The sequence below is a fragment of the Pipistrellus kuhlii genome, unplaced genomic scaffold (genome assembly GCF_014108245.1).
Source record: "Pipistrellus kuhlii isolate mPipKuh1 unplaced genomic scaffold, mPipKuh1.p scaffold_m20_p_4, whole genome shotgun sequence".
NCBI lineage: Eukaryota > Metazoa > Chordata > Mammalia > Chiroptera > Vespertilionidae > Pipistrellus > Pipistrellus kuhlii.
This window is the reverse complement of record NW_023425540.1, coordinates 85372946-85658279: the sequence shown is the minus strand read 5'-3', so window position 1 is coordinate 85658279 and position 285334 is coordinate 85372946. Positions and strand designations below refer to the sequence as shown.

At 48.8% G+C, this 285334-nt stretch overlaps 6 protein-coding genes across 16 annotated transcripts; 3 read left to right on the top strand and 3 right to left on the bottom strand.

Moving 5' to 3' along the window:
- Nucleotides 1-67530: 67530 nt before the first annotated feature.
- On the bottom strand, nt 67531-81017 carry TMEM114 (transmembrane protein 114). The gene is made up of 4 exons (XM_036410889.2): nt 80627-81017; nt 80276-80356; nt 70172-70309; nt 67531-68451 (listed from the first exon to the last, which is right to left on the bottom strand). Exons 1-4 carry the CDS (start codon nt 80844-80846, stop codon nt 68219-68221), a joined length of 672 nt encoding a protein of 223 aa, XP_036266782.1. The 5' UTR covers nt 80847-81017; the 3' UTR covers nt 67531-68218.
- A 26209-nt stretch (nt 81018-107226) lies between these two features.
- METTL22 (methyltransferase 22, Kin17 lysine) lies at nt 107227-119940 on the top strand. Of its 5 annotated transcripts, none has more exons than XM_036410518.2 (11): nt 107227-107329; nt 108134-108300; nt 109705-110085; nt 111370-111410; nt 111499-111643; nt 113821-113892; nt 115429-115482; nt 116404-116484; nt 116725-116827; nt 117601-117769; nt 119291-119940. In XM_036410518.2, exons 2-11 carry the CDS (start codon nt 108195-108197, stop codon nt 119324-119326), a joined length of 1188 nt encoding a protein of 395 aa, XP_036266411.1. In that variant the 5' UTR covers nt 107227-107329; nt 108134-108194; the 3' UTR covers nt 119327-119940. The 5 variants fall into 5 exon arrangements, with proteins under 5 accessions (XP_036266411.1, XP_036266412.1, XP_045427259.1 ...); XM_036410519.2 differs by having other exon boundaries at nt 113821-113895; nt 115432-115482; XM_045571302.1 differs by lacking the exon at nt 107227-107329 and adding an exon at nt 107361-107498.
- A 17109-nt stretch (nt 119941-137049) lies between these two features.
- On the top strand, nt 137050-218165 carry ABAT (4-aminobutyrate aminotransferase). Its single transcript, XM_036409752.2, has 16 exons — nt 137050-137193; nt 179863-179975; nt 185070-185167; nt 186978-187007; nt 189171-189288; nt 192699-192748; nt 201147-201227; nt 201816-201908; nt 202798-202860; nt 205781-205844; nt 206364-206512; nt 209039-209176; nt 209977-210144; nt 212020-212166; nt 213797-213908; nt 215091-218165. Exons 2-16 carry the CDS (start codon nt 179906-179908, stop codon nt 215210-215212), a joined length of 1503 nt encoding a protein of 500 aa, XP_036265645.1. The 5' UTR covers nt 137050-137193; nt 179863-179905; the 3' UTR covers nt 215213-218165.
- A 4573-nt stretch (nt 218166-222738) lies between these two features.
- On the bottom strand, nt 222739-225673 carry TMEM186 (transmembrane protein 186). The gene is made up of 4 exons (XM_036410789.1): nt 225486-225673; nt 225410-225438; nt 225022-225254; nt 222739-224456 (listed from the first exon to the last, which is right to left on the bottom strand). Exons 1-4 carry the CDS (start codon nt 225671-225673, stop codon nt 223821-223823), a joined length of 1086 nt encoding a protein of 361 aa, XP_036266682.1. The 3' UTR covers nt 222739-223820.
- Nucleotides 225562-258732, top strand: PMM2 (phosphomannomutase 2). Of its 3 annotated transcripts, XM_036409228.2 has the most exons (9): nt 225599-225737; nt 228831-228899; nt 237358-237469; nt 240164-240240; nt 240911-241002; nt 248921-249020; nt 249131-249206; nt 250330-250445; nt 257493-258732. In XM_036409228.2, exons 3-9 carry the CDS (start codon nt 237373-237375, stop codon nt 257592-257594), a joined length of 660 nt encoding a protein of 219 aa, XP_036265121.1. In that variant the 5' UTR covers nt 225599-225737; nt 228831-228899; nt 237358-237372; the 3' UTR covers nt 257595-258732. The 3 variants fall into 3 exon arrangements, with proteins under 3 accessions (XP_045427256.1, XP_036265120.1, XP_036265121.1); XM_045571300.1 differs by lacking the exon at nt 228831-228899 and having other exon boundaries at nt 225562-225737; nt 248921-249024; XM_036409227.2 differs by lacking the exon at nt 228831-228899 and having other exon boundaries at nt 225571-225737.
- CARHSP1 (calcium regulated heat stable protein 1) lies at nt 238512-273053 on the bottom strand. 5 transcript variants are annotated; one of them, XM_036409230.2, is made up of 5 exons: nt 272903-273053; nt 265217-265381; nt 264873-264971; nt 264465-264587; nt 262043-262448 (listed from the first exon to the last, which is right to left on the bottom strand). In XM_036409230.2, the coding sequence occupies exons 2-5, from the start codon at nt 265372-265374 to the stop codon at nt 262286-262288; spliced, it is 543 nt and encodes a 180-aa protein (XP_036265123.1). In that variant the 5' UTR covers nt 265375-265381; nt 272903-273053; the 3' UTR covers nt 262043-262285. The 5 variants fall into 5 exon arrangements, with proteins under 5 accessions (XP_036265126.1, XP_036265123.1, XP_045427255.1 ...); XM_045571299.1 differs by lacking the exon at nt 272903-273053 and adding an exon at nt 272523-272546; XM_036409233.2 differs by lacking the exons at nt 262043-262448; nt 272903-273053 and adding an exon at nt 238512-238638.
- Nucleotides 273054-285334: the final 12281 nt, after the last annotated feature.

Genomic DNA, 285334 nt, shown 5'->3' with positions numbered 1-285334 from the left:
TATGCAAACATTTCACACTGTGGAAGGGACTTCAACTCTCCCAATTCAGTCTCTGGATTGTTTTACCCAAATGCTCATTGGATTGCCTCATTGGCTTATTTCTGAGTCTACCCACACTCTTCCTTAGCTTCCTGCTTTCCCCTCATGTCTCTCCACCACTCCTGAAATATTTGAACCCGAAACACATCACATACTGTAATTGTCTGGGAGCAACTAATCCAATCCCCTTGCTTTGCAAATAAGAGTGTGGAGGTACAGGGAAGGGAAGGGGCCTTCCTTAGATCCCCCAGGGAGACAGAGGTGAGGCGGAGACTCTGAGACTCTGAGGCACAACCCAACACCCTAGCATCCATTTTGTCTGGGAAATCAAAACCAGGCACTTGATCTTTGGGGAGACTGTCCACATTTCATCAACATACAAATGAGGGAAACATTGAGGCTGCTCCTCTTCCTCCTCCCCATCCTTTCTTCACAGGGGGGCTGCCTTCATCCCCTCCTGGGAGCAAGGAAGGACTTACTTGTTAAGGAGCGGTGAATAAGCCTCTTTGCATGAAAATCTAAGGAGCTTTCACACTGTTTTGATGTGGTTTCTGGGTAGACAATGCCCTCTAGTCCTGAGTCAGGGTAGTTCCAAGACGAAAGATTTTGAAAACAATGGAGAATCATAAAATATACAAAATTCAGTACCAATAATTATTCACAGCAAAGCCGCAAAACTTGAGACTCTTAGGGGTTCAGAAGCTCCCAAAATTTCAGGTAAATTATTGTATAATGTAAAATTTTCTTTTAAAGAAAACCAGTCTGTAGCTTTCATTGAATTTTTAAAAAGTAGCTATGCCCTGGCTGGCTATCTCAGTTGGTTGGAGCATCATCCCATTCACCAAAAAGGTTGCAAGTTCCATTCCCAGTAAGGCCACATCCTTTTGTTTGAGGTTCAATCCCCATTCAGGGCACGTACAGGTAGCAACAAATCAATGTTTCTCTCTCACATTGATGTTTCTCTCTCTCTCTTCCTCTCTCTAAACATATCCTCAGATGAGTATTAAAAATATTAACAATAAATACAAATAAATAAATGAAAGAGTAGCTACGTTACAAAATGAAAAGATTGGTGCCACTGATTTGAACTTCATAGAATCTGAAACTTAACTGGTTTAGAAGAAATATCAAAAGTAACTATCAGAACATGGGCTTTTTAAAATATAAATCTCTAATACTCTGAGGGTTTAATATCTTATGTCTTCCCCATTCATCCCAACTTGCAAAGCATTTCATTCTTTCCTACAAACTGTGATTTAGAAGCTGGTATTCTAAGGGTTCAATTTAATTCAGTAGATGTACACCTAACTCCCATCAGGTTCTAAGTATTGGGTATACCTAAATGAACCACAGTGGGCACTTGTTCATTTTTATCATTCAATTATCCATCTCCATTCCTTTGGCAAGACCACCCCAATTTCCTTTTGAAAATCATCCCCTTTTCTATTTCTAAGCTATATCCTCTGAATTCTCTCAGCACCAGGGATGGGTGAGCGATGTAACTTAGCTATTCGACACATCCCAAACTCCCATCCACAAAGATGGTTTCAGGGAATAGCCATTCTGAGCTAACCTTGGAGCTGAGCCAGACCTATATGGAGAGAGGACCAGACTTGCACTGATTACTGAAGTTGAATCTGATGATAAATCTACAGCAAAGACTGAGAAAGTCTTCCCTTCTTCCAACCTTTGGTAATCACTAATATGCTTTATATTTCTATAGACTTGACTACTATACATGGAATCATAAAACATGTGGCCTTTTGTGTCTGGCTTCTTTCACTTAGTATAACGTATTCAAGCTTCCCCTATGTTGTGGCATGTGGACTTCATTCCTTTTTCATGGCTTAATACTATCCCATTATATGTACAGACTACATTTTGTTTATCCATTCATTACTGAATGGACATTTGGATTGTTTCTACCTTCTGGCTATTATAAATAAGACTGTTCTGAATATTTGTGTACAAGTTTTTATCTGAATATATATTTCTAATTCTCTTAACTATATATAGGGTGTTCCAAGAAAAATGTATACACACACTTTGAATAATTATTAAGGCAGCATTTATTAAAATACAAGTGCACTTCATTTTCAAAATTAAGCTATCAGCTGTTAAAGTGTGTATACATTCGGGGACCACCCTGTGCATAGCGGTCAAGTTGTTGGGGTACGTGGGAGCTCTGTGTTTAACCTCTTGAAGAACTGCCAGACAGTTTTCCAAAGCAGCTGCACCACTTCACATTCCCACCAGCAACGTATGAGCATTCCAATTTTTCGACATCTTGTAAGCACTTGTTATTGTCTGTCTTTTTTTTTTATTATTATAGTTATCCTGGTGTTTGTGAAGTGGTATTTCATTGTGGTTTTGATTTGCAGCCCCCTAAAGACTAACACATTTCCTTTAAATAACCAAATTATAGTACCTGTGGCCCCTGCCTGTTGGAAACTAACCCCACTTTAAGTGATCTCCAGTTACGGGTTTCTTGTAATGCCACCTAAATCCACAATCAAACCTATCAGCTGCAGTGACCAAACCAAACATGCCCAGTCCTTTCCCCTCTCCTTCCACAGACCATACTGGTCCACAACTACACTACCCAAAGTCCACACCAAGAATCCCTCTCCAGCAGACCCCACAGCTTACTATCATGCTGTGTTCAGGGGAGAAGGCAGAGTGCAGTTCCATTTCATTAAAAGGCAGAGAATCCCATTTCTCCAATTCTAGGGCCAAACCCAAACCCAGCTCTGCACAGAATCTGAAAATACTCTAAAGAAATGTTCCCTAAGCTTCTGATCAGTTTCTGCCATTAGTGAAAAGTAATTTATGGAGCCAGGTAAGAAATGGAATGCACACAGCTCACCATCCTCCAATTCTGAGCCCTCCTCACAACATTTCTCCTCCTTCTAGTTCGATGTTTCTCAGCAATATTGACAACTGGAGCCTGATGGCTCTTTGTCTTGGGGAGATACCCTGTGCATTGTGAGATGTTCAGCAGTGTCCCTGGTCTCTACCCACTAGATGCCAGTAGCACCGCCCCCTCCCCACCCGCTCACCCCCATTTGTGACAACCATTGTCAAAAGTCCCCTGGAAGAAAAATCGCCCATAGTGAAGAACCACTGTACTAATTTATCTAATTTGTAGTAAGCATAAGTCTAAGATAGCCCCAAGATTCCAGCCCTCTAATGTAGACCCTCATTTAATCTCCTCATCTTTTTTTTTAAATATATATTTTATTGATTTTTTACAGAGAGGAAGAGAGATAGGGAGTCAGAAACATCAATGAGAGAGGAACATCGATCAGCCGCCTCCTGCACCCTCCCCCACTGGGGATGTGCCCGCAACCAAAGTACATGCCTTGACTGGAATCAAACCCAGGACCCTTCAGTCTGCAGGCCAACACTCCATTCAAGCCTCGGCTAATCCCCTCATCTTAAATGTAAGTGGTGCCTATAAATATGATAGAGTGTTATGTTAGTTCAAGCTGTTATAACAAATGACCATAGACAGTGTGGCTGAAACAACAAACATTTATTCTAGAGGCTGGGAAGTCCAGGTTCAAGGTACTGGCAGGTCTTGTGTCTGGTGAGTGCCCATTTCCTGGTTTGCAGGCAGCTGACCTCTCCTTGTGTCCCCTCATGACAAGGAGTCAGCCAGCTAGCTCTCAGGCCCTTTCTCATGAAAACATTAATCCCAGTCATCAGGGCTCCACTCTCCAACCTAATTACTTCCCAAAGGTTCCACCTCCACATGCCGTCACATTGAGATTAGGGCTTCTACATATGAATTGGGAGCCAGGGACACAAACATTCAGTCCATTGCAAATGTCATTCCCATGAATTAGGTTACATTCTATAGCAAAGGAGCAGGAATTTTGCAAATATAATTAAGGTCCCTAATCAGTAACTTGGAGTTAATAAAAAGACAGATGATCCTCAGTAGGGTTGGCCCAATCCTTTAAAAGATGTTTTAGCCCTGGGCTGTTGGCTCAGTTGGTTGAAGTGGCATACCATAAACCAAAAGTTTGCAGGTTTGATTCCAGTTCAGGGCACATACCTAGGTTGTGGGTTTGATCCCTGGTAGAGAGCATACAGGAGGCAAACAATGGATTTTCTTTCTCACATAAATATTTCTCTCTCTCCCTTTGTCTCTCTCTAAAATGAATAAAAACACATCTTCAAGTGAGGATTAAAAAAATAATAATCATAGCCTGGCCGGCATGGCTCAGTGACTGAGTGTTGGCCTATGAACCAGGAGATCACTGTTTGATTCTCGGTCAGGACATATGCCTGGGCTTTGGGCTCAATCCCCAGTGAGCCAGGAGGAAGACAATAATTTTCTCTCATCATTGATGTCTCAATGTCTCTCTCTCCCCTTCCTCTCTGAAATCAATAAAAAATATATTTTAAAAATAATAAATAAACAAGCAAACAAATAAATAAATGACAGTTTAGAGTAGAAGACAAGAAACAGTGGCAGACACTCTCCTGTGGGCCTCAAAGAAGTAAACAACCACATTGGAAGCTGCCTACAGGGTGGGACAGCCCCTAGGAGCTGAAGGCCTCAGTCCAACAGCCAAAAGGAACTGAGTTCTGTCAAGAAACCTGAATGAGCTCAGAAAGAGGAATCCAAGATTCAGAAAGAAACACAGCTCAGCAGACACCTTTTGAGACTTTGAAAAGAAAATCCAGCTCAGCCATGCCTGGACTTCTGACCTACAGAAAGTATGAGATAATACATGAATGTTAACTTTGTGGTCACTTGTTACACAGCAAAAAAAAAAACAAAAAAAACAAAAAACATAATACATATTTCCAAAATAAATATCACTGTCAGTGCTCTATGACCAGAAAGTCTGACTCAATTAGAAGGGGAATGGGGCCCTGGCTTTGATACTTTCTTAGAGATCCTCCAGTAAGTTACATGAGTAGTTAGAGTTGAAAAGCACTGATTTTTATAAAAGAGACAAGATTTAGAGTGTCTGTGACTAGTGGAGATGTTTTTATTCATCGGGCCCTCTTAAAACTAATCATTCTAAGAGGGAAAACACCATTATGCAAGCCTTGAATAGTTCAAAACATCTATAATAAAAAGGAAAAGTCTATTAGGTAATTTGGACCTTTTCTCAGTTTATACAGGAGGAGAAATAAGCCCAGTCTGAGGTGATCATGGATCTGATTGCCAGAGATGATGAACACTTCTAGTATTTGACCCCATGTGGCCTTTTATAATATCAATCACTTCCTTCTCCATAACACTCTCTCCTCTAATTTCCATGACCCTGCATTTTTTTTACCTCCCAATGTCTCCAGTGATCCCTTTTTTACTCTCTCCTTTCTCAAAAGGCTTCTTTTCCTTTTCTACAAAGCTCCATCCTTGATTTTCTCCTGAGGTCTCCATTGGCCAAGAGCACATAGAATTGAGATTTTGAGGGAAGTTTTCCTTGGTACTTCTCTCTCTTCCCTTGCTACCACCAACCCCCAAATCCAATTCATCATGGATTCTTTACAACTTTAGCTCTTAAAATGTTCAAAATCCACACACTATTCTTCACCTCTGCACCATCACGTCTCCACCACCTCTCACCTGGGTAATTGTATCAATCTCCTCACTGGTCACCCAGTTTGCACTTCTGTTCTCTCTCCAATCCTTTCTTCAGCAGCCAGAATAATTTTTCCAAAACACATTGTTTTTTCATGTTAACACTTCACTATGTCCCAATACTCTTAGAATAATGACCAAAATCTTATCATGGCTTAGGAAGATTTCCAAAATCTGATGTTTCCTGCTACCATCCCCTGCCTCCAAGCAAAGTTGTAATGGAGGGATTGGAGAGGAGCTAGACTTCAAGGGCAGCCCAGAAAGTATATCTGTGTTGTGTCACCATGAGGGAGGCTGGCTAACAGCACCAGCCACCAGTTCTATGAATTTGCAGCATTGTCCCATGACTGGGCCCATCCTTTAAGGGATAGATTTGGGAGCTTTGGGCTCTGCTTGGAATAACCAATGAGACAGCTTTCTTCCCCACACTCAAGCTTTAGGCCATGATATTTTTGCTTAGAGAACATTTTTTTAAATATATTTTATTGATTTTTTACAGAGAGGAAGGGAGAGGGATAGAGAGTTAGAAACATCGATGAGAGAGAAACATCTATCAGCTGCCTCCTGCACCCTCCCCCACTGGGGATGTGCCTGAAACCAAGGTACATGCCCTTAACTGGAATCAAACCTGGGACCCTTGAGTCCGCAGGCCAGTGCTCTATCCACTGAGCCAAACCAGTTTTGGCCTAGAGAACATTTTTACATTGTCAAGTTGACTGGAACAAGGACCTACAAGGCTTTGCATGGCTTGAGCCCTACAAAGATACAAATATCTTTGATGTTACCTCTATGTAGGCCCCTCCTCACTCACCATTCCTTAGCTGATTGGCATCCCTTAAGTTCTTTTGGGTGTTTCTTTACCTACCAAGTTTTCTCCTGCCATAGGACCTACAGAATCCCCCGTCACTGTCAAGTTCCTCACCTGCCTGTCTCTGCTTAACTCCTATCTGACCCAGACATAGAATTTCCAAGTTCCTCAGACATGACAGATTTCCCTTCCCGTGGCCAGTGTGTCCTTTCCTTGTGGGGCTCCTCACAGCTGCCATTTTACATGCATCCATGTGATTATTTCATTAATATCTTTCCCACCACTGGATTGTGACATCAAGCCACACAAAGTGTCTTTTTCTGTTCCCAGCGACCAGCATGGAGACAGTTCATTGTTCTGTTCCTAGCGACCAGCATGGAGACTAGGTCCCTAGCAACACTCAAACAATACTTTTTTGAAGAAGTGAAAACAGAGAACAAGGAATGAAATCCCCTGATCCCCAATTTCCTCAACTATTCAATATAAAGATAAAATAGAGATAGTAACTGATGTCAAGGGAAAATGGTTAGAGGGGGTAAATGAATTAGTGAAGTGAGGTATGTACAGGCTTCAAATAATATAATCACTGTTTAACAAACATCATTAGTTCTCTTCTTGCTTGTCAGCTAGACCTGCTGGCCAGTTGTGAGAAAAGACAAACTGAGCAATGGGAGGGAAATTCATTTTCCCCTTCTTTTCTTGAATCACTCATGCCACTGCCTACCTAAGACTCTTACCCACCCATCATTCATTCTCAACCTTTTCCCAAATCCCATCTGGAATACCCTTACCATCTCCTGCTCAGGATAATTGGACAAAGATCATTAGAGGCTGGGATGAGAGTGGAAGGAGAAGCAGAGGGAGGGTAGGAACCAAGGCTATTGTGTGCCTGGGATGGGTGAGGAGAGGACACGTCCGGTGGAGGAATTGGGGACTAAGGTTCTGACTCTGTACAAAGCAGCCCAGACTACACTGAAGGAAAAAGGGGGAAGTGGGTGGAATTCTTTATGCATTTACCCTTTTAGGGAAGCAGCTTCCAACTTTGCAAACAGGTATATATTCACCACAGAATTTCTTCTGTTTGGCTGCCATCCAAAGCCAACTCTTCTCTTGGCTCAGTTATAATAAACATCCTCGGTGACTATGGGTAAACAAAGAGGGAAGTGAGAAACTCTGAGACTCTAAATTGTCACTGTAGAAAGATTGCTGCAATTTGATATGACTAAAAATAAAGAGGGAGGAATGAAGGAATTCTCAGAACAGTTTTTGGGGTGTGAGATCAGTTAAAGTCAGCAGTCTGCAGTATTACCTGCCAGGCACAGGAATCAGGAGGAAAAGGGATGCTGCCTGAGCCATCCTTTTCTTTCTCCCTTTTTTGTAACATTTTTCAAAGGAGTGCCTGAAACACTGAATTATGCAGCTTTACTTCATTTAAGTAACTCAAGGTCATGACACTGTCTCAGTATTTAGCATGCCCCCAAATCAACTTCACCTCTTCTTTTCAAAAACAGGTCGTTGGGCACCATTTTCAGATTCTAGTCCCTAATGCAAGTGGTCTGAAGAACAGTCTTTCAGAAACACTAATTAGAAAGATTCTCTTATTCAGGCATGGCCAGTAAGTTTCCATTCACATTTTGGTTAGCTGTAATTGATTGAGAGTGTCTGCTAGAGCCCTAGATTGAGACAATCCTAAACCAGAGACTCTTGATTAGTGATGTCTGTCATGAGCAGGGACTGAAGAGTTATGTGTTTCCCATGCATACTCAAAACATTCATTGAGCAGACATGTACCAAATACTGAGACAACAGAAAGATTAGAACATACCCAGCTCATGCTGTGGTAAAATCTGTAAGGATACCTATGATAAATCTAAATTATAATTTATCACAGAGATATGGACACAGTGCTGTGACAGAACAGACAGAGCAGGGAGCAGGGAACTACGTCTGGGCAACCAGAGAAGATTTTGTAGAACAAATGACATTTGAGCCTGATCTTAGCAAATGAATAGGAACTTCACAGATGAAAGGGGGGCAAAATACATCTAGGCTAGAAAGGATAACATACATAAAAGAGAAAAATATTTTCTGAATTTTGGTTAAAAATAAAAAGTTAATTGACTAAAACAGAATAATCTAGTCAAGTAGAAGGAGGCAAAACTACAAAGGTTATCTGGGTGCTAAGACCAATCCTCAAATGTTTTATGGCTTTATGAATACTTAGATTCCCATAATAATGCTAGCCACAGAATAAGTATTCAATTCAAGGAATGTGGCAAATGAGTAAATGTGGTTTTCTATTTGTTTGTGTTTCTCTCTCTCTCTCTCTCTCTCTCTCTCTCTCTCTCTCTCTCTCTCTCTCTCTCTCTGTGTGTGTGTGTGTGTGTGTGTGTGTACCTGTCTGTCTCATTGGCCAAGTACTTTACTATCTTATTTAGTTCTCACAACAGCCTTTTCAACAACTACTTTTTAAATATTTTACTTAGGGCCTTTTCAATAACTATTCTGCATGTAAAACTCAAGGATAGAACTCTTACCCTGGAAATCCCAGTTGTAAGGGAAACATGTGAATAGATTGGAAATACATACATTTTGGGGATATCTCAGGGTTACACAAATGATCTTAATGACTGTGTCCTTAGAGTTCTGCTGAAGTCAAAGGTGATATAGTTTCTTTAAAAATTAAATTAAAATAAATAAAGAAGAACAATCATTTGACCATCTGCTGGATCTGTGTTGGCCTGTGTGGAATGTCAGCACAGGGATGGGTTTTGATGTGGGGAAGAGTTAAGCCTTGAGTTATTATCAGAATTAGGGGGCTTTATTGGTTCACATTGTCCAATCTTCCCCAGCCATTATGGTTTAGCCGAAACATTAAACTACTTTAAACTTTCATTTTCCTCTTAAAACTAAATTAGTTCGGAGGAAATTGTATTTTCCCAGCTCTAGCATCAGCCTCAGGCAGAGGGAGTTACAGTACAGCGCACAGATAAACAACAATCAGGGCCTAATTACTAAGTGGTAAGAGCTGTGTTTCTCCAGTTACATTTGCTTTAGAGTTCCCGGGGTCTTGGAGCAGCAGGTCTCCAGTAGGTTTGCTCAGGAATTTTCCTATTACTTACTTGTGTGGCAGCCTCCCTGCATCTCTGGCTATGGAAAGGGGAAGGTCAATGGAAGTCATAAAGCACCTACTATGCACTTGCACTGTTAGGTTCTAATATGTGTTACTCTATCCTTACTGTTAACATTATGAGATCCATCTTATAGCTAAGTATACTTGAGGTGAGGGTTAGTGAATGGAGGATGATTCCCTGAGCACCTATTTCTGGGCCTGGAAATCAATCTCTCTCTCTCTCTCTCAAAATCTCTCTCTCTCTCTCTCTCTCTCTCTCTCTCTCTCTCTCTCTCTCTCTCACTCTCTCTCTAAATCTCTCTCTCTCAAAAATCTGCTCCTGTTTGCAAAGCACCTCCCTTCTTTGGGAAAATAGTACTCCTTTTATTCCAACCACACATACAAGTCACCAGAACAGTCATCTGAGTCAAGATGAGTCAATTACAGGATGTCAAATAGTCATGTGATTAAACCTGAGTCAATCACAGGACCTTAATACCTTGGTGACAGTGATTGATCTAAGAGGTTGGGAACATGATGAAGGCCAAACTAATCATATTTTTTTTTCTTTTATCTTCTTTTTCTTAATAAATCTTTATTGTTCAGATTACTACAATTGTTCCTCTCCCCCCACCATAGCTCCCCTCCACTCAGTTCCCACCCCACCCTCTGCTTATCACTCCCCACTGTCCTCATCCATAGGTGTACAATTTTTGTCCAGTCTCTTCCCACACTCCCCACACCCCTTTTCCCCCAAGAATTGTCAGTCCACTCCCTTTCTATGCTCCTGATTCTATTATATTCACCAGTTTATTCTGATCCTCAGATTTTTTTATTCACTTGATTTTTAGATTCATTTGTTAATAGATATGTATTTGTTGTTCATAATTTTTATCTTTACCTTTTTCTTCTTCTTCCACTTCTTAGAGAATACCTTTCAGCATTTCATATAATACTGGTTTGGCGATGATGAACTCTTTTAGCTTCTTCTTATCTGTCAAGCTCTTTATCTTCCCTTCAATTCTGAATGATATCTATGCTGGGTAGAGTAATCTTGGTTGTAGGTTCTTGCTATTCATCACTTTGAATATTTCTTGCCACTCCCATCTGGCCTGCATAGTTTCTGTTGAGAAATCAGTTGACAGTCATATGGGTACTCCCTTGTTTTTTCTCTTGTTGCTTTTAATATTCTCTCTTTGTCTTTTGCTCTTGGCATTTTAATTATGATGTGTCTTGGTGTGGTCCTCTTTGGATTCCTTTTGTTTGGGGTTCTCTGCACTTCTTGAACTTGTAAGTCTATTTCTTTCACCAGGTGGGAGAAGTTTTCAGTCATTATTTCTTCTAATAGGTTTTCAGTATCTTGCTCTCTCTCTTCTTCTGGCACCTCCATAATTCTGATATTGGTACACTTGAAGTTGTCCCAGAGGCTCCTTACACTATCCTCATATTTTTGGATTCTTTTTTCCTTTTGCATTTCCAGTTGGGTGTTTTTTGCTGCTTTGTATTTCAAATCTTTGACTTGATTCTTGAGATCCTCTACTCTGCTGCTGGATCTCTGAATATTGTTTTTTATTTCAGTCAGTGGTATGCTTAATTTCTAGTTGGTCCTTTTTCAAATCCTCGAGGGTCTTGCTAAATTTATTAGCCTTTTCTAGAAAATTCTTGAAAAACATTATAACCGTGGTTTTGAACTCTATATCTAGTAGTTTGCTTTCCTCCATTTCTTTCATTTGTGACCTGTTTCATTGTCTCTGCATTTTGGCTGCTTTCCTGAGTTGATAGAGTGGCTTTGTGTGCTAGGTGTCCTATAGGGCCAGTGGCTCAGCCTCCCTAGTTACCTGAGGTAGACACTCTTGGTGCACTCCTTTGTGGGCTGTGTGCACAGTCTTGTAGTAGTGAAGCCTTGACTGTTGTTGGTATCACTCGGTGGAATTGACCTCCAGGCCAATTGGCTGTGAGGATCAGCTGTGTCTATGATGGGAGAACTTATTTGCTGGAGACACCCTTATGTCTTGCTTAAGGGGAAGACTTGCTTCAGTGGGGCTTTGGTGCTCACTGAGTCTGCCCCTAAGTGTGTCCCTTATGGCTGAGGAGTTGTAATCTGGATGGTCCCACTCTGGCCCCTGAGTATACTGGCTCTTGGATATCCAAGGAGATGCTAATTTAGCCTCTGCCTGACGCCACCCAGCAGAAGCTACAGAAAGATCTGCAGATTCCTCTTTTTTGTTTGGGTTTTGGAGGTGTCCAGATGTGGTCCAGCTGTGAAACAATGCAAGCTGCTGTAGGACCTTGGGCCTTCTTTTGAATGTTCTGGGTCTCACTGACTCAGCTTCAGTTTGTTAAGTAAGTTTAGTTTTCAAAGGACCAGGCCATTCTTATGAAAAAGCCTCTGCACACAGCTGGGGTGGGGCGGAGTCTCAGGGCAGAGCAGGCAGCAATGGCTTCCTGTTAGCCCTGCCCTAAAAGCCCATTGGGTCTCAGTGTCCCATGGTAATTGCTGCAAGCACCTCTGAGAGAAAGCTGCCTTCCAGTTTTGACCACTGCCAGACAGTTTGGTTTCTCCCCATATGATTCTGGGTCCCCAGAGTCTCTCCAGGAACTAGAGTTCAGAGCAGTCAGGAGCTTTTACCTTCCTCTGGCTTGAGAAAGCCAGCTGTGTACTCAGTTGCTAGCTTTTTCTGCCCACATGCCTCTGTACCTCTGCCTTCCACAGCTCCTGTGAGTCTCAGTGTGCTTTTCTATTTCCTTCTAGTTGTAGAATTTCCACTCAGCCAGCCTTCCTGTGGTTCTAGATGATGTCCATTTTGTCTTTTAGTTATACTTTTGAAATTGTTGTGCAAGGCAGCAGCTTAGGTGTTTACCTATGCTGCCATCTTGGTTTCCTCCCCAATCACATTTCTTCCCCAGAATATTTCTAACTGGAGTTGGAGCTATACTTCTAGCTTTTCTGGTAGAGAGCCAGAAAAATATAACTCTTACTTACTGGTGGCCATGAAGGCAAGTGAAAGCCATCCACAGAAATACGACAAAAATAATAATAATAATAATAATAATAATAATAATAATAATAATAATAAACCTTGGCAGGCATAAAGAAGAAACCTGAGATCTGGAGAGAGAAAGAGATCCTCTCACTCTGGCTGTATTCTAATCTTGCCCATAATTTGATTACTCAGGCCCATAACCCACCACCACCTGTTGCCCAAGAAGAATTCAATCAAGATGGTTCTCTGTCATTCACAAACAAGAAATATGACAACAATCTCATTTGCCATATCTAGCAAATATTGGATACATACTCTATGCTCGGCACTAATCTCAGTGCTCCATTTGTGTTAAATCCACACAATTTTTTGAGTAGGTATCAATGGTACTCCCATTTTGCATTTAAGGAAACTGAGGCACAGAGATAATAAAGTGACTCAACCAAGATCACAAACCTAGAGTTTCAAAAATGAAATTTTTGGAACATGTATGGTTCCCTTTTATCAATTCTTAGCTACAAACAATGGGGTAGGGACTAATTATTAAATTTCACAGATGGGGCAAGCAAATCTTACAGTTTAAGAGTTTTGCCGTGGTGGAGCTAGGATTCAAAACTACTCTGAAACTAACACTCTTACCTCAAGATAGAATCTTCCTGTTGGATCTGCTCAGATGCTTCATCAGTTCATGTCCCTTCACTGATCTCTTTTTATTTCTACAAATGGAAATATCTTTGTGTTTTCTTTTTCTACTGAATCCAAAGATGATACAGGCTGCCTGTTGCTAGTCTCAACGGTGGCAGCCAGCCCACAGACAGTGAGAACCAAAACTGCCTGTTATACAATCGTTCCAAACTTGCGGGCTAATCTCCCCTGTCAGAAGCAGCCCAGACCGACCGGAGTGTTTGATGCTGCCAGAGTGTTTCAGGGCTGCCCAGGCATCAGCTAGTCTTTTTTAATTCTGAGAGTGAGAGAGAGAGTCTGGATGTGTGGAACAGAGGGGAAGGCAGAAAGACGGGAGAGAGAAGGGCAAGATGAGATACTATAGTACTTCTGTAAAACAAACAAACAAACAAACAAACAAACAAAAACAAATACCATAATTGCTCATTCCCCCACTGAGGGCCTGATCTGACATTTCAGGATTTTTCTTGAAAATGAGGATTTGATCAAGGTGACCTTGTACGAAGGATATTACCTTCACTGAGCAGCCCGAGACTCCCTGGTCCACAGAGCAATGGGCTTGGTCTGAGGGGAACTCCTCTCCTCATCAAACCTTGTCTCCCAATCAGGCTGTGAAAACATCTGCCTATCGTGTGTGTCTGCAAGTAGCATCACTGGGGTGGGAGGAAGTGGCTTTCATAGTAATTACCATGAGAGCCTAGCATGACTGCAGGCTGGTGTCAAAATGGTAATCTCTGGGCAGCAAATATCCTCATGGTCTCTACCTCCCCTAAACCTCACCCTCCTACAGCCTCCCACCCAACAGTTGCATAAATCTCATCCCAAAGGTAGACTTTTCTTTGCTCTGGGCTGTGAGAGAGGTGTTTGGGATATGGTTGTATTCATTTCCTGTTGCTACTGTTCCACATTACCACCAAGTTAGAGGCTTAAGGCAACACAGATTTATTATTTTACATCTCTGGAGTCTAAAATTGGCCTCACTGGGTTAACATCTGGATGTCCTTTCTGGCGGCCCTAGGGAAGGAAGGATCCCTTTCTTTGGCTTTTCTGGCTTCTAGAAGTCACCAGCATTCCTTGGCTTGTTGCCCCTTCCTCTATCTTCAAAGTTGGCAATATTGAGACAAGTTTTTCTCATACCATTATCTCTCTGACTCTGTCTTCTGTCTTCCTGTTCCACTTAAAATGGCCCCTGTGATCACAGTAGACACACCTGAAAAATCCAAGATGATTTCCCCACCTCAAGGTCAGAGAATTAGAAACCTTAATTCCTCTTTGCCGTATAATCTAACTACAGGCCCAGTGCATGAAATTCATGCATTGGGAGAGGAGGTTGTCCCCCCTCATCCTGGCCTGCGCCCTCTTATAGTCCAGGACACCCTCAGGGGGTGTCTGACTGCCATGGAGGCAGTAGAGGCTCCCACCACCATCCACCATTGCTGCACTCACCAGCCATGAGCAGGGCATCTGGCTGAGCAACGCTCCCCCTGTGGGAGTGCACTGACCACCAGGGGGCAGCTCCTACATTAAGTGCCTGCCCCCTGGTGGTCAGTGCACATCATAGCAATCTGTCATTACACCATTTGGTCAATTTGCATATTAGCCTTTGCATATTATATAGGATATGTTCACAGCTTCCAGGGACTAGGCCATGAAATTCTGTGGCAGATGCCTGCTCCCCATTTTAGCAAAATCTTTAATACATTTAATGTCCTTGCCCTGCTGCTTCCAGACACGGAAAGAAGACCCGAGCAAAAGACTCAGAAATTCACATGGCAGTGTTTTCCTTGCCCTTGAGCACATTAAGTTTACTTGCCACGATGTGGAAAAATTCTCACATCTGGACACAGATGCAGGTATGTGGACATTTGCTGTAGGGCTGTTACATTAGCCAATGGAAATGGGAAAGCTACATATTTGTTCATCCTCAGGATCCTGTCTAACGCAAGGCTAGGGCAACAGTGGTGCCCAACACTTCACAGCAATGATGTCCATTTCAATGAACAAATATGAAAGAGCTCCCAAGACGTTATGCCCTTAGCAGGAAAAGAACACACAGACTTTTTGTGCCCCTACAAACACCTTACCATCTCCTGCCAAAGTAACGATATACACTCACATTATCGGTGAACTCTCAGGCCCCCATATGGTCACGGTGTTCACACAGGCCAAGGTTTGTCCACCAGGATTTTGGTTCAAAGGAACATGAGGGTCACATCAGGGGCCGCCACCATGAGGTGCTGTCATGCCAGGGTGTGACTGCTGGGTATCGATGGGTCCCTGACTAGCAGGTGCTGCTGGACAACCCAGACTGCCAGAGGGTGGTGAGTGGGTTGTGCAGACTCATGTTATGTCACAGAGTATCTGCCTTTCAGGGCATTTGGGGCTCCAGGGCCATGGTTAAGAAGCATCAGCTGACCAGGACAATGGGCTCACGCTTTTGGAACGTGGGCAGGATGCCAGGGCCGATGTCATCTCACTTGGAAGAGCATCTTCAGCTGTGGGCCAGCCCTCAGTGAGTGCTCCAATGTCCTCTCATTCAGCTCAAGTTCTGGGCCCTCAGTACGTTTTAAGAGACTCAAAAATGGAGTTCCATTTTCTTTGTTTCTCAGGTTAAATGTCAGAATTAAAGTTTCCAAGAAAGGCTTCTCCTCTCTGTTCTTTCTATTAATATATCATACATTGCTCTTTGCATTCATATCTCTCTCTCTCTCTTTCTCTCTCTCTCAAGTGTATGTGGGCATACATGCCACACACATTTCTCCCTGTACATCTGTGTGTACATCTGTGTGTGTAGCTGCACCTGTGTATGCAAGTGTGTGGTTCCCTCTTTTGGTACCTCTGTGCCTCTTCGACTTGTCTTGGGGCTCTGATCGGGCTCTTTTTCGCCTTTCCCTTTTTGTGATTCCTCCCTTCAATTCTCTCTAACTCTGTCAGTCTCCCTCCATCTTTGACCCTCCTCTCATTTTTCCATAATATGCTGAGGAGAGCAAGAGGAAAAGAGAGTGACTTTTCTCCCTTCCTTTTCTTCTCTCCCCTCCCATCCAGGCCCTGAGCTCACGTCTGTCCTTGGCTCTGCCCACACAATGCCCCATAGCCCAGTCAGCTCCAGACACAAGGGAAGCAGAGCCTGCCCTTCCACACCCCAAATCCTGGGGCCTTCGCTAGGACGCCTCTAATTTTAACCAGGCTGCAGCTTTCTCACGGACAGCCTTTGATTCTTCAGGAAAGCAGAGACCACCAGCTTCCCAATGCCCCATGAGTGCCACTCACAGCCTGCAGTCAGCAGTTTTGTTAACTTTCTCCTTGAGGACACTCCTCCACTCTTGGGAGAGAGGCTGGAAGAAAAGGGAAAATAATAACTGTGCACCTCAGTCTTGTCAGCTACAGGTATTTTTTCTCCCGTTTTATGTATCTAGTCATAACCTTGCACCGGTAAAATGTAAGCGCTGCCGCATTGTTAGCATTTTGCAGAGAGAAGGTTTCTAACGCAACACCACCAATTTCCTTGAGAGAGGAGCCGGAGTCTGTATTTACAGCTAGCAGGCCGGATGGCTTCTAACACTCCTGGCGCACAGATGACAGGTGCCACCGGCTGCTCTTGGTTCCATCCCTCCTCCGGGTAGCATGCAGCTTATTCCAAACATGCTGCCTCAATAACGGGGGTCAGGGCCCCCACTCTTGGTCTCTTGTCAGAAGAGACGGCAATGGTTTGGGGGAGAAAAATTGGATTTGGGGCCTCCCAGGGCCGGGGTTACATCTTTTTTCACTTACTGTCTTGGTTATTTTGGGCAAATCACTTAGCCCATCTGGGTTTTGCTGCTGATTCCTTACGTGCAAAATAGGGATGACAATCCTATTTCCAAGATGGCATAAAATGTTGTATGTGCATAGCACAGACACGTATATTACATAATGGGGGGGGGGGGGGAAAGAGTTGCTCAATAGATGGTTGAAAGACTGTAGGAAAGAGCTGGAGAAGCTGGCTCTTGACCCAGCAGGGCTGTGAAGACAGCCAAACAAGCTTGCCAAGCAGGTTAGGCCAGGAATGTAAACAAGTGGCACTCCTACACGGCCCCCCCCCCTCCTTGAGCAGGGAAGACACAGCTAATCCATCACAGAGTTTGTCCCCTCTGTGCCACACAGCAATCATGCACTCACCACCATTAAATCTATTGATCCTTCCTAGTTAGCCAGAACCAGACTCCTCACCTGGCTACAAAGAGAATACGCCTCCCCATTCTAAACTCCTGTCCTTACCCATCCACCCACCCTCCTATCCCCATATGGACTTCCTCTGGCATTGATCAGACATAACAATCTCTTGTTCAAACCATTAAATGGCCAACCAAACATCCATCGATGAATGAAAGTGTGGTATATGCATTCAATGGAATATTATTCAGCCTGAAAAGGGAAGGAAGTTCTGACAGATGCTGTGACCTTGGGGAACCTTGAACATTGCTTGGGAAGTGAGATAAGCCAGCCACAGAAGGGCAAATAGTGCATGATTCCACTTATACGGGGCATCTAGAGCTTAACAGGCACAGAAAGTAGAATGGTGGATACCAGGGCCTGGGGGGAGAAGGAGAGGGGAAGTGATGCTTAATGGAAACAGAGCCTCAGTGTTAGAAGAAGAAAGAGTCTGCAGATGGATGGTGGTGATGGTTGCACAATAACGTGAATGTACTGAAGTGCCACTGAACTGTATACTTTGAAATAACTTAGGAAGTAAATTTTATGTTCTGTATTAAAAAAGTAAATGGCTTTGCATTGCCAGCATAATGTTTAGTCTCTCCACTGTTCCCATCCATAATTTCACTTTTATTTCCCCCAATTCTTCATATTTTTAATGCTGCTACCACAGGTTCCTTTCCCAAGATGCACACTGTGTTCATTTTTATCACCATCCCCACTCAGGCTATCTCCCTGGTCTGCGGAGTGGACAGTGGGTGCTATATTTCTCTTACCCAGCACATACCATGTTTCATTCCTTGGGGACTTCTCTTTCCCTCCATGTGACCTCAATTCTGCACATTTCTCTCTAAACCCACACTTCTTGTTTTTTAAAATATGCTTTTTATTGATTTTTAAAGAAAGAGGAAGGGAGAGGGATAAAAAGATAGAAACATTGATGAGAGAGGAAATTGATTGGCCACCTCCTGCACAGCCCCCTACTAGGAATTGAGCCAGCAACCCAGGCATGTGCCCCGACCAGGAATCAAACCTGTGACTTCTTGTTTCATGGGTCAGTGCTCAACCACTGGACCACATGCTGGGCCCACCCTTCTTTAATACTCACGTGATTCCTTTGAGGCAAATTTTGTCTCACCTTAGATGCCTTCCCACAGAACCTTCCTTTATGAGTTCTCTGCTTCCCTTATTCTAATGTTCATTGGGCCTCAGTCTTTGTCCTCTATCTTTTTGGCTTGATAATGCAGAGTCACACTGAGTTCAGATGTGCACGATCTATAAAAAACACATCCCCAAAACGTCCTCAAATCTGGGACATGTGTTCTCAAACACTTTGGTGAGTAAGCTCACCTAGAAGTTTGTTTTAAATGCACATTCTGGCCCCGCCTTATAGAGCCTGGTTCAGTTTGTCCCATGCAGAGGGCCCATAGACCACACTTTTGAGAAACACCAGTCCAGAACCTAGGTTAAGGTCAATTTGAAACTTCAGTCTGTGATCATCTCAGCCTCAGGTTGGGGTACTCAGTAGTTGGTGTTAAGAAGAAAGCCATGTATATTAGCATAACCAATGGACACAGACACTGGGGCAGTGGGGGCTTGCCCGGGGTGGGAATGGTTGGTTGGGGGTGGAGTAGTGGGTCAATTGGAGAAAAAGGCGACATATGTAAAACTTTAGACAATAAAAAAAGAAGAAGAAAGCTTTGTACCTAGGTGTAATATTTCTTGACATTTCAAACCATTTTTTCTTTTATGTCCAATCTACTTCTTACTGTTTTTTGTGCAATTACTATTAAATGGTGTCATTTTGGTAGCTTACTTTTCAATAACTAGTATAATTTAAAAACTTTCCCAGGTGTTAACTCCTTCCACCCAGTTAGCCATACCTGAACTATTTTACCCACTAAAGCGACAGATATAAGTACCACCATCCCTATGATCAGACCTACCTGCTTTTTAGGGGGCAACGCCCAGCTTCTATTCACTCATCCAACTAATATCTAGTGAGCTTTAGCCATTCTAGCACTACGCCATACACATGTACCCTGGGAATGCAGACAAAAAGAAGATCAAATAAGTTGTCAGTTCAATAGTTTAGCTGGTAATCTGGGAGGCTGACTGACAGCAGTTGATAAAGCAACTCTCCCATGAGACTAAAGAGGAAGAATGCCTCTAATTCACTAGCTAACCATGGTCTTCCTTATTTCTCACATCTGCCTCCCCAGAACCCTTAATTCAACAACCTAAAACTCTCTTCTTTCAACCACTCATGGCAAGCAGGGGAATGAAATATGCCCGAGCTGAGTTATGTTTTGTTTTGTTGTCTTTAATTTCAAGTATGTAATGCACCATTATTAACCATAATCGCAGTGTTGTACAGTAGTCTCCAGAATTTATTCATCTTATAACAGAGAGTTTGTACCCTTTGATCACTATCTCCCCAATTCCTCCATTCCCCAGCCTCTAGTAACCACCGTTCTAGTCTCTGTTTCTATGAGTGTGACTTTTTTAGATTCCATACGGAAGTGGAATCATGCAATGTTTGTCATTTTGTGTCTGGCTTATTTCATTTAGCATAGTGTCCTCCAGATTCATCCATGTCATTGCAAATGACAAGACTCTTTATTAAGGTTGAAAAATATTCCATTGTGTATGTATATAATATACCACTTTTTAAAAAATTAATTCATCTGTTGAGGGACATTTAGATTGTTTGCGTATCTTAGCTATTGTGAATTTGGCTATTGTGAATGATGCTGCAATGAACATGGAGTGCAGATAGCTCTTTGAGATACTAATTTTATTTTCTTGGGATATGTACCCACAAATGGGATTGCTGGATCACTCGATACTTCTATTATTAAATTTTTTTAGGACCCTCCTTAGTGTCTGTGCCAATTTACATTCCCATCAACAGTGCACGAGGGTTCCCATTTCTCCACATCCTTACCAGCAGTTGTCAATCTTAATAATTACTGTATAATAATCTTGATAATAGCCATCCTAACAGCATAGGAGAAAATATTTGCAAACTATATATATATATATATGATAGGGGTTAATATCTAAAATACATAAGGAATCCATACAACTCAATAGCAAAGAACAGACTGATTTTAAAATGGCAAAGGATTTGCAACAATATGGATGGATCTTGAGAGTGAAATGTCAGACATAAAAGGACAAAAACCATATGATTTCACTCATGTGTGGGATATAAAACTAACCAAAAAAATGAACAATCAAAACAAGGAAGTTCACAGACACAGAAAGAGAATGCTGGTTGCCAAAGGAGTAGGGGGATGGGGCAAACAGAGGATAAAGAGGGGAAGGGAGGAGTCACAAATATGGTGACAGAAGGAGATTAGACTTGGGGTAGTGAGCACTTGGTGTAATATATAGGTTGTATATTATAGAACTGTACACCTTAAACCTATATAATTCTATTAACCAATATCACCCCCACTAAATTTAATTTTTAAAAATGGAAAAGGGCTGAAACTGGTTTGGCTCAGTGGTAGAGCATCAGTCTGTGGACTGAAAGGTCCCGGATTCGATTCCGGTCAAGGGCATGCACGTTGGCTGCGGGCACATCCCCAGTGGGGGATGTGCAGGAGGCGGTTGGTCGATGTTTCTCTCTCATCAATGTTTCTGGCTCTCTATCTCTTTCCCTTCCTAAATAAATAAAATATTAAAAAAAATAAAAATAAAAATGAAAAAGCGCCTGAATAGATATTTTTCCAAAGAATACATATAAATTGCAATATGCATATAAAAAGAGGTTCAATATCACTAATTATTGGGGATAAATGCAAATAAAAAGTATAATGAGATATCATCTCACACGTGCCTGCATCATGTTTCACCTGTGGGGCTGAGAAGGGGAGAATGGGCCAGTTCTAACCCAAACAGAGAGACTAGGGCAGCTCCCCAAAGGAGAGCTGCTATGATCAGAGGGTAAAGTTCAACACTAACCCTACCAGGTGCTCTTGCCAGAGGCCTCCCTCTATCCCTAAATCCAGTTGGGTAACCCCATTGCTTCTCTGGGTCATAGCTTCATCTGGGACACCTATCCCTTCCACAGTCTTTGTCCTCCAGCCTCCAGGAGCTCCACATCCTACCCCTGAAATGTGCCCACAGCTGGTTAACAGGATGAAGATGAGCTATGGGACACCGGTTACTGGTGATAGGAGAGGTGCAGTCCCTGCTTGTTCCCATAACAAATGCGCACCTGTCAGAGAGGCACTTAGGAAAGACATGGCGCCCGAAGAGCTCTCACTTGTAGACTTTCAGCGCTGCTGCTGCACCCTGGTTTGGCTATCAATGAATGTTATTATTATCTTTCATTGAGATAGCTGGGAATACTAAATGCTCCTTTCCTACTAATCTCTCCCTAGTCCTACTTATCTTTAAACAAATAACAACCTAAGGACAAGTGATTGACTCTCAACATTTAACAGTCATTTTGGTAAGTGCATAAGGAAGAAGGCAGCAAAGTTGAAATTCTGTGATTGAGCTGCCTGTCCATCAGCCCGCCACAGTCCTGAGACCCTCTGCTCCACCATCCTCTCACCTTGGTGACCACACCATTTGTTCCTTAGTTTGGGACAGACAAAAGGAGGATCTCTTTGAAATAAAGTGCTATGTTGTGGGAGAAAAAGGGTTGTGGAGCCAAATGCAGGAGACTCAGATTCTACTCCAATTGCTCCTTAGATGTGTGACCTTGAGAAGTCCCCAGTCCCTCAAAGCAGCTTCAGTTTCCTGGAAATAACAAAGACCACCAGAATACAAACAAGCAAAGGCTATGTATTCTGAGATGGCCATCGCAAGGGAATCAGACACAATCACTTGTGTTTAGAGACCTGGAGGTGGGCAGAAGAGTGGGCCAACTTCAGTGTGGAAAGAGGAGCCTTGGTTATGCCTGATTGAAGGCTGCTCTCCTGACAAAGCTGGAGGTAGGCTCCTAGAAGTGGAAGGCCCTATGTGATTGGGTAGGGAAGTATATTTGGCTCTCTCTGATTGGTTATAAGTTGGAAGCAGGAAGGAAAACTAGGGAAGTGGGCAGTTATTGGCTATGTCCTGACTGTTTGGAGTTAATCACTGCAGAAGCCATGGTTTGGAATCCCAGGCTGGAAGCTCCAAAGGTTGTGGGTCAGAGTTCTTTTGCCACATATGAACTGGCTACTAGCCATTTGTATAGCCAATCTCTCAGTTTCCTCGCTGGTAAATGGGGATAAAAATAGTCCCTAACTCATACAATTGCAGGGAGAATTATAAGATACTAGAGGCCCAGTACATAAAATTTGTGCACTCTAGGAGGGTCCCTCAGCCATGGGGAGCAGGCCTAAGCTGTCAGTCAGACATCTCCAGTGCTGCCACGGAGGCAGGAGAGGCTCCTGTCATTGTTGCTGCGCTCACTAGCCATGAGCCTGGCTTCTGGCTGAGTAGCATTTCTCTATGGGTGCGCACTGACCACCAGGGGGCAGCTCCTGCATTCAGTGTCTGCTTCTGGTGGTCAGTGTGCATCATAGAGACCGCTCATTCTGCTGTTCAGTTGATTTGCATATTAGCCTTTTATTGCATAGGACTAGAGGCCCAGTGCATGAAATTCGTGCATGGGTAGGGTCCCTAGGCCTGGCTGGCAATCAGGGCCAATTGGGGTCTTCCAGCTGCTGTCCAGGGCCTTCCTTCATTTTGCACCGCCTCCTGGTGGTCAGCGCACATCATAGCGAGTGATCAGTCTCCAGGTCAAACTCCTGTGGGGACAATTTGCATATTAGGCTTTTAAATAGAGAAATTATATAAAAATCACTTGGCATCACACCTGACATTCATGCATTCATTCCACAAATGTTTTTTAAGCACCTTCTCTTGTGGATACTGTGATGAGCAAACAGAAAAGGTTTCTATGCCCACAGAACAGACATTCTGGTGAAACTTACATTCACAGCCATAAAGCAACAAACAATAAAAAAAATATTCTCAGACTGATAAATGCTGTGAAGAAAATCAAAGTGGGCACGGGAGCACAGTTCATTGGGGAGTGGGAAAGCTGGTACTTTAGGAAAGTTCACAAAGGCCTCTTAATAACAATGACATTCAGACCTAAGAAGCCAGCCATGTTGGGGAGAGGCATCCAGACAGTGGAACTGAGAGCACATGGGCTCAACATGGGGCATTTTCCAGGCACACAATGAAGCCCAGGTATGGAATAGAGTGAGCACTGGGGGGAGATGAAGCAGGCAGAGTCAGCTCACATGTCGGATCTTGGCTTTTATTTGAAAAGCAAAGGAAAGTCCTAGCTGATAGAGTGTTGGCCCTCAGACTGAAGGGCACATACCTCAGTTTCAGGCTGGACTCCTGGCCCTGGGGGGATTGGGAGTAGGGGAGAATGAGGAGAGATGACACGGAGGTGTGCGAAAAGCAACCAATCCATGTGTCTCTCTCACACTGATGTTTCACTCTCTCCTCCTCCCTTCCACTCTCTCTAAAAATCAATGGGAAATATCCTTGGATGAGAGTTAACAAAAAATAAATAAATAAAAGCAAAGGGAAGTCATTGACGGTTTGAATCAGAGCAGTGACAAGTAACCTGATTTGCATTTCTGATGGACCATCCAGAATTTAGAAAGTGCCAGTGTGATATAGGCACGAGGTGGGATGACTTGGACTAAGACAGCAGCAGAGATGAATGGAAATTACCCCATCCAGTGTGTGCGTTGGAGGCAAGCCAACAGAACTTGCTGATGGGTGGGACCTGGGGAAAAGGAAAGCAAAGAGAGGAAGCAGAGATGGCTCCTAGTGTGTCGAATAGAGAAGGAGCCATAATTAGTGACTTAATTACTATTGATCACCAACTGTTGGCAAGGGCTAGAAGTGAAGGAGGAAGGAAGAGGAAAGTGTGGCTGGAGGAGGAAGAGGAAGACCTGTCTCAAACTTGTTTTGAAGGTGCATGAAACATAACTCTGTGGTCTGGAGTTCTACACAGACTCCAAGTTTTCTGTCCCCTCTCTTCTGATCCCAATGCTTTGATTTGACTCCCAGCTGCTTGGAACAGACAGCTGTGTAGAAAAACCATCCCCCACGGCTCTCACAGCCCCTCCCTTCTTTTCCTTGGGAGGAGGAGGGGGGATGGGTTTCCATGGCCAAACTTTCCTAATTACCTTCACAGCGCCCTCGGGTCTCTGGCTGACTCTCCTGAAAAAGAGAAATCACCTCTAGATGTGGGCCCCAAGCAGGGAGTAGGCCTGTGATTGGCCCGAGATAATTGGGCTTTTGTCTGGGTCTGTGGGAATGTCTGTTCAGGAACATTAACTGAGGCCGCTGGCGTCGTGCTGGGCTGGGGCATGCAGAGAGACAGAATGAACTGAGCAGGGGGTATTGTGGTCATCAGAAACTCCGCTGGGGTCTTAGGCTGCCTCAGGTCCCCTGGGGATGGAGTGGGGGTGGGGAGAACCAAGCTATGCATCCTCTCTGGTTCCTTCTCCCAAGAGCCCTCTTCCTCCAACCCATTGGCCCTAATGGGTTGGGGTGGATGGAAGCTCCAAAAGTCCAGGGATCATCTCTGCACTCTGCAGCTCGATCCAATTCACTTTCATGACCTTCCATTTTCTCACCTGTAAAATGGAGGTCATGATGCCACCTTGCCCCTTTTGTTCAAGGATGGAGGGATTTCATGTGTGGGGACATGTCCAGAAGAGTCCCTGGAATGTCCATTACGTATTATTCCTTCCAGCCTCTGCTTTGGATGAAGCCATACTGAAATGCCTTCTTCACTCTGGCACCCAGTGGAAACCCTATGAACCCCCAGACTCTCCTGGATCCTCCAGTGAGGTCATCCTTCTCCATGTGCCACCACCAGTCCTCATCTCCACCTTACGCGCCTCCTGGCTGTCGCTGCGGCCACTGTGGATGACAAACAGGGTCCTATTAGAACAACGGCTAACGTTTAAGTGGTTCCAGTGCATCAGGCACTGTGCTGCGCATTCTCCCATGTTATCCTCATACCTACCCCATGAGACAAGAGCTGTTACTATCCCCACTTTAGGAATAAGGAAACAGATGTGCAGAAAAGCTAAAACACTTCCCCTAAGTTGCCCAGTTAGTAAATGGCACAGCTGGGTTTCTAACCCCTGGCCAGGCTGGCACCAGCACCCACATCAGGACCACCACGCTGCACGTGGATGACAATACCCACCTGCCACACATTGAGCTTGCTCACATCTTACTTTCTCATTCACGGTTCCTAATAACACAGTTGGGCAAACTCATTAGTCAACAGAGCCAAATATCAACAGTACAACGATTGAAATTTCTTTTGAGAGCTAAATTTTTTAAACTTCTCCTAACGCCACTTCTTCAAAATAGACTCACCCAGGCCGTGGTATTTTGTGGAAGAGCCATACTCAAGGGGTCAAAGAGCCTCATGTGGCTCACAAGCCGCAGTTTGCGGACCATGGACCTAAGTAAAGAGGAATGAGCCTCTCTTCTCTCTGTCAGACCCATTTCACAGATGAAAAAAATCAAGTCAAGCAAGATAAGGTAACCGACTCAATTGCAAGAGCTACTAACTGGTAGGTAAAATATAACCTGACCTCAATTGATAGATTTTAACCTAAGGGGCATGGAGATGAGGGATAAGGGTACAGCATTGCAATACAGGTTTTTCCCACATACACACCCTCTCCCTTAGGAAACAAAAATCCAGTTATCCTGAAACCTCATTGCTGGATGTAACCTTGGTTGAAGCCTCATTTCTCACTCTGACATTGAAGCATTCACCGTTGGGTTTGGGATGCAAGAATTAACAAGAGTCAGTTATTTTCCTGGTACTTGTCACATTTTCACTAAGGGCCAAAGCACTGAGATGGCAAGTGAAGGTGATGCAGGATCGTAAGGAGCTAGGGAAAGGCCTTGACAAGTGGAATACAAGAAACTGAGACAAAATAATTAGACAAGGCCAAACAATTTGAGAAATTTACAGCCAGATCATAAATCACAAGGTTTTATCTTCCCAAACCGAGGGCATGGGAGCAAATGGTTTACACATTCAAGACCCATGCTGGGGCAGACCGATCTCATTCCCAGCCCCTTTTCAATAACATTCTTTAAAAATAAAACTAACCAGAAAACAACCCTGGCCCCTTTGTATACACATTTTAATGAGTCAACACGTTGAAGGACACATCTGAAAAGCTAATGAATATTCTGCTGAGAGCCTCCCCTGACACCTTCCCTAGGATTCCAGCAGCCAAAGAAAGATAAAAGATTTAAGACAAAGGACACAGGGTTGGCTCTTGATGGAGGCCTCCCCCCACCTTGTATCTTTGCTGTTTTTCTCCCAAGTTTTAAGGGTCACTGCGAGACTTACAACCAGGGGAAGAGTGGGCAGCAGCAGCTCATCCCAGGCTAACCCCTGGAACCTGTCTCCAAGACCCCACTTTCTCTAACTTTCCCTCTTCTGTGGCTTCTCCTACCTTAAGGCTTCCTTTGTTTCATGGTTCCCAGCTTCAATACACAGACTCTCAAAATCACCTGGCCCTGTGCTATGAAACCTTTCCTGCAGGAAGTCAAGAACCCACACACAATAGGTGGCCTTAGGCAGACCCTTCCTGGTCCCAGACCTTGTCCCAGTACCAAAGGCACGTTGTTTGGGGTTGGCAGTAAAAAAAACCCTAGGGGTAAAAGGAGAACTTTCTAGGCTGCCAGTCCAAGCACCATTCTGTTCTTGTGCATGAATACTGTTGTCTTACCCAAGGTCTTGAGACGTGTTGGTTCCAAATGGATCAGAGGGCAGGAAGCAAGACGTCATGGTTGTCAGTCAGGGCTGAACTAGAGCCCAGCTCTGCCATGTACAGTGCCACCTTGAGCAGGTGTCTTTATCTCCCAAGGATGGGCATTCTCATTGGGAAAAGGGTGGTAGGGTGACGCTAATGTCACTGGTGAGTATTTACCAAGCCAGTGCATGTAAAGCCTTTAGCCAGTGCTACAGCTTAGTAAGAGCTCAAGAAATAGCTTCAAAGGCCAAGAGCTCCAGCACAGAGGGCGTGCCCAGCAGTGAACCAGTGGGAGGGCTTGGGAGAACGTGCTATCTTCTTCCCATCACGTTGGCAGCTTGAACTTAGCCATGATAGGAGCATTTACACCACAGCAGTGAGAGGGCAAAGAGGGCTGGGCTGGATGCCTGACCACACCAGCTCTAAGACGAGAGCTCAAGAACGCCTGCTCTCAGCCTCACTGTCTTTAAGGATCTTTATGAGGATAAAATAAAGAACCACCTGTCAGATTTCCCTCCCAGTGCAGGATGCTCAATAAACCTGGGGCATCATTCTCTCCAGCCGGCTGCAAATTGCCTCGTGTTCAGCAGTGGGTATAGATTCGCTGTCACCCTCCAGGAGGCTGGAGCTGTTTCCTCCTGGATGCCCTCTGGCCTCTCAGCAGCCTCCCTGTCCCCTGCTAACATCCCAGGATGCCACCCACACCCCAGTCCTGGCTGCCATCCCTATCCCTCCAAGCTCACGAGGGTCCCTTGAGATCCGGCCTTCGCTCTCTCTCCCATTGGCTTGCTTGCTCTGCCACCTCTCCAGAGAGCAGTCCCAGAAGCCCCTGCAAGACACAGATTAGCATGTTTTCAATCTGGCCTAATTGCACTCTGGGGAGCCTTGCCCGGAGTCTCAGCACTACTGGCTTCTGCCTGGTGAATATGAGCCCTAAGTTTCTCCAGAGCCCCCACTCCTGTTGGAGCTGAAGAGAGGCGCCCTCTCCACTGGAAGTTGGGCAGCTCCTCCAAATTACATCTGTAAGAGCCCCTCGTGCTTTCTCAACCTATTCCTGTTGCTTCCTACGTGGGCATGTTTGAATGAGTTTGCAACTCACCTCTCAACTAACTAGAATACCCACTTATTTCCAATGTCCCCACACACGCTCATGAGGGACACCTCCCTCTTCCACCACTGCAGCTGGCAGAGGCGTTAGTGTGTTTCAGTGCAGGCCCAGTATTGGCCCAGCAGGGATGCCAGACAAGAGGGGAGCAAGGTGTGTCCCTGGCCATGAACATGAGTCGTGGTGAACATCAGAAGATGGAACTTAGGTGATAGTTTCCAACAGTTAGTCTGGGAGCAAAATGAGGCTACACACAAATGGTCTGAGCTAGACTGGTGGGAGCACGGAGTACCAGGTGGTGGGGTGAATGGTGGGTGGAGCAGTGTAGGTGGGTGGTGTCCCACTGGCATGAGAGCCAGCCATGCACATCTCTTCCTTAGGCCATGATATCAACGTTGGCAGCTTGAGCTCAGCCATGGTGAGAGCACTTACACCATGGTAACTGGCAAACTCCCCAATCAGAGTTTTGTTTAGTTTTTCATTTCTTGTGTTTGCATCAAGCTGGTGGTTAAACATTGACCAGCTAGCAGTTGTCACATAGCAGAGCAGGGGAGAAGTTCAAAGCATGCAATTTGTAACCAAACTGGGACACCTGGACTAACCTTGCTGAGCCTTGAGGGTGTCTTCTATAAAAGGGATGAGTCACCTTAAAGGGGTTCGTTCTGATTAAATGCTCTCTGTGGACAAGCACTCAGCACACTATCAGAAAACTCTCTCTAGTAATTATATGCCAAGAGACAAGCTCCAGGTGCCACCGTAAGAAGGCTAAAGGTTGCTTTTCCTGTGGTCTCCTTCACAGTCCTGCCTGACCTACATGAAAGAGAGATTCAAGACAGGACATGTAACTCAAGAGCAAAATTACACTGGTGTATATATACATTCTGTTTTAGAAGTGCCAACATCAAGAAGAAAACTTTGCAACTTCTGATCTCTGCCAACTTACTTTTTGAGTGTTTATTAAAGAAATGGAATTCAGAAAATCAAGTCACTCTAGGAGGGTTTTTCAATAATAGCCTTTTTCTCCTTCAGATGTTCAGAGATGATTTCCGCTGCCTTTGAGACACAGATAGAAAGGAAGTGGAGTGTCTCGGTAGTGAGCCCAGCCGCTGGCGAGCAGGGAGGTTATAAGAGAGGAGAGCTGTCTCAGGGAAACGCTCGTCTGTCGTTTTCATGCCCAAATCGTGCCCAGGTGGCAGCGTTTGACTCACTCTAACTGCCTCCAAAAACAAATGCAAAATCTTTCAAGTTCACTCAAAGTCATTACAACACTTTCCAGAATGGAATCAATTACTGTAACCTCTGTGGGTGTGTAAAGTATGAAATTACGAGCACCCTCGCAGAGCCACGGAATGGGTAAATTAGCAGAAATTGATTATGGGAGCTCAGGGAGCAGCCCCTGGTGTATTAAGTGTCTTGATGACAAACAGCAGTATATTCTTTGTCAGATTTTGTCTGAGAAATTGTCTTGCCCACTAATGGTGCTTTGCCTTGGTGATCACGAATTTTGCCATCTACCAAATTGACATGGGGGTTGAACTCACCATGTCACTGATGCTGACAAAAAAACAAGACAATCCATGTTGTGTCGCAGTCCAGATGAGGGTATGGTCATTCCAAGTGATCTCACCAGGGTTTCTCCTTCCCAGACACTGCGGGTCATGCTTTCAGAGCAGACTATTAACTAGACTCTTCAGGCGTGAGGAGAGTTCTCTGTCCTTTGCATCACTCCTTTCTCAGGCCCTATTCCTTGCTTTTCTTCCTCCTCGTTGTCTCGTGGATTCACTTTCTGAACCAAGTTTTTTAGGGGGAAGCATCACTGTACCCTAAAAGGTACATGATCCCAAAGTAACCTTTTCTTGGAGCTCCTGCTTTGTTGGTTTATGTTTTGATGTGTCTCAAAGCCAGAGGATGTGTCAAGTGGTCCTCACCGGGAATGAAGATGGGAAGACAACAGTGGAGACAAAACCCCCAACATTAGCATAGTGAGATCTCTTGGGATGTCTGGCTGGCTCACAGTAATGAAACCTCTAGAAAGGGGTGCTGCTATATGAGCCCCCTGCCAACCCAACCATAGCTGACTGATCGCAAGCATGAGCACCAGACCGAAGCTGGGCAAATTGCATTCCCCACTGGGAATTTGACATTTGGAAGATTGAGAGGCTATATGTCACTGAAGCTGAGTCCAGTCACTCTAAAGAGAGGAGAAGCAGCCTGGATTCTTGAATGTATTCCCTAAAGCAGACCTTGCTCCTGCCTTTATTGATTCTTGGTTACCCACTACTTCTGGGGGCTCCTTACACTACCCAGTTCCTTCCCAATAAAGCCCCACTTTTTAAAAATATACATATTTGTATTCATTTCAGAGAGAAAGAAAAAGGGGGAGAGATAGAAACATCAATGATGACAGAGAATCATTGATCAGCTGCCTCCTGCATGTCCCACATTGGGGATCGAGCTTACAACCCGGGTATGTGCCCTGACCAGAAATAGAGCCGTGACCACCTGGTCCATAGGTCGATGCTCAACCACTGAGCCACCACAGATGGGCAAAGCCCCACTTTTTAAGCTAACTTTACCACTGTCCATTTCTATTGCTTGCAAACTAGGTAACTATAATTAGCGTGTTTCCCCGAAAATAAGACATCCTCCGAAAATAAGACCTAGCACAACTTTGGGAGAAAAAATTAATATAAGACACTGTCTTATTTTCGGGGAAACAGGGTAAATGATATCATTCAGAGAGGGTAAAAACACTCCAGCTAGACTGAGTACGGTAATATGACCATGGAGTTCCACGCTGGTTCGATGGTGAGTGGCAAAAGTCTGCACTTCGGAGACATGATGAGTAAAGCACAGCAATCACTCTCCAAATGGGAAGCCTGAGACACAGCGGGGATTGTCTGCTCAGGTCACACTGGAGCCAGGCAAGGTCACCATGGCTGTGGGAGGAAGCTGGCGCAGCCTCCACCTACTGACCTTATTGTAACCTACTTTCAAATGCCTAACAGAGTCTCCTCTTGGAAAGGCAAGACATCGGGAAAATGGCATGACCGACATTGAGAAAGGAGGTATGTTAATCCCAACCATCCAGGGGTCCCTTGGAGGAGGAAATCTGAGCACCTCAGAGCCAGGACCAAAAGCAGAAGGATGAACTGGGCCGAGACCGGTTTGGCTCTATTGATAGAGCGTCGGCTTGGGGACTGAAGGGTCCCGGGTTCAATTCCGGTCAAGGGCATGTACCTTGGTTGCGAGCATATCCCCAGTAGGGGGTGTGCAAGAGGCAGCTGATCGATGACTCTCTCTCATCGACGTTTCTAACTCTCTATCTCTCTCCCTTCCTCTCTGTACAAAATCAATAAAATATGTTTAAAAAAAAAAAAAGAAGAAGAAGAAGAATGAACTGGGATGATAGGTCCCATTTTCATATACTCAAAGCCTCTGTACTATGGCTGAAACCTACGCTCTGTCTACCCATCACTTCAAGCTCCACTATATCCTCAAACCAGCCACACCAAAGCCATACTCACTCCCGGTGTACAAGCGAAGCTCCTGGGCATGAGCTGAGTTAGGTTCCCTCCAACCCATGAACCTTCTCCTATCAACACTTTAAACTTGGGATGTGAAGGCTTGGGAAAGAAGACAGACACAAGAGGACAAATATTGTGTAAGACTACATGTACGAAATATCCAGAATGCGCGCAACTTTAGGCACAGAAAGGAGATTAGTGATTGCCAGGGCTGGAGGGAGGAGAGGATGGGAGTGGCTGCCAATGGGCACTGGCTTGCTTTCTGGGCTGATGGAAATGTTCTGGAATTAGATAGTGATGGTGGTTGTACAACTTTGTGAACACACTAACCACCAATGAATTGTACACTTTAGAGGGGCGAATTGTTATGATACACCTTACTCAAAAAATGAAAGGAAAATAGTGGGAAATAGAAAATAAGAGGAAAGAAATGTTTGCTAGGCTCTTAAGAGCTGGAATGACTTCTCAGGAGAGTCAGAGGTGGTGAGGGTGGTGGCTAAGAGTGTACATTCTGAACAAGCCTGGTTCCATCTCAGCTCTTCTGATGACCAGTCTCACTGCCCCTGAGGGAAGGTACCAATTTGGGGATTATTTTGAGGATTAAACTGGATAATCCATGTGAAGTGCTTAGTGAGGTACTTGGCATATACTTGGGACTCAATAAGTATTCACCAGTGTCATTAAGAAGGGAGGGAAACATGGAGTTAAAGGGAGAGGGAGATTGGGGTAGAGAAAAAGAAAAGGCAGGTTGAAGAGGTGGGTATATGACAGGAGGAGGCCTGACAGCCCTGTGAGAGGCTGCGGCTTTTGGGACAGGATGGTCAGGGAGGGGGCCTGCTCAGGGTGAGGAAACAGGCCATGCACCCAGCAGCCATCTGCTCCCAGCCCAGACTCTGCAACCAGAGTCTTCCTCCTGCCCTGCTTGCATGCAGTTCTCAGAGTTCACCAGCAACAGGGACCACAGTCCTCCCATGTCAGTTTGTGTTTCCCAGGCTTCCAGCTGCCTGGGTGAGACAGGAACACAGGAAGTCTGTCCTCCCTCTTTCCTAAGGCAAAGCCAGGCCCAAGGTGGGAAGAGGAGAGTGTAGTGCTGCTTACTGAGCTCTCACCATTTGGGGTGCCTCACTGTGGGGTGCAGCTAAGCAAGATCGAACCTATGATGCAGATACAGCCACCCCTTTGGTGTGGAGGAGGAAACCGGGGCTCAGGAAGAATGAAGAGCTAATGGGTCCCTTCATTTATCTATTCAACAATATCAATTAAGCCAGATGACAATTCTAGGACAAGACAGAGTTGTTTACATTCGCCTGGAGGAAGAGAGACAGACAGGAGACAAATCCAAAACACGATGAATATATACTGTGCCAACTGCAGCAGCGGAAGAGGGTGGCACAGCAGAGTGGCAAGGCAGGAGCACTGCTTGCGCATTGTAGGGTGGCCTCTCTGAGGAGGTGACTCTAGGGAGTGATTTCTGAAAGATGAAAAAGAGCACAGGTGCCTAGATGGTGGGAAAGAGCATTCCTGCAAGTGCAAAGGTCCTGGAGCAGGTCTAGCTCACCTTGCGGCGCTACACAAAAAAGAAGACTGAAGAATGACCTACCCTTGTGGCCAACTGTGTTTAAGTCATGCAGGTGCACAAATGGTGCTTAATAAATGTTCATTGCTCACTGCTTACCTCATAGGCCCCCGCAGCTTCCAAACCCACAAAACCAGGAAGTCCTCCAGGGCAGCAAACCTCTTCTCTTAGTCTGTGTCCCCAGAGCCACTCATGGAGTCAAAGCCACCTGCCAAATGAGTCAGTGAGGAGACAGTAGCTATTCGGTGCTTGCTAAATGAGGTGGCGTGCAAAAGCAGAAACATCCCAGCTTTGGTGTCAGGGAGCCCCAAATTCAATCCCAAATCTGCCCGTAAATGCCTGTGTAATTTAGGGCACAGAATTTATCAGAGCTTCAATTCCCTCGTCTGTGAAACAGGCATGAAATGGACACTTGCACATGGGTTTGTGCACAGAATGAGGTAACACAGGTAAAGCCCAAACAACATACCTGGTCGGTGGTAATATTTTTTTTTAATCATTGAATTTTGTATGTTTTTAGCCAATCAGCATTGAGCTTTTTAACTCAGCCCCTCTCTTATGCTGTGTCTCTTGATCTTCACTGGAGACCATTAAGGGAGGTGTCGTTGTTTTGGCCCTACACCCAGGGAGGATAAGTAACTTGCCTAAAGTCACACAGCTGTAAACAGCAAACAAGTAGCATCTGACTAAATGCACCACATTACCCTGTCTCTTCCCAATAAAGGGTGGTAGCAGGTGCAGGGGTGGGGAGGGGGGGATGCTGAGAGCTCATTTTAACAAGTCATTATTTCCCCTCCTCATTACCTGGATGCTCGCTCTCAAGCCAAGTCTCTTCCCTGACAGCTTCCGATAGGAATTTGTTTACCCGAAATGTGTGTGCACTCACACACACACACACACACACACACACACACTTTCTCCTTTGAAGGAATCCATAAATTTTTATTTTAACAAAGGGAAAAATGCATCTCGCTTCCATCGCCTGTGTCCCCTCCTGCAGATGCCCCCATGCTGTTCTAGTTAATAAGCATCAACACCCTGCCACCCTCCTGACCTGCCCCCCTAAACACAGCCAGTTCTCTCAATGCATCCAACCTCCCTCTCTCAGCCTCTCACACTGTGGGGGAGGCCCCGCAGCAGCCGGGGGGGGGGGGGGGTTGTTTCCTTAAGGGGAGCACCGCAGGCTTTGGCAGCTCCCAGGGACTGACTCTGCCACTCTTCCCTCTGTTAACATAATGAGGGGATAACCTGGTATTTAAACCGCAGCCAAAGTGGTAAATCTGCATTGTCAGCCTTCAATGTGATTTACAAAATAACTTAAAAATGCATGAACCTTCTTTATAAAGCATGGGGGGTGCTAAGTTAACTTCTAAATATTTTATCGCCCAAGGTGAGCTGTTTGCCTGTGGCCATCACTCATGGAGCCAGAGAGTTGGGCAGCTTCTAAGACTCTCTGTTCTCGGGACTGCGGGGACTGGGGGGCGGGTGGGGGGGGAGGGGAGGGTGAAGGAAGAAGGCTTCATGATTTATTTTGCTTCTATTCATTTGAATAGTGCTTTTGTTCACCATCTTCTGGAACATGTCTGCGGCAGCTATTCCTGGCCGACCCTAGATGCCCTGTATTCATTAGACCTGAGCAAGACACTGTGGACATTGAGGGTCTCCTCAGCCAGGGTTTCTGGAAAGGGAACCTGTAAGGGGGTGGGGGGACTCTCAGATCAGCACTTTTGAGAACACCTGGGGAAATAGCAGCACTCCCAGGCACTCTGACACCTGGAGGAGACTGCAGCTGGCCCAAATGACAGCAAAGACAGCCAAAGACTCCATGGACCTGGGAAGAGAAGAAATGCTACACTCAGATGGAAGCTGCTTTTCTTCCAGGTTCCTGATTTCCTGTTCAAGTGTTGTGCCCAAGTGTCATAAACCCCAAAGACTACCAGGGAGCCAAATCCGATGCAAATGCAGAAAGCCTGTATTTATTTCGGACTAGTCCAAGCTCAGTCCCACTTACACCGGACGGCATGACAGGAGAGAGAAAGAATTTAACATATCAATGGGTTTTATAGGGGTGGGGGGAGAGTGCCACTACCTTGGCTGACCTGATTGGTTGGTTTAAGGCTAGGGTCCAGTTACTGGGAGCTGGCCCCGCCCCGCCCTGCCCTCTCACCCCGCCCTGCCCTCTCACAAGGCGAGTTTGTGTACACACCCTTGGAGTATGGTTGTCCCAAACCCATTCTGGTCAGGACTCCCCAGGCCATCTGGATGGCAGGCCCAGAACATGGAAGTTCACTCCTCCTGTAGCCGGCTGCTCCCTGTCGCTGGGAGAAGTAGGGTGGCTGCAAGACAACAGCCAGGGGTATTTGTGGAAGAGCGAGGAAGATCACATGGAGAGGTAGCCAGGTTTCCCTCCAGATGACCTGAATCAGGATGTCTGGGAAGAGGACCCAGACCCAGGCCTGGAGTCAAGGCCGCTTGCCAAATGAGTCAGTGAGCAGACCATGGCTGTTCTGTGCTTCCTAAGGGAAGTGGTGCGGGAAAGCAGAGGCCCAGGAGCCTGCATTGATCATTGACTAACGTGGTGGTTCTCATGCACACTGACGTTGTAGACCATCTGGGCTGTTCTAGAGGTCCTGGACTCTGACTGAACATTGGGCTTTGTAAAGGGGAGCTCTCAAAGTGCTGGTGCCCCAGAACCCACCCGCAGCAACCCCGATCTCATCCTTGGGCATGGAGAGCTGCTAAAGTGCAGGCTGGATTAGTCCCGGTATAAATTAGTCCTTCGGACTCGTCCAGCTCCTGCAGTCTAACCTGGGAAAGGGTTGGGAAGGGTCAGAAGAGTGGCTACCGTAGTCAGCCAATGGATGGAGAATGCGAGAGAGGGATAGAGAAGCAAGGAGATAGAGAGGGAGGGAGGGAGAGAAGGGGGGCGGGAGAGAAGGAAAGAAACAAGAATGGGCCCCTGGAACCTTTTTAGAACTTTCTAATGCATCTAGGAAAATATTTTGAAAATTTAGACAACACTGCTCTTTGTACGGTTACTTATTGCACGGGGCTGGTGTGCTGTTTGAATCACAAATTGCATGCTAATGGCCTAATTCATAAACCCATTGACATTCTTTATGAGTCCTTAGTATTCAGAAATGAAGAATTTGTGTTCAAAATATAATTTGCATTGCAAAATTCAATAATTTAGTTTCTCATATTCGTTAATGCCTAAAACCACAACACATAACTTATCCCATTCTGACTCCCTCCTTAGGACACTGGGAAAGAAGGGTTGCAGCCAGGAAATAAAGTCCTGCTCCTCATGGCCCAGTTCGGAGCTGCTCTGAGAGTCGTCACGAGGGTAAGGCAGGCTGTTTTCCATCAGGAGCCAGCGCTAAACGACTCTGCCTCTGTAAGATAAGAGCGTAAAAGGGCCTCTCCAGCGCATTTCCAGCGAAATAGAGGAAAATGCAGTGAAGTGATCTATGTAACATTCAACTGAATAGCGGGACACTCAGAAATATTGTCAATCAGATATTTACTAGTAATGGAAAGGGCTGCAGAATATTCTGTGTGCACTGGAAATGGAGACTATTTTCTTGGCGAATATATCTCCTATGAGAGGGAATTTGCTTCATCTATATGAGGGGCCAAGCTGGGTGCATAGCTTGCCTCGCTATATTTGTTTCCTGGTACACAGTAGGCAGTGAAAATTGTTGAAAGAGAAAAAGGAAGGTGCTGGGAACCAATTCCAGCATGTAATAATTACAAGAGTTTCATCAACAGGTTGGTGAAGCTTGGGCGCCTCAACAAGGGTTGAGCCACATGTGTAATTTACCTGTTGGAATGGCTAAATGGCACTTCCCCCAAACCTGAATAGGATTTTCTGCTGCCAGACAGCTCAGGGCATTTTATTACCTCCTGTTGGCCAAACACCTGAACAGCTATAGGCTATTCCCCAAACTGACAATGCTTCTGTAACCTTACCCTTTGAAGTGTTCATCTCCACCTTGCCTTAGGACAAATTGTATTAATAAAAGCAGGGTCCTGAGACAAGGAGGGAGTTTTCAGTTCCTTTAGCTGAAGATCCTCTGACCCCCAATGCCTTTCAAAATTATCTTTCATCTTTGGACTCCTTCTTGAATCTACCCATCAGCCCCTTTCTCTATTGTAGAATGCTGGGAAAAGAACCCTGGCAGGAAGGATAGACTGTGGAAGTATCGATACTAACAGGAACACTTGCCTGTCTCAGGTGCCCTTAAGAACAGGTCTTTTAAGATTCTAGGGTTCAGTTTCAACATACCCATCTTGGTTTGATAGGCTTGCTCAGAAAGTGCTAGTGTAAATTTTTTTTTCTTTTGAACCAATATGTAAGCTACTGGGTCAAAGTAGAACCTTTCAAGAATCCAGACCTGAGTGTCAAGACAATGAAATTAAACCACCTCGATTCCTGGAGTCAGAAGGCCTGCATTTTTATTCTCATTCTGCCTCCTACCTGTTGTTTTAACTTGGCCAAATCATGCCTGCTGAATAGGGGGGTTTGGATGTCATGATCCTGTTTCCACACTGAAATCTCCAGGACTTTAGGATATGACCCTCTTATTATGACCAGATTTGGACACTGGCCATTCCTACTTGGGTGTGTCTGCCTGAGAGCTGGTTTTTTGAGTCCCTAGAATGCAAAGTCCATTTAGCATCTCAATTAGTGCTGCTTTCTCAGCACCCAGCACAGAGACTGCACATGACCAGTGCTTGAGAAATAATCACTGGTTCATTCAACAGATGTGTCTGAGCATTGACAATGTGATGAGCTACATTCTAGGAAGGAAGGATCCAGTGATGGGCAAGATAAAGTCACCACCTTTATGGGAATTATTGGAAGAGACTGATGACAAGCAAGTAAAAGAACCATAAATCAACAACACAAGTTCAAATAGTGATTAGAATAGGTATTCCAAAAATCCTAGTTTACATTTGAAGGAGCATTTGAGTTGAGATCTAGATGACCAAAAGAAGCCAGCTATTGGAAAACGTGGAGGCAGATCATTCTGAGAAGAGGAGGCAGCAAGTGCAAAGGTCCTGTGGCAAGAACATGCTTTATGTTTCCCTAGAAGATGAGCAAAGGCCCACGTGAATGAAATACGATGAGCAAGAGATGCTGAGCAGGGGAGGTGGTCAGAGGAGTAATGCAAGTGGATCATGTAGGGCCTTACAGGCTCATAGTCAGGAGTTAGCATTTTATTCTGACTGTGATAAGAAATTCTAGAATGTGTTAAGCAGGTGAGTGGCATGATCTGGTCCATATCCCTAGGTGCTTCATAGAAAACTGAATTGTTGGATAAATGGAGTGCAAAGTACCTACTCTATGCACCTTGGAAGAGAGTCTGCCCAGGCGGGGGACACCCATCCAGGGCGAGAATGAAGACAGGCATTTCTGGAAGTCCACGTGACCCCTGCCACAGTGGCGTGTGACCGGGAAAGCCACTGCACCCGCCTGGCACCGGGCACCCCTTTGTGAAGCCTAAAGCCTCTGTCACTTTGAGATTTGCTCAACTTCCTCCTTCCGCCTTTGCAAGCTCGGCAGCCTTGTAGTGAGAGCAAGTCATTCGTCAGCAAATCTAAAATATTTATTGTGCATATTTTAAAGGCCAAAGTGCTACATCATCGAACTCTGCCCGGATGGGGACAAGGCGTCGCAGTTCGATAACTGGGACGAGGACGTGCCAGACGAGATTGCAGACGATTAATCTGTGCAAATGGAACTCTTCAAAGGGGACTGAAGGACTCGCTTAAGCGCCAGAGACAAACCAGCCCATAATGACCGCCATTAAAATTTCATACAATTTGCTTATTTTTTTTAAATGGAATCCCTCATGTCCTTTGTAGCTATTACTTATCCTACAGGGAAAATGTGAGAGATGGTGAGGGGGAGAGGGGAAGGACTGCTTTGAGGGTGATCTTGAGCTAAATTCCCAATAAAACGTATCTCTAAGGCATTTGCATTGTGGAAGGACTTTGGAAGGGATGGGGTAATACGCTGAAGTATTCGGTGGGGGTGTTCGAGGTAGAGGCGTTGGTGGGCGAGGTGTGTGAGGTGAGCAAGCTAGTAGTTGACCTTCAGCATGCCCTTTAGTCTCCTGTAAGTCCCAGGACCCTGGTTTAAAAATGGGTTGAGAGGAAAATCTATCCTTTGGAGTGGGGGGAGGACTCAACAGATGGTGCATGCAGTGTGCTGAGCACTGAGCTTGGCACGTGGTCAGCATTGGAATCACAAAGCCATGGCCATCGCCACTGTTGTTGCTGTTGTTATGGCTGTACGACTAGACACTGGGTGTGGGACTTTGGGTGAATCTCTAACACCCCCTAAAATAGAGTGATGATGCTCTCTTCCCCGTGGGGCTCTTGGGAAAATTCAACAAGGTAACATGAGCCCAGCCTTTAGTAGTGTGCAAGTCCAGTGAATGGTGGTTCCCATCGTCATCACATTTTCATCATCTTCAATGATTGACATGATCCTCAGGTCAGGATTTGTCTTACTACTGGGGGTGGTGCTAAGAAGTTGAGGGGAGGGAGGTGCCGTTGGAGGAAGAGTAGGAGTCTCCCCTGCCTGATCCCTGAGCTTCCAGTTCCTCAGTTTGCCCAATCAGTAAATATGGGTCACATTGAACCCGCCCTCAACAGCATTGTTTTTAAATAAAATGCATTAATACAGACCAAGGCACTAAGAAGGGTTAAAAAGCTATCTGTACACACAAGCTGTTGCTGTTATTGTTTGTTAAGGAGAGAGGAAGATTGTTGCTGTTATTTTGATTCCTCCAGCCCTGAGATAGCAAATAAATCAGAGAAATGTCGAGTCAGAGTGAAACATGGGTTTCCAGGACCCTGAGTGCAGAGCTTCATTGGGATTTTTTTTTTTTTTTTTTTTTTTTTTGCAATCTTTGCTGAAAGACATTTGAAGTGAAATTAATAATTGAAATGTAATGAATAATTGCAGTTTGGGGTCCATAGCACAATCATAATTGCCAGTTTATTACTTTTTTAATATATTTGCCGAGTATTAATAATATTGAAATAATGCGAGAAGATCATGGGAAATAAATGAAATACATCATTTGTCAAGGAAAAAGGATTTCCAAACTGTAGGCACTGCTCTTATGAGTTCTGTGATGAATGTGGCATTACGCTGAATCCTTCATCATGGGGGCATCACCTGCAAAGTTGGGGTCCTGCAGAATTCTCAGCCAGGCAAATAAAGGTAAAGGCAAAGAAAGAAGCCTACCATCTTCTGTGAGCTTCTTTTTTTTTTTTTTTTTTTTTTTTAGGAGCGTGGGGGCGCCAGGCAAAGTCCCAGAGCTAGCAATAAGAATACCCAGGTTTTGTCCTTGCTCATTGGTTTGTCCTTGAATAAGTGCCTTCCTCTCTCAAAATGAAAGGCGAAAACATGAAAATAGGATGATGAGGTTGGAATAGATTCCGAATCCCAACTCTTTCATCTCTAAGAAACCGATTTGTTATTTCTCTCCCCCAGAGATTGCATGTTTGAAAAGCGCTTCGTATAATAATTTGTAAATAACTAAATTCCCCACACCTGTGCTCTTCTCCAGGAAGAACGCGGGGACCACCCATCACCATCTGTAAACTGAGCAGGTTGGTTTGGGCAGAGGCTTTTAGCCCCGGCATCTCCAATCCAGCAATGGAGAGAGTCACACCTCATTTATTGCTGAAATCAGCTAAAGTAATGAAGTCTGCAAATGAGTCTCTAAAACAGAGGGATTCGGAGGCCTGTCTGACAAAGCCAGCCTTGCTTCTTAATGTCCTGAACAGACACATTTCCTTTAACATGCCGCCGCATCTAAGGCCCTTGGACATCAGCCAAGGACATGAGCAGCAGGAAAGAGGTGGGTGCATAGATGAGGTTCTGGGTGTTGCCACCATTCATGTCTATGTCACCCATCCTCAGCCTGGAGTCAAAGAGGGTGGGACCGCAGCCCAGGTGGGTCTGGAGAGCAAAGCATTTAGCCAAAGAGGGTTAGTCTCAAACCTCAGACCTCACAGAGCTTGCCTTGGAGTTTGGACTCTCTGGCACCCATTACCCATCCTTCTTTCCAGAATCTCCCTTTTGGAATGAACACATCTATGGTGTGCCTGTCCCACCATTGTATTTGGGAGGGTGTGGCTTGTGTGGTTTCACAGTTCACCGATGAAGGACAATTTGCCTCGGGATGAATCTCACCTCAAGTCTCACCCATTTCTGATGTGGATGAGACTGTGGACCTTAGGCTTTAGACTTGATGATGGAATGAGTTAAGATTTGGGGCCGTTGGGCTGTGCTGAATGCATTTTCATGTGAGAAGGACTTAAATTTGGGGAGGCCAAGGGCAGAATGCTATGTTTATGTCCCCAAAAAACTGATGTGCTGAAGTCCTAACCCCAATGGGATGGTATTGGAGGTAAGGTCTTTGGGGTGATTAGGTCATGAGGGTGGAGCCCTCACAAATGGGATTGGCATCCTTATGTAAGAGATCCCAGAGAGATCTCTTCCCCTTCTGCCAGGTGAGGACACAGCAAGCAGACAGCTGTCTACGAACCAGGAAGCAGCCCTCCTCAGACTCTGTGTTTGCTGGTACCTTGATTTGGATTTCCAGCCTCAGAACTGTGAGAACCATATGTCTGTTGTTCATAAGCCACTCAGTCAATGGTGTCTTTGTTAAGGCAACCAAAATGGGCTGATGGATGCTAACGTGGTATTTTTTGGCTTGTTTTTAATCCTCACTCGAGGATATGTTTTTATAGATTTTTAGAGAGAGAAACATCAATCGATTGCCTCTCATATGCGCCCCAGTGGAGATTGAACCCAAAACCTAGGTATGTGTCCTGACCAGGAATCGAACCCACAAAGATTTGGTGTACCAGACGATGCTCCAACCACCAAGTGAGTGCTGGATGCTCACTTTTTAATGAACATTCTTCTCCATGCACATGGATATTCCTTCTCTACATGCAGATCCAACTTGACATAAACATGATAATAGATGTGCTAAACTAGAATGTTTTGTTCCCACTTGATTCCATGCCAGGAACTTCCATTCCAGCAAAACCTTTCAGAAGTTTTTCATGGTATTAATTTACCGGTAATAATTTGCCATTGACATTCATACCACTATCAAAAGCAACTGTGGAAAGAACTAGAAATCTTTTTGTGTACTGATATGGAACTATCTCCAAGATAGGCTAAGTGTAAAATGCAAGGTTATAACCCTATTTACTTTGCTCCCATTTGTTTAAAAACAACAACAGGAAATAAAAGGTAGACAGAAAAGAATATATAGACATACTAGAAGCCTAGTGCATGCAATTTGTGCACTGGTGGGGGGCATGGCCTGCAGGGATTGACCCGCTGTGGGAGAGTTGCTCATCCTGGTCAGTGGCGCTCCTACTTTGGGAGAACACTGGCCACCAGGGGGCAGCTCCTGCATTGAGTGTCTGTCCCATGGTGGTCAGTGAGCGTCATATCGACTGGTCAACCAGTCATTCCACAAATACCACATTGCCATTTGGTCACTGGGCTTTTATTATATAGGAGGAGAAGCCAAAGACCTGGGGACACTAGTTGTTTCTGAGAAAAGACTTGGGTGAGACCTAACACAGGAGACACATTTCATTGCACGTTCTACTGTATCTGTGGAATACAGGACTGCATACCATTGTATAAACCTAGACAAAACATGTGTGTTCTCTTTTTATGTTCTTTATACATTACTCTGTGTGTCTATAATTTTAATACAATAGATAGATTTGTGTCATGTTTAAATCACATAATTTATAATGTATGTATTTGTAACTTTGAAAAATACTTTGTCATTGTATCCTCAGCCCTCAAGTGTATAGAATATAAGAAATATAAGGAAGATCAATAAATCTTTATCAAATGAATAAATCAATAAACTGATTATCAAAATATATTTGTGAGCTGTGTTGTGGGTTTGTTTGTCTTTTTGTTTGTTTGTTTTCATAGATACTACATTTGGTGGGCTTTGTCACAATCTAGTATTGCCATGACAGAAGGGGATCAGGGATTAGGTAGGTGGAGGAAGCATGCCCGGTACTGAAGCCTTCCTGTAGGAGGCAGAGGCTGAGAGAGAAGGAGCCTGATGCCAAGGAAGCAGCCACAGGGGCAAAGGGCAGACGCTCTGTGTGGCGAGGCCTCTGCTTCCAGGTTTTCCACCTCTGTGGAGTAGAACGCACGCTCAGTGAGGAGCAGGAGCTCTGAGGCCACTCACCTCAGAGGAAATCCCGGCTTCCCCATTCTCCCACTGGTTTTTGTCACCTTAACCTTCATTTTCCCATCTGTAACATGGAGGCGATCATGAGTGCATCAAACTCGTTGGATTGTTTTAAATCTTGAAGGAGACAACACACATAAAATGCCTGGCATATAGTTGCCACTCAAAACAACCTCAGCTATTATTCCTAGCATTCATTTTATCCAAGACTGGGGGGGTGGGGGGGGGTTATGAAAGACTCAGAAAATGGCTAAAGAGACTTGGAAATTAACAGGGACAGAGGTGGCAGAACTGAAAGAGTTGAGAAGCAGTGATATTGAATTCACTCACCCAACCAGTTCTCACTGACTTCTCACTTCACCTTAGCATAGAACCAAGTATTGGAACTATGGACAAGCCCAAGTGCACACAGTTTCTGCCCCTTGGAGCTTCCAGTCTGATGAGAGACATGGTCGTGAACCAAAGGATTAACCTAAGATTGCTCCTGTGACAAGTGCTACAGGAGAGAGGTGGAAGATATCCCGAGAGCTGATAACGGGAGATTTGATCTCAGGAAAGGAGTCAGGGCAGGCTTCCTTGGGAGTGACATTTGAGCCAAGATCTGAAGGGTGCCTAAGGATTATTTAGGTGGAAAGGAAAACAGCACGTGGAAGGTCCCTGTGACCAGAGGCAACTACCTGCACAAAGAACTGAAGAAACCCAAATAGTTGGAGAGAAGCTACAAAGGGTAGTGTGAGGTGAAATGAGGCCAGGAGCTAAGTATAGATTAGCCCCTTGCAGGGTCTAATGATAACAATAACCACAATTAATCACCTGCTGTATGCCGGGCACAGTGCTGGGCACATTATATTACCTCATCTGAACTCCTAACAGTATCATGAAGTTGGAGCTACTACATCCCCACTTTGTAAAGGTGATTGAGTTACCAAGAACTTGAACCAGTTAAGCCTGGCTCATAAACGCTCACAGTCGTGGACTCGGAATACCATGCAATTTGACATGCAAAGAGGAACATTGAAAAGGGGCCATTACTAATAATGCCAGGGCCATAGACATGAGCCAGGACCATCCCAGCCCATCCCGGATGGCATCCCAGGATAAAGAGCATGAAGGTTCTTTGTAAACAATGGCATCTATTAAGACACCAGAGACAATCAAGCTGACCATGAGATCCAGGAAGAGACAACATCTCAATGTCAACAGAAGACCGCTTTCCTAAGCTACGTCCTCCCTCTGCTACATAGGAAGCCTGCTTCCACCAGTCCCACACCTCAAATATATTTGACATTTCAAAAAAATAATTGTCAGTGTTATTAATGTTTTAAAATGTAGATTAAAAATGTGACAAATGAGTGAGAAACAGCAGTCTGTTTTAATGAAAATTTCATATTCCCCATCAATAAATCAGAGACCAAAGAGAACACGGGCCACAATACTTCTTGCTTGTCAGCGCAGGGGTGACAGGAGTTGGCCAAAGTTAACTTGGGAGCTGGGAAGATTCTGGAATACTGCTGGGCACAGGAGGCTGAACTTTGTGGTGAGAGGAGCTGGCTGCAAGGGAGATGACTTGGGGAGATGGACATAGTGGCCTGGCATGAACTTTGCCACTCTGGGCAGCTTTCACCAGGGCACGTAGTGGTGAGAAAAAATTCCCTGGTATTCGGTTGAAACACAGCAGGACCGTAGCACTGCCAGGCGGGGAAGTCCTCCACACTCAACCTTCCTGGTGCAGTGCTGGGACTGTCCAGGTCAGGGGTCCCTTGTCTAAGGACTATGTTAGGCCGGTCCCCTCTCCCCTCTTCCATGGTGGTTCCTCCTGGTACAAACACTATTCCAACTGTAGAGCCCATTTCCAAACTTTTATCCAGAATCTCTACTGAAATTTTGTTTTCTTCCTTTGTGTCCTTCTTCTTGTCTGCATTTTAGTTGTTTCCCTGATTTGATGGAATAGCTTTGTGTGCTAGGTGTTCTGGTAGAGCCCAGTAGCACAGCCTTCCCAGTTACCTGTGGTGGACAGTCTTGGTGTAGCCCTTTGTGGGCTGTGAGTGCAGTCTTGTTGTTAAGCCTTGCTTATTGTTGGTATCACTGGGAAGCGTTGATCTCCAAGCCAATTGGCTGTGAGGATCAGCAGTGTCTCAGCTAGGAGGGTTTCCGTACTCTGCTTGAATAGGGTGGGGTCTCGGGGTGGCGCAGACAATCTTTGGTTCCCTGTCAGTCTCGCCTTAGAAAAGTCCTTCACAGTTCCTGAGGTTCAGCGTGCCTTCTCTCTCCTTCCCAGATGGCAGAGCCTCCTCTCAGCTAGCTGTCTGGCGCTTCAGGGCAATGCCTCCCCTGTTTTTCAGTTCTAAATTCAAATTTGTTGTGGTAGGCTGCATTCGGGTGTCTACCCTATGCCGCCATCTTGGTTTCTCCGAAATTTTGTTTTCTTTCTTAACGTTTTACAAGCGATGCCTGGGTAGCAACAAACCAATCCCATCTGTTTTATGTTTTTAGAGAAATCCAGACAAGGAGTCGCTATGATCTCTCCCAGGAATCTATGCTAGTATTTAATCCCAAAGCCTGCTTCTTCCTTCAATACTGTTTTCATATTTGATGTGTTTACAAAAATAGAGTCAATCCAATAAGGAGTCATGGGTCAGACTGTTGGACCTCAAAGGGAGGATGGGGATAAAAGGAAGAGATCAACCAAAGGACTTAAATGTATACATATGAGCCTAACCAGTGGTCAAGGACAATAGAGGAGTGGGGGCATGAGTGGGAGGGGTGGGGTTTTGGAATGAGGGGTTAAGGACAAATATGGGATATCTTAATCAATAAAGAAATTTAAAAAAATAAAAAATAAAATAGTCAATCCATGGTGATCAGGATCAGCTGCTAAAAATTTTACAGTACATAAGAATGATCTGGGGGGAGTGGACAGTTGAAAATGCAGGCCCCCGGGCTGAGGTCTTACAATGTTGATGCAGCCTGGCCAGTATGTCTCAATGGTTGAGTGTTGACCTATGAACCAGGAGGTCATGGTTCGATTCCTGGTCAGGGCACATGCCCAGGTTGTGGGTTCGACTCCCAGTAGGGGGCATGCAGGAGGCAGCCAATCAATGATTCTCTCTCATCATAGATGTTTCTAGCTCTCTCTCCTTCTCCCTTCCTCTCTGAAAATAAACATATTTTTAAAAATAAACAAATGCTGATTCCTTGGCTGGGGTCTTATAAATGCCACTCCATGGGTTGAGGAGAAGGGAGAGGTGGAGCCTTGTTCCACAAGCATCTCAGGTGAAGTGTAACACAAGCAGTTTAAGGCCCGCGCTTTCAGAAGCACTCGGCTGAATGAGCCTTGGCAAGAATGTGAGGAGAGGAGCCTCGGTGGGTGCTCCATTGGGGGAACTGGGATATTTCCAACCAGAACTGCCTCCATGCCAGCTCCCCAGTCCTCCTGCTCTTCCCCCATCTTCCTTCTACATCAGGGGTTGGCAAAGCCAGTCTTATGAGGCCAGATTGAAATGCCAGAATGTATGGAGATTAATCACAGAATAATACAAACCGCCGCTTATCATCTACCATATATTTGACATAATTACCCTACAAGCAACATGAAAATGTTATACTGTAATAACTCCGAGCCAGAAGAAAAAGCAGCGCTGCTGATAACATGAAAATGGAGAAGAAGACAGAATAGAGCCCTTCAAAAACTTTTAATTAATTTTTCCTCCTTTCAGCATAATTGATGTCAGTTCAGGCTTCAATGTTTTCAAAGTGCTTGGCCTTGTAGCAGAGAAATGTAGGGCTCCTGGCAGTTGACTACTGAGCAATGCTGGGCACTGGCAGGGGACTGAGGAAGGGCAATACACGGAGCATTAGGCAGCTTTTAAACATATAACTTGCACCGCTCCCCCCTTTTAAAATCCTTCCTGAGCTCCCCATTTCCTGCCCTGCAGAACCCAAAAGCCAAGGCCCACTGGCGTCCTTCAGGACCCTCCCTGGTGGGACACTTGTCAGTTTCACCTCCTGCCCTCCTCCCCCCACCCCAGTCTGAACAACATTGCTTGCAATTTCTCCACTGCACCAGTCCGAGTTCTCCAACAAAGCACCACAGACTGGGTGACTCATAAACAACAGGAATTATTTCTCACCATTCTGGAGGCTGGAGGTTAGAGATCAGGGTGCCCGCCTGGTCAGTTCTGGGGTGAGCCCACTTCCAGATTGCAGACTTCTGTCTTGTGGTGTCCTCACAGGGCAGAAAGAGGGCAAGTCCTCTTTGGGGACTCTTTTATAAGAGCATTGACCCTGCCCAACTGGTGTGGTTCAATGGTTGAGCGTCAACCTATGAACCAGGAGGTCGTGGTTCGATTCCCAGTCAGGGTACATGCCCAGGTTGCAGGCTCAATCCCCGGTAGGGGGGGTGCAGGAGGCATCCTATCAATGATTCTCTCTCATCATTGATGTTTCCAGCTCTCTCTCCCTCTCCCTCTCCCTTCCTCTCTGAAATCAATATATATATATTTTAAAAAGAGCACTGACCCTGTCCAGGAGGGCTCCACCCTCATGCCTTAATCCCCTCCCAAAAGCCCCAACTTCCAATAGCATCACTTTTGGGGTTAAGATTTGAATATTTACATTTTGGGGGCACAAACATTCAGTCCATTACACCTTCATTTCTCCACACTCCTGCACTTGAGTTCAAACTGCCAGGACACCTCGCCCTGCCCCATCCCCATGCACTTCTTTATCCAGCCAGCCCAGCTCATTCTTCAGAACTCAGCCCAGATGCCGCCTCCTCCAGAAGCCTTCCCTCCTCACTGCAGCCCAGGTTTCCGCTTTGGGTTCCCAAGGCCTTGTGGTCTCCCCTTTAACACAGCACTTACCAAACCATATTGTCCGAGTCCGTTTATCTCTCTCCTCTGTAATCCAGCATTCACAGTGTCTAGGAGAGAATATATCTCAGAGAATATTAGAAGAATAAAAAAAAAATGTGTCTATTAATCTAACACTTTGTTGATGCCCATTGTATAGGACAGTGGTCGGCAAACTGCGGGTCATGAGCCACATGCAGATCTTTGGCCCCTTGAGTGTGACTCTTCCACAAAATACCACGACTTAGGCGAGTCTATTTTGAAGAAGTGGCATTAGAAGAAGTTTAAATTTAAAAAATTTGGCTCTCAAAAGAAATTTCAATCGTTGATATCTGGTTCTGTTGACTAATGAGTTTGCAGACCACTGGTTTAGCAACCTATAGAGTAAATTCCTGGTATGAAAACACTCATCTCTCTTGGTGAACTAATTTTATTCTTTGACCAAACCTACCTGTGTGACCCATTATTTCCCCTTTTGCTTAGACTACCAGGAAGCTCAAAATGAAATGCCATGCTCAACTATCACAACACTATTTTAGTCTAGGATGTTGCTGATTAATTTTCTCTTTTCCTCTCTGTGATTTTGTTCTTGTTCTTTTCTATTTCCGCTTTATTGGCCCTACTTTCTCAATTCATTTATGGTTGGTATTGCAAATGACTTCACATAGGTGGGCTGCAAAGGATCAGTACAGGATGTACCCTCTAATGTGTGCGTTATGTCTGACTTACCAGTGAAGCACACCTTTTAGATAAATAACAAGCTCAATTTGTCTAAGCCGTAAGCAAATACCCAGCACATATATACGTTAAGCGAGGTGCTGTGCATACAGAAAAGACAGAAACACGGTTCCCTCACTCCAGGAGCTCATTGTCTCAAAACAGACGTAAACCAGCCCAGTGTGGGTACCTGCCATAGCAGAGGTGTGCCCTGGGTGCCATGGGAGTAGGGCAAGCAAATCCTGATGCTTCCTGGGGACGGTGGGGAAAGGTTTCCTAGAGAAGGTAATGTTTGAGTGGGGTCTTCACAGTTACATAGGAGTTCACCAATGGAGGAAAGGTGCTGAACTTCAACAACATGGAGTGAGGATCACAGGTTGGTGGGCAACCCCTCTGTTCAGGAAGGTCATGAAACACACGAAAGCAGACCCTGCTGGCAGGTTTAGATTTTATCTGACAGGCCATTTTGCATGTGAGGACCCGTTCCAACGTTCAGATATTTCATGGCCGAGGCTTCAGTGCATCCTGTCTGAGAAGACACATCGCGGCCAGCGTTACAGTAAGTGCAATGATGCATTGAAATTAACTTGTACTTTGTGAGGCCCAATCACATCAAGACACTTGAAAAATAGCTGCACCCAGCAAAACATGCACTGTCCTCCTCGTAGCTATAAATAAAAGATGACTGTGTCTATTCCACATGGCTACGCTTCTCCCTACCTCTCACACTGTGATGTTCAGCCTTGAAATATCGTCTCTGCACTCTGTACTTCCTCTGTGGCACCAGCGCCTGAACTATTCTCATCAGAAGCTTCTCTCTTTTACTTAATTAGGCCTGTGCTGCACCTTTCCTCTCCTTTCTGATTGTTTTTCCTCTCTCTTAGGTGTATTTTATCAATATCTGTTGTTGTCACATTACATTCTGATGTGTTCATCTAGTTTGGTGGCTCTCACATTTTCATACTCATCAGCATCACCCAGAGGGCTATTAAAACACTGATTGCAGGGACCCCTCCCGGAGATTCTAATGCAGGAGGTCTGGGGTGGGGCCTGAGAATTTGCATCTCTCACAATTTCCCAGGCGGTTCTGATAGTGCTGATCCAGGGGCCACAGTTTGAGAACCACTGATTTACATTACCTCTTAAAATTCTCAAACCCTGGACTACATAAAGAAGTGCTCGAAATATATAAAATAATTAGATTAAAAAGTAAATTTCCAGCCCAGCTGGTGCGGCTCAGTGGTTGAGTGTCAACCTATGAACCAAGTGGTCACAGTTTGATTCCGGGTCAGAGCACATGCCTGGGTTGCTGGCTTGATCCTCAGTAAGGTGTGTAACAGGGAGCAACCAATCAATGATTCCCTCCCATCATTGATGTTTCCATCTCTCTCTCTCCCTCCCCTTCATCTCTGAAATCAATAAAATATATTTTAAAAAATAAATTTCCAGCAACACTTAGAATCCCTGTGTTCATGTCTGTGCAAGTTAGGATATAAGAATTCCTAACTCATTTTAAACTGATAAGTAAATAAGTGCATATAATTTGTATTATCTCTAGCTGTCACCTGTCAGTCAAGGTGAGCATCTATAAATCTTGAGCTAAGACTTTCATGTGATCACTCTGTATTTATTATGAAAAACCGAATATACAAACAGACAATGGCCAGACCATGAACAACAATAGAATTTCCACCCACAATCTGTAGCAATCAGCCCATAAAACCAACCCATTATATATACTAACCAGCCCAGGGAGCAGCCTGCTATCTCTAAGTCAGACAGTAGGAAGTTAAACCACTATTTCCAGCGATCAATCCAGGAAGCCAAGCCTTTGTAACAACTGGCCCCAAATGGAACTTGCTTAATAACCAACAGCCTCCCTAAGTTTTATTCCTCTTGCCAACTTGACACCAACCAAAAGAAGCCAGATATGCACCTGCACCAATCACATAGGATGCCCTCCTGCTAAATAATCTACGTCCAGTTTCCCCAGGCCAACAGCCTCCCAGCAGGGCCCAGTCTACACCTACCATTTCCCTCCTACAAAGCTTCCCTCTCCTCTGCCTGCCTTGGAGCCTCTGCCAAAACACAAGGGAGGTGGCCACCATCACTGCATCTTGCCCAGCTTTCAAGAATAACCTTTGTTGATGAACAAGAACAGACCCAGAGATAAGGAGCCATGGGTCAGACTGTTGGACCTCAAAGGAAGGGTGGGGATAAAGGGGAGAGATCAACCAGAGGATTTATGTGCATACATATGAGCCTAACCAGTGGTCAAGGACAATAGGGGGTGGGAGCATGAGCGGGGGGGGGAGGATTGGAATAGGGGGTTGACCACAAATATGTAATGCCTTAATCGATAAAGAAATTTAAAAAAGAATAACCTTAGCTTGTTATCACTTGGCTGCTCTTGGTTTATTTCCACAGTTGGCTGAGGGACCAGAGGAGAGCCACAGCCCACTCGGCCTGCACACTGCCTCTAAGCATTTCATAGGGAGAGTTCCATGGGCAAGCCCCGTCAAGATCTTTATCCAGTCTGTGGGCCATGGTTACTTCACATCTGTGCTCTCAAGCCCCTTTCCAAATTATGTTGAAGGGCCGTGTGGCCTTAGTGATCGCAACCACTGCTGTGGGCAAGGGGGACCCTCTAAAGATTTTTGAACTGAGACATGTCATGATCTTTTCATTAAAAACTGTCTGGAAGCTGTGTGGATGGGGAGTCAGGTCAGAATTAGTGAACCAGGGTTTCTTTAAGGGGATTGAATGAGAACTCTAGACCAGACCCTGTCTCCATGGTGGAGACATTTTTTGTCCTGAAATGCATTCCTGTTGCTGCTGGAGAGCCAAGCTTTCCTTCCTGATCACAAAGGATGGCGTGGTTTTCCTCCCCGGCGGGTCCTTGCGTTGCCTCCTGAACAGCAGCAGGCCAGTCATGGTTATTTAATTAACATGATAAGCTTTCGTCAGGAAACCAAGGGGCATGTTCATAGTGGAGAATCCCTCTTAATTGCTGAGGATGGGCCTCTGCTCCCTCTTTTGACCTCCAACATCTGGACTTGCGGAAGCCATGGAGACGACTCCTGGTCTGGGAGGTAGGAATACAAGGAATGAGACTCTGGCCAGAACATTTGGCAGGCTTTCTAAATTACCTGAGGAAAGAGAAATGAGGCCCTCCTGGAGCTGCTGCAGGTGAGACCTCCAGAAAAACACCTGGTCTTCAAATGAGTAAGTCAGATGGCCTGAGTTTGATCTGAGCCCCAGTGCCTAGCAACAGCGGGAACCTGACTGCACAAGTGCCTTATCCTCTCTGCCCCTCAGAGTCCCTGTTTGTAAAAAGAGTGCAATGCGAGTGTCTGATTCTCAGGGTAAAATGGTGCATTTGAAGGGCTTGGCAGCATGCCTGACACATAGCAAACTTCCACAATTATGACACACTAGAGGCCCCTTGCAGGAAGATTCCTGCAATAGGGCTTCCTGCTGCAGTCTCCACTGCCCCACCTGCTTCCCTCCCTTCTTTGCAGCCCCTCCAGCTTCTCTCCCTTCTCCCCTACCTCACCTGCTTCCCTTCCATCTTTGCCGCCCCGCTTGCTTGCTTCTCCCAGCTTCCCTCCCTTCTGCAGTCCTTGGCTTATTTCTATGCAGTCTTCAGTTTTTCCCTCTGGCCTGGATATGCAAATTAACTACCACCTTGGTTGGGTTAATTTGCATACTCACCTTGATTGGCTGGTGGGTATAGCAAAGGTACAATCAATTTGCATGTTTCCCTTTTGAAGATTAGAGAAGATGAGTCTCAAGCTCTGGTGGTACTAATACTGTGTCCTGTGATCAAGATTAGCAAGTCCAAATGCCAACCCTAAACCCATTCAGATCTACAGCAGTGCCTCACAACCTTTTATTCATTGGTACCTCCATAATATCTCTTAGATTTGTTTTTAATTGCCCCCCCCCATCCATGCAATTCTAATAGCATAGTTATACTGTACATCTGCTTGCTTTGTACGGCCCTTTGGAGAGCCAAAAAGCACAGTACTATCCAAGTTTTTTCACCCCTCATGAGGAAATTTTTTGAGCAGAGATGAAATCTTACATGCATCTTTTATTCTTTTTCTCCACCCAGAGGGAAGTGAGCTAAGATTCACCGTGTATATAAGTGCATAAAACATTTACACATACATGGACTCTGGTTAGTTTAACTTTAATTGGTGGGTATGACAATGTAAAATATTTATATTTTACATAGTCAGGGGAGGAACTGGTGTTACAAAAAGTAAAACATGTCCCTTTAAAAAAAAAAAAGCCAATTTTCATTTATGTTAAAAATGCATGATCTCAAATTGAATGAACTGAGTAAAATAAGAAAGTCCACATATATTCCATTTAAAGGTCAACCTTTGATTCCAAAATATTTTCCTTTCAGTGTGTGTGTGTATGTGTGTGTGCACGCATGCATGTGCCATTGTCTTTTTTTTATTCTTTTTTATTGATTTATTGATTATGGTATCACATAATTGTCCTCATCCTCCCATTCCCATCCCAAACCCCTCCTCACCTATGTCCACAACCACTGGCTAGGCCCATATGCATGCACACAAGTCCTTTGGTTGAACTCTCCCCCTTACCCCTATCCTCCCCTACCTTCCCTCTGAGGTTTGACAGTCTGATCGCTGCTTCTGTGTTTTTGTTCTTTATTTCCGCTAGATGCATGAGATCATGTGATCCAAGAAATACCCTTATAAGAACCGAAACTGAGACAAGCCATAATGGTTATGCTGAGAGACAAATGAATCAGTCTATAGTGAGTTCCTTTCTGGGCCAACAATATGTGCCATGGTCTTAACAGGAAATTGTAGAGGTTGTCTTTTTACATGTGGGTTTATACATGTTTGTGTGTTTGGGTGGTTGTTTAACTGATGCAAGATAAACAATGGGTAATACACCTCAGACCTCAGAATTATTTTCCTCTTCTGTGAGATCTGAAATCTGGGTTCTTCTTAGCTCTCTACCTCTGAGGGCTCCAAAGGCTCACCTCCCTCCCACTCTCACATCCACACAGGCTCGTGGCCTTTTTGTCACCGGGGGTCTTAACTGGATACCCTGGGCAGAGCGTCCACTCTTCCCTGGAAGGAAATGGCAGTAGAAGGGTGGACTCGGCATAACTGGGCACAGCTCTTCTGCTTCTTGCCTTGTGCTTGGCATTGGAGACAAGCACAAGAACAGACAGACAGTTCACAGCTCTGGCACTCCAAGTGCCCAAAGTCTAGCAAAGGTGTCTGATCTCCCCTACCTTCCTGCTCTCTCACTCTTCTCTTTTTGGCCCCAAACTCCACATCCTGGTGGCCAAGATTCCCAGTTTCCTTGGCTAAAACTCCCTGAAGGTTGAAGAGAAGCACTGCCTTTATGTCCTTGAGGCATGAGAGACATCCTCCTTGTAGGCTCTCTAAAGCACAGCACAGCTGACATAATAGGGGCATCAAATCACACCTTAAATCAAATGCAGTGGTGGGTTCCTTAGGGATGTTTTTTAAGGGGCTCCCCATTCAAGCCTATGTACCATTCAGTAAAAGCAGTGGTTACAACTGCCAAGAACTGGAAGCCATTCAATGTCCTTCAGTCGGTGAGTGGGCAAACTGTACTATATCCATGCCCCGGAATACAACTAGGGGATGAGAAGGAATGAGCAATCAATGCACGCCACAACCTGGATGGATCCCGCAGGCGATGCTGAGTGAAGAAAAGTCGGTCTCAAGAGGTTACACCCTCGCCGAGACCGGTTTGGCTCAGAGGGTAGAGTGTCGGCCTGCGGACTGAAAGGTCCCGGGTTTGATTCCTGTCAAGGGCATGTACCTTGTTTGCGGGCACATCCCCGGTAGGAGGGGTGCAAGAGGCAGCTGATCGATGATTCTCTCTCATTGATGTTTCTGACGCTCTATCCCTCTCTCTTCCTCTCTGTGAAAAATCAATAAAATAAAATAAAAAAAGAGGTTACACCCTCTATGATTCCATCCTGGTAATACTCTCGAAATGACAGGATTCTAGAGATGGAAAACACATTAGTGGTTGCCAGGGACCAGGCACAGGGTGACAATAGGTAGTCAATGATAAGCAGGTAGCACAAGAAACATCCATTGTGGTGATGGGAAGGTCTCTACCCTAATTATGGTGGTGGTTATATGAATCTATATGTGTGAGAAACTGCACATAAGGAGAGAGAGAGAGAGAGAGAGAGAGAGAGAGCGGGAGGGAGAGAGAGAGAGAGAGAAATCAGGTCTGCAGTCTAGCTAACCAAATTGCACCATGTTGATTTCCTGATGGTGATATTGCAGTGCAGTTAACCAGGAGGTCCCCCCGGGGGGAGTTTCGGGAAAAGAAGGGTTCTCAGGATGCTGTGCACCACTTTTGCAATGTTCTGTGTGAGACTATGATTATTTCCAAATATGAAGTTAAAGAAAACAAGGAATGCCCTAACTGGCTTGGCTCAGTGGATAGAGTGTTGGCCTGCACACCATTCCAGTTCAGGTTCTATTCCAGCCAAGGGCACATGACCGGGTTCTGGAATTGACCAGTAGCGGGCGTGCAGGAGGCAGCCGATCAATGATTCTTTCTCATCATTGATGTTTCTATCTCTCTATCTCTCTCTTTATCTCTGAATTCAATAAAAAAAAATTTTTTAAAGAAAGAAAGAAAGAGAGAGAGAGAGAGAGAGAGAGAGAGAGAGAGAGAGAGAGAGAGAGAGAGAGAGAGAGAGAGAGAGAGAGAGAGAGAGAGAGAGAGAGAAAGAAAGAAAGAAAGAAAGAAAGAAAGAAAGAAAGAAAGAAAGAAAGAAAGAAAGAAAGAAAGAAAGAAAGAAAGAAAACAAGTAATGGCTGTTATCCATGGACCTACCTGCCAGCTATCCACCTCCAGGCCTGTGCCTCTGGTTTGAAGGTGAGGCCTGCTGTGTCAGCACTCCCTCCCTCCACCCTCACCCCCATCCCCACCCCGCAGCCTTTGATTCTGCAGCTCCAGCAGCTCAGGGGCGGGCTGAGCTGTGATTCTGAAGCTGTCTTTGATCCCTCACTTTAGGTCTCTTACCACTTAAGCTGCCTGTGTTTAAACTCTCCCCCAGTGATCTTCCTTCTTTCATCCAGGTCCTTTGATGACTTAGTTCTGGTCACTTGCTAATCCTGCCCAGGTTCCTGCTTGCTGCCAGGTTTTCTTCCTGCTCCTTGTCAGCTCTTTTGCTGAGCTGAGGGGCCCGGGTGGGAGCCAAGGGGGAGTGAGGGGGGGGGCCTGATCACCTCGGTTTCACCCTCCAGGTCTGAGAAACCCTGAGCTGGCCCTGGAGCACCAGCTCAGCAATCCCACTTTCCAAAGTGAGATCTGCGGTTTAATTGGCACCACTTCATAATACTTTGAAATTGGAGTTCTAGGGAAAACTCTGACCATGGGTAGCCCCTTCTGTGGGTATCTGTGGCCAGAGGACTCCTTCAAGAAATGAAAAAGGCCACAGAGTTTAAACAACCAAGAGGTGGACATTCAAGGAGTGGCATCACCATTACCAACAAGTCTCTTTTCCCCTTCGGGAGAAACGACTGTTCTTTATCTACAGATGTGCTCCAAGCAGCTGATGAGATAATGGTGGGAAAGGGGGTTACAAACAAGATAGTACTTAGCAAATAAAATGAAAATGTCATTGCCCTAGTTTTATCTTCTTCCTCCTCCAAGAACTCTTTGCGTTGCTTCATTCACCATCCAACAACACCTGAAGTTGCCTCACCTGAAGACAAGGGTTCCAGTGCAGCTAAAGATCCATCCATCATAGGTTAAGAGCTGTGCCAGAGGTCCTAGCTCCCCGGCACATACAGCCTGCCCCAGGTATTAGCCAAGCAGACTCTTGAGGCCAAAGAATGTCCCAGGCAGAGGGTCACGGATGCTCATAGTAGGAAGCCCTGAGAGGAAATGGTGAGGGCCGAGAGGCAATGGACAGACACTGACAGCATCTACTGTAAATATAATATTCCACAGCCTAACTGTTCCATTTATTTAGTTCTACCTTTAAAAAAAAAATCCCAAAACGGAGTGATTGAACACAACGACATTTATCTTGCTCACAAATCTACAGACAGCTCATCTCTACTCCACTCAGCCTCCCCTGGTGCAGCTTGAAGGCTGGGGTCTGGAATCACCTGAAAGCTCACTCCCTCCCATGCCCAGTGGTGGGACCTCAGTGGGGACTGCAGCTGGAACTTTCCACACCTGGTCTCTCCATGTGGCTGCTTGGGCTTCCTCACAACATGGTGGCCCAGTTTCAAGGGCACATGTCAAGGGAGGGGCAGAGGGGAGCCAGACAGAAGCCATATCATCTCTTACAATCTAGCCTCAGAAGTCATGCAGCAATACTTGACGCCTATTGGTTAGAGGCAAACATGAAAGCCAGCCGATATTTAAGAGAAGAAAATTTGGACTCCTTTTTCATAGGGGTGTGTCAAAGTACAGGCAGGCAGACATATTTGAAAAGCACCACACGATGCATTCCAACTCAGTTTTACAAATACAGAGCATTATTGCTGTGCCAGGGGCTTTGCTGGGTACCAGGGAGACAGAAATGGGCCATTCATTTGGGAGAGAGATTTAGATTTAAGTGCAAGTCTGGAGTCAACGTGTTTGGGCTTGTTGTCTTACGTATCCCAACTGTAATTTTATAATGTGCATGAATTTTGCATGAATCTTTAGTTAATGCCTATTTCTTTGAAAAAAAGATTAAAAAATGCCTACGTTGTTCAGGAATGCTTTGTACACGGGGCCACCACACAGTGCTCAGGCAGGTTGAGCACTGCGTAAGGGCACCCTGCGAGCAAGGAGCCATGGTGGGGGTGACATCTATACTGCACCTGCTCACCAGGCTGTGTGCTCCAGTCCAAGGTTGGTTTGCAAAAGGACGTTTTCTAGTTGCACCTGCTAATCCAGGTGCCCTTACCTGGAGGGGGCATCTTTTGCTAATTTGCACAAAGGTACCATATGGGCTGGTGCCACGTGGGCCAGTGGTGGCCTTGTGTATATATAAGTTGAGACTTTAGTGAAACTTAAAGGCATGCCTAAGGGTGGAAGGGGAACACACAGATGCTGGCAGAATAATGGAAAGCCTTCTAGTCAGTTAAGTGTGTGTGTGTGTGTGTGTGTGTGTGTGTGTGTGTGTGTGGTATATGTGTTTCTCAAGAATAGCTATATGGATATGAAGAATAGAAGAAATGCATAAAATCGTATTAACAGGTATTTCCCCTGAGTGGTGGGACTATAGGATATTTTTATTCTCTTTCTCTTGCTTATATGTATTTTTGAAATTTTCTACAATGAACATGTATTATTGTTGTGAAAAAATAATAATATTATTAAACTCATCTGAATCAATCTGTCTCATTGTGCCTGTCAAACTGTCCCAGGGACAGAGCAGAAAGGTCTCCTGAATTAGGATTTGATCCCTAATTCCTATATTTGGTAGCTTGATTTGTGAACCTGAGCAAATCATTTCCTTTCTCTGTGCCTCGATTGCTTCATCTGTGAAGGGATGAGCAGTACCCCCTGCTCTGGGTGTTTTCTTGAGCATGCAAACACTCAGAACAGATCTCAGAAGTGAACTTGTTTTTTAAAATAGTTTTTATTGATTTCAGCCGGGACCGGTTTGGCTCAATGGATAGAGCGTCGGCTTGGGGACTGAAGGGTTCCGGGTTCAATTCCTGTCAAGGGCATGTACCTTGGTTGCGGGCACGTCCCCAGTAGGAGGTGTGCAAGAGGCAGCTGATCGATGACTCTCTCTCATCAATGTTTCTGACTATCTCTCTCCCTTCCTCTCTGTATAAAATCAATAAAATATATTTAAAAGAAAATAGTTTTTATTGATTTCAGAGAGGAAGGAGATGAAGAGAGAGACAGAAACATCAGTGATGAGAGAGAATCATCTATTGGCTGCCTCCTGCGTGCCCCACCAGGTATTTTCCCTGACTGGGAATCAAACCATGACCTCCTGGTTCATAGGTCAACACTCAACCACTGAGCCATGCCAGCTGGGCAGAAGTAAACTCACTTGGGATACCCTAAGATATTATAGAAATACAAAGGGCATTTTAACCCAAATACCTCCAAGTTAAAAGGTGGGTCCAGCAAGAGGCCCCCTAGAGTGAACTAGGGTGAGGCAAGGGAGGCCTTTGACCTGGGTACAAAATGTAACAGCACATCAAGTGACACAGTCATCCAGATTAATAATGTCCTTTTTTTAAATTAATGATTTAAATATTCATGATGAACTGAGTATCAACATTTTTTAATATAGAAGGGAGCTGACCCTGAACTTCCACAAGGCTGTCTCACCCTCCTCACCCTAGCTCCACCCAGAGGGCTGGAAGGATGGAACTCTAAGTGTCTAGGAGGGATGGAACTCTAAGTGTCTAGGAGGGCGTGACTAAGCTCAAGGTCATGCTACAGGTCTGGAGATTGAGCCTGGATCAGGGCCCACATCTCTGAGCCCTTAAGGAGTTCTTTCCATCACACTGGGTGGCATCAGCCCTGGTAGGGACACACTTTGGGGAAGGCTTGTGTGTGTCCCCTGTCCCCTGTTCCCTGTCCCCCATCATCAATATCATCAACCTTTGCAAGCAGGCTGTTTTCTCCAGAAGAGCTGAGCAGTGTATGACACTTCTTTAACTCGGTCCTGATGTTTCTACCTTCTCAACCACATGTTGGGTGTTTGGTCCCTTTCAATCCAAAGCTGGAATGAGGGGATTGATCCTCCTGCAGTAGAAATAGCAGGTCCTAAAACAGGTGCCCAGGACTCCTCTCTCCTGGGCAGTAAGAGATATGCTTGAGAGGCTTCCGTCCTCTGCTCCTTTGTTGAGTGTCCAAGCCCCTCAAACATGTGAAGAAGATGCACCCTAACTGGGAGAGAGAGCATCTCCATCTTGGTCTCTCATGGCCCCATGCCCTTCTCCATCACAGTGCTTGCCTCATTTGTAATTGTCTGGGTTTCACCCCACCCCAAACCATGCCTTCCATGGGGTGAGGTCAGCTTCCATTTTGCTCCCTTAGGGGTAGTGCAGACTAGGTCTCCCATAGACATTTGCTCACTGTATCCATGATGGAGTTAACTTAATCCATGATGTGGGGTAAGGTCCGAGGTCTGGAAATGAGTAGAGCAATAAGAACAGCGGCACTGGGTAAGCTTGTATAAGCAAGAAGCCCTGTTGCAAGCACTGTGCCCACAACAATCCCAAAGGTGAGCACAGAGATCAGCCCTCTTGTATGGACGAGGAAACAGAAGCACCAGTAGCTTGAGCAATTTGCCCATGGTAATACACGTCACCTATGCCGTCGTGCTCTGCAGCCCCAAAACAGTAGTTGACTATAAGAAGATGCATGTAGCCTGACCAGTTTGGCTCAGTGGATAGAGTGTCGTCTGCAGACTCAAGGGTCCCAGGTTTGATTCCAGTCAAAGGCATGTACCTTGGTTGCGGGGCACATCCCCAGTAGGGGGTGTGCAGGAGGCAGCTGATGATGTTTCTCTCTCATCAATGTTTCTAACTCTCTCCCTCTCCCTTTATCTCTGTAAAAACATCAATAAAATTTGAAGAAGAAGAAGAAGAAGAAGAAGAAGAAGAAGAAGAAGAAGAAGCAGCAGCATGATGCAGCAGCCAGCACTGTGGCCTGTGCATTTCTGAGTTGTTTCCTTTCCTCCTCCCTGACCCCTCCTTCTTGGTAAGCCTGTGGTCTCCTTTGGTTTGTCCCATTAGACACTGTGGGCCCTCTCTTCTCATACCACTTCAGTCTCTGAGCATCGCAAGTATCCCAAAGGCTTCTACTGCCATCTGTACACCAATGACTCTACAGTGCATGGTGCCAAGTAGTTCTTACTCAGAGAAATTGTGCCTCCAGTAATTTGTCATAACTAGGGAGGGGATGCATTCAGCACCCATTGGGTAGAGTCCAAGGATGCTGCTAAGCCCCCCAGCACAGCCCCCCAGACACTGGATTATCTGGTCGCAAATGTCACCAGAGCTGAGGCTGAGAAGTCCTTATTGACCCAACCTCTGTCCTAAAAAGTATTTCCAACTGCCTCCTGGCCATGTCCGCTCTGATGTCTCCCAGAGTCTCAAACTCAATATTTTCCAGAATGAACTCATTATCGACTCCTCTCCCCTGACACGACCAGTCGGCTTGCCTTCCAGCATTTCCCAGCTCTGCAGATCACAATACCACTGACGCTAATAGCCCATCTGGGAGCCCGTGTCACTCCCCACATCACACTCTCACCGTGTCCAGCAGTCCTACAGCTTAAAACCAAACGTGGACCCTTCCCACCTTCCAGCCACCTCTGCCCCATTGCGGGCCACCATTTTCTCTCATCTACACTATTATCAGCCTCTTTGCTGGCCTTTGTCCTAATTGGTGTCACCATCACCCCAGCCCATCCCCCAAGCAACAAGCAGAGAGATCCTTCTGGAATGCAGAAGTGCCACCGCTTCCATAAAACTCCCAAAAGGGTTCCTTTGGGGGTGATGAAAATGATCTGGAACTGGCTGGTGATGATGATTACACATGATCATGAGGTTATTAAGTTGTGTGTTTTGGTTAAATGCTAACTTTTATTCTATACTAGAGGCCCGATGCACAAAATTCGTGCAAGAGTAGGCCTTCCTTCCCCTGGCTGCCGACACCAGCTTCCTTCTGGCACCCAAAACTCAGGCTTCCTTCCAGCCACCAGCAGGCACCTGGGATCCGGCTTCCCTCTCAGCCTCAGCTTCGTCTGGAAGGACTTCTGGTCTAATTAGCATATTATGCTTTTATTATTATAGATGTATTTTATTACAATTAAGAAACAAAAATACAAAACCTCCAATGGCCTCTATACTCCTCTTCATGGCTTCCATGATCTGGTTCCTCCAGCCTCTGGTCTTGCTAGGAACTCAAATAAATATTTGGACTTTGCTAGAATCCAGCGCAGGGGTGGCTGAGATCCTGCAGGTGGAAACTGTGGACCCTGAGAAAGAAGAGGTCTACTAAGAAGAGCTCCTGCTGGCTAACTGGGCTCAAAATTTTTTTAATTAAAAAAAAAAGGGGGCCTCTTGTTCAAACTGCACTTCAGGGAGAAGCCTGCACCGGGACTCACTGTCTCTGCACTGGCCTGCCTGCCTACACTGTTTCTGCCATTTGAGCCAGAAGGAATTCCTGGAACCTTGTTTCAACTAATGAGGCTGAGGCTTCCCCCATTCAATCAGAGCTGTGCAGCTCCAACCAATCTTAGTAATTCTATTCTGACCAATGAGGATAGTGCCTTTTGGACCAATAGATCTATGAGGATTTGAGTTTTTATTTACTGAGGACAGACCAATAGAGACCAGGGTGAGAACTTCTTTAAATACTAGAATTCATGCACCAGTGGGGTACCTCAGCCTGAGCTGTGCAATGGGGCCAAACCTGGCTCTCTGACATCCTTCAAGGGGTCCTGAATTGCAAGAGTGTGCAGGCCAGGCAGAGGGACCCCAATGGTGCACAATCAGGCCCAGGGAGGGATGCAGGAGGTTGACCAGCAGGGAGGGCTCCAGGGCATGTCTGGCCCATTTGCTCAGTTCTGATAGGCTTGACCCCAGCAGCAAGCTAACCTAGTCATCAGAGTGTCTCCCCTCTGGTGGTCAGTGTAAGTCATGGCAACTGGTCAACCGGTCAACTGTTTGCCCCTTGGTGGTCAGTGCATGTCATAGCGAGCAGTTGAGTGGCCTTAGCATATCATTAGCATATTATGCTTTGATTGGTTGACCAGACAACCAGATGACTGGACACTTAGCATATTAGGTTTTTATTATACAGGACTCAGAGCCCAGTGCACAAATTCATGCACCTTGAAAGGAACTATGGGCTGCAAGGCTGCGGTGGGCACATTTCCAATTGAGGAAATAGAGATGAATAGGGAACAAATGCCAGGGTTCTGACAGACTCCCCATGTCATCTTTGCAGGGAGAAGACCCGCACAAAGCGGGTGCAATACTGGAGATTTGTGTGGTTGCTGATAGGAAGGCCGCGTGCATGGGCCACCCAGAATCCCTACACAGTGGCACCAAGACTCTGCACCAGGACCACCATCAGGACCACTTGGGGGCCTTCAGGCCCCAAGGATGGCAGATGGGGAAATGGAAATGCATGGCTTGGCTTGGCTTGGCAGCCAGAAGGGGGGCTTGACCTTGAACATATCCTTCGTCTCTCTGAGCTCCTGCCAGCTGTCCCCCAGTGGGAACAGGGCGGGTACCCTCCATGCAGGATGGTAGCAATGAGCCTGCCTTGGAAATTCCAAAGTGCTCTGCTGCATGTCCTTTGCCCATCCTGATGGGTATTCCTGGGGCCTTCTAACCAAGACCAGGGCAGATGACAGTGACGGTGGCTGTGCACAGGGGAGATGCCTCCTAGAGACAGTCAGGGACACAGGAGCATTGGAGGGCTTCTTAGGTCATCGCGAGGTTGGGACTTGCCCTCTGATGTGATGGGAGCCATTGTAGAGGCTGAGTGTCCTTCTCTGGAGATAAAGTAGAAGGACAGTGAGAACAGCATCATCGTTCCCATGTTACACATAAGGAAACTGAGGCAAGGACTGCCCACGCAATGTCCATGGCTGCCCACTCCTAAAAAAGGACCCGCTGCTGTCAAAGGCTTCTTCACCCACTCAGCCTGTCTCCCAGCTCTCAGGGACCTCCCTGCGGGACTGCTTTCTCTACACCCTCCTCAGCATCCAGAACTGTCCCCTGGGTGGCGGATACACCCCACAAAGGTCCACACAGATGGCCATTCTGTCCCCACCCTCTGGCTCTGAGGTTCCTTCTAAGGTTAGCCTCATTTCTCTGTGTCTGCTTTTTCATTTTTGTTTCTCAGTTCATTCTGTCTCTCTCTCTCTCCTTCCTTTCTTAGATTCAATCCCTTTCTATCCACCCTTTTCTGCTCTCTTCTTGTCTCTTGTCACTTCCTTCTTCCCGTTTCTCTTCTTCCTCTCTGTAGGCAGCTCTCCTCTTGTCTGTAGTGCTCTGCCTTTCCTCCGCCCCATCTCTACCTCTGTCTCTAGCTCTGTCTCCTTTGCAATATTCATATATCTCCCTTCCTCCCTCCTTCTCACCCCCCAGAGGCTCCAGAGGAGACCTAACTGTAAATATTTGAAGATGCGCAGGCTGTTGTTGGAACACAGCAGAGATTAGTCTTCCTCGATGTTTGGTGTTCGTGGAGGCCTAATACCAGGGTCCCAGCTGCTAAGTGTCATGTGCTGGGAAATGACAAGTGAGCCTCACTGAGAGGATAAGCAAAGACAGCAATTGCTGTCTGTTTTACTATCAATTAAGTCCTGGCTTAGGCGCTGGTGGAGGGAGCCAGCAGCTGGGATGTCGGGGGGGGGGGGGGGGGGGCAGCGCTCCCAGTTCTCTCACCAGACCCCAGAGCAAGCCCTTTCTTCTAGGCTTCAGTCCCCTCATCTGCAAAATTGAGGTTATCATCTTTCCTGCTCCACAGGAGCCTGGGAGGTCTCAGCCCTGAGGTTCGTCTCTGGGAAAAGACACCCAACTCAGTGGGACATGTGGGCTGGGTCTTCCCTGAGCCCCTGCCCAACCTCCTGAGATGCCCTCCCTGCCTTACAGTGGGGCCTGGGAAGTGCTTATTGAATGGGTCAATCAGCATGAAATTAGGACAAAGAGGTGCCAGCCTCACAGACCCTGCTCAGCCGAGGACCCGAGGGGACATCACAGTCAGTGCACAGTTCATCCTCCCACACACGTTTCTACCCCCTCCACTCCTTTACGGAACTTCTTCCCAGGTAACATACCCCAAGGTTGCCCACACTGTTCACTGTCTGTCTCTGTCACACACGCGCGCGCGCACACACACACACACACACACACACACACACGGCAGCGCTGTGAGGCGTTTCTGTCACTTCTATTCACTGCTAGGCTCCCAGTGCGCACACAGCCCCTGGCACATCAGACATCCAACAAGCGGTTGCTGAGAGAGCAAACATGGGAGTGAGTGAATGGAGTGGCAAACAACAGAGTTGGGGTGGGGGGCTTAGGTAAACACCAGCGCCCAGGTTCACTTTTGAGTTTTGGATTCTCTTGGGTTCAGTTGAGACCCAATCATGAGGACTTTTTAAGTCCCCAGATGCTGTTAACGCAAAGCCTGGTTGGGAACCACTGTCTTAACCCTGAGCACCTCCTCATCTGCTGCTGAGCATCTTTAGGGGTTCCAGATGCTCTCAAAATATAATCAGAGTGGAGTGGAGTGGAGTGGAGTGGAGTGGAGTGGAGTGGAGTGGAGAGGAGTGGAGTGGAGTGCAGTGGAGTGGCGTGGAGTGGAATAGAGTGGGGTGGAGTGGAGTAGAATGGAATGGAGTGGGTGGAGTGAAGTGAAGTGGAGTGGAGTGGAGTGGAGTGGAGTGGAATGGAGTGGAATGGAATGTAGTGGAGTGGGGTGGAATAGAGTAGGGTGGAATGGAGTGGAGTGGAATGGAGTTGGGTGGAGTGGAGTGGGGTGGAGTGGAGTGGAATGGAATGGAGTGGAATGGAATGGAGTGGAGTGGAGTGGGGTGGAGTGGAGTGGAATGGAGTGGAGTGGAATGGAGTGGAGTGGAATGGAGTGGAGTGGAGTGGGGTGGAGTGGAGTGGAATGGAGTGGAGTGGAATGGAGTGGAGTGGGGTGGAGTGGAGTGGGTGGAGTGGGAGTGGGGGGTGGGAAAGCGGAAACTATGTGGGGGTGGGTGGCTGGACTGGAAGGAGTGGAATGGAGTGGAATGGAGTGGAGTGGAGTGGAGTGGAGTGGAATGGAGTGGAGTGGAGTGGAATAGAGTAGGATGGAGTGGAATGGAATGGAATGGAATGGAATGAAATGGAATGGAATGGAATGGAATGGAATGGAATGGAATGGAATGGGGTGGAATGGAATGGGGTGGAATAGAATGGGATGATTCCAAACCTTGCTCAATCATCAGCCCCTCCTTACCATGGACCATGGGCACTACCATCCTGCCTCCTCTCCACCCTCCCCTCTCTCTCACTTCACCTCCCATCATTCTCCCTCAATTCTTCTTCCTTTCCCTCAATTACATAAACCTGTTCCTACCTCAAGGCCTTTGCACTTACTGGCACCTGCCTAGTCAGCTTTTTCCTCACATAGCAGCTTCCTCATTGAGGTCTCAGCACAATGCCCCCTCCTCCAAGATGCCCTCGCTGACTGTCTTCTGGCAGTAGTGTCTCTCCCAGCCACACTCCAACTCATGAGCCTGTTTTATGTTCTTCACAACACTAACTACTATCTGAATTTCTCTTATGTATTGTTGGTCCACGTTTTTATTGGCTGTTTCCATGCAGGTCAGTAAAGGCAGGGATCTTGTCATCCATTCACACCAAGAACAGTTCTTGACACATAGTAGGTATTTGGTAAACGTTTATTGAATGAGTGAGATTCTTTCCCAGTATCCGTCAGTTCCTTGAGTATACACGTTTTATTCTGTTTTTATTCATTTTCTTTCCCCTAGCAGGATTCCTCAACGTTGGCACTGCCAACCCGTGGGCCTGGGTCCTTCTCTGTTGTTGGCTGTCCTGGGCACTGTAGGATGTTAGCAGCTCCCTGGCCTCCACCCACTAGATGCGAGTAGCTCTCGTTCCCAGTTGTAAGAACCAAAACTATATCTAGACTGCGTCAAATGTCTCATTCCCAGTTGAGAACCCCTGCCTTGCATTTGTCCCATTCATTGCTGGACACGCTGAAAAATATTTTGAAGGTCTGCCTCTGACGCAGTTCCACCATATGACCAGAAGATGGCAGAAAAGACCGCCTTTTCATTGGCATGGTTGTCATCACTTTAAAAAAATTTTTGTTTTGTTTTGTTTTTCCTTCCTCCACCCCCACCACCGCCCCACCACCGCCCCCCCCCTCCCGCAGCCTGATAACTGATTTCGCAGCCGTGCTCACTCACCTAGGTGGGGTTCTGAGAGCATTACCCCCACTTTACACTTTTCCAGACTACACAGAAAAGCAGCAGCAGCTGCATCCTAACCCAAACGCAGATAGAAAGTGGATGGTGTAGGCCAGTGTTTCCCAAAGTGTGCTACGCGTACCCGCAGGGGTACGGGAATAGTTTGGTGGGAGTATGTGTTGCACTGGAGTTTGGTGGGGATATGCACTTCACCGTGCTTAGCTGCACCTAATTCTACGTTCTCATGAGTACAAGGGGTACTCAGCATTACGAAAATTATAGAAGGGGTACACATATGTCAAAAGTTTGGGAAACACTGGTGTAGGCCAAGCATGTCAAATTCCAAGGCTAACATGGACCAAATAAATGAGGCATGAGGCCCGTGAGCCGCGAGTTTGACATGCTTGGATAGGCAGTGTCAGGAGTGGAAAGAAAATCATCTTGGAATCAGGCAGATCTGAATGTCAGCCCAGCTGTATTCCTTTCTCCCCCAGTACCCTCAGCCAGTTAGCATGCCTGAGTCCCACACAGTAACCATGGCCAGACGGAACCTGCTCAGAAAGGCTGTGGTAAAGGACTGAGCACTGTTTCAGAAGGAGGAATATGCCACTAGCTCTGCTGTGCACCTCTGTGCACCTTATCTAACCTTTCTGGTCTTCCATGCCCTTACCAAAGAAGAGGAACTGACCCAAAGGGCAGTGAGGATGAAATGAAGAAGGAGCAGGCTCACAGAGGCTGCAATCTGTAACGCTCTGTTTATGAAGGGTTTGTTTTTTGTTGTTTTACAGTCCCACACTCCCTCGGCCTCCTCCAGCCCACAGCACACACAGCCACATGAACATAGCATACACACACAGGCGCTAAGGACAGCAGGCCCTGAGCTCAGTCAGCATCCTGGGGTTAGCCCCTGGCCTCCACTGGTGGTCTCTGTGGAGCAGGAGACCACAGCCCCCCAAGATGGGTCCCGGAGGCCCAGGCCAGCCTCCCTCCCACCACCCCAGGCCTCCAGACTCAGATAGCCTGGTCCTGCCGCCGTCTCAGGCTGAGCACACGGGCCGCTGCCAGGAAGGCTGCCCCGGTGAGCAGCTCGGTGAAGAAACTGACCCAGCCCAGGGCCAGGGACCAGCCAAAGCGGATGTCCACCTGGTCCAGCAGGGCCGTCTCCTCCAGCAGACACAGCGCCTCCCGGAAGGCGGCAGCCGAGTACGCGATGTACATGCTGATGCCGGTGAGCGTGACGAGAGCTGCGGGGGACAGAAGAGAGCAGATCTAACCCCACCGTCCTCCCCAGCCGGCCACCCTGCCCTCCCCAAGCTCGTCCTCCTTCCACCCCAAGGCCTTTGCCCAAGCCGGTCCACCTGCCCCGGGCACCCTTCCTTCCTTTCCCTTCCTCAGGCCATCCCTTAACGCCTCTCCATCCCCTTATCCCAGCTCACGTGTCTGCTCTGGTCAAACCCCCCTGAAGCCTCACAGCCTCCACATAGCCCTCCGTCATAGCCCAGGTCAGAACTATAATTTTGCATTTATTTGTTTTGAGGTTGTTTTGTTTTGTCTTGTTTTCCATCCATCAGTTTATAATGTTACTTAGATTCCACTTATGAGTGCAATCATGTGATACTTGTCTTTCTCTGACTGACTTATTTCACTTAGCAGGATACTCTCCAGGTCCCTCCATGCTGTCTCAAAGGGTTAGAGATTCTTTTTTACAGCTGCATAGTATTCCATGTGCATAACTGTACCACTGCCTTTTTATCCACTCATCTATGGATGGGCACTTGGGCTGTTTCCAGATCTTAGCTATTGTCAATTGCACTGCTATGAACATGGGGGTGCATCCATTCTTTCTGATTGGTGCTCCGGGTTCCTTAGGATATATTCCCAGGAGTGGGATCACTGGGTCACATGGCAGGTCCGTATTTAATTTTCTGAGGAAACTCCATACTGTTCTCCACAGTGGCTGCACCAGTCTGCACTCCCACCAGCAGTGCATGAGTGTTCCTTTTTCTCCTCATCCTCACCAGCTCTGGTCATTTGTGGACTCATTGATGGTAGCCATTCTGAGAGGTGTGAGGTGCTACCTCCATGGTGCATTTATTTGTGAAATGACAACTAATGTCTGTCTGCCCAGTGAGCTGAGTTCCAGAGGCTCCTCCTGGATTCCCCGGCACCCGGAACAGAGTGTGGCACAAGGTGGGGCTGCAAAGAAGTAATTAGCGCCGTGCTGCCCAGTCCTGGAGCCCCGGCCACACGTGATGGTGCAAACTTCATTGCAATGGGCAGCTCAGCCCTTCATTGGCACCCGCCACGTGGCAGGTGCTCCGTAGCCTGGTCTATGGCTCCCGCCCTACACAGCGCAGGGTAGAGAACTTTGCCATCACAGGAAGTTCCACAGGGAGCGCTGGGTTCGAGACATGGTCGTGGGTGGACTATTAGTGCCGATATTAACAATCACCGTGGGTGGTGGAGAGGCTCTCTGCTCTATCTCCACCTCCGCCCGTTCCTTTCACTGTTTCCCTCCAGGGACAAGCATGCGTGTCATCACTGTGTTGGTTGTGTTTTTAAGGAGGAGGAAAGGGCCTGGGAACAACCAGCCACGTGCTGCAGCCCATCTTTGGAAGCCTCGGTGTGCAAGCCGTCAGAGTGATATCTGTGGAGCAGCAGGTGCACAGGAAAGTAGGCACCAGGGCTGGTCCCTGACAGCCCACTGCCTGCGGTGGCCGCTCCCCCTGTTGCTCCTTTGGTAAATCTCGGGAGCAATTCTCAAATCCTGCCCCTCCCCTCTGCCTCCCTCCTGGGCCGCAGACCCAGGGCCCTGGGCTGGACACGCCTCATTCTTCCATTTGGGAGGTCACCAATGGGGAAGCTGAGCACCAGAGGCGATGGGACTCCCCCCCTTCCCTCCCCTACTGGGGGCTCCTCACAGCCGCTCCAGCAGCCTGAACCCCAGGTCAGGTGGGCACCTACCTCCAAAGAGGAAGAGGGCCCCTGTGAGCAGCAGGAGGAGGGAGGTTCGGAGGAGGAAGCTCAGAAACCCCGTCATCCCCCCAAAGATCATGAGGATGAGGCTGAAGGGGAGCAGAATCACGAAGGTCCCGTGCATGGCTGCGGAGAGAGGGGGGCAGGCGAGGGTTACCAACACCATGCAGCCGGTCAGCAAGCATTTCCTGAGCACCTCCTGGTTTTAATTAACATGGCCATTACTATTACTAACAATAATAACAATAGTTACCAAGGCTCATCTGTGCAAGGTTTGTGTCGAACCCTTAATTCTGGGCCCCTGCGAGGTAAGCGTTATTACAGTTCACTGGCTCATTGGCACAGTGACTAAGTGCATTCTGTGTGCTGGGCACCTTGGCCCTGCCGGCTCAGGAGCAAACATGCCAAGCCTTTGCCCCTCATGAGGCTGATATTTAGGGAGTGGAGTCCAGCAGTGAACAAAGACACAAGTGACTGAGTTGAGAGGTGGTGACAAATGCTCGGGAGGGGAGTGAACAAAGCAGAGGGTGGTTCGGGCAGTGGTTCCCCTGAGGAAGTGACCTCCCAGTCAAGACCTGAGAGAGGTGAGTGAGGCTGGTGCTGGGTGAAGGGCAGGGTCACAGGTCAAGACGGGAGTGTGCCCGGTGAGGTGGAGTCCCCTGGGGAAAGCGGGTGAGGGCGGCAGGGAATTTTGGAACAGAGAGGTACACACATTACAGAGCATGGTCAGAACTCCCATTACAAAATCAGAAAGTGAAGTATGGTAGCAACCATACTTAGATAAAAACTGCTGTTTGAATTTTAACCCTGCTATTCTGGCTTCGGCACTCGCTTACTTGCTTAAACAATAGGGTAGTTACCTCAGCTTCAGAGTGAGACCTGGAAACTCACAAAGGTAACTTTCCTGTGCCTGTGGACCAGGACCATTGATTCCACTGACTCCGTAGCTCCGGGAGTTGAAACTGCAGGTAATCTTTAGAGATTACCCGTATTTTCCGGCGTATAAGACGACTTTTGAAATGAAAAAAAGTCAACCGAAAATCGGGGGCAAAAGACAAAAATTGCACAAAAATTACCTGCAGATCTTGGCGGCAAAGTAAGTCTTTTCTTTGAAGTGGGGGGTAGTCTTATACAGCAAATATGGGCCTAAACCTATGTTTTAACTGTAAAAATTCGGGGATCGTCTTATACGCCGGAAAATGTGGCTGACTCAGTTCTGCTTCTGTACTATCTGCTATCACAAGATAGGGCCACACTCCAATGTCGAGCAGAATGTGGCTGGGAACAACCCTGCAGGCTGTTCCCAGCCTTTAGAATTTAGAATTTAAAATTTAAAACAAAGAAAAATCTTTGTGGTTTAGACCTTTAAAAGGACTGCCTACACCTGGGATGGCGTGGTCATGAGTGTGGACTCCACCTGTGGTGGTGCTCTCACGGCCTTCCTAGCCAGTCCAATAAATCCTTGCCTCTTTTTTTTTAATCAATTAGCAGCCTCCAGTGGTCTTATTTTGACTCCAGGGTTCAACCCCACAACAGAAAGTAGAAGAAAATGAATTACGTGGAAGCCAAGACCCATGGTGATGGGGTGGGGTGGGGAGAGGGCTGGAGGGCCTCTGGGTTTTCAAGATCTCCACTTTGGCTCTGAGCTTCCTGGCAGCCAAAGCAGAAAGGAAACAATCGCAAACTTTTTGTTCACCAGGCATTCATTCACCAAATAGGTCTTGGTCATTTGCCGGGAGCTGGGAACCGATCTCTTTAAATCTTTTTGGCAGCCAGCTAGGCGTGACCACAAACCCTGTCCTCTCCCCTCGGTGCCAGTGGAGCAGCAGTCCTGCCGGAAGCCAGTCCCTGCACCACACCTGCCACACCCTTCTCTGGGCCCTCAGCTCCCCCTCTCAGTCCTGGCTTTTGCTCCCTGGTGTTGAGGCATCTTAGTCACTTTTCTGTCTCTCCTGCTGAGCTGTGAGTTCCTTGATGAGCCAGATCATGTATCCTTCTGTGCAATGGTGTCCCTGCGCTTCTAGTCAAGCTCTTAAGATAAGGTGAGTGTTCAACAGGCATTTGTGGATCTAATTACTTAAGAGCTAAAACAATACAACTATGGCAGTGTGTGTGGTTTTTTACAGTGTGCTTAGGATGTACCTGTGCCTCTGGTGTGTGTGTGTGTGTGTGTGTGTGTGTGTGTGTGTGTGTGTTTTAGAGGGGGAGAAAGATAGAGATGAAGGAGAGAGTGACAGAGACTAAAGAGGAAAAATACATCTTTAAGTATTGGAGGGTTTTTTAATGTTGCCTCCTTTATTTGCACCCATGCTACACCACACCCAATTCCGTCAAGAAGAAGTAAATAGAAAAGCAGCTGGTCATGCATCGTGTGCTGGGACGTGACTGTGCTGAGACAAACTGGGCGTTTTTCATTGGCATAGCTAACCATCCCGCTGTTTCCTCCTTCCCGGCATGAAGGAGGCCACACAAATCTGCCCTCGGATTGGGCAGGTCATATGTTCCTGGCCCGTATGGAGCTAGAGGAAGGGCCAGTATAGAGAGAGGGGAAAGGCCAGTGAAGAGCGAGAGGAAAGGCCGGGCAAGGTGAGAGAGCAAAGGCCCTCGGGCACCTGTCTGCCCTCGCTGCTGGGTTCCTAGGAGGCCTGTGGCTGGGAGGCGGTTTCTAAGAAACCAAGGAAGCTTGTGAGATGGCCTCACTGTGGCTAAATGCATGGCTTTCAGGGCCAGGAGGTCAGCGTTTGAGGTCAGGCTGTGACCTGGGCCTTGGCCTCATCCCTCAGAGACCCGTCTCCGCAGAGGTGAGATGGAGGTGATGCTACATGGCAGTGGGGACGCATAAGGCATTCAGTCTGTGTCTCGTAGACAGAGTAAGTCCTCACTAAACCCTCAGCCTGCAGTGATAAGGATGGTGAACAATTCAGTGTGACCTCCACTGTGACCACGTCACCTTGTCTTCACTCGCTAAATGCTGCCACCCTTGGTGAGGCAGGAAAAGGAGACTGATCTCTATGCACCCGCCCCTCTCCCCCCTTTCCCCACTCTTACCCTCCTTCTCCTCCCCCCGCCCCCCCACCCCAGGCTGTCAAGGGAGAAAATGTGATTGGGGGAGGACACCCGTGGCCTCCCTCTCTGGGTCCCTCCCTCCTTTCTCCCTTTCTTAAGGAAAATCGAGGGCAAGAAGCATAGCAGCTGGTGTGAAACCTGGTTGTGCGGCTCGGCACCGGCTGGCCGTGCCTCCAGACGCCGAGTGAGAAATAAAATCATTTCTCATTTAGAAATTAATGAGGTTTCCCAGAGCCGCCTCCTCCGGCGCCCGCGCACAGGGTCCCCAGATGCTCCGCCAGCTGACTTGATGTACGCATTCAATTAAAAGCCCGGGAAGAACAGCCCCCTCCCCCCTCCACCGGAGAGTTGCAAGAGCCTCTGCTGAAATTTAGTTTAGCGTCTTTTATATTTTTTTCATGGGCCCTCGTCTTCGTTATTTCTGAATTTTTCCTGCAGTCTCGGAGCAGGAATGCTGTCCTCTCTGCCTACCTGCCCCTTGCCAGCCACGTAGCTTTCAGAAACTAATGCTTTGGGCTGTGAGAAGGGGTGAGCTCTGACCAGAGCCCAGGACCAGCGAGGAAACAGGAGGCAATCACAGACCTGGATGTGTCCAGAGGAAATAGGGATGATGATGAATGGGGGGAGGAGGCAGTGAGAGAGGCACCTCTTTGGATACAGGGGTCCTATTTGTTTGGCATTAGTTTCCTTGGGCTGCTGGGACAAATCACTACCAACCAAGCGTCTTAAACACAGCAGGGCTTTCTTCCCTCGTGCTCTGGTGGCCTCACGTGCAGAATCAGGGTGTCAGCCCAGCCACGGTCCCTCAGAAGCTCCAGGGGAGAACCTTCCCCGCTTCTCCAGCTCCAGGGGTGGCTGACCACCTCTGACAGTCCTTGGCTTGGGGTAGCCTCATGCCAACATCTACCTCCATCTCCATTCGGCCTTCTTTGTTCTCCTCCGATTCTTCTTTTCCTATCAGGGCACTTGGTCTAGGTCTGAGAGCCCACCAATTCAACTCAGGATGATCTCTTCTCAAGATGCATTGCTTAATTGCATCTCAAAGGCATTGTTTTCCAAATAATGTCCCATCCCCAGGTACAAGGACCTGACTTGGGGGGTGACACCTTCCAATCCCTTATAGTTTACAGTGGGGACGCAGCAGGTGACAGCTGAGGTCACTCTGTAAAATGAATAATAATGTTGGCAGGCAGTGGCTTCATCAAGGGCAAATGTGCCCCCAGGGAAAGGATCTTTTTGACTCAAAAAGGCTTTGTTGCTAGACCACCACCTGAGTGAGAGAAGATATTTGCAAATGATACATCTGATAAAAGATTAATATCCACATTACCCTGTTTCCCTGAAAATAAGACAGTGTCTTATATTAATTTTTGCTCCCAAAGATGTGCTAGATCTTATTTTCAGGGGATGTCTTATTTTTCCATGAAGAAGAATATGGTATACATTCATTGTTAAATGAAAATAAAGGAAATTTATTACCTGTATATGGTACGGTAGTACGGTAGTTGTCAACACAAACCAGACAAACTGTGAATCCTATAGTATCAAGAATTTACTCATTTATTCAATGACAATCATGTCATCATCTTCTGGAACATCATCATAACAATCCAATTCCTGAATTTCCTGGTGAATTTCTTGTGACTCCATTTCTTTTAGAATCAGTGGACCAAATCTCTCATGTTTAGCCTAGGCCCTAGGGGGTCCTTATTTTCGGGGGATGCCTTATATTTCACTCAGAAGGAAACCTGTAAGTAGGTCATATTTTCGGATGATGTCTTATTTTCAGAGAAACACGGAATATAAAGAGTGCATACAACTTAACACCAAAAAACAAACAATCCAGTTTTGATTTTTTAACGGGCAAAGTGCCTAAATAGACACTTCTCTAAGGAGGACATTCAGCTGGCCAACAGACACATGAATAATGCCCAGTATCACTAATAATCAGGAAAAATGCACATTCAAACCATAATGAGACCTCACCTCACACCTGTCAGAATGGCTATCATCACCAAACAACAAGTGTTGGTTGAGATGTGGAGAAAGGGAACTTTCACACACTGTTGGGCAGGTTGTAAATTGGTGCAGTGACTGTGGAAAGCAGTGTGCAAGTTCCTTTAAAAAATTAAAAATATAGCCGAAACCGGTTTGGCTCAGTGGATAGAGCATCTGCCTCCGGACTGAAAGGTCTTGGGTTCGATTCCGGTCAAGGGCATGTACATTGGTTGGGGGCACATCCCCAGTGGGGGGTATGCAAGAGGCAACTGATTGATGTTTCTCTCTCATTGATGTTTCTGACTCTCTATCCCTCTCCCTTCCTCTCTGTAAAAAATCAATAAAATATATTATTTTAAAATTAAAAATATAACTACCATATGACCCAGCAATTCCACTTCTGGGTATTTATCCAAAGAAATATAAAATATTAGCTCAGAAAAAGTATATGAACTCCCATGTTTATTGCAGAATTATTAGTTATAACCAAGACATGAAAGCAACCTAAGTGTCCACTGATAGACAAATAGATAAAGAAGAGATGATGCATATACACAATGGAAATGACTCAGCCATAAAAAAAAGAATGAAATCTTGCCTTCTGAAAAGGCATGGATGGACCCAGAGGGTATTGGATGAGTGAACCAAATCAGCCAGAGACAGACAAATAACGAATGATTTCACATATATGTGGAATGCAAAAATAAATAATCAAATAAAAAAAAGTGCTTTGTTACAAGGAAAAATAAAGCAACCCCTGAAAGAAGCTACGGAAAGCTGTGCTTGTGACTGCTCCATGCTCACACTGTTCAAAGAACCGCTGGGTGGGAAATTGGGGCTCTCGAGATCAGGGAGCCCCAGATGGTTGGCTAAGTCACAGATCTACTCTTAAAGACAGCAGGCACATGCCTTTCCTCAAGAAACATCAGAGTGAGGTGCACCTAAGAGCCAATTCCAGTTGTGTCTGGAACATGCTCAGCTCTGTCCTGCCTCACACCCCTGCACCAGCTACTCCTCCTCGTCTCTGGATGCCTGTCTGGAGGAGGCAGAGTGCACAGTAGGGCTCCAAACCCAAGAAAGGCCAGGAGCTCCTCCTCTGGACTGACGTAGCCTCCGGTCTTAGTACACTCATGTGATACTGAAATTATACCTGGTGTGCCATCACTCTAAAAGGGTAGAAACTGCCTGGGTTCAAATTCCAAGTCTTCCAGTTACTGTGCAAACTTTGGTAATTTACCTAACCTCTCTGTGCTTTGCTTTCCTAGTTTGAAATGTGACGATAAGAACAATGGTACCTGCCTCTTGGGATTGCTGTGAAAGCTCCATTTTACTGATGAAAAGCCTGAGGCTAAGGGAAGCAATATGGATGAGAGGAGGGGGAGATGTTAATTGTGCTCCTGCTGTGAGCAGTGCCCTCTACACTGGGTGCTTTGCTTCTGTGACCTCATTTCATCCCAAAGCAGCCTATTTAAGGAAGCAGGTGACTGGCCAGAAGTCACACAGCTGATAAGAGGTGGGCCTTTATCTATGATAGGGCTGACCTCATCCCTCCTGACAAGTAGCAGGTAACTCAGGGCCAGTTAGCACAACCCATCCCCTCCACCATAGTGATTGGCTCAGGCCTGGGCATGTGATCTGGTCTGGTCCAATGAGAAGCCTACCTGAAGGTTTTTGCAGAATTATTTAAGAAAGTCTCCTTCCGCTTGGGTTGCTAAGACTGGAGAGGGTTTGAAAACAGAACCCAAACAGAAGCAAAACCCAGAAAGGAAAAGAAAGAAACTGAGTTTAGTTCTCTGGGTGCCAGAAGGTTGGAGCTTTCCAGTTTCTTGGACCAGGAAGCAAGTTTAAACAAGTACGAGTTGAGTTTCTGTCACTTGCCATCAAAAGTCTCCCGGCTGATACAAGACTGTGGCTCTTTTACCTCCACTGTGCTGAATTGGATGACCTCTCTTCACCAAAAATTATTCCAGGCCCTGCCTGCTTGGGGACAAACCCAGGTTTCTTCCCATGCTCCCCCACTAGAGCTTGGCCAGGAAGCTGACCCAGAAAACATGCTGCCTTGACAACTGGCCCCTCTCCTTCATGGCCTCTCAGAGGGTCCTTAAAGAACTAGAATATCTCCACATAACCAAAGATCTTGGATAAGATTCAAAATCAGTTCTGGGGATAAAAAGATTCTGGGAAAAGCTCTCTCCAGGGTGATCTACAGCAAGCACACGGCCTGAAGGGGCACCCTGCTCTCTTCCATGGGTGACACAATGGTATTGTAATAATAGCAGCTACCACTTAAGGGGCACTTACAGGGCCAAGCAGTGCCTACGGCTCTTTAAAAACACTCTCCCATCTCATCCCTGCATATCCTTATGAAAAGAGATGGCAGGGATGCTCATTCTCCCCGGGAGAGGTATAGAAGCTCAACCAGGCCACATACCTCGTTGGCAGTGAAGCTAGGGGTTAGACCTAGGTCAGAGGGTGAACAGAACAGACTCTGGGTTTGAGTTTTGCCTGTTTCTTAAAGTCCTGGAGCACACAGGGGTGTTCCATCATCAAGTTTCACAAAAAAAAAATAGCCAGACCAGTGCCACCCAATTTACCCATAGATGTGATAAGTAGGCAGAATGCCAGCACCCAGGCCAGTGAAGGATCAGCACTCCATAGATGAAGCCACTCATCAAGAGGCTGGAGGAATGGTCAAGAGGCCTTGCCTTTATTGAGCACTTATTGTGTGTCTAGCACTTTTATATGAAATCATTCTTTCACGCAGCATAACATCCCACAGTAACCAGGCCCTATGTGAGGTGCAAGGTAAAGTTATATTTTTTTCTCCCAGCTAGTTTGTGGGAGCCTGACTAGACCCCCTAATGGTTTGGACATCTCATTTTGATAGATGTGGAAACAGAAGCTCAGAGAGAGGTTAAGACACCTATCCCCGGTTCACAGAGGGATTTTGAGCCCCATCTCCCTTACTTCAAGGGCAGGAACTTTTGATTATTCTTGAAACAATGCTCCAGGAACACCCAAAAGTTCCCCCTGGTCCAGCTTGGGGCTGAGGAGAGAGTCCTTGGTACCTCCATCGTTTGCCAACCTCTCACATATTCCCTGGAGGATGTCTCCTTCAGTGCAGTAGTGTGCTGGAAGTGAGTCATATCAGCTCACAAGAATCAACTATTACAGTTTAGGGATGAGCCAATCAACATGATGTTGATAGTTTGAAATTGACCACACTGAAAATATTTACACCACAGAAATTGGCAAATGCTATAAATCAAGACTCTCCTCTCCCCGAGAGCCAGTTATTCAATATTTCCTAGCAAGCCACTGGACTACAGAGAAACAGTTCTGGTTCATTCATTTACTCATTCATTCAACAAATATAAACTGAGTTCCACCTCTAACATATAGTCTGCATTCACTCTCAGAAAACCTTGTTTCATGGCCTACTCTATGCCAAAACCTCTGCTAAATATTGGGGATTCAGCAGTGGCAAGACAGGCATGGTCCCCACCTTCATGGAGCTTACAGTCTAATGAGGGCATCAGATTGTAACCCCCAAAAGGTCACACAACCTATATTAGGAGTAGAAGCTTGACCAAGTCAAGCTGGCAAGTAGGAACAGACAGAGACTCCCGGTAGAGGGTATGGCATGTGCCAAGTCCCCGTGGCCAGAGGAAACTTGGCATATTCTCAGAACTGGCCCAAGGCCAGCATAGTCCATTGTTGGGAAGAAAAGAGCAAAGAGTAGCATGGACTTGGAAAGGGACTCTGGCAGCCCTGGTGGGTCATGTGAGAGACAAGCCTCAGTAAGTCTATCAGAAACGGCCCACATTTTGCAAGGTCTATGGAACTCAGTCCTCATGGCCTCATCAGATTCTTTCTCCGGCACCTCTGTGGGCCTCAGTTTCCTTGCTGGAAAAAATGAAGATGGAAATGGAGGCGGTGGGATTAAATGACGACACAGATGGAAAGCATCTGGCTACATGTATGGCCCGCTACAAGCCTTGATGAAATGAACTATTACGCTCATCTCCCTCCCTCCACAAGTGTTCTTTCGGCCCCTGTTTGCTTTCTTACATTCCATCCTTACACCTTCACTGAGTTCCAGGCACTATGGGGGCCACTGACAAGAGTTGGGCCTTTATCTATGGTAGGGGTGGCCGTGTCCCTTGTTATAAGTACCAGGTCGTTTAGTTATGTGGGAAATCAGCCTTGACCAAGACAGACACCATGGCCCCTTGGAGGGAGAGGGCTGCTTTCTGCCTCCGAATTGCCTTCCCTGAATCATTCAGCAAATATTTATTCCATCCGGCTACAGCCAAACAACTCCTCCTCAATTTCTCACCTCCCTCCCTCGCTTCTGTATCTTCAACAGTGAGGACACAAATAAGGCTGGCATGGGGCGTGTGCCTGGTGGTCTACAGGCTAAAGCCTGCTCTCTTTTCGTCATTCAGCTCTCCAGCTGGTATAGGGTGTCTCCATAGATCACCCACCCTCCCTCATGCTGCAGTCACTCTACAATGCAATTGCGGCCCAAACCAGTTTGGCTCAGTGGATAGAGCATCAGCCTTCAAACTGAAGGGTCCTGGGTTCAATTCCGATCAAGGGCATGTACCTTGGTTTAGGGGACATCTCCAGTGGGGGGAGAGGGGGTGCAGGAGGCAGCTGATTGATGTTTCTCTCTCATCAATATTTCTAACTCTCTATCCTTCTCCCTTCCTCTCTATAAAAAAATCAATAAAATATCTTTAAAAATAAAATAAAATAAAATGCAACTGCGAATTCCCACATCTGTCTCCCCAGCGAGTCTGCGCGCTCCTGGAGGGCAGGCAGGCTTGGGTCTCCCTCCTCAGCACCCTGCCCAGAGCTTAGAAAGCCTGTAGGCAACGTTTGTGGAAAGAATCCTAGACCGCACTGGTGGAGCCAGAGAGCCCTACTTACTCCCTCCTCCCGCCCCTCCGCCGGCCTGTGGGAGACGGGCTCCCAAACTGGTGGCCAGCCCTGGGCTCTCCCTCCAAACCCCCCCGGACTCACCGAGAAGTTGCCGGCTGGAGTCGCTGACCGTCACGTTCTCCTGCCAGAAGGGGTTCATCAGCGGCGCGCACGGGCTCTGGACTGGAGGGGGCAGAGTCAGCAGTGGCCCGGCGCCCTGGAGTTGGGGACCCGGCCCGCAGGTGCTCCCAAGCCCGCGTCCCACCCCCACCCCCACCCCCACCCCCACCCCCACCCCTACCCCCACCCCGGCCCTCAGATGCCCCACCGGGAGCGCGTGTGCAGAGTAGGTCCCAGAGGGATGCTCCCTGCCTCCCGCCGCCCGCCCGCCCCGGGACAGACAGCTCAGCGGAGGGGTGCGCGCGCGCCCAGCAACAGGTCCCGGCGCCTTACCCCGGCAGGTCCGCCAGAGGCCGGAGTGCGAGCTCAGGGGCTCAGGCTGGCTGCGGTTGGCGCCCCCCGCGCCGCCCCGCACCCCCAGGGCGCCGCGCTCCAGGCGCCGGGTGTCGATGATGTACCAGAAGTCCGTGCCGATGGCCGCCGCCAGCAGCGCGAAGCTCAGCGCCCCTGCCAGCGCCGCCACCCCCGCCAGCACCGCCAGGGGCACCCGCATGGCCCAGGTCCGGGTCCGCTGCCCGCGCCGCCCAGCTGGGGTCTGGAACCCCAGCCCTGGACCCTGAGCCTTCCTCCAGTCCCTGGCTCCACCCCTCAGAGTGGCCCCTGTTCCCTCAGACCACACGCCCACCCAGCCCAAGCACACCCTCTCACCCCTCCTCGCTTCTTCCCCACCCTTCTCTCTCCAGCCCCCCACCTCACTCTCCGAGAACCCCAAGGCGTTGCCCACTCTGCCCTGCCCTCCCTTTCCACCCTAGCCTTCCTGACTCTCCCTGCACCTCCTCCTCAAAGCCCCCTCCTCCCTCCCAGTGTGTCAGGAGTCCTCCCTAGCCCGCCCTTCCACAGCTCCTGCTCCCGCCCCAAGGTGCACGCCTCCTTCTCTGCATGGGGTGTCTGGCACTGTAGGGGAGAGAAGGTGGCCTTCCACAAACTGAGGGAGTAAGAAGAAGGGGCGCTGTGGGCCTCACAGCCCCCAGGCTTAATGATAATCTTCAGTAGCCTCTCTCCGTTCAGCCTACCTTCAGTTGATTTTTCTAGGCTGGCTACAGGAGAAAAGGGCAGATCCTTTGTTCCCCTAAAAGTTCGTTAAAGCAATGGTCTAGCCCAATGGTCAGCAAACTCATTAGTCAACAGACCCAAATGTCAACAGTACAACAATTGAAATTTCTTTTGAGAGCCAAAAACTGACTTCTGCACATGGGCCATGAAGTTTCAGTAGCACTGTATGTGTACACCTGCACGTGGTATTTTGTGGAAGAGCCACACTCAAGGGTCCAAAGAGCTGCATGTGGCTCACGAGCCTCAGTTTGCTGACCACTGAACTAGGCCAGGTGCTTCCAATCTGTTGTTTCTCCCACCAACGTCTTTATTCATCACTAGAGGCCCAGTGCACAAAATTTGTGCACAGTGTGTGTGTGTGGGGTGGGGGGGTGTCCTCAGCCTGACCTGCACCCTCTCCAATAGGGGAGTCCTCAGAGGATGTCTAATTGTGGGATTGGGCCTAAACTGTCAGTTAGACATCCCTCTCACAATCTGGGACCTCTGGCTCCTAACTGCTCACCTGCCTGCCTGCCTGCCTGCCTGGTCACCCCTAACTGCCTCCCCCTGCCAGCTTGGTTGCCCCTACTAAGGTTTTTTGTTTTTGTTTTTGTTTTGTTTTGTTTTGTTTTGTTTTTGTAATCTTATCCCCTTCACACACAATTGTATTTTTCTTTCTTATTGGCTTCTCCCTCTCACACAATTTTTCTTTCTCCTTTATGTAACACTTTTTCCTACTGACTCATCATTTATAAACTTTTCTTTCCTCCTTATTTCCTATGTCTGTTCCATCATCCTTCTTCTCATCTTTCTCCTCCCCTCTCTTCCTACATTCCTTCTTTCCTATGTCTTTACCCTTTTCCTTCCTTCCCACCTTAAGTTTTTTTCTTCACTTCCTCCCTCAAACCTGCTTTGCTCTCTGCCCCATTTCTTCCTTCTTCCCATTCTTCTTTTAAGCTCTACCAGCTCCCCTTTAAAACTTTTCTTCCCTCCCTCTTTCTCTCTCATCCTGCCTTTCCCATGCATTCTTCTCTACTTACTTCCACTGTTTTAATTTCTATCTACCTGCCTAATTATTCACTATCATTTTTTTTTCTTTTCTGACTTCTACTTTTAAAATCTGCCCCCAGTGTACAACTATACTTGGTTTTCATTACAGCTCCTACAGTTCACTCACACATCCTTTTTCCTTCTCTAACTCTGCTCTCTACTGACTCCTTTATGAAGTTCTTCCCTCCCTACCTCCCTTCTTAAAGCTTCTATTCAGGGCGGGGAGCATTAACCCCCAGCCCAGGGATCAGACCGGCCAGATGTTTGCTGCCCCCCTTCCCCAGCCTCCCCGCAGCTGTCCTGCTTCCATTCCCTGCCCAGGACGCCTGGCCCAGCGAGGGTGTCCGAGTCCCGTGCGGACCGGGCACTGCTGCTACCACAAAGCAGGAGCACCTCCACCCAGAAGGCCTCGGACCGTCCATCACTCCGCCCTGGATCTGTGGATGCCTCCTCACCAATGGCCAGTGCCAGGGGTCACCACCCTCCTCCCATGTCTGCTCCTTCCACCCCCATAGATCTCCCCCCATTGGTTGCCACCCCCTCCATGTGCAGCCCCACGTTTCCTTCCCTTTTCCATTCCTGCGTCTTTTTGTTTGTTTGTTTGTTCCCTTTCTATATTTCTGTTTCTCCTCTGGGCCTGTCTGCATGCGGGCCTGCTTTCCTCTCCCTCTCCTTTCTTATCCTCTCCTATCATATCCACCGCCTTGCAGCTGCCTGAGCAGAGGGCAGGGATATAGCCTGCTGATCAGGTGGTGGCGTGAAGCTGTAATAAATAATTTGTATATTTCTCTATTATCAGTATAGATGATCACAGCCACCATCAGCACTGTCACCACCACAATCACCATTACCATCACCACCATCACTACCATCACCATTACCATTACCATCACCATCACCATCACCACTATCATCACCACTACCATCACTACCACTATCACCGTCATCATCACCACCATCATCACCATCACTACTATCACCCACTACAATCATCACTCCCTACTGTGCACTCCCTACTGGGAATTGAGCCTGCAAGCTGGGCATGTGCCCTTGACTGGAATCAAACCCAGGAACCTGGTGCTCTATATACTGAGCCAAACCAGCTAGGGCACTGGAAGAGGCTTTTAAAATCTTTAGAAAACCAGACTCAGGCAGTTTCCAAAGGCCCCTGGAGGGTATCCTTATGACCACAAGGTCAAAATCTTGGCACTCCTGCAACACATTCTTAAGAAAACGTTGTGCCACCTGGCTGGCATGGCTCAGCGGTTGAGCATTGACCTATGAACCAGCACATGCCAGTAGGGGCTGTGCAGAAGGCAACCGATCAATGATTCTCTCATCATTGATGTTTCTATCTCTCTCCCTCTCCCTTCCTCTCTGAAACCAATAAATATATATTTAAAAAGAAAACATTGTGCCAAGACCAAAAAGTTGATGAATTGGAGAGAGAATCATTATGTTCTTAACATGCTTAGAACAGGGAGCTATGACAGAAAGTGACATATGGGGAGTATCATTTAGATTCAGAATCCAGAAAGTGACTCTAATGCTGAGGAATGCAAGATGCAAAGACATTTCATGTTTAGAGGCGTGCTTATGTGAAGGGTTTAGAACACTTGAGAGTAACTGAAAGAAGAATAATCAGAATAATAGTTATAGAAGAGCAAGTAGAGAGAATTTACATTAAGGGGAATGGGGTACAGGTTGGGACCAAGTCATACAGGGCTTAAGGTTATAATCAAAAGTTTGGGTCCTATCTAAGTCACTTAAATGGCTTTGAGCAGAGAAGTTGAATGTTCTAATTTACATTTGTAAAAATCTGTCTTCACACTGGCATAAACTATAGGGAGAAAGGAAGGGAAGCAAGCAGGACATTGCAGTAGAGACAGCAAGAGACGTTGGTGGCTTAGGATAGGACAGTACCAGCAGTGAAAGGAAGTGAAGTGAACAGATATTTTCAATTGGGGAGGGGAGGTAGAATTGATAGGACTTGGTTCTAGGTTGGGGTTGAGAATTATTATTTTCCTAGTTACTTTATTCTCCTTTACCATCATTTAATCCTCATCAACACATCCGCATCTTCATTATCAGCAGCATCATTAGCACCCTGGACAGAGCTCTCACCAGTGAAAACAACATCCCCCCCTTGAATCTGCACAGCATTCTATTCCATCACCCCTTCAGCCACCACCTTGACTGAGTGGATCTTTCCCATAATCATCACTACTGAAGGCTTTGCTTTCAACTCCGTCACACTCTGGCTGACATCTTTAATTGCACCACTTTCACAACAGTCCTCAGCTGTTCTATCAACATTAGGGGATCTAGATGAAGGTAAAATTCAATGAGGCTGATCCCAGGATCCCCAAATATGTCTTTAAGGTTAGTCTCTCCCTCTGCAATCTCCTTCTGTATACTCTCTCTCTCTCTCTCTCTCTCTCTCTCTCTCTCTCTCTCTCTCTCTCTCTCTCTCTCTCTCTCCCCATCTCTCAGTTGCTTTCCCCTCTCTTGGCTTTATTCTTCAAGCAGAATCTCATTTGTTGGACCCCAGGGCCTACCTTTCACAGCTCAACAACTCCAACAAAAGGAAGGAATCTCTTCTTGGATGGTATTAGCCAGATTTCAAGAACTGAAGCTCATTTGACTGTCTTGGATCATAGTCCCATCTCTTAACAAACCTCTGTGACTCAGAGGGATCGAATACAAGTATCAGCCAAGATTGGGTAACCTGCCCATTCCTTGGTCACCTGCCCACTCCTGCAGCTCAGCCCCACCTTAATCCTTTAAGCTAAGAGGTGTTATGGCTGCCAAAATTCAAGATATCCAGTTAAATTTGAATTTGAGATATACTAAAAATGTTTTACTTTCTTGTTATTGTTGTTGAATCTGAAGTTCAAATTTAACAGAGTGCCCTGTATTTTGTCAGGACAACCTAGCTGGCTCATCAAAGGAAAACAAAGCTGTCATTAGCAGAATGTGAAGGTGCCATGGTAAACAAAAACAGCAGATACTCCTCCACCCTCAGGCACACGTCCCTTCCCTGGATCCCACTTTCCTCACATATATAAAGAGAAATAATCTACCTGAATCGTGTGCAGCCACTCTAAAAAGAACAGAAAGTAATGTTTTCCAATGAGTCTGTGGAGGAGTGGAGCACATCAAACATCAGATGGTATCGTGGCTCAGCCAGTCAATGGAAGAGGCAGGAGAAAACCTGAGCCCCTGAGGCAGAATCCCAACAAGCCATAGCATTTCAGGTAGAAGCTATGCCAGGGCACCCTGCAGGTTACTAGTGTTGCGTAGAACAACATTCAGCAGGGATTGTACAGGCTGCTTTTGAGTCTGGAACCAGCATCTTACAGGCTGGGTAAGCCCAGGGAAGTTACCTCCCTTCTCTGAGCCTCAGTTTCCTCAGTTGTAAAGTGGGGGTACTCATGCCTACCAATCCCAGGTGTTATTATTAAAATATGGAAGGAGACTTGACTATGGGTGATGAAAACACAACACAGTATACAGATGGTGTGTTATAGAATTGTATATCTGAATCCTGAAGAATTTTATTAACCAATGTCACCCCAATAAACGTAGTTAAAATATTTTAAAATAAATTATTAATTAATTCATTAATTAAAAATAATAGCATCAGTTGGTCGTGAAAAAAAAAGGGAAAGGCTTTCAGAAGTGCAGAGTGGGCCAAGCTGGTGTTGCTCAGTGGTTGAGTGTTGACCTATGAACCAGGAGGTCACGGTTTGATTCTTGGTCAGGGTATATGCTCAGTGGGGACATGTAGAAGGCAGCCAATCAATTATTCTCTTTCCTCACTGATGTTTCTCTCTCTCTCTCTCTCTCTCTCTCTCTCTCTCTCTCTCTCTCTCTCTCTCTCTTTTTCCTCTCTGAATTCAATAAAAATATACTTAAACTATTTTTAAAGTGCAGGGTGGAAGGGAGATTCCGGTCAATGGCATGTACATTGGTTGCGGGCACATCCCCGGTGGGGGGTATGCAAGAGGCAGCTGGTCGATGTTTCTCTCTCATTGACGTTTCTAGCTCTCTCTCTCTCCCTTCCTCTCTGTAAAAAATCAATAAAATATATTTTTAAATAAATAATAATAATAAAAATAAAAAGCTTCTGCATAGCAAAAGAACACATCAACAAAATGAAAAGAAAAATCCACTGGGGGGAAAAAAAGAAAGAAACCCAACCAAAGACATATGCGGTCTTAGCACTGAGAGTCTCCATAGTAGTGAATGATTATTTAATGATGAAGCTATTTGCCCTGTGGACATTCAGGCAGTATGGGAGACACTATATGGTGGCTCATTCAACACAATTTTGAGGCATCTCCCCCTTCCATATCCAGATGCCTTCCAGCCAGTGGTGACCATAAGACACACTTCTGACCAATGAGGTAGTAAGCAGAGTCGGTTGGGAAGAGCTCTCCCAAGAAAAAAGGACAAGGCCTTGGGAGAAGAAGGCTTTGGGTCCCCTGGGAATATAGGTGTGACATCTGGAGGTACAGCAGCCATATTGCAGCCATGAGAATAAACCTCCTTGTGATGCCTTCCAAAAAGACAGAGTCTGAGTCTGACAGCATCGTTGAATAGCTTGCCCATCTTTGAAATGCCTGCCTCTAGAATTCTCATGAGGAGATAAAAATGAACCCCTATCTGTTTAAGCCCCCACCTTTGGCTGCCTGTGCTGCAGCTGAATGCTCTGTGAACTGATGCAGACAGGGATAGTGTAGGTCCTCTCCACTGTATATCATTGGCGTTTAGGTTCATGCGGGTTATATTTTTTAAGTAAATTATTAATTGTAGCAGTAGATGTGCAATGAAGATTTGTTGATTTAATAAATACATCCTGCCCCCAAAGCCTCTTTTTTCCAAGCACCAAGCTTCTTTTGAGTGGCAGGCCCATAAGGAAGCAGCTCTGGGCTTCAGACATATAGCCAGGATATCTGTGCAGTTATTAAGATTGCTGCTCTAGAGAGAGAGATGGTCTCTGTTTATTCAATCTTATGAGGTCATGATGTTCTACCGGCCAATTGGATCCTGCAGACCTGACCCGTGCAGAGCCATGTGAGGTCAAAGTCTCCATCTGTACATTAGAGACCTCCAGAGGAGCAGGCTGTCACTCCCCATACCCTGCACGGCATAATTATCCTGGAATGAAAAAAGGACCAATTAACCCACTGCTTTCATTTTCCCGTTACACGCCTCGCACGATGCCACGGGACGAAGGCTGGGCTGCTCTCACTCTATTTCAGGGAATCTCTTCTGAAGATGGAATAAAAATCCCCCAGCCAGCCCAAACCGGTTTGGCTCAGTGGATAGAGCAACGGCCTGCGGACTGAAAAGTCCTAGGTTCAATTCCGGTCAAGGGCACGTACCTTGGTTGTGGGCACGTCCCCAGTGGGGGATGTGCAGGAGGCAGCTGATTGATGTTTCTCTCTCATCCCTATGTTTCTAGCTCTTTATCCCTCTCCCTTTCTCTCTGTAAAATGATCAATAAAATATAAAATAAAATAAAAAATCCCCCAGCCAGGGAGAAGCTGCTTTTAGGAGCAATGTGGAGGGAAAGAGCGAGGACCAGAGAGAGCCAGCACACCTGGGTTCCAGCAGCACCAGCCTGCTGAAAGAGCCTGGCCTGCCTGCTTCGCCTCCGGAGCCTCAGTCTGCTGGTCTGTAAAAGGGGCGAGTAAAAATCCTCTCCTAAGGATCTATCCTGGGGTCAGCTTACCTGCTGAGCTGTTATAATGTGGCTGGCACATTGGGTGTGTTTCCTTTTTGAATCTTCACATCAATTCTATGAAAAAGATATGCATGATTTCCCCAAACCTTATCATCGGTACAGTGGATAGACCCCAAAAACTGCACAATATTCATGTATACAATTTGGTGGGTTTGGACATTTATACACACGTGTGTTACCATCACCACAATTGAGGTCATAAACATATTCATCGCCTTTAAAAGCTTCCTCATGCCCTAACCGGTTTGGCTCAGTGGATAGAGCATCAGCCTGCGGACTGAAGGGTCCCAGGTTTGATCCCGGTCAAGGGCATGTACCTTGGTTGCAGGCACATCCCCAGTAGCGGGTGTGCAGAAGGCAGCTGATCCATGTTTCTCTCTCATCCATGTTTCTAACTCTCTATCCCTCTCTCTTCCTCTCTGTAAAAAATCAATTGAGAAAAAAAAGTTTCCTCGTTTCCTTTTGTTGCTATTGTTGGGGGTGGGGTGGGGTGGGGTGTTGTGGTAAGAGCACTTAACCTGAGACCTTCCCTCTTAACAAATGCTAGTCTCATCTGGAAACACCCTCACAGACACACCGGAAGTCATGTTCAATCTGGGCTCCCCACAACCTGTCAAGCTGACACATAAAAGTCACCGTCACGGGGGCGTGAGGAATGACTGTGACCGGGCTGGAGGTTACCTTTCAGGGAAACCAATGTTCTAAGATCAGATTGTGATGATGTTTGCACAGACTCAATAGATCAGTGGTTCCCAACGTGGAACCATTCAGTGGTTCCCAACAGGCCCCACATGGTGGGTGGGGGGCAATTTGATTTTGAAGGGGGGCAATTTGAGAATGAGTTATTAATTTTTTGCATTTCTTATGGTGCTAGGGGACTCATATGTATATATATATATATATATATATATATATATATATATATATATATAGAAAGAGAGAGAGAGAGAGAGAGAGAGAGAGATTTACACATTACAGTTCTCCATTATATGTTTTGAAACTATATATATATATATATATATATTTTTTTTTTTTTTTTCACAGAGAGGAAGCGAGAGGGATAGAGAGCTAGAAACATCAATGAGAGAGAAACATCGACCAGCTGTCTCCTGTACACTCCCCACTGGGGATATGCCCACAACCAAGATACATGCCCTTGACCAGAATCGAACCCGGGACTCTTCAGTCCGAAGATCGACGCTCTATCCACTGAGCTAAACTGGTTTCGGCTGTTTTGAAACTTTGCTCTTTTTTCATATCACTTCATATTATTATTTTTTTTTAAACAATTTCTTAGTGGTTTCTTCCTCAGTACTTTAACTATCCTTTTGTTCTTTTATTTTCCTCTTTCATGGATTCCATGTTCTTTGGAAGCTTGTTTAGACCAAGTTAATGGCCTTTTATGCTTCCTCCACGGGGAATAGGAGATCACTTTTTGAATAACAGAAATTACGTGTCATCAGGATTTTAAGATGCTCAGTTGGGGCATGGCCAAACAAAAGGTTGGGAACCACTGCTGTAGGTAAACTGAAAAGCACAGAATTGGTACATATGCAAACTTATTTATGCAAATTTGCAAAAGCCCCCCTCAGAAACAGAAAGGGAAGTGCTCAGGAAAGAATCACAAAAATGATGACACGGTGAAGGTGGCAGCGACAAGATTGGCAGTGCTCCCAGCAGCACAGCTCACTGAAAGCGGACGCCTGCTCTGGGCCGGGCCCTTTGGCATCCATCATCTCTTCATCAGCACGGCCCTCCCGGGAGGTGCTTGCCTTGGAAAGGCTGCGGGGTCTATGAACAGCACACGGGCTCTGGAGGCAGGCTACCCAGGTTCAAACCTCACCTGCAGCCATTCCTAATGTGGGACCCCGGGCAAAGACCAAAGCCCCTCTCAGCCTCAGTTTCTCTGTCAGTTTCATGATCCTGACCTTGGGATTGTGAGCCATGACCCGGTAGCCCATAGAAACAGTCAGTAAACACTAGTTCCAGCTATTAGCCTGAGTCTCTGTTTTATAAAACATGACAGATTTTGGTTCAGCAAGGTCACACAGCCAATTAGATACAGATGTGGCATTCCAACCCAGACCCAGCTCCCAGCTCCAGGCTGTGTCCAGGACCCAGGTATGCATCTGAACAATTAGGTGTGTGCAGGGCTACAGATAGCAGCTATCTGCCCTCACTCTCCCCTCCCACCCACTCCCAAGAAGACAGCATCTCTCCAGACTGCTAATGTCAGAACTGGCACAGCCATGCCCAGCCAGCCTCCTGCCTGCTCCCCACAGCCCTCTGAGCTGAGCAGGCAAAGGCCACACTGGAAATTCACTGATTGGGTCCAGAGCCAGCCAGACCTCCGAGGTCATGTTCCAGAGAGACTGCCTGGTGCTGGAAACACTGCCATCCCCTTCCCCAGCCAGGACCTGGCACAAGAGACCATGAGAGACAGATTGGATCCTTCTCCCCACCGTGGCTCAGCGGAGTCTGGGGGAGGGGACCAGAGGCCGGTGGAGCAAAGAGAAACCACAGCATCAGCCCAGGTATCTCACAGAGGAGGAAAGTGAGACCCAGAAAAGAAAGGGGGAACTTTCCCCCCCTCCCCATGTGGGAGTCGGTTCAGGGACCCTTCTCCCCCTCCCTACGTGGGAGTCTGTACTTGTTCTTCAATAAATCTCCACCTTTGCTATAAAATAAAATAAAATAAAATAAAATAAAATAAAATAAAATAAAATAAAATAAAATAAAATAAAATAAAATAGAAAAGAAAGGGGCCGTGACTCGAGCCCTCTCTGAAGACAGGCAGAGGACTTCTCTGCTCAGCCTGACAAGATCTAATTTATTGAGCAGCTACTGTGCACCCGACACTCAGGGCACTATAGGAGTAGCTCGGGATCCCCTTCCTCTGATGAGGACTTCACAGTGTCCTGGGGACACAGATAAGGAAAGGAATCCATGCAAGACAATGCAGCACCTTGCAATCACTGAAACAGGTTGAAATCACAGTATTTGGTGAAAGCTGCCCTTGGCGGGGTGCTAGCTTATGCCTTCCTGTACCAGCATCTTCAGATAGCCCCTAGCTCTGGCCTCTACTCCAACTCCTTCCCTCAGACCTCATAGATTTCATCTACATAGCTGTAGGGAGCAGCTCTAGGGTCAAGCCTTGGCTGACCTGGGGCAGGGTCCCAGCCTGGAGGGCAGAGCTTTCCCAGCATAATTAAGCCTGGCCTTGTAGCCCTCCCTAATTCTTTCCTAAGTAGCTAATGGGGTGTGGGAAGTAAAGCAAGTGTTGCCAAAACAAGAACATTTGTATACATGTTAATCTACCCTTTTTCTAATCAAACTATAATATAAAGCATTGTCTTGCAGGCTGGGTCTTTTGTGTCCTCATCCAAGCACAGGAGATCCACCAGGCCCCAGCTGTATTTTCTTGTCTGTCTTTTCTTCAATCCTTCACTGCCCCTCCTCTGGTCACCCTTGGCCATGCTGGTATGGCACACATAGCAGCTCTATTTGAGTTTCCTGTGGCCACTGTGCCAAATTATTACAAATTGAGTGGTTTAACACAACATATATTTATTCTCTTTGAGTTCTGGGGGTCAGGAGTCTGAAGTCCGTTTCCCTGGGCTAAGGTGAGGGGTGGGCAGGGCTGCCTTCATTCTGGAGGCACCAGGAGACAATGTTGCCTGGCCTTCTCCAGCTCCCAGGGGCCACCCACGTTTGGGGCTATGGCCCCTTCCTCCCTCTTCAAAGCGGTCAGTGTAGCATCTTCCCTCGCCGCTGCAGACCTCTGCTTCTGTCCTATACTTTCTCGCTCTGACCCTCTTGTCTGTGACCACACTGAGCACACCCCCGGAAACCTTCCCATCTCCAGATTCTTTTTAAAATATATATATTTTATTGATTTTTTTTACAGAGAGGAAGGGAGAGGGATAGAGAGCTAGAAACATCGATGAGAGCGAAACATCGATCAGCTGCCTCCTGCACACCCCCTCCTGGGAATGTGCCCGCAACCAATGTACATGCCCTTGACCGGAATCGAACCTGGGACCCTTGAGTCTGCAGACCGACACTCTATCCACTGAGCCAAACTGATTTCAGCACCATCTCCAGATTCTTAATCACTTCTGCAAAGTTCCCTTTGCCATGGGAAGTAACGTAGGTCACACGTTTGGGGGGATTAGGATGTGGACACCTGTTGGGGGGCCATCATTCTGCCCAGCACAAATCCTAATAAAGTAAAAACTCACTATTACCTCTGTGTTAGAGATGAGAAAACTGAGCCTTAGAAAAGTAAAGTAATTTATGCAAAATCAGAAAAGGAGCAGGGATTTGAACCTGGATTGACCTGAGCCCAAGGAATAGGGTCTGGTTTTCATTCTGCTACGAAAGACAATAGGAAGAAGTCCAAAGCAGGCCAGCAATAGGAGGCGTCTCCAAAGTGGGGACCCGAAAGTAAATTGCACCCGAGATTGGGGCATCAACTGCGGGACACTTGGCTGCACTTCCTGCCAGTCCTCCCCAGCGTGACACCTGTGCATGCAATGTGCAGGACAGAAGCTGGGTGAGGGATGTCCCCAGCACGCCAGGTCAGCTTCCCCTGTAGCTCCAGGTCATCGTGACAGAAATAGCAGCTTAACTGGAAGCCTCAGCAATTCAGGCAATTAACTCCATGTCCCAACTCCTCTGCCTGCCTGAAAAGTGGGCATCATTACCTACTCATGTAAGCGCATTAACCACCCTCCCTTCCTCCCTCCCTCCCCACTCTCCCTGGCTCTGGGTTTAGTTTAAAAACATTTTTCCAGTGTTAAGAAGTACCTCATTTCCACCAGAGCCGAGGGACATCAGGCGTCTAGACACAGAGCAGACAGCCTGGCCTTATCTGCCCTCATCTGTTACCTAAAGTCTGAATAGAACCTCCAGAGAACGAGCAATCCAGAGGCGGAGGGGGGGAGGGAGGGAGGGGGGGAGGAAGGGAAGGGCGGGGGATGGGGAGGGTGGAGGAGGGGGAATGGGGGATGGGCCTGGGCTAGGAAGGAATTGAAATGTTTAGCATCAAAGTAGTATGTTACCCCCCTTTTTTTTTTAATCTTGGAAAAAAGGCAAAAAAGAAATCTTGCCTGTTATCCCATAGCCAGAGAAACAACGACTAACATGTATTAACATGACAACATAATAAAGTATAATATAATAAAGAATATAATACAATAAAGGTGCATTTCTTGCTAGCCATTTTTTCTGGGAACAGAACAGTGATAATAATATTTGCTAAGCTTTCTCTGGGCACAGGGCCCTGTTCTGAGTGTTTGTCTGCATCATCTCAGTCCTCACAGCAATTCTAGAAAACAGGTGCTGTTATCATTCCCAGTGAACAGGTGGGAATGTGGAGGCAAAGAGAACGGAAGCAATAAAAGAATAAATAGAGCCAGGATGGTAGATAAAAATGCAGGTTTTGAGGGCAGATCAACAGGATTTCTTCCTTTCTTTCTTTTTTCCCCTCTAACTTTGTGTAATCCTTTTGTAGGTAATGTTGACACAAATTGAGAAATATACAAGTTTTAAAAATTCAAAGATACAAAACACCACATTGTCTCTCTTCCTCTCCTGATCCCTGTCACCAGGTTCACCAGTTCCCATCCCCAGAGCTAACCACACTTAGCAATATATTTATCTTTCCAAAATGTGGCTAATTGTCAACCTATGAACCAGGAGGTCACAGTTCCATTCCTGGTAGGGGGCATATTCCCTGGGTTGTGGGTTCGATCCCCAGGATGGGATGTGCAGGAGGCAGCCAATCAATTGATTCTCTCTCATCATTTATGTTTCTATCTCGCTCTCCTCCCTTCCTCTCAGAAATCAATAAAAATATTTTTTAAATTAAAAAACATAAAGATAATTTGTGCAAGCAAATTTGGTTTTGTACGTGTGTGTATACGTGGCTGTGAACGCATTCTTTTTTACACAAATGGCAGTATACTCTATATCAAGCATGTCAAACATGTGACCTGACAGCCGTGAATTTGACATGCTTGCTCTACATCTTGCTGTGTTAACTTAACAAAGTAGCTCGTGGGTCACTACAGATTAGTTCAAGGGTGGGTTCCAACTCATCAGATGCATAGACTGAGAAGACTTAAACTAGTTCTTCCTTCATCTGGTCATCATGAAAAGCAAATGAAATAATGCAAGTAAAACACTCAGAGAACTCACAATATGTAGGACATTGTTATTAGAATTGTCATCATATTGCATGTAAAGTTTTTAACTATCATTGTATCCTTCAATTGAACATCATATGCAAAAACAAAAATAAACTTGGATCCTTACCTTGCACATATAAAAATTAATTTTCCATGGATCACATACCTACATGTAAAAATCAAAGCTATAAAACGAGAAGTGAATGTAAGAGGAAATCCTTGTGGTGTTAAGTTAGGCAAGATTTCCTAGGCAGGACACAAAGAGCACAAGTTATTTTTTTTTTAAATGATGGTCCCTAATGTACCCACCTCCAGGTAATCACATCCTTGTGTAACCCCCTTCTTTGTGAGTGTGGACGGTACCCATGACTTGCTTGTACCAATAATCAACGGAACACAGCAAAGGTGATGAAATGTCATTTCTGTGATTACATTACATGAGTTGTCATTTCCACCTTGCTGCTGACATTCTCTGTTTGCCTTCTTTGCTTATATGCTTCATGTCAGAAAGGCCAACGTGGTCAGGAACTGTACATAGCCTTCTAGCCAACACCAGTGAGGAAGTGAGGTCCTCAGTAAACAGCCCAGGAATAGCTGATTTCTGCCAATAAAGTGAGTGAGCTTGGAATCAGATCCTTCCCCAGTTGAGCTTTCAAATGAGACGCCACCCTCAGCAGATGACTCATTGTAGCCTATGGAAGACAGTAAAGCAGAGAACTCACCAACCTAAGCCCATTTTCCTGACCTACAGAAATGTGACATAATAGAGGTGTGCTCTTTTAAAGACACTAAATTTGGGGTGACTTGTTACATAGCAACAGATAACAAACACAATTGGCATGTTTCAAGGGAGCAGTTAGCTGTTATGTGTGCATATCTCTTGATTCTGCAACTCCCCTTTGGGAAGTAGTGAGGCAATTGCTCCAAAAAGTACCTACAAAGATGTCTATCACAGAGTTCTCCAGTCCAAGAAAAGTATCTCACATTTAAGTAAGAACCTACTGTGTGCCAGGCACTTTGTATGCTTCACTTCACTTAAGCTTCACAATAATCCTATTCTTATAGCATTATATCCATTTTACATACCAGCAAGTGGAGTCTCTAAGGAATGAAGCAACTCACCCAATTTGAATCCGTCGATGCTTATTAAATTCTTAGCTCAGTGTCTGGCACAAGGCAAGTGCTCAATAAATCTTACAGTCTTAGGACTCATTCAGTTTCAAGTTACAGAAGCCTAATCTAAAATAGTCTAAGCCAATGGTTGGCAAACCGCGGCTCATGAGCCACATAAGGCTCTTTGGCCTGGGCGAGTCTATTTTGAAGAAGTGGCATTAGAAGAAGTTTAAGTTTTAAAAATTTGGCTCTCAAAAGAAATTTCAATTGTTGTACTGTTGATACTTGGCTCGGTTGACTAATGAGTTTGCCGACCACTGGTCTAAGCTAAAAAGGTCTCCCAGAATTGTAGAACTTAAAGGGGCTACTGGATTCAGGCATGGCTGAATCCAGGAGCTGAAACTTTATCATCAGGATTCTATAATATCACTACCCATCCATTAGCTTCACTTACCTCTGTTTTGCAGGCTCTGTCCCCATGACAAGTTTACTTCCTCCTGGCCAAGCAAGCCTGGGAAAACAAGAGCATCCCTCTCCCCAAATCAATTGGATAATCCCAGAGAAGAATGGTCCTGTTTGGGTCACATGACCCTTTCTAGAATTATGTCACTGGAAGTTTGGGGCTCTATGATTGGCCATCTTGGATCACAAGACCCTCTTCCAGGGGAATGAGTGTCATGATTGGCAATCCCTCCCAGGACCACAGTGTGGGGCAGAGTGGTTGCTGGGAGAAAGGTGTGCTGCTGACAGACTTGGCATGGCCACTCCCATGCAGCAATTGTTACTCTAGCACAGATATCGAGAGGGAAAGACCTCAGTCAGACCATGGTCCAATTCTAGAACTTATGTTTTACCAATATATGTGCCTCATCCTCCACCTCCCCGCTCTAACCTTTTCAAACTTCACAGCAGCTCAGGACATGAGAACTGGAGGCTGCTGTCAGTAGCCTGGAAAACAAGTCTTCTGCCCGACAGTGCACAGCGAAAAGCAACTCATAAAAGTGCCTCGGTGAACCAAAGCCTGCTGGTGCGAAGGTCAGAGCCCAGGGAGCAGACATGCCCCCTCATCCTCACACACAAGGACTTAAGTGCTACAAACGTTGCCAAGGACACGGCAAGCCCAGGAGAGGCTCTCAAGGAGGCTGGGGGGCTGGCAGCTTCTCCGTGGCCCCACCAGATAAGAAAAATAATAATAAAAATGGCTAATGTCCCCTGGGCCGTGTTTCTCATTGGTTAGAGCATCTGCTCATGCCCCAAAGGGTTGCTGGTTTGATTCCCAGTCAAGGGCATATACCAAGGACGTGGATTTGGGTTGCAGGTTTCATCCCCATCCCATTGGGGCATGTGTGGGAGGCAACCAATCCCTATCTGTCTGTCTGTCTGTCTGTCAACCTGTCTATCTATCTATCTCTTTCTCTCTTCTTCCCATCCCCTCCCTCCTTTGTCTTCCATTATCTCTAAAAATCTATGGAGGATTGACAAAAAAATAAAATAAAATGGCTAATGTCTAATGAGTACTCTAATGTGTGCCAGGCCCTGTTATAAATGCTTTACCCATGTTGGCTCATTTAATCCTCACAGGAGCCCAATGAGGACTGTGCATTACCCCATTCTACAGGTAGGAAAACTGAGACACACAGACAGATGAAGTAACGTCCAGAGCCAAAGTTCCTAACCTTTCCAATTCCTGTTGCAAAGAGAAACAAGATGCTCTGAGCTCACTAGAAATAATCATGTCTCCCAGAAAGCCTTGCTGTTCAGGTCAGGAATAGAATTTTTTTATAGGTTTTGCCAGTGATAATGAAGATGCTGATTGAACCCATCCCCAATTCTGCATTAACTCAAACAGTTGCCTTATTATCTGCTCACCAAAACCATTCCTGACAAAAAAAAAGAAAAAAGAAAAAAAAAACCTACTGGGGCTCTACTGAGCATTTCCTTTCAGAGACCTAGCTATGAGAGAAGATATTGGAACATTGTCATTGAGCACAGCCTCTTCATCACCACACCCCAAGCCCAGGGACATAGCTGCAAAGACGACAGGTGTGGCGGGGGAGGTGAGAGAGTCTCCAGGGGGAAGCAGGATGTAGAGTTCTCAGCACACCTGTTTATTGAACACCTACTATGTGCTGGGACATGTGCCAGGCCCTGGGGAGCGAATGCTGAGCAAGGCAGCCACAGAAGCGTTCAGGTGTCCCACGCCGGGCTGCATGGGTGGGATTGAAGAGTGCTTTCAGATGGTGTCAGGGACTGAGGAACATCAGATCACACAGAGAGACAAGCCAGTTCCCCTCCAGCTCCGGCTCTCCCCCTGTCCTTCTGGTTGTCCGAAGGAGGAAACCTCAAAGTGGTGCTAGAACGAAGGCCTTCATGCCTAACGCTGGTCCATTTCCCTCTTTAACCAACACGGAGCGAGCGCCAGGCTCAGACGTGGGCCGTTCCAGGTGAGAATTGAGGATCTCTGCTTCATTTCCGCAATGTTCACTTTCACAGCTGCCTCTATTCACGGCAAGAAAAGGGACAGTTTCCTTTTCCGCAGAAGCAAGCAGCATTTTTTTAAAGATTCTTTTCACATGGTGAGTCAATTTAAAGAAAAATATTAAGTGACTGGATATCTGGGTTTTAACAAAAGAAACATGAATAAAATAGTGGGTTTAGAACATATTTTATATAATACTAGAGGCCCAGTGCACAAAATTTGTGCACAGGGGTGTGGAGTGTTCCTCAGCCTGGCCTATGCCCTCTTGCAGTCCAGGAGCCATTGGGGGATGTCCACCTGCTGTGGAGTTGGGAGAGGCTCCCACCACCACTACTATGCTCACCAGACATGAACCGAGCTCAGGGCTTCTGGCTGAGTGGCACTGCCCCTGTAGGAGCACACTGAGCCCCAGGGAGCAGCTCCTGTATTGAGTGTCTGCCCCCTGGTGGTCAGTATGTGTCATAAGGACCAGTCATTCTGCCATTGGGTTGATTTGCATATTAGCCTTTTATTATATAGGAGGATATGTATTAGAGTTATGCCACCCAAAGTCATAGCCACTAGTCACATGTGGCTATTTAATATTAACTTAATTAAAATTTTAAGAACTTAAAATGTAGTTCCTCAGTGGCACTGGCCACATTTTAATGCTTGATAGTCATATGGAAGCAGTGACTACCATAGGAGAAAGCACTGCCATATAGACCCTCTAACATTCAAGACAAGTCTAAGCAAGACATAGAAGTGGCATCTCAGCCATGGGCCATGTCCACTGTGGGTCTCAGGGGACCATCCGATTCTCCTTTGCATCACTTACATTCTCAGAATTGGACACGATCACACACATAAAAGCAGTCAGAACAACGTCAGCCTGCAGAAAGGGCTAAGGAACGGTTAGTTAAGATTTTATTGTTGAGTTGTTATTTGACATCAGGAGAAACAAGACCAAGTCTCCGAATGTTCCCATTCTACAACCCGCACTGGATGGAGTTTCATCCTCCCTTTCTCACCGTGCTTATTCTTTGAGTGCAGAAATTTTTGTCTGCCCTCCAGGAGAGAGACCACCCGTTCAAAATGGCTTTTCCTGGCCACCGGATCCAATGTGCTCGTAGCCTTCATCTCGCTCCATCCTGTTCCCAGCCTTGCCGTGCATGGCACCCAACATTGTAAGTCCATGGTGCACTGTCTGTCCCTGCCCCTAGAATGTAAGCTCAGTGAGGGTAGGAACAGCTGTCTCTTTTTGTCCACTCTATGCAGAGCTTAGAGAAGACTGCCTGGCACATCGCATGCACTCAATAAACACTTGTTGACTGAATCAATACATTCCTTAGTAACCGATCTCTATCAAACATGGAAAATCAACACTCAGCCAAGAGACACGGAAGACCTCATATTTCAAGAAAAACAGACAATAGCATGTTCATCTACAGAAATGTTTATATAAGCAGCCACCTGTTGGCAGGACAGGCCGCCACATTTGAGTTGGGTTCCCTAGTCTACAGCAACATCTCAGTGACGACCCAGAGAGAGGGGAGACTATCTATGTAAGATTTATAGCTTATACATACAGTAGCAGCCTGATGCACAAAGATTCGTGCAAGAATGGGCCTTTTTTTCCCTGGCTGCCAGCACTTGGCAGGCTCATTCCGGCAGCTGGTGCAACAGTAGTGGCAGTGGCAAGCCTTGTGCTCTCCAGCACTGCTTCGTCTTCACCCTACTTCTCTGGAGAGTTCCTCTGTGCAGCACTGGTGACCCCAGGGAGGCATGGAGGGGAAGAGGTGGGGGAGTGAGGCTGGCAGGGAGAACTGGAGAGGATGGGTGCGCTAGTGTGTTTCACTTTCCCATTGTGAAAGTGGGATGCAACTGACCCCCTTCCTCATCCTCTTCTTCCTCCTCTGCCCTCCGCCTCCTGCCCACCCCCATTGCCCCTCCTCTCTTGATTTGGCGAGATAAGGAGGAGGGAGATCTGATAATATGGGTTACTGTGTAGGTGGTCTCTTTCATTGAATTCAAAACAAAGCTAAGTCACCTGCTGATGCTACCATGACCCCCACCAGCCCCTTGACTGGCTTCGGACTCCCAGGGCATGCTAACTGTGCAAGGATTGAGCTCCCATGTGTATCCGTGCCCATGTTGTTGCTCCAGTGCTAGGGATTTGTTTACCAGAGCAGTGAGGCAGGGGTGGGGTAGAGGGAGATGCCAGACACCTCGAGCTACAACCTCAGGCACCAGAGGGTTGCCTCTGAGGCTGGGGGCTGGGCCACAGGGAGGCTGCAAGGACAGTTGACAGGTGTGGAGCACAGCAGGGAGGCCCTGAGGATGTGTGCTGCCAAGAGGCTCAGAGTAGCCAAGGTGGCACCATCTTTGTCAGGTTAATTGGCATACTCACTCCTGATTGGCTATGGGCATTGTAAAGTGATGGTCAATTTACATATTTCTCTTTTATAAGTAAGAATAAAGACTCAGGCAGTTTTTTCTTAAGGGACCAGAATGATCAATCTTTAAGGCATTTCCACCTATATGATCTCTGTCACAGCCATTTCCCTCTGCCCTGGTTGTGTGAAAGCAGCCACTGACAATTGTAATGAGTGGGCCTGACCGTGTGCCAATGCAAGTTCACTTGTAAAAGCAGGCAGCCAGGCTGGGCTTAGCCTAGAACCATAATTCCCTGAATGAATCCTATAGGAACTGAAGGAAGGGATGTGTGTTTATTGAGCAACTATAATATTCAGGCACCAAGCTGGGATGTTCCCTTGATCCCTAAAATATCCTGATCCCTGTCAGGTGGGCACTCTTATGCTCATTTTACAGATGAAAGAAACTGAGTGTCTGCGGAAACTGGCTTGGCTCAGTGGATAGAGCATCGACCTGCAGACTCAAGGGTCCCAGGTTTGATTCCAATCGAGGGCATGTATCTTGGTTGCGGGCACATACCCAGTAGGGGGTGTGCAAGAGGCAGGTGATTGATGATTCTCTCTCATCGATGTTTCTAACTCTCTATCCCTCTCTCTTCCTCTCTGTAAAAAAATCAATAAAATATAATAATAATAATAATAATAATAATAATATAAAGTAAGAAACTGAGTGTCTAAGGCATTAAGAACTTGCCCAAATTCTCATAGCTCACCAGCAAGAGAGTTTGGACTTGAAACTCAGTCTTTGTGCCCACATCATGCTGGCTTCCTGGGGATGGCTGTTGGTTCTGGTTATTCCATTCCTGGTCCCTCAACTTCTGCAAGCCCCCAGCCCTGGCACTCCAGCCTCCCCCCCCCCCGACCCCTTTACCCCAGAGCTCAACACTTCTGGTTTGTCCACCACCCCTTCCCACTAGACCACTCTCCCTGACCCCCCACCTCCACCCCCCAACCCCCCACCTCCAAGTTATCTTGCTCTTTCCTTCTCCACAGATCTTGCCTGGCTGAACACATTTTCCCAGTTGGGAAAAAAAAACAAATCGAAAGTTTTGTTCTTGCACAAGATACCCTTTTTGCCTGCAGCTAAAATTCCCCCATAGAACAGGAATAATTTCCAAAGTTATACAAAAAGTCATTATTTATTGAACTGGTACCGTGGGCCAGCAGCGGGCTAGGGGCTGGCTAGGGGCTACCGAGGCACAAGGAAGAAGAACACAGAGCCACCTCAAGGAGCTGACAGAAGTGAGCACAGCCCCCACCCCTACCGCCAGCCCCCACCGCCTGTGGGAGCAGAGTTGCCTTAATTCAACCTGGCAAGGGTATGGGGAAAGCTCCGGAGGATGGAGAGTTTGGAGGATGTGTAGGGACTGATCCACAGGCAAGTGAAGAGAAAAGGCATTCTGGGTCCAAAGGCCAGAGGAAGTGGTGTTTGCAAAACTATCAGCAGCCTGGCGTGGCTGGCACACAAGGAGTGAGAAGGGCCTGTTTGGGACTGTCCGTGACGGTGCCCCGCCCACTGGCCAAATAGATGCTCCCCTTTCTGGCATTTGCATCACGGGTTGAGAACTTGGGGACAGAAAGTGCTTGCGTGTGGAGTTGACTCATTGCTAAGGTAAGGCCTTGAAGAAAGTCCATTTGCTTCTGTCCTAAATTTCTTGAGCCTCTCTGGACCCTGTCCCTTCCAAGGCTTGGCTTTTCCAGCATTGCCTTTCATTTGCTGTGAGATTCCCACGCACATCATGACATCTTTTCGCATAAATTAGTCATTGCTGGTGTCAGTGGCTTCAATCAAGCCATCCAAATAGACACAGAGCTGTGCAGGGTCGAACAGCCATGGGAAAGGGTGAATGGATCATTGGAGGGGCGAGTCTGGCATCAGAAGACCACCCTGGATTATCTGCAAGGGCCCTAAGTCCAAGGACATGTCCTTGGATTGAGAAGAGAAGACACAGACACACGGGGGAGAAGGCCCTGGGAAGATGGAGGGAGAGCGGAGTGGTACATCTACAAGGAACACCCAGGCCAGTCAGTGGCCACCAGCAGCTGGGGGAGAGGCCTGGGTGTCCCAATAATTCCATAAGGGACGTATGCACAGGTGACCTAGGGTGCCTAAGCCAGAAATCTGACACGTACGACCCTAGGTACTTAATTAATAATTCTACCGAGCATAAATTACACAGGAGACAAATATGCAATGCACGAATCACTCACGGTTTATTTACCAGAGTCCTGCTGGGTTTCAGAATCCTAGGCAGGCCACCCGGGGATCCGCATTGATAAGACACACACACACACACACACACCACACACACACACACACACACACACACGGTTCACGGAGGACCTTACAGCTGCAGCTCAGCTTGAGTTAAGGCCTCTCACAATGGCTCACAGTCCGCAGCTCAGGGTTCAGGACTCGCCGCTCTGGCAGAGCTTTCACTGGTACGGGCAGGGAAAGTGGAGATCGACCCTCTGTGGAGGAGCAGAAGGAACGTCTCTGATCTTCTGTGGAGCTTCCTCTTTTTATTTGTTTCAGGTTTCAAATGTGTCTTCAGTGTGTCTTATCAGCGGGTCCCAGGAGCCTTGCTATCCGGTCTTACATATGGGGTACAGATCACTTTATCTATTTCCTACATACAGGCCACTCAAGGGTGCTTATCAATTTGTTTACATTCCATTCCATACTTTCAGATATCACACTTCAATTCCACACTTTAATACTTATTCAATATTGTATTTATCCTTATTACTATTACTATAACACTGGGACAGGTTCTTTCCCAGAGCCTTCGAAGGGAAGGTGATCTCGCCAGGCCTTGATCTCAGACATCTGGCCCCTAAGACTACAAGAGCATGAATTTCTGCTGTTTTAAGCCACCCGGTGGAGTCATTTCTTACCACAGCCCTAGGAAGCTCCTACACTTGCCCCAGGCAGGACAAGGGCTGGGATGGAACTTGGGCTCCAGAGCTCCCCAAGGGGTCAGGCTGTGATTGGATTCCAGCCGAGCTCCTCTGGCATGCTGGTCTTCTCACTTTCCCTGCCTGCTTCCCTCATTCTCTTCCAGTTTCTCCTGAATGCCCTTCTACCCTCCCTCAATAAATCACTGGCCCATGCCTGGGTCTGTTTCTGGGAAAACCTGGGCAAATCCAGGGAATGGGTCCAGGCCAAGACCGGCACTGAGGCTGCCCGGCTCCAGCCAGTTGGGAACACATTTTAGAAAACCCACTTCACTTTTCTGAACCACTTTTCAGAGTCAGAGCCACCTGGGCCAGCCTGCTAGGAGCTGAGTAACTGCAGGCAAGGGACTTCACATCTCTAAGCCTCTGTTTGCTGATCTGCAAAATGGGCCCATTCTTGGCATCTCCCTCTTAAGGTAGCCTGGAGAGTTAGACGTGATCTATGTAATCATGCAGCAGGCACCTGAGCTGTGGGTACTGTGTTCTGCACTGCTGGGTGGTACAGGGGCGGGGGGAGGGGGGGAGGAGGAGAGGAGAAGGGCCATGGTTATGATGTCCAGGTGGGTGTGAGTTCTCAGGCAATAGGGCATCTATCCCCCTCTTGAAGTAGACTCTGGAAGATGCGGCCCCTCCAAGGAGCCCTCTGCTGATCTGTAATCACTAGATTTGGTTTGCAAACCATTCCCAAGATAAAAGGAGCTGATAGGGAACCATATAATCAAAGTATATTTGTGAGATCTAAAGGCTCATGGAGTATCCTCAGCTAAAAAAAGAGAAAAATGTAAATTCAAGGGAGGAAGAAAAAGTAAACATCACAAAGGAAGGCCTAGAACAGAATGAAAGGTTCTGATTCTCCAACAATTGCCCACTCCTGGTTTGGGGAACAGGGAGTGTCAGTTTGCTGACACTGAAGGAGGCATTGCAGGGGAGAAGGCATCCAATAATCCTGTCCCAGAACTCCCAGAAGGAAGCTGCTCTGAGAGGTCGCCCAAAGTCACAGGTAGGGGTCAATGCCAGGTTCATCCACTGTAATGTATGTACCACTCTGTGGACGGGGTCGATAGTGGAAGAGGCTGTGAATGTGCGGGAGCAGAGGGTATAGGGAAAGCTCTGTATTTTCCATTCATTCAATTTTGTTGTGAACCTAAAATTGCTCTAAGCAATAATGTTTATTCATTTTTATTTTTATTTTAAATATACCAGCCTCTGGTAGCCATTCATCTGCTTGTTGTCTCCATGGATTTGTCTATTCTGAATATTTTATATGAGTGGAATCATACCACATGTGGCCTTTTAGGTCTGGCTTGTTTCATTTGGCTTCATGTTTTCAAGGTTCATCCACACTGTAATATGTATCAGGACTTAGTTCCACTTTAGAGCTGAAAAATATTCCATTGCATGGGTTACCACATTCTATTTATCTATTTTTCAGTTGATAGACATTTGGGTTGCTATTTTAGTGTTCTGATAAACATTTGTGTGCTATGGTCTGAATGTTTGTGTCAACCCAAGAGAGCCTCACCAGAACCTGACCGTGCTGGCACCCTAATCTTAGACTGCCCGCCTCTCCAACTGTGAGAAATCAATTCCTATCATCTGTAAACCACGCACAGTCTATGACATTTTGTCAGAGCTGTCCACAGAGATAAAGGCCCATTTGTTTGAGTGCCATTTGCATAGACTATTGTTAGTATTATGTTCTTGTCACTATTCATGTCAATGCTCATATTGTCCCACATTTGACTAGTGAAAGCTCTTCTGCACCTTCATTTTTAAGTAAATTTCTAACTATACAAGTAACACATGATGCATCTCTTTAAAAATTAAAACAAAGTCCATCCATACCCCCTCCCAAGAAGAAAGCATTTTAGTTTGAAGGCATCTTTCCAAACTTTTCTCGGTGCATTTACATAACATGCATGTCCTGACAAAATACAGTATTTTGTGAGGGTTTTTTTTTTTTTTCTCTCTTCTCTTAAGTAACTGACTGGTGGCCCGGTGTACAAAATTCGTGCATGGGGAATGGAGGGGGAGGGTTGTCCCTCAACCCAGCCTGCACCCTCTCCAATCTGGGTAAACATCCCTCTTGCAATCCAGGACCATTGGCTCCTAACCACTCACCTGCCTGCCTGATCACCCCTAACCACTCTGCCTACTAGCCTTCTCATTCCCTCCCCAACTGCCCCCCCGCCAACCTGATCACCCCCAACTGTCTCCCCTGCCAGCCTGCTCACCCCCAACTGCCCTCCCTTCCTGACCTGATCACCCCTAATAGCCTATGCCTTAGCCCCGCCACCATGGCTTTGTCCAGAAGGACTCAGAAGGTATCCCGGTCTAATTAGCATATTACCCTTTTATTAATATAGATATAATACAGTATTATGCCACTGTAACTGCTTTCTTTTTAATCTAGCAATACTACTTGGCAAATTAATGAAATTGGTGAATTCTTTAAAATACACCAGATACTGTCAGATCACCTCAAGAAGTGGGAAAGAGTTGTGCCTGGAACTTTCCAATGAGTGTTATGTCTCACTCATTGGCACATTTCCAAGAAGGTATTATTTTCACAACTTGGAAAATTAGAAAATTACATTTCAGAGAAGTAAGGTAACTTGCCCGAGTGCCTAGCACATGAAAAGCTCTCCATGATTATGTATTGAACAATTGAATCTGATCAGTGGCTGAGCTGGGGATCTGAACCACCTGAAGATCGGTTTGATGCCTGTCCACACAAAACCAGGAACCAGGGCAGCAATCTGCAGCTGCTGCTGTGAGAAGCGGACAGATTATAATTTCTGTTTTCAGCAGTCCTAGGGGAGGAGCTCTCTCCAAGAGAACAAAATCTTCTAGGGCTGATTTGGGAAAACACATTAGTGCTTGGTAAACACGACATTTGGGAAAGGGACTGTTTTACATTCCCAAGCTAATAATAATCACCTGACAGCAAATCCCTGCAAGTTGGCAGTTTGTCACACATCTAGCAGTTTGTCCACCTTCCCTTAGTTGCTACATGATGTCATTAGCCCAGGCAGCCATGGTCATGTACACTCCAGCATAAGTGAGTTGGCACCATTACCCTGGCATCTCCAAGCCTTGGAGGACACTCAGCGGGAGAGTTCTAAAAGGGTCTTTCACTCACAGCTCCACCTGAGTCTGCATCCCAGCTCTGCTAGGCAGAATCCTGGGGACAACTGAACCAGGACCACAACAGGCTCCCAAGGTGGCCACCCAGCTCTCCGTGTACTGTCCTGAGGAGTTCAGGAAACACGATCTATTTGCTTAAGAAAAATCTGTGTTGCTTGGTCACCCAATAAACACTTCCACCCCACCGTGTTTTATCAACAGTAACCATGAAATTGATGTTTACCCTCTTTTGTCTTGAAAAGAGAATTACGTTTTAAAATAATTAAGACAGAGGGAGCCTGTGGAGGCGCTGTGTGTGTGCTTCCGCGCAGACATATATTTTATATAAGTGGCCCTACGTGCTTGGAAGTTCACTTTAAGTACAACATATGAATCGGATTTCATTTCCTATTAGACTAATTCAGACTGAGATTCTACACGAATTAACGAAACAACTACCAGCTATTAACAATGAGTACCAAGAGCAAGGATGATAATAATTAATAACCAGCTGTCATGCTGGCTAACAGCACACGCTCTTAAGCCCTCTTCAAGCCGGAATCAAAGCCTCTCAACTCACTAGCCAGTGACCCCACACGCAGACCGGTTCCCCCCAGGCGGGCGCCCCAGAACACCCAGGCAGGTGAGCACTGCACCGCCCTGGAGCCCAGAACCAGAACTGCAGGTGTCGGCAGGCGGGCCCCGTGCGCAGGCGCAGCGCGAGCAGGTGGGCGTGGTCAGGGCCCGCGCACGCAGAGGGGGCGGGACCGCGCCTGCGCAGACCGCCTGCGATGGCGGCCGTCTGAGCCCCGCAGCGGCAGGGTCGGGTGGGACTCCAGGCTGCGGCCTGGCCCGGAGCCGGTAAGCCTGCGGGGAGGTGGCGGGGCGAGGGCAGGTGCGGGGGTCTCCTGGCACCAAGTCCTGTCTTGAAACCCCCCCTCGGCCCTGAAGCCCAACTCCTCGCTCTCAGCCAAGAATCGATAGATCGAGCACGTGACTAAATGTTGATCATTGAATCACTAAGCAGTGGGTACGTGCTTTCATGCCATACCCTCAACTTATTTGTCTGTTTAAAAATCTTCATAATAGCCGAAACCGGTTTGGCTCAGTGGATAGAGCCTCGGCCTGTGGACTGAAGGGTCCCGGGTTCGATTCTGGTCAAGGGCATGTAATACTTTGGTTACAGGCACATCCCCAGAAGGGGGTGTGCAGGAGGCAGCTGATCTATGTTTCTAATTCTCTATCCCTCTCCCTTCCTCTCTGTAAAAAATCAATAAAATATACTTTAAAAGAAATCTTCATAATAAAGTTGTAAGAAATTAAAAGGGAAAGGAAACTTTATGCCAAACGTAAGAGATTACCACGAAAATGAACACAGGTGCAAACAAAATAACACAATTCTAGGCGGATTCTTTTCCCTTTGCCCAGGCTCGGGGACTCCCTGGGACCAGACTCCTGTGCCCATCCCAGGACGGTGCAGAGCCCGGTAAAAGGGAGAGCTCCCAGCTAGTTTTCTTTAGGAAAAATTAAAAGAAGGGAAGAGGAAAGCGCTTCCCCCAGGTGACACTGAGCTGCTACCCACCTGGCTGGGTGGGCTTAGTCTATGCTGCCTTCCCCTGGCCTCCTAGGGGCCTGCTGTCCTGAGAGCCTGTTGTCCACTCTCAGGTGCTGCTCTTTTGTAATCAGAGTGGAGCCGGGGTCTTGGTAGCTGGCTTCCACCCCGACCATGGACGAGGTCACCTTCAGAAGTGACACGGTGCTCTCCGACGTCCATCTCTACACCCCCAACCAGAGACACCTCATGGTGCGGCTGAACAGCATGGGGCAGCCCGGTAAGGTCCTGCCTGGTGTGTGTGTGGAGGGGCCTGGCACCCTGAGGACCCCAGTTTGTTTTCTCGTACTCATTTTGGGGGGGAAAGATTGGGAAGACTGGATGAACTATGACCATCACACCATGAAGTGCTTTCTTTCCCAGAGTAAACTGCTTTACTGAGCACCCGCTGTGGGCCAGGCAAAAGTGAATGGGCCGAGCTCTGCCTGGAGTCCAAGTGGGAGACAGGGCCCTGCTCCTGGGCACTGCCTCCTGCTCCAGTCCAGCACTCTTCGTCCCTGGCTGGCTGCTTCTAGCTCCTCCCCTCGGGGCTCCCTGGCTTTTCCCCTGCACTCTCCCCCACTCATCTCCCCAGAGGCCAAGGGGGTCTCTTGGAAATGTGGATCACATCGCTGCCCTGATTTAGACCTCCAGTGGCTTCCCCTGGCTCTTAGAGTGAAAGCAGGCTCCTTGGTATCTCTGCAAGGCCCAGTTCACTGAGCCCCTGCCTGTGGGTCCACACTTATTTCCCTCTCTGTTACTGCTCTGTGGCCCCTTTCTACCCCTTTGTGCCCCTGACACATAGCACACACCTGCCTTCCTCAGTGCGTTTGCTTTTGCTGTTCACTCTGCCCAGAACATTCTTTCCTCTTAGCCCTGACTCCCCAGATGTCACGTCAGACAGACCCTCTCTGGCCACCCTTCCCAGCTCCAATCGCTGTGTAATTAGCTTGTGAGTCTGTGGTGTGACTTAAGAACTTCCCCTTCCTCGTGTCTCATTTTGGATTCCTGGAATCCGGAAGCTGAGGCTCAGAATAGATACGTGATTTGCCCAGGGTCGAGCAGCCGAGGACTGTCCACTCAGGTCCTTGTGCCTCCCGCCTCCAGCCCACCTCTCCCGACACACACATCCTCTTCCTGAAACGTGTCCCAGTGACTTTCTGGCCACCAGACGGTGAGGAACACTTGATACCCTTGTCCCATCCTCCAGACCTTAAGTGGAAGAGGGTAGTGAGCAGGGCATCCGCTTAGGAATCCTGCAGACCAGGTGTGAGTCTTGCCTCAGCCTCAGCCACACATCAGCTGTGTGACCTTGTGGGCTCGCTTAACTTCTCAGCCTCAGTTTCCATGTCTCTTAGATGGCGCCATTACTTCTGTCTTCATAGCCACTGTGAGCATTAAGTGAGATAATGGGGGCAGAGTGCCTACCTTGTCCATGCTCATCACATGTAGCTGTCCTCTGTGGTGGTTTCGGCTGCTGTGTGTCTCCAGTGTCATGGCTGAATCAAACGGGCCTTTTCCACTGGCATTTATATGCCTCCACCTAGCCTTTACAAGGGAATCCAAGTTTCTTTCTAGAAATCAAGCTTCCTGAAAGGAGAGGAAGGGAGAAAGAAGTAGTCTCCTTTTGTGCTTTGTCTTTCAGTTTTTCTGTCCCAGTTCAAGCTTTTGTGGACCCAGGACTCTCAGACAGACTCGGGGCCTATGGGAGGTGATCATAGAGATTTTCCCATAGAGGAGACTCCTGCTCGGATAGGCAGCACCAGGTCCCCTCCCGGGAGTGGCCAGAGCGCTGCAGGTTTTCCCCTCCAGGCCGGTGTCCACGCCACTGGACAGGAAGGGCCTGGAGCTCAGCTGGACGAGGATGGCGATTTGGACGTTGTGAGAAGACCACGAGCTGCCTCCGACCCCGACCCTGTACGGCCTCCGAGAGACAAGGTACATCCCATGATTCTAGCGCAGGAAGAAGAGGACGTCCTGGGAGACGAAGTGCAGGAGAGCAGCACCCACAATGTCATCAAAATAGGTAAATGAAGGGCTTGCTCCTCTACCACCACGGCGGCACCACAGTATGGATCGGGTCACGTGTCTGCAGTTGGCTCTGTTCAGGCCCGGGGCAGGGAATTGTGGCGCTCTCAGTCCTCACTTGGCCTTTCTGCGGGCGGTTGGGGCGTGGTCAGGGGAAGAGAAGCAGACTCGGTTATTTCCTAAGTGTTTGGCCTCTGGTGTGCATGTGTTTAGTGTTCTGGGAACTTACCATCCTGCAAGCAAAAAATCAGGTCTCACAGGAAGGGGCTGGTGTGTGGCCTGCTCCCCACCCACCCTTCGCCCTGTCTCCCGGTGCCAAAAGTTCACCTTTCTTTTTATTATTATTATATTTTTATTTCAGAGAGGAAGGGAGAGAGAGATAGAAACATCAGTGTCTTTATCTGTAAATCGGGTTGGTGATAACTATAATACGCACAGGGCCGTTGTGAGGGTCACGTAAAATTCCCTGCCTCAGCCCCAGGCCTGGCTCAGGGGAGGCATCCGTCCTGAGGGATCTCCTAGGGCAGGCCCTTCTGCGGGGAGCATCATCCACACTCCTTCCAACCTGGCTGTCTATTCCCCTCCTTAGTCCCTCGGTCCTGAGCCTGGGGTTTGACTCTTGCACGTCTAGTAAGTGCGTGAAGCTACCCTGCTGTGCATGTTGTGTGTTTAAATGTGATAGCCATCACCATCCCGCTTAATATAAGAGCCAGTTCTTATTTAGCAGCAAACATGTTTGCCATCATTCCTTTTTCTCCTTGGTCTCATATTTCTATTCTCTGCCCCAACTGCCACCACCAGATTTTACCCTGACATATTTTGTGCTTGTGGTTACTTCTTATATCCTTCTCTTCACACAGAAAAGAATGTAAAACTCAAAGCTTATTTTGTTAATTTCTCATGTGGTTCTTAGTGTAAGGAAATAAGCTATGATTATTATAAGCATACACTTAATTAAAACAACATTAAGGCGACAATTCTAGTAAACAGTTATGAAACATAAAAAGCGGAGTGTTGGTGTGTGTGATCGCCAAGACCGATTGTGACCTGGTCCTCAGGCTGGGGTTCCAGTTCTCTGAGAGGGGGCCCTGGTGCCTAGATTGAGAGCAATGCTCAGATATCCCTCTCAGCTGGTGACACAGCTTGTGTTTCTGCTGCTCTCTAAATGCCCGACCCCAGTGCCCATCCCACCACGTGTGCAGCTTGCCATGCTCCTCATCTGTGTTGTGTCCATCCCCCTTTTCACAGCGGCCCTTTCTCTTTTGATTTCCATCCTGTGTAGAACACACCATGGCCACGCCCCTGGAGGATGTTGGCAAGCAGGTGGGTAGGTCCTATCCACTTCCTGTGGCCCTGAAGGGTCTCTCCGGAGCCTCATGTCACCTGTCATTCCTTGTCCATCTCCCTCCAGGTGTGGCGAGGTGCCCTGTTCCTGGCTGACTATATCCTGTTCCAACGGGACCTCTTCCAGGGACGCACCGTGCTGGAGCTCGGGGCGGGCACGGGGTTCACCAGCATCATTGCAGCCACCGTGGCGCAGACTGTGTATTGTACAGGTAATACCCACTGCCTCAGCCTGATGGGAAGCCATATCTTCACAAAGCGTGTACTGACCGTAAAAAAGTGAGAGTGATGCCCTAGTCAGTAAAGGGTCTCCGGTTCAAATCTGGTCAAACATACCTTGGCTGCAAGCTCAGTCACCAGCCCCAGTCAGGGTACATGTGGGAGGCAACCAGTTGATGTGTCTCTCATTTTCCTTTTGCTGGGCATTTTGGTTGTCCCCGTGATATTTTTGTTTGTTTTGCATCTGTCAGTTACACTGTAATGAGCACCTTTGTTCATTGTTAGACTATTATGCCCTTTCTTAAGCTTTTGATACATGTTGACAATTGCTTTCTTTTTTTTTTTTTTTAGTTTTTAATTTTGAAATAACATTAGACTCACACAGAAGTTGCTAAAATATTACAGCAAGTGCCATGCACCCTTCACCAGCTCCCTTCAATAATAACATCTTACATAACCTAGTTGCTGAAAACCAGCAAATTGACCTGAGTAACTGTCTGCTACACTCCTGACATGCCCAGCCTGCTCTTGTTGAGAGTGTTAGCAGTTATAAGACAGTGCTAGCTCATCGGGTAAGTACTACCCTTAATGTCTACTAGTTGAAAACGGTGCCTGCTGAGGTGGTTTGCCTTTCATTGGTTCCTGGGTCCCATTTTCATGGGCTGCATCTCTTGCTCCTGAGACAGAGAAGAGGAAGCTAGGGATGGTCTGTGATTTGGGCATGCTTTTCGGATATCCTAAGTCAACCGAGTCAGAAGTGTGCAGGCAGCCACCCTGTTTGAGGCTCCTTGACGCTTCCGTGCAGATTGCCAGTGAGCACTTCTCAGAGTCACACCTAATGCAATACCCAGAGCTGTGTTCTCATAGCTGGTGCCTCATAGCAGGATGTAATCAAGGTGACTTATCCCTGAGAGGGATTTACCACCATGAAGAGGAGAGCGTGCCTGAGGATGGCACCTTAGAGTTAATAAAACCTTCCGTGTACAGCAGGACCTGCTCCTAACTTCACCGTGAGTGGCCCTGGGCATGTTACCATCCCTTTGTCCAAATGGGCAGACTGAGGCTAAGGTCAAAGAGCTGGCCAAGGTCATGTGCAGTAAGGGGTGGGGGAACAACCCCAGGGCTCCAGGGTCCCATCCCACTCAGCCAGAGCTTCCCCTTTCTTTCATATATTAGAGTCCCTCATGAGATCTGTTTGGACAAAAACTATCAGAGGGTTAAAAACTTCTGAACCAGTTTTGTGCTGTCAGGCACACACCATCAATATCCTATCCTCTCCACCCGGTGGCCCGGAGCAGGGGCAGGTAGGTGCCCTCGGAGAGCTGGGAGCTCTTCCCTTTACTGGACTCTGCACGGTCCTGGGAGAGAGACAGTAGTCTGGTCCCAGGGAGTCTGCAGTGGGCGGGATGGGGCGTCACAGCCACAGTGGCCAGGCAGGTGTCCTTACCAAGACTTTGTAAGGACATGTTCGAATTGGAAAGTAACTTTTTGGCACAGCACTACACACATACCCCTCAGCCTCACTTACATACACACACACACACACACACACACCATCCTGCATCTCAGTCCTGCTGAAATGATAGGAAACCCCACCTGGGCAAAGTAGCAGGCGGCTGGGGAAAGATGCCATGGCAGTGGCAGTGAATCATGCACAGGAGAGCTGCCTCCAGCCTGTTTGAATTTGCTCTGTGTATCCATTAATCACATCCAAACACCCTTCTAACTCTGGTCAGTTTTCTGGGGTGTCAAAGAGTGAGCCCGGACTTGGAGTCAGAGACGCCTAGGTTCAAATCCCAGCCCTTGTTCTTACTAGTGGCCTGACCTTGCTCAGGTCTTTATCTGTGAGAAAGGAGCCGGGATACCGGCTTGTGGGTAGGTAGAAACACTCAGCGTGGCTGTGGGATGTGCCGGGCAGGTGTCAGAAACCTTTCCCTCTGGCGTGTAGAGTCTGTCTCCACCAGGACGACGTCTTTTACTTAAAGGAAATCTCATTAAAGAGAGCCTTAAGGTACTGAGTTAATTTGGGCAGTAAAGCACACAGGAGACGTTTAGCCTTGGTGTTGCACGTTCTATAGTCAGGCTGTTGATATCAGCTCTCCAGGCAACAACACGGAAATAAAGCGTCGTGGTGGCTGGCGCTTGACGGCAGGTCCTTCTGTCGTTCCAGATGTCGGTGCGGACCTCTTGGCCACGTGCCAGCGAAACGTTGCCCTCAACAGCCACCTGACTGCCTCTGGAGGTGAGGCCCAGCCTGGGAGGGAGGTGTCCCTGTTTGGCAAGTGGGACAAACACCCAGGACGGGCCTCCGCATGCTTCCCTCTACACCCCGGCGAATGCAGGGAGCAGAGCCTTCTATTATAGTTTCACGTAGTTTCAGATCCTAGATGACTGTCCCTGCAGCACCTCCTTCCCACGCCCATGCCCCATCCAGTGTCAGCCTCTCCCTCCTGCACGTCACAGGGGCCCCTCCCTCCTGACCCAGCTCCTTGTCTGACCCGGCCAAGCTGTCCTCCATGTAGCATCCAGAGTGACCTTTCTAGATGAAGGGATAAACTTCAAGCTCTTTCTCTGGCTCCCAAACCGCCTGGTCCTCCCCTGCTGCCTCTCCTGCCTCCTCTCCTGATGGTCCCACTCCAGCTCTGCATTCAGTGAGCCAAGGACCCATTTCAAATGCCCCTCCCTCTGTCGGAATGTCACCCCTGCCAGCTCTGCACCACCTGCGAGAATAAGCTTGCAAGGTACATGCCAGCAGCCAACTCCTCACTGGACTGCCTGTGCAGACCTTCGTCCTCTGAGCAGCCTGAGGTTCTTTTCAAGATTCAGATCGGGTCATTCCAGCTGCCAGCCTTTTATAGGTTTCCCGATGCCCTCTGAGTACAGACCGAATTTGTTTGCTTGTCTGAGATCTGCAGGATCTGGCCTTACCTGTCTAGAGCCCCTCCCACCCAGCGGTTCCTGCAGCCAAGTCTCCCTGGCCTTGTTGGAGGTTCCCCTCGCCTTGAGGCCTGCGCACATGCTGCTCCCTCTGCCTGGAATGGTCTTCTCTTCCTCCATCAGTTCCTAATTATGCTCCGAGCTCCAGATGAGGTCACAGACACTCATGACACCTCGGACCATTGCATTTGACATTTGTTGATGTGACTGGTTGATTGGTGTCTGCCATCCCGTTAGACCACGTGCTTCATGAGGGCAGGGGCCCTGTCTGTGATCCCCACCACTGTGGTGTTTGTTTAGTGCCCAGTGTACGGTAACCAGTCAGCAGGGCGAAGGACGAAGCAGGCATGATTGCCTTTGGGCCTTCCCCAACACCCTGTCCGACGAGAGCCCCTCTTTCCTCCTGGGCACCTTCACATCCCTTTAACATGTAAGAGCCCTGACCCCCTCCCTGCCTTGTCCGTGTCGGCTAACGTGCCAGTCTTCTCAGCTGCAGGTCCCCAGGAACAGGCATGTGTCTCATAAATCTTTGTATTCCTTATGTCTGGTATGGGACCTAATACTCAGCACTCAAAAAATGCTGGATGGATGAGTGGATGGATGGATGGAAGGAAAACAGGAGATAGATATATATATATATATATATATATATGGCATCCAGAGTGACCTTTCTAGATGCAGATATATATGGAAGAGTGGGAAGATGGATGGATAGGAAGGAGGGAAGGAGGATAAAGGAGGTGAGAGGATGGATGGATGGATGGATGGGTTTTGGTGTACAGTGTAAATGTTTCTCCTTTTTCCTAATTGCAGAGCTTGGCAAGTTCTGTTTGTTTTACAGGCAGAGGAGTTAAGGTCAGAGAACTGGACTGGCTGAAAGACGACCTCTGCACAGGTGCGTGTCTTCCTCTCGTGTCCCATTTGATTCAGTGGTCCCTGGTAATATTTCAAGGCCAGTGGTCCTGTGACCTTGACTGACAGCAGATCCAGACTGCTGCCACGGTCCAGAGCTCACAGGAAGTTCCCTTCATTGGCTGAAAGTGACAGGTGATATTCATGGGCACCTGCTGTATGCCAGGCACCTTCCATTCATGGTATTCAGACTCCACAGTGTCACTGCAGCAGGTGTGAACCCTTGAGTAATGAGTGGAGACCCATGCTCGGGGTGAGTTCCCACCCAGGGGATCAGGTGTGAACCACGTCTTCGACTCCAGGGCTCCCACAACAGAGAGCCAGCCATATGGCCTCAGGCTCTGGGTGAAGGTTTTCTGAATTCCTTATACAAACTGTTTCAGACCTCTAGGCTTGCTCTTTCTTTGGACGAAAACTTTTCCCTGTAAGACGTCAGGCAGGGAAAATCATTGCTTGTGGAGTACCTGTCACCTACCAAGCACATGGCATACCTTAGGTCCTGTCCCCTCCCAGCCATCCTCTGAGGGAGCCGTCTAGTGTGGACCCTGAAACAAGAGGTGAAGCCCTTTTTCGGGGTCACACAGTAAACATGGGTTGAGAGCCAGGGACACGGAACGAGTCATGTTTGCACAGGCTGCAGGCAAGGCAGAGGGTGAGACCTAGTCTTCCCGTCCCCACTCACTGTGCTGCCCGCTTCGGGAGGCCACCTCTCTCACTGTGGGTCCCCCATAGGCAGCCGTGTCCCTGAAGCTGGGGTGCTGGGACTCGGGGCTGCCTGGCAGTGCCTGCTGCCCCGGGTGGCCCAAACCCCATTTCTTCTGCAACCTCTCAGTCTGTCTCTCAGTGAGAGCTGGTGGCCAGAGATAGGAGAGAGCACAAAACACCCTTTCTCCTTTTCTCCCAGACCCGGAGGTCCCCTTCAGCTGGTCGGAAGAGGACATCTCCGACCTATACGGCCACACCACCATACTGCTCGCGGCCGAAGGTGAGAACGCCGGCCCCTCACAGCCAATGTCACTGTCACAGAGCCACGCAGCATCCCGCCACTCGGCGTCCTCTCTGTCTGGAGCACCTCCCCAGGACGTCCCCAGGTCTCCGTGCAGGGTGAATCCTGAGAACCGATGCTCCGGTTCATCAGGACTGTTCGTGGTGGCCTGGGTCCTCTGAGGAACAGATCTCTCTGGTATTCGCATTTTTCCCCCAATGCCCGTTTTCTTCCCTGCAGTGGTCTACGACGACGACCTAACTGATGCTCTGTTTAAAACTCTCTTCCGACTCGCTCACAAGTTGAAAAACGCCTGCACAGCCATTCTCTCCGTGGAGAAGAGGTGAGCTCCATGCCAGATGAGCAGGAGGGGAGAGGGTGGAGGGAGGGGGGAGGTGCTGGCATTCCGAGAGCCAGGCTCACCATCTATACACGTCACAGTCAGGGTCCTTATTACCGCTCACGTAGTCAGCATCTACTGCATGCCCTGCACGCTTCATGTCACCCACACACCAGCCCACCTGTGTGTAGGCACTGCCGACCCATTTCTCAGGTGAGGAGAGGAAGTCTGAGCGACATCAGGAAACCTTCCTGGCCACAGCTGGTCAGTGTGTGGTCGAGGGCTTGAACATACTAGTAGGCTGTGCACCAGAGCCGAGGCATGAGGCCGCAGCGCTGTCAAGGGCCTTTGCTCTTTCTGAGTCTTCCCTCAGGGCCGCCATCTGTCTCCTCGGGCCCTCAGGCCTCTGCCCTCTCGCTGATGCAGACGCACCCCTCCAGGACGTTCCGCTGGAGGGGCCTGAAGTGCTCGGGCTCCTGCTGACGCAGCGTCCATATCGTGACAGGTCAGGGCTACACACTGCACAGCTCTCTCCGAGCCCTATGCTAGGCCACCTTGGGCACGTGCCTTCAGCTCTGAAGCTGTCTCCACAGCTGTAAAGTGGAGGTGGTAGCCGTGTCCACCTCCCCGGCCGCCCTGCAGACCCCGGCAGGCAGCACACAGATGCTCAGCACACAGTGGGCACTCCGGGAAAACCCGCCCCAGGAAGGCCCACAGGGAGGGGACGCCAGAGCCTTCCCAGTGGGGACGGCAGTGTGTGGGCTGCTTGTTTGCAGGCTGAACTTCACGCTGAGCCACCTGGACGTCACCTGCGAGGCCTACGACCACTTCCGCGCCTGCCTGCGGCAGCTGGAGCAGCTCCGGGACGGCCAGCTGCACTTCACGGTGGAGCCGGTGGAAGCCGCCTTCCCTCAGCGCCTGGAGTATGAGCGCATCCGGCAGCTGGTGGGTGCTCTGGGGGGCGCTGTGGAATCGACAACGTGCTCTCTTTAAGGAAGCCTGTGAGGGGCTCTCCCCGCTCCTAAGAGTCACCGTGTGCAGGGTGGGCCTGCAGGTGAATGTCACCTTACGGCGCAGTCCTTCCTGTGGGCTGCTGGGGCTCAGCGGTGGGAGCCACTCGGTTGGGTTGAAGATCTTGGTGCAGGGACTTCCGGTGCTGATAGTGGCACCTTCACGGGAAATGTGCCAGCCTTGCGGACCAGGCAGGCTTGTGTGGAGACCGATGACCTTCTGACTCCACAATGGGGTCTCACCATATCAGGCTTCTTAGTAATCATCCCGATGACATCATCCCTGTCTCAGTTAATGTCACGGTGAGTCACCCAGTCAGGGAGCATCAGAGCTGGGGCTTAAGCCTACAGCCACTAACCTCTGTTACTGTTTCTAAGCCCAGCACTTGGAGAAAACTTGAAAATCCTGTAACATTACCAGGAGCAGGATTCATAGGCGTCCAAAGCTCCAGAATTCACGTCTTTTGTTCGTTACCTTTGGGCTGTGGCCTCCCTTTCGCTGGGTCTGGAGACCCGAGCCTGGTTCTGAGGAGGAAAGGGGAGGAGGAGGCCCTCTCCCCCACACTCCTGTCCTGTCCCCAAAGCAAGCACAGCTCTGCATCAGCGTGGTTTCCATGAGCGAGGAGGTGTGCGTGTGACGAGCTGTTGACTTGGCTCTGAGTCCTGGTGGCCCTGTGGCTGAGTGCTGTCCAGTGTCCCATCCTCAGCAGCCCTGCTCAGGCCTATGGCCTCTTTCATGGGGTCAGTCCCTCTCATATTTGGCCTTTCTCTTTTCCTGCTGCCTTCTATTTTTCCCAGCATTCCTGTCTTTTCAAGGAACCCTGCCTCATGATGTGCCTGAAGTAGGGTGGCTCATTTGGGTCATGTCTGCCTCCAGCAGTGCTTCAGGCTCAATTTGCTCTAAGACCCACGTGTTCATCTTTCTGGCAGTCCAGGCTATTCGCAGAGCTTTTCTGCAACAGCATATTTCAGATGCACCCTGTTAGTCCTCCCCGTCCAGTTCCCACCTCTCTCTACTGCTCCACTGCCTCTGGGCAGCCTCCCTGCCCCTTAGCCTTGCTGCTTGTCAGCCTCCCGGTAGACAGCAAACAGGACATAGAGCTCCCACTGAGAACATGGTGTGTTGTTGTACCTTCTCCACCTGCAGCCACGGTACAGGGCACTAAAGACCTGCCCAGGTGGAGAAGTTGTGGCGGCTTGCTGCCCTTTCCTGGTTCCTATTGCCCGGGTGGCATCTGATGCCTCCTGGACTGCGGGGACCTACCCATCGCTTCTCCACAGTGAAGCAGAGAGAACAGCCCAGGCACAGAGACGTGGGGAAGGGCCCGCTCCCACAGTAGCTGGCCTGCTGCCCCTGGCACACGTGTTGTTTGTTCTTTGCTAATGATGTCCCTTATGAGATTGGGAAGCCTCCTCGGGGCATCTGGGGAATCTCGTCTTTCTCTGTTTGCTGCAGGAGCTGTGGAAGATCTTTGTGGAACCAGGAACGTGACCCATCGCGTCCGACAGCGCAGTTCCTCTGCTATTCTGATAGGCTCTAATAAAGTCAGAGGCTCCCAGAGGGGTGGGCTCGAGATTCCAGATGGTAGCTTTTTTTTTTTTTTTAGAGGGAGAGAGAAAGAGACACATCGATGTGAGAGCAAAACATCAATCGGCTGCCTCCTGCACTCCCCCTATGGGGGATTGAGCCTGCAACCTGGCATGTGCCCTGGCTAGGAATCAGACCAGCAAGGTTTCGGTGCACGAGATGACGCCCAACCAACTGAGCCACACCGGCCAGGGTGAGGTGTTAGCAGTTTTGAAACGTGGCAAATGCACCTTATGTGATGCCGGGTAGTCATCTGGAGTCGGTTGCTCCTCCCAGAGAAGGTCCCTGCTCCGCCGGAAGTCCATTCACATGTGCTTTCAGGCTGCTGTAATGGTTGCAGGATGTTTCAAGAGCTGCTGGGTCACGTTGGGCAAATGTTCTCAACTTGATTCCACTCGCACTTCCCTTGGGGCGGGCACCCAGGGCTGAGCCAGTCGTCTTCTGCGCTCCCCTCTGCTGCTTACAAATGTGTTTAATATGTCGCTGCAATTACTGTAATAACACCGCGCAAAGGGAGACTCCGAAGCCTCATTTCCTTCATGGCTGCGGCGCCCGTCCCTGTCCCTCCCTGTGCGGGGAGGAGGTTGGCACTGCACTCTCCTGGCAAGTGGAGCCTGAGCCTTTGTCTTCTGTTTTAACCCTTTATAACCAAAACACACGTGTCTGTCTGGTTATCCTTCGTTTGTGCCTCTCCCATTTCCACCCCGCCCTGTCACTCTGTACCCCTGTCTCTCTGTCCTTTCCAATCTGGGGCCCATCTTCCCACTGCCCTTGGCTCTCCCTGCAGCACCCCTTCCCCTGGCTGGCTTCTCCTGCACATTTTCCTCCAGGGCCCCGCATGGCCCCTCCCCGCCCGCCCCTCATTGCCCAGACCTCCTGGCTTCTCTCCACCCCTCCAGCTGCAGCTGTCCCTGCCCAGGCTCACCTCTCCCCAAGCACCCACACTCAGTTCTCAGACCCATCACACTGCAGTCACTGGCTTATCCACACACCGGGGTTCAGGCAGTTGCGAGTCTTATTTCATCTTTGCAGCAACTCTAGGTCAGCAGCCTGGCTGTACCCAAACGGGGGGGAGAATCTCCATGAGGTCAAGTATCCTGTTAGTCTTAATAGCAATATATTCCTGGCCCAGACTAGGTATTGGACACATGTTGGTATGACTAGTATGAATTATTGCTAGGACAGTGTTTCCCGTTGCAGACTCCAGGGCTATTTGGTCATGTTTGCAAACACTTCTGTTCGTTACAACTCGAGGAGGTGGGTGCTACTGACCAGAGGCTCTGCTAAATGTGAGTGCACAGGACAGCTCCCCCTAAAACTCAGAATGATCTAGCCCCAGATGTTAACAGTGCTGAGGCTAATAAACCCTGACCTGCAATAGGATAGTTCGCTACTTGAGGAAAGAAAAATGGATCTCCACCAAACCTGCAGTGAAGGCAATATAGGAGAACGAATCTCACCCCGCCCCTCCAGGAGTGGGAAGACAATCTACACACACTAGTTCTAAATCTTATAAAGACCCTAAAAGGCAGAAGTGATTCCCATAATGAGAAATCTGAAGCTCAGAAAAGTTAAGCCATTTGCTCAACATCACACAGCTACCAGGTGGCAGAGTCAAGCTCAGAGCCCATGCGCAGCTGATCCCGATGGCCATGCTCTTCCCACATGCCCACAGGCAGCAGCGGTGGGGCCAACTGGGAGCTTGAGGAACAGCAGCAGCCCAGCCCAGACCCGAGCTGAGCCTGCATGGTGGCAGGACCCTCGGCCTCGCATGCAGTGTTTCAGGAGCTTAGCCTTTGAGCCACTCCCGTTTTCCAGGGGTGCTACTCAGACTCAGTGGGATGGGGCTGAGTCACAGAACACGACAGGACATATTGGTAATGAGTCTTGGAAAAGAACCCCACTGCACAGCCCCAGCCGGCCATGTGTCAGCACCAGCAGCCACACTCCTAGCACTCCTGGGGACAAGCCGTAAGTGGAATTGGCACCAAGCAATAGCGTTGCCACACCTTTCACTTGGCGCATTAGGGCAAATGCTCTTATGTCTAAGCTGCTAGACCTGCAGCTTCCTCTAAGTGGAGCCGGGAGTTAATCGCGACCACTGCAGTTCACAGCACGGTCAGATGTTCACTTCTCCGAGGTGAATGTGCCCTCCTCGCCGAGCTGTTCGGCTTTGTTTGAGCCTCTGTAAGTGCTTGTTTAGTGGCAGTATTTTAAAACCATCAAACCAGGGAGATGTTTGGGGAATTAACTCAGGCCATTGAACCCAATTCTTTTCTGACACATTCTAACATTTTCAGAGAAATATGTGGCCCAAGAAGGGGACTTGGTGGTTCCAGCTGCACAGGAAAGACATAGTAAAACCAACAAAAATGATGCACGCAGAGCGCCCAAGGTCTCTCCAGTCTTGGGCGGGGCCCATGCTGCCATGTAACAAGCTCCCAGGTGACATGGTACTACTGGGCCGGCACCACACTGTGAAGAGCAAGGCTGTGATTCATCCTTCCTGGTGAAGAGCTTAAGCTCAGCTTGGGCTGGCCTGGGTTCAAATACTGACCGCCACAGAGCAGCAGCCACATGCCTATGGACACGTGACCTCTCTCACCTCTGCCTCAGCTGCCTCAGCTATGAATGGTGCCGCTCCCCTTCCAGTTACTGTGATGGTTGTATTACCTCAGTGGTTGGCAAATTGCGGCTCACAAGCCACATGCGGGTCGAGAGTCGCAGTTTGCTGACCACTGTTATTAGCTGATTCGTGTATGATACCCAGGAGCATTTCAATAGATTGCTGATAGGGTCCTAATAGGTTATTTTTTTTCTCTCAATATATTTTTATTGAGTTCAAAAAGGAAGGGAGAGGAGAGATCGATAGAAACAGCAATGATGAGAGAGATTCACTCATCAGCTGCCACCTACACACCCTCCACTGGGGATCGAGCCCGCAACTGGTGACCTGATTCATAGACATGTTCAAACACTGAGCGAGGCCGAGTTTTTTGGTTTGGGGGCAAATTCAGCTTGTACACCATGGCCTGCTCGATGTGTAAGGTTTGATTGTCCCCTGCTAGAGAAGTCGCTGTGAGCAAACTCCACCCACCTCTATAAATAAAACGGATTTTCTTTGTACACTGCCCTGTGGCAACAGCTGGGTGAAGAGCAAATGGAAAGTCAAGATGAACAGCCTGCCTTATGCCCCAGGCTCCGTGTTATACACCAGGGTCACTGCAGGGGGTCTGGGAGCCCCTTGGAGGACTAGGCAAGGCATCCTCCACACCCCATGTCCAACAAGACTCCTGTGGGCTGCTGGGAGAGAGATGTGCTGCCTGGGCTCAACCGTGACTCCAAATTCTTCATGCAGAGGAAGGTGGACTGGCTGCTCTGTCTGCCCCATCTGAGGTGAGTGACCTGCACTCAGAGCCATGACCTGACAACCTACGTGACTGATGGGAAATATCAGTAATTTGCCCCATCTAGGCATCAAGTTGCCCACCCATATCTTAGCCCTCAGCCACCGCAGCCATATGTGTCCCCAGTGGATTCAGAGGCAGAGGAGCTGTGTGCAGGGTGCTGGTCCTCCCAATGGGATGGTGGCACTGTATGTGCGGAGTTTCCTGTCCTACATTCTACAGTAGAAAGCCAATGAGTATGGTATTAGATTGCAGCCATGTGGCTGCCAGCTCAAGCCCAATTCTATGCCTAGCAATCAGGAATGCCTTAGACACTGGTAGCAGGCTGGCATGATCTGAGCATGAACCAGAGAGACCTTCCAAGCACTGCGGGTCCTCACACAACAGCTGGGCACTCCCCAGAGCGGTGTCAGCAGGTCCACCTGTCCAGCATCAGGGAAGAGCTGCCCAGCAACACTGGGGCAGCCAACCAGTGATTTTCAAGTCCGTCCAATGTGATGGTTTTGAGAGGTGCTCAGGTCATCAGGGAGGAGCCTTCAGGACTAGGGTTAGCGCTCTTACAGAAGAAGCCCAGAGAGCTGTCTGCCTTGTGAGAACATGTGAGAAGCTCTAGCCAGTTTGGCTCAGTGGATAGAGCCTCTGCCTGCAGACAGAAGGGTCCCATGTTCTATTCCAGCCAAAGGCACATGCCCAGGTGTGGGCTGTATCCCCAGTGTGGGTCGTGCAGGAGGCAGCCAATCAATGATTCTCTCTCATCATTGACGTTTCTATCTCTCACTCCTCCCTCTCTGAATGACTAAAAATATATTAAAAAATAAAAAGTATTAAAAACACACACAGTGAGAATACTGTCTGTGAACTTGGAAGCAGGCTCTCACCAGACACCAAATCTGCTCACACCTTGGCCTGGGAAGAGGTATCCCCAGTGAAACACGGGTTCCTTGTCTTCTACTATTTGGAGTTCAAGACAATCTCAGTCATTCCTGAAGACACTGAAGGCAAACTGCTTTCCAAACCTTTCTGAAACTGCATGTTCTTTATATATATAATGGAAGGACATCCTTGTGAATTTGGGGACTTGCTTTTGGCAATAAACATAAATAAATACATACCAAGTGTCAGGTGATCCAATGAATAGTATGTACCCCCCACCCCCGCCAAATTAACTCTCAGAATCTACAAGGGGAGCTTGTTTGGGAAAAGGGTCTTTGCAGATGTAATTATGTTTATGTCATCCTAGGTTTAGGGCGGGCCCTAAATCCAAAGACCATATCCTTATAAGAACAAAGAACGGGAGATTTGAGACACAGAGAAGATGGCAATGGACAGCATATGCATATTGGAGTGATGTGGCCACAAGCCAAGGAATGCTGGAGCCACCGGAAGAGGCAGGAAGAATTCCCCAAAGCCTTCAGGGATTTCTGACCTCCAGAACTGAGGGAACACATTTCTATTGATTTAAGCCACCCAGTTTGAGATAATTTGTTATGGCAGCCTCAGGAAACTAATACAGGACCCAAAGGACATGCTCTCAGCATGTAAACTGACTTGCGGAGAAATGGCAAGTCTAGACGCTGCAGGGAGGCCAGTCTCCAAGGCTGGATTCTTCCCCACCCCACACTCAGCTCCGCAAAATGCCTCATCTCCCCAACTCTACACTCAGTGTTGGCTAGGAGGATTTCATAAGCAGATGTGTAAGATCTTTAAAAATGCATGTTCTTTATATATAATGGAAGGACATCCTTGTGAATTTGGGGACTTGCTTTTGGCAATAAACATAAATAAATACATACCAAGTGTCAGGTGATCCAACAAAAAACAAAATTAAGGCACCCTGCATGCTTAAGAGTCCCTATGTGCACAATTGAGCAGGTGCAAGCATTTTACAATAATGAAACACTCAAGCTGCATATGGTTGTCTTTTCTGTCCAGTGGAAGATAATACAAGGGATACAGTGATTTTGCCCTGTGGGACATTAGCAAAATTTGTGTCCAATCTGGTAATTTCATCTCATCATAATGCCACCTACTATAAAAATCCCTGTTCTCTGTATTTTTTAATATGTTTATTAATTGTTCTTTTTTCATAGAGGGCAAGGGAGAGGGAGAGAGACAAAGAGAGAAACATCAATGTGAGAGAGAAACATTGATTGATTGCCTCGGTACGCAGCCCAACTGCAGGTCGAACCTGCAGTACCTAGCTATGTGTCCTGACCGAAATTGAACCAGCGAGCTTTTGGTACACGGAACGACACTCAACCAATTGAGCCACACCAGCCAGGGCTTGTATTCCCTTTTCAACCAGCTCTGTCATCCTTTATAGTTCCTCCCCCATAAATCAAATTCGACTTTGACACATGCTCCCGATCATTTTTAAGGGAATTTGGTTTTCATGGTTTGAGAATTATAATCTTGATAGGTTTGATAAAAGCTATGAGGAAAAAAATGCTTGTTCATTAGGGCTAAGTGAGCACTAATGAAGGAGAAGTGGGGAGTGGAAGGGGAAGGTGACTGAGCAGGTCCCAAAGAATAGGAAGGAGCCAGCTGTGTGGAGTGAATGAATGGCTGAATGAACGGAACTTACTCCGGCCCAGCCAATCAATGGCATGAAGCTTGTTCTTGGCTTCTGTCTCCCAACCAGCCTGGAGGTCATTGCCTCCTCTTCTCAGGTTCCAAGGCTGAGGCAGAGCGCCTCACCTCTCCCCAGGCTCGCTGGAGGACTCTTGCCACCAGGTGGCGTGCCATCCTCATGAATCGACAGCAGAAATTCAGTGAGGAATCCAGGATGTAGTCATCAGTCCCCTTAGCCACAGGCAGCTGCTCCAAAGTGTGGGTCCCAGTGACTACTGGGGGACCCTAGCTAACCTGCAGTGCTACACTAGTGCTTACAGTAGCCAGTACCCCACTAGCCCCTCTCCTTAATTCAGATCAAACACACCTTTGTTAAGTACCTACCATTTATTCTGAGGTGTAAGATGAGGCTCATGAAGCGTAGGTCATAGGACTCGGAAGTAACAAGGGTGGGGTCTGGGTCTGTAGCCAATGTTCTTCCCATTACCCCCTGCCCAGGGTAGGGGCTGTTTGTTTAAAAGCAAGAGGAGCCGTGTGGGTTGGAGACCATGCTGTGCCATTGTCCTGGGAAGGTTGGAGGGTTTGACTGCCAGCGCTGAGCCATGACTTAGGCCTTAGGAAGTAACGGACATTGGATCACGAAGGAGCATTTCTCTGGGGCAAGAGTGTCTGGGCCAGGAAGGAGCCACACTCAGAAATGGTCTCAAGGGCAGGTGGTGGAGCTTCCAGCTTCAGAGCTCACCAGAGAGCCTGGAGCTTATCTTTTGGATGCTGAGCCTAGGACGAAAGGGACAGCCTTCTCCCCACATCTTCCATTGAAGGTTATGGAGAGGCAATAAAGCCTGGCGGTTAGAGCATGATGCCCGGTGTCTGCACTGGGCTCAAAACAGCCCAACACTCACTCTCTGAGCCTCAGCAGCCATGTCTGTAAAATGGGCACACTGCTAGTGTTTACCTCTCAAGGTTGTTCTTAATGATGCATCATAAGCCACCTATCACATAACCCAGCTCGGGGGAGAGGCACAAGACATGGCAACCATCCACATCACCACCACCACCACCACCACCATCATCATCTCTCTTATGAATTATTTGCTGTTGCATTTCCATTAGCTGCCTGTCTGGGGAAGATGGAAACTCTTCAGGCAGGTGCCTTCCTCAACAGTTAACAACGGTAAAAAACAATCTCATTTGCCTAACCACTTCTCCTAACTGTTACACTTGATTGACAGGATGGGTTATATTGGGGAGAAAAATGTCAGTCAAGCTCTTGAATGCATCATCCCTGAAATGTTTCCATGGCAACACATACCTGGATGTTCCATGGGGAGGGCAGCCAGCCAGGGAAGAGTCAGACTAAAGTGAAGAGATGTGGAGGGGGTCCTCCCACTCCTGTTTTTCTGTGTACAGTTCTGGGCAGGAGGCTTTACATAGGTCCTCTCTTTTAAACCTCACAACAACCTTATGGGGAAGGACTATTGTGCTTGTCCCCATTTTACAGGTGAAGAAACTGAGGCTCAGAGAGGTTAAAATGTGCCCGAGGTCAGCCTTGTCAAGCCAAAGGAGTTAAACGAGGACAAGGTGTCTGAGCCTTGGCACTATTGACATTTGGGGCCAGAAAACTCTGTGTTGTGGGCCTGTCCTGTGCACCCTGATGTTCAGCAGCAGCCCTGACCTCTACACACTGTGCCAGTAGCATGTTCCTCTTTCGCCCAGTGTGACAGCCCAAACTGTCTCCCATCCTGGTTGGATGTGCCCAGTCCCTCACCACCACTACGTAGCAATTGTCCCTAACCCTACAAGCTCTACATTTATACAGCTCTTTCACAGCAGGATCCACATGGGCCCATGCGACTTTGGGGTCCTTAATGTGATACCCTGTAACCCGGAAGACTCAGGGATGGGCTTGGGAAAACAAGGCGAAATTCAACCATCTAACCTTGCTGAGCAGATGCAGCCCATTGTATCATCTTGTTTTCTGACCCTCAGGGGTCCCACAGCCTGTGAGCCACAGGGCTGTGAGGGAACCCTAGTGAATCTTATTCAAGGCCAGTGGTTTCCACTGTAGCTGCTAAGGACTCCTGGTCCCCAAGTCGTCTGTTTGCTCACACAACCGCCATCCAGCTCAGCTCGCTGCACTGTGTCACGGACGTGAGGAGGAGTCAGGCAGCCCAGGTCATGGGCAGCCCTGCTCAGGACCCAGCCTGGCAGGTGGCAGTCCCTCAGCGACACGGGAAAGTGGCGCGTTGGGAGGGTTGTCATCTTCCTGCGATAACAGAGGAAGGCATTTCACCAAAAGCAGCTCTGATTCGGTGGGTGGTCCTCACAAAGAGGAGGGGGCCTTAGTGAAATGGGCATGAATTCCCACGGGGCATGCACAAGCCACCACATTTAATCCTCTCCACAACCAGCAAGGATAAGCTACCGTCTTACTCTGAAACGCTGAGGCTCAAAGACAGCCAGTGATGGGGCCCCCAGTCACACTAAGTCCTGTGCACATAGGTGGTTAGCAGCATCCCTGGAGGCCAACGGCTGGTCTGGGACTGGAGCCTGGTGAATCCACTTCAGGAGCTGCTCCCAGGAGCCACATCAGGTCAGGTACCTTCCAGGCAAAGCAGGAGGCACCTGGGCAGGCAGTCCGAGACCAGTGACTGGTAGTAGCTGGTGTATAAATACGCAGAGCCCTTGCTCTGGGGGAAATGACTCTGAAATGCGGGCTCCCAAAGTTCACAACAGAGTGAAGCTCCGCCTACCTTCCCTTCCCTAACATTCGACTCCACTTCCCTAGTGGTGGCTCCTGGGATCACTTCCAGATAAAGCACTCAAACCCTCCTCTTAGGTCTGTTTCTGGAGGAGCCCACACTATGATAATGGTTATAATGATCGCTAATATTCATGGAATGCTTCCTATATGCTCTGCTGATGCTTTTCCCACTTCACACTCCTAAGAGGCCAATCATGCAGGCATTGTAACCAGCATCCCCATTTTACAGATGAGGAACTGAGGCTGGGAGAGCTTAAGTCAGTTCTTAACTGTCACAGTCAGAATATGAAGCCAGATCTCTATACCCCAGAGTTTGAGGATGTAAGCTCTCTACCATACTGTCCCCTGGTTTTCATCTTCTGTCCTTCATACAGCAGAGAGTGGAGGAGGAGAAGAAGGAAGAGGAAATGGATGAGAGAGGGGGGGAGGAGGAGGAGGAGAAGGAGGAAGGGAAAGAGAGAGAGGAGGAGGGGGAAAGGGAGGGGGAAGGGGAGGGGGAGGGGAGAATAAGCTGTGGATTTGCTGGCCCTGGGGGAAGAGTTTGATATCAGTTTGGGTTTTCAGCTCCTCTGTGAAGTTTCAGCAGGGAGTTGCTGGACAGATCCTGGGGCCCAGCCAGTGCTCCCCCAGAGAAGGGCAGGAGGAGTCAGTGCCCTCCTCAGCGTCTTATTCAACCCTGCCCTTTGCAGGCAGTGCAATTGATCAGTATTAATAGAGCACCTACTGTATGCCATGTACTGTCCTCAGAGATCTCAGACATGCCAACAAAGTCCCCAGACCTCAGAAAAGACAGAAATACTTAGCGGTGTTCTCCAGCAGCAGAGGTGAGAGCGGGAGCCACACCCCTCCACCTGACCTCCGGAGATGCCCTTGCATGTATTAGCGAGATGAAAACTATACAATGGTGATGGCACCTCTAGCCACAGGAGAAAGGGACTGGGGTTATGAAGCTCCTTCTATATTCTTGGGACTCCATACGCATCAGCTAATGCAGGTTTCTCAGCCCTGTTAATGTGTCAGTTCTGCTGGGCATGGCACATACCCATGCCATCCCCATCCTACCAGGGTCATTTAGGTACAGCAAGCAGGAGGCAGCCCCTGGGTCTCCAAGGAGCCCAGCACTAGGGACAAACGCATGGGTATGAGCATGAGGAAATCTCATCGAGCCTCCCTCTTAGCCTTCAGGCCTCAGCTTCCATGTCACAGACTCCAGGCGACTCCTTAGCCATCATGGCCAATGCTGATGTACCTGCTCAGATGCTGGTCACATCTTCTTATTTTTCTTTTCCCTCAGAGCATTTATTGTCAGAAATGAGCTTCCTTGGGTACATGTTTATTTGCTTTTACCTGCTGTCTCCCAACACCAGCAGGAAGCTCCTTGGGCTGGGACTTCAAGTCCCCAGTGCCGAAAACAGGTCAGCACCTGCACGTAGTAGGTGCTAAATGAATATTTGTTGACCAAATGAATGGATGGATAAATTACTAAGCTGGTGAGTGAATGAATGAGCTCTGGCCAATCTCTCACAACCAGGTAGATAACTTGGTGAAACTAGTACCAGTAAGAACCACAGCTGCTAACATTGGATACCCACCAGGGACCAGGAACAACTCCTCCTCTCATTTATCCCAAACAGTTGCACACTGTGGTAGATACTTTGTTCGTATTGTGGTGAGATGCACATAGCACAACATGTGCCATGTGAACCATGTGAACCATGTTATTTTTTTTATATTTCTTTATTGATCTCAGAGAAGAAGGGAGAAGGAGAGAGAGATAGAAACATTAATGATGAGAGAAAATCATCAATTGGCTACCTCCTGCACGCCCCACATTGGGGATCGAGCCTGAAACCCAGGCATGTGCCCTTGGCCAGAATAGAACCCAGGACTCTTTATTCCGCAAGCTGACACTCTATCCACTGAGCCAAGCCAGCCAGGCTTAACCATTTTAAAGTGTACAAACCAGTGACATTAAATACATTCAAAATATTGTACAACCATCGCCATTATATAGTTTTGAAATGAAAACCCCACTAGGCAGACACACCCCATTCCCCCACCGCTAGCCCTGGCAACCACTAATTTAATTTTTGTTTCTATGGATTTATCTATCCTGGATATTTCATTAAAATGGAGCATACAGTATGTGTTTTTAAAAAAAAAAAGTTCATCCATTTAGTGGCATGTATCAGCACTTCATTCCTTTGAATGACTGAGTAATATTCTGTTGAATGGACATACCACGATTTGGTTAGCCATTCATCAGTGGTGGGACATTTGGATTATTTCCACATTTTAGCTACTGTAGTGCTGCTATGAACATTCATATACAAGATTTTGGTTTGAACACCTATTTTCAATTATTTTCCATATATACACAGGAATGGTATTACTGGTTCAAATGGTAATTTTTAAAATATATTTTTATCAGTTTCAGAGAGGAAGAGAGAGATGCAAACATCAATGATGAGAGAGAATCATTGGTTGGCTTCCTTCTGCACGCTCCACACTGGGGATCAAGCCTGCAACCCAGGCATGTGCCCTGACCAGGAATGAACTGGGACCTCATGGTTCATAGGTTTTCGCTCAACCACTGAACCATGCCAGTTGAGTAGTCAGTCATATGCTAATTTTATGTTTAACTTATTGAGTGACTACCAAAATGTCTTCCATACACTTTACATTCCCATCAGCAGTGTATAAGGGTCTCAATGTCTCCACTTTCTTGTCAATAATATGATTTTCCATCCTTTTATTAAGGCCATCTTAGTGAGTGTGAAGTGGCTTCTCACTGACGTTTTGATTTGCATTTCCCTAATGATGCATGATGTTGAACATCATTTCATGGGCTTGTTGGCCATTTGTGTTTCTTCTTTGAAGAAATGTTCATTCAAATTTTTGCCATTTTTGAGCCGGGTTGTTTGTCTTTTTGTGGTTGAATTATAAGAGATTATAATGCTAGACTCTTTTCTGATATATAAATATTTTCTCCCATTATGTGGGTTGTCTTTTCATTCTTGACAGTGTCCTTCAATGCACAAAAGGCTTTAAATTTTGATGAATTCCAATTTACTTACTTTTCTTTTGTTTCTTATGCTTTAATGTCATATTTAAGAAGCCATTGCCAAATCCAAGGTCTTGAAGATTTCTCCCTATGTTTTCTTCTAAGAGTTTTCTAGTTTTGAGTCTGGTATTTAGGTCTTTGATTCATTCTTTAACATGTGAATATTGTGGTAGATATTTTAACTATTCAGGGGTCTTCAAACTACGGCCCGCGGGCCACATGCGGCCCGCAGAGGAGTCTGATCCGGCCCGCCAGGTTTTTTGGGCAGTGAGCGCAGCCGAGGTATTACAGTAGGAATTAGTAGTTCATATAGTCCGGCCCTCCAGCTCTCTGAGGGACCGTGATCTGGCCCCCACTTTAAAAAGTTTGAGGACGCCTGATAGATGGAAACACAGAGGCTGAGAGAGGGTACCTGACTTGTTCAATGTCACATGGCCATTGTGAGGTGATACTTCAATATCAGATCCTGCACTAGTGCCCTTTCCATCACACCCAAAGGCCCTCTATGACATCCCTTTTTTACTTTGTGAGCAGAGAGGGAGTGAGGAAAGCACGGACCTAGGAAATAAGGCACACATTTTTAAAATATATTTTATTGATTTTTTATAGAGAGGAAGAGAGAGGGATAGAGAGTTAGAAACATCGATGAGAGAGAATCATTGATCAGCTGCCTCTTGCACACCCTCTACTGGGGATGTGCCCTCAACCAAGGTACATGCCCTTGACCGGATTCGAACCCGGGACCTTTCAGTCCATAGGCCGACGCTCTATCCACTGAGCCAAACCGGTTTCCGCAAGGCACACATTTTAATCTGGCTGTGGGCAAGTTAATCCTCATCTCTGGTCTGTGCAATGGGTTGCCGCTCTCTAAGGGTCTTTCCTGCTCACACTGCTGGCCCCCCTAGAACCTCACACTCCATTGCCCTTGTTTCTCCTCTTGAAGGGCCACTGGGAGCCCTCCCAACCAGAGCTGCTCTTTTGAAAGGAGCTCCCATACTGGACCTCAGCCAGCCTCTGCAAAACATTCTCCACATCCCTTGGAAGGCACCTGCTGTCCCCAGCAGCCCCACAGGGAAAGCACAGAACTGTGGAAAATGCAAGGGAAGCTAATGTGAGAAGGGCTTTCTCCACCTGTGGACAGTTTTCTTTGCAAGTTTCACAATGAAGCTATTTGAGAATCAGCTTGCAAAGCACCTGGCTCCTAAATATCCCTCTCACACCTCTGTTTAACCAGAAACAGTGCAACTCCTCCCAAATGCTCAGGTCAGGTCCTCACCCATAGCAGGGACTCAATATGTAGTTGAATGAATGAATGAATGAATGAATGAATGAATAGACAAATGAGGTCTCTAACATTTTGTTTCCCCTGATTGCCTTATACCAGGGCTGGCAACATTTTTTCTAGAAAGGCCAGATGGTAAATATTTTTGGCTTTGCAAGCTAGATGGTCTCTGTCTCAGCTACTCAGCTTGGCCGCTGTAGCACAAAGACAGCAATAGACGATGCCTAAGTGAGTGGGTTCAGCTGTGTCCCAAAATAAACATTATTTATGCACACTGAAATTTGAACTTTATATAATTTTCATGTGCTACAAAATATTCTTCTTCTTTTCATTTTTAATAACATTTAAAATGCAAAACCCACTTTATATCACAGGGTGCATACAAAACAGAAGTTGGGCTGCATTTGGTTTAAACTTCACTATTTTGTTTTTCATTTCATTTTATTTTCTATTTTCATCTCTCCACCACCCCTCCCTGTAGCAACCATTAGCTTATTCTCTATATTTATGGATCTGTTTCTGTTTGGTTTATTTATTTGCTTGATCTTTTTAGATTCCCACAAATAAATATATTTGTCTTTCTCTGTCTTAGTTCATTTAGTATAATATCCTATAGGTCAATCCATGTTGTTGCTAATGGAAGTTTTTCTCTTTTATGGATGAATAACATTGCATTGTATATATGCACCACATCTTCTTTATTCATTTATCTGTTGATGGGCATCTAGCTTGCTCCATATCTTGGCTATTACTAGCAATGCTGCAATCAACATAGGGGTCCATATATTTTTCCAAATTAGTGTTTGTTTTCTTCCAATAAAAACCCGGAAGTGGAATTTCTGGATCGCATGGCAGTTCTATTTTTAATTTTTGAGGAATCTCCATACTGTTCTCTATAGTGGCTGCACCAATTTGCAATCAAACCAACAGTGCAAGAGGGTCCCCTTTTCCCCACATCCTCATCAACACTTGCCACTTGTTGCTGTATATTGACGATAGGCATTCTGACATGTGTGAGGTGATATAGCGATTTAATTTGCATTTCCTTGATAATTAGTGACATTGAGCATCTTTTCATATGTCTTTTGGCCATCTATATGTCATCTTCAGAGAAGTGTTTACTCAGGCCCTCTATTTATTTTAAATATATTTTATTGATTTTTTACAGAGAGGAAGAGAGAGGGATAGAGAGTCAGAAACATCGATGAGAGAAACATTGATCAGCTGCCTCCTGCACACCTCCTACTGGGGATGCGCCCACAACCAAGGTACATGCCCTTGATCGGAATCAAACCTGGGACCTTTCAGTCTGTAGGCCGATGCTCTATCCACTGAGCCAAACCGGTTTCGGCAATTTTTAATTATTTTATTTTAGCACAAGAGCAGTATATATTCATTTTAAAATAATTAGAAATTAGTGGCATGTAAATGAAGTAAAATTAGAATCATCCATAATTTCAGCCTACAAAGATAACTACTTCTACTAATAGATATTTATTTTTCTATCAGTCTGTCTAGCATCCAATGTGATAGCCATTGCCATATATGACTAACTTAAAACTAATTCTCAATAACACTTGAAAGTTCAATTTCTCAGTTAACTAGTGACGTGACAAGTGTCCAAAACCTACATATGGCTGGTGGCTACCATATCGGACAACACACATGCAGAACATTTCCACCATCACAGCAAGTTCGATTGGACAGCACTGGTCTATCTCTATTTATATAGATTTCACACAAAAATAGAATGATACCAAATAAACTTTTTGATGATTATCTTTGTTCACTTAATAGTTTTTTAGCTCTGGCCAGTATTGCTCAGTGGTTACAGACTCGACCATGAACCAAAGGGTCATGGGTTTGATTCTAATAAGGGTATGTACCTGGGTTGCAGGTTGGGGCACGTGCAGGAGGCAACCGATTGACGTGGTTCCCTCACTCTGATGTTTCTCTCTCCTCTTCTCCCCTCCTCCCTCCCTTCCACTCTCTTCAAAATCAATGGGAAAGACTATTCTCCAGTGAGGATTAAATAATATTTTTAAAAGTAGTTTGTTCTTATTTTATTTTATTTTATTTTATTTTATTTTATTTTATAGAGAGTGAAAGGAAAGCAAAAGAGAGAAACATCGATGAGAGCATAACATGGATCAGCTGGTCAGCTGCAGCCTGCACACCCCCTATAGAGGATTGAGCCTGCAAACCCAGGCACAGCCCCTGACCAGGAATCCAATCCTTTGGTGGGTGGGATGACACACAATCAACTGGGCCATACCAGCGAGGGCCACTTAGTGTTTTGAGATGAGATTTCCACCCCATTCAACATTCGACACCGATGTTCTGTTGGAGGCATTTTGTCTTGTACAGCAGGTGTCCCTTCAGCCCTATTGTTGTACATTTAAGTTGTTTCTAGTAGTGTTTTTTTCTACAGTAAAATGAAAGCAAACTGCTTTATTACTAAACTTTTGCACCATTCATTGTTTTAGGGTAAATTCATAGAGGTTTGATTGCTAGGTCAAAGGGTAAACTCACTTTTAAGATTTTAAAAATAAAATATCTAGTTTCTTCCCAGAAAAAGCTTTGATCATTTGTCCTTCCATCAGCAATTCTTGAAATTGTCCACTTCCTTAAAACATCCACAAATAATCATAATTATAACAATGAAAATGATACCATTTTGATAGATGACATTTTTCATCGCTTTCACTTGCCTTCTTGTTGACAACTTTATTCCTCCCATGTTTACTGACCGTTTGATTTCTTTGGGTGGGTCTTAGGCAATAAAGGGGATGGTCTTCATGGCGTAAGTATTAAGGAAAACTTGTTAGATTTATAACCCTGGCTTCATAAAGTTCTGTAAGCCAGATGATAAGATTAAAATACTGAAGAGATTGACAGAGCTCTCTCAGTTTCAGCAGGACTGTAGATCAATTCTATTTCCTGTCTGTTCTTTTGAATTATTTACTCTTATTTATCGTTTCTGTTTGGTCCCTGCAGTCACAGACTATACAAGGGAACAGATGGTTGGTTGGAAGTTTTTATGTATTTGTTTGTATTATATATTTATCTTAATTTTTTTTTTAGTCCTCAAGGACATGTTTTCCATTGATTTCTAGAGAGAGTGGAAAGGAGGGAGGAGGAGGAGAGAGAGAAACATCAACATGAGATACACATGGGGGCTGGGGTTCTTGCAACCAAGTGCAAGTGCCCTTGACAGGGAATTGAACCCGAGACCCTTTGGTCCGAAGGTGGACACTCTAAATGCTGACACTCCAAATCGGCCAGGGCTATCTTAGATTCTTAATTCCCACAGTTGTCCTTGCCTAATCAGAAATAAGGCAGCCTGGGTTCGTGAAAGGCAGAAAGTAGGGACCTCAGGATTTTGCAGGATTCCAGAAGACTAAATACAGGGTGTCCCCCAAAAATGCATACACACTTTGCATAATTATGAATTCCAATGGGTTAAATCTGAAAAGAAACATTATTGAGCTATCAGCTGTCAATTGTGTATACATTCAAAAAAAAAAAAAAAACACCCTATAGTTACCTGATGAGGCTGAGCAGGAGGAAATAAAGCAGTCTTCTTTCCTGGCCTTTTAAGGTCTGGACTCTCCATTCGACCAACCATTCATTCATCATGAGCACTTGGTGACCTCATGTTGTTCTGATGGGAAGTATCTTATGTCTTCGATTTTTCCACTGAATGACTGTATCATTTTCTAGATGCCTTCAGAAAGCTACAGGGTATCAGTCATTCACACTTTAGTATTAACTAGTTCTCATGCAGCATTTTAATTTTTATTTAAGCACCTTCATCACATCCCCGATCTCATTTACGCCCACGAAGGAGGTACTATCTCTGTTGTCTTCATTTACGTATCATTTAGAAAACTGAGAATCAGGGAGGTGGAGGCACCTGCCCTAGAACTTGCAGAAGGGACCATGGACTCCTGGTCCAGTGCTCTTTGCATTGTACCCACAGTGCACAAGCTCTTTGCCTTCTGCAGCCGGTGGGCCAGGAGGTGCTAGTGAATGGCAGCTCAGGGGACTGAGCTGAGTGACAGAGGCATGAGCGCCCTCATTGGGGGGGCGAAGAAGGTGAGGGGGCGGGGCATGATGCTCTTTCCCTTCCTCTCCACACCAAACCTTGTCTGACTCCTGGGTTCCAGAGCCCGGGTTCCGGGGCGCCGAGTGCAGTTGGGCATCTATGCTCACCCGCAGCCCTAGGGTCCAGAAAAGGTGCAGGAGTCATTGAGGTCGAGGTGAAATCAACCAATAGAGCTCCCCCGCTCCCCTCCATTTTTTATTTTATTTTTTTAAGACAGGCTCCTAACCCCCCTCAGGGAGGCTCCCCGCGGCTTGATGAGGGTCCTCGGCCGCCGCTCCAGCCCTCGCTCCGGCTCTCGCGGCCCCTCCACCAGGCCCCCGGCTCCGCGCCCCCCGGAGACCGGACTCTACCCCCGCCCCGCCTCCTCCTCCCCCCGGGGGCGGTGGCCCGTGGCGGGCGCGCTCATTGGCTGCGGCGCGAGCGAGGCCGGGGCCGGCGGCGCTGATTGGTCCGCGCGCCTCGGCGGAACCAGGGACCCCGGGAGTCGCTGGGGGAAGCGGGCAGAGACCGGCAGCCGGAGCCAGGGCGCAGCAGCTCCCGCAGTTCGGAGCCCGCACCCGGAGCCGGGCCTGGAGGTAAGGGCGCGGCGCGGGGGCGCGGAGGCGCGGGGAGTCGAGGTGGAGCCCCTCGGCCCTGCCCCGGGGAGCAAAACCCGACGTCTTCGCTCCGAAGCACCACCCTCATCCTCCAGAGTCCTGGGCCCCCTCCCCCGAAAGGAGAAGGTCTCTCCAACCCCCCAACCTCCGCCAGAGAGCAAATAGTGTCCTTTTCCCTTCAGAAGGGGGCTCCTCCTTGGGACCCTAAGCTCTAGAGGTAAGCTTCTCCCTCATTCATCCCTGGGATGAGATGTCACCTCCAAAAGTGGGATCCAGCTTCCCCAGGTATCTAGGGTCCCCTCACCTCTTTGGAGACATGTGTCCCTCCCTCCCCTAAACACTCAGTTTGGATCCCCTTCGCCCGCCCCTCTGAAGGATGGGGTCGTCTCAGCCTGGGGGTGACAGTGTGCTCTCCCCCGAAAATGGAGGCTCCCACATACCCTGAGAAGTGAGCCCCTCCTCAAGAGGGTTCCCCTCTTCCTCCCCTGAAGATGTAGATGAGGGGCTTTTATTCTCAGAAACAGGGTAAGGGTCTGGATACCCATCCAGACCAAGTCACCCCCTCACCCCACCCCTATCTAACCCTTTCACACAAGCCCACCCCCTCTCACCCCTCCCAACCTCCCCCTTACACTCACCTCCCTCCTCACCCACCTCCCCCCTCACCCAATCCCGTCCTTCCCCAGCGGTACTGTCACACCTCACTGCTCCACCTAATGCCATCTCACCTCTCTGGCCAGGGTAAGAGGTTTAGTTGGAGGCCTAGTGATTGCAGTCCTTAGAGCTGGGGACCTGAGCATGGAGACCCTTCCAGGAGCCCCCAAACTCAGACATTAGAGACTGGTTCTAAGGCGGCAGAACCAGCAGAGACTCCTGCCCCCCAACACCCACCCACCCACACATACACCAGTCCTTCCCCTCTCCTAGAGAAGGGGGTGTCCATGCAGAAAGAAGGGCCCCAGTTTGCTCCCTGCAACCCCCCCTCCCCCCCCACACACACACACATACACATACACACCTCCTTGGGCATTGCCCAGTGGGATTCCCTAGGCGCTGGACCAGGGGAGATGGGTGCTGCAGGAGCCATCCACTGGGCTGGAGACCGGGTTGGCTTTGCTGCTCCAAAGAAGCTGGTCTAAGGGACAGCATGTTGGTGATTTGAGGGGGGCTGTGAGCAGCTCTTCTCTGCTGGCCAGATGGTGGGGACTGCGAAGAGAGAGGCAAGAAGCTTTGCCTTGCTGGTTGCAGCTGTCCCCGGGACTTGAAGTGCAGGAAAATGTGCATCCTGAATGCCCAAAGCGGTCAGCCCTGGAGAGAGAGAAATGGCCCCGTCGGGAGCCCTGAGACCTCAGAGGGCACCTAGGTCAGGATCCTGCCCCTTCCTTTGCCGGTTAAGCAATCAGACGCACAAAGCGGGGAAGAGACTTGCTCAAGGTCACCCAGCCAATGGGTGGCAAAGCTGGCTGGTCACAGCCTCTCCAGGGCTTGTGGGGTTCCAGGATGCTGGACACTATCTCCAGTCCTCACATGTACGTCCAGGACCCCTGGGCACTGCCGTCCCCACCTGTCAGAGAAAAGCCAGGAGCTTGCTGAGCCCACTGCCAAATTTAGGCTTGCCCAAACTACACCAACCCAGGATAGCAGCTAAGGTTGTTTGCACTATGCGGGAGCCAAGACCCCTGCAGGACCTCAGTTGCACAGCCAGGTTTGCTCCGGGAACCGTGGCCAGGGTCCGAGGAAGGCACGTCCTTTCCTTCAAGGCCTTTTCCCTCTCAGTCCCTGGACATCCTTCCCGCTCCGAGTGCCCTGCAGCAATTTCCTGTTCACGCTCTGAGAACTAACTGCTTCTCTTCCTGAGGGGTTGGGTGGGACAAGAGCTGGAACTGAGGCCCCTCACACTCCTTTTAGATTTGGAGCCCAATTCAAGGTGCCCAGGGGAACAGTTAGAGCATGAGGGAACCGCAGTGTATACGGGTTGAGAGGTTGGTCTCTGACCCCTCTTATCTGGGTCCAGAGCCCAAACCTGCTGCTTACTATGTAATCCTGGGGCAATTATTAATCTCTCTGTGACCAGGTTCCCTCGGTGTCCTTATCAGAGCAAAATGAGTTCATCTCCATAAACGGTGTAGCACGCAGTAAACAGAAACAATGGTTATGACTACAAGCCCAAAGTCATAAAACCTCTAAAACGGCAGGGGACTGTGCTCTTAGGAAAAACTGATGACCTGCCCTGTAGCCCATCTGCCAGGGCAGGCAGTGAAGGCTGGCCGGCACTTGGAGACAAGAGGGATGTCTGCGCAGAGATAGTGCGGTATACGGAATGGATCGCAGGCCCCAAAGTCAGATGGGGTCAAAGGTCAAGTCATTCACCTCTCTGAGCCTTCTCATACTCATCTTTGGGTGAGGTTTTCTGTAAGATAGGCAGCAGGTTAGAGACAGGGCTAGAGCAGGTTTTCTCATCCTGGATGCTGCAGGCATTCGGGGCTGGAAACACCCTCCTAGCTCAGTTTCCTCATGTCCTAAATGGTTTGGCTCAGTGGATAGAGCGTCGACCTGCGGACTGAAAGGTCCCAGGTTCGATTCCAGTCAAGGGCATGTACCTTAGTTGTGGGCACATCCCCAGAAGGGAGTGTGATTCTCTCTGATCAATGATTCTCTCTCATCGGTGTTTCTAACTCTCTTTTCCTCTCTGTAAAAAATAAATAAAATATATTTTTTTAAGAAAGAAAGAAACACCCTCCTTGCTCAGGCTCCTCCTTTCTGCTCTCTGTGTGATGGAGGTCGTGGTGGTCAGGCCCTGAGCCTCCCAATGCTAATGACAATTTCAACCCCTCCCGTTTTAAACAGGACCGCCCTCTCCCAACTGCCTCCGTGTGCCTTACTCTAGGCTTCCCATTTCACAGATGAGCAAACTAAGGCTCCCAGAGGTGACGTGATTTTCTGAGGCTGTTACCTCCTGTCCTGCTAGAGGTCAAAGACATGGCCGTGGCAGCCTCTAAACAGTTTTAAAAGTAGCCTAGCTGCGGAGGCTTTTCCAGAAGATCGTTTGGCAGTCTTTCAAAATGCAAACGCCATGCCCTTTGGCTGAGCCGGTCTGCTTCTAGGAATCTCCTGCAGACAGGCTCACGCGTGTGCAGAGCGACCAATACAAGACTGCGGGGCTTTTTAATACCGACGTGGGGAGGAGTTACCTTACCGCGCAGTCACGTGGGAAAATGAGCGTATTTTAGAAGGATGATGTAGATCTACGTTCCTCACCTGGAAACATCTCTGCAACTTACTGTTGCGTGAAAACAATAAAGTCACAACATCAGTATATGAGGCATAATCCCATTTGCGGCGGGGGGGGTGCGGGGGGAGATACTGTATGTAAATACATACAAGAGTGGGTAATTAGGGGAGTGAAGAGCATGGAAAGGATATATATATATCAAGAGATATTCATGAGAGAAGAGAAGAAAAGGTATACCTAGCCAGCTTCCCGGGTGTTAAAAATGAGCAACACAGAGCCCACCGGAGTTGAGACTTGTTCAGGGCCCCTCTGCCAGGATATGTATGGCAGTGGGACTCCGACCAAGTGCCGAATCCCAAGTTGGGGCTGTTTCAGCTGCCCAGCCGCAGTGTCTGCGGATGGCTATGGTCCGAGGACCTGCATGCATGAGTCCCTCTCTCCAGGGATGTGGTCAAGGGATGCTACAAGTCGCCAGTGGCTGAAACTCGGGCTGTGAGCTTCCTGGGACCAGGACACAGGAACCTGAGCCTCATCTCCAGCAGCCGAGCCTCCCTGGCCGCGGGAAAGTCCTTCCACCAGCAGCCCAGTGGGTCCTGGGGTTGGACTCTCTGCAGCTGAACCAGCGTCGGTGGCTCGGGCCACGGCCACTTTGCCTCTCAGTGTCTCATGTCCCCATCTTTAAAAGGGGGACACTTGTTAATTTCATTGTTAAAAAAGGAGGGGGGGGGCAGTGGTAGAACCTGCCTCACTGGGTTATGATGAAAATTAACTGGCACAGTTCAAACACCCGGGACACAGTCCTGCTTAGGTGATGTGAGTCCTGGCTCTCTCCTTCTCGCTGCCCGCCTGCCCCTGGCTGGGAGGCAGAGGACAAAGCCTCTGAGTGTCAGCTGGCTGGATCAGCACCCCCACTTTCCTCTGCCGCCCGGCAGAGAGTCCAGGGGACAGGGTTCTGAGGGTGACTGCTCTCTTTCCTTCTCCCTGGAGTCCAACGCTCCCTGCTTTTCTAGACGCTCCGTGCATTCACTGCCGTACTCATCGCGGGGACAGGACGGCCTGATGCGGCCTCTAATTACACATTCCTTCAATAATAAGATCGTTCTGTCTTTTATAGCACATCTCCCTGGTCCTCCCCATTCACAGCAGGAGGCCATTTCTTCTCCTCTGAACTCCCACCACCCACATCCAGGGCTGCCCGGGGGCCCAGGACTATGGGCTGGTGTTTCTCCCTTCCTGGAACTGCTGGAGGGTGGCAAGCACACTGGTCTCATTGGCTCCCATGTCCCAAATGCAGAGTACAGTGCCTGGCACACAGGAGAGACTCCATGCACATTTTGTGTGCACATAAATGTATTTGTTTGTGATGGTAAAATACACGTGACATAAAATTAACCATTTTAATTGTTTTAAAATGTACAATTCAGTGACATTGAGTACATTTCAAGTATTATACTACCATCACCACCATCTAGATTCAGATCTGCTTTATCACCCATTAAGCAGTCACTTTCCCTCCCCCTAGCTCCTGACAACCACTCATCTGCTTTCAGACTAGATAGAGCTGCCTGTTCTGAATATTTCACACAAATGGGATCGTGAAACACGTGGCCTGTTGTGTCTGGCTTCTTCATGTTGTAGCATGTGTCAGTGCTTTATTCCTTTTTATGGCTAAATAATATTCTACTGTATGGATAGACCAGCGTGTTCATCCATCTGTCAGGTGATGGACATTTGGGCTGTTTCCAAGTTTTAGCTATTGTGAGTAAGGCTGCTATAACTGTGTGGACAGGTTTTGGGTTGAAGGCCTGTTTCTAACGTTTTGGTGTACGTGCACAGGAGTGGGACTGCCGGGTCATATGGTAATTCTTTGCTTAACTTTTTGAGGAACTGCCAAACTATATCATTTTACATTCCTACCAGCAATGTGTGAAGGTTTCAGTTTTTTCACATCTTTGCCAACACATTATTTTCTGTATTGTCATTATTACTATTATGACTATGACTATGACTATTACTATTCCTTCCATCCTAGCAGGTGTGAAGGTATTTGCTTGTAGTTTGGATTTGCATTTCCCTGATGACCAACGATGTTGGGCATCTTTCCATGTGCTTGTTGGCCATTTGTATATGTCCTTTGGGGAAATGTCCATTTTTAATTGGGTTATTTATCATTTCATTGGGTTGTAAGAGTTCTATTTAAATGTATTTTTGTGTTGCCATTTCCTCTTGCATTTAGATATTTGCTCAGCTCCCGTGGGTCAGACACTGTCTGTGACCTTGGGATTCAAGGTGACTACAATGCAGTTCCTGCCCACAAGGGTCTCACAGTCTAGAGCAAAGTTTCTAACCTCAAAACTGTTGGCACTGTTGTGGAGCCATCCTGTGCATTTAGACTGTGTAGCAGCATCCCTGACCTCTGCCCACTAGATGCCAGTTGTACACTCCTCCTCAAGTTCTGACAACCAAAAGTGACTCTGACATTGCCCAGTTCCCCCGGAGAGCCAAGTTGCTCCTAGTTGAGAGTTACTGGTTTAGAAGCTAACACGGGTGTGTGTATCTATAATTTCAGTCATTTCTCTTGTGCCTCAGAGACTACACAGTGGGCATTCAGGACACATTTGTTGAATGTTGGGTGGATGAGTGGGTGGACGGACGGATGGATGGATGGAAGGAAGGATGGGCACACCATTTTGTTGGTTGGGTAAATTGAGGGATATGTGTGTGAATGGATGGATGAGTGTATGAATGTAATTTACAGGACCTGGACATGAGCCTGAAATTCTACTATGGGAAAACAAAACACCAGTCTCCCAGCTGGAGTAGTCTACTGCACCTGGCACAATGGGTCTCATGCTTTAGCATCAGAATCCCCTGGATGGTGTATTAAAGACTGCTGGGCCCTGCCACTAGAATTTGTGCTTCAGTAGTATCACTGGCCTGGCATTCTGCTCCCACCCAGTTTCCATGTCCTTTGGCAACCTGCACCAGACTTTCCCCACCTCGCCAACCTCAGATCTCCATTCTCAGATGTCCCATGGCCTTCATTGCCAATGTCAACACTTACTCCCTTGGACTGTCGGCAGCATGCTGGAAATCTGTTCCTTGGCCACACAATTTCTTTCAAAGATGTCCTAGCACCTTGCTACTGGAAGTGAGGCCCAGTAACCAGCATCATCGCATCACCTGGGGGCTGGTCCAAAATGCACACTCTTGGCCCTGCCCCCCACCCAGGCCTACAGACTGCAAATCTGCACTTGAGCAGCATCTGGAGGGGATTCAAGAGAATATCTCTGACCCTCACAACTCAAAGATAACACTACCAATGGTGTGTGGGCAGGACATCATTAAGATATTATTGGTCATTTATATCTTTATCTCTTGGAATGTCTGAACCGCCGTTGTTTGACCCAAGGGAAATAGAGGCCCATTGGAGCAGTGCCTCACTCAAGGTCATACGATGACCGTGAGGCAGAATGGAGTCATCCATTCCTTAGTGGTGAGCAGGCTCCAGCAGGGTTGAAACAGCACAGTGGTGATACACAAACATACGGAGTGGAGGGTAGCATTCTGAAGCTGCTAGGTTTGCTCTTCAAAAGTGGAGGAAGGGAAGATGACTTAAAAGTGGACCAAGAACAAGAACTTAAGTGGTATTCTTTTATTCTTCTCCTGTTTTCAATGTTTATTGACTACTTAGTAAATGCCAGACGTTAGCATCATGTAAATGGTGTTAAACAAGAAAAACAGGGTCTCACTCTTTAAAAAAAAAAATTGTTGATTGATTTTAATAGAGAGAGGGAGAGACAGAGAGAGAAATATCAATTTATTGTTCCACTTATTGATGCATTCACTGGTTGATTCTAGTATGTGCCTTGACTGGGGACTGAACCCACAACCTTGGCCTATCAGTTATTGTACAACTTCCATGTGTCCTGTACAGTACTAAGTGTGTGTGTGTGTGTGTGTGTGTGTGTGTGTGTGTGAGTAAGAGAGAGAGAGAAAGAGAGAGAGAGAGCTGTTACACCAGAAGATCTTCTAGGCTAGCTGGGGGCAGACGGAAGGCCCACAAACAACTGCCATTCAGTGAAATGAGTAACTGGGAGAAGGCGGGGGATAGAGGCTGAGAGAAGAAAGAGATTACATGCCCCTGACCTGACCCTGGGGACTCTGGGGAAGAACTTCCAGGAGAAAAAGACAGAAAAGAAGGAAAGGTCTCAACAAAGAAAATATGAACAAAGAGGCTCAGAAACTTCCTGCAAAACTGTTCAAAGAAAATCTTCAAGGGAAAAAAGGATAAAATCATAACTCCCATACAGATACAAAAACGAACACTTGTTAAGGATGTTACTAAGCTCATTCAATGAGGGGGCTGGGCAGACGCTAGAACTGGTTCAAAGGAAAAGTCAAATAAAGCATAATTGTCTGTGGAGTAAAGGAATGTTGAACTGAGTGGCAAATGGGGCCAACAGTTGTTAGATAGAATTTGCTTGTCTATCAGTCTCCTAACAAATTACAAAGAGTTGGGGAAAATAGCTTGAAGATAATGAACAGGGCCGGAGTCAGATAGTGTGACGGTTTGCATTGTATGTAGATACTGCATAATTTTTCATTGAGATTCTCCTTTTTTTTTTTTTTTTTTTTTTTTATGAAACCAATGCTCAGAGTATGGGGGAGGCATTAGCTGGAGCACAGAGTGGTTGAATGAGGAGAGGGGAGCTGCAGGAGAGCCAGATCATGGACAGCCAGGTAACCTATGATAATGCACTTGGACTTAACCCAGAGACCAAGGGGGAATCATGGGTTTTAACATAGAAGTGACGTGATTTGAAGATCAGACAGAGAATCCTGATAGAAGGTGAGCTGGCGGGGCCTTCACCTGCTTAGGGCTAGGCAACTCTTTTCTAAAGGAGACAATAGTAAACATTTGTGGCCTTACAGGTCATACAGTTTCTATTGCAACTATTCGACTGTCTGTACCATGACAGCAACCATGGGCCATGCCAACGGATGGGCATGTCTGTGTTCTAATGAAACTTTATTTGCTAAACAGGCTGGGGCCAGATATTTCCCCACCATCGCCGCCATAGTTTATCAATCCTGCACTGGAGCAATGCCAAAGAGGCTAGAGCTGTCAGCGGTTTTGACAGGCCTCTTGTAGCCCTTCCTTCCTCAACATGTTTAGAATCCATTGGCAGCTGTCGGAGGTAGCCAGGGACACCTTTTCCCACTTGCCTCTGCGTGGATTTAATGAGGGAACCAGACAGTCCCCCTGGGGTGGATCGCTGGCCTTGGAGCAAACGTTTTAAGGACCTCTAAGCCCCTTCAGGGCAAGGTTGACCGCGCAGCCTCTTACAGTAGCCAAAGGAGCAAGCCGCCACCTGGGCTAGATGTGCTGAATAGAGTCTGCCTCCCCTCCCCTTGCCCAGAGCTGTAAATAGCTCTCCGCCGGCTTTTCAGGCTGAGCGCTGGTTTGGGGACAGGCTGGAAATGAGCACACCACGGAGCATTTGTGCAAATTGCTGCCTGCTTGCGGATTTGCATGCCTGGCATCCGCCCCAGCCCTAAGTGCACAGCCTTCCCAGGGACTGAGAGCAGGGCTCAGGGAAGAACCACACGCAGAAGAGCAGGGGCATTTTGACCTGGGAACAGGGTCCAGGAGGGCTCCATGCTGGGCTGCCAGGGTGATGCTAAGCTATAGGACAAGAAGAAACATTCAGAAGACCCTGGGTGGAATCAACTCAGGCTCTGTCCCTCCAGAAGACCCTGGGCAGAGTCAACTCAGGCTCTGTCCCTCCTGATGACAATGGCCCCTACATAATGGCAGCTCATATTTGCTGAGCATCTGGTGGGTGCTAGGGCTGTTCTGGGGTTTTGTATATTTGTTCATCCTTGGCTCACAGCAACCCTGGGAGGAAAGACTGGTCTAATTGTGGAGGTGGAAGTGGAGACTCAGAAAGGACAACTGTCTTGCCTGGGCTTAGTTTACCCATCAATCAATGGGATTAATATTGTCTTATCCCTTTACTATAATAGCCCAGTTCTTGTAAAACCAGTCGTAGGTGGAGAAAGTCCAAAGCGCTTCCTTTCAGCAGCAACCGCCCACCAGCAACTCAAGTCATTTGCAAGAATCGATCAAGTTCAACCCTGCGATCCTGCTGTGGGCCTAGGTTTGCCTCTGCTTCTCAGACACTCCTATGGGGTTAAGGAAAAGGCAGGCATTTGGAAAGCAGATGTATTGCTAGCCCCCTGAGAGTCCTGAGATAGGACTTTTGGGCCTCGATGTTCTCATCTGTAAAAGGGCAACATTACATTGATGACTGTTAAATTGGATATTATGAGGGAACTTGGTTGGCCAGCCACTGTGGCTCAAGGATTGAGTATTGACCTATGAACCAGGAGGTCACGGTTCAAGTCCCAGTCAGGGCACATGTCCGGGTCTCAGGCTCAATCCCCAGGACAGGGTGTGTAGGGGGCACCCAGTCAGTGATTTTTCTCTCATCATTGATGTTTCTATCTCTCACTCTCCCTACATCTCTGAAATATGTGTGTGTGTATTTTGATTTTGTTTTTTGTTTTTTAGTTAAAAAGAGAACGTTGCCCTAGCCAGTGGTCTGCAAACTCATTAGTCAACAGAGCCAAATATCAACAATACAACTATTGAAATTTTTTTTGAGAGCCAAATTTTTTAAATTGAACCTTCTTCTAATGCCACTTCTTCAAAATAGACTTGCCCAGGCCATGGTATTTTGTGGAAGAGCCACACTCAAGGGGCCAAAGAGCCACATGAGGCTCGCAAGCCGCAGTTTACCAACCACAGCCCTAGCCAGTTTGGCTTAGTGGATAAAGCATTGGCCTGCAGACTGAAGGGTCCTGGGTTGATTCCAGTCAAGGGCACATATCTGGGCTGCAGACTCAATCCCCAGTGGGGGCATGCAGGAGGCAGCCAATGATTCTCTCTCGTCATTGATGTTTCTATCTCTCTCTCTCTCTCTCCCTTCCTCTTTGAAGTAAATTTTATACTATATATATATATATATATATATATATATATATATATATATATATATATATATATATTTTTTTTTTTTTTTTTTTTTTTTTTTTTTTTTAAAGAGGGAACGTGGTCAAATGCTTTCTGCCTGTCAACTTCTGGCTCTGTTAGGGTTATATGATTTCATCTTCTCAATAACCCCGGTGGTAAGGTCCTCTTTTGTGAATGAGGAACAGAGTCAGAGCATTTTAACTTTCTTGGCCAATGTCACAGAGATGGGAAGAACCTGAATCTGGACATGAACCAGGAACTGCCCAGGTTCAAACCCAAGTCTTTGAGCACGGGTTTCACTGGGGACCTCCAAGTGCCAGAGGTTGAACTCCCTCCTCCTCCTGTTCCATGCCTTTCACCTGGTCTGTATGTATGTATTTTGCTTTTTGAGAATAATTATTTCCCAAATGAGTGATTCAGTGCATGGTAAGACAAACAGTACAAATGGGTTTACACAAAAAAAGTAAATTTTCCACCCTTATCCTCATCTCCTCTGCTCCCTACAATCAGCTGTGTATTTTAAACATGGTCACAGTCTGGCGCTTTGTTTTATTTTTAATATGTTACAGAGCTCTTTTCTTATTTCTTTTCACACTTATCCCCATCAGTGGGTCTCTAGGTTGTTTCCAATATTTTGCCATTACAAAGGAAGCATGAGTGGACAACCATGTATGTACACAGTCACTTCACACATGTGCAAATATTTCCATAGGATAAATTTCTATATGAGAAATTGCTATATCAGAAGGCATATTAGCATTTTTCCAAATACTTTCTGTAAACCATTTTCTTATATCATATAATATGCACACAGAAACATGTACACAAAGAAGGAACAGCTCAGTGGTTTTTTACGGAGCTAATTGTCATGTAACTGCCAACAAGATCAAGAAGTAGAGCCAGAAATAGCCCAGGCCAGATGCTCAGTTGATTAGAGCACCATTCCATACAACAAAAAGGTTGCAGGTTCAATCCCCAGTCTGGGTATGTACAGGAGGCTACCGATCAATGTCTCTCTCTCCCTCTCTCAAATAAAAAAACATAATTAGGTGAGGATTAAAATAAAAAAAAAATAGCAAGCCCTGTTCCCTTCTTTAAAAACAAATATATATATATATATATTATTCATTTTAGAGGGAGATAGAAACATCAATGATGAGAGAGAATCATTGACTGGCTGCCATCGAGCCCACAACCCAGGCCTGTGTCCTTGACGGGAATTGAACCTGGGACCTTTCAGTCCCTAGGCCAATGCTCTATCCACTGAGCCAAACCAACTAGGGCCCCTGTGCCCTTCTTAATCATTACCCCATCCCAAGTCACCCATCCATCTCTCACAGAGATCCTTGCTTGCTCTTATAGATACAGTGTATCCTGAGGATGCATTCTTTATTACCCATTCAATTTGCTTGTTGTTTCCCCCACACACACTCTGTTCTTATGTATCTAGCTTCCTTTACAGACTGTAACATCTGTACAATTTATCCATGTTGTTCCCTGTAGCTTGGTCCATTCATTTTCATTATTGCCTAGTAATCCATAGCATAAATAGGCTATAATTTATTTATGAACTCCATGGCTGATGTGCATTTGCGTTGTTTGCAGTTTGAGATTTGTCTTTGTTTGTTCATGCTGCTATAACAAAATGCCCCAGACTGGATGGCTTAAATAACAGAAATGTCTTCCTCGCCGTCCTGGAAGCTAGAAGTCTGAGATCAGGGTGCCAGCACAGTTGAGTTCTGGGGAGGGCTCTCTGCTTGACTTGCACACAGCTGCCTCCTTGCCCTGTCCGCTCTTGGTAGAGAAAGTGTCTGGAATCTCTTCCTCTTCCTGTCATGAGGGTTCCACCCTCTTGATCTCATTAAAAACTAATTATCTTCTAAAGGCCCCGCCTCCCCAAACCATCCCATGGGTGGTTAGGGCTTCAACATGAGAATGTGGAGGAAACAATACAGTCCATAGCAAGGCCTTTATAAATACAAGGATGCCTCGATTTATTGTGCTTTGCTTTATTATGCTTCCCACACACTGCTTTTTCTTTTTCTTTTTTTTAAATTTTTTTAAAATATATTTTATTGATTTTCCACAGAGAGGAAGGAAGAGGGATAGAGAGCTAGAAACGTCGATGAGTGAGAAACATCGACCAGCTGCCTCCTGCATACCCCCCACCGGGGATGTGCCCACAACCAATGTACATGCCCTTGACCGGAATTGAATCTGGGACCCTTCAGTCCGCAGACCGATGCTCTATCCACTGAGCCAAACCGGTTTCGGCTGCTTTTTCTTTCTTTCTTTTTTTTTTTTTAATGTATCTTTATTGTTGAGAGTATTACAGATGTCCCCCATTTTTCCTCCATTGCCCCCCTCCACCTGGCTCCCACCCCAGGCCTTCACCGAACTGTTGTCTATGTCCATGGGATATGCATATAAGTTCTTTGCTTACTCTCTTCCCACCCTCCCTACCCCTTCCATCTAAGATCTGTCAGTCTGTTCCATGCTTCCATGTCTCAGGACCTATTTGGTTCATCAATTTATTTTGTTCATTAGATTCCACAGTTAAGTGAGATCATGTGATACTTATCTTTCTCTGAGTGGCTTATTTCGCTTAGCATGATACTCTCTGGGTCCCTCCAGGCTGTCTCAAAGGGTAAGAGATCCTTCCTTCTTACTGTGGCATGGTATTCCATGGTGGAAATGTACCCCAGCCAGCCCTGCATTGAGCAAGTCTATTGTCGCCCTTTTCCAACGACATTTGTTCATTCTGTGTCTCTTTGTCACATTTTGATAATTCGCGCAATATTTCAGACTTTTTCATTATCTGTTATGGTGCTTTGTGATTAGTGAGCTTTGATGTTATTATACTACTGTAATTGTTTGGGGGTGCCACAAACTGCACCCTTCTAGACAACTGAAAAATGTTGTGTGTTCTGAAATGCAACAATATTGAAAGTAAGCCAATTAACAACCCCAAAATGGCCCACAAGTGTTCAAGTGAAAGGAAGAGTCGAACACTCACTTTATGTCAAAAGCTAGAAATGATTAAGCTTACTAGTGGTGAGGAAGGCACATCGAAAGCTGAGACAGGCCGAAAGCTGGGCCTCTCCAGCCAATCAGCCACGCTGTGGATGCCAAGGAAAAGTCCTGCAGGAAATTGAAGGTGCTACTCCAGTGAACACACAAATGATAAGAAAGCAAATGCTATATTGCTGAGAGGGAGAAAGTTTTAGTGGCCTGCATAGAAATCACACCACCACAACACTCCCTTCAGCCAGAGCCTAATCCAGAGCGGGGATTGTGAGAAGGCTGAGAGAGGTGAGGAGGCTGCAGGAGAAACGTTTGAGGCTGGCAGAGGTTGGTTCATGAGGATTAAGAAACCATCAGTGCAAGCGGACACTTCAAAGGATTTAGAGTACGACACGATCTCAGTCAGTAAAGCAGCAGCAGAAGCCAACTCCAGCTTTGTAAGTTGGACTGTAGGTAAAATGCTATCAGACAGCCCCGCTGGCTACAGAGAAATTGCTCACGAAAGAGTCACTTGATGCGGCAAACTTCATTGTGGTCTTATCTTAAGAAACTGCCACAGCCCCCAGCTGTTACACCGCCACCCTGTCCGTCAGCAGCCGTCAATATCGAGGCAAGACCCTCCGCCAGCAAACAGGTTATGACTCGCTGAAGGCTCAGATGATGGTGGTATTTTTGGGGCAATAAAGCATTTGCTAATTAAAGTATGTACGTTGGGGTGTTTTTTGGTTTTTGATTTTTTTTAAGACATAATGCTATCGCACACTTAATAAACTACAGTATAGTGTAAACATAACTTTTTAAAAGTATATTTTATTAATTTTTTTTACAGAGAGGAAGGGAGAGGGATGGAGAACTAGAAACACCGATGAGAGAGAAACATTGATTCAGCTGCTCCCTGCATACTCCCCACTGGGGATGTGCCTGCAACCAAGGTACATGCCCTTGACCGGAATCGAACCTGGGACCCTTCAGTCCGAAGGCCGATGCTCTATTCACTGAGCCAAACCAGTCAGGGTGTAAATATAACTTTTATGTGCACTGAGAAACCCCAGAGTTTGTGACATTCACTTAATCACGACATTTGCTTTTTGGTGGTGGTCTGGAACCTAATCCGCAGCATCTCTAAGGTAGGCCTGTGGTGTTGCCCGAACATTCTATTATAGAATAAACAGCTGCCCAATCCAGAGTCACCAGCAGTGTGTGCACGAGTTCCAGGGGCTCTTCCCCTCTCCAGCTCCCCCACTGGGACGTGTTATTGTATTTTATAATTTAAGCTATTCTGATGGGCGTGTGGTAGTTTTTAAATTTCTCTACTTAGTATTGTAACTGACTTTGATCTCTATACATTTCTTGGTCATGTGGATTTCCTATTTTATAAAGTCCCTGTTCCCATCTCTATCCCATTTTTCTTTTGAGTTGTCTATTTTATTTTTATTTATTTATTTATTTATTTTTATTGCTTTGTAGGAATTTTGTCATGCAGGATAATGAATCCTGGAGCAGTTACATGTTTTGCAAAGATCTTCTACTCTTTATGTAATTTTCATTTTCAATGGTGACTTTTGCTGATTGGAATTTTTTTTTTTAATCAATCTTTATTGTTCATATTATTACAAAGGTTCCTCATTTCTTCCCCCCTCCACCAGGTTCCCACCCCACCCTCCACCCCCTTCCCCTCCCCCATTGTCCTCATCCATAGATGCACAGTTTATGTTCAGTCTCTTCCTCCCTCCCTTTCCCCGATAGTAAATCCCTTTTCAGATAGTAAATCAGTTACTTAGCATTTTCTCATATCAATAATACCTCCACATGCCCAAAGATACACTTCACACAAAAGACATTTCCAAATAGGTCAACCAACCTCATCCAGGCCCTGCACAAGGCACTCACAGATCAACACCCCAGCGCTATACTAATTCAACATATCCAGATCTAAGCTTTCATCACTTGATTCAGCCGACCCTCAAGTTCCCGCAAAAGTTTCCAGCCATGTCTGAGAGGCAGCCTTGGGGCATTGGCAGGCAAGGAGCGAGCTGTTCCGGGCCTGGATGCTCTGGGCCTGGCCTTTGTTGCTCTGGTCCATTCCACAACCAGCTGCTCTGGGTCTGGCCACTGCCGCTCCCGACCTGGTTGCTCCAGGCTTGGCTGCTGCTGCTCCGGGCCTGGCCGCACCCGACCTGGCTGCTCTGGGCCCGGCTGCTCCGGGCCCGGCCGCTCCGGGCCTGACCGCTCCCAGCCTGGCAGCTGCTGCTCCGGGCCTGGCCGCACCCGACCTGGCTGCTCTGGGCCCGGGCCCGGCCGCTCCGGGCCTGACCGCTCCCAGCCTGGCAGCTGCTGCTCCGGGCCTGGCCGCACCCGACCTGGCTGCTCTGGGCCCAGCTGCCCTGGGCCCGGCCACTCTGAGCCTGGCTGCTCCTGCCTGGATGCTCCGGGCTTGGCTACTGCTGTTCTGGGCCTGGTTGCTCCCGACCCGGCTGCTCTGGGCCCGGCTTCTCCGGGCCAGGCCACTCCGGGTCTGGGTGTTCCTGGACTGGCCACCCTGGGTTTGGCCGCCTCTGCCTCAGGCCTGGCTGCCACTGCCCCAGGTCTGGCTGCTCCAGGCCTGGCTGCTGCTGCTCTGGTTCTGGCTGCTGCTGCTCTGGGGCCTGGCCGTTGCTGCTCCAGGCCCGGCTGCCACTGCCTTGTGCCTGGCCACTCTAGGCCTGGCCGCCGCCATTCCAACATTCTGTCCTTTTTTATTTTTTTTTATTTTAAAAACGCATTTATGTTGCAATGTTGGCTGCTGAGTTGAGTTCTGACTTAGTCTTTGATTTTTCAAGATCTTCTTTGCGTTCTTTCTTAAGTAATTTTACTATCTTTTGCTCTCCCTTGATTTCTTCACATTGAGAACTTCTTTGGTTTCTTCCTCCTTGTCCTGGAAGCTCAGCAGGTTGGCCTGTGGCACCCCTTTGTTCTCCGCGGGCTCCTGCACTGCTTCAGCCTGTTGCCGGGGTCTGCACTGCCGCCCAGGAAGCAGCCCCCGGCCTCAGCTCCATTGCCCGCGCTCAGCAGTCAAAGGCTCAGGGGCACCCCTCCCTGGGGGCCCCATCGCCCGGTTCCTTGCTGGCGCCTGGCTGGCCAGTGTCCGGCAGGGGCTTCTGCTCCTCGTCGCGTTCCTCCAGTCTGGAGCTTTTTTTCTCCTTCCCACTAGGGGAGTCTAGCATTAGAGTCAACAGACAGTCCTCTGCGCGCAATGTGCGCGACTCCGGGGGCTCCGCTTTTCGCCACTCCCCCAGGACTCCACCTCACAGCCCCGTCTCCCTCTGCTTGAGCCTGGGTCCCCAGGGATTGGCCTAGAGCTAGAGTTCAGGGCAGTCGGGAGTGGGGCTCAGCACCGCCCGAAGTTTTGTTTCTTCCCACCAGGGCAATACAGCATCAGAGTCAACATTTGGAATTTTTTTTATATAGCTCATATTTTTTATCTTTATGGTTAAGGCCTTTTGTGTCCTATTTTTAAAAATCCAAGGTCATTCACTTTGCCCCCTCTGTTATCTCCTAGAAGCTTCCACATGTTGCCTTTCAGATTGATCTGTGTAACCCACCTGGGGTTGATGTTTAGGTATTGGATTAGATAGGATCACGACTGATTTTTCTCTCCATGTGGATAACCCAACTGACCCAATATCACTGCCACTTTGCAGAAATCAAGTGCCCTTGTAAGTGTAGGTCTATTTTCTAGTCTCTGTTTTACTGGTGTGTTTATCTTTACCCCCACATCATACTGTCTTAACCACTTAGCCTTAGAAATGATAGAACATGCCAGATCAACCTCCACTCATGCAATTCAACAAAAAATGTATTGTGCGCCCCGTACGGTGCCAGACAGTATAGCGATGGGGGTATGCTTTTTAAGTATAAGCACAGCTTTAAAAGATGTGCGGTCTGTAAGTGGCCAGAATGAGCAAGATAATTATACAGAGGTGACCTGTGAGTGTGATGGTGCCGTACAGGGGAAAGGAATGTGGAGCTAAGAGTCTCCTAAGAGGGGATTTGATCTGGTGGGTGAGGGTCAGGGTTTCCTGGAGGAGGAGCATCATGAGTTGAAATCAGAGAGGTGAGGAAGAATTTAAAAAATCAGAAGCAAGAGGCCTTTCCAGTTTGGCTCGGAGGATAGAGCATAGGTCTGTACACCGAAGGGTCCCAGGTTTGATTCTGGTCAAGGGCACATAACTCGGTTGCATGACTTCCTGGGCCAGGCCCTGGTCAGGGAGCGTGCAATGATTTCCAGGGCAGTTCTCTCACATTGATGTTTCTTGCTGTCTTTCCCTGTCTCTAAAATCAATGGAAAAATATCCTCGGGTGAGGATTTAAAAAGAAAAAGGAAAAAAATCAGAAGCAAGGGAAAAGCATCCAGGGCAGTGGGAACAGTATCTGTGAAGGCTCTGGGTAGCAGCCTACACAGGACAGACACAAGATCCAAATGCCAGAACCCAGAGGGTCGGGAAGTCGTGGGCAGAGATTGGAAAGGGGAGAGGGACCAGACCTCAAGGCCTCTTAAGCAGGTTCAAGGGCTAGTTTTTATACCAAGAACAACTGTCCTAAAATAAAAAAACCAACAAGTCCCTTGAGTCTTCCGGATGAAGGGCCGTTCTAAGAGCCTCTTCAGCATAGGTAGGCAGGGCTGCTGCTTTGCAGAATGTGTGTGGCAGCCTCCGGAGTAAGACGTCAGTCCTGTTTAGCCTCATCCCGCGGCTCCCGGCACCTGGAGTTTCCGTTTTGCTAGCCGTGGAAGTGACAGTTCTTCTGAGGAGTCTGCCCGAGTCCCGCAGGCAGCAGCATCTGCCCAGCACCACGTCAGTCTGGAAGCCTCTCGCCAGCCCGCCTGCTGGGTCATTCCTGGCATGGGCCTGTGCCAGACACCATGCTGTGGACTTGAACCATTCCTCCTCATTCATCTTCACCTCGAAGCAGGTGACCTCCCGTTGTTCCTTAAGAGCAGTGTGTTTCTGCCGGGCCTTCCCCTCCCCAGCCCCAGGGAGCCTTTGGCAAGATCTGAAGACATTTGGGGTTGTTACAGCTGGCAGGGGAGGTGGCACTACTGGCATTTAGTGGGTAGAAGCCAGGGATGTTGTTAAACATCCTACAGCGCCCAGGATGGCCCCACCCCAAACCACAAGGAATTATCTGGCCCCAAAAGTCAGTAGTGCTGAGGCTGGGAGACCCTGCTCAAGCGCCCTCCTTTCCCACACCTTTTCTCGCATTTTCAGAGGAAGTTTGTGTGAGGGAACACACCTCTCTCTAAGACCTTGTCCCCTTGTGGTTGTTTATTACCAGGTTTCTGGGGTTTTATTCAACTGGAATGGCAGGGCCTAGCCTCAGCATTGGAGTCAGAAAAAAAAAAACGGGGAGGGGGGACGAAGACTGAAGCCATGATGTTTGGCTAGTGGTAGATTTTATTTCTTTTTTTTAATTATTGATTTTTTACAGAGAGAAAGAGGGAGGGATAGAGAGCTAGAAACATCGATGAGAGAGAATCATCGATCAGCTGCCTCCTACACACCCCCACCGGGGATGTGCCCACAACCAAGGCACATGCCCTTGACCGGAATCGAACCCGGGACCCTTCAGTCCACAGGCTGACGCTGTATTCATTGAGCCAAACTGGTTTTGGCTAGTGGTAGATTTTAAAAAACTCACTATTCTGCAACCATTCAGGGCATTTCCAGTCCTGCAGATTCACCCCTGGGTTGGTAGGAGGTGGAGAGAAAAATCTCCCCACCTCCCATGCGCCGGCACCTCTGAGCACTTGCCAAGGCATATTCTTTCCCTCTTCTGGGAATGGAGAACGAATAAATCCATGCCGGAGCTGCTCACCGCAGTGTGCCAAAGGTCGCCGCGTTCGTCCAGGTGAGCTCCTCTGTACGTTTACCTCCAGGGAATGAGAACACATACAGACCTCTCCATCTTTGTCGGGGTTTTGCTACTTGGTCCAACAGAATAAACTGTTCCCCAAAAACAAACAATGAGAGATTTGCTTGGTTCAGACCTTTGAAGGATCCAAAGCTGTCTTGTAGGAGATAGCAGAATGTCACTGAATTTCACTAGGGCTGGTAATCTTTAACCCAGAAAAGGCTATAAAATGGGGTACGCTCCCCTTCTAGGTGCTGGGGTTGCTGGGGAGTAAGTCCCTGCCCAGGCTCAGCTGGGGCTGCAGCATCCTGCCCCCCAACCTGAATGAGCAAGGCCAGCTGCCGGCTCAGGGATGCCCACACAGGAAGCTCGCCACACTCGCTCTCAGGGGTAGACCCTGCACACAAGGCCAGGGATGGGAGGGCTGCCGGGGGTCTGCTTGCAACAAGGAACAACAGGGCACTAGAATCTGTGCCGAGCACTTCACACGTATTAACGTCTAACCCTCCAGGTAGTTCTTGAGTTTCTGGTCTCATCAACATTTCACAAATGAGGAAATGGACAGAGAGAGGTTAAGTAACTGGCCCAATGTTGTATGTGGCTGAAATGTCCATCTTATGTGATTGGAAGAGTTCAGGGCAGTCTGTTCCTGAGTTAGTCCCAGAGGAAGCCCCAGGCCAGGTTGCCCACCTTCCCATGGGGAAGTCATTGCCTGGAGCAATTCTCTATGTGTTTTTTTGTCTCCAGCACCAGACTGTGAATCCCATGAGGATGGAGGCTTAGCATACCTTTTCTGTGTCCCCAGCATCATCCCAGGATCTGGGACAAAGTGAACATGTGGCCAGTGTTTGTTGAATGAAGGCATGAATACATTATTTGGATTAACTTTCTCAGGGAAATTCTTTTTTTAATTTTTTAATTGATTATGATATCACATAATTGTCCTCATCCCCCCATTCCCATCCCAAACCCCTCTCCACATATGCCCCCACCCCCCTGTTGTCCATGGCCACTGGCTAGGTCCATAAGCATGCACACAAGTCCTTTGGTTGATCTATTCTTCTTACCCCCACTCTCCCCTACTTTCCCTCTGAGGTTTGAGAGTTTGATCACTGCTTCTCTTTCTCAGAGAAGTTCTTGAGAAGGTTTGTGTTATATTTATTTCCCAACATTTCTTGGAGGGGTTTCTTTGTTTCATTTTGCCTGCTTTTTTATTTTTATTTTTTCAAGGAAACTTTAATTCGAGATCTTTATAGATTCACACCCAGTTTCCCCCAATGGCAACACCTTGCTAACTAACCCACAGTGCAGTATCACAACATGCTTTATTCTCCTAAGCAACCATACCCATGCATTAATAGTTTTTATATTTTTTTCTTAATGAGCATTGAAATGAAAAGAGTACCACTAAGATAAATGTTTACTTATGTGCCATCTGAGATCCTAGGACCTGGGTGGCTCAGTGGATGCCATCGACCTGTGTGTGTTGGGCAAGCCATCTCACTGAGCCTCAGTTTCCTTGTATGGAGAATGGGCGTAGTAACAGAACCCGCTTCCCAGAATTCATTGTTAGATTTGGTTGCCAATAGAAGATCAAGAAACGGAGCCCTGCTTCTTGCCAAGAGCTTCAGTGAGGCCTCAGACACTTGGCTTGTCTTCTCTGAGCCTTGACTTTTCACTCTGTTACAGAGGACGGTTGGACAGGGTCTCCGAGGTCCTTATCCAGCTCTGACAGACTGTAATGTGAGACTCCTGGTTGCCGCTGCCACTTTGCTGAAAGAGGGGCTTGCGCTGGGGGGAAATGGTGGAAATCTGGCTTCGGACGTGCCATCACAGGCAGAGGAGGGAGCAGAAGGAAAGGAAACCGGCAGGGTCCCACGTCCTGACACCTGAGCCAGCTTGGGGAACACTACTCTGTGCGCCCTGCTTCGCCCATATCGTCCTTTCCCCCCACCTCCCCACTCACAGTGTGTCTCATGGACACAACGCCCAGCAGGCCGTGTTCTGTGGGAGCTGCTGGGCCGGGACCCCACGTATTGAGCTTAAGGTGCTGGAACGGAGGGCCTGGCTTCATCCTCACCTGACCAGCACCAGTGTCTTTTGTCTGCTCAGCTTTTTGTTCTGAGTTTGTGAAATGAAGTCCCAGCTTTGCCTGGGCATAGCTTTAGGGGGAAGTTGCTGAGTCTACAGGGTCATCTCCCCACTTGAGTTGGCATTGTGGGAGGGAAGAGAATGCAGACTTCTGTCAGAGACGGATGAGAAGCAGATGGTTCATATGGTTAAGATAAGAGGCTGGTTCCTTGCTGTAGTCTTCATTTTCTGCAGGAGCCAAGTGAGTGTCAAGATTGCATTTCTCCTCCTCTGTAGAATCACCCAATTGCACCGTGCTCGTGACTCTGCAGAAGAGCGAGGCAGCCAGGCAATGCTTAGTTGCTACAAGAGTGCGGGTGAGTTTCTGTAACCTTCACTGAACCTGTTTTCCCGTCTACAAAAGGGCACCACCATGGCATCACAAGATGCTTAAGAGTATCCTTGATATCTGGAAATCAGCATAGAGTATAAATAAAGCCTGACCCAGCAGAGGGCCCTTCAGCTCTCTTTGCCTTGGTTTTCTCATCTGGGAAATGGGAAGAAGGCTTTCTTGCGATGGTGTGATGCCAAGTCTCAAAACAAATGGCACTCTTGGTGAGCAGGGAGACACAGAGAGGTTACTGGTGTTAACTGAATGGAGCCACTTGCCCCTTGGGAACCAGTTCAAACCTGCCATTCCTTGGGCAGGGCTGGACCAGGAGAGTGGACATCAGAACCTGGGCTGATCTGTCCCAACCATGCCCCCTCTCTGATGCTTGAAGCGCCTCTCCTGTCTCCTAGGTAAGAAGACACCCAGCCTCTGGAGTTGAGTCTACTCCAGCGCAAGGAGCTTTCTTAGTCATTTCTGGTCATTTCTCTCTCGTTTTGTCTATGCCTCAGTTTCCCCTTTGTAAAATGAGAATAATGACATTTGCTGCATCATTTTACCTGTCTCAGTGACCAAAATAGTCACAGAGTTCTGTACTCAGGGAACTCACGTTCTTCTGTGGATGTGGGAAAGACACAACTTTTTAAGGTAAACAAAACAAGGTGGCGCGTGTCTAGCAGGGAGGAGAAGGGGACAGGAAGTGCAAGGTGCAATTTTAAATCACACCTCAAAGAAGACAGGAGGGAGAGACATAGGGGTCACTGGGGAAGTGATTTGGGGGCAGTAGACAGAGCAAAGAGCAAAGCCTTTGAGGTGGGGTCACCTGGCAGATTTTAGGGGCAGCAAAGGGCCAGTTGGCTGCAGCAGAGGAGTGGGGGTTGGGAGAGGGGTGGGCAGAGAGGAGAGGGACAGGGACAGAGAGGTGGAAGGTGCTGCGGTTGTCTAAGGCCTCCTAGAGGCCATGGCATGGCTTTGGCTTGGTAGAGGGAAGACAGTACAGACGTGTGGTTTCCAGGCTTGGAACGCTGAGATCAAAGTTCAATGTACACTTTTGTAAAGGGCCAGATGGTGACATTGCCACCACTGCAGTCGCTGTCACTGCTGCTCGGCTGTTCCACTGTGGCACCGACAGGCAGCTGCAGCAGCCGTGTTCCAGTTCCTCTTCTCGTGCACAGTCAGGCAGCTGGCCAGTCTGCAGACCCCGGCCTAGCGTGTGAATTCCAGGGCATCCACGCCTCAGAATGTCCTCTTCCCTGGCCTTCAGAAACCCCAGGCTTCCTCGCTCCCAGCTTCCCTTTCCTCCATCGGCTCTGGAGGAATCGGGAAGTTTCGCCTTGCGTCTGCTAAGAACACTAATCTCCCTGACTATGTTGACCTACTTTCAGCCCTGGAGAACTTCCACTGGGGGATTGGAATCCAGTTTGGCCTGGCCCCATGCTGGCACACCAATGTCCCTTTCACAGTCCACGTGGAAGCTCCTCTCCCCCTCGCACACTTCAGAAACCAAACCGAAGACCAAACCGAACACCGCTCAGTTTCCCAGCGCCTCTGGCCTCTCTGTTAATGCCATGTCAGGTTATTCAGTAATTTCCCCTGTAAGTAAACGTCTAGACACACTGGGCTGCCATCAACTCAGCTTGCCCTCGCTCCCTGTCAGTACAGCTGACCCTTGAACAGCATGGGGGTGGGGGTGGGGGTGTGCACCAACCCATCGCAATAGAAAATCTGAGTTTAACTTTTTACTTAAAAAAAAAAAAAAAAAAAGGTTTACTGCTAATCGCCTGCCTGCAGTTGACCCTTCCTGATAGCATAAACAGTGAATGGACACATGTTTTCTGTTATATGTATAATGCACTGTATTCTAAGATTAAAGTAAGCTAGAGATGAGAAGGTGCTATTCAGAAAATTGTAAGGAAGAGAAAATACGCTTACAGTGCTGATTGAAAAAAATCTGCATTTGAGTGGATCTGTGCTCTCAAACCCGTGTTGTTCATGGGTCCACGGTGTACCCTAGAGCAGGGGTCGGCAAACTCCGGCTCTGTTGACTAATGAGCGTGCCGACCACTGGGCTAGACTCTCGATTCCAATAATTACAGGCTGTTGTTGTTGCTTGTGATGAAGCCCCTACCAGTGGTCGGCAGACTCAGTCAACAGAGCGGCACACCGTGTGGCTCAAGAGCCGCAGTTTGCAGACCACTGCCCTAGTATTATTCGAGAAAGCTAGAGATGCTTCTTCCCTGCAACACTTGAATAAGTGATGAGCACAGATCATTAGCGGTGAATCACAAAGTACAAACAGTGAGAGAAATAGACTGCCCCGCAGCCCGGCAGCCCAGATAAAACAATGTCACAGCACATATTTCTTTCCAGCCTCCCTTCTTGGGTGTTACTGGCTTATGGTCTTGTTTTTGTGCGTCTACAAAATTACAACCAGACTGCCTGTAAAACTTCACAGCCCTTTCTCTCCCATTGCATGGCTTCGGAAATCATGTTCTTGCCTTTTTACATCACTTCTGGTAAATAAGTTGTTATATCACAGCTGCTCTGAGCAATCCTCAGATGTTGGTTGTTTATTTATGCTGTCCTCGGCCGTCCACGCCTCTAAATGACACCGCGGCGCTGAACATCTCTGAGCAGATTATTCCGTATTTAGGATTACCTGCATTTGCTCCGTTTCTGGAGGTGGGATTATTTGGGGTTCACAGATTCAACATCTCCTGATTCCTGTGGCTACATTGTCTGGTGGTGTCTGTTTGGTGAAGGAGCCGGGGGTGATGCTCTGACTTCAAGATTGGAGGTCAGAAATGCAAGTAGCTGGTTGGTTGATTGTCTGGTTGGTTAGCTGGTTGGCTGATTGGCTGGCTTTTCTTCCTGGACCTCCTTTCAGAGAGGAAACTGAGTTCACACCTAACAGCACGGTCAGTTGCACAAAGCAGTTGAGACAGGAGGCAGGCTTCAGAGTTCCTGTGGCAAATGATGCTGTTTCTCTGAAGAGCTCTGTGGTAGCGAATTGACCACATTTCTCAGTAGGGCCTTTAGATCCTTCGGGTTAGGACTGTGCTCACAATAAGATGTCAGTAATTGCTTTTATAGCTGAGATGGTTGTGTCCTCTTTGCCAAGCCCTTAGTTCTCTGTAAAATGGGGATAATAAGAACTTACTCCACAAATATTGATGTGCCCATCATGTGTGCCAGGCACTGTGCTATGTGCTGGGACCCTCCATCTCTGGGGAATGGGGAATAGCCTGGAAGACATGCATTAAGAAAACATGCACACAAATAAATGCATACGTGCAAACTGTGATAAGTGAAAAGAAAACACCGGAAGCTATAAGAAATTATAGGACAAAAGTATGTCCATGAGGTTCAAAAAAGCTTCTCTAAAATGTTCACATGAGCTGCTTGAGACCTGAGGAGCACATAGAAGCTGCCCAAGGAGGAGTGAGGGAGGCAGTTCAGGTGGCAAGGATGGCCAACGCAAAGGCCCTGAGGCCACAGGGCTGTGTACCTTCCAGGAATCAGAGGTAGAAATGGTCAGAGAGAATAAGCAAAAGGTAGAGGGGAGTCATGTGAGAAAGAGGGAAGTTGATGTGACTTGGGAAGCATCTCAGAGGCCTGGGACCAACTCTGATCTGTAGAGTGACAAGCTAAGGGTATGAAGGCAAGACGATGACTCTGCCCCTGCAATGTCTTGGTGAAATATGACCAGCTAATGCAAATGAGGGGAGAAGCAGGTGAATTAAAGACATATTTTAGAGGCAGCTTAGAGTTCCCTTTCTTCCTCCCTTCTCTGGTTTCATCTTCAAGCTGATAACCAGGTAATTCTGGTCATGTCCAAGAGGTCAGTGCTAACATGTAGTTGAATTTTATGCCAGTTTGCAAGAGGCAAGCGAGAAGCCTGCATTTCTGAGGCAGGGCCACAATTATGGAAGCAAAAAGCTGGCTGGGCTGACCTTGGGTGCATCCTAGCCAGGAGTTAGGGATGTTGACAAACCCTAGAGCACGCATCTTTCTGGCTTTGAACAGGATCATCTCAGAACCAGTCATAAAATCACCACCAGCCCCAGCCCCAGAAAACCATAGCCAGTACGCACGTGCCATAATTAAAATCAGCGGTGACATTTGTCCCGAGTGGGAGGAGCATGCTGAAAGCAGCTAGCCTTCCCACATGGATCCCACAAAAGAATGAAACCACTAGTGGGTCCAACAGGGACCTGCTCTGAGGGGATGCATACCTGAACTTGATGGGTCCCTCTAACCCACATCCCACCTAGACAAGAGGAGACACACCAGTGGGGAGATTCACTCACTGTCTGGTTTATTACCAGTTCCTGAGGTCCTATGCTGGTACGAAGTCCAGAGTGTGCTGCACACTTTTTAACTCATGCTTATTAGATCTTATGTATTGATTAATCAGATTGTTTAAAATTAAGTGCTACAAGTCAAATTCCTTTCCTGGGAGCTTAATTTTTACAGACTCCTGTGACCGACCTGTGGTACCAGGGTTTCTGGCTTCCGAGCGGCGACAGGAGGGACCGGGTTTTGGATGAACTTTGGCTCAAATTCCAGCTCCTCTGGTAATTAGCTCTAATCTTGGGCACATTGCCCGATCTACCTGCACTTGTTTTTCTTGTTGGTAGCCCATCAGAGTACCTACTTCCCGGGGGTCATGCAAATACTATACACTGAGTGGCCAGATTAGCATGATCTCTGAGTGCATAATAATCTGGCCACTCGGGGTGTGTGTGTGTGTGTGTGTGTGTGTGTGTATGTGTGTATTAGAGGCCTGGTGCATGAATTTGTGCATGGGTGGGGTCCGGCCAGCCTGGCCAGGGTGAGGAGACATGGGCAGTTGGCCAGCCTGCCTGCTGGTCGAACTCCTGGTCAAGGGGACAATTTGCATATTAGCCTTTTATTATATAGGATATACACTGAGTGGTCAGATTATTATGCATACAGAGATCATAATAATCTGGCCACTCAGTGTAGATGGAGTTAATCTGTGTGAAATAGTTAGATCAGGACCGGAAATATAACAGGCACTCACTAACTGGTTGCCCATACATTATTTAAGATTCAGACCCATTCCAGGTATATTTCAGCACCAACCAAGCTGCATCCTCCAATAAGCCACAGATTGCTACTGAGCACTGAAATGTGGCTAGTCTGAACTAAAATGTGTTTTAAACGTAAACTACACATTGGATTTTGAAGACATAGTATGACAAAAAGATTATTAAAATTTCATTAATTTAATTTTATATTGATCACATGTTGAAATGATATTTTGGATATACCAGGTTAAATAGAACATACAGCTAACACTCATCTGTTCCCTTTCTTAATGTGGCCACTAGAAAATTTAAATTGAACAAGTAACTCGCATTTATATTTAATTTTTACAGCACTGGTTGGAAGGTCTGATTTAAGAATTAGAAAGGAATATGAAATGGGAAAAGCATGGACTTTGCAGTCAGAATGGTTTGGGGGTTGTCTGGGTAGCATCACTCTCTTATGGTTCTAGGCAAGTCACATAACCTCTGTAAAATGGGAGCAAGATTCCCTACCACAGAACGGTTGTTTTGAGGCTTAAATGAGATCATATATGGGAAGTGCTTAGCTCAGTTGTAGGCACGAAATTGGTGCTCAGACGAGAAAGGTTCTAGCTTTTGTCACATGCGCTAGGGGTGTGCAATATTCAGAAGTGATCTGAACAGATTCTAAAGATGAATTAATATCAGTAATTCTCAACTGGGAAATGGGTGTGGCCATCTCCATGCATCCTCTCATTTGTCTGGCAAGACGACTCTTGCATGTTGGTTTCATCTCTAGTGCCAACTTTGACCTTCAGAATGATCCTGGGAGGTATCGTCAGCCCCTTAGAGAGCTGGGAAGACTAAGGCACAGGAGACCTTCAGGGTCTGAGCAGCCCCATTGTGTTCCCTCAGAACTTGTCTGCCTCCAAGATGTGTTCCGGTTTTTGCTCCTCCACCCTCTAGTTAGGTAGCATCTGCAGTTGTATCTTTTTTTTTTTCTTTTTTTTAAATATAATTCATTGGTTTTTTTACAGAAGGAAGAGAGAGGGATAAATGAGAAACATCGATGAGAGAGAATCATCGATCAGCTGCCTCTTGCAGGCACCTCCTACTAGGGATATGCCAGCAACCAAGGTACATGCCCTTGACTGGAATTGAATCTGGGACCCTTGAGTCCACAGGCCGACACTCTATCCACTGAGCCAAACCAGTTTTGGCTGCAGTTGTGTCTTGAACAAAGCAGAAGACCAACACCTAGTACAGCCCAGCAGCCTCGCTGACTGCCTGACAGTGCTGAGCTGTGTTATGGAGGGAGACAAGTAAGGCATTCCTGGGCCTCTTTTGTTCCCCAGCCAGGGGCGAGGGGGGGGGGGGGGGCGCGGCAGGGCGTAGAGGGAGAAAGGAGACAACTAGTGCTGACACTTGTGTCAGAGAGGAGGCAGCTCATAAAGTCATGTGCCCTGGACACCTTGGTCCCTACTTATGTCTCACCCTGACTCGATACCCCAGTGAGGAGCTGCTGGGGACAAGGAGATCCTGTGCCTTAAACACTCCTTTGCAGCTTTCTTAACTTAATACATTAAACACTTTCTCATGTCAGTACAGAGGCAAAGCACAGCCTCTTTTTATTGGATGAATGCTATTCTGAATTATGCTGGACCCAAATGTATTCAGCCAGTTCCTCCTGATGGACATTTAGGTTGCTTTCCATTTGTATCAGTGAGACAAACTTCTTCAAGTAGAATTACGCTGAGAAAAAAAATGGTCAGTGCATCTAAAATTTTATAGATTTTTGCCTGGCTCAGTGGTTGAGCATCGACCTATGAACCAGGAAGTCACAGTTAGATACCCAGCCAGGGCACATGCCCGGGTTGTAACCTCAATCCCCAGCGTCGGGCGTGCAGGAAGCAGCTCATTAATTATTCTGTCTTGTCATTGGTGATTCTCTCCTCCCTTCTTTTCTGAAATCAATAAAAATATGTTTTTAAGAAGACTTTATAGATTTTGATAAATTGCTCTCCAGGATATTTGTAATTGATACCCCCACCAGCAATGTATGAGGTGCCAATTCCCTCACACCGTCAACATGGCCATATATTTCATGATAATAAATCAGTACGGAGAAGGCAGAGAGAGAGTGGAATGGTAGCTGGAAGACCAGTCAAGAAGCTGGGGCAGTACTGGGCACTTGAACCCTATAGGACAAAAGAGAGTGGATGGGAAGGAGACTAGGCTTAGTGTGGATGTAAAATCCCAGGGCGTGGTGGTGGAAGATGATGACAGGAAGGAGTCGAGGATGGATCTTGGGTTTCCATCTTGAACAGATGGGTAGACAGGAAATCTGTTTATTGAAATGCTGAACACAAGAAAGGGAATCAGTGTGGTGATGGGAAAATGCTGGTTTGAGCTGAGAACATATGGGGCTTAATATGCAGAATGCCCTCTTGGAGGTTTTCACTGGGCCAGGGAGGAAGATTCCGAGGGCAGGAGGGGGGTGAATCATGTGTGGAAACCGTGAGTGTGTCTGTGATCTCCCATGGATGGGTGGATGGATGGATAAATAAGAGATTAGATGGATGGATGGATGGGTGGATGGACGGACAGATGGACGATAGACAGAAGTCTAGAGTTTAGTCCATTTAGAATCATATCAAATTGCTGTCTTTGTTCAAAAATTATCAAATACTTAATTTTACACAGGCTGCAGCATTGGAGGGGAAAGGGTACTGATGGCTGCAATTTAATTTGACATGCACCAAAAATAGGATTAATGGCCCTGGCTAGTTTGCTCAGTGGTTAGAGTGTCAGCCTGAGGACATTTGATTTCTGGTCAAGGGCACATACCTCAGTTGCAGGCTCAATCTGAGACCCTGATTGGGGTGCAAATGGGAGGCAACCAATGGCTGTGTCTCTCACATTGATGTTTCTCTCTTTCTCTTTCCCTGACTTCCTCCTTCCCCTCCACTCTCTCTAAAATAAAAACAACAAAAATCAATGGGGAAAATACCCTTGGGTGGGAATTAAAAAATAGAATTAATGGATAATATTGTAGTAGATTTGGAGAAAGCAAGCATGATAAAGAGGTTAATAACTGAGCTAAGTGGTGGATACACACCTATTCACTGTCAAATTCAACTTTGCTCTCTGTTGGAAATTTCCATAATCAAATCATGGGGAATGTTTTCCCGTGTCAAACGTTGGCAGTTTCATGTTTTTTCACCTAATAATTTACCCCTCATTTGGGCAGGTCCCCACTTTGTAGCATCAACAGATCTGCGTCTCCTTTGGCCTTTTCCTTCCCCGAATTGGAGGCTGAAGGTCGGCGTTTCTCCCTCCCAGACACGGTTCAGGTTGAACTGCTCGAACGTGCTGATTACTGTGCTGAGGTTGCCGGTAGCTGGCTTGTAATAATTACAGATTTTCTCTGCGATTTGATCCCATTGGTTGCCACAGCAACGGTGTAATAGCTCAACTGAAGCGCTGTCGCTGTGATTTAGAACCAACCCGTCTCTCTTGAAGCCTCAGGTCTGGGTGCCCCCACTTCCTGGCCGTTGTCATAGCAACCGATGAGTTGCACATGACTGAAAACTCTGTGTCCGCGCCCCCCCCCCCCCCCCCCCCCGCCCCACGCCATTCACCTTCCCCATCTCGTGACCATTCCCACATCCTCTTCTGGGCCCCTGTGGATAGGCATTGATCCCAGCTTGGTCTATAATGGGGGGGGAGGGGGGAACCGGAGTCATGATTCCCCAATGTCATCGTTGCCCCCCTCCCCGCCCCCGAGGGGTTCTGGGAAATTATCAGAGCCAGAGCTGCCCCTGGCTCCTGGAGGCCTGAAGAGGAGAGGGCGCCCCTCAGAGCCCCTTCATGGCCGTGGCTGTCACAGGCTGGCTCTGCCACAGCCGCAGCACCGGGTCCTGGGGAAGCCATTTAGGACTGGAAGCCTTGGATCTCTGTTTTGCCGCTACAAGCGTTCCTGAGCCCCTTAGAGAAAAACCTAGGAAGCGGCCCCTGGAAGAAGCGGGGCAGGGGGGCTGGGGGAGGGGGGGGGGCGGGGGGAGCAGACAGCCTGTTTCCAAGAGTCCCAGATCGGCTCTCCTCGGCTTAACCCAGCTGAGCTTAAAACACCGCTTTTTAGAAATCCATGTTCTGTTTTCCTCTCTGTTATCTCGTCTTTTTCTGTCTCTCTTTGTTTCTGTATGGATATTTTTTCTCTGTTTCTGTTTGATATCTCTCTCTCTCTCTCTCTCTCTCTCTCTCTCTCTCTCTCTCTCTCTCTCTCTCTCTCTCTCTCTCTCTCTCTCCCCTTCTCTCTCCCCCTCCCTTCCATCCCTCTGCCTCTGGCACTTGCTGGGAACCAGCTGAGCACATCCTTTTCCCAAATCTGCTTTGCTTCCAAGGAGTCCTTTCCTCTCTTGTGCCTGAGCCCATGCTCTGGGGACTGCCGGGAAGCCCGGAGCATCCTCCAGAGGGGGAACTGGGACCCAGCGGCACCTCTTAGGATGGACCGGCCAGCCGCGTCCTAGGACTCCGCAGGATGGCATAGAGGCGGCGTTTTCAGCAGGCAGAGCCGGGCGTGCTGCGGGACCCTGACCATCGGGCTCTGTGAGTGCAGGGGTGCGTGCGTATGTACCTTCGTGTATTTGCATGTATCTGCCGGCATGTGGAGGTGTGTCTCAGCGTGTCGGTGACTGCTGTCTGATGTTGGGTGTGCACGTGTGTGTGCGCGAGCGCGCCTGTGTGTGACTTTCAGTCTGAAGGGCACACGATTGTACATAGCAGATTTTCCAAGGATGCTTTGTGGAGCGAGCACAGCTGAAGGAGCCCCTTTAACGTGCGAATGAAGTAAACAAAGAAGGGTATGAAAATAAAGCTGAGGGATGGCTTTTGTCAGCCATCTGCCTTCTGGCCCTGGGAAATGAAGTAAGGGTCACCTTGAAAAGGCATTTTGGCTCAAGCCCCCAAATAAATCCTTCATTTCCATTCTGAGGGCTAAAACAACCTCCACACATCCCTTTCTCTTTGAAACTCAGGGGTTCGGGAGGCTCAGCCTGGGGTCTCTGATGTGGGGAGCGTGGGTTTGTAGTGAGAATCTCTTGCCTGACAGCAGGATGAATTATGCCAAGAGCAGGTGTGAGGAAACTTAGGAGAGCAACTCCCTTGCATCTTTTCCCGCGGTCAACGAGAAGTTGATTTTTTTTAATTTTTTCACGGAAGCAGCCATGCCCTAAGGGGCAGCAAGAAAAGGAGCAGGAGCAGAAAACAACATTTCATCTGCAGAGCAAGCCGTGGGAATCCCAGGGACTTGCCACTTAGGATCCTGCATTTGGTGGCTGAGAGCTGGCAGCCACATCACCCCTGGAGGGACTCGCCTGGATGAATATCTGGGAGATGTAGCAGCCAGTTGCCCTGGGGGAATGCTGACAGTGTGGGCACACCCTGGGCACCTGGGGGGCGAGGACAGATCCGGGGATGAGCCCAGCCTCGGGTAGTAGCTTCCAGTCCCAGTAGGAACAGCCCCTGACCACTCAGTGTGGTGCCCTCCCTCTCCATCGTGGCTGCCACTTGCAGTTCCTCCGGGACCCACACTCATTCCCTGACGCCCTGGCCTCTGTCTGCAGGGGTCCTGCCGCTTTGGTTCACCTGCCAACGCTCTGATCGTGTCCCCTGTCGCTGCTTCCCAGAAATCTGTAACTTCTGCCCAAGAACGAGTGCTCTACGCTCTCCTCTACCTGCCCAACCAAATACCTTGTGCCCTCCAGACCCCGTTCTCCATGTGCCCATAGCTGCAGTTCATTGTACAAAGACGTAAAGGAAAATATTGTTTAAAATGAAACCCATACAAAGTGACTGGCCTGGAATCTTAACATGTCAATGTCATAAAAGACAAAGCGGCCAAGAAATGGTTCGTTCCAGGTTCGCAAGGAACGGAAGAGCCGAGCAGACAAATGCAATGTGGTGCTGGGGTGGAGCCTGGGTCCAGGGAGCAGCAGCCACAGAAGATGTGTGGGGACAAGTTGGGAATGTGGGTATAGACCATGTACTAGATATCAATGATAAATTTCCTGAGCGCGAAACACTTTGTATCTCAGATCGTTTGTGCAGAGGTTATATAGGAGGGTGTCCTTGTTTTCAGAAGATATAGGCTAAAGGACTTAGGGATGAAATTTAACAATGTCTGTAACTAACTCAAGTAATTCAGAAGATAGATGATAAGCTGATAGATAGGTGATGGATGGGTAGGTAGATAGGTAACAGATGTGGCAGAGTATTGACAATTGATGGCTCTAGGATTATGGTAGTTGCTGGCTATGCTTGCAACCTTCCTATAGTTTTAAAATTGCTTTGGTGCCCGCTATGTGCTGGGCACTCTGTCTAGTGGTGTGCATGGATTGCCTCACTTAATCCTCAGAGAGGCCTGGGAAGGAGGGAGTTCTATCAGACCCATTTCCCAGTTGAGAAAGCAGAGACGAAGCCAGATTCAAGCCCAAGACAAAGCCCACATTAGTTCCCCCATCCCACGGACCCCCATTACTGTGACATTCCCAAGGATATCTCAATGGTCTGGGTCCTCTAGAAGAAGCATTTCTGTGTTGTGTCTGTTGTGTGGAGGAGGTTAAGAGCACTGAACCTAGAGCCAGCGTGGGCTTGTAAACTGGCTCAGCTACTTGGTGGCTGTGTGTCGTTGGGCAAGTCACTTAACCTCTCTGTGCTCCCGTTTCCTTTTGTTTCTGTAAGGGAGAAGTATGCTAGAACCTGCTTCAGAGGGTTTGTCTGAACATTCAAGGCACAATTAATATAAAAGGCTTAAGACAGGATTTGGCCCACAGTGATCAGTAAATGCGGGTTGTCGCTGTAACCCAGCTCTTTCCTTGGCACCCCATTCTGTCCTTGGGGCCCCACTCATTTCGCTAAACAAGGCATTGCCAGCTGCACGGTCATGCTCCAGCCATCTGCCCTCAGAGTCCCATGGGAGGACACGGCCAACCATTGTCTGGTGGATGGCTACATTTTATATTTCGGGGGGAAACACATCACCAGATGGGGAAGTAGGGCTGGACATGAGGATCTTTGGAATCCACACACGTATGCCTTCCGGGAGGCCTGGCAGTTTGGCCAGGGTCACGTGATTGATGGCCATGATGGCCACGACCAAAGCAAGAATGAGACTGGTTGAAATTATGATTTTTGGGAGCAATGAATTGGGGTGCTCTTTCTTTGCTGTATCTTTGGATCGCCCCTTTGCTGGCTCTCCTGCACCAAAATGTTTAAAGAATTGGCTGGCAGGATTAGGAGGCAAGAACAGAGAGGCAAACTTTTTCGCAGATTAGTATTAAACACCCAGTGAGCACTGTCTTAAGCACCGTGGAGCTAGCTACGAAGATGCCAGTTCTCTGTACCTTCCATGGGGTAGGACAGGACTCCTTGTGGGATTAGGGCGCCTGCACCCTGAAAGGGACAGGGAGGACAAGCGTTCGGGCGTAGGAGACGTGCCAAGTGTGGGCAGAGACTGGAATTGCTCCATTCGGGCAATCACAGGCCACCTTGAATGAGTGTGTGGTCGGGAGACGAGGCTCTTAGGAGGACTGTATACTGTGATCTCTGTCGGTTTGAAGTTCTTTGTTCCCAGAAGAGACATGGGCTGGCTGGTCTGAGTCATCGGATGAGGTTTCTGGGGAAGGACCAAAGCCATCAAACTGTGCCAAGATGCTGGTCTTCAAGCCCAGATTGCCCTCGTTCTACTTAACGCCACTGTTTCCAGCTGTGTGTCCTCATGCAAGTGGCAAAACCTCTCTGAGCCTACCCCCTCACTTGAAAAATGGGAATAGAAACATCTGCCTTCCAACATTAGATGAGGGCGTTAAGCCTTGACGCAGTAGGCATTCATTCATTCAATTGTTAGCAGATCCTTCTATCCACACCTAAATGAAAGATCCTCTGAATTGTTGGGAAGACACTTCAAAGAGACTGTAGGAATAGTATCAGGCACACCCCGTATCTCTGATCACCAACATGATGTTTCCAAGTCGCCCTGTGCAGACCTTGAAGGAAACAAAGAGCTGATGAGCGGTGTGCTGTGGTATTTGCATACTCACCAGTTCCTGGAGTTCGTAAAATGGGTTTTTCTCTGAACAGGAACCGCATCTCTTACAACCGAGTTGACCTTAGTTGCCGGTTTGTTGCTGGCCCACGGGACACAGATTCCAGGGAACAGAGCAGCGCTTGGCCTTGTGCGGCTCGGGGTTCGGGGCTCAGCACGGGTGCTCCGTAAAGATTTGTGGGATTTGTGAACAAACCGATTTTAAAGGCCGGACCTCCTGTGCCTTTGGCCTGGGGTAGCGTCCTTCTCAAACCACACTCTGTTCTTCCACTCCTCCTCTCTTGTAGGGCCGGAAGTCCAGTTAGCTCATCCGTTCAGGGACGCTTGTTTCTGAACCTTTCCTACCCCAGATCAAAGGCTCCTGTCTCACATTCAGACATTGGAAGCCTTGTATATTCTTTTCCCCTTCACTTTGCTTGCTCACAGGCTGGGGGCCACCGCCTTCTGGGGACGCTGTAGTCATGCTGTCTGCACCCAGAGTTTAAGTTCGCCTCCCTCTTCCTGATGGAGCCCAGGAGGGACAGGCAGGGAGGTGGGGTGAATTGGGGCCCAGATGCCTGAGGGGTGGGCCAGGAGGGGCAGACCAGCTCCTCTCAGGGAACCTGGGCCACCACACATGCCAATAGCTTTTCGCAGCCCTCAGGCTGTAGGAGAGATGCCTTCCCCTCAGGGGAGAGGGTCCTCTGGAAACTGAGACCGTGGCCTGCGAGGGGCCATCTTTCTCTGCCTGTGTACGTTCTTCAGTTGGCCCTAACCAAGCTGAGTGCTGCATGACTTCATGGGTAGGCTTCGCTCTTCCCGTTTGACAGATGAGGAAACTGAGGCCCTGATGAGTTGAACAACTTACCCAGAGTCACTAAGCTAGTATATGGCACCCAGTGATGGCTTTCTAAACAGCACCTCTGTCTTTCTTAGTCAACACTTGCCTGTTTCCAAGAATAGTTTTCCTCTTCCCTCATACAAGTCTCTGATGATTGTATGAAGCCCCAAGAGGCAGATTACAGGAAATTAGGAATGCTAGGAGGGAGGGCTGGGGCCAGGCTGCAGAGATAGGCAGGGGAGGCGGCGGGAGCGGGGGAGGCGGAGAGAAGCCAGGTCTGAGATAAAGCTTCTGTCCCAGCACCATCCATCACAGCCCTGTGAATGGGGCCCTGTTAGCCATTACAGAAGCCCAGGGTTCTAGCTTTATTGGTTGCCATGGCGACCCCTGGCCTTGGCAACTTTTGTTATCGTGTATTATTGAGTGTGCAGAAAAGCCAGCACTGGAAACTGCGGACTGGAAAGGAATGTCCCCAACCCCTGCCAGCACTTTTGTCTCTGCCCTGAGAGCAGACAGGAGAACGAGAGAGAGCATCCTTGGAGTCCCAGAGAGGCCTGGTGAGTCCGCATCTAGCCAGTGGTGCAGGCAAAGATTCCATGTACACAGGGCAGCATAGTGGAAAGATGAGTCCTACACCACCTTCTTAGGGAGCTTGTGGAGAGTTTACTATTTATCCAGTGATCAGTTGAAGCCAGGCGCTGCTCTGGGGCTGGGAATAATAGTAGGGGCCAAGTCTCTGCCAGCCCCTGAGGTATCAGGTTCAAGTGGTATTACCCCCATTTTACAGATGAGGAAGCTGAGGCACAGAGAGGTTACTTAACGTGTCCAGGATCACACAGCAGGTAAAGGAGAGTGGTCTCCGAGGCAACACCCTGCACACCATGTCCTCAAATGGCTACCATGGTTTCTTCCTCCCTGAACCTTTCAAAGCAACAACCCTCCCTTTCCAGGGCCAGGGGGGCTGTGCAGAGCTGGGTCAAGTGCAGGGTCCACCATCCATCTCTTACGATGGTAGTTGTCAACCTCGCCGTGGGAGCTTCCCCTGTGCCCAGAGCACATTGTGAGGCCGGGGGTAGCCGTTCTGGGAGGGTGGCCTGCCATGGGTGCAGAGCTCCTGGGAGACATCACCGGCTTTGGAGCTCTGAGGCCTCGGAAAAGCCCATTCACTTCTGAGCTGGTCATACAAGGCAGACTCTTCAACGATGGAAGTTACATGAGGAAGGTACATGGCACCTAGTAAGTGAGCAAAACACAGCGGCCGGTCCTTTTCCGGCTTCTATTCCCCCTCCAGAGCAAGCTGTAATCCTCTCGCCCTATTGATTTAAACCCTGCACTTGCCCATCCTATCCCACCCTCCAAATGCAGGAGGCAGATAAGAGGGAGCTGAGAGAACTAATTAGCATTTTAATTAAAGGGAGAGGGCTGGGGGGAGGTGGGTCCACCGGAGGACTCTCTCGGTGGTTGGACCTGGGTGTTCCACTTGTTTTGACCGAGACCTACAGCAAGAAACAGCACTGAATGCCTGAAACAGAAACTACCCTCTCTTGCCATGCACACTGATGGTCCCTATTCTATTTCAGTTATTGAGTGAATTAAAGTTCCCCTGCAGTTCTGATTATGCCGAGGAAAAGAGTCTGTTGGATGCTAGCCTGCCGTTCACGGCTGTCTCATACCTGCCAGGCTCCCTCCCGTTCCAGCAAAAGCGAGGGCCAGGCTGAGTCCAGAGCCTTGGGCTGCTGACTGTACCCAGCTCTTCAGTAATAACCTGCTTGGATTTTGTTGCATTCTTTCCCCACTCACCTTTGTTTGTAGCAAATGAAACTCCGAGGGAGGGGAGGTTCAATAGCGTGACTAGAAAAGATTCTTAGGGAATACTCTTTATTTAAAAAATAAATAAAGAGCAAATTGATTTTAAAGAAATATGATAAGTAATTACATGATGTATATCAGTTAGGACTGAGAGAAGTCACGTGCTGTGTAATGAGCCACAAAGAACCCAGAGGGTCACGTAGGGCTTCCGAGACCAGGAGCGCCAGCACCCAGCTGGTTCCCATTCTGATTTTGGGAGTACCCCCCAAAGCATCCCCAACCCGGGATCCCCTCTTTTCTCAGACGTGCAATCCAAGGTCCAGAAGATTGCGAAGGGCGTGGTGGGTGATCTCCCGCCACTTTGGGGGTATGGTACCCAAGCCCAGGGTACCAGTGACTTCAGGTATGGTTAAGTTGCTTTAACACAAATTTCAGACTGGTTCACCCATTACAAATTTTCTAAAATATGTTTTTATTGATATTTAGGTAGAGAGGTGGGGGGGAGATAAAAACATCAATGAGAGAGATACCCATCAGCTGCCTCCTGCATGCCCCCAACTGGAGATTGAGTCTGAAACCCAGGCATGTTCCCTGATCAGGAATTGAACCAGCAAGCTTTTGGTGTGTGGGACACCTCTCAGTCCATTGAGCCACACCAGCCAGGCCGAGCTCACACATTTTATTTAATATGCATCCCCAGATCTACCTGAAAAAGCCAGTGGTGCTGTGCCCATTTCACAGCTCAGATGTGGTGAGTTTGTCACATACATTGACTCTGGGAACTGTGCTGAGCTCAGGAAAACCCAACCCCATTGTCTGGGGGTTAAACACTCTTCTAAGTGCGAGTGGAGTGTTTCAGGCAAGAGAGTGATGTATGAATTGTTCTTTAAAAAGGTCGGGACCCAATAGAAAATGGGTGGAAAGAGAGCAAGAGAAGAAGCCAAGGGGCCACCGATACATCATTGCCCTCGTCCAGGCGAGAGGCGGTGGCAACCCGCGCCCATGCTGTTAGAGACTTACACCCGGGCACGGAGGCCGCAGGAACCCGGGCACCTACCCCACATGCTCCTGCAGCTCTGCCTTCCCTCTTGGCCAGCTTGCATCTGAGGGGCTGCAGAGCAGGTCCTCAGGGAGTGTCTGCTGCATGCTGGGCTCCTTTCCTCAGCGAACCCAGAACCTGCCTCCCCCTAGCTTCCCTTCCACCACTCTACCACTTCACGCCCAGATCCTTGACCATTCCACGTACCCTCGACTCAGAGCCATAGCTCAGGCCCTACCCCCCTGTCTTCTGTGTCTTATTGCATCGTAACTCCCGCCAGGATGAATCTCTGTGTGTTCCCAGGGTACCTTGCTCATACCAGCAGATAGTCGTGATTCCATTATTCTGTTCTGCCTGATACAGAATTAGCTGCTGACAGTGTACTGGAAAATGTTTATGTACTGGGCATATCTTCCCGGGTAATTTTAAGAATTCATTGGCATGATGGCTACAGCAGCCTAGTGTATTCATTTCTCCCATTCTCCCCCCTCCCTCTTCTGCCACTAAATTATGAGCTTTGCAAAGAGAGAGCGTTTTACTAGTATTTGTCCCCTTTTCTCCTGCGTCTAAATAATGCAGTGCCTCGCCTGTAACTGGAGCTAATTAATCCTGTTGGTTGAATTAATGGGCCAGAGAAAGTGAACAAATGGCATGAACCCTTCTGGTGGTTGGGAATGTGTGGTGCTGAGCATTCATGTCGGATGGAGGTCAGGTTCTGTTCTAAGGTCAATTTCACCTGCGGGCCACCAACATGTCACCGAGAGACATGTCACAAAGTGACGTTTCGTAATTGCAAGGGTGCGGTGTGACTCCCCCTTTTGCAGAGCATTCAAATTCAAGTACTCTGAGATTCTCGAATTAAAAAAAAAAAAAAACAACAGTTAAAAGGGAATTGTGTGGAGTCAAGTGCTCCTGTTTGAGACAAGTGGTTTTAAATGAGAGCCAGCAACTGCACTTTCTATATACTTACTGTGCTGCTGCATTACCAGGCTTGCCTTGAGTTGAATATTCTGGAATAGATTTTGAAAATCTCTTGGGTTTTCAAGGGAAGAGTACAGCTTCCAAGCCCTGCCCTTCTCCGTAATATTTCCCTCTGGTAAAGGGCAATACACATTTTTTTTTTTTAGAACAAAATGATTTGTATTCATCAAGCTTCATACCCATTACCGTTAGGTGTTTTGTTATTTGCTGAATTAACTGATGCGCTATAATGAATGGGCTTTGGGGTCACACAGTCCCACACAATCTTCTGACCTGACCCAGGCCAATACCATAACCCCTTCCAACTTCCATCTCCTCCTCTGAAATGCCTGCGTGGTTGAGCGGATTGAGGGGGATACAGTGCCCTGTGGAATCTCACCCAGCAACCGCACACCACAGCCACTTCCACCCGGAGGAACCCCGGTCCCCCAGAGAGAGGAAGGTTTGCTGGCCCTGAAGTCTTTATCCTCGGCTGCCCTGTGGGGCCTTCCTCCACCTGCGATGCTGCGCAGAAGAGGCACTGTTACCCCCAATGAACTCCTAGGATTTGGGGCTGTCAGTCTGATACCGTGCTATTAGCTGGGTCGCTGTTTGTAAGCGTCAGAAATCCACTGAAGGTAATGCAAGCAAGCTCCAGAGGAGGGAGGGTGCTTTCTGATGTTCTTCCCAGGGCGCTGTCAGGGTGGGAACACTTTTCCCTAGCTCCTGGTGTTTCCTTCTACGTGGAAGGGCATCTGTGAGCCTAACACCCCTGGCTCTCCCCGCCCTCACCCGCTCCCCGCCAGGGAAAGGGGGACTCAGGTTCACTCACTAGTTCAGGAGTGAGTGATACAGCCAATGCCAAGCTGGAACCAACTAGTCCCCTACCTCCAGGACTCACTTCCTTTCTCCGGCGCTGCTTGTCTCTGCATATTCTTCTCCCTCCAAAGACCCTGTTGGAAAGCTGGCTGCTCTCAGCGGGTTGAGGGGAGCTGACCCACAGCTCCCTGGACTGTGGCCCAGCCTGGCCCAGTTCACCTGGGCCGGGGGGTCCCACAGAACAGACGTGGCTGTCAGGTCTGCACCCCTGTTGACGGGGGGCGGGGTTGTGAGAGTGGGGAGGCATGGCGTGCTGCGCCCTCCCCCCTGGGCAGCCTCTGTTGCCTCCTCCGTGAGATCAGGTTAATGATGGCAGCCACCTCCCAGGGCTCTGAGGAGGAAATGGAACGGTATCTGCAGTGCCAGCCTGCACGTAGAATTTTTCAAGGCATGATCGTGGTTACAGGACAAGGACTGCAACCATCCAACTGACCCCTGCACACAGTAGATGCACCACGAATATTCACAGAATGAGTGAATATCCTCAAGTCAATGCCTACCACCTCCCTCCTTCATTCACTCTTTGCTTCTAATAACGAGAAGCAAATAACTAGTTAGCCGTGAGGGCCCTGGGGTGGGGGCGCTGCTACCATTATCCAGAGCTCGGTGCGAGACTCCCACGCGTTTCCTCACCGGTGTTGCTAAGCCCACGTGCATGCGGCTTTCTGAAACCAGCCCATCACCCGTCCTTGTTCCGTTCTGCATGGCGGGATCTCTCTGGATCTGTGTCCATCGCCTCTCGGTGATGCTGTCATGGAGTTGGTGCCCCCTGGAGTACTTCGTTGCAGAGGAGTGGATGGGCACCCAGGCAGTGTTCGGATTCAGTGTAGTGGTGAAGTCTGCTGACTCTGTGGCCAAAGCTCTGAGTTCTGTCTGCAGAGACACCACTTCACTTGGTGCTTCAGTCTCCTCATCTGTAAAAAGGGGACACTTAGCATTGTGGGTGTGGATGATAATGACAGCGATTAGTAGTCCGGTATGCAAAGCGCTTAGCACCGCGTGTGATACACAGAAAGGGCTTGGGAAGCAGGGTCCACAGGTAGCAGTGAGAAGTGAGCGCCTCAGTCCTTGTTCTGAGATACCACACGATACAGCTGAAAACACGGGTTTCGGATAACAAAGCAGGCACTCAGCAAGAAGACGCACAAGCAAAAAGATGCACCGAGAACGTGTTTGAATGGTGGCTTGGAGGGAGTGTGGGGGGAAAGGGAGGAAGAGGTGATAAAAGGAAACAAGCAAACAATGGGGGCTTGTTCCCAGCCCATGGTGCAAAAGGCAATCAGCAAAGCTAAACTCAGGTATTTGGGGACATGACTCGGGAGCAGTCTGGAGGGAATCAGCCCCCTGCCCTGTGAAGGGGGAGCTGAGAACGCTGACTCCTGGGTAGGCTAACTCTCCAGTTTGCTCATACGGGCCCAGATTCAAATTGGAAAATCCCACATCCCTGGAACCCCCTCAGTCCCAAGCAAATTCAGGATGGTTGGTCCTATTGGAGATGTACACCCCCCAAAATGGCCCGTGGGCTGCTCCCCTGGTCCACAGGGTTCCCACGCAGCCCAACGCCCTATAGTCTGCGTGGGAACAAGGCAAGGAAGCATCCGGCCTCCCACCCCGGCATCTGCTCTGCGGTTTCCTCCGTCTTGGTCCCTCCATCGTGCAGAGCACGGGCGTGGCTGCCCCAGGTGCTCGCCTGCAGCGGCATCTCAAGCCAACTCTACCCCCTCTCCGTTTTTTCCACCTAGAAAATGGGGTCATCATCCCACCTGGTGTTAAAAAAGAAAGAGCCTCTCAAAGTGGGAGGCAGACAAGCGTGTATTTGAAATCAATAAGAACAGCTACTCGGGACACACCCACGGATTCCGGAAGGAGTGCAAATAGTGTTCCGATTCGGAGATCAAGGCAATGGGCGTTTGTGATGGTTACGGGGACCGTTGCATCAGTAGAAGGAAGGCAGTTCTGTTGGTGAAGAATGTTTTTTAAGTAAAAACATTCTGCTTTCTTGGTAACTTTGCAAACAGTTTTCTCGGGAAACAGGGTTGCCTCCGTCTCCATCCAAAGGTTATTGCATCCCGTTCTGACATGCCAAGAGTGGAGGCGTGAGGCATGCAAGGCAGTTTCTCTGCAAGGCAGCTCCGGTTCCATTTTAAAGTGGCTCCACTTATTTTATTTTATTTTTTTATTTTTTGACACCGGCGTATGGTCAAGGCCAAGTGAAAATGATTTGCAGTGTGTATTCCGTCTGAAAGCAGAGGGTGCCATGTCAGAGGCACCTTCCGCACGCTGAGGGACATGGAGGGGGTGGGATATGGGGCCGGAGGGGGCGTGGTCTCCACTGGCCTAATTCTGCTCCTGGTTCTTTCAGGGGGAGCGTGTGAGGGCGGCCTCTGTTCCCGAAGGAGGGGATCATGGCCTCCATGCTGCTCACCCGGCGGCTGGCCTGCAGCTTCCAGCACAACCGCCGCCTGCTCGTGCCCGGTAAGCTTGGGGGGGTGGGGCGGGCGGTAGGTAGCAGAAGGCATGCTCAAATCTAGGGATTCTGAGTGGGAGAGTCCTTAGGGACAAAGGCACTGGCCAGGCAGTGCTTCCCAGGGCTGTCTCATCACCCCCATAAAATGGTCCCCATCACCCCCTACCTTTCCCCAGCTCTGCCTCCCAGGCAGTCAGCTCTGCAGGGGCAGGGAGCTGATCCTCCCACTTGCACAGAGGTGGTGGCCCCAGCAGCTAGAAGGGCCCAGGCTGTTCCCACAGAGGCCATAAAACACCCAGCTCCAGCGGTGGCCAAGAAACAAAGAAAGTAACCAATGTCCTTGTGATTGATGTGAAGGCTAGCTGTGCTCCACCAGCACTTGGCAGGAGGCGGCCACCCTGGAATGTCCCACCCCCACTTGCCTCTCCCCCACCTCCCACTCCCCACACCCACCGCCTGCTCATTGCCCTCCGGCTCCTGGAGGCTCCCCTTTCTCTGCGCATCACTGAGTTCAGGCAGCTCAGCGAAGTGAGCTTCATCAGCCAACACCCTGCTTGCATGATCTCCAGTGGTCCCAGGAGAGCAGCAGGAGTGAACCCCATTTCACAAGTGAGAAAACTGCGGCTCAGAGAAGAAGAGTCACTTGCCCAAGGTCACACAGCCACATGATCCATGCGGCTCTGAGAGGGAGAGGCTGGCAGTAACCTCCCTTCCCACACTGTGTCTCCGGCCGTCCCGTTCTCTGGGAGCCCCATGCTTGTCATCACACTGTCCTCTTCGGTTGTCGGTCCTGTCTGCCTTGTAGAGGCAAATGGTTTGCATGTTTGTATCCTGAGTGAGACGATGTCCGCTCCTCTCCCAGGAATATTGGCATGCTCTCTGCTCTGGGATGATTTTAGGTACACAGAGAAGTTACAAAGATAGTGCAGAGAGAGCCCCTACGTCCCTCACCCAGTTCCCCCCTCGTTAACATCTTACATCACAAGGATGCTCTTGCCCTAGCCAGTTTGGCTCAGTGGATAGAGCATCGGCTTGCAGACCAAAGAGTCCCAGGTTCGGTTCCTGTCAAGGGCATGTACCTAAGGTTGCAGGCTCGATCCCGGGCGTTGGTCGGGCACGTTCAGGAGGCAGCCAATCCATGTGTCTTTCTCACATGGATGTTTCTTTCTCTGTCTCTCCCCCCTCCCTTCCACTCTCTCTAAAAACCAATGGGAAAATATCTTCAGGTGAGGATTAACAAAAATAAATGAAGATAAATAAATAAATAAATAAATAAATAAATAAATAAATAAATAAATATAAACCAAGGATGTTCCTGTCCCAACTAAGAACCTGACCTTGGCACATCACTGCTAATCGAACCCCAGGCTTCTCTTTGGATTTCACCGGCTTTCCCTTGCTTCTCCCTTTGTCCCAGGATCCAGTCCAAGTTTCCACATGTCCCGTGTCCCGCTCTGTGGCAGTTTTGCAGTCTTTTCTTGTTGTTCTCCACCTTGGTAGCCTTAGTAGGTTTGGGGGATTTGTTTTTGTTTTATTTCATCAGAAGAGATGCATGTAAATGCTTACCCATTAGTATGTTAAAAATAAAATGAAACCAGAGTAATCCAGGTCTAGTTTGCACCAGGTAGGAGGGAGAGTTGTGGGCATGGAAGATTTATTCATTCTATAACTATCGATAACACTGTGGAGCCACCTCGTAGTTTTGGAAGGCTGTGCTGGTGATTGAAGATACGTCAGAGGAAAGTGGGGCCTCCAGCCTGGTGGCACACGTGGCTCAGCCTTTGAAGGTCATTCTCAAGGGCATCTGAGCCTCCCTCTGGAGGAATCAAGGAAAGAGCAATGGATTAAGACTCATAAGATTGGGCTATTCAGTAGCCGCTACTGGCTTCATTCACCACCTATTAGCCAAGTGAGCCGAAGCAAATGGCAGAACTCCAAGCCTCAGTCTTCCCATCAGGAACGTGGGGAGGACAAGGATGATCCTCCCTGCTTTACAAGTTACTTGTATCTAAAGAAATGGCTCCTGTGAGTGAAAGCACTTCAAAGGGATATTTACAGTAAGGTGGGGGAGTGTCCTAACTTCCATTTTACAAACATGGATATGGAGATAGGATGCAAAAAAATCAAAGGGCCTAAATCAGAGTCACTCAGCTCTGCCGTTTCTTGGCTGGAGTTGAATCTTGGGCACACTTATGCCAGATTCAGAAACTCAGTGTTTTTTTTCTTTTGGTCTATCAATTTGGCATATCTATTATGATTGATATATGATGGATGGATGGATAAATAGATAGACTGGGAAAATCCTTGGAGACAAAGGCACTGGCCAGCCTTTGGGGTTGTTTTTTTTGTTTGTTTGTTTGTTTTTTTAGAGATTTTTTAATAATAAAATACAGTGTAGGCAAAGTTACCGTAATATGTGCACTGTCATAGACTACTTATGGGCAAGTAACAATAGGAAAATGGTTTTTAAAATTATAGGAATAATGGCTTATCCTTAACCATTTAGTCCCTGCCATGACTCCATCAAACAGAGGAAAGTGAGGCTCAGAGAAATGAAGGGACTTGCCCAGAGCTAACAAGGGGCTGAGCCAGGCTTTTAGCTGAGCCAATGAGGCCCCAGGACTCACACCCTTTACAACTATGTGAGCGACCTGTTGCCATATAACAAATACTCCCAAACTTAGCTCCTTAAAATAATATGTTTATTGTCTCACAGTGTTTCTGAATCTGGGGTCCATGGGGCTCCCCTGGATCCTCTGACTCCAGGTGGCTTGTGAGAGGGTGGCTGAGCTATTGGCTGAGACTGGTCTCATCAGAGGCTCACAGTCAGAGCTGTGGGTCTCCTTCCAAGCTCACTGGTGTGATTGTGCGGGATTCAGGGCTGTGTAGACCTCTCCCTAGAGCAGACCACTCAAGTCGGAAGCCACAGCCTGGTGCCATCCCGTGTGCAGCTGCTTCCACGTGTGTCTCCACCCACCCATCCAATCACTGTAAAGCCATTACACTTGAGGTTGCTCATGGCCTGAGACAATGTTGTTCCCATGGCATCGTTTCATGCCACCCCCAAAAAAGTGTATAATCTCACGTTGACAAGTAGAATACAGAGACTGGGAAACTTGACTGAAAAATGGTTGTCTCCGGTGATGCCGTTCGACGTGGTGTTTTTTCCTTGCTGCTTATTGCTATTTCCTCAGTGAGCGTGTTATCACAAAATAAGGGGGTGGACAGTTGCAGGGAGGGAGATAAGACTGTTTATAAGAGAAGTAGAGCAAACAGCTCCCGGTGAACTCGGCCTTGACTTTGACCAGGCTCTCGTCTTGCTGTTTGGGAAAATGACATTCATTTATTACTTTCAGAAAAAAGATCAAGAGGATGTTAAAAATGTTTGATGGCTGTTTTTATAGTCTGGAGTTAAAGATTTACTGTGGCTGTCCCCTGGGCACTGAGGGTGGCGAGTCTCACTGCTGGCCCGGAGGGCGGGGCTGGACTTACCTGCAGGCCTGGTCTTGTGTGTTCAGCCAGACCCCTGCCTCCTGGCTGTGCTGCCTTGTTTATGAATGAAAATACTGGATCATTCGGTCTTTATTCAAACTTATTTTTTGTTTTGCTCCCTGTGCTTCCGATAGTAATTTGCTTCTGGAGGAAGCGAGTTGTTTTGCTGTAAATGTTTCATTTCAAAGACCTACACTAGATGAGATCAAAGATTCCATCAGTTCCATTCCAATTATCTAGGGAAGAAGAGGTCAGATGGACAAACTTATGGTGTGTGACTTTGGGCAAATTAATTGACGTTTCTGAACTTTGGTGTCTTCTGTAATCTGCAAATAATATCTCCCTCCTAGGAATGAGGTGATGCTTGATATCCAAAGCAATTATAGAAAATTATGAATGAATTTAAATATGTTTCCTAATATCTTGGTTTTGTATGGTGTGGCAAACTGTGTGTGTGTGTGTGTGTGTGTGTGTGTGTGTGAGAGAGAGAGAGAGAGAGAGAGAGAGGCACTAGCACATGCAGTAACAACTCCCCCTCAGTATTGTGTAAAGATGAAATGAGATCACATATATGATTTACATAAAGTCACTAGTGATTCCCTAGTTTGATGCAACTATGACAACCCTAGAAAAGTAAGTAATATTTCTCAACCACCAAATACGTACCAGGAAGATAAAAGAGACCGGGACGTTAAAGGGATCTCTAGGGGTTACTGATTATAGATTATAACTCATTGCACACTTCTCTTGGATTCACCAAGCTTCCTTTCACTCAGGGACTAAGGAGATGGGGCTGGGGGTGGGGGGTGGAGGGGGGCGCTACTTTCTATGTCTCAGCAACGTATGAGCCAAAAAGCTTTGTGGGGTTAAGCCTGGGAACTCACGCACCCTCTGTAATTTTATCACTGTATCAAAAAGAGGTGAAATGAGTTTCAAGCAAATGACTTGTTCCCTAAAGATTTTTAACAACAACAGCAAAAAAATCTTACAGGTGGGGACCACCTGGATTTAGACATTTGATCGTTTTCTCTTGCATGGCTTTTGATTGTCACAACTAGGACACAACTTGGGGTGGGTGCTTCTGGCATCTGGTGGGCAGAGGCCAGGGATGCTGCTCTATATTTGCAGGGCACAGGACAGCCCATGACACAGAATTTCCAAGTCCAAAATGTCAGGAGTGCCAAGACTGTGAGGTTCTGGTCTAAATGCATTTGGATATAGATTAAATTTTTACAAAATTTGGATGATTTTCTAATCTGATCATTCACATGCCAATACCCCAGGCATCTTTGCATACCCATAAATATTCAATATGTCTATCTTGAAACTGTTAAAGGATGCACAATATTCCATTGTTCATGAAATGGGGAATACATCATATTCTATTAACTACCTTCTATTGTCAGACATTTAGGTCATTTCTCTACAACATCACTGGCACTGGGCTTTCCCATTTTTTAAAAATCCTCAGTGTTCTGGGGTGGCCTGGCTGGGATGGGGTTGAGGTCCTGGGACTGCCTCCTGGCTGTGCTGCCTTGTTTATGAATGAACACTGGGTGTCTGTTAAGGCAGAATCCTCACACTATCCACTATCTCTTTGTTTCCTGCAGGAGCCAGGCATATCAGTCAGGCTGCAGCCAAAGTCGACGTGGAATTTGATTATGATGGGCCTCTGATGAAGACAGAAGTCCCGGGGCCTAAATCTCGGGTGAGTTGAGCACACCTGAGTGGGAGTTTTGGAGAAGAGCAGAAAGGGTCCGAGAGGCAAGAACACAGTCAAACTTAGGAACTGTTTGCTTAGCTGCTTTCAGAGATTTTACTACTAGAGATCTGAGACATTCAACGAGGCCATTCTGCTCTTAGAAGTCAAAGAAGGTTTCTCAGAGGAGATGTATCAGTATCTGCTGCTACGATAATGCTGTGTAACAAACAATCACAAAACCTTAGTAATCACAAAATCTATAGTAACATATAGATTGCTGGTGCATGTAAGGGTAACTGGGAGTTGGCTAGGCAGCTCTATTGGGCCCACCTTCATGCCTGGGGAATGGCTGGCCATCAGTTGGACTAGCCTGGCTGGACTTGGTCACTGCCGTGACTTGGCTCTGTTCCATGTGTCTCTAATCCTCCAGTACTTTGGGCTGGGCTAGTTCTCCAGGTGATGGTAGAGGAGAGCATGTTCTAGCCCTCTTGAGGCCCAAGCCCCACACTGGTCCACCATCACTTCCACCTTGTTCTGTTGGCCAAAGCAGGTCAAGGGCTGGGGAAGAACATCCTACCAACAGTGGAAGAACATGGCAAAGCTATATGGCACAGGGCATGGATAGCAAATGACCTTGAGCTTGACCTTGAAGGACAAAAAGGAGGGATTTGCCAAAGGAATGCATTCTGTTCTTGGCAAGGGGAATGGTATGTGGAGAGGCATTCCGGGTGATAGTATGTGGTATATGAGAGACACTGGATGGCTCTGAATTTCTAGAGTAAATGTCAGTGTGTGAGATGAAAAAGACACAAGTTGAGTGATGATGGAGACTGGAACTTTTACTCCAAGATGCTACAAAATCTGCATCTAACACATTTTGGAGACTGACTAATCTTGATTCTGTGTAGTGATGTGCAATACTGTTTCTAATGATTGCATCTAAAAAATAACAGTGTAACCATATTTAACACAGATTAAATTTTTCTTTGCATATTTTGCAGTTTTCTCCAGTGTCATTTTTTAGTGTCAAAAGATACCCTCCCTTTTGTCAGTGCAACTATTTATAAATCCAGAAATCTTTTTCTGGTAAATGATTTTAGTTATTATGGAGAGTGTCTTCCCACAAAAGGAGACTTTCCCACACATATTTCTGTTGGGAACTGGTAGATTTTCGTTTAACAGTAATGAAATGTTTTGGGAATAATTTTTAATATTTTAAGTTAACATTTTCTATTTTAATGTGGAGATATATAATTTTATTACACTAATTGCCAAAGTTTATTTTATATTAAATCATTTTTAGAGGTTAAATCTTTATAATATTAAAGCAACTGGTGTATAATTCCCAGTTTCCATAGAGAATTGCACAGTGGTTTATAAAATATATGGATTATACTGTAATTATAAATGGGTCTTTGTGTGCACATTTATATTTTTCAGTTGATTTTATTTTCCTAACATGATGTTAAAGCCTTTCTTCTTCTAAATAAAAAATAAAACCATGCTTTTATGGACACTAAGTAAACGCCTTCAGCTAAATCTTGTTGTTGTTAAATATTTTAGTTTGTTTAATTATCTCCCAATGCCTAAATCTCCAGTCTGTCCGTTGTAATGATCACTCAACTGTCAGGAGTAGTTTCCACCATTGATTTATATTAAGCAATTTAAAAATAGTTATAATATTGTTGACTACTTCGCTATGCAGTTATTCGCATGAAGGGAAAAGCAGCCCCAAGACTTGGGAAGACGTGAGCAATTTTAAACTACTTTGAAGCGTGTGTCCTTGCGGTAATGCTCTTGCTTTTTTTGCCCGCAGGAGCTAATGAAACAGCTGAATATGATTCAGGTAAGTGGAGATGAGGAAGTGTTCCATCTATGGCTTCTCTATTACAATTTAGCTGAGGGGCACAGATGCTCTGTGCTGGTTCTTTTTTTTTTTTTTTTTTAAGGTTATTCAGAACCTTTTTTTCTCATTTTCCTTGTGATTTCTTCTTTCACTCATTGATTATTTTTGTGTCTTTTGATTTCCACATTTTGGTGAACTTCTCAAGTTTCTTTCTGTTATGGATGTCTAATGTCATTGCATTGTGGCTAGAAAACAGATTGTGTGTGTTTTCAGTTCTCTTAGCTGTATTGGACCTTTTTATGGCCCGGCATATGCACTGCCCTGCTGCTGGGCGGGGTTGTGTGGGTGTCGGTGAGATAATGGGTTAGAGCGTTGTTCACATCTACTTCCTGGCTAACCTTCTGCCTGTGTTCTGCCCATCCTTGAAAGCCATGTATTGAAGACTCCAGGACATAGACAACTTTCTGGTCGAACTATTCTTTTTTTATTAGGTTTTTCACTTCAGGTTTTAATTAAGAATTTAGAACTATTCTTGAAGAACTATTTCTCCCTTTAATTCTGTCCATTTTTGCTTCATATTTTTGGGGCTCTGTTATTAGGTGCATTTATGTTTATAATTGTTGTATCTTCTTAGTGGACTGACCCTTTGTCATCATTAAATGCCTCTCTTTACTTCTGGGAACTTTTTTTTTTCATTCTATAGTTGATTTTATCTGATATTACAAGTGGTCGGCAAACTTGAGAGCCGCAGTTTGCCGCTCTGTTAACTAATGAGTTTGCCGACCACTGGGATAGGAGCTTAATCACAAGGAACAACAACAGCCTGTAATTATTGGAATCGAGAGTCTAGGTCAGTGGTCGGCAAACTCATTAGTCAACAGAGTGGCAAACCATGGCTCTTGAGCCACATGTGGTTCGCAAGCCAGTTTGCTGACCACTGGTATAGACCATTCCAGCTTTCTTATTATTGCTGTGAGAATCATGTTTTCTTTTTTATTGTTGTTAATCCCCACCCAAGATATTTTTCCATTGACTTTTAGAGAAAATGGAAGGGAGGGGGAGAAACACTGAGAGAGAAACATTGGCAAGAAACATCAATTGTTTGCCTCCCACATGCACCCCACCCTTGACTGGGGATTGAGCCTGCAACTGAGGCATGTGCCCTTGGCTGGAATGGAACCTGGGACCTTTCAGTCCACAGGCCGATGCTCTATTCACTAAACCAAACTGGCTAGGGCTCATGTATCTTTTTTTCATCCTTTTACTTTTAACCTATTTGTATTATATATATATATATATATATATATATATATATATATATATATATATATTTGATTATTTATTGATTTATATTATTGATTTATTACAGAGAGGAAGGGAGAGAGATAGAGAGCCAGAAACATCGATGAGAGAGAAACATTGACCAGCTGCCTCTTGCACACCCCGCACCAGGAATGCACCCACAACCAATGTACATGCCCCTGACCGGAATCGAACCCGGGACCCCTCAGTCCGCAGACCGATGCTCTACCACTGAGCCAAACCGGTTTCGGCCTGTTTGTATTCTTGAAACTCAAGTATGTGGCATGTCAACAGCTTATGGTTGAACCTTTTTAATGCAGTCTGATGGTTTCTGACTTTTGATTAAATGGTTCAGTTTATCCATAGATAATGTTATTATTGATATGTACCTACCTCTTCCTTGTTACATTTTCTTCTCTTTGTCTCATATCCCTTTTGTTCCTCTGGGCCTCTTTTGCTTTATGTTTTTGCATTAAGTAACTTCTAGTCTAACGTTTTTATTTCTTCCATAATTACTATGTGTGTTTTCTTAGTTTTCTTCATGGGTGCTCTATGGTTTACCATATACATCCTATCAAAAGCGTCTTGAGAGATACAGATCAACCTTTTTGTTGTGATGTGTAAAACAGGCACAGACAACTTCATACAATACAAATTCACAGCTTCATAAACTATTACAAAGCAAATCACCCGTGTGATTATCCTGGGGCAAGAAATGAGGCATTTCTGGCACCTGCAGAGACCTTCCACATGCCCATAGAGTGGCCGGGTCGTGGCTCTTTTCACTGATTCAAGCTGAATCCTAAAACGCGGAGGACTCGGAGTGGCGGTGAGCCTGACTCATTCTGTCTTCTCCCGAAGAATGCAGAGGCTGTGCACTTCTTCTGCAATTACGAAGAGAGCCGAGGCAATTACCTGGTCGACGTGGATGGCAACCGAATGCTGGATCTCTATTCCCAGATCTCCTCGGTCCCCATAGGTAAGAGCTGGGAAACCCTCTCTTGGTCATGGCTACCCAGCCTTCACAAGTCCCTTCCCGCACGCACGTCCCTATGTTACCAGACATTTCCCTCGAGGGCAGAGAGAAGGCACAGGTTGTCCGTAGAGGGTGTATGACTAGGGCCTTTACATGGCTTCTCTCATTTACTCCTCCCCCAAAACCCACCAGGTAGGTATGCATTAGTGTTAGACGGAGAGGCGAGGCTTAACAGCTTGAGAGGAAGCTGAGCCAGGATGTGAGCACAAGTCTGTGTGACCAGAGTTGGATGTCCAGTCCGTGGCTGGGTTTCCCAGAAGAGGGGCCTGAGGCAGGGGTTCTGGGCGTGTAGTTTATTGAGAGAGAGCTCTCTGCAGAAGTGGGGGTGGGGGCGGAGAGGAGAAACAGCACAGGGCAGCGGGGGAATCTAAGAGGGATGAGCTGTCTGCTGGAGACCAACCACTGTCTGGTCCCCCGGGGTGCTCTTGAGCATGCATGTAGCACCCCCGAGTTGGTCCTAGCCTGAAGCAGAGAGACTGGCCTTTGTGTACCTCTGTGCCAGGCAGTCATTGCCCGTCAGCGCCAGAAGGAAGGAAGGACTTGTCAGCTCTGGGGTGAAGTGGCTTCCAGGCACCAAGGGCAATTTTCCAGAGCGGGAGGCAGCTGGAGCCCTTGTCAGCCAGATGCTCAGCAGCTGGGAGGGGGTGGCCAGGTGGGCCACCAGCAGCACCGGCCTCACCGGCTCCACTCCTGGCACACAGAGCGTGACTTGCTCTGTAGGAAGGGACACGGGGGACAGGATGGATGGGCTGACCGGGACGGGCAGTAGCTGGTGTTTGCAGCGTGGGTGGCCGGTGGGTTCCCCTGGGATCTCTGGGCTGTAGGCCGATGTCAGCGGATCCAGGCCCATTTGCTCCCACCCATCAGCACCTCCCACTCCGCAGCCAGGGACTTCCCCTGAGACCCCAAATCAGGTCCCCACTCCTCCTCTGCTCCCCCCTTCGCAGTCTCTCCCACCTATTCCCCATTAAGGTGCAATTAGACAGTAAGTGGGTGACTCATTCTCTCTGGAAAGCCCGGTCATTCAGACATGCCTCAGCCTCGGAAGGCATTTGGGATGCTAAGATTTACCAGCCCCACCTCCGTTTTGCGTCAGAGGGAAAGGGAGTTGACTCGAGTGGTCCTGGGTTTGCATCTGGGCTCCGCCATGTATTAGCCATGGGTCTGTGGGCCAGTGACCCCTCCTTCCTCCCTCTCACCCCAGCGAGTGTATGCGTGTTGGGGGTGGGAGGATCAGGCCGGCAGCAGCTGTTAAAAGACTAGACATTCTAAGTTTCTCTCTCTCGCCACCTTTTATCCCATATCTGTAGCCTTTGAGGTGACTTTTTAACTCTTAATCACTGAGAATTTGCTCTATGCCTGGCATATTGCTAAGTGCCTTCCCTGTTAGTAAATCCCCACAACAGTCCTATAATGCTGGGTACTTTAGCATCACACTCCCCGCTCCCCCCCCCCCCCCCCCATTTTCTGATGGGGAGCCAGCTTCCAAGAAGGTGCAGAGTTTGCCCAGTGTGTCCAAGAAGCCAAAGGATTTGAACCAGCTGCTCACTGCTGCTCTGCTTACTTCTGTGAGAGCAGCCTCCCAGACGGCCGCCCTGCCCTGCCCTGCCCTGCCCTGCCCTGCCCTGTGTGTGTGTGTGGAGGGGGGAGGGGGGGGCAAGCATCCAGGGCTTCGAAGGCCCAGGGTGGGAGTTCCCTGACCTGAGGGGCCCGCTCTGCTCTCCTCTATCCTAATGAAGCCAGTAGACAAGCTGAACCTGTGATCTCACAGAGCCTGCGCATCGGAGGCAGAGAAGTCACACGCACCAGGCGCTGTGACATAGAGCAGAGCTGAGAGGCCTCGGGCCAGAAAACATGGGAAAACTCCTACCACGTTCCTTCCTTGAGTAATGAGCGCTTCCCAGCCCTGGGCCCAGCACACCTCGGAATGGCACGGGGACGGGCACGGGGACAGCAGAGGATGGTCGCCCCCCCATCACGCCCCCAGTCCATGCTCCCTGCAGCAGGCTGAGTGAAACCACATCTGTTCACTCTTTGGTTGCATGGAGGAGAAGTTCCCCCCCTCTCCCCCCTCCTCTAGGTCTTTAATGCCCATCTAAACTGGCTAATCTCCTACTCTGGAGGCAGGAGGCCCCAAGCTCAGAGGTGGGCAGGCCTCTCACCATTGTACTCTAAAGTCTCCTCTCAAAGTCAACGTATTTAAATTAAAAAATGAATCGATAGGAAGAAAATAAGTACAAAGTATGCACCATAAAAATGGGGATTTTTGAAGACTGAGAGTTTTTCTCCAAGTTCTACGGCCTGCTCCAGGATTCCCGGATGAGTCTTTTCTCACATACGTCAGTTTGAGTTCTTCCATGTTGCTGGGCCCCAGCATTACTCATTCACTCAGCTCATACCTATGGAGCTGGACGCTTGCCACTGCTGTTGAGGGCCTCCCGATCTGGTCTCCTGATCTCAGTGCCTCCTAAAATCTTGGCCTGGCTGTGGGAGTTGATGCCAGGACTCGCCATGATGAACAGACAGCCTCCTGCACATAGTAGATGCTCAATAAATGCAAGTCAAGGCTTTGAACCCAAGACCTCTGGCTCCAGGATGGGCAATCCTGTCTTTCACCCTCGCCCTTTACAATGAAAGCTTCCACCTTCTGAGCATCTGCTATGGGCAGGGGGTTTTCTCTTCCATGCTCACCCAGGTCACAACTGATCTGCTGTCGATGGACTTTCGGGGGCATTCAAGCCTGGAGGAGTTGGGGTGGCACAGTTTAGACGTGTGTGCATCGGTCTGCATACACGTGTGCAGGATAGATTCCTGGGTGAGTCATTGCTGAGTCCAAGGGTGTCTTAAACCTTGTCGTGGAGAGTCAGGCTCAGGCTGGACTCGGGAATAAGCAGATGTGTGAAGACAGAACCGGATCCACCGGCCTCAGATGGCAGGTGGTGCCATACCCTCGCTCGGCTCCTGAGCAAACACTTAAAGCAGCTGGACTCCATCTGTAGGCACTGGGGGAGAAAGCGGGGACCACATGTGTGATTCATCACGCGGGCCTGGGGAACCCCTCCCAGACCACGAAGTTTGCTTTCGCTTGCACCCACCTCCTTGTATGTCTGTCTAGCTCTGAAGGTCTCAAACCTGAACCCCAGAATTACCTAGAGAACCTGTTGCAGATTTCCGGGCCACGCCCTGAGAGATTCTAAGTCAGGGGGTCTGGGTGGGCCCAGCCTTGGGTGCTTTCCTCTGCCAAGAAGAGGTGGCGTGAGAAGAGTTTGGAAAGGAAGGGAGGGGCAGCAATGGAGGAGGGGCACGGGGCCCTCAGCTGCAATGTTGGTCTCTCACCACCTTCCCATCCCCAGGTTACAACCATCCTGCGCTCATGAAGCTCGTCCAGCAGCCTCAGAATGCGGTGAGTCCCAATTAGACGGTAACGACCAACCTGTTCACGGCAGTTCAGGGGACTATTGGGCACCTTGGGAAATAGCCCATTCGTTCATTCCATAAGTAGCTATTGATCACACACTATGCGCTAGGCCAGTGGTCACTAAACAGCTGCTCGTGAGCCACATGTGGCCCTTTGGCCCCTTGAGTGTGGCTCTTCCACAAAATACCACGTGCGGGCACATACATAAAGTGCGATTAAAACTTCATGGCCCATGTGCAGAAGTCAGTTTTCGGCTCTCAAAAGAAATTTTAATCGTCATACTGTTGATATTTGGCTCTGTTGACTAGTGAGTTTGCCGACCATTGCGCTAGGCACTTGGAGTACCGTGGTGAGCAGAAACACAGCACCCCGCTCCCATGGTGGCAGTCAATTAACTTAATTCTCGACACGTAAGTAGAGGGAATTACAACCATATGAAGTGCTATAGAATGAGGTAAGCAGTGCCGTGTGGGCATAAAACAATGATATTGATCATCATGATTAATGGAAATTAAGAGCATAATATGTATAGTAACCCCCCTTATCTGCAGTTTCACTTCCCACAGTTTCAGTTACCTGTGGGCATCTGTGGTCCAAAAATAGTAAATGCAGAAGTTCCAGAAATAAACAACTCATAAGTTTAAATATATATATATATATATATATATATATTGATTTTAGAGAGGAAAGGAGAGGGAGAGAGAGAGATAGAAACATCAATGATGGGAGAGAATCATTGATGGGCTGCCTCCTGCACACCCCCTACTGGGGATCAAGCCCAAAACCCAGGCATGTGCTCTTGACCAGAATCAAACCTGGGACCCTTCAGTCGGCAGGCCGACACTCTATCCACTGAGCCAAACCAGCCAGGGCCATAAGTTTTGAGTTGTGCAGTTGAGTAGTGTGATGAGACCTCGTGCTGGGCTGGCCCATCCCTTTGTCCAGCACATCTACACGATATAGGCTTCCAGCCCATTCATCACTCAATAGCCGTCTTGGTTATCAGAGGTATCACAGAGTGAGTGTTCGAGTCACCCTTATTTTCCTTAATAATGCCACCTCAGCTTTTATTATGGCATGTTGTTAAAATGGCTCTACTTTATTAGTAGTTGTTGTTGGCAGTCTCTCACTGTGCCTAATTTGCAAATGAAACTTTATCATAGGTTGTACATAAAGGAAAAACATGCTCGGGCTCGGTACTGTCTGCAGTGTCAGGCATCGCTGGGGGTCTGGGAACGTACCCCCCGCCGATGAGAGGAGTTTTAAAACAACACCCGTTGCTGTCACATTGATTTCATGGATCAGGAGCCGGGCGGGCTCAGCTGAGCGCTCGGCTGAGGGGCTTGGGAAATGGAGATCGATCTTAGCTGGAGGCCACAGATGAGACTACCGTGTACTCCTCTGGTTGCTAGCATCATTCCTTTCATTCTCACGGTTTCCACGTGATCCCACCCTCTTCACGCCAGCAACCCAGGCCAATCCTTTGCCTCGTTTTCCCGTCACCTTTCCGCTCTTAGCATAGGGCTCACGTGGTTGCACTGGGCCCTCTCAGAAAATCCAGAGTGATCTCCCTATCTGAGCCAATTAGGAACCTGAATTACGTCTGCCAAGTCCTTTAGGCCCTATAGCATGCCCACAGTCCCATCTTCTTGGGGGCCATACTGTGTCTGCAACACACCTTTATCACATGGTATATCCGGTATGGCATCACTATGGTCATACCCTACAGCTGCCCGTGCTCTCTGCACCACAGGGTAGGATGTTCTTCACCCGCTTTGAGAATTTGTGAATTACAAATGGTCCCCACAACAGGCCCCAGCCCGTTACTATCTCCCCAGCCCTACTCCCCTTATTCTAACAGCATGGGGGCACTTCTTCCATTCTTTCTTGGCCCGGGAATAGCATCACAGTGAGCCACTTCATCACATCAGGCTAACTCACTCACAGCCCGTCTGTACGATGCATCTTGTGTGGAGTCACAGACCACCTGTTCCCAAGGCTGCATGGCCGTCCAGGGCGTGAGTGTGCTGCAGGCACTGCACCCACCCCTGCTGGTGGGCATCGGGGTGTTCCTACAGCAGCCGCTGCCATGAACACAGAGTACCTGTCTTCCTGTGAATAGTCATGGTCTCCCGGGGACACAAGGCTAGGCATGGCACTGCGGGCCGTCATGGTGAGCAGACTGGTGTCCACACTGTCTGTTTCCGCTCCTCGGCAGCGTGTGTGAGTGGTGAGGCTTCCACATCCTCCCCGACGCCAAGTGTCACAGAGGCGGGGTGGGGGCTTTCATTTCACTCAGAGAGGGACATACGTATCCACACATGACAAGGGCTGTGAGCCCCCCAAAGATCTAAGAAAGGCAGGGAGGGCTGAGAGCCCCACCATGTTAGGAACCGACTTCCGGCCTTAAGCGTCCTCCCCTTTTGGCGGGCACCATGGAAGACAATAGGACGAACCACATTTCCCTCCTCACGAATGGGTTTGCCCTGCCGAGGAGGGACGTGGGGACATTTCTCCCCTCCGATTAGCTGACAAATTCAGGGGCCGCAGAAGGGGACTCCTAGGGGCGTCTCTGGCATGCAGGCTCCACGGGGGTGTTTACATTCAGAGCCCGACTTTGTTTTGAAACGTTTGCAGATCCCAGATGCCTCAGCAGTTGGTGCTGTAAAAAAATGTGTCAACAAACATGTCACACACATTTGCAGTGTCAGCTGCCTGGGGAGGCAGAATGGTCCCCAATAGCCCAGGGATTCCAATGTGGGGGATGCCCTGCCCCCACCTGTCCCTGCCAGGAACCTGGATGTCACAGTTTCCTCCTTTACCCACTCACCTCTCACCTCTCACCTCTCAGCCAGTCAGAGCCGCAGCTCTGCATCTCCCATGTGATTTTTCCCAGCAGCCCCTCTCCAACTGTTCTTCCCTGCACGTCCATGCTCATCTCCTCCAGACCATCTCAAACTGCGCTGTGCTAGAACCCGTTCCAGGTACCCGCTGCCTTCAAGGCACATCCCAGACTCCTCCGCTTTAAGTACAAAGCTCCTCGTGGCCTGCCTCCTGCTTCTTCAGCTTTATTTCTTGACATTTGTTTATCGGCCAGCTCTTGATTGAGCACCTACTGTGTGCTGGCCACTGCGCTGCTGCTGGGATAGGATGGTGAGATCGCAGTCTGGATCACAGTGTGACCTAGCTCAGCAGAGGACTGGACTGGGCAGGGTGACTGGCACAGTCCTGAAGAAACGGCAGCTGACTGCCAGAGCTCAGCGGGTGCACCCGGACATCAGGCTGGGGACCATTGGCTGACATCTGGGGTTTTCCAGATTCTCAGCTGGAGACGTGCTCAGGCAGTGGCTGTGGTATTTGACTTATCCTGGGCACGTTCCCACCAAGTCATTGAAATCCTGAGAAAGAGCTCAGGACTCTTTGTACCCCATCACATCACTCTGAGGCCCCCACATCATCACTTCAGGGGGCTGGGAAACATGAAGCATGTCCCCTGGGTCCATGTCTGGGTCCTGATACACTGTCTTATGTTGCCAGTGCCATCTCTTTGCCATACCACTGGAACGAATGATGAGCACAGTCTGACATGGGGCAGCTGGCCTGGTCATGGAAGAGGCGTGCCATCCCTCTGACCACCGGGTCTTCCCACCTGGTGACTGCCCTTCAAGACCGTCCCACTGGCTCCTCACAAGCACCGGGAAGGGTCCCTCTTCTGGCATCTGAAGGCCAGAGAGGTTGAGTAACCTGCCCGAGGCATCCGAACCGCTGATACCAAAGCCCGTGCTCTGCACACTGCGCGTGAGGGCGGCTGAGTCTGAGGGCAAGTGTTCCAGAAACCTGTCCTCATTTGATTCGGCTGCCCGATGTCCCAGATCTCCTCTGTTCCCGCTGTCACGCTTTGTCAGACAGGAACATCACCCACACATCTTCCCTGGGCCCAGAAAGGCAGCCAAGCTGCCAGCCAGCCCGCCGTCCCGGGTGAGCCGCGCCACCCCCGCCGGTGATGGTGCTCACCTTGATCCTCAGGTCGTGACGGGCTTGGCTTCTCAGGGCCCAAAGGAAATGCCCCTCACAGGACCCTACAGGCCAGCCATGGTCCCCAGGGGACACCAGGCAGACTCATGTCCATCATTAACATCGGGCAGGGCTGCCTGGGTGTCTGGCAGAGGCTGGAATCTGAGGTCTGCAGACCTGGCTTTGAGATGTGGTTCTGCCCTTTCTTGTCTGTGTGACTTGGGTCAAGTTGCTTGACCTCTCTGGTCCTCAGTTTCCCCCACTCTGCAGTGCGAAGGGTTAACTTCCCCCACTTCTTATCCTAGTCCGGAGTGTAAACCTGCCACAGTGTCTATCGATCAGAGCCCATTTCCAAACAGCCAGGAAGCTGAATTCGCCCCCTGCCCCCCTCCTTGGGTTTTCTCCTGTGCAGTGATGCCACCATTTGGATTTGCTTTGAGTTAATTACACCAGCTGTGTCCGAGAGAGTGGTACCCGAGAAGTCCCCAGGTCCCAGGCTCGCCCCATCCTCCCTCTTTTTTTAATTAAATCTTGTTATTTTAGACTAATTTCTGACTTACAGACAAGTTGTAAAGACAGTTCTTATCTACTTTTCACCCAGCTCCCCCCAATGCTGACGCCTCGCCTCTCCATGGTACCCTTGTCAAATTAAGAACTTAACCTTGGTGCATTGTGTACGACAGACTTCTTTCCTGTTTCCCCGGTTCTCCCACTGCTGTCTGTCCTTGTTCCGGGTCCAATCCAGGATGCCACGTTGTACTCAGTACCAACCCTTTTACAACCCAACCCCGATTCCTGTGGATCTCACCATCTACCACGTGCAGACCCCGCCCAGACTCTGCCCAGGCCTGCCAGGGGACTGGCTGAACCTCTGGGGGGTGGCTGCGCCCTTATTCCGTCTGCATTTCCACCCGTGTCTTTGCTACGATGGTGGACACATGTCCTTATGCGTTTGTGCCAACCCATCAAATGTAGGAGACTGAGAGAGAACCCTGATGGAAAACTGTACCCTTTCAAACACCGTTTTACTGGCCACGGAACGTCACCCCGAACTAAAATGGCTTAGCTTGCGTAACCTACCGTGGGCATTTGGAAAGCCTCTCCTTTGTGTTGTTACAAATAACACTACCCGAATAATGTAGTGGGTAGCATTTGTCCACGTTTGAAGTCGTTTGTTTAGAGGAGGCCCGGAGAGGAGGCGACAGGGCCAGAGTATAAAATAGCGTACGGCTCTCCACACACACTGACACCTCTTGGGATTGAAACTTCTGCCCTGACCGGTGTCCTGCCAGAACTGGTCATCTTTCTCTCCTCTTTAGGAAAGCATTGGAGGCCAGGCTGGTGGGGAGATGTGGGGCTGCAGGCCCTGTGTGTGTCCCTAACACTGGCACGTGGACACCAGCAGCCATGCGTGTGTCTGGAGCTGCTCTTGTTCAGGCGTGAGACCACAATAATCTGGGATTATCCCTTGGCCAAAAATGGTTTTAAGAAAATGTTGACCAGCCGTAGCTGGTTTGGCTCAATGGATAGAGTGTCAGTCTGCGGATTGAGAGGCCCAGGTTCAATTCCAACCAAGCACACATGTCTGGGTTGTGGGCTCGATCCCCAGTAGGGGGCATGCAGGAGGCAACCGATCAGTGATTCTCTCTCATCATTGATGTTTCCATCTCTCTCCCTCCCTCTCCCTTTCTCTCTAAAATTAATAAAATATATTTTTTAGGAGAAAGAAAATGTCAACCAGCATTTTAACGTTGGGCAATTTCCCCTAAAATCTTCATTTCCCTTTCGTTTTGAAGCGCGGAGGCTCTGGCTGCCTTGGCCTGCGGCCCTGCTCCGCAGTCCCACCCTGGGACAAACAAGCTCTTAGTAACCGCCGCGCCTCCTCACCTCCCCACGATCAAAAGCGGGTCTGTTCAGCATCAGGCTGGCCCTGCTGAATTCCTCGTGGAGAGAAATACTTCTCTCCACCCACATCTATCAAAATTAGGGGGGAGAGGAGTCAACAGAGAGAGTCTGGGTCATTTTCTAACACTGCCTTTCTCATACCCAGCCCATCCTGTTTGTTTAGCCAGCGCCCTCACAAGACTGCTCTCCTAAGCTCTGCTCCATTTCAAAGCTCTAGAGCAGCTGCTGCCCTGTGCCTTTTTTCCATATTTATTTAATTACAGTCTGATCCACATGCTGTCACATCCATTCTTTATGTATAGCCATATGAGATTTGCCAAAGGCATAGTCACACAGTCACTGTCAAAATCCAGACACATCTAGCCCTGGCCTGTGGCTCAGTTGGTTGGAGCATCATCCCATACACCAAAAGGTTGTGGGTTCAATTCCCAGTCAGGGCACCTACTTAGCTTGTAGATTTGATTGCTGGCTGGGGCGAGTACCGAAGGCAACTGATTAGTGTCTCTCTCTCTCTCTCTCTCTCTCTCTCTCTCTCTCTCTCTCTCTCTCTCTCTCTCTCTTCCTCTCTAAAAATTAATAAAAACATTTTTTTTTACTCCAGACAATTTGCACACCATGTTTATGGCAGCACTATTTGTAAGACCAAAGCATGGAAGCAGCCCAGTGTCCATTGACGGATGAATGAATAAACAGAATGTGGTCTTATCCACACAATGGAATATTATGCAGCCTTAAAAATGGAAGGAAATTCTATTCCATGCTACAACATGAATGAACCTGGAGGACTTTATGCTAAATGATCACAAGCCCATCACAAAAGGACGAATACTGTATGATTCCACTTACATGAGGCCCCCAGAGTTGTCAGATTCATGGAGAGAAAGTAGAACAGTGGTTGCCATGGGCTGGGAGAGAGGGGATGGGGACTTAGTGTCGTTCAGATACAGAGTTTCTGTTTTATAAGAGGAACCAGTTCTGGAGATGGATGGTGGTGGTGGCTACACAACAATGTGACTGTACTGAACACTACTGAACTGTACACTTAGAGTGGTCACTATGGTAACTTATGTTATGTGGTGTTACCACATTTTTTAAGGATCCAGACATTACAATTTACCCCCCAAACATTCTCCCAAGCCCGTCTCTCCCTGTGGTCCCTCCTTTTCCAGAACGTCCTATAAATGGAGCCTTTCTGTGTGTGGTTTTGGTTCCAGCTTCTGTCACAAGGCATGAGGCTTTGCAATTCTTCCTTCTTCTTCTTGCTCTTGCGTGTGTCAGTATATTGTTCCTCTTTATTGCTGAGCAGTAGTCACAGTGTGCGCAGACCACAGCTCATGTGTCTTTTCCCCAGTGCGGGGACATTGGTGTTGTTTCCAGATTTTGACAGATACAAACAAAAGCCACTATAAACATTCCCATTTATTCAGGTCTCTGTGTGAACACCGACTTTAATTCCACATAGGCAGACTCCTAGGTGTGGCACTGCTGGGTGCATATGTGTTTAACATGACAAGAAACGGTCAGACTGCCTCCCAAAGTGGCCGCACCACGTTACCATCCCAAAGGCAGTGAGTGACCGTTCTAGGTGCTCCCCATCCTTGTCAGCACTTGTTATTGTCCATTTCTTCATTTTTAGCCATTTTGATGGATTTTTAAAAATTATATCATAGATTCACATGAAATTGCAAATAATAATAATAATAATAGTACAAATAGGTCCCTTGTACCCCTAGCCCCATTCCCCCCACAGTAGCATCTTGTGTAATAATAGTGCTATATCACAACCAAGAAACCGGCACTTCTTTTTAAAACCCAGAGAAATCCTAATGGGTTTCTCTAAAAGTGAGGGGAGTCCAGCCGGTGTGGCTCAGTGGTTGAGCATTAACCTATGAGCCAGGAGGCCACTGTTCAATTCCTGGTCAGGGCACATGCCCGGGTTGCAGGCTTGATCCTCAATGTGGGGCCTGCAGGAGGCAGCCAATCAGTGATTCTCTCTCATCATTGGTGTTTCTCTCTCGCCCTCTCCCTTCCTTTCTGAAATCAATAATAAAAAATACATATTTAAAATAATAATAAGCCGAAACTGGTTTGGCTCAGTGGATAGAGCATCAGCCTGCGGACTGAAAGGTCCCGGGTTCAATTCCAATCAAGGGCATGTACCTTGGTTGCAGGCACATCCCCAGTAGGGGGTGTGCAGGAGGCAGCTGATCGATGATTCTCTCTCATCGATGTTTCTAGCTCTCTATCCCTCTCTCTTCCTCTCTGTGAAAAATTAATAAAACATATTTTAAAAATAATAATAAAATAAAATAATAATAAGCAAATAAATAAAAGTGCGGGGAATCCATCATTCCAGCGCCGGCCCACCATCAGCCTCTGGAGCCCGTTCCTGTGAGCAGCATGGTGGGTGGGCAGGGAACTGGGCCAGGCCTGAGCATCACTGTCTGTCTGGGCCTTTTTGCAGAGCACGTTCATCAACAGACCTGCCCTGGGGATCCTGCCGCCGGAGAACTTTGTGGATAAGCTGCAGGAGTCCTTGCTCTCGGTGAGTGGTGAGTCTGTGGGGCCAACCTCCGCTGCGGGGACCCCCCACACACCCCCCCCCGGCCCAGGCCCAGGTCCTCCCACTGCAAAGGCAGCACTGAGCCCCCGGAGGCGGCCCCGGAGGAAGGACAGGATTGGGAGCCTTGCAATCAGGATGGGGGGTTTCTGTTTCAGTCTTCGTTTCTTTCACAAAGAGCATTTTTACTTTTCCCTTCGAAGAAAAGAAGGGATACCTTGTGTGCAGGGAAAAGGGAACTCGGGAAAAATTAATGTTTGTCCCCAGTCAGGAGGTTTGCACGTTATGCAGCCCCCCTCGATGTTTTGGTGTTAGTTTGCTACAACAATTAAGATCATTCAGAACCTCAACTTCTCACCTGCAAAATGGGCTTCTCTTCGCCCTTTTTTCCTCTCTGCCCTCCAGCCTGGGTTTCCCCACCCCCTGGAAGAGCCAAAGTCCAGTCTCCCAGACCCACAGCTTCCACTGGGATACCCCTGGTTGTGTCCCAGCCTCCCTGTGCTCCCCACAGCTCCCACTGGGAGAGGGGGAGTAGAGATGGCACTGAGCCCACAGCTGTTTCTCTGCCTACAGGTGGCTCCCAAAGGCATGTCCCAGCTCATTACCATGGCCTGTGGCTCCTGCTCCAATGAAAACGCCTTCAAGACCATTTTCATGTGGTACCGGGTAAGGTCTGCGGCCCAAAGACACACACACACACGCGCGCGTGCACACACACACACACACACACACACACACACCACAGAGGCTCCCCAGCATCCAGCCACATACTCACCCCTAGCCCTGCTGTTCGTCCCAGCTGGCCAGAGTGCTGGACACCAGTGACCACACTCAAAATCCAGAGAAGGCCCCTCCTTGGTAGGAATTTCCAAAGATGCGGGTGGGGAATGGCGCAGAGAGCCAGGGCTCCTGCACCAACCTTACCTACTGTCATTACATGGTTCTACCTGGAATAACATGTCTCAGCAGATCTTAGGTGCTGGTAGAAGAATGATGCACCTTGTGTGTTCATCTATTTATTTCACCACAAGGACAGTTAACAATCTCACACTTCAGTACATACGGGCAACGATCATATCGAACAGACTCAAGAAGGGTCCAGGGCTTTCACTGGAAATAAAAGAACAAAAGTTCATCCAAGCGTCTTAAGGTTTGCAAACCAGAAACGCGATGAGGTCATACTGAGTGCTCCGAAGGAGAGAGGAGTCTGCGAGTTTTATAAGACAAAGTACCTTCTTGAGAAGAACCAGTTCTGCATTCCAGCCCCTGGGTTGGTCCGCGGTCATAACTTTCAGATGTCTGGCGGTCTAGACGATGTAACCTTTCCTTCTTGGGGTCATTCTGAAGGTTTGATACATGTCCTCAAGAAGGCCATGATGCACAGCAAACACACTGGGTTCAAAAGTTTAAGTTCCCACTTTGTTCTTCAGTCACACATAAGATCAGCGCTTGAGCGAGCACTCTCGGGTTGTCTGGCTAGCTGTGGGCGAGTGGAAAGTGGGAGCCTCTCCGCCCCAGAGCGTCTCTGAGATTTCGTTCTGTTCTGTTTCATCAGAACAAAGAAAGGGGTCGAGCGGGTTTCTCCAAAGAGGAGCTGGAGACATGCATGGTCAACCAGGTAGGTGGAGTGGGTCCCTTCTCCTTGGGAGGGAGCTGCCACAGCCCTTCAGACGGACGCTAGTCAGTGGACTCTGTCCTCAGTCAGCGCAGGCTGCCATGACCAATGCCATAGACAGGCCGCCTCGACAAATGCGCTCACAATGACAGGGTTAAAGTCCAAGATCCAGGTGCCAGCAGGCTTGGTTCCCCTGGGAAGACTCTCTTCCTGGCTTGCAGGCAGCTGGCTGCCTGCTCACTGTGTGTCTCTCTCCCCCTATCCCCAGCCCCATGTCAGCGAGTTAGCAAGCTCTCTTGTGCCTCATTTTATAAAGACACTAATCCCATCATGGGGGGCCCTCATGACCTCATCCAATCCTAATACCTCCCCAAGGCCTCGTGTTCAAATACCATCGCATTGAGGTTAGGACTTTGACATATGAGTTTGGGGGATAAACAGTCAGTTTATCCCATCAAGGGGTCCCCAAACATTGTGCCTCCCGAGTCCCTTCCCTTGGTATCGAGAGAAAAGGAGCTCTACCTGACCAGGACGACCGTTTCCCAGGGCAACTGCGGAAGGTAACCCGTCAGAGGAGGCTTTCTGTATTCTCTAGGGCAAACTGCTCTATTGACTAATGAGTTTGCTGACCACTGGCATAGGGTCTTAATCACTGCCTGTAATTATTGGAATCAAAAGCCTAGGTCAGTGGTCAGCAAACTCATTAGTCAATAGAGCAGCAAACCCCGGTTTGCGAACAGCAGTTTGCCAACCATTGCTCTAGGGCAGTGTTTCCCAAACTTTTGCCATATGTGTACCCCTTCTATAATTTTCGTAACGCTGAGTACCCCTCGTACTCATGAGAACGTAGAATTAGGCACCGCTAAGCACGGTGCAGTGCATATCCCCACCAAACTCCGGTGCAACGCGTACCCCCACCAGACTCTTCCCGTACCCATGGGGGTACACATACCACACTTTAGGAAACACTGCTCTAGGGTAATCCAGAATGTCAGCACCACTGTACGTACAAGGTCTTCACCCCGTGGAGTGCTTAGTGTAACGGTAACCAGAAAGCCTAGGAGCCCCTACACCCAGCAATGGGGAAGAGGGGTGAAGTGTAGGGTTTCAAAGGCACCCAGGAGGCCACTGTGGCGGCAGGGACCTCAGGGAAAACCAGGTAGGGAGGTCCAAGCTTGCAGCCAGCCTCAACCAGAGCACACCTGCCCTCCCCCTTTCGCTTATGGGGTCCCGTTATGATTTAGGCAGAAATGTCTGCTGATTAAAAAGAATCAAGGGCCACTGAACTCAATTACGCACCGCGTACAACTACAATATCCTGCAGCAAAAATCGTTAGAAAGGGCTTCTCTTTGCTTGGAAACGCCCGTGCTATCATTTAGTGAAAACAGTGGAGTATAAATCGTATGGACACTAAATAAATACACAGGAAATTACTACAAGGAATCCTGCTAACATGTTTACAATGGGATGCCTGTGGGTAGTGAGATTGTACTCTTTCGTTTTTTTTTCTTTTGTGCCTTCTTAATTTTTGATTCCTAGTCCCGCCTCTTGCTAGCAATAGATCCATACCATGCTCCATAGTCATACAAACCTGTGTAAATGTAAGCTTTTTCTTTTTTCTCCTGGCCATTTTTTAAAGTAAATTTTTATTGATTTCAGAGAGGAAGAGAAAGATAGAAATATTAATGATGAGAGAGAATCATTGATTGCCTACATCCTGCACATTCCCTACTGGGGATTCAGCCCGAAACCCTAGCATGTGTCCGGAATCAAACCCGGGTCTCTTCAGTCCATAGGCTGATGCTCTATCCACTGAGCCAAACCAGCTAGAACGCTCTTGGCCATTTTTTTATTTTTTTTTAAGAAATGGATTGTGGCCTGTCTCTTTCTCAGTTGATATCTATGGACATCCTAGTCCACCAATATTTTTGCATCTTATTCCTCCTGTTTAATCTGTAGCCAAAAAGTGTGTGATGATGTGTATATATTATATTTATGCAAAGGAACAAGAAAAATGTTTCCCTTCCTTCCCAAGGGGAAACGAAAGGCAGTATACTGTAGTCTGTAGGCGGAAGTCTTAGAGCTTTCTCCTGGGTCTCAGGCACCTGGTGGACATCAGCCAGCCAAGAGCATGCTGGATCAAACTCCCAGTGGCTAGGGGCCCCCATGGTTGCCCCTGCAGCATCCTCAGTACTTCTGCCTGAGTCAGCTACAAACACGTGTGACTCCTGGCCAGGTGGAGGGTCAGGAATCTGCAGTTGTGCCATCCATGGGGGCAGGGAGGGGACTGAGAGTTCAGGTGTCCCTCCTGAACACAGGGGCAGCCGCCCTGGGGAGATGGAAAGGCAGGGGTCCTCCCTGCCCAGCCTCCTGCTCTGGCATCCATTCCCTGTGAGGTGCCCTGCTCAGCCTCATGTGGGAGGCACCTGCTGCACATGGCCCACCTGGTTGCTGTAGAAACCAGAGCAGGCTGGAGCAGGGGATGGGGTGGGGGGGAGCCTGTAGGAGCTGGAAGAGCCTGCAGTCAGGGGTTGAAAATTCAGAAGCCCCAAGCAGCCGGGCAGATGGCGGGAGGTGGCAGGTGGCAGCAGGTGATGTAAAGGAGAAAGGCGGGCAGTGGGCCCTGGAGCAGCGCGCTGGCCCAGACGTTAGGCTTGGGTGACAGCATGAGCCCAAATGGTGCAGAACCTAAGAGAAGGCAGTTCAGATAGATACATGGAGTCTCTTGATTAAAATGCTTTGCCATGTGGGCAAACACCTGTTGCCTGGCTAGAGAAGTGGGGGGTCCAGGCTGTGGCTTTGGTTTGAGGAGAGTTACCCAGTTCTCTCGATAGACTTAGGCACTCCTCCACGCTTTCGGGGGCAACTTCAGAGCCCCCCACTTCTCATGGCTGTGACTGATGACTGCTTTCCTGTTTCTAGGCCCCTGGCTGCCCTGACTACAGCATCCTCTCCTTCATGGGCGCATTCCACGGGAGGACCATGGGTAAGGAGGGGCCACTGGGTCCCGAGTGGCAGTTAGAGAAATAATAGCAGCAATAATATCGGAGGCGGCTGCCTTTGATCTTGGCCGTTTTCCCACCTCATCTCACTGACAGCACACTGCGCTGCGGGGGGGGGCGGGGGGGGGGGGTAGGGGGTTATTGCCACTTTGCAGGTGGGGAAATGGAGGCACAGCAAGAAGAGAAACATTCAAGGCCATGCAGCGGCAAAGCCAGGATTTGAACCTTTGTCTCTGCCTTCAAAGCCTGTGCTTAATCGGTGATGAATGAGAAAGCAACACATACACACACACACACACACACACACAACACGCACGCACACACATAAACACACACACACTTCACGGGTTCTGCTTCGGCTTCAGGCTCTTATGGGAACTGGGAGTTCTGCAGGCAACAGGCCTCCCAGGCATTGGAGGGCTTGATTTGAAATGCCCATCTCCATTTTGAAGACCGTTCACTGCACTCCCCCAAACCAACGATTCTCTGTTTTGGGGGGGCAGGTTGCTTAGCGACCACACATTCCAAAGCTATTCACAAGATCGACATCCCTTCCTTTGACTGGCCCATCGCACCATTCCCACGGCTGAAGTACCCTCTGGAGGAGTTTGTGAAGGAGAACCAGCAAGAAGAGGCCCGCTGCCTGGAAGAGGTAACAGGGGACCTTCCAGACCCTCCCCCGCCCCCACCCCCGTGCTCTCACCACCCCAAGACCTCGCCTGGAGAAGAGGAACAACGAGCTTACCCGAGCCTGCATGGCTCTCCCGGGAAGGGACATAGGGACGAGAGGCCCCCTAGCCCAGTGTTTCATATCGGGGAGGTAACGGCACCGTTGATTCTGCCAGCCAGCATCCATCAGCCCGCTTCCGGTACCAACTTCAGCATCACTCACACTTTTTGGAGGTGAGCGTCAGCGACTAGACTAGAGAAAGTGAATGGATGGGCAGAACAGGGGCAGCTCGTAGGGAAGATGGCTGCACAGGTTCCTCTGGTCCAGTATTGGTTAGCCTTCTCTCGGATCTGAGGCTGTTTTGAGAGCCTTGGGGGGCAGGGGGCAGGGGAGCACTGAGAACGTGTACCCCTGTTGCCTCCACTTCAACCAGAGGAGCCCCTTTTGATCTGTCCCACGTACTGGGGTTCCATGTAAGTCTCCAGAAGGGTGCTGTTGCTGGGGGAAGTGGCTTTCGCTCTTCAGGTTGAGATTTGAGCTCAAATAAGGCTGCTCTGAGGCTGGTTTGCCTCGTAGGCACATCTTTCTTTTCAAATACTAGTTAATGCCTACTGGGTAGGAAGCGAAGTGCAAGGTGCTGGTGTTTCATGGTAAGCAAAAGAGACAAGATAATGGATAAAAGAGACAGCCTGTCCAACAGGAAGATGAGGCAAGCCACAGAAGTTATTACCACTTTCTAATAATTACATTTTGTAAAAGTAAAAAGAAATGGATGAAATTAATTTCAGTAACATTTTACGGAACCCAATCCATCCAAAATAGTATCATGTCAGAATGTAATTAATGCTTACAAAGAATTGATGAGAGATTTTCTCTTCTTGGTGTTAAATCTTTGAAATCCCGTGTGTGTTTTACACTCAGACACGTCTCAGTTTGGACCAGTTAACATTGCTCATGCCAGCAGCCACGTGTGGCTCGTGGCCATCTTACTGGAGAGTGCAGGGCAGTAGGAACCCCAGCACCGAACAAATGAGAAAGTAACCCCGTGATGAAACTTGCAAAGGGTTCTCTGAAAGCAGAGAGAAGAATTCAGAGCTCCCTGGGGGAATGGTGGAGACCCAGCCTAAATCCCGTCCTCCGAGCAGGCGGCTTTCCTTAGCGCTGCGTAACGGAGAAAGATTGCCCTTGTTATTCTATCCAGGTGGACGGTTTAGTGCTTTTTAATTATGTATAGTTATTAAGTTATGAATGAAGTACCATAATTACTACTCTTTATTATCTATAAGATGATGCCCATATTAGAACAAGAATTTAAGAAATAAAACTACTTAGAGATTGTATGCTTTCCATACAAGCCCGCCACTGTTAACAGATTCTTAAAAAAAAAACCAATTTCAACTTTACTAACATAATTTACATGCCATAAAATGCACTCATTTGAATGCCTAGTCCAGCCTTAGCTGAAGATAGAGTGTCAGCCTGCGGACTGAAGGGTCCCAGGTTCAATTACAATCAAGGGCACATGCTTCGGTTGCAGGTTCAATCCTCCTAGTCTGGGCCCAGTCAAGGTGTATGTGGGAAGCAACCAATTGATGTGTCTCTCTCACAGTGATGTTTCTCTCTGTCTTTCCCTCTCTCTTCCACTCTCCCTAAAAGTCAATGGAAAATATATCCTCAGGTGAGGATTAACAACAACAAACTAGTAATAATAATATTAAATGCCTAGTTCAATACGTTTTGGCAAATAAATGTACTCAACTAACCATCGTTTCCATCCAGGGCACCTTATCACTTGGGAAATATCTTTGAGTCAGTCTGAGGAGTCGGTCCAGGACCCCCATCCTCACTCCTACCCCCTCTCTGTGCAACCATTGCTTAGATTTCTATCACTGTAGATAAGTTTGGCCTCAGATTTTTTTTTAAAAAATATGTTTTTATTGATTTTTAGAGAGAGAGAAAGGGAGAGGGATGAAGAGGTAGAAACATCAGTGAGAGAGAAACATCATTGATCAGCTGCCTCTTGCACGCCTCCCACAGGGGATCAAGCCCACAATCCAGCATGTGCCCTGACTGGGAATCGAACTGGTAACCTCTTGGTTCCTGGGTCAACACTCAACTGCTGAGCCACACCGCTGGGCCTCAGCTTTTTATCAAATTTTCATCCCACGTTCTGCACAAAAAGGGCTCTCCTACCAATAATAATATAACAGTAACAACAATAGATTATGTCAGCATGCCCATTACACAGATTGGGAAGTGAGACTTCAGAAAGTTAAATAATTTGTTCCAGGTTAGCAGTCTGTATCCCGCAGGGGCGGGCCCAGTCCTCAGTAGGCACATCCCCATCCACATGCGTGGCTCCGAGTGGGTATCGCAGTCTTCACCGGAAGTGCACACAAATGCATTTTCACCATAACTTCAGGGGGGAGGCATGGGACCCCGCATGCCCAACCATGGGTGCTGTCAGGAGCCTCCACGAGCCACTGTAACTTCTCATGTGGAATCCAGGTGGAGGATCTGATCGTGAAATACCGGAAAAAGAAAAGGACGGTGGCCGGGATCATCGTGGAGCCCATCCAGTCCGAGGGCGGAGACAACCACGCCTCCGACGACTTCTTCCGGAAGCTGAGAGACATCTCCAGGAAGGTCAGTGCACAGGGCCAGGATGGACGGGGCCACAGGCCATTTCCAGCCGGTTTCCCAGAGCACAGGGTAGCCTTGGGGCCTTATAAACTCCCACGTGTTCGGAGGCTGCCTGTTGGCCTCACCGTAAAGAATATAAGGGTAGGGAAAGGTCGGAGAATTCTTCCCTGAAATCGTTTTTTGTAAAACCAACCTCTGTCCAGCCTGCCGTCTTAGTCAGAGGCTTTCATCATCAACAGATTCCAGGGAAGGCCGCAGCCTCCACCGTTTTCTTCCTAAAAACCCCACCTTATCCTCAGCCCAGTGTGGCCCACATTCAACAGAGGCAACACGAACGGACTTTGTGTTAACATTGTGTTTATTTTAATGCCTGGCATGGACAAATGGCACATCCAACCAGCAAGGTCACAGATGAAGGTTGAATGCCATGGCTTGATTTTAAACATAAACACGAAGTAAATCACAGTCCTGGAGATGACAGATACTAGGGAAACGGGGATGACAGATGTTAGGGAAACAGAGCTGGCTGTGCTGCTGAGCTATGTCTCCCCCTGAGAGGGTTGGCTTGCTCAAGGACTGCAGCCAGGTGAGATGCTGCCATGTTCTGGTTGGTTCCAGCGCAGCAGCTGGAGGAACCCTGCAGACTCAGCTCTGCTGGAGCTGCCCCCTGAAGCTGTTGTTTGGTTTTTCCAAGAACATGGCCGTGGCTTGCAGTTCAGAAAGCAAGGCCTCTCCGGCTGGATGAGGGGGCCGGAGGTTGATCGATCGTGGGGAATGTTTATTTCCCCATCCTCTCTCTCCAGCATGGCTGTGCCTTCTTGGTGGATGAGGTCCAGACAGGAGGGGGCTGCACCGGCAAGTTCTGGGCCCACGAGCACTGGGGCCTGGACAACCCTGCAGACGTGATGACCTTCAGCAAGAAGATGATGACGGGCGGCTTCTTCCACAGGGAGGAGCTCAGGCCCAATGCCGTGAGTACCGCGCCCCCTCCACACACACACACACACACACACACACACACACACACACACACACTCTTTCCAGGGCAGGGGAGGGAGACATGGCTTTCTCAGAGCTGCTCCTTTCTCACAAACCAGGAACGGGGCGGACACTTACGGTGCCACAGAAGCCTTTGAAGGCCCAGTTCTTATTGATGCAGTTCGCCAGTGGTTATGATCACCCTGCTCTCTCTGCTGGGCTGGCTGCCTATCAGTACACTGTCAGAATTCTAAATTTTCTGTGTTCATAACTGCTGTGAACTGAGCATTTACTCTGAACCTGACCCAGTTCTAAGCACCCTCCATGTACTTTTAATCCTTACCACAATCTAACCAAGTAGGTGTTATCTATCTCTCCCATTTTACTAATGAGGAAACAGGCACAGGTGGTTAAGTAAGTTGTCCAAGGTCACACAGCCCATCTATTCTAATAAAAGGGTAATATGCAAGTTGTCACCATGCCCTCACCGTAACAACCGAAAGCAGGCTACATGGGGCAACCAGGACAGCAGGAGAGTTAGTGAGGGATGACCAGAGGACTGACCAGCAGGCTTTGTGGGGCAACAAGGCTGGTAGTGGGGGCAGTGAGGGGTGACCAGGCTGGGGGGGGGAGGGGTGAAGTTGGGGGCGACCAGGCTGACAGAGAGAGACAATGAGGGGTAACCAGGCCATCAAGGGGAGAAGTTGGGGACTACCTGGCCGGCAGAAGGGGGCAGTTGGGGAAAACCAGGCCAGCAGGAAGGGCACTAAGGGGCAATGAGGCCGTGTGGGGGCGGGGGGTGGGCAGTTAGGGGCGATCAGGCAGGCAAACTGAGGCAGTTAGGGGTGATCAGGCTGGCAGACTGAGGCAGTTAGGGGTGATCAGGCTGGCAGGGGAGGGCAGTTAGGGGTGATCAGGCAGGCAGGTGAGTAGTTAGGACCAGCAGTCCCGGATTATGAGAGGTATGTCCAAGGGGTCCCAGATTGGAGAGGGTGCAGGCTGGGCTAAGGGGATCCCCTTCCCCTGTGCACAAATTTTGTGCACTGTGCCTCTAGTTAAGTGATAAAGTCAGGATTCAAGCCCAGAGTCCTGCTTTTAGCTACTACACTGTACTACCAAGTGTAAATATGATTCTCATACACACACACACACACACACACAGTTATCAGGAGCTTAGGATCCTTCCTTCCACCACTCCTGCGTCGAGGATGCCTCATGGTCCAAAATGGCTCTGAAGCTGCAGACATCACATCCCAATTCGCTGCGGTAGAGGAAAAAGGGGGAAGCACAAAGTGACCCTCTCTTTATCTTTCATGGCCTTCCCAGAAATCCCACAACACTTCTCTCTCTAGCACTCTGATCAGATCTGTCACATGGCCACTCCTAACTGCAGGAGAGGCTGGGAAGTATGTTTTATATTGGCTGCACTGGCACCCTGAATAACTCATGGAGGAATACACTGGGTGGTCTTTGAGGGCCGGACTAGCATCAATCCACTCTCAAGTCCACTCCCTATGAGCTTATATCTTTTCTAGACAAATCACTTAACCTCTCAGAAGCTCAGCTTCCTCCTCTATAAAATGAAGATTATATTAGGGGCCAACTCTCTTGATCTCCCCAGGACTGCGGGGTTTCCCTGCACGCAGAGGAGTTGGCCTCCCAGATAGTTACATTCATAGGCACACCTCCCCACAGGGTTGTTGTTGTGGAAAGAATTCAATGAGACAATATGTGTTATCCAGCCCTTAGCAGATGCTCGCTGGGTTGGTTTCTCTCTTCTTAAATGGGGACAAGGTGTGTCTGGGGGAAGGGGTATCTGAAGGCTGTGCCCATGTGTGAACCTTTCCAACCCCCGTGCTTCGTTCCAGCCGTACCGGATCTTTAACACCTGGCTGGGGGACCCGTCTAAGAACCTGCTGCTGGCCGAGGTCATCAATGTCATCAAGCGGGAGGACCTGCTGAAAAACGCAACCCACGCCGGGAAGGCCCTGCTCACGGGGCTGCTGGACCTCCAGGTACCCACCCAGCGCGGCCACGCCCCAGCTCTCCCAGGACCCCGCGGGGCCCCCTACGCCCCAGCACAGCCTCTGAGCCCTTCCACACGGCATCCCACCCACTCCTCGGCAGGTGCAGAGGCAGGAGCTTCAGAGACCACCCCGGCCCCGGGCAGGGTGCCAGATTTAGCCAGTGACACAGGGCAACAGTTTCATTTGAAAAATGGCAACTTTTTTTTTATTTTTTTATTTTAGCATAAAAGTATACCCTATGCAACATTTAGGACATAGTTATACTAAAAGTTGTAAGTTGTTTATCTGAAATTCAAATGTAACGGGGCATCCTGAATTTTACCTGACAAACCTAACTCAGAATGATTTGAACTTGAGAAAAAACGATTATCCTCACTTTCTGGATGAGACAAGGGAAGTTTGGGAAGCTGAGCAGCAAGCAGAGGAGCCAGGTTTTAAACCCAGATCTGCCCAACTGCAAAGGCTCTGACGAGCTTAAGTGTGGCTGTTAAGACAAGAATTTCTTTTTCTTTTTGGGGGTGGATTTGCATTAAACTGAGGTTGGGCAGGAGCAGGCACTAGGAAAAGCCTCTGCAATGGATCAGGCGCTTCCTTCCGGCGGGGGTGCTCCTTCCCTGTCCCCCGGTGGGGCAGGGGAAGTGGCCCGTGTCCTTTATTCCCCTGGCTGATATCTGGGCCCTGGTTACAGATGTGGATGCAGCCAGGGCCCCGCTTGGTGGGGATCTGGCACTTCTGGGCTGTCACGAACACGGCTGCTCCCTGTGCTGATCTGAGAACAGGGTTTCCCAAAGTGGTGTCAACTGATGGTCCATGGCACCAACAGGAATCCCCAAATCGGAGTGCGGGTGAAGAAGGAAATTGTATTCAGTGCAAAACAGCTCAATTGTGATACAGCACGGCTGCGAGGCAGCCCTGGAACCAGGCCCCTCTCCAGCTAGAGAGCTCCACTCTGCTCCAGTCTGTGCCAGACTGCTCTGGCCCATGCTGGTCAGCTAGAGAAACAGTCTTCTGTCCTCTGAGGAAAGGGAAAGAAAGTGCACTCCCAAAGCCAGAGGGGAGCTGGCTTATCTAGTCAGAAGTCCCTACCCCTGGTCCCTGATTGGTCTGTCCTCAAAGTTTGATTGATCCAAAAGGCATTGTCCTGATTGGTCAGAATAGAGCCACTCTTGTGGGTTGGAGCTGTGCAGCTCCAATTGGATGGGGAAGCCTCATTCTATTGGTTGAAATAGGACTCCAGGAACTCCTTTACTGGCTCAGGTGTCAGGAACACAGGGCAGGCAGGTAGCTCACTGCAGAGGCAGGTAGTTCAGTAGAGGCTTCTCCCTGAGGTGCAGCTTGCATGAGAAGCCCCTGTGCAGAAATGGCTGCTGCTGCGGGGATGTTTGTTTGGTTGGTTGGTTTATTGTGTTTTTTAATCTGAGCCCAGTTAGCCACCAGAAGCCCTTTTTTCTCAGGATCCACAGTGGGTTCTATGTGAAGGATGATACTAAGGTGACCGGACATCCCGCTTTTGGCGGGACAGACCTGATTTTTAACAGTTTGTCCCACATCCACAGCCATTGAACCGGCTGGCACATAGGAGACAGGCGTTGATGCCAGCCTTGTTTCCCCCCTGCAGGCCCGGTACCCCCAGTTCATCAGCAGAGTGAGAGGACGAGGCACCTTCTGTTCCTTCGACGCTCCAGATGAATCCACTCGGAATAAACTCATTTCAATAGCCAGAAGCAAAGGTAAGGAGGCCAGAGGAGCTGTGCCCAGGTCACCCTGGTATGGGACAGGTGGTACACAGGACTAACAATACTCTGCGTGTTTTCCTCAAAAGAGGCTGTTACCAGGGGCATTGCTTTATACTGTTTATTCACTCACCAAGTGTTCACTGAGAAAGAAGACCGACACCAACCCTGGATCATGATGATGAACATGACCATGAGGCTCCTTTCCTTCAAGGAGCTTATGGTCTAGCAAGAAGGGGTGGCATGAAAGAGACTATTTCATAAACACCCAATTGCATTTATAGATCCTAGGAAAGAGGAAAGGGGCCTAAGAGAGTGAATAGCTGGAGGAATGTCCAGAAAATCCGGGAAGGCTTCCTGAGGAAGTAGCATTTTACCTTAAGCCTTGACAGATGGAAGGACTGGCCCAGTGAAGAAGGTCAGAAAGAGCATTCCAGGCAGAGGGGTGGGCATGTACTACGATAGGATGGAGCTGGAGAAACCGAAAGAATAGGGGATGGTGAGGGACCAATAGGCTAGAGGGAATGAAGCCAGGGAGGGGCTACCAGGCCACATCATGCCAGCCTGTGGGTCAGGTTTAAGATTCTGGACTTTTTCCTAAGAGCCATGGGAGGCCATCCAAGAGTTTTAAGTGGGGGCAGGGGGGAGATATAGTGGTGATATGAGTGCACCTACTATGTGTCGAGCGTGGTGTCTTTCACTTGTACCATAGTATGGAACCCCTGCACCAGCCTCCTCTTTAAAGGAGAAAGCTAAGTTTCAGAGACGCTAAGCAATTGGCATAAGGACACCCAGCATGTCAATGTGAGGTTGCCCTTTAAAATAAGCAAGTCTGTCCCTCCTCGGTGACAGGTCTGCTCATATGCCTGCTTCCGACCTGCCTCACTTTCTCTAATGTACTTATTTCCTTTCTCCACCACACCATGAGTCCTGGAAGGCAAGGACTTATCTCAGGATTTCTCTATCTTCCGACCCAGTTCAGGGGCAGCCGAGCAGACATTCGGAGTTCAAAGGAGAGAAAGAAGGAGGGAGGGAGGGGAAGATGGATGGGTGCGTGGAAAGAAAGATAGCCGGAAGCCCGGATAGAAGAGTGGCTTGGGGGTTCCCCGGGTGTAAGCAAGCATCCTCCTGGCTGTCACAGCCCGGGACTCCTAACCGGCCTCCTGCCATTTCTTTCAGGCGTGGTGTTGGGAGGCTGTGGCGACAAATCCATCCGCTTCCGCCCCACTCTGGTCTTCAGGGATCACCACGCACACCTGTTCCTCAATATTTTCAGCGACATCTTAGCCGACTTCAAGTAAAGAAGCCATTTCCACTCACTCTGCTCTGAGAAAGCCCTGATCTCAGCAGTTGTCAAATTGATTAGTTTGCCTAATTCATGTTTTCACTTAAAGTATCAGAGGCGAATGCATAAACTGAAGGGTGGTGTGTGGGAGGGAACGGTTTTGGTGGCTGGGGGGAGGGGAGAGGACGGAGGGACAGGCTTTGGTTTTCCTCCCTGCAGAGCCAAGGGTGCCCATCGGTAAAGATGCCAACTATTGGATTTAGGGCCAGAAAATCTGCTTGAGCCCCGGACAGAGTCTTGGGAAGGGCCGTGAGGGTCCTGGCCATGGTTCTGCCCAACCTTGACCCCAAAAGCATCTTTGAAGCCAGTCAGGGGAATGCTCTGGGGACTGGTGGCTGGGACTCCTGGGCTCCTGTCCCTCTCAAGTGCCATATTCTGTGATCATTGCTGCTCCCTCGCCCTGTGCAAACAAACATGCTTGTCCCTCACCCAACCTTTGGAGCCCTGAGCGAGCCCGCACAGTTCAGTGGAGGAGAGGACAGTCACGTGAAAGCAGGATTGTAGGGACATGAGAACTGAGCCAGGGGGTGTGGAGAGGGGTCTTCGGCCTCTGCAGCTTTGGGCCACTCCTCCCAGGGCAGCTGCGAATTCTAGTCTTGGACGGGGCTTTGGCGACTCCCCAGGTGGCATTCTGGATGGTCCTTACTTGCCGTCCTTCATTCCCCCAAGTTCACCCCCTGTTAAATGTGAACCGAGGCCCCTGGAAACAAACCTGCAGCCTGAGGAGGGGCACACGGGGACACCCAGGAGCTGCAGGGACAGAAGCATCAGCCTGTCTCCAGGAGCGGGAGCCCAGGGCCGGGGCAAGGCCCTTCCTCCTGTCTCCCAGGCCCCTAGCAGCTGCCCTCTGGACCCTCACCCCGGGGCTCTTCCTCTCGCTTTGGCTCACCCACCTGTGCTCCACTGCTGAGCAACCTAGGAATAGCTTAGCGGTTCCACCAAAGGCAGCCTAGCCTGTTGCTGAAGTAGATTTCTTCTTGAGGGGAGCATCACGAGCCCAAGGCGCCAGAGCTCCGCACAGGGAACAGCAGGCTGTAGGTTCGGGTGGTGACCCTGTCCTCGCCACTCCAAACCAGAGCTTTTCCTGACACAGACGGGTGTGGAGTCCCAGGCGCATGGCCTTAAAGGCTTAACTGCACTGTGGCTGCAGCTAAGGGGACTCCTCTGAGGCTAGGCATTCTGGGAACTGACTGAGTTCACCGGCTCCTATGAAGAGCACCCGGTAGTCCTAGGGTCGTGAGGGCTGTCTCCTGGGGAGAGGGAGAAAGTCTGCTTGTATCCTCTGTCCCAAAGGAAGCCATTGCCCCCAATGGTACTGCTGACGGTTTGGGAAGACAGTCATAGTCAGGTTCTCCTTCTAAGAACTAACCATCTAGAGACTTGGTCAGTCACTGTCTTACAGACACGACAGACCCGTGAGTCCCGGTTTGCTTTGAATTCTTGCAGTCAGTGCTAATCCATTGCTTTAAAGAAGTAGTTCTGCCGTGTCCAAGACCATTTACGCTGCCAGCTAAAAGGAGATGTATGCCCACCCCCCCTCTGTGAGGTTTCACTCATTTGCATATTTACTTATTCAATCCTTCATTCATGAAACTTGCGTTAAATACCTGCTCTGTCCCAGGCCCAGTCCTAACCACCAGGATTACAAATAAAGCATGGTCCCGGCCCGTAAGGGACTCACATTCCTAGACTCTTAAACCAATCATCAAAGCTGAGTGGCAAGTGCTGTAACAGAGAAGCATCCGGAAATTGGAGGGAGTGCCCCAGTCTGTCTGAGGGTCAGCAGAGGTTTTAAGGACAAAGTAATGTTTGAGCAGGATTTTGCAGAGTGAGCAAGAGTTCGCCAAAAAGCAAGGCAAGGAACAGTGGTGCAGAAAGGGAACAGCATGTGCAGAGACCTACCAGGTCCCAGTCCCACACCTTTCCCTGGGGACCCAGATCCCACGGGCAATAGTCCAGGAATCCAAGTCCTTATTGAACAAGAAAAACGCATACCAAACCACAATTCATCTTTCGGCATGAGTGTGATTTGTCCTGAGAACTTCAGCCCTGGATGCAAACATACAGTAAGATTCCTGGAGTCCAGAAGGTTTTTGAGCGAAGGCACAATCAGAAACCTGCCTCTCTGTGGTGGAGAGAGTGGCTTCAGTATTATGTTCTCTCCCCAGGGAACATTGACCGAAAAAATGGAACCACTCTATCTAGAAAGTCATTGCAAGGCTTACCCACTTCTTACCAAGGGAAGTCATTCTCATAAAACATTTTAAGCCATTTATCAAGTTCCTGTTGGCTCAGGGCCTGAGGGTTGCAGAGACATTTGCTTTTGGGGGTCAGGGGATGGCTGGAAGGATTTCGAGGAAAAGAATTCTCACGGAGCTTGAGATAGTAGGAATGTGGGAGGTGGTGAGAACTCAGGTGGGGGTGCAGTGGGCAGATTTCCACGTAGGGCGGAGCCTGGGGAGGAGTGCCGCTGTGGCCGAGGGGCTGGAGAGGGACCATCATATGTCAGTGCCATAGAGTTCAGTAAATGTCCCTAGCACATCTCGTCACTTTTACAGAACACAAGGTCCAGTGATAGCAAGTCTTAGTCCATCCTCCTTTTTATTATAAATGGGCGTTTTTTTATAATTTTTACTGACACTCAGTAACCATGCAAAATCGTGCACACTTAGGATATCTATATGTATCTATCTATCTAGTAGCTCATGGTACCATAGCTAGGAGCATCGCCGACCTGCGCATACAAAGTGATCTTGTTTACAGTATTCTGTTGACAGTGCCAATAAATGATAAACAAATTCACATGTCACAGTGTAACTGACGACCATATGCACAATTCTTCCATTCAATGTTTCCTGTGTTAATCAGTCTTGTTAAATTTAAAAAAATATATTTATAATGGAAACGTCGGAGTAAATGTGGCCTTTTTGTTTGGAAATGGTTTCAAGTAATTATTTGGCAAGTACTGCTTTTAAAGATATGATTTGAGGGAGAGGGGTAGGGAGAGAAACACATCAATGTGAGAGAGAAACATCGATCAGTTGCTCCCACATGTGCTCCAGTTGGGGATTGAATTGAAACCTGGGTTTGTGCCCTGACTGGAAATCAAACTTGCAAACCTCTTGTGCCCGGGACAATGCAAAGGAGCCACACCAGCCAGGGCTGGCAAGTACTTATTAAGCACCTATTATATACCTCTCAGAGAGGTCTTTGGGGAACATTCTAAGTCTGCATTGGATTTGGGTAGCACTGTGAGGCCCTTCATTTCAGGGTCCATCAGGGACATACCGGTGATAGGGATGGACAAGGTGTGGTCCTTACCCTCAGCTCACCTGGTGGGGCAAAAGTCACAGCAACCCAGCGTAAGGACGGGGTGTGTGTGTGGGGCGGGGGGGGACAGGAAGACCCTAGATGCTGTACACGCACAAAGGACAGACCCTAAGTTGGGGTGGAAGGTGCACCCTGAGCTTCCTCTTCAAGGCTGAGCAGGAACTGCTCCAGGGACTCAGAGGAGGGAGAAGCATTCCAGATCCAGAGAATGGCTCACTGAAGGCAGAGGCATTTCTGTGTTGAGCAGCATCACCAGATCACAAAGGGAGGGGAGCAGAACAGTCCAGAGATGAGGTCAGAGGGCCTCTGTGCTGTGCTAAGGGGTGGGGGTTGGGGGGCCTTCCACACAGTGACGGAGCCACTGCGGGTTTGGAGCAGGGGGATATTCCAACATGAGTTTTAGGAAGACTCTCCTGAGTGTTCACAATGACAGACAGGGTGGGGAGACTGGCCAGGGCACTGTCACAGTCTCGGGAACTTGGTGGTCTAATAGGACAACAATGGGATGGGTGGAGAGAGGGAGAGAGGTACACAATCCAAAACACACAGGACAGTGACTTTCCACACTGGATGCACTTTAGCGTTACCCTAAAGAGCTTCTCAAACAACCCCAATGCTGGGCCCCACCCCATACCAATTAAACCCGATTCTCTCCAGGCCCATTGGGGGCTAAGCCCATGACTGACTGGAATCAATGGGAGGCCCAGAGAGAGGCTCAGGAAGCACCTTGAGCTGGACCTTCCCCCTCTTGGTGTCCTGACCTGGAGGTGGGTTGTCTCACTTCTGCTCCCAGCTGTCTTAGTGGCCCTCCATCACCCTTCTTTTCCTCGCCTGTAAAATGTATGGCTGGACCATATGACTTCCAAGGTTTCCCTCAGCTCAGACATGTCTATGAAACAGTTGACTTGGAGTATCTACCATTACATGTATTTTTGAAATACACACAGTGATAAGTATCATTTGCTGGGCATCTACAATGTACAAGCATATTCTGGCACTTTGTGATTTTCACAACAAACCCATGAACTGTGTATTTATGTGCCTACTTTTAGTATGAGGGAGCTGAAGCTCAGAGAGGTTAGGGGAGCCTACCCAAAATCACACAGCTTGGAAGCCAGGATACACACGGATGTGTGAAAGATGACATGTGTAATCAAGTGTGTGAGTGTGTGTGTATGTGTGTGTGTGCGTAAATGCATGCTGTCAGCCTGAGATTGGTGGAGGATTGGGACTACCAAAGACTCCATGACCTTTCTCACAGTTGCTCTGACCACCTGCCTTGGAGCATGAACTTGAACTGGTCAGCCTGGTGTGAGATCCTAAACATGATACAGTCCCTAAGGCGGGTGGGTGCCAAGACCTCAAGGTCAAATACTATCTGTTTTCTATTTTCTATACTTCTTCCCCACTGGGGAAGCAGGACAGGCAGTAGAATGACCCAATTCTGCTGCTATCTAGGGGGTGACCTTGACCAAGTCATTTAACCTCTTAGAGCCTCATCTGCAAGTAGAGGTCGGTAACCGTAATGCCAGCTAACACCGAGCACTTCCTTGGACCAAGAGCTATTTTAAGTGCTTTTCATGTAATAAGCCAGTCTCTTCAACCACCCTGAGTGTTGCTTTTATAGTAAGGAAACCAAGGCACACACAGAGAGTGTGTAACTGGCCCCAGGTTATAGCTAGAAAGTGCCAGGGCTGGGATCCAAGCAGGCGAGACATCTTGTATCAAAGCCACAAGCTTCACCCCACATCTACTGCCTCTCTCCAGCTCTCTGACTTGACCAGTTGCTGGGAGGATTGAATAAACTCATGTAATAATCGCCTGGCATAGAGCAGGAGCTTAATACATGGTACTTCCTTTCGCCATTTCGTCTCTGGAAATAGTGTCAGGCAACAGGGCTCTAAACAACATATTCCTGTCAGAGTGAAGTTCCTTATTTGTAAATATTAAATCTACTTTCCAAGACAGGTAAACTCCACCAAATCCTGGAATACACTCCAACGGTTAATAAGTAAAACGGATGTTTTGCCACTGGAGTTGGTACAAACAAGGCCAGATGGTATCGGCTCTGCTTGATTAACTCGAATCAGCCAAGATTTTACAGTTGAACGCTGTGGGATCAAAACAAGACCATAAAAGTTGGACTCTGCCTGGGGGTCAAAAGGGACTTTGCTTTCCATTTGGGGAGTCAAGTCCTGAAGTCATAAAGCAGAAAAAAAAAAAAGTTATTTGGGCAATTCACCGCAGGCCGGCCCATGAGTGCTGGCACACCTGATCTGTTCCGGGGTGCATTAAACGTGGCCAGTTAACGATGGGGCCAGGGAGGGCCCGCTGGCCCTATGACAAGGTCTTGTTTTTTGGAAACAGCTCTCAGGTGTGCACAATGTGACCATCCCTCACCCAATGTGAGCCGACCTCACCCAGGTCTGGAGGACCCTGTCTTAGTCAGCCCCGCTGCTATAACTGGATGGCCTAAACAGCAAACATTGTCATCCCACATTCTGGGAGCTGGAGGTCCATGTTCAGATTTTTTTTTAAGGATTTTTTTAAAAATATATTTTTATTGATTTCAGAGAGGGAGGAAAAAGATAAAAGAAACATCAATGATGATAACTGTTGATCGGCTACCTCCTACATGCCCCCTACTAGGGATCGAGCCTGCAACCCAGGCATGTGCCCTTGACCGAAATTGAACCTGAGACCCTTCAGTCCGTAGGCCGATGCTCTATCCACTGAGCCAAACCAGCTAGGGCCATGGTCAAATTCTTGCGAAAGGCATTCTTCCTGGTTATGTCCTTCCATGGCCTTCTTTAGTGCAGTCTAGTCCTCTTATCAGGACATGAACCCCATCATGAGGGCCCCACCCTCAGGACCTCATCTAGACCTAGTCACCTCTCAAAGGCCCCAGCTCCAAACACCATCACAGTGACGGTTATGGTTTCAACATATGCATTTTAGGGACAACTCAGTCCATAGGAACTACCATATGAAAACGGACATGCTACAGGCCGTTTAAAGTATATATAGTACAGCCCAGGATTGGATGGAGGGACACCAAGTCCACACAGTTCTCAGCTGACAGGAAGGAAAACCAGGCTATGGGGGACAAACACAGGCACATCCCATTGACACTGTCGATGAGTGATCGTTTCCTACAATCAGCTCAGCTCTCAAGTCCAGGGAGCTGACATGAAGAGGAAAGGACGGGCGAAAAAGACTGTTTATCGCAGCATTTTTTCTTTATTGAGATGGATGATGCACTCATTATGAACATTTTAAATACTAGGATATCAAATTGGAAGTGGAAGTCTTCCCTTCATTTCACGCCCCCCCCCTTCCCTATCCTCTCTCCAGATGTCATCACTGATAACCATTTGGAATGTTTGCATTTTTTTAACACAAATATGGTCACATAAAACTACATTGTTCTGGGACTTATTTTTTCCATATAATGCTATCCCATGGTTACCCTTCCACGCCAGCAGATATACTAGTAGTTCAACCTCTTTTTTTATTGTTGATTTAAGAGGAAGGCAGAGAGAAACATCAAATTGTTGCCTCTCCCATACACGCCCAACAGGGGACTGAACTCCCAACCCAGGTATGTGCCCTGACTGGCAATCAGACCCACCTTTTGGTACAGGATGACGCTCCAACCAGGCCACAACAGGCCAGGGCTCCACCTCACTCCTTTCAAGGACCATGTGCCATCGCACAGTATGGATCTACCAACTTTTTTTAAATGTTATTTTTTAATTACAGTTTACCAACATTTGTTTAACCTTGTTGCCTACTAATGGAACTCAGCTTACTTCCCGTTTTGTTGGTGCTATGGTTTTGTCTGTTTTGCTATTAGAAACATTCGGTGAACATCCTCACACGTATGCTTGGGTATTTCTATGAGATTACTGTTTTGGAATGGTTGTCAAGGAGGGTAATCACCAGTATATCCACCACCTGAATCTAAAGCCCACTTCCATTCTCTGAGAAGCTGCTGCAGTTGTGGGGAATGGTAAACCCCACACAGTAGTTTTCAGAAGTTGGGGTGCTTGGAATTACCTGGGAAGCATAAAAATGCAGGTATCCAGCTCCACCAGAATCTACAAGGGTTGAGCACAGGGGAGTTTTGCTGTCTTAGTTGATATTGATTTGGGACAGCTCTTAGGTGCTGCCCTACCCTACAGGTGTAGTAGAAGTCCAACCCAATTCCCATTGTCACGTGATCTGTGATTTTAGGTCAGGAATAAAGGCATGGGTGATGCGTTTGCTCTGTGTGCCCTCTGCTGGTTCTGCGTAAGCATCGAGCATCGAAGTGGAAGTTCTTTCATGCCCAGGCTGGTGAGAATCCAGACTCTCGCCTCCCAGTGTGGTGGGACCCCAGGTGCATGAGAACCACCTGGGAGACCTAGTCATGGGCCTAAGTAACAATATTTTAAAAAATCACTCCAGGTGATCCTGCACAGAAAGCCAGGGTTTGAGAACCTATTTTTCAGGAAAAAAATTGGCCAGGAACACGAAGTTCACAGAGGCATTGAGGTGAGAGCCCTAGACCTCTGGGTAGTGGAGTCCTGGCAGGTGTGCTGTGCTTGCTCAGATGACACTCCCGCCCCAGTTGTGCAATTACCATCCAGCAGAGCAAAATGACCCACCTCTAGGCTTCACCCCAGTCCCACCTGCTGCTGGGTCCACCAAGCCATCACCTCTGAACTAACACTTAATGTTGTGTTTGCATAGTACTTGACATTTCCTGTTTATTCTCACACCCACCCAAGGAGACAGGCAGGGTTTTCCATGTTACAAATGTGAAAAACAAGGCCCAGAGAGACTCAATCACCTGACCCAGGACAGGGAGTTAAGGACAAACAGAGTCCAAGTCTTCTGTCTCCAATTCCAGCGTTCCCCCTGCCACACCACCTCCCCACTGCACAGCACTGTGTGTAGAGAGAACCGGGCATAGCTTCTTCCAAGAACTGGCTCTTAACAGAAACTTCTGCCCATTATCTAACTGACTGTCATGCGCAAGTGTGGTTAAGCATTTGTACCAAGGCCTCTTCCCTAAGCTGGGTTATTAGCGTCCACCTCCTGGTTTTCTTCATCCCAACGGTCACGTTTCCCAGGGGGCCTGGCAAGGTCTCTGGCTGTCAGAACCCCTTCGTTAGCCTCGCCCACACCCTCAGCCTTCGGTCGGAGATCCAGGTGGCCCAGGGCAACCCAGAAGCCCAGTCCCTAGTCGTTCACTTGAGCGCGTCCAGTGACCCAAACACCTGTGTGAAGCGCTCTCTGTCCAGGATGCGTCCGTAGCGCAGGGTGAGGTAGAAGGTCTGCTTCCCACTGTACTGCTGGATCCGAACGAAAATCTCCTGGGGCCGGTCCTGGGTGTCTGACATAGGTATCACCTCGGCCACCGGGCAGTACGAGTCCTGCCGCCAGCCCCAGAAGGTCAGGTGGGCCACTCGCAGCGTGGTGCCAGACTCGTTCACGTACAGGATGCCCACCAGCCTCCGGAAGAAATAGCTCATCCAGTACAGCATGGCCAGGGCGAAGCCGGCTATCCCGCCCATGAGGCACAGGTCGTTGTAAGTCATGAGACCCTGGGAGTACCAGTAGAAGCCAGGCGGCAGAGCCACCACGGTCAGAGCTGTCTGCGCCACCTTCAGCTTAGACACGTACCCAAAGGCTCTGATGGCCTCGAACCGGTAGATCATCTGGAATTTCTCCGTCTCTGTGCCCGGTGGTGTCTCCTTCAAGGTGGGCGACCTGCTCCCCAGCCATCTCCTGAAATCCTGTCCACTGCAGCACTGCAGCCCGTAGAGAGGCCTTCTGCACACAGCCAGCCCTGGCAACCGCGGCACAGCTCGGAGGAGGGCAGCCTGGAAGGGAGACAAGAGACTGTTTCATAGAACTCAACCACGCTCATCGCCCAATGAACACCTGCAAAGCATGAACGCGGAGGCTCCCGCCCACCTTGTGAGGGTGCCGTTATCACGTGGTGGGGGAAGGGAAAGCCAGAAGCTTTGCCTCCCTATGTGAAACAGGAACCTCTTTACCACGGAGGAAACTAAACCCAGAGAAGATAAGAAATTTACCCAAACACACACAGCCAGTGGGTAGGGACGAGTCTGACTCTCCCACTGGTCCTCTTTCCTCCAGGCGGATCAAGTTCAGTCTTCACTCAGTAAACAAGGACCCGGGGAGAGCCAGCTGTGGGCTGGGCAGTGGAGCCATAAGGCTGGCTGAACATTTCCCCAAGCAGGAAACCAAACAATCCCGTTAGGTACTTAGCACAATAACTTTCTGAGTCTCTACCAGGTTAAGCATCATCTGGGTGCTAAAAGGTCATGTTTTCTTAGCCTAGTTAGGGGGAGGGGGGAAGAATGGAGGAGGAGAAAGGGATGAAGGCGCCCGACAGAAGCACAGGGATTCCATCAGGCGCACAGTCCCACCCCTTGGATAGTGCCCCGGAAGGTGCGTTCGGTTCTGCAACCAGATCTGGGTTCCAATCCTGACTCCTAACGTCGCCAGCTGTGGATCCTGGGGCAAGCTACTCCACCTCTCCGAGCCTGTTTCCTCATCTTCCAAATGGGGATTCGGAACATACTGACGGAGATGTGGTTTTAAAGCCCTCAAGGGCACTGATGGGCCTGATTCAGGGTGAGTGCTCAGTGAGTCTTAGTGTCGCACGTGACCTGAGCGCAGGGGAAGCCGGGGAATAACAGAGCGTGGCACAAGATAAGCTCTCTCCCGCGCACCCTGCGAATCGCAGGCCTGAGCTGCACCCACAAAGTACCTCACCTCCCTCAGTCCCCACCTTCCGAACCCTTACCATGGCCCGCAGGAGCCTCCGGGTCGCACCTGCAGTGGGATCCCTAAAGGAGCATGCTCCGCCGTAACAGGCCTACGTGCGGAGCATAGCATTCTGGGATCTGTAGTCCGGATGGAACAGCTGCCGCCGGCCCCAGGCCTGGTGGGCGTGGCTTCTCCTCCTCCCGACGTGCCCCGCAGCACGGAGGCTGGCCCGGAAGTCCGGGGCCCCGGGTTCCAGGTGCTGACGTGCCCGGTCAGGTGGCGGCTTGGGATCCGGAGACATGGCCGCGCCGGGGCCCGCACTCTGCCTCTTCGACGTGGACGGGACCCTGACGGCCCCGCGGCAGGTAGGCGGCGCCCTGTGGGCTGGAGGCGGCAGGTGTAGGGTCTCCTGCGGCCCCAGGACCGGGCCAGCGGCCACCGAGGGTGAGCACCGATGGGCGGCTGAATACCGCCCACCTCCTGGCGAGGCTCAGCTCTGTTCTGGGTGCCCCGGAGGGATGAGACGGAAGACATCGGGGCGCTTGGAGAGGGGATGAGCCGAAAAAGTCTTGAGAGTAAGAAATTTGTATTCGGGTTCTGGGCTCTCACCGTAAGCCCTAGGTTTGGACCCCTGCTCTGCCCCCCTGGCCAGCCGTGTGCCCTCCTCATTCTGTCGCCTGTGGGGTGTGCCCCGTGTCCTGATACGGAAAACAGGTTCTTCGTTCGAACGGGCCGAGGAGAGTCTCTGCTTTGCCTCTTGACAGCTGTGTGACTTTTAATCTCGGCGCTTGAGCACCTGTGTTTGTGAGGGTCGGATGAAATCAAATAAGTTCATGAAAGTATCTTAGCTTACAGTAAGCTCTGTTCAGTAATGGTCCGTAAATGTTAGCCAGCACCGTCACCCCCTTCTCCAGCCCCTGCAGTGGGTCCTGGGTGGTCAAAGGCACCCAGGTTGGCCCAGCGGGTGTGGCTCAGGGGTTGAGCATCGACCTATGAACCTAAAGGTCACAGTCGGATTTCCGGTCAGGACACACGCCTGGATTGCGGACTCCATCCCGGGTTGTGGGGAGAAGGGAAGGTGTGAAGGAGGCAGCTGATCCATGATTCTCATCCTTGATGTTTCGCTCGCTCCCTTTTCCTTCCTCCCTGAAATCAATTTAAAAAAAAAAAAGGTTTTGTTTTGTTTTGTTTTGTGTTTTTTTAAAGAAAGCGAGCCGAGGCAGGTTTGGCTCGTAGATAGAGCGTCGGTCTGCGGACTGAAAGGTCCCAGGTTCGAGTCCGGTCAAGAGCATGTACCTTGGTTGCGGGCCTATCCCCAGTAGGGGTTGTGCAGGAACCAGCTGATGGGTGTTTCTCTCTCATCAATGTTTCTAACTATCTCTCTCCCTTCCTGTCTGTAAAAAATCAATAAAATACATTTTTTTAAAAAGAAAAAGAAAGTGAGAGACCTAGATTGTTACAGGCTGCCTGTTGAGAGCCTCCCTGGAGTCATGGAAGCTTGTCTCCCACTTGCAGACTTTGCTGCTATAGGCACAGACAGGTTTCAGTTAAGATCCCAATTTGTGATGCAGCTCCCTCTGACCTCCTCCTACAAACAGGTCACCCGACACCAGCTGATCCACTTAAGGCTCAAATGGCCTCCCTCTCTCCAAGTTCTGAGTCTAGTTTTGGCCAGGTGGTAGCAGTGGTGTGCTTCAGAATTCCACATCCAGTGTGTGTGACCTTACACATGTCATTTTACCTTTCTGACCCCGTGTTCCATGTGCCTAGTGAAGACACTCAGCTGCAAGTTCTCCAGAGGCCCCTTTGGACTCTGAGATCAGTGATTGGCAAACACTTGTGGGTTGTTAAAAGCCACTAGAGGTGTAGAGCCGAGGTTAGCCATTCATTGTTTGACAACAAATACTCTTGTCTTTGCCAACCATATGGTTTGTAGTAACGACTCAACTTTAATGCAAAAGCAGCCATAGACCATATGTAGACACAGTGTGGCTGTGTTCCAGTAAAACTTTATTACAAAAACACACAGCTGCTCAGTTGGGTCCATTGGCTGTAATTGTCTAGTGTTTACATCCCAAGCCTTTTTACACACCATCTTTGGATCCTCTTAACCTTTATCCTAAATAGAATAGTTGTTACTATCCTCTTTTATATATTTTTATTTTGTTTTATTTTATTTAATTATTTTATTTTTATTTATTTATTTTATTTATTTTTTTTTTGAGAGAGAGGAAGGGACAGAGGGAGAGAAACATCGATTGGCTGCCTTCTGCATACACTCCCAACATTGGACCTGGGCGTGTGCCCCGACTGGGAATCGAATGGCATCCTTTCAGTGCACAGACAACACTCAACCAACTGAGCCACACTGGCCAGGGCTGCTATCCTTATAAATGTAAGGAAACTGAGACTCAAGATCATCTTGATGGTGAAAAGGGAAAGGATTATATTTACAGAACAGTCACAGAAATGTAAAGTACAGCATCAAGAGTGATACTTAATTATATTATAATAACTATGACAGGTACCACATGGGTACTAGACTTGTTGGGGGAATCACATCATAAATTCTATAAATGATTAAGCACAGTGCTGGGCACCTGAAACTAATACACACACACACACACACACACACACACACACACACACACAATATTGAATGTGATTTATAATCCTATGTAATAAAAGACTAGTATGTAAATCGACCAAATGGCAGAACTTCTGGTTGCTATGACGCGCACTGTCCACCAGGCGCAGACACGCAATGCAGGAGCTACCCCCTGGTGGTCATTGTGCTCCCACAGGGGGAGTGCCACTCAGCCAAAAGCCCTGAGCCAGGCTCATGGCTGACGAGTGCAGCAGCAATGGTGGGAGTCTCTCCAACTTCCTCGGCAATGCTAAGGATGTCCGACTGCTGGCTTAGGCCTGCTCCCCTGCCATAAGTTGGACATCCCCCAAGGACTCCCAGACTGTGAGAGGGTGCAGGCTGGGCTGAGGGATGCGCCTCCCCCCGCCCCCCCAGCGAGTGCATGAATTTTGTGCACCAGACCTCTAGTTCAAAAATAAAAATCTTAAAACATAAACAAAACAAAAGAGATTGTCTTGATTTCACACAGCAGATCTGGTACCAGAGCATTGTATTTGCTAAGTTTACCATTTTCTGCAATTTTTCTAAGGTGGAAGCAATGTGCCATTCAGGAAAGTGCTTTTGATTCTCAGAAGGAATCAGGTTATATAAGCTAAAGTATGAAATGGCAACCAGGCAACCCACATTGGAGGCATGATATTCTTTGCAGTGAACATAAATCAGTTTAATACTCAAAAAACAATTAATTTAAAAAATAATTGGTTTTTTTTGCACAGGATACTCTAGGTAAAAAATTAAAAATTTTTAATAACAGATCTATTCCTTATCCAACTTTTTCCTTCCTCAATAAATCCATTATCACATTGATAAGCACAAGGAAGTAGAAGAATGGGTTGTTATCTTTTCTTGGAGCTGCTGAAACAGGATATGATTTAAACAGGTAAATTCTAGTTAGAATTGAGTCCAGAGCATTGCACATTTCACTGTTTTAGTAGAATTTTGTTGTACTGAGTGCTTTCCTAAGAAATGCCATTTCATCTAAAAACAGTTGAGGTTTGCCCAGCCAGCGTCACTCAGGGTTGAGCATCGACCTATGAATCAGGAAGTCAAGGTTTGATTCCTGGTTAAGGCATATGCCCAAGTTACAAGCTCAATTCCCAGTGTGGGGCATGCAGGAGGCGACCAATCAATGATTCTTTCCTCATTGGTGTTTCCATCTCTCTCCCTTTCCCTTCCTCTCTGAAGTCAATAAAAATGGGTTTAATTAAAAATATAAAAACAGTTAAAACTTAGAACAAAAGCCTGCAAAAGGGGCTTAAACGTGGGTGAATTGTTTTCCAACTTTCTGTCATGAGAAATTTAAAACATATTGAACCACTGGGAAAATAGTAGATAGAACAGCCAAATCCCTACCACTTAAATTCAACTATAATTGACATTAACTTTTTTTTAATATATATTTTATTGATTTTATACAGAGAGGGAGAGAGATAGAGAGCTAGAAACATCAATGAGAGAGAGTCATCGATCAGCTGCCTCTTGCACACCCCCCACTGGGGATATGCCCGCAACCAAGGTACATGCCCTTGACCGGAATCGAACCCAGGACCCTTCAGTCCCCAAGCCGACGCCCTATCCATTGAGCCAAACCTGTCCCGGCAACATTAACTTTTACCTTTTTTTTTCTTTTAATCTTTGCAGCACCAATTCCTAGGCTGCAGTAATCATAGTACTTCACCCCTAAAATGTGAGCTTGCATCTCTAGAGGACAGAATATCTATTGTAACCACAGTATCATCATCACACCTAAGAAAATTCACCAATTCCCTAGTAGTGTTTAGTCCAGGGGTGGGAACCGTTTTTCTGCCAAGGGCCATTTGGATATTTATAACATTACTAGAGGCCTGTTGCATGAAAATTCATGCACTGGAAGGGGGTTCCCTCAGCCCAGCCTGCCCCCTCTCACAGTCGGAGCCCTCAGGGGCAGGAGGCAACCTGGCGATCAGAGGAAAGCGATGCCCCATCACACCTCTGCTGCTGCCACTGCCAGCAGCACAAGCCTTGGCTGGCTCTGGTTACCTGAGCCTTGAGTGGCCCTGGGGGGCTGAGGGGACTGGGGGACTCCAGAGGCAGGCGCACAGAGCATCCAGGCATACCTGGAGGTAGGCCCAGCCTTGCTACGCACCTGTCACCCCAAGGGTTGAGGGGACTGGGCACCGCCATCTTGTGGCTGTGAGTACCACCAACTTTGAGAACATGGCAATCAATTAGCACATTCCCTCGTTGGCTTTAGGTGCCTCCATCTTTGAGAGCGTGGCAGTCAATTAGCATATTTCCTCCTTGTTGGCTGTGGGCATCACCATCTTTGAAGGTGGGGCAGCAATTAGCATATGCCTCCTTATTGGCTGTGGGCGCTGCCATCTTCACAACAGTGTGAGGGTCAATTAGCATATTCTCTCTTTATTAGATAGGATTTGAGGGCCAGACAAAATTACCAACTTAAAAATTAGCCTACTATATGGGTCAGACATTTAATTAATTCACCCCTAATTGCCTTGGCAGGGCCAAACCAAATGATTTCAAATAATAACTATGACAGGTACCATGTGGGTACTAGACTTGTTGGAGGAATCACATCATAAATGACCTGAGGGCCAGATTTTTCCCATCCCTGCCTTAGTCCAAGGGTTAGCAAACTTTTTTTGTAAAAGGCCAGGCAATAAATAGTTGAGGCTTTAAAAATAAATAAATAAATAAATAAATAAATAAATAATAAATAGTTGAGGCTTTGTGCAGGCCATGTGGTCTCTGTCACAACTACTCAATTCTTGTTGTTGCCACAGACACTACATAAATGGGTGGACGTAGATGTGGCTGTGTTCCAGTAAGACCTTCCAGAAAAACAGGCAATGGCTCATTGTGGTCAATGGTTCCCAAAAGAGTCTTTTATAATTTTTAATTGTCCCAAAAGAATCTTTTATAATTTTTTTTCCCCCAGAAGGTGAGTTTTTAACATTTTTTCCACTTCAAGCTTTTGGAACTTGTTCTGTGTTTTATTTTGTCTAGGGCAGTGGTCGGCAAACTCATTAGTCAACAGAGCCAAATATCAATGGTACAATGATTGAAATTTCTTTTGAGAGCCAAATTTTTTTAACTTAAACTTTTTCTAATGCCCCTTCTTCAAAATAGACTCGACCAGACAGTGACATTTTGTGGAAGAGCCACACTCAAGGGGCCAAAGAGCCACATGTGGCTCGCAAGCCGCAGTTTGCCAACCACTGGTCTAGGGTGATTGATTAAGAGTTCCTTGTGCCGAAACCAGTTTGGTTCAGTGGATAGAGCATCGGCTTGGGGACTGAAGGGTACTGGGTTCGATTCTGATCAAGGGCATGTATCTTGGTTGCGGGCATATCCCCAGTAGGGGGTGTGCAAGAGGCAGCTGATCGATGACTCTCTCTCATCGATGTTTCTAACTCTCTCTCTCTCTCCCTTCCTCTCTGTACAAAAATCAATAAAATATTAAAAAAAAAAAAAATGAGTTCCTTGTAATTAGCAACACAGCATTATTTGGTAACATCACAACAATTTTGCTGTAAAGGTCTGCCCCTGCCCTACCTGGTTTGGCTCAGTAGATAGAGTGCTGGCCTGAGAACTGAAGTGTTCTGGGTTCAATTCTGGTCAGGTTGGAGGGCTCGAACTCCAGTGGTGTGCAGGAGGCATCCGATCAAAGATTGTCTCATCATTGGTGTTTCTATCTCTCCTCCCTTCCTCTCTGAAATCAGTAAAAATATATTTAAATACACACACACAGAGACACACACACACTAGAGGCCTGGTGCACAAAATTTGTGCACGAGGAGGGTGGGGGGCCCGGGGTTCCCTCAGCCCAGCCAGCACTGTCTCCAGTCTGGGACCCCTTGAGGGATGTCCAAATGCTCGTTTAGACCCGATCCCACCAGGTCTAAATGGGCAGTTGGACATCCCTCTCACAATCCAGGATTGTTGGCTCGCACCTGCTCGCCTGCCTACCTTCCTGATTGCCCCTAACTGCTTCTGCCTGCCAGCCTGATCACCCTCTAACCCACATGTGTCAAACACAAGGCCCGCGGGCCAAATCCGTCCCTCCAGGCCTTGCAATGTGGCCCGCACCGCGCTGTCATCACTGCACTCCACTGCGTTTCCATCACAATGACAGTTTATGACTGTTCAGTAAACCATTCGGCCCGCGATTTAGGCTGGATTTTAGATTTTGGCCCCTTCTCTGATTGAGTTCGACACCCCTACGTCTAACCACTCCTCTGCCAGCCTGATTGATGTCTAACTGCTCCCCTGCCAGCCTGTTTGCCCCCAACTTCCCTCCTCTGCCAGCCTGGTCACCCCTAACTGCCCTCCCCTGCAGGCTTTATCGCCCCAACTGCCCTCCCTTATAGGCCTGGTCCCTCCCAACTGCCCTCCCCTGCTGGCCATCTTGTGGTGGTCATCTTATGTCCACATGGGGGCAGGATCTATGACCACATGGGGAAAGCCATCTTGTGTGTTGGAGTGATGGTCAATCTGCATATTATTCTTTTATTAGATAGGATAGAGGTGGGGGGGCCAGCTGATTTTCCCTGAAGGGTGTCCCAGATCAGGGTGGGGGTTTCCTTGGGGTTGTGGGGTAGCCTGGGCTAGGGGCCTGTGGTGGTTTGCAGGCTGGCCACACCCCCCAGTGATCCAAGTGGAGGCCCTGGTATCTGGGATTTATTTATCTTATACAATTGAAACTTTGTTGCCTGGAGTGGAGCCAAGCCTTCTCCCTCTGTGGTGGCAGCCATTTTTGTTGGCATTTATTTATGTTCTATAATTGAAACTTTGTAGTCTTAAGTGGAGGTCTGGTCTGGCCAAAGTGTGTGGAAAGCTTGGCTTCCTTATAGCCAGGGGCAACCCTAGACTCCTGTTCTCTCCAGCTCCATGGCTGCTGTCATTTCTGTTGGCATTTATTTAACTTCTATCATTGAAACTTTGAAGCCTTAAGCGGAGGCCTGGGTCGGCCTGGGTGTGTGGAAAACTTGGCTCCCTCCATTGCTGGGGAAACCCAAACCTCCCTCCTGCTCTCAGTGGCTGCAGCCATCTTGTTTGTGGTTAATTTGCATATTCAATCTTGATTGGCTAGTGGGCATGGTTAGTGAGTGTAGCTGAGTGGTAGTTAATTTGCATATTACTCTTTTTATTAGATAGGTGTTTTAATATATATATATATATATATATATATATATATATATATATATATATATATATATATATATATATATTAGAGGCCTGGTGCACGACATTCATTCACTGGGGGTCGGGGCATCCCTCAGCCCAGCCTGCACCCTCTCGCAGTTTGAGACCCTCAAGGGATGTCCAACTGCCAGCTTAGGCCACTCCCCATGCTGCTCCCCATGGGTAGCAGGCCTAAACCGGCAGTAGGACATCCCCCAAGGGGTCCTTAGGACTGCCACAGAAAACAGGAGAGGCTCCCTCCACTGCTGCTGTGCTCACAAGCTGTGAGCCCGGCTTCTGACTGAGCAGCACACTGACCACCAGGGGGCAGCCCCTGCATTGAGTGTCCGCCCCCTGGTGATTGGTGTGCATCATAGGGACCGATCGTTCTGCCATTCGATCAATTTGCAGATTAGCCTTTTATTATATAAGAGATACACACACACACACATACATATACATACAGTGAGAAGCTAGATTATTATGATCTCCGAATGCATAATAATCTGGCCACTCAGTGTATATCCTATATAATAAAAGGCTAATATGCAAATTGTCCCCTAGACCAGGAGGCAGCAGGCAGGCTAGCCAACCTCCCATGTCCCTCCCCCTGGCCAGGCTGGCCAGACCCCACAAATGCACGAATTCATGCACCGGGCCTCTAATATATATATACATATATAGATAGATATAGATATATACCATTTCCCCAAAAATAAGACAGTGTCTTATATTAATTTTTGCTCCCAAAGATGCGCTAGATCTTATTTTCAGGGGATGTCTTATTTTTCCATGCGCTAAGTTCTATTTTTGGAGGATGTCTTATTTTCGGGGAAACACAGTAGATATAAAGATACACGAAATTCATGTAGGGGGGAAGGGGTGTCCCTCATCCCAGCCTGCACCTCTCCAATCTGGGACCCCTTGAGCGATGTCCAACTGCTGGTTTAGGCCCTTTAAACTGGCAGTCAGACATTCCTCTCACAATCCAGGTCTGCTTGCTCCTAACCGCTCACCTGCCTGCCTGTCTGATTGCCCCTACCGCTTCTGCCTGCCAACCTGATAGCCTCCTAACCGCTCCCCTGCTTGCCTAATTGCCCCCAACTACCCTCCACTGGTGGCTGGATATCACCCCCCAACTGCCCTCCCCTGCTGGCCTGATGGCCTCCAACTGCCCTCCCCTGCTGGCCTGGTCGTCCCCAGATGCCCTCCCTTGCAGGCCTGGTCCCTCCTAACTGCTCTCCCCTGCTGGCCATCTTGTGGTGGTCATCTTGTGTCCACATGGGGGCAGGATCTTTGACCACATGGGGAAAGCCATCTTGTGTGTTGGAGTGATGGTCAATCTGCATATTACTCTTTTATTAGATTGGATAGAGTCCTGGTGCATGGGTGGGGGCCAGCTGATTTTCCCTGAAGGGTGTCCCGGATCAGGGTTGGGGTTCCCTTAGGGTGTGGGGTAGCCTGGGCAAGGGGCCTGTGGTGATTTGCAGGCTGGCACACCCCCCAGTGATCCAAGTGGAGGCCCTGGTATCTGGGATTTATTTATCTTATACAATTGAAACTTTGTTGCCTGGAGTGGAGCCAAGCCTTCTTCTCCCTCTGTGGTGGCAGCCATTTTTGTTGGCATTTATTTATGTTCTATAATTGAAACTTTGTAGCCTTAAGTGGAGGCCTGGGCTGGCCAGGAAAACCCAAGCCTCCCTCCTGTTCTCTGTGGCAGCAGCCATCTTGGTTTGGTTAATTTGCATACTTTCTCCTAATTGGCTGATGGGCATGGCTTGTGGGTATAGTAGAATGCTGGTTGATTTGCATATTACTCTTCTATTAGATAGGATTTTAGATCTGTCCTGCAGTTGGATATGGTTTAGATATTCTGTTGTGGTCACAAGCAGCTTTATCTTATTTCCTGTTAAAAATACTGGCTGCCACTTGGAAGTGAAAAGGCACCTTTTACAACCCATTCACATTGCAGAACAGGTCTGATGGTTGACCACAATACCATTTAGCTCATTAGTGTGTACAAGGCTTCTGTTTGAAGATGGAAGTATTGATGTTGCTGTTATTAGTATTGCATGTTTAATATTTTGCAATCAAAGGAGTTTTCCCCACTTCCTCCCATTCTGACGTCAAGATGGAGCGATCCACTTGGGGACCTCAGGGACTCCTTTCATGGCTATTGACTCATCGATGCTGCTATTGCAGTTCTAGATTTTTGTCTGCTAGGTCAAGATTCCCTTGGAAGATGGAAAAAAGATTGCACTCCATTCAAGCCCTTCTATTTGATTAGTCATATGTATGTACTATAAAAATTGTTTTAAGAAAAAGAGGATTTAACTGTAAATGTTTATGTACTGAAGTTGACTTAAGTGGTTTGTTTTTAATTTCTGGTAACTATGCTTGAAAGATATTCCGTGTAAGTGTTACTGGACGGGACTGGGTTTGGAGTGGGTCTCCTGGGATGGCCAGTAGTGTGTGGATTCTTGATTTCATGCCGGAAAGGTTTAACAAATGCGTCCAAGTGATTTTGAGAGTATGTTTATTAAAGCTGGGACAGAGAAACAGGAAGGGCTTAGGAGAAAAGAGGCAACAGGAGAGAGGGCTGCTTCGGCTTTTAAAAATGTTCTAGGAAAGAATGGGCCCCGCTGGGCTGCAGGAACTCACTAAGAAGTAAAAGCCACAACAGAAGTGAATCAAGGTGGGGCTGCTGTGAGCTCACTGGGAAGTCAGAGAAAATGGGGCCTTGGACACAGATTCAGGGGGCGAGCCTGTGGACTGCCACTGCCCACTGCTCCCTATTTGCAGTCTTGCGGGCACCTTTACAATTTAGGAGAAAGAGCAGAGATACATGCCAAAGGGAGAGAAAGGCAGGGGCATGCTGTAGGGAGAGGGCACCAGGGGTCCCTTGTCTTGAGACTTTTTATCTTTCTTTGCTGGATGGGAATCTTTAGGGGCCGGTCTTAACAGAATATTTGTTAGTTTCCCAGGTGTGTCCTTCAATATGTTGATTCATCAAAATGTGGTATAAAGGAGTCAGGATTATTTCCCGGTTAGTTTCATGTTTTAGAAATGTCATAGAAGAGGGATCAGGACTGAGGCCAGTCTGCCCCCAGGATAGTCTGGAATGTGTAAACCATTTGTTCTTAAGTGTCCTTGGTTAGAGAAGATAAAACCTTGTGATTCATTGCTCATATCAATGGCCTTGTTTAATTATTTTGTCTCAGTTTCCCTTGTTACACTTGGCAAGGAATTTTCCTAGCTTCTTACTACCGTGCCTCATACATGTATAATTAAGATTTCTAAAAGCAATGATATAAGACATTTTTTTAAAGTGTTTTTATTGATTTCAGAGAGGGAGAGAAAGAGACAGCATTGATGAGAAAGAATCGTTGATCAGCTGCCTCTTGCATGCCCCACACAGGAGATTGAGCCCTCACTCTGTGCATGTATCCTGACTGAATATCAAACTGTGATTTCCTGGTTCATAGGTCAATACTCAGTCACTGAGCCGAACTGGCCAGGTGATATAAGACTTTTAAAAATTCATTATGATTTGTGTTAATAAACTCTTACCATTGAAACCACTCTTTATAGATAGGAGCATTTTTTGTAGAAAAGACTAAAAAAATCTAGTTATCTTTTAGGTTTTTTTGTTTTGTTTTGTTTTGTATAATTATAATAAACCAAATCCAAACTTCCCCTTTAATCTGATTATGTTATTTTGTTTTAAAGTCGACAACCTAAATCCATAAACATAGCATTTGAAAGGAAATACTGCATCTGTGTGTGGCATGGAATGAGCATCACATGAAAACACAAGTCACTGCAAAAGATGTGGATTGAGTCCACTTGTGTTTCTAAAAAATGAGACCTATTTCTATATGTATGTGCATGTAGCCAAGTATATAAATGCATAGAAAATAGCTGGAACAGTACACAACAGCTGTTAATATAGCGTGTGTTTTAAATGAGTAAAGTTTAACAAGTTTTTTCTGGTATAAAGTTGATGTCTCCAAATTATAGCTGTCATATTTGGACTTGTCTACATACCTAGGAAGGAAATTGGCATGTATGCAAGTAAGGTTTCTATTATTTCAAATTTTAGTCTCCTGAGTATTTTATGGCTCATAACTTGTATCTTCCTTTGTGAAATGCAGAAAATTACCAAAGAAATGGATGACTTTCTACAAAAATTGAGGCAGAAGGTCAAAATCGGGGTGGTAGGCGGCTCGGACTTGGAGAAAGTGCAGGAGCAGCTGGGAAATGATGGTGAGTTATACATTGCTAATTACAGTTTGGTAAAAGAGTAACTTCTATGACGATATTGATACCCGTAGCCATGGAGTAACATAACTAGTCCTGAACCCTCATCCCTGTTTCCTTGTTTGGGGAAACATGTTCTCTGTCTTTGTTTTCCCCAGTTTTTCTTCAGGTAAATAAGTTTCTGGAGTTGCTGATGGAGCACTTGGTACTCAGATACATGAGTAGATTCATCTGGGTCTAGGGGCTTCCTCTCTGTTGCCCTAACTCTGTGTCCCCCAAAGTTCCCTTAGACATGAGTCAACCAGACTCCTCTCCTGAACCATAATCCCCAGCACAGGACCCCAGGAAGCTGGCGATTCTTACGGGCTTTCACTGGAGATTCTGACTCAGTAGGTCTACAGGCTGGGAATTATGGTTCAGAGCTGCTAATGCCAGCCTGGTGCTGTAGCACTCTCAATTATTGGAAAGTGTCTGGTTATAAATTTGTCTTGAAGACTAGGACAGTGGATTATTCATCTCGTAGTCCCAGGGTCTCCAGGCCGTCTGGCCTATAAGAAAGAGTGGGTGGAAAGGTAGATGAATTGACCATCCTTTTCATCACTGTTGATGTTTTTGTAACCAAGCAGAGTTCCATCCACTCAGATAGCCAATTACTCTGATGTGGGTGCAGTGAAAGAAATTGGTGTTTATTGTATAGCACTACACAGGGGGACCAGGCGGCTTGTGCCAGAAAACCTGAATTCCCGATGGTTTACAGACAAGAGGTTTTATAGAGCAGAAATCATGAGTAATTGTGAGTAAAGAGTCCAGGGTGGCCAAAACCGATTTGGCTCAGTGGGATAGAGTGTTGGCCTGCGAACTCAAGGGTCCCAGGTTTGATTCCAGTCAAGGGCATGTACCTTGGTTGTGGGCACATCCCCAGTAGAGAGTGTGCAGGAGGCAGCTGATCAATGTTTCTCTCTCATCGATGTTTCTAACTCTCCCTCTCTCTTCCTCTCTGTAAAAAATCAATAAAAATATTAAATAAAAAAAAAGAGTCCAGGGTAGGGGGCTGTGTTAATGGTCAGTTCTTACACAAGCTTCAGCACTCTTAATAAGCTTCTGGTGGCATCTTGACCAGGTCTTCAACAGGGGAGGTCTGTAAGACATCTTGGGGTTGGAATCAGTGACATTATCTTAAGAGCAGAAAGAAAAGAATAGAGTTGTACATTTCATGCTTAACAGGTTACATTCTTCTGTTATCTCTTATTTAATTGATTTTAGAGTGATGAATGGAGAGAGAGAGAGAAAGAGAGAAAGAGTGAGAGAGAAACATGGATGTGAGAGAGAAACATCGATTGCTTGCCTCCCATACATGCCCTGACTGGAATCAGACTCGAAACTTAGGCATGTGCCCTGACCAGGAATTGAACCCAAAATCTTTTGATTTACAGGATGACATTCCAACCAACTGAGCCTCCCCTTCAGGCCCTTCTCTGTTATCTTAAGCAGATATATATGCATTTTGAAACTTGCTTTACAGGCAGGCCTGCAGGCCCCATGACATGAATACATTCCAGTGCAGCTGTGACTCTTAAGAAGAGCTAATTTCATAACTAAATTTCATAAAAGCTAAATTCTAATATATCACTCGATTTGATATATTAGGCCCAGATAGTTCTCTGTCATAGGGCTGTCCTGTGCACTGCAGATGTTTAGCAGGGTCCCTGGCCTCACCCCCAGTGTAACAATCTAAATGCCCCCAGACATTCCCAAATGTCCTCTAGAGGCAAAGTCACCCCCAGCTGGGAACCACTGTTCTAGATGTAATGCCTTACCGTCCAAATCTGAGCAGGCTGTGTTTCCTGGGTCAATAGAGAGCAATCTCTGTGTTCCTTTTAAAACTCTGTTCCTTTTGCCTTAATTTTCTTTCTAGGTGCTCTGCTTAGAAACGCTAAACAACACAGTAAGGCACTTTAAGCCTGGAAACTGTGCTACCTGGTCCCGATTGCCCTCTCTGCCTCTAGCCATATATTTAATATTTACCCACGGGCTCAGAGGTTCTGTGTCAGTGTAGGACAGTGCCCGTACTTTTTAGTGAGTCAAAACAACAGAATCAAAACATTCACAAGCTAAAAGGAAGTGAGGACCCACCTGTGTCAGAGTCACCTGGGGAGTTCATTAAAATACCCCCCAGCACAGAGCCCGGAAATCCACATTTTAACAGCACTTAACGTATGAGAATTCATTTCGATTTGGGTGTGTAGTCTCCAAATCTAACTACATATAAGAATCAGCTAAAGAGCTTTTTTTTTTTTAAATCTGATTTTTAGCCTGGCGCCTGCAGAGTGATTCAGAAAGCAGAGCCTAGAAGTCTGCACAGTTTCATCGTGTTTGTGATGCTGATTCACAGGAGGTTTGGAAACCGTCATTGGCTTCCATTTTCCTTTACAGACAGGCAGGCTGAAAGCAGAGGCATGAAATGGCCTATCATCGAGTCTCCCATCTCTAGCCTAGTGATCATATTTTAAATATGTAATGAAGAGCCTTAAAAATAAATAAACTTAACGAGTTCTTTCTCACTCTCCCAGTCTGTGAAGATGAGGTAGTCTCTCAGAGTTCATACTGGAGTTCAGCAGTTTTATTGGTGATACATGTTAAGACATAGAAACACAAGTTGCCATTCATTGCATTCTGAGTTTTCTTTTGTTTTGGTTGCAGTGATTGAAAAATATGATTATGTGTTTCCAGAAAATGGCTTGGTGGCATATAAAGATGGGAAATTCTTGTGTAAACAGGTAGGTTCTTGAGTATCCAACTACTGAACTGCTGTTTACTACTAGTGAAATGTTTTCCAGAAAAGTATTTGACCTGGCCAGCTCTGGGGAGGGATATTTGGGAGCTGAGGAACAGGGTGGGAAAAAGTCTTCACCCTGTATTTTTTTACATTTGGAATGTTGAATCATGGAACTATTACATATTCCAAATTGTTATCTATTTTTTATAACAGTTTTTTAAGGACACTTAATCTAATATTTCTGTTATGATAGCAGAGGCTGGGACAAGCAGTGTCACTATAAGCATATTAAGAAGTACTATGTACTTAATACTCTTGACAGTATTAAGATCATTTTGTTCAAATATGATATCTGAGAAAGCCTGTGAAACAAATATATTTTGTGTAATTTGATTGAATAAAAGCAGCACCAATAAGCTTGTGGGCCTTCCGTGAAGCATTTAAAAGATAATGAATACAAAGTCTTGACTTATGAAGTAAAAAATGCTTTTTGACTGAGCGGTTTGCCTTACGGTCACAACCAGAGAACAAAGGGAAAGAAGGGAAAAGGTGGTGGAGGCACCATCCGCCCTGCCACATCAGCCCGTGTGGCCCTGGACTGACAGTGGCTGAAGATCGTCTTAAAAGTGCCTCCCACTGATCAAGTAACTCCGGTGTCGTCTTTATCCTAGAGTATTCAGGGGCACTTGGGGGAGGCCCTAATCCAAGACTTAATCAACTACTGTCTGAGCTACATTGCGAAAATCCAGCTCCCGAAGAAGAGGTGAGTTTGCTTTTAGCAGAGGCCAGGGAATGCGGAGGGATCTCATTGGGTGGGTTGGTGCTCTTTCAAGTCCAAAGCCCAGCGCTTAATAAAGAACCCCTGGAACCCTCTGTAAAGCCAGGGATAGGAGAATGAGCATGTAAATGATGGCACGTCCTCTTGATGGGAATTGAAAACAACATGCTTTCAGAGGCCCCGGGTAGGGGAAATGCCTGTGAGTCAGCAGTGTGGAAAAGCAGCATAAACCCCAGGCCGGGCCGTCTCAAACTGGAGGCCCACAGACCAAATCCCACACAGCCAGGTTTGCTTGGCCCTCGGTGTGAAACCAGACCTGAATTAACTGCGATCATCTAAAAGTCTGACTTCACATTTTGGAATGTCTGGATTTCAGGCTTTTGTTGCAACTGAAGACCCGACAACTGGGTGCCCACATAGCAGGCTCCCCTGCCCCCACCCCCAGTCTTTCACAGACCACTTCTCCCATCTCTGACTTCTGTAGGCATTGGATTTAGGGACCTACCTCTTGGATTCTGTTCTCAATTTCTATTTTTACTTATTTATTTATTTATTTTTACTTTTAAATATTGTTTTCAGAGAGGAAGGAAGAGGGAGAGGGAGAGAAAAACATCAATGATGAGAGAGAATCATTGATCGGCTGCCTTTGGCACACCCCACACTGGGGATCACACTCCCCACACTGGTGATCAAGCTGGCATGTGCCCTGACTGGGAAATGAACTGTGACCTTCTGGTTTATAGGTCAGTGCTCAACCACTGAGCCACACTGGCTGGGCAAATAACAAAAATGTACATACATGCCTACAGTTAAAAGATTGGCAGGAAATGAAAACTTGTTAACAGCGGCTGTATCATGGTGGAGAAGGTACAGGTGGTTTCTTCGAAATACTTTTCATTTTCTTAGTGTTCTGCACTTTATATGTAACATCTTAATGATCAGAGGGAGAAACATTTTTTATTTTATTTATTTATTTATTTATTTATTTAATTTCAGCAATTTTTTTATTTGATCGCATTTTTTTTCTCTTTTACATTTTTTATTAAATTATTATCTGTGTACATATTTTAACATTGTCCCCCCCTCCAGTACATATCCTCCCTCCCCAGAGTTTTGTGTCCATTGGTTGTACTTATATGCATGTATACAAGTCCTTCGGTTGATCTATTATCTCCCCCAGATCTCCCTACCCTCCCCGCTGTAATTTGACAGTCTGCTTGTTGTTTTACTGTCTCTATATCTATCTTTTGGTTCATCAGTTTATAATGTTCTTTATTATCCATAAATGAGTGAGGTCATGTGGTGTTTCTCTTTCATTGACTGGCTTATTTCACTCAGCATGATGTTCTCCAATTCCATCCAGGTTGCTGCAAATGATGAGAATTCCTTCTTTTTTATGGCAGCATAGTATTCCATTGTGTAGATGTACCATAGTTTTTTTTGTTTTGTTTTGTTTTTTAAGTTTTTTTTTCTATTTTTTTTATTTATTAAATTATTATCTGTGTACATATTTTAACATTGCCCCCCCCCCATACATACCCTCCCTCCCCAGAGTTTTGTGTCCATTGGTTGTACTTATATGCATATATACAAGTCCTTCGGTTGATCTCTTATCTCCCCCAGATCTCCCTACTCTCCCCGCTGTAATTTTACAGTCTGCTTGTTGCTTTACTGTCTTTATATCTATCTTTTGGTTTGTCAGTTTATAATGTTTTTTAATATCCATAAATGAGTGAGGCCATGTGGTATTTCTCTTTCATTGACTGGCTTATTTCACTCAGCATGATGTTCTCTAGTTCTATCCAGGTTGCTGCAAATGATGAGAATTCCTTCTTTTTTATGGCAGCATAGTATTCCATTGTGTAGATGTACCATAGTTTTTGGATCCAATCATCTGCTGATGAGCACCTAGGCTGTTTCCAGTTTCTAGCTATTGTAGATTGTGCTGCTATGAACATAGGGGTGCATATATCCTTTCTGGTTGATGTTTCTAGTTTCTTGGGATATATTCCTAGGAATGGGATTACTGGGTCAAATGGGAGATCCATTTTCAGTTTTTTGGGAAACTCCACACTGTTCTCCACAGTAGTTGCACCAGTCTGCATTCCCACCAGCAGTGCACGAGGGTTCCTTTTTCTCCGCAACCTCGCCAACACTTGTCGTTTGTTGATTTGTTGATGTTGGCCATTCTGACAGGTGTGAGATGGTACCGAATTGTTGTTTTGATTTGCATCTCTCAGATAATTAGTGACTTTGAGCATGTTTTTATGTGCCTTTTGGCCTTCCTTCTATCTTCTTTTGAGAATATTCTATTTATGTCTATTGCTCATTTTTTAATTGGATCATTCATCTTCCTTTTATTTAGTTGTATAAGCTGTCTGTAGATGTTGGAGATTAAACTTTTATCAGTGGTTGCCAAGACCGGTTTGGCTCAATGGATAGAGCGTCAGCTTGGGGACTGAAGGGACCCGGGTTCGATTCTGGTCAAGGGCATGTACCTTAGTTGCGGGCATATCCTTAGTAGGGGGTGTGCAAGAGGCAGCTGATCGGTCACTCTCACATCGATGTTTCTAACTCTCTATCTCTTTCACTTCTTCTCTGTACAAAATCAATAAAATATATATATTTTTTAAACTTTTATCAGTGGTAACATTTGCAAATATGTTCTCCCACACAGTGGTATTTCTTGTTGTTTTGTTGATGGTTTCTTTTGCTGTAAAAAAGCTTTTTATTTTGATGTAGTCCCATTTGTTTATTTTCTCTTTAGCTTCCATTGCCCTAGGAGCAGTATCAGTGAAGAAGTTCTTTTGGCATATGCCTGAGATTTTGCTGCCTGTGGATGCTTCTAGTATTTTTATGGTTTCCCATCTGATGTTTAAGTCCTGCATCCATTTTGAGTTATTTTTGTGTATGGTGTAAGTTAGTGATCTAGTTTCATTCTTTTGCATGTATCTGTCCAATTTTCCCAACACCATTTATTGAAGAGACTGTCTTGACTCCATTGTATATTCGTGCCTCCTTTGTCAAATATTAATTGAGCATAGTGATTTGGGTTGATTGGGTTCTCGATTCGATTCCATTGATCTATATGTCTGTTCTTGTGCCAGTACCAGGCTGTTTTGAGAACAGTGGCTTTGTAGTACAGCTTGAAGTCTGGTATTGAGATCCCTCTTACTTTACTCTTCTTTCTCAGGATTGCTGTGGCTATTTGGGGTCTTTTATTGTTCTAAATGAACTTTTGGAGAGTACTTTCTAGGTCAGTGAAATATGCCATTGGTATTTTAATGGGGAGTGCATTGAACCTATAGATTGCTTTAGGAAGTATGGACATTTTGATGATGTTGATTCTACCAATCCATGAACATGGTATGTTCTTCCTCTATCTCTTTTTTCAGTGTCGTGTAGTTTTCCGCAAATAGGTCCTTTACTTCCTTAGTTAAATTTATTCCTAGGTATCTTAATTTTTTTGGTGCGATGGTAAATGGAATTGTTTTTTTAGTCTCTGTTTCTGAAGTTTCACTGTTGGTGTATAGAAATGTCATGGATTTCTTGGTGTTAATTTTGTATCCTGCTACATTGCCAAATTCATTTATTAAGTCAATTAGTTTTTTAATGGAGTCTTTTGGGTTTTTTATGTACAATATCATGTCATCTACAAATAAGGATAACTTTACTTCTTCTTTTCCAATTTGGATGCCTTTTATTTCCTTTTCTTGTCTAATTGCAATGGCTAGTACTTCCAGTACTATGTCAAACAGGAGTGGCGATAGTGGGCATCCCTGTCTTGTTCCTGTTCTTAGAGGAAATGGTTTTAGTTTTTGCCCATTGAGTATGATGTTGGCTGTGGGTTTATCATATATAGCTTTTATTATGTTGAGGTATGATCCTTGTACTCCCACCTTGTTGAGAGTTTTTATCAGGAAAGGGTGTTGGATTTTATCAAATGCTTTTTCTGCATCAATTGATATGACTATATGATTTTTATCTTTCATTTTGTTTATGTGATGTATCACGTTTATTGATTTGCAGATATTGTACCATCCTTGCATTCCTGGAATAAATCCTACTTGGTCATGGTGTATGATCTTTGTGTTATTCTGCTGGAGCCGATTTGCTAGAATTTTGTTGAGGATTTTGGCATCTTATGTTCATGAGGGATGTTGGCCTGTAATTCTCTTTCATTGAGTTGTCTTTATCTGGTTTTGGTATTAGGGTGATGCTGGCTTCATAGAAGGAGTTTGGAAGTGTTCCTTCCTCTTGAATTATTTGGAATATTCTGAGGAGGATAGGTTTTAGTTCTTCCTTGAATGTTTGGTAAAACTCTCCTGTGAAGCCATCTGGCCCTGGGCTTTTGTTTGCTGGAAGCTTTTTGATGACTGTTTCAATTTCTTCCCAAGTCACTGGTCTATTGAGATTTTCGGTTCTTCCTGATTGAATTTTGAAAGTTTGTATTTTTCTAGGAATATATCCATTTCCTCCAGGTTGTTCAGTTTGTTGGGATATAGTTGTTCGTAGTATTTTGTAACAATCCTTTGTATTTCGGCAGGGTCTGTTGTTATTTCACCTCTTTCGTTTCTGATTTTGTTTGAGTCCTCTCTCTTTGTTTCTTGGTTAGCCTGGCTAGAGGTTCATCTATCTTGTTTATCCTTTCAAAGTACCAGCTCTTGGTTTTGTTGATCTTATGTATTGTTTTTTTGGTCTCTATGTCGTTTATCTCCTCTCTGATTTTTGTTATTTCCTTCCTTCTGCTTACAGTGGGCTTTTCTTATTGCTCTTTTTCTAACTCTTTGAGTTGTAGTTAGATAATTTGTTACCATTTTTTCTTGTTTTTTGCAATAGGTTTGTAGGGACATGAACTTCCCTCTCAAAACTGCTTTTGCTGTGTCCCATAGATTTTGGATTGTTGTGTTTTCATTGTCATTTGTTGCCAGGATGTTTTTAATTTCTTCCTTGATTTCTCTGGTAACCCAGTCCTTATTTAATAACATACTGTGTAGTCTCCATGTGAGAAACATTTTTTATTTATTTTTATTTATTTATTTATTAATATATTTTATTGATTTTTGTACAGAGAGGAAGGGAGAGAGAGAGTTAGAAACATCTATGAGAGAGAGTCATCGATCAGCTGCCTCTTGCACACCCCCTACTGGAGATGTGCCCGCAGCCAAGGTACATACATGCCCTTGACCGGAATCGAACCCGCGACCTTTCAGTCCCCAAGCCGACGCTCTATCCATTGAGCCAAACCAGTTTCGGCGTGAGAAACATTTTTTAAATGGCATTTAAACTTCAGAGCAATTCTGCACTTTGGTTACTCCTCACCTGGGGATATTTTTTCCATTGATTTTTAGAAAGAGTGGAAGAGAGGGGAGAGAAACATCAATGTGAGAGAGACACATGGATTGGTTGCCTCCCGCACACTCCCCGACCTGGGCCAGGGATGGAACCTGCAACCGAGGTACGTGCCCTTGACCAGAATTCTGCAGGCTGATGCTCTAACCACTGAGCCAAACTGACTTGGGCACCTTCTGCTGCACCTTCTCTTTCCAAAAGGGTCTCATAGGATGAGACGGGGTGGACCCAGCTTGCAGCTGGGTGAGGGCACGTGGGTGTTCGTTATCCTGCTCTGTCTACTTGTATGTGTATTAGCAATTCTCCATAATGAAAAGCGACTATATCTTACATCCCAGGCCAGCTCAGTTTCTCCGTTAAGCATTAAGGAAGGATAAAAAAGGCAAGCAGAACCCTGTCCTCAGACAGGAGTCCCCTTGGGAGAAATCCGTGTGCGGAGCAGTAGTTCTGAATTAGCGTGACATGGTTGCTGAATTCAAGAGGCAGAACTGAGAGGTAGCCTGATCGGCCTCCCACATTTCCCAGCAGGACTAGCTGTAGCAGTAAGACTTCATTGTGGAGTTGAATGCTAGGCAAACCACCTTAATCCTGATTTTTAGAACAAAAGGCTTTCTAAGATCTGTCAGCTTCCCTTTGTGCCATGGGAATAGAGCAATACTGTGTCCCTGAGTTGGGGAAATTAATTGAGCTCTTTTTCTGACAGTTTAGGACCCTGGGTCGCCGTGGGAATGGTCACCAGTCCCCCCGCCCCCATTGTACATGTGGAAGGTGTAGGGGACATGGCTGATCTGCACCGACGCCAGGACCCCCGGAGTGGGGGGCTTTAGAGAAAATGTTCCAGGTGTAGTGCAAGTTAGGCACAGCGGGGAAAGGAGCTGGGGTCGCAGTGTGCTGTGTTTACCTTCTTGTGAGTACTCACTGCTTCCTACTATGCAGATGGCTTCTGCATAAGCTGGAACATGAGGTCTTTACAAGACCTTCAGAGGTAACCAGAGCGGATGCCAATAGCCCCAGCTGAGGCTAGACAGGGTCCTTGCTCTCATGCAGCCTGTGTCCTCTCAGCATTTACAGGTGGTGCTGGCTGGACATCAGAGCTGTGGGGCGGGGATAGCAGAGGGTCCAGAAAGAATGAGTCAGCCTCACAGGCGTCCCTGCTAGAACCAGAAGACACTTCTGTACACAAAACAATTTGGTCTCATTTGTCAGAATAAATAGCTTACCAGTTACTTGAGTTTCTAAGAAACTCTTTTTGAGATTTAAACTGGAAACACAGTAAGAAAGTGGTTGTTGTTTTTTTAAGAAACCCCTTCATTTGAGGTAACTTCAAAAGGGTCAGGCTGTTCTCATTTTCTGTGTTACATCAACCCATCAGAAATAGCCCACCAGTGGGTGAAGTGTCCTCAGTCCCTGGGAGTTGGTGAGGTGACCTCAGAGCCTTTTCCTGGGCCTCGTTGTTTGGTAAAGCAGTGACTTCAGGAGGTCCCTGCAGAGTTGTCTGGGACATACATTTTCAAACTCCTCAGGAAACTTGGAGAGCTGGTCATCGTTTTTATTAACTTAGACTCTGCCCAACGCCAGAATAAAATGTGAGTTTAGGTTTTCTATAGCCACATCAAAATAGAAAAAACAAAGGAACAAGTGAAATTAATTTCAATGTTGCATTCAGTCCCATATATTCAAACTATAATTATTTTAACACTAGAGGCCTGGTACACAAAATTCGTGTATGGGGGACGGGGGAGTGTCCCTCAGCCCAGCCTGCCCCCTCTCCGATCTGGGACCCCTCAAGGGTTGTCCAGCTGCCCATTTAGGCCTGATCCTACCTGATCCTATAATCCAGGACTGCTGGCTCCTAACTGCTCGCCTGTCTGCCTTCCTGATTGCCCCTAACTTCTTCTGCTGCCAGCCTGATCACCCCCTAACCACTCCCCTGCCAGCCTGATCACCCCCTAACCGCTCCCCTGCCAGCCTGATTGCCCCTAACTGCCCTCTTCTGCCAGCCTGATCATGCCTAACTGCTCTTCCCTGCAGGCCTGGTCTCCCACAACTGCTCTCCCCTACAGGACTGGATCCCCCTCCAACTGCCCTTCCCTGCAGGCCCAGTTGCCCCCAACCTCTCTCCTCTGCCAGCCTGGTCACCCCTAACTGCCCTCCCCTGCTGGCCTGATCTCTCTCAACTGCCCTCCCTTGTTGGCCATCTTATAGTGGCCATCTTGTGTCCACATGGGGACAGCCATCTTTGACCATATGTGTCAGCCATCTTATGTGTTGGAGTGACGGTCAATTTGCATATTACTCTTATTAGATAGGATCATAAACATAAATTATTGATTACATTCCTTTTCCTACTAAACCTTTGAAATCTCAGTTCAGATGAGCCGAATTTCCAGACTCTCAGCCACATGTGGCCCGTGGCTGCCAGGAGGCCCCGCACAGTGGAGTGTGGGTCACACCAGCCTCTGCCTTCAGAATTGCACAGCTTTTCAGTCCATCTATCCATCTAGAATGTTGCCCAGATTGAATAATGTGCCTCTGTCCCCTTCCTCTCCAGGGGTACGTTCATCGAGTTCCGAAATGGGATGTTAAATGTGTCCCCTATTGGAAGAAGCTGCAGCCAAGAAGAACGCATTGAGTTCTATGAACTCGATAAAGTGAGTGTTTCTGAGACACCCTGAGTTTGGGCAGATCAGAGGTGCCACTTTGTGGCCCCAATTACCGTGTGCAACACAGTGGACAACCGGTGTCTTCTTGTTTTCCTCAGAAAGAAAACATACGACAGAAATTTGTAGCAGATCTGCAGAAAGAGTTTGCAGGAAAAGGCCTCACATTTTCCATAGGTATTGTGTATTCAGACTTTGCCGGGTGTGTGTGGTGGGCGGGGGCATGCCTGAAGTTGGAGTGCCTTTGAAGGTGGGCACGAGGACTTAGGAGCAGCCCATCTGTAGGAGAAACCACTCTCCTGGGTGATGGGCCAGGCAGGGACTGGCCCTGCTAGGTAATGGCTTCCAGCTGTGGGCTGGGCTCTGAGTTCTTACCCAGCAGGAGCCCTCCCTCCATTTCTCCTCCTGGTCAAAAACAAGAGCATCTTGCATATTAATGAAGAGTAAGAACTTCCCCTCACGCCTATGGGCAGGCAGGCCTGTTAGTGAGCTCCATAGCAGAGGTGGGATGGGAGCCTCTTAGGTACATTAGACCGAATTAGACGTCAGGTCAGTTAGTTCTGCAAATCAAGAAACAGGCCCAGAAAGGAAAGGGGCCTTGGCTAGGCTCACCAGGCTTTGTTCACTACGATGTGACCAGCACACGACCGTTTCTGGTGGCTGATGTGACTCCTTCCCACGCTCAGGCCTCAGGCTTGTTTTTTTAGTAGAATATGCCTGTCAAATGCTTCAAGCAAGCCCGTCTCCCCTGTCAGTGCCTATGAGTCATTTCTCAAAGCCCTGTCACTTACCAGCGCTAATGAACGTGTGGGTTGTAGAGAGACGGACTGGGAGGGACTATGTATAATAGATGAATGGTGGGTTTTGAAGTGTTCTCGAACTGTGCGATGAACATTGTTCTGACACAGCGTTGAAAGGGTTTTTGTTGCGGTGAAAGCTGCCTGCAAATCACCTCCCCTGTGATTTTCATTGTCCTGCAAGACGAGCTGTATGCAGCCACTTCCAGGCATCCTCCGCCTCCGAGCTGAGGAGTTGAAGCTGGAGAGGAGCACCACAGAATGGGGCTCTTACCACATGGCCCCCAGCATGCTTCTCTGAAACCCACCTAAATGCAGTGCACCCCTGGCTCTGAGGGGTCCTCTGGGTCCCACTTTTAGGTTTTAGGGGGGATGACATTGGGAAAACACAGAAGGTGGGAGGAATCTCTCGAGCCTACCCCTGCAGGAGTGTAAGCAGCGGCTCCGGTGACAGGTTGTTAGCCTCCCTTTCACCTCGGCCTGTGTCCCCTCCCCCTTGGCAGGCGGCCAGATCAGCATCGATGTCTTTCCTCATGGATGGGACAAGAGGTACTGCCTGGGACACGTGGAAAATGACGGCTATAAGACCATTTATTTCTTTGGAGACAAAACCATGCCAGTGAGTATGGAAGTGTTTTTGTGGTTTCATTGTTTGGTTTGGGCTTGAAGGGAGGAAATGGACAAATGGGCTTTTTTTCCCTTCACCCACGCATTCCCCACCGGCCCAGCTCCAACTGAGTGATGCTTCTGTCCTCCCAAAGGGGGTGATTAGGGTGATTAAGGCCCCCTCCCCTCCTGCTCGGACACCTGACACCTCAGTGGAGGTAAGAACCCAGCGAGCTTCAGTTTGGCTTTTGAATTAAACATTGCCCTCCTCCAGTGCCTCTCAGAACACCTGACCCAGGGCTGTTGTCAAATCCTCTTTGCATTTCAGAGCCCTTGCCATTCTCTTTCCTCAGTATTTTGTCTCCCAGAGGCATTCATTTAGGTTCTAAGTGATAGGAGACAGTCTCTTGAGTCTGGAATTTGGGAGGTAAGGGATCAGTCCTGAGCATCACACACAGGGTATAGGAGTGTCGGAAACACCTTTAAATTCCTCTCGCCCTCTGTGCCCTTCGGTGTTACCTTGCCATCAGGCGTACTGGGCCGTGCTGCATCAACAGGTGCATCGTAAATGCTGCACAGGAAGTTCATCCCTTCTCTCTCCGGTCCCCTCTGGAATACTTGGTTTGTTCAGCTGAGATCTATCCCAGTGGCCCTGCCTTTCAACATGAAAGGGACTTCTGGATACACAGTTTCGTGTCCTTTCAGAATTATGAAATTGGGGTTCAGAAAGCGTAAGTAGCTTGCCCGAGCTGGGAGCACCAGAACAAACGCCCTGCTCTTTCAAGGAGTGTGCTTTCCAGTCAGCAAACCCTCTCCAGCGAGTGAAATTCTAATTCCCACAGGAACACGGTTCTTTTCAGGAGGCAGAGCAGCCAGCCTTTTCCTAATGACAGAGAGAACCAGGTCTAATCACATCCCGCGCCCAGCACTCCGGACGCAGCGGTGCCTTAGTAGTGGCTTTGGGAGAAGGTAGCTGATGAAGGACCCTGAGATCTAAGGAATGGCTAGGAGCTTCTTCAGTCCTCCCTGGCTTCTTCAGTCCTTCGCCATCTCCTCCTGGCTGCGGAGAGAGCCCTCGGCCAGGAGAGAACCCCTTTCTGTGAGGACGGCATTCTGCTGTGTTCCCAGGCCCCCAGGTGGGACTGCACAATGCACCCTGGTTCTTGAGCAAGTTGGATAGTAACTTCCTTTGGGAATTCTTCATTTGTGAATGTGTTTCCTGTTCTGTTTAGCCGCTACATTATCACACATCAGTTCTGTTTTCCTAAATCTTGCCTGCTTTAAAGAAATGGATACTATTTTTAATGTCTTGATTGATTTGAGAGAGAGGAAGGGAGAGGGAAAGATAGAAACATCAATGATAAGAGAGAATCATCATCAGCTGCCTCCTGCATGCCCCCTATAGTGATCGAGCCCGCAAACCCAGGCATGTGCCCTCACCGGAATCGAACCATGACCCCTGGCTCATGGGTTGATGCTCAGCCACTGAGCCACACAGGCCAGGGTAAAAAAATGGATATTATCCCATGGAGGTTATCCCCTCATTCTCAAGTAATATGCATTCACTGTAGAAAATGAGAAAAGGAAGGGGAAGAAAGTATAAGTCACCTATCACTTCTGATGTGCCTTCAGGCTCTCCTCTCGGCAGATAGGAGCTCAGTGTGGGACTCTTGCATGTTCATTGTTTACTTCCTGCTTTTGTTCTCAAACCGTATTTTATTTCCCCCAAGTTAGTGAGTCTTCTCTGCAAACTATATGTTAATGGCTATAGAACATTCTGTCATGGGGGCGCAGTCATTCACCTGTTCCCTAGGAGAGGCGGCTGTAGATCTCAGCTTCTTGCTGTTGAAACGAGCACTGGTCAGCGCTCTCACATCATTCTTTGCCCTCAGCTCTGATCCTCTTGTCAGTGGTTTCCTGGAAATGGCAGTGAACAGTCCAGCACTCTAAGCCTTTTAACAACATGTTGATTCTTAAAACTTTAGGCACAGAGCTGTCAAAAACCAGCTTTAAATGCTGTTCACATTCGGGGATAGACACTGTGAAAGCCGTTTTCTCTGTGTGTATCAAAGCAAATGTTTTTGCAGCTTCCAGGGAAGTGGCACCTGAGCTGAGAGCTGTCAGGGAGAAGCTATTTCCCTGCCGAGCACCCCGGGCTCAGGACAGCCTGCGAGTCCTCTCCCGACACAGCCTCTGACGGGACCGATGCCGCACAAAGGTGCCGCCTGCCTTGAGCACCTCCAGAGAGCAGAGTAAAGGAGGAGGCCTGGGCCTTGCTTTTCTGAGTACTTGTCAGCTCTGAAGCCCCTCATCCTTCCCACCAGTCATGCAGCCAGGGTCTGAAAACCCAGCTCCGAGTTCCGCTCAGGGACCGGGGCAGGCCTGGTTTGCCTCAGGGAGGAGATGGCCAGGCACAAGCTGCTCTACCTCGCATTCCAGGGGCTGCAGTTCACTGTCACACACAGAAAGCAGCCACATGCTGCCAGCAAGCAGCATGCTCCCGAATTCCCATTTCCTACGCCTGCCCTGGTGGGCCACCAGCAGTGGTCCCGGACACTGGGCATCTTGCAGCATTTGCTGTCATCTCTCAGCTCTTAGGACATCCTGGGCCTCTAGACCAGTAGCTTTTATTCCTTTCCCAACTTTATTGAGGTGCTTATACAGACACACACACACACACACACAGTGATTGTCCCCTGCAGCCGGGAGAAGCCCTGCTCCGCACTCGTTGAGGGCACAGCCCTCAGCTCTGTGCCTACCACAACCAGACATTTGACAGATGTTAACTGACCTGAGGTCAGCGCCCATGGGCAGCAGGAGTGTGAGCTGTAGGTGACAGGGAGTCTGTCTGCCCGCAGGAGCGTCAGCTTCCTCTTAATCTCCTCTTTGTCTCCAGTGTCAGGATAATCGGGGTTCACTTATGTAAGTGTTGCAAAACTGGGGTGCGATGGGGACTGAGCCTCAGCCCCTCCCCTGCTGGACAGCATATACTGCCTTACGTTTCACCCCTGGCCCGCCTGGGGAGGATATAAATATTCATGGGCAGTTTCCCTGAGCTGAGGTCTCCTGTGGACCCATCATTCACTCTCACAAGAATGTGATCTCCGTTATTCGTCCCTTCCCCCTTCACTCCCTTTACCTTCTCTCAGGACGCGGTTGTGTGTGTGTCCTGCAAGCTGAGCTTCTGCAGCCCGAACCTGGGAGCCTCGGTGCGCATGCCCGTCGTGTGGGAGCTTCGCTGTCTGAGGCCTCGCTGCTCCAGAGAGGCCCTGGCAGCTCAGTGCTTGGCTCTGCTGCTGCCTCCCTCCAATCTGGTTTGCACGCTCTGTGCAGCCACTGTGCAGAGGCCAGCCCCTGGCAGGAGAGGAGCGTGGTAGAGGTTGGGGTTTGTGGTACAGATGCTTCGCTGCCCTCTGAAAGCAAGCGGAGATGAAAGGGACCCAGCAGCCCAGCCCAGATGGGGAGGTTTTGATGCTCTGGACCCAGCTTCCGTGGGTGAATCCATAGTAGCTCCTAGCCACCCCAGCAGGACCAGGGAGACTCATGCAAATTAGGCACACATCTGTCCCCCAGTGTGACAGCCTCTCCAGGGAGGGGCAGGCACAGCTGTGAGCCCACCGTCCTTCAGCGGGCACTCTGCCTCAAGCTGCACCCCTGCTGGCGGCTGGGGCTCCCGACTCCACTCTGCTTCTGTCCTCACCCCGTTCTCCAGAGACCCAGCTGTAGGCGGGCTCATTGTGGCCTGGAGTGCCACTTTCTGGTGGCTTCACAGGTCACAGGTCCTGATGATGGTCTGCAGACCCTCCGGGGCCTGGCAGGTTCCGAAAGCTGAGCTGCCTTCCCCGCAGGGAGCCGGTCACACGCTTGTCCCCTCTCTCCAGGTCTCTGCTCAGAGGCCCCTCCCTGGTCACTCCGGGTTTCCTTCCCCTCTGTTCTCCGCACTCCAGCTCTTTCCCATGTCGGGAGCTGGGGGGCAGCCCTCATGTCCTTTTGTGGCTTCGTTGCCGCCCCTGTATCCCGTTTCTGAAACCATCCGGGCAGGCAGGGAACAGCTGGGTGACAGGTGACTACTAACTGCCCGCCTAAGTCTGTGACGTTGGCTTCTTACGGACACTGCGGGAGTTTGTTTTCCCTCTGAACATAGTGCTCTGTGGTGGTGTTTACCTGCCAGGCCATTCCTGAGAGAAGTCTGGCTTTTTTAAACCAGAGGAATTACTAGAAGTGGTTCCACAGCTGCTTGCTTAGGCAGTAGACACAGGGCCCTGGGAGACCAGATGCCCACAGGCTCCCAGGCACACTGGGAAGGGCATTCATGGCGCAAGGTCAGAGCCCGTCTGCCCAGCACACCTTGGGCCCGGCCTCGGCCCCTCCCCTCCCTAGGAAAGCATCTGCTTGGGGACTAATCAGCAGGTGGGAAAGCCAGAGTGATTTCATGGGTCAGTCAGCCCTTTCAAAGGATGTCAGGTTTTCTGACAGATTTTTATGAGAAAAAACCATTTTTCTCAGCACTATTTTCATTATATGAAAAACTATGATTTTGCTCAAGATTTGGAGTGAGATTGCTTATCCAGTTTTATGAGAAAACATTAGGAAATTCCACGAGAAGAAAAGCAGGAGCTGTCCCCCCACGGCACTTGGCAGGTAGCCCGATGCAATCACCCGAGACCGCGGGACTGGGACCCACAGTCATGGCACCCCACCCCCCTCCCCCCGAAGCAGCGTGTCAGGTCCTCCCAGATCTGTGTCCTCAGCTCCTGGAGCGTAGACAGCCGAACAGGGGCTGCTGCTGGTACTGCCACAGAGATTGCTTTCCGGGCCTTACCCGTCCCATGGTCTCATCGGTACTCCCCCCAGCGCTGTGGGAGGTGCCACCACTCCCCACTTTCCAGGTGGGGAGTTGCCCAAAGAACCCCCCTGTCAGTGGTAGAACCAGGATCTAACCCAGGCCACCTGGCTCAGACAGCCGCATGGGGCTGTTTCTAGTTAAATGAATCAAAGTCAAATTCAGTTCCTCAGTCTGCTTGCCACATGGCGAGTGCTCCATAGTCATGTGTGGCACGTGGCCTCATCAGCTCAGAGACAGGCTTGTCCATCCAGGAAATCTGGGAACAGGGTGCTCAGGCTGTGGCCTGCCCCCCTCCTGTGGCTCTTAGAGAAGCCCAGGTGCAGTGGAACAAGTTGATGGCACTGAGCATCCTGTCATCTGCTGAGCCTGCTTGTTTATAGAAGAACTAGAGACCCCGTGCACAAAATTCGTGCACTTGGGGACGGTCCCTCAGCCTGGCCTGTGCCCTCTCGCAGTCCGGGAGCCCTGGGAGGATGTCCAGCTGACGGCTTAGTGGGCCTAAGGCATCAGTCAGACATCCTTAGCATTGCCAGGGACCAGGAGAGGCTCCCACCACTGCAGCTGTGCTCCCCAGTCATGAGCCCTGCTTGTAGCTGAGTGGAGCTCCCCCTGTGGGAGCACACTGACCACCAGGGGGCAGCTCCTGCATTGAGTGTCTGCCCCCTGGTGGTCAATACACATCATAGTGACCAGTCATTCCATCATTTGGTCACTTGCATATTAGCCTTTTATTATATAGGATTTATTATATATGCTGTAGATGAGGCCCCCTAGAACCATAAGAAATGCAAAAAATTCACTGTTAACTCATTCTCCAATTGCCCCACTTAAAATCAAATTTTGCCCCCGTGGGGCGTGTGCTGCACCTTGGGAACCACTGGGCTTGACACTTTTCCTCTCTGAGCTTCGTTTCTGAATACACAGGCATATACCATGGGAATTGTAATCTCTTCTCTGCCTACCTCACTAGGTTGTCACGAGGAGGTTCTGAGCTAATAAACCTAGAAATGTTTCATTATTAAGTGATGTCTAAACGGGAAGGGGTTGTTATTTTTAAGCTCACGGGTACCCTCCCAGGTAGCAGGTGCTGATTAGGGGAGGAGGGCATGATTGTTTCCTGGGACTGTAGCTATGGTAGCTTTGCAGAGGGTTCCCCAGGCCTTAGGGGGGGGGGGGGTGAGGTGTTAGGGTGAGCACTAGAGGGGTAGTGAGGCCAAAGGGGGAGTAGCGGTCAAACCTTCCCACTTGGCACCATTCTTTAAATTGTACTGGCTCTTTCTCAGCTGTACCTGCTCGGGGCAGGGCTCCAATCTCCTGGAACCGGTGGGGACTGGGCCAGGGGAGAGCCAGGCGGGCTAGGAGGGCAGGTTTAGCTCCACCCCAGCGAGATTCAGCGTGCTTCTGCTGCAGAGATGGCGCTGCTGCTGGGGGTGGGGGGCGGGGTCGGGGCAGGGGAGGGTCTGACCCTGGGGAGCCGCTCAGACCTGCTTCCACCCAGGTGTGGAGTTGGAGGGAGGAGAGGAGTGCCTGGCTCCAGTGGAGAGGGCCCAGCAGCAGGCCTCAGGGGCACTGACTGGTGGTTGCTGGCGTGCTATTGTTGTGGGCATCCCTGGCAGAAGAGATCAGGAGTCGGAGGTTCGGACTGCAGCTACCCCCGAGGCTGGGTCTTCTCCTGTCCAATCAGCCTCCCCGTTCCCCCCTCCCCCCAGGTGCAGGGGCTGGGGTAGGATGTCCATCCGTTCCCCCAGGGGTGTGGGGGCTGGGATAGGGTGCCCGTGCAGGGGGATTGGAAGGGCTCCCCATGGCCACTTCCTCTTCCTTCTTTGCAGTCCGGGTTCCTGTCAGGCACTCTCCTCAGACCCCGGGGAACTAGGCTCTGGCCACCCACCCCATGCTGCACACCAGCCTCCTGCTGGTATGCCAATATGTAAATTGGTCATTACTCTGATAATTAGCATATTACCTCTTTAGATGATAGATAAGCCTTCAGTCTTCACAAGAACACCTTGAGCTTGTTCACCAACATAATTACCCATCCCAGCTGAGTCACGGTTCAGGAGAAGGTGACACCCTTTCTCAGCGAGTCTGTCTCTTAGTTTCCAGAGGAACAAGGTAACCGAGGAAACCCTCCCTGCCCCATCCAATGGCAGGTCCCTCCTTCCTCTGGCAGCCCTGGCCCCAGGCAATGGCTGTGTCTGCTTCGTGTCTCCGCAGGGTGGGAACGACCATGAGATCTTCACAGACCAGAGGACCATGGGTTACACCGTGATGGCCCCCGAGGACACGCGCAGGATCTGTGAGGAGCTCTTCTCATAGCGCCCCTCCCAGGGAGGGCGGGAAGGCCCAGCTGCAAGCCCGAGAGGCTCGCCAACCCGGTGGCCAACCCGGATCTCTCCCTCCCGTGCCCATGGACATTTACAACCACCCGGCCCAAAACAAACATGTAATAACACTTCCTGAAACGAAGTACCTGCTGAGTGTCGGCTTGGGAGGAGCCTTCAGACCAGGGCACTGTGGTCATCAGCCGGTAGTAAGCTAAGTGACCTCTGAACTCTTGTTTTCCCACCCCACTTCCTGTTTGAGAGCCACAGACCACAGTGTGGCCTGTGGACGACTGGCCAGCCAAGTGACAGCTGACCCAACAGAGCTTGCCCTCCGCTGGCCTGGTACACAGGTTAGCTCAGACCCACTACAGGGAGCTGGTTCTCTAGCCATCAACTTGGGAGGCAGAGTCCCAACAGCCCTCCCCCAGGGGCTGCTCCGAGCCAGGTTCAGAGCCTAATAGGCGTCACGCTTCACCAGAGAACCGGCCTGGGCTTCCCAGGGGCTTGATCTGCCTGGTTTCTCCGGCATCAGTGAAAGCCACGGTGATTAGCAGGACAGAAGCTGCCCTGTTTCTCTGCAAACCTGTGAATAAATAAGCGCAGGACCCTGGCCCTCACCCCGATTCTGACCTCAGGGCTGGGAGCAGCCTTGGTTGGACCTGGGCCCTTCCCCCTCCCTCCCGAGTTGTGCTTGTTCCTCATGGAACTGGAAGGCCCCTCCAGGCCCTGGGCCAGAACAGGGCGGAGATGGCTTGCCCAGGCAACGGTTAACATGTCGATTCCTAGCCTCTGGAAACGTGGCGACCCACAGCCCTCCACAGATTGGTACAAGGGCCCGAGGCCGGCTTCAGTCTCAGTGTGACCTCTGCCGGGGCCCCGACCTGAATCCATGCGCTTTGCACCCCCGCCTTCCCGCCCCACCAGGTGCTTTCATCACAGAGGAGCCTGGCTTCTCCCGAGGTGCACCCAGGCTTCTCGGCTCTGGACAGCGCCCCCACCACGCGGTTGGCGTTTTTAGCAGTTCCCAGGACATGCCATCCGTGGCATCTCATCGAAGGGTTTTCAGATGTACTGTAATGACTTTTTTCAACGTGACGAGTAGCAAATTAAAGTGATTGTATTGTTTCCTATTTCTCATTCTGAGCTTTTCATGTCAGCCTGTTTGCTCTTCGGTCGCATGGGATCCAGTCCCTACCACATAGGTAACGTCATTCCAGTAAAGCTCACTGAGTGGTGGGTGTAAGCTATCACTAACTCACGTAACCCCCCAGCAACCCGGAGAGCAGGACTTCGCCGGAAGCCAGCCCTCAGCCTCGCAGGGTCGTGGGATAAAGACACCATCACCAGAGCCCTAAATGTGCTGAGTGCTGAGCAACAGGGAAGCACAGAGGCTGCACCTGGTAAGAAAGCAGGTCCCGGCCCAGCACCGCAGAAGCCAGCTGGTACTCAGCCCTGGACTCAGGTCTCTGGGGACACCAGTGGCTGCAGGAGTCAGGCCTCCGGGAAGGCCTTCTGAGGTCCCGAGGAGCCTAAGCCTGGCCCTGCGGGAGGAACCAGAGGCAGGGAGCAGATGTGCATTCAGGAAGGGCGGGGCGTAGGTGGCTTTGAATCACTTCCTTTCCAAGAGCTGCTTCCTCTTCCTCTCCCCCCAAAAAGTGCTCCTTGATCTCAGGCCTGCAGGCACCTGGGCCAGGCAGCCAGCCTCCAGGCACCGCCAGGCCCCTCTGCTGGCTGCCCTCCGCAGCACCCGCTCAGGCTCTGAAGCTCAGTCCATGCCCCACTTGCAGCTGTTCCCAGTATCACCTGCAACCTGCCAAGGCCTCCCTCATGCCACCTGGGTTACATCCTCTTAGTGCAACATGCCCACAATCTCATGGTTTTGAGCTTTGGCCTCTCCCTAAAAGGTTCACTGGATTGGTCCTAATTTTCCCCAATACACTTTGAAACGAAAAAACATCAATTTGTTGTTCCACTTATTGATGCATTCATTGATTACTTATATGTGCCCTGACCTAGGATCGAACCCAAAACCTTGGCGTATCGGGATGACGCTCTAACCAGTGGTCGGCAAACTCACTAGTCAACAGAGCCAAATATCAACTGTACATCGATTGAAATTTCTTTTGAGAGCCAAATTTTTTAAAATTTAAACTTCCTCTAATGCCACTTCTTCCAAATAGACTAGTCCAGGCCGAGGTATTTTGTGGAAGAGCCACACTCCAGGGGCCAAAGAGCCGCATGTGGCTCGCGAGCTGCAGTTTGCCAACCACGGCCCTAACCAATTGAGCTACGCGGCCAGGGCCTTTCCTAAATCACTTTGAAAAGCAACATAGCCTTAAAATAAAAATGTTCACCTCTGCACCAACAAAGATCGTTTTCCACCCCCCTGAGAAAGGCTGTCCCAGAATGACCTTCCCAGCCCCACACGTGAAGACCCGCCCGGAGCGGCCCTGCCGGTCCAGCCCAGCCCAGCCCCTCGCCTCCTCCCGCCCTCCTGGGAACCAAACACTGTTCTCCCGGCTCAGCCTCACAACCCCAGTGTAAACGCATCCACAGGGCTTCCATCCACAAGTGACCAGGTAGCACTTTCTGTTGTCAAAAAGCCACGTTCCACTCCTAAGCTTCCTACCCTGAGCCTGACAGAGAAAAGGTGCGATCCCATTTTCTGACTCAACCCCAAAACCACCAGCTGTGGAGTGGGATGACTCAGCCTGGTGTGGGAGCCGCCCTGACCCTGCGGCTCCAGGGAAGAGCTTCCTCACCGCCAGCTCCTCGTCAACAAACAACACACAGCCGTGCACAAAACAGCCTTTATTGACAGGAAGGTGGGAGGAAAGACCTGGATTTAGGAAAGCAAACTGGGATGGGTGCAACTCCCATCTCAGTCACCAACACCTCAGTCCTCCAGAGCCCAGAGCAGGTTATGTATGTTGGGTCGGAGTGGGAGGGGGTCCCTTCCAGCTCTGGAATACCCACTGAAGAGCTGGTCACACAGGAAGGACTGCAGGAGCCATTTGCAAAGGATTCCACACACACAGGTCACCTCCAAACAGCAGATCCAATCCCAACCCACTGGCAGGCGGAGTCAGGGGATCACACAAAAGACCGGGGGCCCCTGGCAAAAGTGGCTCCAGAAGTGTGGCCTGTACCCAAAAGAAGCCTCCAGGGGCCAGCTGGCACACCCAAGGCTCACGGGAAAAGGCCACCTGGGCCCAGCAGCAGGCGAAGGCAGGAGGCAGAGAGCTGTGCAAGGGGCACGGCGGGCCAGGAAAAGGCAGATGGAGTCACTTAACCGTGGGGTTTCACTGCACACACATCATCACACACTTTGTGTTAAACAACTGCGCCAGCCATCAGCCAAGCAGTTCCAGCCTCCCACCCTCCGACGAGGCCGTCCCCAGGCTGAACACAAAGCGTCCCCAGAAGGCAGACACCTGGGGGCCGGGCCGGGCCGGGCCTGCTTCCCCCACCCCCCACCCCCGGCCCAAAGCCCCGTGCTCAGTCTTCAGTCTAGAACGCCCTGTCTGCCCAAAAAGCCACTTTCCATGCTGACAACTGAACTCCTGACTCCACACCAGCCACATATTCCAAACGGATTACCCAGCTAATTCTATTTAAAAGCCACACTACAGCCAAACCAAAGCACAGCACATACACTCCTAGGCCTGTTGACTGGCATTAGCTATAATACAAAGGCTCCAAACGCCAGCAGAAAGCGCAGAGCTGGCCCCGGGAGAGCGGCCATTACTTTAAAAACCAAAACTCCTAACATTTCTTCACGCCTGTTTTCAAGACAACCCCTTCGCCCAATGTCTTTCTCCAACGTTTGACTTTACCGGGCTGTCAGAAAGCAGGCTACTTACTCTTTTCTGGAAGGATCAGCAGAAAGGTCTGTTTTAAAACAAACACCCTCCCCTCTACGCTCCCTCCTCCCTCCCCATCCACCACTTATTAACAAGGGAGGCGCAATGGCTGCTGGGCCTTAATCACTGGGCTTGAAGGCAGGTGGAGAGGACCAGGCTTCTAAGGGTTAGAATTCAGCTCTCAGCACGGCCTCCCCAGATGGAGGGCTAAGGGCTCCTGGGAAAACTTTTCCCGAGCCCCAGCTGTGACACCTCCTGCTGCAAAGGCACCCGAGACCCTGAGACCCTCCAACCCCTCTCACCCCGCCCCCCGGAGCCAGCTCCCCTGCAACCAACCAAGCCTGGAACCAAAAAGCCTGCTCTGCCCGGGGCCAGGGAGACACAAGACGGGGGCGCCTGGGTGGGGATTCATGCCGGGGAAACACACGGGATCCGAGTGTGTCACCACCCGGCAGAGTCCTGAGCCTCCAACCCCAGGGGGATGGGGATGAGGGGCTATGTGGGCTGGAGAAACGCCCCCTGACCCACACCCGGGGCGAGGGTTGCACCCTCTACTCAGCCACCAGCCGGGCGCCTCTCCTTGTTCAATGCTTTTAATACTTTTCAGATGGTGCGGTTGTTGTGATGGTCAGAGGCTGTGCTGGTGGCCCAGACACCCCGTGCCTGCCCCCGACCCCCTTCCACCGGGAGATTCTTGAAAGGGACCAGGCTCCCTGCTCGGAAGCCGCATCCAGGGCAGTGGAATGTCATCTCCAGTCCGGTCCTGCCTCCTCTCCGCAGTCTCCCACAAGCCCCAGAGAAGGGGTGCCCCCGGCCTCTCCTAGGAGCTGACGACGTGGCCGGACCAGGTCTCGTGCTTGGTGCCCGGCGCCAGGTGGGTGATGACCACCTCCACGGCCTGCAGCTTCTCGTGCTTGGGCGGGATGGAGCACATCTTGTAGGTGACCTCGTCGCCTTCCACCGGCACGTACTCCCCTTCCACGCTGCGGGGTGGGGAGAAGCACTCAGGCCCAGCACTCGAACAAGCCCCGAGCTGTGGGAGGCCGTGCCCAGGACTCAGCCCCTGCTGGTCAAAGGGCTGCCTGGGCCTGCCCCTCCCGCCCTGCCCCCTGCCACCAGTCAGAGGGAGCCACCGTGCCCCAGCCACTCCACTGCCCCAGCCTCTCTCCCCCCTCTCCCTCCGTGCTGCGGGCCCCACACCCCATCAGCGGCTGCCCTGGGACCTCTGACGCTGGGACAGAAGCCCAGCCTGGAGGTGCTCACGTGTTACGGTAAGCGTGGGCGACCCGGGGCCTTTTGGACAGAAGAGCCGGGGAGCCAGTCTGAACCAGAGAGACAAACGAGGTGGCCCCATGGGAGATGAGGGATTCCCAGGCACGGGCAGTGCGCCCTCTGTGGGATCACCCAGTACCACCTGCCGAACCCAGGCTGCACCTGCTCTTCCACTCCCCAGAAACGGTGAGCCTTCCAGAAAGACCCTTTGTGCTTAAAGCTCGTTCCAGGAGGGTCCTCTCCCTTGGGGCCATTCCCTGGAAGAGTCCCTCACTTTCTACGGGACCTGAGTCACCCTCCGGCCCTGGGGGTGATATGCCCATCTTGACGCCCCCTTGATGAGACCCCACAATCCCCCTGAGATCCTGAGCGCCGGGGCCAGCCAGCTCCCCAGATCTGGTTTGCCTCGATGAGAGAATCACGGAGCAAACGGAGCGTCCCTCTTCCGTGTGGCGACCTGGAGCTCAGGAACGCAAGGGCAGCACCTGCCGCAGGACCAGGCACCCCGGGACCTCTCCTTCCGTCCCCGCCTCCACCCTGTGCTCCTCACTCACCGGTTTTTCGTGATGCCCTGAGCATACCCTTGTAACCCACCACCAGCCCTTTCTGGGAAGAGGCAGTGCACACCCACTTATGCACTCAACATACGTGATGTGTTGCTTGAGCATCCTAGGTCTACACAGTGCAGGGGGCCTACTTACTAGCAAGACCTGCCGTGTAAGCAGTGGGAGGGGGAATAAAGAAAGGGCAATTCTCTCCATCAATAGGTTCCCATTTCCAAATATATGGCTTCTGCATGCAGGCCGAGGCAAAAGTAGGCTTATCATTCTTCCCATGGAAAATAACACAATCATTAATAAGGAATAATGCAAGAGTAAACTGTGCTTGGCGCACTCACCGCTGCAAACCTACTTTGGCCCCAGCCCACGCAGAACACAACTCTCCCGCAGACTGACAGGAAAGATCAGGGGGCGCTGAGGCCAAGGGTGGGGTGGGGTAAGGCTGCCAGGTCAGGCCTCCACGCGGCTGAAGGCTGGAAGTGGGACACAGGCCGCGGGACGCCGGGGCCTGCCTGTGTGGGCCCCGCCCTGGCCCTCCCGGGGCTTCCAGACACTCAGGAAGGAAGGACGTCGTCAGGCAGCCAATGGCTAGAGGAAGGATCCAGCGCCAGCTTCCCGGATCAGAGGGGCTGGGCAGGAAGCCGCCCTGAGGACAGACACAGGGGCGCCCCTCGCCCTCCACCGGACCAGATACACTCGGGCACTCAGCCCCATCCCACCCACCCCAATGGTTACACACACACACACACACACACACAGACTGTCACCTGCAGCATCAGCTACACCAGCACCACCAAGTGCGGTCTCACAACCCAAAACCAGTTTAGCTCAGTGCATAGAGCGTCGGCCCGCCGGACTCAAAGGTCCCAGGTTCGATTCCGGTCAAGGGCATGTACCTTGGTTGTGGGCACATCCCCAGTAGGGAGTATGCAGGAGGCAGCTGATCGATGTTTCTCTCTCATCGATGTTTCTAGCTCTCTATCCCTCTCTCTTCCTCTTGTAGAAAATCAATAAAATACATATTTTTTTTAAAAACCACCCTGAACAGTTACACTGGGTCCCACGTGCCTGGACCCACCCCCTCACCCATCATGGTCACACCCTCTCCCTGCCCCTGAGGAACCGAGCCAGGGCCCGCCCGCCCGCCGGCCCAGCCCCCGCACTCACTCGGAGATGTGCAGGAAGATGTCGGGGCCGCCGTCAGCCGGGGTGATGAAGCCGTGGCCCTTGGAGCGACAGAAGCATTTGCACACGCCTTTATAGATGGGGCCCTGCGAGGCCCTCACCGTCCTGTCGGAGGAGGAGGGGAGGGGGGTGTGAGGGGCCCCAGCAGCCCTCCAGACACACACCCACTCTCCTGGGGCGCACCCAGCTCATCCCAGCCCTGCCCGCCGCTGTGGCCCCAGAGGCCCTGGCACCACTCCGGGGGCCATTCACACGGAACCCAGGAAGACGGGCTCCCTGGCGACCTTGGCGACGGTTCTCAGGACTCGGTTTCCCCCATGTGGAGAGAGGGCCTTAGACTAAACGCTGACGACAGATCCTTAACCAATCAGAGCAGCGGCCTGCACTCACTGGGCCTGAGGTCTGCATCTGCCAGGCACCGTGTGCATCCTCAGCTGCCCCGTGGCAGCCCTGCTCGTGTCCCCATTTTGCAGCTGAGTAGGTTGAGGTCTGACGAGGGAAGAGGCTCTGTGTGGTTAAAGGCCAGCGGTTTCCGACCCCGGCAGCGGGGCCTCGCCCCAGCCCGCGACAGGCTCCTGGGGGCCCGGGGCCGCGCCCTCCAGAGTTCGCAAGGCACTCTCCAGTGCTCTCCCTGAGCCCGACCCCACGTCTCCCCCTGTGACAGACAGGGACACTGAGGCACAGCGATGGCCGCCTGCCTCTGGGAGCCTCCCCCGGCCGGCCCCGAGACTCACGCGGAGAAGGTCCTGGTGCGGCGGGTGGGCAGCGGGCTGGGCACCACGTTGCTCCGGAGCGGGGATGGTGAGCGGTTGCGGCCCCGTTGGGTGTCCAGCAGCCCGACCGAAGCCTGGTGGGTGGGGGGCTGTGGTGGCGCAGGAGGCTCAGATGACATGGCTGACCTGGAGAGAGAGAGGGGGGCGCTCAGGGGCTCACCCCCCGCAGGGAGGCCCCAGATGCATACCCACCCCCACATCGGGGAGTCTGCCATCGGAGACCCCTTCCTCTCGCTGTGGGATGCAGGCCCGAGCCCCCTGAGCATGCAGGTCCCAGCCACGTCTCACAAACTGCCCCCCAAACACGACGACGGGCCCAGCGGGTCAGGCACACCCCCCCGCCCCCCGGGGTCTGCAGCAGCCGGGCCCCCTCTATCACGCTGCTCAGAAAGGCCAGCTGGTACCCATGACAAGGTCAGCGTCGGTTCCCTGTGCCTGTGTGTCCTCAGTGCCCAGCACAGCCTGGGGCAGTGAGTAAACACAGTGACAGGAAGTGGGGAAGGAGCCGGGGGGGGAAGGAGCTCTACGCCAGCCCCTGGACCAGGACTCCAGCCGGAGAAACACTTTCTGGACCCTGCAAGCGCCAGGGAGGAGGAAGAGGGGGTGGGGAGGAAGAGGGGGAGGCAAAAGAAATAGCTCAGTGTTCATCCAGGAGACTCTGGGACACAAACCAGACAGGCTCAGACACCGAGTCTGGATTGCAGGGCTGTGACCAGCCGGCAGCGAGGGCCACCTCAGGCGGCATGTCCACCGGCCACTTCCAAAGACCCAGCACCCCGTCTGGGTCACCGGGCTGCCAGGACCGCTGATGACCTGGGTGAGCCCCCAGCATGCATCAGGTGGGAGCAGCGCCGGAGGCTGCCTGGCTGCCTGGCCCGGGACGATTTGCCAAGATCCGGACGTGGTCACCAGGGAGCACCACAGGGCGACTACAAAGGCGCCCTCTCTAGTGTGGCCTTGGCTCAAGGTCGAGAACAAAGAGCCCAGCCCAGGAGCCGGGGGCCCCAGTACGTCCCTTCCCCTCTGGGGGATGAGTGTCTCCTCTGCAGGGGGAGCCTCCAGGAAGGCCACGAGGGAGGCCAGGAGCCTGCGCCCAGATCTCACCGAGTTCACACACAGAGGTGGGGGGTGGGGGGGGAGACAGAAGCTGCCCAAAGGGTACAAGTGCCTCCCACGAGGCTTTCAAGTCTAAACTGTGGTGATCCTTTAAACATCCAGGAGTTTGCCTCACATTCCGGGTTTCCAGCTGCTCGTGAGAAAAACCAGCGGGCGAAGACCATCTGAACCCCCAGGTAGCCACCCCGCTGCCCTCATTTCTAGTAACCATGTGGCCGCAGGGCACCACGGTTTCAAAGTCACCCAGCAATGTCCCCGCTGTCCCCAACCAAACCACCAAACACCGGCCGCATTCCTCTCCCCAAAAAGCAAAATCTCTGCCCCCACACTCCCTACCTCCGCCCCCCCCCCCCACCCCCTCACCCCCACAGCCCGGGCTCCAGCTGGCTGAGAAGGGGAGCCAGCTGCCTCTGGAGGACGTGGCGTAGCTACCTCCTGACCCTTCTCTCAGCTGCAGCCACGGCCAGGGAGGACCGGGAGTCCGGGGAGCCCCCACCTCAAAAAGGCCCCGGCTGCTAGGCTGGGGGTTAGGGCTCCAGCGTGACCCGCCAGCACAGGTCATAGAGTCCTGGAATGTTCCAACGCACGGGGTTCTGGGAAAGGGCCAGCCCGGAGAAGGGAGGGGAGGGCCCTGCCCCGCCCTCACTCAGGCCACCCAGGACAGCCCAGGACAGCAGGGGGGACCGTAGTAGCTTGGTGACACCAGGGGGGGGGGGCCCTCCCTGTATCACCCCCCTGTACCCCCCTCCTTTCCTCGGGGTCAGGCACATCTCACTCCACATTTAAAACGTGAGCTAGCTCCTAAACACCCGGGAGCTTGCCTCCAAGTCCAGGGACCACCTGCCAGCTGTGCCATCTCGGGCACGCTACTGACCCTCTCTGGGCCTCCTGCTTCCACATCCGGGGAATGGAGATTATAATGGTCCCGACTCCCCAAAGGGATCGTGAAGTCGAAATGAAACAATGCACGCTGAGCACGCCGTCTGCCCCCAGCAAGTGAGCAATACGTGTCATCTGTAATTGTTGTGTAATTGTCATCATAAAACTACTCAACAGGTGTGTGCCCTGTGCATGGCACTGGAGACAGGGCTCCATGTGGAGCCGGAGAATAAACAGGTAGACCAATATATGAACCAGATCACTGAGATTTCCAAAAGTGAAAATACACCAGAGATAAAAAGAACAGGGGGGGGGGGGGGGGGGGGGGGGGGGGGGTTTGATTCCCTAAAGAGCTTACAAGCTGGATCCTGAACCATCTGAAAAGCAGGAGGTGGAGGGCGGGGGGGGGGGGGGGGGGGGGGGCGCCTTGAGGTCGATGTGGTGGCTCCTGGGGATGGAGAAGGTAAGAGACAGGAGATGGGATGGAAGGGAGGGCAGAAAAGCTCAGGAAGCGTTGAGCCTCATCAGCATCACGTGTCTTCCTTTCTTCACACCTATTTGTCTGTCTGTGTGTCTCCATTCCCCTTGCCAAGCCCATCTCCACCTGGGTTAAGGAACCGGGCCAAATTGGGCCCCCCTTCTCTCTCCACCCCTTCTCCTCAACCCCCCCAATACACTCCATCCCTCAGAGATGCTGTCAGAAGCCCGTGACCTTGTGAAGTAAGCAACCTGAGGGCAGCACGGGGTCCCCCTGGGTCTCCAGGGCCAGCACTGGGGCTGCCACAGACCAGGGTCTTGGGGACAGTCCAGGGAACAGCCCAGACTCCTTACCCAGCACCGGGCCCAAAGCCGGGCTGGCGAAGGCGGCCACATTCCTGCTCACCTGGCACTGAAAGCAGGAGACGGGGGAGGGGGCAGGGAAGTGCCAGCCCGGGAGACCCAGGAGCCTTAATCACCAACTCCCTGCCAGCCGCTCAGGGCCCATCTGAGCTGGAGAGCAGCTGGGGCAGCTGGGGCAGGCCTGGCCAAGGGCCAGCACCCCCACCCCACCCCCAATGGGCCTGGGAGGGAGGAGGAGAATGGCCTCTGTGTGGGGGAGGCCTCAGTGTAGGTCAAAGTCCAGCTGTAAGGAAAACAGCTGGGGGAGGGAGTTGCCAGTCACCCAAGAGCCAGCTCTGGGGCCCTGTCGCTGCCCCCTCCCCCAACACACACACACATACACACATACTTGCCCACATGCATGCAGCAACACCAGCTCCTCCAGCATAGTCTTGGCTTCCTGCTGGGCAGCTGTGGTCCCAGGGGTGGCCTCGGAGCATCCCTGAGGGAGGCAGCCCCACTCGGGTGGCCAGCACCCTCCCCCAACTCCTGCAGCTGGGAGGAGTTTGCACACAGACGCTCAGGCTGGCCAGAGGCTCTAGGTCACACCTGGGGTGGGCCCCTCAGACCAAATATCATGCCCCAGGCATGTCACAGTGGCTGCTCTGTGAACACAGGTGTTTGTGTATCTATGGCATGTGTATATGAGTGTGCACAGGTATGTGTGCTCACTCGGGAGCCATCTGTGCATCTGAACACAGGCATACGAGTGAGCCTGCTCTGGCTGATGGCCCAGGCTTGTCACTGCCAGTGTGTGCACACCAGGGGGCCAGGTGGGCTCACCCTGCCCCCCACACCCCGGGTGCTTGCTACACTGGCATCAGAGGACCTTGAAGAATGTTGCCTCCTAGTCATCTTAGAGTTCCTGGTCACCTGCCATGAACAGGAAAGAAGCTCAGGACAGCACAATCCCTGCCCTCCAACCACCAGAACTGGGGCCAGCAGTGCTCTTAGCACTTCGCACGTCTCAGCTCGTTTCATCCCCATTTCACTGATAGAAAAACTATCGTATCAAGTGACTTACCCAAGCTTCCCACCTAATAAGTAAACTGGTGAAACATCACATGATCTCACTCACTTATGGATAATAAAGAACATTATAAAATGATGAACAAAAAGATAGATACAGAGACAGTAAAGCAACAAGCAGACTGTCAAATTACAGCGGGGAGGGGAGGGAGATCTGGGGGAGATAAGAAATCAACCGAAGGACTTGTATGCATGCATATAAGCATAACCAATGGACGAAAAACTCTGGGGAGGGAGGGCATGTATGGGAGTGGGGGGGGGCAATAGTAAGATATGTACACATATAATACCTTAATTTTAAAAAAATGAAAAAAAGAAAAAGAAAAAAAACACACACAGTGAGTACATCCAACAGTGGAAAAGCTATGAAGGAAAAGCAAGCGGAGGCAGGGAGTGTGGGTGAGGGGCTGTGTTTTTAAATACGTACTCCCCCTTCCCCAGACTGCACCCCCGGGTTCTGAAGAGTGCCCAGCCGAGAGAGGGAACCCAGGACCGAAAGGTAGGGAAGCCAGGAAGCCACTCCCACCCTGCGGGTCCCCAGGGAAAGGTGTGTCAGCAGGCCTGTACCCTGGGAAAGGGCGGAGAAGGGGGCCTCAGCCCAAAATAGCCTGGGAATTTTCCACAGGCCATGCGAGTCCTCCTGGAAGGTTCTGAGAATCCCACTGGCCACCAGGCTCCTCCTCGGCCCGCAGATCTGGACACTGGAGATCCAACCCTGCAGGTCTCCCCTTAATCCCCCACCCCCTCCTGCCCTCTCAGCCTAACAGCCACCAGCCCCAGGGCCAAGCCGCTGCTGGCAGGAGAGGATGAGTACTAGCCCACACAAAGGGCAGGCGACAGGGGCCTGGAGAACCAGGCACGGGGCCTGGGGGCATGGAGGCAGTGAAGGTGTGATGTCCACCATCCACTGACTTCTACATCGGGCTCTGTGCCAGCATTTATATACATGAACTAGATTCACGCCCACGTCAGCCCCCCAGGGGAGGCACTTTTATCATGCCCATTTTACAGATAAGGAAACTAAGGCACAGGGAGGTTTGAGCCAGCTCTTCTCACACTTGAGTCGACCCGTGAATCTCAGGGATGGAGTGAAGGTTCTGATTCTGAAGGTTGGGGGCTGAGGCCTGAGAGTCTGCATTTCTAAGGTGCACCCAGGGAGGCAGATGCTGCTGGACCACGGGTCACAGCGCCCACGGAGCTGGTGGTTCAGAGAAACAGGGTGGTGGGTTGGAGGTGTTGAGGCTCAAAGGGGACGTGGTCCTGAGTGGGTCTGGCTAGGGCCCAGACACCTTCCCCTCTCTCCCCTCTCCTCCCCACCTCCACCCCCGCTAAGCCCCAGCCTGGCAGACTGAGGGCCTGCAGGCCTAGCAGGGTGGGTCAGCTGAGGCAGGACAGAGGGCCCACAATGAGCCCAATTCCCCTTCATTGTTCCAAAGAGAGCCTGGTCCTGGCGGTGGGATGGGAGGGGGGAGGAGGCGAAGGGAGGAGAAGGGAGCAGTGGGTAGGGAGTGAAGGGTAGAGGGAAAGTGTCAAGCTGAAGGATGAGGGAGCTGGGGGGAGCGGGGGAGGGAATGAAGGGAGAGTTAGGAGGATGTGGCAACAAGAGAAAAATACAAACAGGGCAGGAGGTGTAGCCCCAGCACCAGCGTCAGGGGCTGGATGAGAACAGCTGAGCCCCATCCCAGGCGGAGCCCAGCTGGCCTGCGCCTGCCCCGTGGGGCCCGAGTGCTGGGAAGAGGTCTCAAATCCCAGGACCAGTGTGCTGGGAACCAGAGGCGGGCCCTCCAGCCCGGCCGCCTGACCCCCCGGAGGGCTCCCACCCCACCCTTCCCAGAGATGGTCACCCAGAGCCCTGACCGCCTAGGACCCGGCCCAGCCCAGCGCAACCCTCACAGCCCTGTGGGAGAGCATAAGCCCTTGCTGGTAACTGAAGCCCGCTCTGCACCCAGCACCTCGAGGCACGCACCCGGGACTGCCATCTTTGCTGCTGGGCCACTCTGCTCTTCACGCCCTCCGTGACCCTGGCAAGTGACCTCACGGCTGCACGCCTCAGCTTCCTCATCTGTCCAACGGGACAGTGGCAGTGGTCGCCCCCCAGGCCTGGGGACACTGTGCAGGACACTACACTGGGCTGGGCCCACAACAGCTGGGCTGCTCATGGTGGAACCATCAGGCACGGGACCATCTGGAAGGATCCCTCCCATTCCTGTCCCTGCTGGCGGGACACACACCAAGTGCTCTGGCCTTGCCCTCCATGGGACAAAGAAAACCGGTCCCCTGCCAAGGGAACCCTCCTTCGGCACCACCCCAGACCCCGGGGACCCCTCAGGATTTGCTGGGCCAGCTGGGGGCCGGAGGGGGAGGGCAGACAGGCCAGGACTGAGAGGAGGAAGTCCTCAGGGGCTCCAGGAGAGGGGAGCAGCAGAGGTGGGAGGCCCTGGCCTGGAGGATGGGGGGCTGGGTCCCTTCAGGAGTGGGGAAGCCTTTCCGGGCAGAGGGATCTGCAGGGCAGAGGCCCAGAGGGAGGGAGGAGTGCGGGCACAGAGGGAGGAGGGGAGGATCCAGTGGGAGACAGCAGAAAGCTATGCTGAGAAGTTTGGCTCTCCATGGCAATGGGCACACCAGTGGGCCATCTGAAGCCTGGGGTTGATTGAAGTCAATTGTTCTTACAAGTTTCCCCTGGCGAAAGGATTGGAGGGGCATGACTGGCGGCTAAGAGACTGAGAAATAACAACATAGCAAACAAAAAATGTAACCGTGGCTAACCTTTCTCGGGGCAATGGGTTAGCCATCTCCTTTCATTATCACACATTGCCTTATGGCAGAAAAAATTATATCCCCAGTCTATGGAAGGGGAAACTGAGGCTCCCGGAGGCCCCAGTTTGCAATGAGACACCCCCACCTAGGAGAACGGAGGCCCTGCCTGGGGCGGGCTGGTCTGCGATCCCCCACCCCACCCCAATAAACACACACATCCAATAAACACACACACCCCAATAAACACACATAGTTCCACACCAGAAAGGTGGGGGCGGGGGGACCAGGGGCTTCCTTTTTTAAAAATCGAAAAAGAACAGTTCATTTCCGGCCTGCAGACGGGCTGCCAGCGAGGCCGGCGGGGAGGAAGGCGGCGGACGCGGGTGAAGTTTTCGGCTCCGCCTCGGGGGCCCCCATCCGGGCGCCAACACGCTCGGCGCCCGCCAGCCCGGCGAGCCCTCCCCCGCGGCGGCCAATCCCCCGCTGGGGCTGGCGGCGCTCCTGCCGCCGAACCCGCAGCAGGCGCGGCCGCCCCGCCTCCCGGAGCGGCGTCCCCCTTTCCCCCGCTCCCCCCGCCCGCGTCTCGCCCCGCCGCACCACCCGTCACCTCGTCCACGCTCCAGGGCGCACACCCGAAAGCCAGGGGAGGTTCCCCGGACGCACAAAACAGGTGGCCAGGCGGGAAGGGCTCCCCGACGCCGATCGGCTCCCCGGCCCTCCAGCCGCGGCCACACCCACCCGTCCCCGGGGAGCAGGAACTCGCTCTCCCCAAACAGGCCTCGCGCCCGGAGGCTTCCTAGGAGCCCGGGAGTCCCAGCCCCAAGCCCCCTGCCGGTGAGCCAGGAGACCCTGCAACTGGGGGGCGGGGGGGTGAAGGAAGGAGCATGGGCGCAAAGCAGCCCAAGTCCCATCCGGGAAGCTCCCGCGCCTCCGGTCGGGGGCACCCGCCACCCCCTCCCCGGGTCCCCGAAGGAGAAGGTCCCCTACCTGTCGACCCGCTGCTCTCCGCCTGCGGCCGGGCTCCGTCTGCCCGAGCTGGGCTACGGAGGGGGCGTGGCCGAGGGCGGGCCCGCGGAGGCCCCGCCCCTAGGGACTGCCAGCCAATGGCGCGGCGCCGGGGCCTGGGACGGCGGGGGCGGGACGGGCGGGGACAGCTCCGACGGACCTTTGTGTCCCCGCGCAGACCGGCGGGAGCGCTGGGCGCACGCCGGGGACTGCACCGCCCCTACTACCCCCGCGCGGGGGCGGAGGGCAGTGCCGGCCTGTGCTGGCCCCGCGGCCGGAAAGCTCCCCGGAAAAGCGGGAAAATCCGATCTTGGCGCCTGCACGTCAGTCTCTTAACCCAGCGGGTCCGGTCCGGCCGCCATCTGATCTTCGCTCCGGAATCCGGATGGGCCTGGAGCGCTTTAGGAAAGAATTGGAGGAATGGCAGGAATGGAGAGGCCGAGGGGAGGAAAGGAAAACAGAAAAGAAAGAAAATGCAAAGAAAGAAAGCTTGGGAAAGCTGTTGGTTTTGTTTTGTTTTTTATTCGTTTTATTCTAATCTTTCCCCCCACTCCCCTAGGAAGGAAGAAAGATAGAAACATCAGTGATGAGAGAGAATCATTGATCAGCTGCCTCCTGCAGGCCCACACCTGAGATTGAGCCACAACCTGGGCAGGTGCCCCAGACAGGAACTGAACCCAGGACCCTTCAGTCTGCAGACCTGTGCTCTATCCACTGAGCCAAACCAGCTAGGGCTCATTTTATTCTTAATTCCCCTCCCTCCTTGACTCTGGAGGTAAAAAGTGTTATTCTCCTTTTACTGGAGAGGAAACGAAAGCACAGAGAGAGGAGTGACCAACACCAAGTCACCGCAAGTTTGAAACAGCCCCTGAGCTCAGACTTGGGGTGGTAGATGAAGGACAGGGAAGTGGGGAGGAAGCCTGCAACTGTCCTGGGATCACAGGGCCCAGGAGTGAGGTGGCCCTGGGGTCTCTGCAGAAGCCCACCAGTTCTGCCTGCCACTCATCTCTCTCCTTCTCCGTCCAGAGCACACAGACCATTGAAGACAGAGAACTCCACCAGGAGCCAAGTAGGCCTGCACCTTGAACGTGGACTTCTCAGCCCCCAAAACTGTGAGAATACACTTCTGTTGTTGAAGCTGCCCAGCCTGTGGTATTTTGTTATGGCAGCCAGAAGAGACTAAGGCTGTCCCTTTTTCTTCCTTCCCTCCCCAAACCCTTCTCAGCTCCTCAGTCAGGTGACGCCTCTCAGGGCTTCACGTCCTAGTTTGGGGCAGTTCCAGTCACTCACGGTGTGTTGTCCATGCCAGGCTCTGGGTCAGGCGCTGCGCACCCAGAAGTAAAAAGTGCCCACCCAGTCCCCACCCCAGAGGAGCTGCAGCCTGGTGAAGTGGCAGACAGATTGATAACCGATAACCAATCACCAGGATGCCATGTGGTAGGCTGGATAAGCCTGCAAAGCCCACTGAGTGGCCCGCCCTCAGGCCAATCATTCCAGACTTGCTCTGAGGGAGTTATCTCCCAAGTTGCCATGGTTTAAGCCTCCTGCAGCCAGTGACATCAGTCCACATGTCCACCCTGCCTCATACTACTGGCTCAGACAAGGCTTTGAGGCAACAGCTAATGAAGAGATCTGGCCTATTTCTGCCCCATGAGGACCAATCTGCCAATCAGCCAGCCATCTGACAAACACTTATTGGATATGCACTCTGTTCCAAGCCCCAGACTGAAAACCCACACTGGTCCTGCGCCTTGGTACTCTTACAGGAGGCAGATGTTAAACCGGCAATGGTATAAAAGCCCATTGTGCCCACAGCAGGGATGGGCACCATGCTGGGGGAGCCAGAGGGGCTTCTCTGGAAAGTGCTAATGGACCTGAGGTCTTCCAGAAGATCAGGAACTAAACAAAGGAAAGGATGCTCTCAAGAGAGGCTACCAGAGCATGTGCAAAGGCCCTGAGGTGACAGGGCATGTAGGATGAGTTGGCAGTGGCCAGAATGAGCCAAATGTATGAGTCTCAATTAAAGAGCTTCATCTTTAAGAGTGATGGCAGCCAGGTAAGGGCTTACCACAGGGAAGAAGTGGAGACTCCTCTCTCCAAAATGCACGTCCCATCGATCTCCTGTCCCCATTCCTTCTCACTGTGACTGAGGCCTATACTCTCACCAGGAGCAGCAACCTCCACCCATCCCTTCGCCTCACTCCAATTTTCTGTGCAGCAGCCAGAGTGATCTTTCAAAGCCCAACCATTTTAAAAGAAAAAAAATATTCATGCTACTTGGTAAGGCAGACTTTATTCTGGACTATCACAATAGGTGCCGGGGTTCTTGTTCCAGCATTACAAATGGCTCAGCAATCTGGAGAAAGGCTGTGTGTAGATTAAATAAGAGTCCAGAGATGAAAGATAATTTTGAAAGGCATTGGGGGTCAGAGGAGCTTTAGCTAAAGGAGCTAAAGTTCTGCCAAGACTGGTTTGGCTCAATCGATAGAACGTCAGCCTGTGGACTGAAGGGTCTCAGGTTCAATTCTAGTCAAGGGCATGTACCTTAGTTTCGAGCACATCCCCAGTGGGGGGGTGCAGGAAGCAGTTGATCGATGTTTCTAACTCTCTCCCTTCTTCTCTGTAAAAAATCAATAAAATGTATATTTTTTCAAATAAAATAAAGGAGCTAAAGTTCTAAGTTCTTAGTTCTCCTTGTCTCAGGACCCCTGCTTTTTATTAACACAATTTTTCCCAAGGCAAGGTGGAGAGAATACACTTCAAAGGGTAGAGTACAGAAGCATTGTCAGATTGGGGAATACTCTACAGCTGTTCAGGTGTTTGGCCAACAGGAGGCAATAATATGTAGATTGAGGTGACCTGAGCCGTCTGATAGCAAACAATTATCCTTTTCAGGTTTGGGGGAAGTGCCTTTTAGCCATTCCAGCAGGTGATTACATATGTGACTTAGCCCTTGTTGAGCCCCCAAGTTTCATCAACCTTTTGATGAAACTCTTGTAATTATGACATTCTGAAATTGGCTTGCAGCATATAGGGAGTACTGCGTGGGGCTTTGCAGCAAGGGAGAGAGATTGCACTCAACTCCAAATACAATAAGGAAAAGTGGGAATTTATACTCAAGGAGCTGGGGGGGCGGGGCGCGTTACTGAGTGGAAACATCTGGCTAAATGGGCCTAGCAGGATTCTTGCAGAAGGCAGGCCAGTGTGCTCAGACATCACCTGGAGGTTGGTGGGAGATAAGGAACTTGGTCAAATATCAAGGGTGACCATTTATTGAGGGTGAGGGATTCTGGCCAAACCAACTTAAGAGGACTCTTGCTAAAACTGGACTGTACAAGGATAAAGACAGGAGCCCAGGGTCAAGCAGAGGGCTCAAAGAAGCCAGCCTAAAGTTTGGTCAAGAAGAGACTCTTTAGCCCTGGCTGGTTTTCTCAATGACAGCCCTCCTCCTCCCCCCTCTTCCCCCCCCCCCCCCCCCCACACACACACACTGGAGCATCTCAGGTTCAATTCCCCATCAAGGGCACCATACTTGGGTTGCAGGCTCCATCCCCAGCTCTGGTCAGAGTGTGTGCAGGAGGCAACCAATTAATGTGTTTCTCTCACATCAAAGTTTCTCTTTCCCTCCATCTCTCTCTCTCTCTCTCTCTTTCTCTCCCTCCACCCTCCCTTCCACTCTGTCTCTAAAAAAAAAAAAGGAGGGGGGGAGCCATAACCCATTTGGCTCAATGGATAGTGTCGACCTGCAGACTAAAGGGTCCCAGGTTCAATTCTGGTTAAGGGCATGTACCTTGGGTGAGGGCACATCCCCAGTAGGGGGTGTGCAGAAGGCAGCTGATCAATGTTTCTCTCTCATCAATGTTTCTAACTATATCACTCTCCCTTCTTCTCTGTAAAAAAATCAATAAAATATATTTTAAAAAACAAAAGGGGGGGGGGGTGATACTCTCAGGTAAGGATTAAAAAAAAATAAAAAAAGGAGAAGCTATTTATGTATCTATAAACAGTCTCCATGTCCCTCCTGTGCTCAAAACCCTCCAGTGACTCCGTATTGCTCTTTAAATAAATGCCAGCTCTCCTGCTGTACCACTCCAGATTTGACTTAGCTGACTATGAGAAAGCTCCAGTGAGACGGTGCGAGGTGGAGGTGGCTATCTGTGCCGCGTGAAAGAGGCCTCGGTCTGCAGTCCTCAGACTTGATGTCTCCTGTGTCCTCGCTCCGGCATCCTTCACCATTGGCCTCTGGTGGTCTCTGGGGCCGGGGTTCCAACCGCACACAGCAGCAGCTTTATTGGGAGGGGAGAGGCAAAGGAGCATTTTCTACTCTTTAGGGTCTCAACCCCGTTGTCTAGCGAGCCCCACCACACTCTGGGCTCCCCTTAGAGTTCTCATCTAACCCTCTCGTCCCTGTGCCTCCCAGTTCACCTCTGTCTCCCAGTGGCCACAGCTCTGGGAACACAGAACATCACGTGTCGGGCCCAGCAGGCGCCTGCAGTGCCCAGCCCCGCACAGAGGCCTTGTGAGCAGGCTTGCATCCTGTGTGAAGCCACTTCCCGCAGCACCTTCTCCAAACACAGAAATGCTGACCTGGGAACTGGAGGGAACTGGTGCGAGGCTTCCTGTAGGAAATGCCAAATGGAGTCTCCACAGGTGGGAGGAGTATTCCAGGCAGAGGATCAGCAGAACTGAAGGCCACATCCCCCCCCTCCTTCCCCCTCTCTCCCAGCTCCAGGAGGTGCTGCCACCCCCAAGGGGGTGCTTCGGGCATGTGGTAGGGCCTCCACAATCATCCCAATGAGGGGGGTACTCCTGGCACGGAGAGCAAGGGCGTGGCTGTGGAGGGGAGGCAGTGCAGTCTTGAGGAATCACCCACAGAGAACAGCTTCCAGCGCCCCCACACCGTCAGTGGGACACCTAGAACTGTTCCCTCACCCCTGCCCGCCCCACACAAGTGCAGGCTCCCACACAATCAACATCCCAACATCCCATCCATGGAGGAACCTACATGCATCCACAGGCCCTCCGCCCCGCCTGCTCTGCCCAGTTCCTGCTGCTCAGGTCAGACAAATAACCGGCGTCACTTCCTGTTTCCTTCTCGTTCTCCCATCATTGTCGGGAAGCCACTGTGTATTTCTGGAACATGTTCTGGTGAAGGGGCGGAGGCCCCATCCAGCTGTGCTGAGCTAGGTGTGCAGGCTCTGGGGACAGGTGGCGAGTGATTAGACTGCCCACATCCAGACCTGGGGCACTCTTCCCAGGAAGCCTCTTTGTGGCCATTACACCCGATTAGGGAACCCTCTGCCCACCCTGAGCCAAAGGTAGTGCCCCTCCGATCAGCCTACCCCATCCATCCCCCGTCTTCGCCATCATTTCACTCTCCTCCCCACATGGTGTGTCTGGCATCTGCCTCCCCCACTAAAATATGAGCTCCCAGGCCAGGCACCTCGTCTGCCTTGCTTGGTTTCCTAGGCTGACACATAGTAAGTGCTCAAGTTGAGAAAACAAGGGTCTGTCGCTGATGAGGGACCAGGCATAAGACCCAGTTTTCCCTTCTGGAGAACTGCTTGAAGAGCCTACAGGCGAGAGGGAGCTGAACACTTCCCCCTGGGCTGGGGGGGAGACCCGGGATGGAGGGGATCCTGCCTCAGCCCTCGTCCCCCCGGGCTGACCCCATGTGGGCAGCTCTTATAGCTGGAAGCTGCTCGGGGTGAGGTCCAGGGGTGACTGGCTGAAGTGGGGGGAGATGGACCCAGGAGCACCCCTGTCCCCGTGTGAGCACTCCCCACACCCAGACACTCCTTCCATACACCCCTCCCACATGGACACACACACACACACACACACATACACACACGCCTCCACACGCATACCTGCATCCAATGAACAGCCCACCCAGCTACTCATGGACACACACGTCTCCCCACACACCACCAGATGCAAACACCACAGATGGAAACACGCACACCCACCCACTCCATCACACAGCGCCTGGCTCAGACCAGACCCCAAGCGCTCTCTCGGTCTAGAAACAGGCAGGCCTCGGGGTGGGGGTGTCAGAGAGTTCTGGGGGCAGGGGTGGATGGCCCCGGGAAGGGGTAGCTCTGTCACCCTCTTCCACCCGGGGTGCCTCTCTCTAGGCAAGGAGTCCCCCCCCCCCCGTCGCCCCCTCTCCCTGAGTAAGCATGGGGCTCATCACCTCCCGCCCCGCTCACCGCTGGGAGGAAGAGAAAGCAGACAGGGTGGTTGGCGGAGCTGGAAATTCCACCCAGAGAGGTTGGGGGACGCCCGTGTGACCCGGCAGGTCCCCACCCAGGGCTCCTGGCTCCCCACGCACCTGGGACAGGTGGAAGGAACTCACTGATGGGCAGGAGGAGAGGGAGAATGGGACCCAGGGAAAGCCCAGGCCCCTCAGCAACCCATTCCTCTTCCCCGCACACCTGCCCAATAACTACAGTTACAATTCATCCCTCTGGCTTCCTGTCTCATCACTTCACCTCCCTGGGAGCCAGGCCCTCTGGGAAGAGAGGGTGAACAGGAAGGAAAAAATGTCCCATCCCATCTTCCCCTTAAGCAGCCCAGCTTCAGAGTCTTCCTTATTTCTCTAGAAGAAAGCATAGCCCAGAGAGGGTGAGTGAAGTGTCCAGGGTCACACAGCAAGAACGAACCAGGGGAGCAGCCGATGCCGGGCTCGTTCCCTTCCCAGGATGGCCTGCCCCCTGCTCTGGCTTTCATGACTCTGCTGACTCCATTTATTATGGTCACGGTTATTACTATTACTAATGGCTAACTCATTGCAAGCTTTCTACATGGCAGGCACAGGGCTCAGTGTTTCATATGGATTCCTTTCATTCATCTTTAGTGAGCACCTCCTATGTCCCAGGCTCTGTGCTGGGTACTGGGGAGAGAGCTGTGAACAAAGTCGGGAAGGATCCTCTATTCATGGAGCTGACATTTTGAGGGTAATGGATGATGATCAAGTAAACTACCGTGTTTCCCCGAAAATAAGACATCCTCTGAAAATAAGACCTACTTATTTACATTCATGGACTATAATTCAGCCTTACCGTGTTTCCCCAAAAATAAGACATCCTCCGAAAATACAGGTTTCCTTCTGAGTGAAATATAAGGCATCCCCCTGAAAATAGGGCCCCCCTTAGGCTAAACATGAGAAATTTGGTCCACTGATTCTGAAAGAAATGGAGTCACAAGAAATTCACCAGAAAATTCAGGAATTGGATTGTTATGATGATGTTCCAGAAGATGATGACATGATTGTCATTGAATAAATGAGTAAATTCTTTTAAAAATATATATATTTTAGAGAGTTTCACAAAGAGCAGATGGCCTGCATTATAAAAGTTGAAAGCAGTTATGTACAGCGTCAAAGTGACTACTTTTGGCCAAAACAGGCTTGGTTCAGTGTATAAAACATCGGTCTTCTGACTGAAGGTTCCCAGGTTCCATTTCTCTCTTTAAGAAAAGTCAATAAGACTTCTCCACGGAGAATCCAAGATGGCTGCACAGGTAAATACCTAGCCGCAGCCGCAAACAACAATTTCAATAAAATACAACTAAAATATAAAATGGACATTACCCAGAACTACAGGAAAGTCGACATCAAGAAGCAAGGAGAAAGCCAGAAGGAAGCGCTGAGGAGCTGTAAAAGCCTAAGGTATGAAGACACACAGCGCGTGGAGAGGACAGAGCCAGAGAGGAGGGGCGGCTGATTGCCTAGTGGGAAGGAGATAAAAGCTCCGACTGTGCTGAGCCCCAGTTCCGATTGCTCTGAACCCCAGTTCTAGGCCAGACCCCAGGGACCCAAGCTCACATAGAGGGAGCTGGGCTGTAAGGCGGAACCCTGGGGGAGCGGCGAAAGGAGGTCCCGGAGGCACGCACATTGTGCGCAGAGAAGGGACGGTTGGCTGTGCCACGGGATTGCCCTAGCGGGAATGAGACTGGGGCTCCAGACTGCTCTGAACACCACCTCCAATCCCAATCCCACTTCCAACTGAACTGAACCCCAGTTCTGGGCTCATTGGGAAAGAGCCTATACTGTTTGGTAGCAGGCAAAAATCGAGGGCACCTTTCTCTCAGAGGTGCTTGCAGCGAGTACTGAAGGACCCTGGGGATTATGGAGACTCAGGAACCAAAAAGGGCAGGGCTGATGAAAGCCAAGGCAGTAGGCTCCACCCTGAAACCCCACCCCATCAGGGAAGCTGCGAAAATGCCAAGACAAAATAGATCACAAACGAAAGAAATGGAGGACAAAAAGCGACTGGATATAGAGTTCAAATCTATGCTTATAAGGTTTTTCAAGAATTTCCTAGAAAAGGTCGATAAGACCTATGAGGATATGAAAAGGGATCAACTAGAATTAATAAGGAATCAACGAGAAATGATAAGGGATCAACAAGAAATAAAGAATACATTGTCTGATATAAAAAATATTATACAGAGTCCTAAAAACAGAATGGAAGATCGCAAGAATCAAATCAAAGATTTGGAACATAAAGAGCCAGAAGACACTCCTCCACAGAAGCAAGAAGACAAGAGAATCCAGAAAGTTGAAGATAATGTAAGAAACCTTTGGGACAACTTCAAGCGAACCAACATCAGAATTATGGGGGTCCCAGAAGATGAGAGAGAGCAAGATATTGAAAACATACTGAAAGAAATAGTGACAGAAAACTTCCCCCACCTGGTGAAAGAATTAGGCTTACAAGTCCAGGAAGCACACAGAACTCCAAACAAAAGGAATCCAAAGAGGACCACACCAAGATAAATCATAATTAAAATTCCAAGTGCAAAAGACAAAGAGAGAATATTAAAAGCAGCAAGAGCAAAGCACGTAGTTACCTATAAAGGAGCACCTATATGATTGTCAGCTGATTTCTCAACAGAAACCATGCAGGCCAGACGGGTATGGCAAGAAATATTCAAGGTGATGAATAGTAAGAACCTACAGCCAAAGATAATCTATCCAGCAAAGCTATCACTCAGAATCGAAGGCCAGATAAAGAGCTTCACTAATAAAAAAAAGCTAAAGGAGTTCATCACCACCATACCAGAATTATATGAATTGCTGAAGGGAGTTCTTTCGGAAGAGAAAGTAAATAAAGATAAAAATTATGAACCACAAATACGTAACTATCAACAAGTGAATCTAAAAACCAAGGAAATTAAAAAAAAAATCTGATGAACAATATTAACTGGTGAATATAATAGAATCAGAGGTATGGAAGGGGAGTGAACTGACAATTCTTGGGGAAAAGGGGAGAGGGGAAGAGACTGAACATAAACTGTGCACCTATGAATGAGGACAGTGGGGGGTGGGGAAAGGGCAGAGGGTGGGATTGTTAGTACCAGGTCTATTTTGCCGAGGGGGAAACTGAGGCCTGCCTGGAGCCACGCTCTGACCACCTGCTTTCTCCTCTCTGCCAGGCCTGACGGCAAAGGTTATAACTAACAACACTCCGGAGCCCTGAGCCCTGCAGAAAACTGGACCTCATGGAAGAGGCCCAGCAAGAGCCCAGCCAGGTCTCATGGCTCCCCCAGCGGCCCTGTGTGTGGGTGCAGAGGCTGGGTCCTAACCTGGCTCCCCCACAGCCCTGCCCTGTGACCTTGTGCTGCCCTCAAGCCCTCTCTTGACGCCTCATTCCTTCCAGCCTGGCCTGAAGGAGACAGCGTGGGACAGGAGTCCTCAGCTCCAGGACAGGATGGGGAGCACCCTTAAAAGGAGGGGAGCAGGGGCGGTCCTGCTGCCTGGGTCCCCGCCCAATATGGGGACCTCTCAGCCCAGCAGGCCCCTAAGGGATAAGGTGAGGCTGGTTCACGCAGCCTGGTGCTGCCCCCTGGTGGCCATATCCGGGATGGTGGGGGAGCCCAAGCACATCATCCATCAGCCATTCATTCATTCACCCTCAGAGTGTCCCTTTCCCACGCAGCAGCCAGAATCCTAGCCCTGGGTTAGGAGGACCATCATCCTCAAAATCCCCAAAGAAGGCAGTCTCCAACCCCACCCCAAGATGTGTAACCACAAGTCTGCACAAGGACTGCGGGCGGGTCCTGGGGTGAGATATCCAGGGGATATGAAGCTAAATGGGGCTGGGCTCTGATGAGTGGATCGATCATGCAGCTCTTCATTCATTCATTTGTTCGTTCATTCACTAGTTCACGCATTCACACATCGAACCTGTATTCATTGAGCGCCTCCTCCATGCCGGTGCTGGGGGAAGCAGCACACCACACCTCAGACACCAATACATTCCGGAGTGTGGACGCCAGGGGTATTGGTAAGGAGTTGGAGGGGAGGGCAGGGGTCGGCTGAGAGAAGGTCAGCTGGAGCCAGGCATTCCTTTTCCCGGGAAAATGACGCCTTTGTGGGAATCAGGAAAGGGCTTCCTCAAGACATGTTCCCCTCTTCAGCTGAAAATGGTGTAAGGGTGCGTGGGTCTATGGCGCCGGGTACAAGTGGCACTGGCTACGCCGGGCACACCAGCCTGTACACTGCCGCCGCCCTTCCCCGGTGGCACCTTTGCTTGATCACGCCTCAAAGCTTAGCCTGTGCTAGACCTTCACATAAATAGAATCACAGAAGACCTACTCTTATGTCAGCTTTCTTCTTTTTAAATATTTCGTAATTGATTTCAGAGAGGAAGGGAGGAGGCAAAGAAATATCAATGATGAAAGAGAATCATGGACCAGCTGCCTTCTGCACGCCCCACACTGGGCATCCAGTCCACAACCCAGGCAGTGCCCTGACAGAGAATTCAACTGTGACCTCCTGGTTCATAGGTCGATGCTCAACCTCTGAGCCACACCAGCCGAACAGGTCAGGTTTCTTTTGCTCAAGATCATTTTTTGAGATACATTCATCTTGCTGAGTACATCCATAATTCGTTGTCTTTATTGCTGCACAGCAATCCCTGGTGTAAAGATACACAATCTGTTTATTCACTCACCTGTTGACAAATATTTGGGTTGTTTCTAAATTTGGGGTATCATGAATTTTCTCATGTGGGTCTCTTTGAACATGTTTTTATTTCTTTTCTTTCTTTTTTGTATATTGCCCTTCCTATGTTTTCTTCTGTGAAGTGTCTGTTCTGATCTTTTGCCCACTTTTAATATTGCATTTTTTAAATAACTGCTTCTGAGTGGAAGGAGATCTTTTATATTCTGGATACCTGTGCTTTTTGTCACACATATGGACTGAAAATATTTTCTTCCAGCCATGGCTTGCCTTCTGTTTTCTCTGTGGTGTCTTTTAAAGAGCTGGCTCTCAGCTCTGATGAAGTCATTTTTTCAGGTTTTTCTTTTATGGCCTGTGCTCTGTGTCCCCTGTAAGAGATCTTTTTAATATATATATATATATATTTTATTGATTTCAGAGAGGAAGGGAGAGACAGAAACATCAATGATGAGAGAGAAACATCTATCGGCTGCCTCCTGCACGCCCCACACTGGGGGACAGAGCTGCAAAACTGGACATGTGCCCTGACTAGGAACCCAACTGTGACCTCATGGTTCATGGGTCAACGCTCAACCATGAGCCACACTGGCTGGGCCCCTATAAAAAATGCTGATAAATAATCACATGTTTTTTTGGGTTGCTTTAGGTTTTTCAGTGTTGCTTTGCTCTTTTTTACATACTTTCTTTGTAATTAGAAAAAATATGATATATTGTAGTTCCAAAGTCAACTCAATAGAGCAAAGTATATTTAGAGAGGGCCTGCTTTCAATCCTGTCTCCCTCAATACCAGCCACTTTAGTTTTCTTATTAATCCTTCCTTTGTTTCTTCTTGGAAATTATAGACCTCCTTCCCTGTTTCCTTAAACAGACAGTAGCACTATATCTATCTATCTATCTATCTATCTATCTATTATCTATCCATCTACCTATCTTGCTATATATGTAGATATATTATATATATCTACATATATATTGTATATTATATATATCTACATATATAAAACCTCCATATAAGAACAACTAACAAGATATATATACTCATATATCTTGTTAGTTGTTCTTAGCACTCTATCCTGGAGAGACTATGTCACAATAATATATGGACATTTCCCTCTTTTTCTTTTTTCCTCCTTCCTCTCCTTACCCCCCCCCCCTCCAATCTCTCTCTCCCTTCTTCACTCCCCTCTCACCCTGTATTTTTCATAGCTGAAGAGTTGCTATACATAGAGACATTTTTAGTTTTTGTCTAGTTTTTGCTGCCTTGAAGAGCCCTGTGTTTGCGTCATTTGACATTTTGCCCTTGGGATGGATTTCTAGAAAGAACTACTAGGTCAACTGGTCCCACACCTGCAACTCTGCTAGAGACTCGCCCCAGCTCTTGGCTGCTGCCAGCTTGCCGGCCCTGCGGCTACCCCGGACGTTTCCCAGAGCAGCACGGCGCCACG

Excerpts from the sequence above, each read along its gene's own strand:
- TMEM114 (XM_036410889.2), bottom strand. The coding sequence starts at position 80,846 with ATGCGGGTGCCCCTGGCGGTGCTGGCGGGGGTGGCGGCGCTGGCAGGG. Across the intron at positions 70,310-80,275 it reads CTCCAGCCGGCAACTTCTCG|CCATGCACGGGACCTTCGTG; the intron begins GTGAGTCCGGGG and ends CTCTCTCCGCAG. Across the intron at positions 68,452-70,171 it reads GGCCCTCTTCCTCTTTGGAG|CTCTCGTCACGCTCACCGGC; the intron begins GTAGGTGCCCAC and ends TGTCCCCCGCAG.
- METTL22 (XM_036410518.2), top strand. The coding sequence starts at position 108,195 with ATGGACGAGGTCACCTTCAGAAGTGACACGGTGCTCTCCGACGTCCAT. Across the intron at positions 110,086-111,369 it reads CCACAATGTCATCAAAATAG|AACACACCATGGCCACGCCC; the intron begins GTAAATGAAGGG and ends CATCCTGTGTAG. Across the intron at positions 116,828-117,600 it reads ATTCTCTCCGTGGAGAAGAG|GCTGAACTTCACGCTGAGCC; the intron begins GTGAGCTCCATG and ends GCTTGTTTGCAG.
- ABAT (XM_036409752.2), top strand. The coding sequence starts at position 179,906 with ATGGCCTCCATGCTGCTCACCCGGCGGCTGGCCTGCAGCTTCCAGCAC. Across the intron at positions 179,976-185,069 it reads CCGCCGCCTGCTCGTGCCCG|GAGCCAGGCATATCAGTCAG; the intron begins GTAAGCTTGGGG and ends TGTTTCCTGCAG. Across the intron at positions 209,177-209,976 it reads TGAGAGACATCTCCAGGAAG|CATGGCTGTGCCTTCTTGGT; the intron begins GTCAGTGCACAG and ends CTCTCTCTCCAG.
- PMM2 (XM_036409227.2), top strand. The coding sequence starts at position 225,672 with ATGGCCGCGCCGGGGCCCGCACTCTGCCTCTTCGACGTGGACGGGACC. Across the intron at positions 240,241-240,910 it reads GGAAATTCTTGTGTAAACAG|AGTATTCAGGGGCACTTGGG; the intron begins GTAGGTTCTTGA and ends TCTTTATCCTAG. Across the intron at positions 249,207-250,329 it reads AGGCCTCACATTTTCCATAG|GCGGCCAGATCAGCATCGAT; the intron begins GTATTGTGTATT and ends CCCCCTTGGCAG.
- TMEM186 (XM_036410789.1), bottom strand. The coding sequence starts at position 225,673 with ATGTCTCCGGATCCCAAGCCGCCACCTGACCGGGCACGTCAGCACCTG. Across the intron at positions 225,255-225,409 it reads GGAGGCTCCTGCGGGCCATG|ACTCACTGAGCACTCACCCT; the intron begins GTAAGGGTTCGG and ends TGCGACACTAAG. Across the intron at positions 224,457-225,021 it reads ACTATCCAAGGGGTGGGACT|GCTGCCCTCCTCCGAGCTGT; the intron begins GTGCGCCTGATG and ends TCTCCCTTCCAG.
- CARHSP1 (XM_036409230.2), bottom strand. The coding sequence starts at position 265,374 with ATGTCATCTGAGCCTCCTGCGCCACCACAGCCCCCCACCCACCAGGCT. Across the intron at positions 264,588-264,872 it reads AGATGCAGACCTCAGGCCCA|GACGGTGAGGGCCTCGCAGG; the intron begins GTGAGTGCAGGC and ends CTCCTCCGACAG. Across the intron at positions 262,449-264,464 it reads ATCTTCCTGCACATCTCCGA|CGTGGAAGGGGAGTACGTGC; the intron begins GTGAGTGCGGGG and ends CCCACCCCGCAG.